General features: G+C 40.1%; 3 protein-coding genes and 2 long non-coding RNA genes across 14 annotated transcripts; 3 read left to right on the top strand and 2 right to left on the bottom strand.

Annotated features, from left to right (window-relative positions):
* Nucleotides 1-5,618: 5,618 nt before the first annotated feature.
* Nucleotides 5,619-108,926, bottom strand: TMEM131 (transmembrane protein 131). Its single transcript, XM_056327476.1, has 41 exons — nucleotides 108,714-108,926; nucleotides 87,690-87,751; nucleotides 75,028-75,068; nucleotides 67,004-67,072; nucleotides 57,467-57,590; nucleotides 56,362-56,478; nucleotides 55,402-55,524; nucleotides 54,565-54,645; nucleotides 51,462-51,612; nucleotides 51,277-51,333; nucleotides 50,254-50,315; nucleotides 44,923-45,031; nucleotides 42,863-42,971; nucleotides 41,875-42,028; nucleotides 41,603-41,773; nucleotides 41,178-41,288; nucleotides 40,955-41,089; nucleotides 40,361-40,465; nucleotides 38,937-39,023; nucleotides 34,929-35,081; nucleotides 34,696-34,771; nucleotides 34,467-34,584; nucleotides 32,372-32,510; nucleotides 32,154-32,263; nucleotides 31,737-31,803; nucleotides 30,680-30,831; nucleotides 29,155-29,297; nucleotides 27,860-28,046; nucleotides 26,541-26,726; nucleotides 22,911-23,069; nucleotides 21,738-22,336; nucleotides 17,614-17,789; nucleotides 16,293-16,420; nucleotides 14,778-14,902; nucleotides 14,470-14,628; nucleotides 13,521-13,698; nucleotides 13,067-13,188; nucleotides 12,854-12,950; nucleotides 11,603-11,700; nucleotides 10,022-10,185; nucleotides 5,619-6,639 (listed from the first exon to the last, which is right to left on the bottom strand). The coding sequence occupies exons 1-41, from the start codon at nucleotides 108,856-108,858 to the stop codon at nucleotides 6,343-6,345; spliced, it is 5,646 nt and encodes a 1,881-aa protein (XP_056183451.1). The 5' UTR covers nucleotides 108,859-108,926; the 3' UTR covers nucleotides 5,619-6,342.
* Nucleotides 108,927-109,185: 259 nt separating this feature from the next.
* Nucleotides 109,186-117,716, top strand: LOC130144203 (uncharacterized). The gene is made up of 2 exons (XR_008820053.1): nucleotides 109,186-111,763; nucleotides 116,667-117,716. It is a non-coding gene; the product is annotated as an uncharacterized LOC130144203 (long non-coding RNA).
* LOC130144202 (uncharacterized) lies at nucleotides 113,531-147,070 on the bottom strand. Of its 8 annotated transcripts, none has more exons than XR_008820046.1 (4): nucleotides 147,031-147,070; nucleotides 142,511-146,141; nucleotides 132,967-133,107; nucleotides 126,561-131,276 (listed from the first exon to the last, which is right to left on the bottom strand). It is a non-coding gene; the product is annotated as an uncharacterized LOC130144202 (long non-coding RNA). The 8 variants fall into 8 exon arrangements; XR_008820045.1 differs by having other exon boundaries at nucleotides 146,945-147,056; XR_008820049.1 differs by lacking the exon at nucleotides 147,031-147,070 and adding an exon at nucleotides 146,945-147,019 and having other exon boundaries at nucleotides 142,511-145,803.
* VWA3B (von Willebrand factor A domain containing 3B) lies at nucleotides 146,870-221,341 on the top strand. The gene is made up of 30 exons (XM_056327532.1): nucleotides 146,870-147,006; nucleotides 147,422-147,483; nucleotides 148,882-148,968; nucleotides 150,541-150,759; nucleotides 152,656-152,750; nucleotides 155,134-155,384; nucleotides 157,403-157,562; nucleotides 162,883-163,052; nucleotides 164,848-164,972; nucleotides 171,865-171,981; nucleotides 174,871-175,067; nucleotides 175,685-175,839; nucleotides 177,655-177,793; nucleotides 179,171-179,302; nucleotides 182,365-182,463; nucleotides 184,096-184,278; nucleotides 185,666-185,793; nucleotides 187,711-187,886; nucleotides 188,552-188,716; nucleotides 189,848-189,887; nucleotides 190,008-190,164; nucleotides 194,586-194,704; nucleotides 197,519-197,569; nucleotides 199,767-199,983; nucleotides 207,589-207,706; nucleotides 208,551-208,675; nucleotides 209,828-209,965; nucleotides 210,487-210,581; nucleotides 214,950-215,188; nucleotides 220,982-221,341. The coding sequence occupies exons 3-30, from the start codon at nucleotides 148,929-148,931 to the stop codon at nucleotides 221,218-221,220; spliced, it is 4,089 nt and encodes a 1,362-aa protein (XP_056183507.1). The 5' UTR covers nucleotides 146,870-147,006; nucleotides 147,422-147,483; nucleotides 148,882-148,928; the 3' UTR covers nucleotides 221,221-221,341.
* An 18,988-nt stretch (nucleotides 221,342-240,329) lies between these two features.
* Nucleotides 240,330-283,244, top strand: CNGA3 (cyclic nucleotide gated channel subunit alpha 3). 3 transcript variants are annotated; one of them, XM_056327354.1, is made up of 9 exons: nucleotides 240,330-240,429; nucleotides 255,858-255,989; nucleotides 263,378-263,494; nucleotides 266,220-266,399; nucleotides 267,966-268,019; nucleotides 270,841-270,996; nucleotides 271,969-272,076; nucleotides 272,956-273,062; nucleotides 276,438-283,244. In XM_056327354.1, exons 2-9 carry the CDS (start codon nucleotides 255,889-255,891, stop codon nucleotides 277,841-277,843), a joined length of 2,229 nt encoding a protein of 742 aa, XP_056183329.1. In that variant the 5' UTR covers nucleotides 240,330-240,429; nucleotides 255,858-255,888; the 3' UTR covers nucleotides 277,844-283,244. The 3 variants fall into 3 exon arrangements, with proteins under 3 accessions (XP_056183329.1, XP_056183328.1, XP_056183327.1); XM_056327353.1 differs by lacking the exon at nucleotides 240,330-240,429 and adding an exon at nucleotides 244,930-245,167; XM_056327352.1 differs by lacking the exon at nucleotides 240,330-240,429 and adding an exon at nucleotides 246,255-246,433.
* The last annotated feature ends 5,114 nt before the right edge of the window (nucleotides 283,245-288,358 follow it).

Below are 288,358 nucleotides of genomic sequence, written 5' to 3' on the forward strand. Positions count from 1 at the left end.
ATGTGAAATCTATATTTGTTTTTACTTATTTATGAACATTTAGTTTATTATTTATTTATGAATGTTTATTTTATGAACAGTTTTCTTCCTTGTGTCTTTTTTTTTTCTCCTCCTCAGTATTTCAAAGTATTAAGATACTCCATCCCACCGTGGCCTTTGCTTAGTTTAACTGAAGCATTAAGGCATTATTGATGTTTTCTTAAGCTCCATTGAGTTTTACACCCCACCCCTCCCTTGAATTGGAGGCCAAGTCTTCCAGTTCCAAGCCACAGAAGAGAATTTGACAGGCAGGCAAAGGTGAACAAAGTTTGGCAGTTAGACCTGCATCAGAAGCTCATAGGAAGAAACTTCTGTGTTGCTGGTTTGGAATGAGACATATGTGAATATTCCTTGAAGTTACTGTTATCTGAAAAGATTCCTACTTTATACAGCACAATGGGAATGTCCCTGGCAAGCCGTGGTTGAATCATACCTGTTGCGTAGTTTTTAGGGACTTTCTTTCATTCTTTGTTGCCAAATTCTTCAATGTTTGCAGGATTTTGCTGGTAATTAATTTGACTGGTAAGTTCAGGCTATACTAGGTGGATGGGTGATGTAAAGCTGAAGGAGCTAAAAGTCCCTTCTCCTTCCAGAAAGCCAACAACAGCCACTGAAGAAGCATACCAAGGAGCATTTCAGTCGCTCATCTGATTCCAGCATCTGTGTATTTCCCTCTTGAGAGGCAGTTAGACTTAGTCACTAGCTTCTGTTGTCTTCTATGTTGCTGTAAAGCAGGTTAACATTCTCTCTCCAGTGAGTGTTGTCTTCCCTGACAATAACTCCACAATGGGCCAGTAAATGATACTGGGCGAGGCAGAAGCTGCTCCAGGTGCTCTTTTCCTGGTACACTTGCTTCTCAGCAAGTTCCTTGTAATTAAGTGACTTCATCCTGCCATGGACCCACACCAAAAAACGCCCAGCAAACTTTCCAGAATAGCTAATTTCTTTCCCTTGGGAATATTTTATTAGCCCCAGAATTATAAAATGGACAGCCTGTACCTCTTTTCTAGATATCTCCCCCCCTCCCCAGCCAGTGCCTTTTGTCTCTTGTAAGATGCCAGACTCCAGATCCCCTGTCTTGAAGTAACTGAACTGTGATTTTTTTCACAGCTTACAAGAGTCCCATGTGAATCCCATTATCCCAGTGCCAGAACATCCCACTCCCTTCCTGCTGCCACTCAAGGACTACTTCTTGAGTGTTATGTTGTAAAACTTCAGGAGAGAATGAGCGTACGCCCTGAAGATCTCATATTATCCAGTGATAATGACACTGTCTCAAACATTTGCTTCACGGTAGGCAGATGAAGAGTGAAATAAGGTCTCAGATACAGGGTCCTTCCTGAAGGACCACTGTTTGGTGATCCTAGCTTGATAAAGATACTTCAAGGGGTTTCCTTGGGTAGTGACCATAATATCTTTCTTGACACTTATTTCCACTTTGCACATTTCTCTTGGTACAATGTAATCTGCTGTTTAAGGGCAACCGATCCAACCGATGTTTTTGGATCTGAGCAGCTACTTTTACACAGTTCTCAAAAAAAACTTTTGTTCAGGACAGTCCTCATGTTCCAGCAAATACAGTGATATTAGGGTTTTCACTGCTTCTTAAGACTCTCGGATTTTTATTATGAACTGGGTTTCCCAGTTCAAGAGCACAGGGAACTACTGGAGAGGGACCAGTGGTGGGCTGCAAAGATGATGAGGGGACTGGAGCATCTCCCTTATGAGGAAAGGCTGAGAGCGCTGGGCCTGTTTAGCCTGGAGAAGAGAAGACTGAGAGGGGATCTTACAATGTCTATAAGTATCTTAAGAGTGGTGTCAAGAGGATGGGGCCAGGTTCTTTTCAGTGGTGCCCAGCGACAGGACAAGGGGCAACAGGCACAAACTGCAACACAGGAAGTTCCTTCCGAATGTGAGGAAAAACGTTCTGTCTTTGAGGGTGCCAGAGCACTGGAGCAGGCTGCCCAGAGCGGTTGAGCAGTCTCCTTCTCTGGAGATATTCAAAACCCACCTGGATGTGACCCTGTGCAACCTGCTCCGGGTGACCCTGCTGTGGCAGGGGGTTGGACTAGATGATCTCCAGAGGTCCCTTCCAACCCTGACCATTCTGTGAAAAGTCTCCTGGAATTTAGGCTACTACTTTAGTGTATTTTCTCTGTCTCCTGCAGATACTTGTGACTTGCTTTCTGGTAGTTTGATTTCTTCTTTGTGAGAGAGAGAGATATAAATATATATATATATATATATGAGTCATGCTCCACTTGCTGCTGGATCATACAGCATCCAAGTAGCAAACTAGCAGTAGTAGTTGGCAGTTAGCAGTTGTGTTCAGAGGGCTGCTTAAGAGTGTGCTGATCCAGGTGTCCTGAAGACTGCTTTAGTATTTATGTGACCAAAGCACCAGCTGAACATAAAAGTCCATCTTTGACTGGTGTTAGATGAAAACAAGTGCTGGGCAGAAGAGTCAGTTTTGAAGCGGAACCTGTTTAAAATGAGGTGACGGAACGCTCTTCCACTTGCGGCAACCAAACAGTAGAAGCTAGGTTACTTCCAATCCCAGCGCTTGGCTCTCTTTTGATGACCTGACTCATCGTGAGCTGAAGTCATCATTGTTTCATGAGGCTGAAACACTGAAGCTCAGAAAAGTTGCTCATAATTACAGGTTGGGAAAACAGAGAAGGCCCAGTCAAAGCTGTATTTACTGTAAAACATCACTCCAGATGAAATAGCTTCAGTGAACGCGATAGCTTCTTACTGCATGAAGGTAAACAGTTGTGCTGTCTTTTATTTTTACCTCTCATGTGTTTGAAAGGCAGTTCATGGTCGGCTAGAGTGCAGTGGACAACTTCAGTACGATTTGGCCACGACGCTTCAGTGCTGACAATCTGTTTGCTCACACTCTGCATCCCACCTCGTCCTAGAGTTTTCCGCAGTTGGTACTTCTGTTGCAGGGCAGTGGCCAAGCCACAGTACATACTGCCGCTGGCAGAGCTGCGGCCAGGGCTGGGCCCGGGCCTGCTTGTTGGTATGTTGGTTCATTCCAAGTGTCTGTATCCGTGAAATAAACACTAACCGTCCTTCTGACTGGAATTTTATGTCCTGTTCTGATATGGCCTTATACTTTTATAAAAATCTCTCATGCCTTTTGAGAGCTTTTTGAAATAGAGCTCATGCTAATCAAACTAATTTCACGTTAGGGGCCAGCCTCACTTACTCCAGGCTACCTGATTATAGTAACAGGCAAGAAACTTTTCAGGCTTTTCAAGTCTGTTTGTAGAGTTGGCAGAATACAACTGTCCTTTAGGAGCACCAAAATAATTACTAAAAGTAACAGTAATTGTTTCTCTTCCTTGCTGGGAACTTCGTATTCCAATAGCTTCCAGGTCTGGAAGAGAAGAGCTGACTCATGGTAATTTGCCCTGATGCTACTCTAAAGAAATTTTTTAAATTATCAGGACTGTGAGCTACCTGGTTTCTAGGACAGCCCATCTTCCAAGTGCTTTAAACTGGTTTTTCCTCTGGTCTTTTTATGTAAGATGGAACTTCCCTTATGGTCTGAGCTTCAACCTTGTTCATTCTGCTTTTGAAAACACAGTCCACCCTTCTCCCTGTGTTTTTTTATCTTAAATTGTCCTTGCAGCAGGCTCCAACATTTTCAACCCCATCTAGATTTTTATATAAGACTTTACAGATGTTTTGCCAAAACCTCATTTTATTTTTACCTCATCGTAAAAGGTCTGTCCTCTCTATTATTCTGTGATGTCTGTGGATGCTTCTGGCTCATCATCCTCCTGCCCCCGCCCCCAGTTTTCAGCAATTTCAATGCATGTAAAGAGTGACTATACCATAAAAGCTGGCAAGTGGACACCTCAGGGAGAAGGCAGCAAAACCTGTGTTGTAGACGTGCTTACTATACAGAAGTTTCTTTAGAAATACGTAACTGTTGCCCAGATTTTATTTCACCTAAATTCTGTCAATTACAATTAGCACTTCTTTTTAAGGCAGCTCTTTTGCTTTCTTTAACTAGGCAGAACAGAGTGAAGGTGGGCTCCAGAATAACTTTGGAGTAGAGAGAAGGAAGGAATGAATGATACTCAGAAACAGGAAGTCTTTAGGCCTAGGATGTTTTCCTTCTACATCTTGGGGCGGGGGGGGGGGGGGCATGCTTTTTCCTCTTAGGAAACTGACGACTCTATCAAAGACCTTGATAGTTCAGGTTGTCTCACCCTTGGAACTTAAGTAATATTTAATAGGTGCTCAAGAAGAAACTCAAAGAGTTTCTTCTTGAAAGACCTTTTAAGAACTCAGCAAGAAATGAGAATATTCTAAAGGCAGCAGAGGTTATTTGAATTGACACAAGGGAATGGCTCACATTTTTGGGAAAAAAAAAAAGTCTAAATTCTTTGTTGCCTTGTCTTTTCAAAGGGAAATGTTTTTAAAGGAGAAAAGTTTTTCTGTCCTCACAACTGTTTAAACCACTGAGGACTATTCGTGTCTCAGAATTCATTTCTGCTTCTATCCTCCGTGGAATCAATTCCAATATAAACACCTGCTAAGAAAAAGGTGGCACATTACCTTAAGCGGCTCCTTTCACCTTGAAGTTACTGCTGGTTACCTTCCCAAGTTCCATTTACAGAGAAGCAGGCCCTGGCATGTCAGTAGCTTAGCTACTTATTCTTTATTTTGCATGCAGTAAAAGACTTGTTTGCCCAGTTACTCAGGAAACTGCATACAAATCCAAGCTGAGCATTTCATGACCTTGCATGGTTCTAGAAGTACCCAAATTCTAAGAACAAAGGAGTTCCAGCAGGTTTCTATTTCAGCGATCTGTATCTTCAAGCTGCTGCTGGTGGCAGCAAGAAGACAGCAATCGGACACTTGTAGAGATTTTATGTAATGCAAGCTGGAGGAATACTCAATTAGTCCTAATTATTTATTTAACCCTCACATTTTTTCACATACAATATTCCTTGTAGCATAAAGGTTTTAACTAAAATATAGAGTTCTTACACTTTTAATATGGATTCTGATGAAGATGCACTGCTGTGAGTTTTAAGCAGCACCACTGAGTTACAAGTAAATTTATGTTGCTAGTGCCTTTTAATGCTTCCTTGTAATGGAAGGGTTCAGTTCTATATGTAGTCACTGGGGCTTGCCTTACTGTTAATGAAGGGAAAGAGGCACCTTAAAGGGACAGATAAATTGTATCTATACATAGTAGAGTTCTTGTTCAGACCTATACAAGAACAGTGTTACAAAGGTATGGGCGTAGCATCAACAGAAGCAGCTGCTTCTATGCCCGATACTTGGAAACTTAAACAGTACAGACATTTTTCCAGCATTTCTCTATCCAGCAAATTTGAGTGGGTGGCACTGTGTGACCCTGAAAACAATTTCTAATTCTCCACTGCTGCACAAACCCACACGGTTGAGAAGCCAGGTTTCATTTGCAGTGAAACTTCTGTTAATAGAGGCCCTATGTGCAGTAGCTTTTGGCCTGAAGGCTACCACCACCAAGTGGATTCATGCACACACAAGTTCAGAAAACACCAAGAGCACAGAACTACAGCAGACAGATCTTGAAAAAAGCAGTATTTATTTTAAAGTACAACCCAAAGTTGTATCCGTAAGAAATGCACAAGGTATCTTGTTTTTCCACAAGTCTTGGCTGTGTGCATTTCAGTTCAACTTAAAAACGCATTCAGGTTTACAAATGTACAAACAGCACAGAAAGTGTATTACAGTCTCAACAGAATGCTCTTACATTCAGCCATTTTGCTCTTAAGGTTTTGTGTTGGTTTTGTTGGTTTTTTTTCTTTTTTACATTCTTAGAACCTGTGTTAACAAAGAGAGCCTCATTTTAAAAAAATACTCTGCATTTTAGCACAAAGTGCCCTTTGCTTTTAAATTAGAACTTGGAGGATAATACTGGAAAAAATTTAAAAACCCAAACCGGTACTTTTCACAAAAGTATTGCATGCCAGGGCCATTTTATAGTTCAAATTGTTTCCTAAGTAAAGGTGGCAGATGGTAAAATATGAAACCAGAGAAATTGTTCAGATTTACAGGCTTCAGCTGTAGTTGGGATTTGTGACCACACCCAGACTTTTTCAAGCTTATCTGCAATCTCACACTACCATATTGCAGGACAGACTTTAAAAAGGAGCGAGTGATGAAAGCATGACTGGCGGGGGCAGGGGAGAGGGAAGCAATGACCAGCAACAGCCTGAAAATGATGTTTCAAAAATTTGTATTCAGAATTGTCTCATGACCTGGATAAGAGTTCTTTCCTTTCGCTTAACTTCAGTTTTCATGAGGATAGTGTGAATTAGACCAAGGATCTGAACTTCTTCTTCCAATTGTTGGGCTCCAGATTCTCCAAGGATTGTAGGTCTGTCCCATGTCCTCAGCAGGATTGGCAACAGTGGCAGCAGCGGGCGGAGGAGGAGCAGCAGAGGAGTTTTCACTACCCATGAGATCAATGCCTGACAACGTGTTTGTCGGAGTGGTGAAGGGAAGGCCACTGTTGAGATTACTTGACCAAATGGAACTGCTGAATGGAGTGGTGGACCACAGGCCGCTTGGGTTGCCAAGGATCGACTGTAGTAAAGATAGAACCAGGTAAGCAGCAGTTCAGTAAACCTCTATTTTCACCATGTTTACAGCCCCCCCGAAAGAAAAGTATCTAAGAAGCAGCAAGCCTGCTGTGGAACCCCTTCCATCTTCACTGCAACATGGAGTTTTGAACTCCCCTTTACTAGAAGCTTGCCCAGGAGAACCACACTACTAACTGTCACCGGACAGGCTGCAGAGTGCAATTACGTTATAGGCTTGTAAGCTGATTTTGTTTGAGCTTATACATCCCCATAACACTACTAATTTGAGCACTACTAGTATTCAAGCTTTAACACACAAGGGCCAAAAAGCTCAAGCTTAATTCAACTAGTTAGAATGAGACAGATAAACATGGTTCAAGTCTTGACAAAACAACAAAATTCAAGTTGTAATGGAAGGTAGCAGCAAAGTTTATGCCTTCACCCTTTTTTGGCCGTTTGCAAACTTATCTCCTTCTATTCAGAGTATCTGTTACAAATAGTACATTTTGGACGAACCTACCTGCGTTCAGCCCCACTGTACATCCCCATATTCCTAGCATATACTTCCCCCTCCTTCCCCACCCCCCGCCATCCAGAATTTCTCCGGATGAAGGGAGAGGGGACTGGAGATCTGGCCATCTGTCATGGAGCAGATGCCGGTGTACTGCAACACATGCCACAGATGCCTTGGGGATGCATAGGACAGGTACAGCAAGCCTAGAGAGCACATGCAGAAATGAACAAGGCCCAGATTTTGTCAACTGTTTCATTAAAGTCCAAACAGTAGCAAGCAACAAGCAGAGGAATCTAACCCATGGTGCAGTGGAAAGTGATATCCGGAAGCAGCCAAAGATGGAGATGAGAAAGGTTAGCATAACTTTCATGCTAATATTAGCACAGACCCTGCTACATGTAGGCTTAACGCGCTACATACCTCAGCGCCAACAGATTTAATGTACATAGGCTGTAAATTCAATTTGCAAATATACAGTAAACTTGATACATCCAAAAGGCAGTGGGCTTGTTGAGTAAGTGCTGTAAGGTACAAACATCCTTATGTTTGGATTTACTGGGTGGACACAGGGCATCCCTTCCCAAGATCTCTGCCCTCAAATAACACACGCTAAAGGTTAACCAGTATCAGTGCACTCTGCATCTGAAGATTGAAATAAAAATCTCTTTAGAGAAAAGTAAACAAGGTAGACTCTGAAAATGCCTTCGTTTCAGGTTTTCATTTTCTCCCCTGGAATGAAGAAGCTATGCTCAGTCTAATCATACCTGAAATTGGTTGCACACTGACACACTACCAACGGCTCCTCACAGAATTTGATGCTGAGGGCTGGACAGGAGTGTGGAGCATACTCAGGGGTTAACTGGGCCAACGTCATTAGGACTCTCCAATGTCACTGAGATGTTGAGCCAAACTAGGGTCACAGTTTATTACTGTTACATAACTGTAGTGGTTATATTTAAGCTATACAAGTGTTAGACTACTAAGTATACAGCAGGAAATGCTCACTCTGCTGCTCAAACACCAACCCTAATACACTAAAAGTCCTCCCTATTTTCTGCTGCAGGTAACAGCTAGAAACTACTCCTACGTGTCCCAGAAGTGTTTGGGAGAACCTGATGGAAAGGTAATTGCTCATAAAGTAGAAGCAACCAGGAAAGGAACGGCAGAGCAGAGTACCTTAGACTAGACTGCTACTCCTTTTCAGGGCTGGTGGAGGGAGGAACGAAGTGGCTGGCAGACAGAACTACATGCAGGGAGGGAGATGGAGGAAAGAGGAGTACGGGGCTGTGGTTAGAAAGTAACTTAGGAAGTACCACCAGCAGTGCAGCAAGGCCTGAGGGGAGATGGGACTCAGTCTTTAGTATAGAAGCAGAATTGTGCATAAAATGAAAAAGCAAGAAGAATAAGGAAGGAGGATGATCAAAAACAATTCCCCACAAACCTTCCTAGAAAAGAGGGTAACCAGAAGCTGCTATATAAGCACTGTTTGTGAGAACAGCTTTGGCTCTTGTGCCAGAAAGAAGGACTGGGCCCTGGCCTGGTACCTGCTCTCTTACCTAGCACTTACTGAACCTCCTTGCTCTTAACAGAAACAGCCAAATTTTCCTGTTCTGGCTCACCACAAGCACTTGGAAAAGATCACTATCATGAAAAAGGCTTTGAATGTTTTCTGTCTGTTGCTTCTTGTTTATTAACTCATCTTCCCCTTGAATAAGCTAAAATGCTTTGTGTTCACCACCATCCTCTCCCCCAAAATTGAAGTATTTGAAGGGAGAGACTGACAATTCTTCTATGCCATTGGTCTGGCCTCCGTCTTGATGCCTCCTGAAACACATTTCCAAATATTTTTCAGGAATGGCCAGGAAATAGGAGCTAGAGAGATTGTTCTGGTTGTCCTCAATCCCTCCTTCTATCAAACACTGAGAAATCTGCCCTCTGTGTGACCAAAAAGCAAAAATTTCTCCTTACATAGTTTTAGTGAGTTATAGCTACAGTTGCAACCACATGACAAGGGCAAGATCAGTGAGTGTGTGTCTATAAGAAGCTGTGTGACCTTCTTCAGCTTCCCCTGCCCCTCGCCTTCCCCCACTCCATCTGAACTGCTACCAGGTGAAGTAAACACTGCCTCTTACTCACTACAAAAACATTTTTAGAAGACAAGATGAAGAACGATTTCAGCTGGCACTGAAGACAGCTGTTGTGGTGTAAGTTTTATTCTGACAGAGAGAGGCACAAGTATGAGAGTGCAGTGCTACAATCTGGGTAAAAGATGTTTTTTCTTCTTTGGGTACAGTCAAGAACTCTATCAAAATTAGTAGTCTGTTTAAAGGCTTCACCTTATGCTCAGTTCTTTAGTGTTTTGTCTAGGCTGGAAAGAATACATTTGCGGCCTTTTAGATAAGGGGTTTTTTTACCTTTTGTTAATTTACAAGTAGGTGCAACACTGGATTCAGGAAGCAGAATCAAAGGCTGAAAGTTACCATATTGGCTATTTTGCAACTGTCCATCAAACTGGAAGTGACAGAGGCAGTGTCCAGCCATGGCACAGAAGCTCTTTCTACAGTCCTGACGCACGTGGGAATGGAACACACTTTTTGTTTTGTAGGTACTGCAAGATGCTCTCATGAGAGATACTTTTATGTGAAGCCATTTACATGGATTCATCATCTGCAAGGGAGCAGGCTAATCACCCTCAGTCCAACAGCCAGGTCAACTGAACTACACAGAAAGATGAATACATTTAACTTCCCTTTATTCTTCAGTTGATTTTTTTTTTCACCCAAATTTAAAAATTCTCAAAATTAAATTAGATGGCAGATAAAGAACAGGTTGGTAACAGTAATAAAATGCTGTACTTGGATTGAATACTTACTGCAGTTGTATGAGTTGGGGAACTCGAGCTTGTTGGCCAGGAGGGTACAGAATCTGTAGCTGAAGGATCCCAGATGGATGATGGAACATTGTTGAATTCACTCCAGTTCCTCTGAACATCCTGCCCATAAGCAGATCGAGCTAAACCAAGTTTGCTAAAAACCTCTAAAAATAAAATGAAAGAAAACTGAGTACATCACTCTTCCTCGTTTTCCAAGAATCACAGCAGACTAATACTCTTCACAGTTATTTCCCACATTTTTCTAGCAGGTCCTGCTGCAGCGCGTTAATTGAGATTTAGAAAAGGTCACACAGTAGCACAGATCTCATCTCACATTCCCTCCATCAGACAGCAGCTAGAGTTAGAACCATGGTTGGGGGTGGTGGGAAGAAAGTTCTATGCTTGCAAAGTGTATGATTCAGTATCAGCCTATGGGATTTGTGGTTCATGGTACCATTGACCCGAAAGCACTCGGGGAACCAGGCAGAAGTACCGCAATACTGAGGGTCCTGACACCTCTTCGGAACAAGTTAACTGCGGGTGGAGTAAGTGCCCAGGCTGAAGGAGCCTCTCATAACCTCAGCACTCATTTGCCTTGCAGCACTCCCTTCCAGGGAACTCCTGGTACGGGAGGCAGCACTGGCTATGTCCCAGCCCAGACCCCACCATCCTGGCTCCGAGATGGAAAGGGCTGCACCAGCACTTGTGGTTTGCCTGGTCCCTGCACACAGAACTGATCCCGGGCACCTTACTGCCATCCCTCAGAGCTACTGGTGCCAAGTGCTGCCAGTGAAGATGAAAGAACCCCAGAACAGCAGCTGCTATTGATTGCAGACCCCCCACATTTTCCAGTAGACAAACAATTTTTTCAGTAGACAGCATTTTTTTTCAGTAGACGTACAATCCATTTTGCAAATGCCACCTACAAAGTTTGCTTTGCTTATCACCTTTTGCAGACACCTTAAAAAATACCACACCCCCCTTAACACGGTACACAAATCTGTCAGTACACAGAGCATCCATGCTCTGCACTATAGTCTGCCTGCATCAAGGCCCAGTAGTCACTTATGGAAAGTTTACCTAAATATTTAAATGCAGGAATGAATTGCTGGGTTTGGTATGCATCGCTTCATAATGCAGCTAAACAAACACTAGAGGAAATCAACATGAGAGATGGGCCACTGCCTCATTTACAGTGCAGTGGTTTTATGCAGGCGTGAAGTGTTCAGGAAACTACAGGTGTAGTGGCAGGCTTTTGAGACCTACAGCAAAGCTTCAGGGGGAGGGAGGGGGGGAGGAAGGTTAAGGAAAAAACAAGTATAAAGTAATTTTACTGAAACAGAGGAACTTCAAAAATGAGTATTTCTAGCCCAAACAACACTCTAAAAGTTTCCACTAACTCTCTCTGGGCTGAAACACAGAACTTATTCACCACCAAATTTTTAACATGCTTTCCTATACAGTCATTCTTTTTGGGGACAGGGATGGTAACACTGTCTGCAGATAGACCAGTGGAATGGAGACACAGCATTTCTTTACCTGTATTTGAATACAGAAAAATATTTGAAAACAAAAACTCACCTCCAGTTAAGTTAAGAGAATGTCCAAATGCAGAGAATGAGTTGAGAGGCGTGAAGTCGGGACTGCTGGGATTGCTGATAGGACTCCACAAACCCGAACTAAGTATTATGGAGTAATGGGAAAGCAACGTAACAACTCATTAACACAGTACTACCGACAATATTAACTTCCGCTCTATATACAAATGTGTATGTACAAATGTGTGTGTGCATATATATTTAACTATAGATATATTTAATCATGATCAAGAGTTAGCAAATCAGCTTATTTTTGTTTTAACAAAAGATTTCAGTGAAATACCATTTTCCTGTGTATATAACCACCTTGGAGCAAACACACTGCTATAGACAATGCTTTTTAATCTGTAAACTGAGCTTCAACACAAACTGAAAGTAGCTGTTTTGATCAGTTTTTCATAAAACTCACAGAGTCCAAGCCATAGCGCTGTTTTTTTTGACAAGCAGAGAAAATTTATAGAGCCACTCAGAAGGGATACAAATGCTCACACTCTAGGTTCTGGGCAAGTTTCTTGAAAATACAGATGAGTTCACTGGCACCAGCGATAACAATTTACAAAACCAAACTAAAACCCCACCCACAAACCTTGCTTAGAAAAGCAATCCCTTTGCATACTGAAACTTGAATTCAAGTCTCTCTCCTATTCTAGAAAGGTTACCAAACACTCACTACTTTTTACACCTGAGATAGGCACTGCCAAGATACAACAGAAAAGACAGCATGCCTTGGAGAACATGACTGAGTGCAACTATATTCTGCTCCAACTTGTAACTCAAAGCCCAGTGGTAGTTCTGGTCTCTGTCAAAACCGGGAGAGAAAGACATTGCTGCACAGCAAGATATTGCGCCTGTAAACTATTTCAAGTGGCCTTGGTACACACTCCTCACTCAATACTGGAAAAGCCAAGCTAATTGCTCATACTTGGATGCCTGGGGAACACAAGATGGTTGAGTTACTTGGAATGAAGTGGGGAAAGTCCCCATCAAATCCAGAACATCCTTCTCTCTACTTTTGAGTCACTCATAAGTTCTAAATTTTTTTTGCAAGGTAAGAGATGCTGTGCCCAGACTTTAACAAACAGTTTAACAAACAAACAAATAAAAAAAAAAAGTGAAAAAAGTGGGAAAAAAAGTAAATAGAATTAATTCTGTCACTAGCTTCAAAATGTCATTAACAGCTTACAATCTTCTTTTCTAGGGGCCTAGGTATTTGCCTAGAGAATATAAAAATTACCTGTCAGAGCCATCACTGTCAACAACTGTGTGGGAAATGCTGATATTGCTGGAAACATCTGTCTTGCTTGGAGAAACCTTTGGTAAACCACTGCCACCTGCAAGAAAAAAACCCAGACGTATGTATGCATAAACCAAGTAAAATAAAAAATAATGAAACAGAACATTCAGGAAATATTCAGAAATATTTAGAACTCCAAACTGGTTCTAGTACCTGGGCTCTTGTCATAACCTGCAGCTACAGCAGCAAAAGTGGGGTTACCATTCCTGCCTGGAAGAGAAGCTGCCTTTGCCAGCTTATGCTTAGTACCGTTAGGCTGCTTGCTTTTCGTTTCACTTGAAAAAAAAAAAAGTAAAAAAAAAAAAGTAAGGTTTTGGACTTCAGCAGTTTGATAAAAAACAGCAGCAACTTAAGATAGCATTCATGAAAATGTTAACAACAGTTCAACAGTTCATGTAATTGTACATTTTTCCAATCTACCAAGTTGTAAGAAACCCCAGAAAAATATAGATAGAGTGGTAAGATATGCACAGTGTTATCTGCAAAAACAGTTCCCATGGGAAGAGGAAATGGCTCTGAGAAAAGGGAGATGCACTGTGTGAAGCACATGGGTTCAACAGGCGTCCTGTGCTCGGGAAATCAGTAGGAGGTACTGGTCTGGACTCACCTGCTGCAGCTGCTGTTCACAATGCTGCTGTAAGTGCCTCCTCGTGGCCCAAATGCAAACAATGCGGGAGGAGGAGGAGGAGGAGATGGAGAGGCGGGTGTTGGCGAGGGCTGTCGCTGTTTCAGGAAAGCATCTGCGTTCAGGGTTTGCAGAGAGAGTTTATAAAGGTTGTCCGTAGCTACAAAGAGAAATACGACACATCTTCCTGTAGTATTTACATTGCAACAGAGGCTTCCCCACCTTCTGCTATCCCTTCTGTTCAAAGAGAAGAATTATGACAAAGGCTGTGATCGAAGTGATCAAAGTGATCGAAGAAATAGCTCCTTCTCTACCCCCACCCATCGTCACTCAGGTTTACCACCTATTTTCAGAGAGACCATACTGCAATAAAAGCACCAAGATAAACTGATCTGTACAGAAGATAAGTGAGCGCCATGGAGAAGGATGACTTTATGTTCACATGCAACCAAGAGGAAGGTGATTCGGTTCCCACACAAGGGACTTACAATGCAACCAAAAGGCTTATAATAGTGTCCCACGCTAACCGCTGCATTAAGGCATTTTCATTGTTCCTTCTCAAGGACAAATCATTTAATTAGTTTCAACTTTGGCTGCAGCAGACTTGACCAAGCAAAACTTCTTCTGCTGTAAAAATACATTTTGTTTTCGAGTGATAATTCTCATTTCCTCAATTTCCCCGGCAGTTTCTGAATCCTGTTCATCTCTGAAGAACTGCAGAACAGCCCATGTTCTGCCCACGTGGTTTTCAAACCTCCCAAATTGTACCAGATGCTATCAATATCAGGCCTACAGCAGAAAATGGGAACACAACTATGCAATTTAAAAAAAAAAAAAAAAAAAAAAAGAGGAAGACCCGCAAACAGACCAAGCCTACCTATAGATACGCATTCCAGATGACTAATTCTGTTGTCTTGTAGTGATTACTTACAGCTGCCAGCTTTGTGAAGAGGCACAGAGTCCCACTCCGGTGGTGGAGAATCCTTTTCCCCTTCTGAGCTGCTGGTGTTTCCTAGCTCCTGTCCAGAACCACTGGGGAGAAATTTTGCTAATACTGATGGCCTGCTCTCCATTAACTTACTGTTCGGACCTATGAAAACAAAAGAAGAAAAGCCAGTCTGTGGATAGTAAACTGAGCAGCTTTCTTCGCACACCAGACTTAGAACAAAACACTCAAGAGGGGTTACAAACAGCTGAATAAAACTCCCAAGGTATTCATAAAATATAGCCTCACACTACCTCTCATTTTGGGGAGGTTTCTTGATTTAGACCCATTCGTCAAGAGGTGCTGTGTAGACATCTTGGATGGAAAGGCTTTACGCTGCTTGTTTTCCAGCGGGGGAGTATAAGACAATTCCAAGGAACTAAATGAAAACAGAGATCCACTTATTTTTAAGCTCTCTGAAGTGCTGAAGAGAAGATTTTTTATTTTTATTTTATACATGTACGTATATGTGCGCCATACGGTCTTGGAAAAGACTGGTCTCCTGCAGCTTCCTTATGTCAAACTTGTGCTCATCTTCCAAGCTAGACATAAGCAGAGTTTTGTATTTCTCCTATATGCAACTCCACCCTTCCTAGCCCTAGCTCATTTTCTACCCATACTGCCCCACACATTTATTAGTGCTCGCTTACCTTCCAGGAGAAACTTTCATCCTGGAGCTCCAGGATTACAAAACCTGCTTGATTATATACAGGCAACAAGAGATGGCAACGGGCAGTCTGTCCCCACACACTCCTGTTAGATCACATGCTCCTGATATGCTATTGCCCTGAATGTACAGGATCATCTTTTAGTTGATGGCATAAAACTATTCAAACCCACCACAAAAACCCTTTGGCCATATATTGTTCTTTTTTTCAAGCTATTTGATTACATGTCTCAAACTTTCTTGGGAAGAACTATTTTATCCATTTTGTGCAGAAGAATTCCAAACCAGCTCTCATGGGGCCTTTGAATATTGTCACATGTAGTGAACTTGTGATTTATATGATAAGGGCAAGTAGTTAATGTAAGAATAAATACACTACGGAGGAGACTTTGCCAGGCAGTGTTTTCAGAAATACTGTGAAGAAAATTAATTTATACTAGTTACTTATCCAGTTAGTCCAGTATTAATTACAGCAACAGGGAAAACACAAGCAAATATACAATGCCTCGGTCCAGTAGTTTACTTTTGTGGCACTTGGATACTGATCTGACTTCAGAATTTTGGAATACTATTTCAGAATGAACCAGATATAGTAGGTTCTTCATTTTTCCCCTTTCTATCATCTGCAATCAACCACCTGCCAGTAAGGGAAAGGGACTGCCAGCAGCAGCAGCCTCCTTTAATAACATATCCAAGACTCTGATCTTACTCTGCGATACAAAAAAAGGAAATTACATGGCTGTCACTTCACCAAGGGCAACTAAAGGCACTCATGTTAGCGCTGGCTTACTGCACAGCCACTAGAAACCCCTGTAGAAACATTAACCCTATTTTGTGTATGTGATACCTGTTACAAAATGCTTAACATTGCTTAACTGATTTTTCTTCTCTGGATTTAGCTGTATTTCCTATCAAATAATTTATTATTTACACACTTCAGGCACTCCCTGACAACAGGAAGGAAGAGAAAGCTGCTTAAAGGTATCTGCTGTTGGCATTAGCCAGACTGGCAGCCACAACAGCCAAATACACAGACTTTTATCAACCCACCTTCCCTTCAAGCACAAAGCCTTCCCTGCTAAAGAGCCTTTGTTACACATACCTGCTTTTCACATCTACAGGGATTTCTTTCTTGATACTTGCTAGCAGTTTTTTAGTTTTCTGTTTTACTTGGACTGTTTCATTTTCAGGTTTTTCTGGTATAACTTTTCCCTTTTGTTTTTCAGGCTCCTATAAAAGACATTATAATAACACGTTAATATTAATGAAAAGTAAAGTCCCTCTTGCATCACAACATACATAGTCTAAATAGGGCTGAGGAAAAAATGCTATTTGAAAACACGAGCGTTTTTGCAGCATAGAAGGTCTATTTTCACTACTTAATGAGTATACCTATAAAGCATGGTATCTATTTTTTCCTATTTGGAAGAGTAGAAATTGAAATACTAACATGCATCAAGCAGATCTGATGTTTGCAAACACAGTCTCCAATTCTACTTCAGAAGATGCTAGCTCTGTACTGAGACCTATACTGCATCTGTCGTACACAGTGCAGGCTGTCTAAAACACTCTTCAACAAAGCAAAGAATATGAGCAACTTCACCACTCAGTTTATATTTTTTTTAACCACGCTTCTAATACTTTCTGAATCCAAGTATACTGTCAAATAGCCATCCTGAAAAATCAAAGGTGATTTTCAAATGGAAACTTACTAAACTGCTGCTTTTAAAATATATTACATTGATTTCTTTCTTCCCCCACCTAGAATCCCTATCTTTTTTCCAAAGTTCAAATTTAAGACATGTCAAAATTTAGGCTTGGTTTTCATCTCCTTGCGATTACCTTTGCTTTTTTTGGTTCCCTAGCACATGCTTCAGGACAAAATATGGCAACCTGACCACTACCAAATTGTTAGAGCTTTAGTTTATTACCTAGAAGCATGTAAGCCAAATGAGTAAAAGAAAGGTGGGGGAATTGTCAAAGGTAATTTAACTACCTGCTGACGAGTCACCACCAGTAAACTGACCCTTTGTAACTGATGACATGAATGGTTTTAGCATATACCTTAATTATCGAGTAAAATTAGTGTCCATACTCTGGTGTTTTATTCTGCAAAACTAACAGGCTAGGAGCTGGCGAGGCCATTACCACAGGGCTGCTGACAACACCTGGCCAGTTCAAGCCACAGCCAGTCACTGTCAGTCCTGACACTGTATGACTCAAGCACGTTCACACTCACAGAGGAGCACATTTTATAGAGAAGTGAAGACAAGGAATGGAAAAGATGTTTTTTAATTAACAGTCTTCCTTTGCTAGGTATTATATGAAAGCTGGGGGTGGGGTGGGGGGAAGAGGCTGCATTCCTACTCTAACAGGTGACACACTAGCTACACAAGAGACTCCTTTCATGAGCAGTGCCGTACCTCTTTGAGAAGTGGTTCTGTATCTGGGTTGGAGGTTTCAGTTGTGGTTGAAGAACTGTCATCATCTGCCAAGGAATCTTTCAGTTCATCCTCCTGTTGTTTTCCTTTCCCTCTTCTGTCCTTTTCTTCCCGCTTCTTCTGTGGCTTAGCCTTGCGCTGAAGTGTTTTCCCTTTCCCTAGGGAGATAAGGATGCTTCAGATTCTCAGCAGCAGTACTTGGAGATGGGCTAGCTCACTTCATTTTGGAGGCTAACTCGCATGATTAAGCCTGTGAAGTTTGTTGTCTGATATACCAACCGTTTACAGCCACTTCACATCAAATGTGAGCAACAGAATCAATCCCGAAGAATCCTGATCTCCGCTTTTGGATTTATGCTCCTGATCCCCTACCTCCACTGCTTCTCTGTAGACAGTGGGCACCTGGCTACCTATGATTCTTCTCTGCTTGGATCCTGGCATTCCTTAGAATCCAATTTGACAGTTCATGTAAGACTAGATTTAAACATGAGCTTCAGAAGTTGGTACAAGCTTTATCGTCCGAACAAATGAAGAACAGAAATTATTAGCATGTTTGTCTGTTAAAAAAAAAAACCAACAGTAACTTGCAGTAAGAAAAATCACTAATAGTATATGTCTAGCAGAGATATAAAAAACCAAACACCCCCAAAAACCTGAAAAATTCACACCCAAGTATAATTTCTCCTCTTCAAATATTTTATTCTTTCAGAGTAGACTATTCTAAGAGACTAAGCTGACTGTAAAATAGTTTGGCTTGACACAGTGTTACAGAAAAACAATGTGTTAAAACACTCCAGGGGATTTTTAATAAATTTTCTTACAGCAATCCACACATAAATAAATAATGCTACTTCAACAATGGATTATGTTTTTCCTGCAATTTCTATAGGCTAACCAAAATGTAGCATAATGTAGTCCAAAGGCTACAGTCCAAAGTCCAAGGCCCTGGCTTGCAAAATAGGCAGGATTAGCTCCTGGGGAGTAAAAAAGTTATCAAAAAAAGCATCAATACAGAGAAACTATGCATGTGTGTATGTGGAGTCACCATCATCTTACCATGACCTCTTGTTATTCTCTTACAGGATGACAGCATTTGCATATTCTTATGTCTTTCATTAGATGTAATATATGCCTTTACCAGTCAGATCTTCGACACTGCCCTTCAGACTAAGCATTCTCACTTCTAAGCCACACAGTGCCTGCGCACAGCTTCCAGGATGGACTTAAAGGTTCACTCAAGTAAAGGCTCAACCTGCGCTACGTGGATTCAGCCTCTTCTGGGATTTGTACCCGCACAAGTTGGAATTAAGTCTGGAAGCAAAACGATAGCTGTTGTATTTCATTTGGCAAAACATCCCTCAGGTAAAGTTTGTACCAAATCATAATTTTGCCTTCAGTGTTTTGGCAAATGCCAGATACATATTAAAGGGCCGTGCCTTCAAACGGTTTGGGGTTTTTTAGGCTTATTAGCAATGTTTTCAGTATCAAGAACAACAAAATCAGAGATAATATTCTTTTTAGCGTGAATGCAAATGAAAGTGTAAATAGAAGTAGATCTTTGTACACAAATTTTCTGAAGGTTGGCTTTCGGCTTATTGGGGGTATTCTGCTCTTGCCTCAGAAGGCTTCGTTCTAAGACTTGCTTCACACTTAGTCTACGTTCAGGACTGCCAAACAGTTTAATATTCATCACTAGAAAAATCTACATAAAATGTTATCATGACATAACAATGTAACATAAAGCAGCTGCTTAACAAAAATCTAATACAGCCTCCACAGCAGTCTGCTAGGGCCCAAGTATTAGCAAGCTGAAAGAGAAGACTATAAAGACGGGAACCCTGCCCAGGATGCTGGGACCACCAGCTTCAGCCCAGAAGCTGCTGCTTCTGCACAAGTCTGTGACTAGCTGTAGCTATTTATCTAAAGAAAATACCAGCGTGTGTATGTAGATCCAGACAGATAACGGAACTTCCTCTATGGTTTTACATTTTTAAAGAGGGCAATGGAAACGGGCAAGTTTTATTTGATGCATTGAGCTTTTATGAGCCAAGTTACAGCTTATAATGTTGGGGTTTTTTCTAAAACTTGTCTACAAGTCTTTAAAAAAGAAGTCTACATGCATACATCTGACTCATTGATCTAAGACAATGAAGAGGTCAATAGAACTATCTGGATTGCAAAATGTAACATTCATAATAGATTTTGCAATACAGAGTATGTTTAAATATTCCATATACCATGTCAAAGCACAGATGATGCAAAGCCTCCGTAACAGGAGGAAAAAAGTAAATTTATCTGAATGAATTTGTAATCAGAAGAAAGTGAAAAAACAGGAAAGTAATGCCAAAAAATGGAACCCATGTAAGTGATTAAGGGCTAAGTAATTTATCATTGGATAGACAAATCAATAGAAGCACCCATCTCAAGAAAATTATTTAAATATAGCTGAAAAATGTAATCAACACTTAGAAGCAACTATTTGCTAAGACAAGTTCCCAACACACAGACTGCTAGAAACTGCTATAGGTACAAAAATGTTACCATAGGTACACCACATCATTTGGATCAGGAATAGGCTTTTGAAACCAAGCTCAGTGGTCTCTCCCTGCCGTGCAGCAGCCACGCTGCGCGGCAGTACCTGAGTGGAAGAGCTGGTTTGGGTTTAGGTTGAACTACAGATGGGAGATGCACTCCAGAAGTGGTCCCAGCCCTTTCAGGCATTCAGTACAGGAGCTGATTTACCACCATAAATCCACTTGGACATGCCCCATGAGGACATCGTACCCTCGCTACCAGGCATTTTGCTTTCCAGAGCTCCAATACCACACTACTTGCTAACACAGATGCTGCCCATGAAACTCACCTACAGCCATGTCATTTGCTAAGTACCATTTAGCTTTCATGGAATGAATACCTGACAAACTGGTAATAACTCTCTTAAAGATTAATTCCCCCACCCACAGCCCCTTGTCTAAACTGAAAAAGAACAGCCCAGAAAAAGTAGTGTATTTCAGCAGGATCCCAAAAGCTCTCATCACTTCAGAGTCTCCACTTGGAAAGTCCAGATACATCACCACATCCACTCTGAACTAATTAAAAACTTTCTGCTCGTCACTACTTAAAAGAGTGAAGCTTTCCTCTTTGGTGGAGTGTGATCATACAGGTGCTTCAGGGTTTATGTGCCCTCCCATCATTCATTTTCTTAACTTCCTCTCAAATAAGCAACAAGTATCAGTACCATTTCTGTACAATAGCATTGTTAGAAAAAAGTGAAAAAAATGACTTAGAAATAAAACATTACATTTATAACCACATAACTCTGGGACACAACTGAAATGGCTAATACAAACAGCATGATTAGAAGTTATACTCTGAGAAAGCATTTTTAAGAAGGAAAATAAATGACACAATGTTAAAAGTCTGAATGCATCTAATCTACAAAAATCAGTACGTTCTTTCAAGCATTAGACAATTGAGAAGGTGCATAAACAATTCAAACTCAGCTCTAAGCTCATGCAAAGATGAATGCAACTTATAAACACAGGTGTCATATTAATTTGCTGACCACCTGACATCAAGGATTTTCAAGAACTGCAAGTCTGGGCATGAAGAATTCCATTCCCAAACAATACCACAGGGATTTACCCATCTCTCTCTCTCTCATTCCCTCCTGCCTTTCTCCCTGTCCCGGTTTCCATAATACACCAGGACAGCTCCCTTTTCCTTTCCTCAACCCGCAGTCCCAAGCACAGATGATGGAGGTGGGAGGGAGGGATGCTAACCCAAAGACAAAGGAGTAGCAACCAAAAGCATGTCTCCTCTTCAGAGGGTCAGATGTCTAAATATCCACGCTTGCTTATATCAAAATGTTCCAGAACTTTTGCATTAAGAATTACAACCTAGCACTGCACAGAGAACTTCAGTGCCATGAAATAAAGGAAGTGTTCAAGACACAGGCCCATACAGCAGGGCAGGGAACAGCTGAGAAGCTATCACGTTCCGTGCTATGAAAACATGACCTTTACAGTTGATTAAATCTTGTTCTTGGCTTACATAATGAATCATCCTGTTAAAAAAAAAAAAAAAAAAAAGCAGAATTGTATTACCTTTGTTTTTTGCTAGTGGAGATGGGGGCTGCTCTGTAAACACATCTGGGGAAGGGGATTCTGGGTGGTCAAAGTCTTTTTCCATAGTTTCTATGAGCCCAGTGAGATCTGAATCCTCTGAGCTGTGCCTTCTGCTGCTGGCACACTCGCCATGAGGTGGGCTGAGCAGCGGTAGCTGTGGCAAAGCACTTTCAGTCTGTTGCTCTTGCTGCTGGGGCCCGGATGCTGGGGGTTGCTGGAGGGGCTGCTCTGCCAAAGCTGGCGGCTGCTGCTGCTGCGTCGGCTGCTGGCTCTGCCTCATCCCCTTGGCTTTTCTGCCCGCGGCATGACTCTGAGCCGCGGCACCTGAATCCAAGGGGAAGGGGCCCGCTCTGTTCACTGACTGCATGGAAGCCGCTTGTGCTGAAGTCCTATTAGGTATGCTGGAACTGTTTTTGGATTTGATGTTTTCAACATCAGGTGCATTTCTATTGCTGTGAAGGTGTGCTGTTGCACTGCATTGTTTATGATTCCCTGCACTGGATCGTGAAGACGAACTGCCTGCTCCATAGATCCCTCTGGATGAACTCTGATTTGAATCTGATCCAAGCGCATTCAAACTGGAAGAACAAAAAGTGTTGTCATATACTTTACAATGTTTCCATCTTCCACATGAAAAAAACCCACCACTATGTCCAAAAGAAACCCTGAACTACACTGGTTCTTGGTGTATAACCAACAAAAGAGCCGAAAACTTGTTTGACAAGTCAGTAGCCTTTACCGTTTCCTGCTCACTTGCCTGCTATACGTATGAACAAAAACACAGTAAAATGAGTCAACGTACTTGGAGGAAACACTGAAAGGAGAAGATCTTTTTTTAACTTAAGACACCAAAGGGAGGAACTTCTGGCCTGCAATTTTTCTGCAGTCCATACCTTTCATTTTCAAGAATAGTAACAGGAAACTTGACAGGGTTTGGTTTTGGTTGGTTTTTTTCTTTCTTTCCAAAAGATGCATATTCCTCACAATCACAAAAATCCAACTTTTTACTGAAGCCATCTTTTTTATAAGTAAATGGAAGGATCTTTATTCATTCACCTGTTCTAAAGAGCAGTATTACTTTCTTACTGGCCTTATAACTAAAGAGGAAAAAAAGATGAAAACATCTCACGAACCCCCCAAATGTATACGTACTTTCCATCAGATGAAATTCCAACTATTCTCCTGAGATCAAGTGGCCTTCCCATATCGAAAGGAGCGTTTGAGGCCTCAAAGGACAAGCGTCTCCGAAATGGTTCCCATATTCCTTGAGCTTCTAGATAGGCTGTTCCAATTACCAAGAGGAAGAGTACACTACAGAGAAGAGAGGCAGTCATCTAAGTATTTCTTAATTTGGAACATTTTATGGTTAATGAATCTAATCACACATGAAAAAAAGTTTGTATCTTGTACTGAAAAGCTGAAAATTGCATCCAAACCACAACTCTGTCGGATAGAAACATGAACCACACAAGTCTAGCATGATATACATGGCACTAACCCCGAGAATGGAAGCTAGATGCAAGTCTGACACGCAGTTGCCAAGAATATTAATTCAAAAGTAAAAGAGGAAATATAATTAAGATACTAAAATGGCATCCAAGTGGTCAGCAGCTCTCACAGCTCGTTGGTGCAATTTCATTTCAAAAGCAGAGACCCTGTGCAGAGAATTTTACTGCTGCTCAGAGAAGTAAAATTTAAGAGCATTATTTCAAGTTTTACAACTAACTGCATCTGCTGCAATACCGTGTTTGGGAGTTCTCCACTTACATAACGCACTGCAGTGAACTATATTTTTGAATGAAGCAATAAAACCACTGCAGAGACCTCCATCACACTGCTACAGATTTCATCTTCTAACAGGTGGGGGTTTCAGAGGGAGGAGACACAATGGCGATGACTAAAGCTTGCCTTGCCTATTACCCTAGAAAGTTTATGTGAAAAGAACGTTAAATTAGCAACTTCAGTTTCTGTTCTCTCCCGTTCTGACTGCCAGTTCTTTTAAGCCAAATGTTTTGAAAACCAGCATCAATTCACACAAAAGGATGAGATACCTCTTGCTTAATTTTAGCTAAAAGAATCTAGTCTAGATATCCTATTTCAAATTTTAACTATTACCAAAAATACAAGAAACTCTGGAGACCAAGCCAGCTGTTGATAGCTGGTTATCAGTGTTTTTTCCCTGCCCTGGGGATTAAGAAGGATTCTACATGCACAACCAGATGGCAGCAGGTAGAAAAGATAATTTTCATCCAAAACATTAACAAGCAACAGAAAAGTTAAGGAAATAGGGGAATTTTTCAGACAAGCTTACACAAACTGTTACTCAAGAGTAGTCCTTGCCTTGGGCGCCACTTTGGGATGTAAGAATAATCTCCTTCACTTGTTAATTTTAATCTGTGATGTATTGGAAGGTTTCACAGGAACAATACCAACAAGAGCATCACATCTCTACCACCACGGCGCTACACAAACTTGGGATGGAGTGCCCAGGGCTTTGGTGGGCTGGGTGGCACTGTCCCTCCCTGGGTGCCACAGCACTCCCCTCGCGGTATCAGTGCTGGGTTCCACAGAGGTCGGACAGGGCAGGCTGCAGCAAAAGGTCACCCTGAGGGCTTCTCTGCCACTCTCTGGGTAAGGACTCAACTCCCTCCACATAAGCCAACTTCAGTGCTTTGATAAATGAATACCAGATTTTAAGTGAAAAACAGAACAAATCTTGTTTTGTGGTCTTTTTAATTGCATTTTCTGGTTTTGGTATGGTGGTGGTGGTGGGAGCAGTGGTGATTTTTTTTTGCTTTTTAAAAAAATTATTATTGAAAAAAGTAACTAGCCTGAAGTGTTCATGTCATTTAAATTGCAAGACAAATTAGTGTGAGGACCACCAGACAGCAGGGAGTAACACAGTCTAGACACCCATGACCTTGGTACATCCCTCTTTCCCCTCGTGATTTCACCTGGGAGCACACATATGCCCAGTTGGTAAGTTCTTCACAAAAAGGACTAGCTCCTTTGTTGTGTTTTTACATATCCTATCAAGTTGAACTTCAAAATTTGGAGCCACAAGTATGGTAACAATCCAAAACAATAGTGTTTCAGGGAAGGTAACAATAAACACCATCTTATCAAATTAAGAATAGAGACTAGGCAAACTCTTGGGCTTGTTTGTTCCTAGAAATTAAGGATAGCTTTGCAGCAACAAGGAAGTATTGTTTTAGTGGCAACTAGCAAACACCTACAGGAGTTAGAGGCTGTCTATGCGCAGGATCCTTGGAGTATTATGAAATGGTCACATTAGCACTCTTCTCTAGTTTGCTGCTAAGAAGTATGTTTTGTACTTGTAGGAAAAATAGTGAGGGAAAGGATTCGGATTTTGTATTTTTGTAAAGTCTAACTAATAAATACAGGACACTCAGATTTATCTGAGCAAACTACACCCCTGAGCTGCCAACCATTATTCACTCTGTCAATAAAATAAAGTGAAACTAATCTTACAAATTTCTAGCAAATATACAGAAGAAAGCCACGTAAGTACTCACTCAGCACTTTCCTAAGTAACACAGTGTTAGTGAGGAAACAAAGTTTCCTAAGTAACAATAATTTTCCTGTTAGTCAGGAAAATAGTTTCCTAAGCAACACTGCATTACTTAGGAAAGTGCTGAAAAATAATAATTAAAAAATAATAAAAAAAGCAGCAGGCTGTAACTTTATCTTCTCAATTTCTTTTATCAATGCCTAGAAGGAAAGGCAGCCTAACCGAACATTTACAAAACATAGTACTACAAAATGGAAAAGCCAGTGTCTTAAAATGAAACAAAAAAAAAAAAAAAAAAAAAAAAAGGAGGAATATTACAAATCTGTGATAGTGCTTTGGATTTGCAGCACACAGAAAAAGCACTTTTTCATCACAGGCATCTAGAGCAGCACTCCATCTCTCACTGCGATACAAGCTTAACATTAAGCATGTGTTGTTACTGATAAGTAACAATCTATACTGAGAAGTTTCTATGCTAGGGTTTTCTCTGGGTAAAAGCAGTGGGGAAAAGTATCTCACCACGAAGAGGTGGGCAGGGACACATTGTTTATAACCTCAGATTTCAAATAAATAAAGATAGGTAGAAGTTAAGACTAGGACAATGCAGTGCAATTTTCAACGCCTATTTTAAACAGTCATAGCTAACACACATCTGTTTGCTGAGAAAAAAGTGTATTAATATGCTACTACATAACCTCCGAGTGTGCAGTGTTGCAAACAATACTCTTCAGTTCTCAGAAATCCCATTATTAGTATCACCAGTTGTCTGTCACATACAAGTGGCAGCAAAGTTAAATTCATCCAAGGCATCTGCTAAGCTCATTACAGTCACTGCCTCATATCTCTCTAAAGCACAATACTCCAGGAGGATGCTTAAATTTCTATGGGAATTCATGGTCAGCAGTGCTTTAATACCTAATTTGATTCAAGTTTGGCTCAATTATTTATTGAAAAAAACCCTATACTTTACCAGGGTTAACAGGAGTATGCAACTCACTTAAGGAAATAGGCCCAAGCAAGAAGTATATTTTTTTATCCTCAATTTGAGCAGAAAGTCAGTACTTCTCAGCCTTAAACTGTTCACACTCAATCCATATGAGCGTTTATTAATTTTTTTGTCCCTTTAGACCTCACCCCATTTAATTTTACACCAATTATAGCCTGAATACACATATACTTCTCTGTAACCTATATTCAAGCAGGGGTAGTTTGCGCACATATACTGGTAAGAACACACGCATCCACACTACCTCATTATTCCTGAGATGATTATATACAGTGCCAGTTCCCAGTTGGGCCTGGGTAGCGCTTCTGCACATGTTGCCAACATGTGATATGGAAGGGATGCATTCAAGACAAATACAAATTCAGAGCCTCCTGCAGTGATGAATTTTAATTCACGTATGACTCTGGAAGCAGTGAAATCAGGTGTAAACCTGAAACCAAAGTAAAGCACATTAGAACTTTTTATATGGAAAGTATGGAAGTTTGAAGTAAGTTATATTATTTATAACTTTAAAAAAACCCAAAAGAACTCCATCCATTACTGCCATGACTGGCATTTCAATCAAACATTTGTAACAAATAGCCTTATTAATACAACTAATAATCATCCATGCAGTTAGCCTAAAAATACTTACGAGTATCTTTCAAATACCTCAAGATGTGTTTGACTAAGTTCATAAACACTTATGCGTAACACTTCTGATACTAGATTACCCCGATATACCATATGAAGATATATTATGACTGAAATTAATTTTTGACCAAATCTGTTAAAATAAAACTATGAATGCAGTAAAAAATTAACAGCAGCTGTAAGCAAGCAATGGAATAACCGCTGTGTGAGCTATAGTTTTTAAACATTTCATCTTTAATTCACAACTGCATGCCTTTTCAAAAACATCACTGCTACACTCCCGTTTCACCACAGACTAAGACTGTTGCAGAAAAACCAGTGAAGTTTCACTGTCTGCAGTTATTTTGTACATCCTTCTGCAGAACAGAATCATCTACTGAACTTTTTAGATACCATATTCTGAATAGTTAACTTTACATCCAAGCCGTTTTAAAAGATCATTGTTTGGTGCCTAAATCTTTTACAATAAAAACTGTCAGAATTCAACAATCACTATCGTTATGGCAACAGACAAAATGGTCAAGACTAAAATGCTGTGCATTACAATAATAATTCCTAGACTACAGACTCTTTTCTATATACTGCAATGCACCAAACATATGTAAATCTAGATCTCATGTGCATTCACAATCCAAATGAAGGAAATTTATAAAAAGCCATGTAACATCACTATTACAACTCAGTAAGTTATACTTACTGTATAGGAATAAAAGTAATACTAGAGTCAGTCATGAAAACCTAGTTAACAGTGTTTGCAAGAAGAGAGAAAAACGTTATGTTTTAAGTTGTAAAAAACCCAACAACCCTCAAAACCTCAAAGTTTAAGTAAAGAAACCTCAGAATTTAACCTATAGCTTTCCCACGAAACAGAATTAGGTATACAGAATTCCTAATGCAAGACTCCCCTTAGATGTAAGAAAAACCACTTACAATATGACGATGTCTTTAGAACCATTGGCACTTAGTGCAAACTCATGACAGTTCACTACTTTAAATCCATATCCTTCACATGTATAGCCACTGATTTCCACAGTTTTCACATTAATCTGCAGCTGCCCTGTGTTTTCCACTTTAAATGTTCTTCTCAGTGTGAAATTTGGTTCTTTGTATTTCATTTCTAGAATCAAACAGCAGAAAGTGGTTAGCGTCGTGCTAAACAGTTATCCTTCACTATATTCACATTCTACAGCAGAAGAGAGCTCTTGTCAGTATTGCAGCCGGAAAGGGGACTACCAAGGCCCATGGAAACCTTAATGTAACCTGCAGGAACCCATCTCTGCAGCCAGATTCTCATCGCTTGTACAATTACAGAGCCCTCTAACTCATCAGGGAAAAACACAAAGCCCAAAACTCTGACAGCGCTGCTGCCTCACAAAAAAAATTATCCGGGCTGTAAAGTTCTTTGATGTCCTGCTTAGTGTTGTGATATTCCGTGAAAAGTTCCAGCGTGAGGAGAATTAAAACTTTTTTTTGTGTCTCAAGAACAAAACCCGTGCCTGAGCTACACGTACCTTATTAGCAAAAAAAAAAATCCCTAAACCACAACATGTGAGAGGTAATGACTAAGCTTTACTCAAAGTTTTCTTACTCGTCCCTCAAAAAAAGCAGAATAATCTCCGATAATAATTAACATGGCACCTGACAAATATGTCTGGAAAACCACAAAATAGCAAAGCAGATTTTAATAGCAGATACAACTAAACCTTTTTACCGGTTCCTTTGATAATACAGCTACTATAAGGTCTCCTCCCAGAAGCAAGCCTGGGGCCACAGAGCAGAACACCTCTGATCCCAGAGTAGAAACTGGCTGCAATTTAATTTTCATCACGGAACATACCCTACACCTTTTTCCCTGTTGGCTATGAGCATAAAATTCTGAAGGTGTGAGGGGAGAAAAAAAAAAAATACACAGGAAGTTGCATCTGTGACCCAATTTGACTTCAATTTAGGAATCAGAAATTATCCTAGTAAATGCTCTAGGATCTTCACCTCCTCTACCTTGAATTTTAGTGGATCAAGACCTGCTTTTGCTTTGTTTTTCCTAATTTTCACACTAAAATTAAAAAGGTAAAATATTTCATTTTCTGCCTCAATAAATAAGCATTTTTAATGTATTTAAAGGAATTAAATTTCTGGAGCATTAGAAGTACTTCCACACATTTCAAGTTGAACATGTAAAATGTAATTTATTTTCTGTTCAGCACAGTAGCTCAAGAAGTACTCACTTTCTGAGCAGTCTTTTAATAATGCTTCTGTGATTTTAAAGCGTAAAGAACTTCCTGGACCAGGAGGTTTGCCTGCAACCTTCAAGCTCTCAGTCGTTCCTTGGCCGTGTACCATTATGGCATCTACTACAGTCAAATTATTTCTGTGTAGAAAGAAAAAGGGGAAACATTCATAAAAGGATCATGCAGCCTATTGCTCTTGCAAGCTTCTCTACAGACTACAAAGTTGTATCACAAATCTGGAGGACAGAAATACAACCAGTTCCACAGATAATTAATTCCCCACAATATGGAAGTAAATAGTGGGAGTCTCAAACAAAACGTTTGCAAGACAAGAACATAATTCACAACACAGCACACAAATATAAACCCCAATGAAGTACTAGTTAGCTAGTATTTCAACATCATATTAATATATCACACCTGATGCAAAAGTAGTACTAGTTAGCTAGTATTTCAACATCATATTAATATATCACACCTGATGCAAAAGTGAAGCGATTATTCAGACATCTTTACTAGAAAGATTAAACTTGCACTGCAGCTTGATCTTGCAAATGGCATCTATACGTAACTAGAGTCCCTACTTTCAAAGTAGCGTAGTATGTATTTAAGAATTCACGTCTCCAAGCATTGGTGGATGAAAAATTGGACATGAGCTGACAATGTGCACTACAGCCCAGAAAGTCAACCTGGGCTGCATCAAAAGCAGCGCGGCCAGCAGGTCGAGGGAGGTGATTCCGCCCCTCTGCTCTGCTCCGGTGAGACCCCACCTGCAGTGCTGCACCCAGCTCTGGGGCCCTCAGCACAGGAGAGACATGGACCTGTTGGAGAGGGTCCAGAGAGGGGCCACAAAAATGATCAGAGGGATGAAGCACCTCTCCTATGATGACAGGCTGAGAGAATTGGGGCTGTTCAGCCTGGAGAAGAGAAGGCTGCAGGGAGACCTGATTGTGGCCTTTCAACACTTAAAGGGGGCTTATAAGAGAGATGAAAACAGACTTTTTAGTACAGCCCGTAGTGCATGGACAAGGGGTAATGGTTTTAAACTAAAGGAGGGCTGATTCAGACTAGATATAAAGAAGAAATGCTTTACGGTGAGAGTGGTGAAACACTGACACAGGTTGCCCAGAAAAGCAGGAGATGCCCCATCCCTGGTAGCATTCGAGGTCAGGCTGGATGGGGCTTTGATCAAACTGATCTAGTTGAAGTGTCCCTGCTGACTGCAGGAGAGGGTGAACTAGATGACCTTTAAAGGTCCCTTCCAACCCAAATCATTCTGTAATTCTGTGTTAAGTGTAACAGTGTATTATATATTTACATTACAAAGTATATACTGAATACAGTTTAACTACTATAAAACATATCACAATTACATTTAAAGTAAATCTTTCTCCAGTTATCTTCTACAATTATTCTTCTAAAAGCAATAGTTTCTTATTGACAGCTGATCTCAAGTATTATCTTACATATAAATAAAAAACATCAGAAACACTCACACACATTTCAGAAACATCTGTCATACCTGACAACAATTAATGATGAAACAGTTTTATTAAGAACTGGAGTGAACTTTACTTTGACAGACTTTCTCTCACCAGGCTTTAGTATTAGGCTTAAAACTGAATGACGAGCCAGGCCCTTTGCAAGTCCTACAGTGCTCTGTAGTGGCTGGACCTTAAGACAGCGGGGGAAAACAAAGCGATATATGTAAAAAAATTCCCATTTTTAAAAGTATTTGTTAGAAATGACATTATTTTAGACAGAAAAATCAGTCATGTCATCAAGTGTACTACCCAATGACATATACTGGGTTTTTAACCAGAAAATCTGACAGCACAAGAATTGCCCTATTTATTAGTAAACTATCTGTGTTTATTAAGAAGCAGAACAGAGCAAGACAGAACAGACCTAAACTACACCCATGTGGATTCATGAAGTTCTAGTAGAAGAAAGAGTTCAGAAGTTCTTAAATGCATATTTTAAACAGTAAATTAGCATTAAACTAGTACGTAACATTTTCTATCTTCAAAATTTTCCATTGTTAAAACATTTTTGGAAAAGTGTATTTTTCTAACTTTGCTGTTAGACACTGTGCAAGCATCGAATTGCTAATCTAAACCAAACTGCATATGAAGGGGAAAATGCATGTATATTGGATGCGAAAAGAAAGTGTTCAGGATGTGGTGTGCTCTACATGAAAAAGCACACACTTAAAGTTGGCCTCAAAACTCAAATCACTTAAAGAACAAAGCAGTGGAAAACTCAATACTTTGCTAATTTTAGAATTAGCAACCACTACACTGAATAAAATAATCCTGTATCAGTAAAAGGATGAATGAATGCAGTTTTTCTGTAACTTCCACAATCATATTATAATGTAAGGATACAGAAAAAGTGACATTTTAACTGTTATATTTGAGGAAATACCACTTTTCCCAATTTCCTGAAAACATCCAACAGAAGTATCACATTTTTCACACATGCTAATACCTGAACTTGAATACATGTACAACTGGACTTTTATTAAAACATTAAAATTCCTAAACTTAAAAATATAAAGAATGTATTGAAATACTTACGCAATTTCTGAAGACCTGGAACTCTAAAGTCCTCAGATTGAAATTAGATGGTTTACTCAAATTAAATCTGCAACAGACATGCAATTATTTTTTTTTTCCCCTTTAGATCAGGGAACATGATGACATACTTGCATTTATGGATTTTAGCGCAACTCAGGAACCTATGGTAGGACTCAAACAATATGCAGCTGAAGATAATTTGATCCCCCCATCAAGTTAAGGAAGGAATGTAAACATCATTTTAACTTAGCAAAAAATACAGATATGTGTTTAATGGCAACCAGCCTAGATTCGGTTCTCAACTAGAAGCGGCCAACACAAACTACCAACACAGCTGCCAAATACTGCATCCATTTTTTCTGAAATGCCTTTTGCTACAGAGTGAGAATGCCCTAAGTACTCTAAAACAATACTTACCGTTCCAACATTTTATCGACAAAGGTGGATGGGTTAGAATACAGAGCTACGGGAAGGAACTGAACATACACAGGAACGTCAGCTGGATTTTCTAAAAAAATTTCTTCTTCCTATTCAAAAACACATTTTTTTTAAAGTTTACATTATGATTAATGTGATTAGAAATACCTATTAAAATGCAGTCTCTACAAAATGATAACATCAACAAAATAACTTACTGATGAACCGTTTGTATTGGTAAGAGGGAAGCTTAGATGGCGTGGTGAACTAAGTATGGAAGGCCAGGCCATTTCTGCTGTAATTTTCATCTGGACATCCTTCTGAAGATCTGTGTCTACTTCAAATACAGCATTCAGTCTGGAGAAACAGTTAGAAAACTTACTTTATAGCAGTAAAATAGGAAAAGCTTAGGAAAAACAGAGGGCTTAAAAGCACCCTGAAAACAACATTAGTTTGAGAAATAGCACGGTACATGATATTATACGCAATTAAAAAAACCCACTGAGCTCTGCACATATGTACTGTTATTAAAAAGCACAACAGAAGCCACCAGAATATGCTGTAGGAGACCAATCCAAAGATTCTAAAGATGTTCTCTATTAACTATCGCTGTCAACATTCATCCATTCCAAGTTCTGTTGTGGCCAATTTATGGATAAAGGTGAGCTGAAAAATATGGCAGAACTTATGCACTGCATCATAAATCTTTTGGTATTCACTTAAATCATTGCTCTCCAGACAGTGAGACACAAATTTTATGTTTCATTAGGAAGTGCCCAGCTCTTACTATTGCAGGAACATATGTTGAGAATATAACTGAGATTCAGATCTATATCTGAAAAAAAAAATAACCCAAAATATATTTGATTCGCAAAGGTATAAACAGTAGAAAGGAAAAATATCAGTCCTGCTACAGTCAGTTTCCAGTACTACATTCATACATCCATTATCCAGAAAACTTCTTTTGCTTGCATATGCATAACGTACAGTAAATCTGTACATGTACCCTAGCTGCAATGGATACACTGAGTAGGCACCTATACACCTGTCTAACAAATCTAAGGCAAATCTGAACTAGCTACACTTGTTGCCAGCTACTATTTCCATCAGTGAATTAAGTTCTTCACTATTAACCAACCCCTGCAACAGACTTTGGTTCCTGTTTTCCTACAGGCTCTCCACCATGAGCTGAAACAAGGCTATTGAGTTCTCCAGTCAGCAACAGAGGAAATGCTACACTTCAAACCTAGAGAAGTATTTTTGGAAAGACTCCAACTGCCCAAGTCAGAACGCCTCTGTATTTAGAAGGAGCAGTTTCTCCTTTGCTGAATGCTACCCTGGATATCTGGTTAATTTTAACTCTCTTTAAAAGCATTACATATTCATATTATATATTATATTAAATAATATTAAAGCACTATATATATTTTTTTTTCCTAGCTAGAACTGCTACTTATGCAGAAGCAGTTTTAGTAGGCTTTCCCTTTACTGTCCTCTTACTGTAGATGATAGGACATTCTTGAAAGTTACTGATGTGGCTACATACAGGATTCTGTTTAGATCAGAGTAGTTCAGGAGTTATTAATGTATCAGCATTATAACAAAAAAGTGATAAAGGAGGTATACTTCTGTTACTGTATTTAGCTACATACAAGTCACTTTGTTTCTCCACAAATATGCCTGCTTTTTATGAAATGGTAGTCTGGGTGCTACCATCACAAGAGTCACATGCACTTGCTGTTAATGCTAACTTGCATCTATTGGAGATTAAATCACTTTGTGTATGAGAAAGCAGATGTTTAAAAGCTATACAGCAGCCCACAGAGTTTAACTTTTTAGCAATCATTAATCACCTCCTATTTAGCAAATCTCAAGGAAAAACACCAGACAATTTGATAATTCACTGAAATTCAATAATCTCAGAATAGCAGCAATTGAAAACTTTAGGAAATCTTAGGGCGATATTGAGGTTACTACTTTAAAACAGATTAAGCAGGGGTACTGCGCATACAGTATAATCTGGTTTTGGACATTTTTGCAGGAGTAGAGACTGCCTTGCTCTTGCCATCTTTGCAAGAACTGCAGCACACTCCAGTGAATAGCCATTTTTTTTGCGTTGTGTTTGACTTGAGGAAATCATTATGGTTTTTTAACTTTTAAAATGTTCTCTTTAAAGGTTTTGCAGAGAAGGCCAAGTAACTCCTCCCTGGCCCCCTCTCAAAGAGCGCTGCAATAGTAGGAAAACTTGCACACATAACAGAAAACTATCTAGTGATTTAAGGCCTAAGAAAGTAACAGAGATAAAATACTTACCTATGGCTTGAGTTCTCTTTTATTTCTGTCCATTCTTTGAATAAGTTCTCATGCAAATCCCAGTCAGAATCCCATGCATCTTCTTGCATTGTTATGCTGTGCTGAACTTTAGATTCCGCTGTAAAAAATAACGTGGTTCTTAAATTCTTCATGTAAAATCGTTGCTTAATGAGAAAACGTTTTTTTTAAAAAAAAAAAGATTTTCATTTTAAAGTTGAACGCTACTTACATTTAGGCAAAAAAGGCAATCCTACATAACAATGATCTCCACACTGTAAACCAGGATCAAAATAAATATTTGCAATCTGCAAAACAGATAAGAACAGATCAGTTGCAAAACAGCACAGTAAATCTAGTGACCAAAGAAAAAAGAAAGAAGATTTCTGATGACCACAGAAACGTAACACATGCTATACATAAAGAGAGAACTTGTAAACATGTAGAAATAAGGCAGAAACAAACCTTTGATTTTTTTCCTGGTTCTAAATCTTCTTTATTACTTCTTAGCCTCTTATAATAAAACCTTACATCTTCTGACAGGGAGCGTATGTGTTGTATTTTCACTTTCTGAGAAAAGGAGTTCATAATGTTCAGGCTCTGGTGAACTACTTTCCCCTAAATAAAAGAAAAGATGAAAAAAGTCTGCAGGATATGCATTTTCCCTAGCATATGTATTTATTTATGCAGGCTGGCAAAGACCACAGCAGAGCAGAAACGTTAAACTGAGATTTTAAACTATGCTATCTTAAAATGCCACTTGTAACACTTCAAGGTAAGTTTCTATGAAGTTGTATTCTTTCCTCCATCTGCTTCCAAACACAGTTCATCCCTCTTTCAAAATGAAGTACACCTTAAGCATCTTGAAGAGCTAGGACAACAGTTCGACTTAATCAAATCATGTTAAAAAAGTACCAGAGGAGGAAAGGCAAGAGAAAACTTCGCTTTTCTAAGGCTCCTATTACAAAAGGGAAACAAGCTTCTTGTAACAGATCTAGTACATACTTGCTAGTAATTAGGAATAACCTGATAGGAACAGTAAAGTGAAGCTGCAGATTACAAACACCACGGGTGGCAGAGGGCATTTAAAAACATAGGTACAACCATCCTTCTCACTCCCAATGAAATTAAGATACCAGGCACTAAACTGACAACATTTTAAAGGAAAGTGCAAGTTTTTTCCCCACATTTTTACATCTGACCCCCTCTTCTGAGTGAAACATTATTTTATCTTTTGAGCATAGAGCATTGGTAGTTCAATTGTTTGCCACAATCAGAATCACTGCAATGCTCAAGCTGTCCCCCTGCCCTCACTTGTAAATCAATGATTCTGTGGCCCTGTTTTTCACCTTATCTCAAAACCCAGCCCTGACAAGTATGGAGTAAACGATACATAAAAACCAAAACAAACAAACAAAAAAGTGTAACTCAGGACCGGTGACAAGATTTCAGATTTATATAAAATAAACGAATACAAGCAAATATAAATACCCAAGACTACCTTCTAATGAACATGACTAGAGTTTTTCATGTTCCACTTAAATCAATACTTTCAGCTTTTTAAAAATTTCTCTAAGGTAAGGAAGTGGAGACATAGAAGAAATGTACTTTTGCAGGCTCAAAATGTGACTGTGGCCTCAGGAAATTGTCACATACTCTAACAGTCTTAATAGTAGCAACTGCCGAGGGAAAGAAACTATAGGAATAAATCTCTGAACATTATAGTCCTGTTAAACTGAACAGGAGGTACATCTGAGCTTAAAATCCTACGAGTAACAAACTGCCCTCAACTGGGCAAGATAAGGGTTTGTTAAACTCCACAGAACAAATGAACAGTATTTTACTAAGACCCTTACGCAGCATTTAGACATGAAACAACAGGTAAGGGAAGAAGACTTTAGGCATCAGTAGTAAGAAAAACAGAACAATGCTATTTAGCATACAGGTCCTCAAAGATGAGCTTTGATCAGGGAAGAGTTGAGAGGTGCCACTGGGAGCTATAAACACCATTATAATGCAGAAGTCAACACAGCCAAGACTTGTTTTAATCGAGACACTGATCTTTACAAGGCCTGTATACACTATTAATGTACTGCAGACAAACTTCAACAAAACAACAGAGATCAGACTTAGGGATAAATACGCTACAATTATAAACAGACAGCACTTGGAACCAGGTACATCCTAGGTATGAACTGAAAAGCAAGTCTTACTAAAATTGTAGCGCCTGGTTATTCCTGGACGTTATAGTTGTCAAATTCCTATACCAAACACTGAAGCTAGAACTGATACTATTCTAGGCTTATTTTCATAAGTAATGGAGGCATTACTCCTGCATTTAGTTGCTCTGTATCATGAATTCAGTGATTACAAGTTCAGTTTGAAATTAGTCCAAGAAAAAGGAAAAGTCTGCTGTTAATGTTCTCAAATATCAAAAGAGCTAAGTGATCAGCTAACAGAGGTAGTAAGTGAAGATAACTGTCTTGAAAAGATTGGGGCTTGAACACAGCAAACAGTCTAGAATCTTGTCAAAGGTGATAATTATGTCTGAATCTGTACTCCCAAACAAAATGCAGGAGCCCAAAGGTCCCCTGAATGAATAATCATGTGAAAACATTACTGGAAAAGAGCATGAATCCGATAAAAATCACAGAAGCCTGGGGATGAGAAAGAGTGATGACAGCGAGGCTGAGAAACACAGGTGCTACAAGAAATACTGCCTGACAAGACAAAACAAAAGCAAACAAACGGAACACATACATACAAAAAGAAACTCAAATCAAGCTGACCCAAGACCTTGGGCTTATACTAAGATACATCAAGAAGCTCTTTAGCCATCCAGTTAGAATAAAATAAAGGGACGTTCAAAATCTACTTCTTTATGGCCCAAAATGGAACAAAACATTTTAGTTTGGCATTCAAAAGGGACAACGATCTTGCCAGGAATCAGGATATATAAATTAGGATACAGAATATAGAAGATCTTTTCTTTGGTGAAAGAAAGGGACATAGATCTTTAAGTTACTCCAGTTTATCAAAGGCTTATGGAGCAGTTCGTAGATGAAGTTACAGATATAGTAGTCAGCGTAACAAACACCTATACAACGGTGAAGCCATATAGTCAAATAGGAAACACAGATTGTAAACATAAAAAATAACAAGTGATATTTGCAGCTGTAGGCATGAGCGTTTGACCTCAAGAGTAGCAAAAGACTTCAGAACAATGTGAAGTAGGAGATCAGAAGGGAGGTAGAATGGATAACGGCACAAAAGTAGCATTGATCTACTGAAGTCCTGCTGACCGACCTATCTTCCTCCAAGCAGATGTATTTCATTACTATTTAAAAAAAATTATCATTTCTCTACTAGACATGAGGTACAGCATTTGATAAAGTGCCCATGAAACATTACTATTTAAGAGTACACAAATTGTAAAGATAAGCAGGAGATACGGAGGAGCTATTGGAAGAGGAAGTGAGAACAGGCAGTGCTCTATGACAGACTATGCAGGACAGACAAGGAAACAAAAAAACATTTCCAACGACATGCATGGAGTTAGTTTTACCCTTTCAGAAAACTGCCGTCTCTGTCTCCTTTTTGCTACCTTTTTTCCCCTGTTTTCAATCTCTCTCCCTACAATTCTCCATAATATTACATTCCCACTCATCAGGAAGTCACACAAAGTTCAGACTTCAATGAAATACCAGTTGCAAAATTAATACGGACCTTGACTGCAGATGCTTCTATGGTTATGCTGAATGCCAAGAGAAAAGTATTATCTGGTTAATAGCTTGCTGCTTGAGTCTGTAGCCCTGAGCAAAGAAGCTGCTTTCAGCACTCACTGAATACACACTACTGCAGGCACAGGGATGAAAGCAGCCATTTATGTACTTTTGCAGAGAACGGCAGACCCACACAGCTTGCTTGCTTTCCTGTTCATGTACTCCACCCTGTACCCTCAAGAAGATCTACTTTCAGTGTGGAAACAATACAATGATGCTTCCATAGAGATCAAGGGCTTCTTATACTAGAACACTGGTTTATTAGCTGACTTTGCTGTCTTTTGTATTGGTATTACACTTCAGGAATTTGAAAAATACATTTGTCCAATTTCATCTCTCTTCCTACTCTTGGTGCTAACACATACAAACTGCTAATAACCAAGTGACCACAGCTATGTTAGAACGAAGCTGCAAAGAACCAGGTTTGTAACCATATCAGTATTCCAAGATCCCATTCAAGTAGGCAGTAAAAGAAAAGGCAGGGATAACTCGTGCTTGGGAGAAAAAAAAAAACCCACAACCAGAAAGTAGAAACAAACTGAATTGTAACAGTCCAGTAGCACAATCTGTCCAGCAATTTGACATGCAACAATTCAAGATAGTTTCTTTTGAAAAGGACAGATAAATAAAAAACACAGGAAAAAAAACCCCAAAAACCCAAACATGTAATGCTATGAGCCAACTCTCTTACTGGAAAAGCAGGTGGAAGAAAAACATGTTTTGGGGAGCAGGTCAGTGAGCCTACAGCAATCACAGCCTTCACTGGTATAGTTAAAATCTGGAAAAATAAAAAAAAAAAAAAAGAAAAGTTTAGAAAAAAAAATACTTAAATTCCAGTCTTTAAATGTCTCTTCCACTTTTAAATTGCATAGAATAACAAACCCCTGAAATTCTACAATTAGTGTAGTCTGAGTTTACATACACATTGAAAACATGGAGACATGAATTAAGGTTTTGACACACCATCGTATTCAGAACAGTCACCCCCTAATGTCAGGAAGCATTTTGCTCAGTCATACTTGGCACCATTCTATACGGGATGCAAAACCACAGTCAAGATATAAGGTCTTTAATGGGGCATTATATAGGTCTCACTTGAATGGGGGTTACTTTGTTGGAAAACGGGGATCTCGCCTTAAAGTAAATGAGTATGAGGGAAGAGCATATACCAAACTTCTCAAAAACACATTAGAAGTTGTGTTAAGACCTCAAGATAGACATAGACTTAGAAAAAAGAGCATGCAAAGGATGGCAATGAGAAACTTTCTGTGTATTATTAAAGCTACCAATACAAGTAAAATCATCTGTAAAAACAAGCAATAAAATAAAATTCTTGTTCTTGTAAGAACAAGCAGGAAAACAACTGAAGGGTCACATACACATATGGACATATTAAAAAAAACAAACTTAAAATCTCAGATAACTGGCAGAAATTAGGAATTTCCTATTTTCTGTAGCTTCGTCAGAACCACATAATAAGCTATATCATCTCCCAACTTCATAAGCACAGTGTCACTTTTTTCTACATATCTCATCCTATTAAATACAAATTCCATTATGTATTAGAATCTCCATTATGCATTAGAAGATATACAAAATTAAGAATTAACTAGTAGTTCTTCTCTCCCTTACTAATCTTAGTAGATGAAACAGAGTTCTTAAACTGTCAGCAAACAGCAGTTTCTCCAAAATGACTTTCACATTGGGTTTTGACAAAACACCTCTGAAATTATAGCTCAGTTTGGCACTCAATAGTACCAAAAAGCATATTATTGTGACGTGTAATGCCAAGAGATCCATGCATTGATGCTTTGAGGATGTGTCAAATCATTAAAGAACCCATACCTCAAGGCATTAGGTCAGATTTAAATGGGTATTCCTGAAAGCCAAATGAAAATCATGATGTAAGTCATTCTTCATTCCTTCAGAGAAGACACGGCATAAGTAGCATTACTGTCATTTGATACAGGGTTAGCCTGCAGACATAATTTGACCTCCAGAGGTCCCTTCCAACCTCAGCTTCTCCCTGATATTGCAATCTGTCCACTAACAGAACTCTTAAAACTTCATGCTTAAAAATTAAACATATCATTTGAGCAACACCCATGAATATACCTCATAATCTGTTGTGATTTGTACAGCTCCATCATGAATTCCTTCAAGTTCTTTTGCTATTAGTTTTACTCTAAACACAGCGTAATAACCTGATGCTAGTATCACCTGTAAATGGTAGAAAAAGTGTCATCCATTGCATTGCATTAAATGGAAAGAAATTTCACTAAAAAAACTTCCCAACATCCTCTTATTTCTTTAAACTGAATCGAAATCCATTTGAAATAACTGTCAGGAGGTAAAAATAAGAATTCAAACACAAGTTACTAACACAAAAATTATCTATTCCCTGAGGTGATACATTCCACTATTCCCAGATAAATGATTAATGTAATCTGACATGGACGTTACTACTTCTGAAGTTTCCTCTTTCAAGATCTAACCAATCTGAACATAATACTGCTACTTAAAGCAAGTTTTCAAAATTCTACATGCTTTATCATAATCAAATTCAGACAAAAATTAGGAATTCTTATCCTCCCTCCTCCCTGCTAAAATGAAACCACGAGAAGTCGCACAGATTTGTTTCTTCTCCGCCCCCGCCCCCCCCCCCGCCCTAAATCTGGCTTTAAGCAATGGAATCAAAGGATTACTTACTGAAGACTGATCGGATGCACCAGCGTTTTGGAGTTCATGGTGGTTTGCAATTATCGTTGTTCTGTTTCCCTTTTCAGTTGTTAAAAGTTCTATGGCCAAACCATCCCCTATAATATGCCAACTTTTTATAGCCAGCTTAAAAAGGACAAAAGGTACTGTTTTCAGTAACACCACCGACACAAATTTTTTTTAAAAGGCAAACTAAAAATAAATCCATCCTTACCTCTATCGGATTGCTGTTGATGACTGCAAATAAAATGCTGGTAGCTTCTGTTGCACTCAATATGCCAAAATCTATAAATCGTTCCTCAGTTTTTGGAGGCAGTACAAAGTACTAGAAAGATTGGTAAAGGTATTTTAGCGTAAGTTAAATACAAAATGTGCTCAAACTCTAAGCTCATTAACAAATGCATTAATAAGTCTAATACAGCAGTGCCATAACAGTCTCAAAGTTCTATACATTTTCTGTGTAAAACTAAAGGGAACAAAAAAGAATTTTTCAGCAGTAACCAAAGCTGTTTAAGGAAAGAACTGATAAAATGATTTTGAAATTAAAGAAGCCATACTCCTATAGAAATAGAATAAAGAATTAAAAACAGTCCTATGAAGTCTGCCTCTAAAAGTAGCTAAAAAAAGGAAAATACTTACATCTAAAAATCCTGTGTATGCTCGGACAGGTAGGTGAAATTTAGAAGCATTGGTGATAAGTAAAATATTATTATCTATATGAACAGATGATGTGGAAGGCATAAAATGAAGTGTAAAAATATATCTGGATTCATTAGGCGGAATTAAGACTGGTTTACTGAAGTTCTGGACCTAGATCAGTGAACAATGAAGATCAATGTTACAATTTAACAAAGCGCAGCATATTTAAACATTTACTGTTAGGTAAAAACATTCACTGAAATGGGGCTTACTTTAAACATTGGTTTTGCTTCTTCTGGTAACACAACATCATGTATAAGGACTGCAAAACTGAATGTGTTTGTTAGATAGATCAGTCTTTCCACGGAATCAGCAGCACTGTCACGGATGTGAAAGAGTGTGGCAGCATGATCGAATCCTAGGTATCTATTAAAAGAAAACAGTAGGAGAAAAATAAACATTTTCCTCAAACATAGTGTTTTTTCTTCCATAAAGGGCTAGAATTCATTCAATCCAACAGCAAAAAAGTTACCTAACCCCACTGAATGCTGAACCTATATTATTAGTGCTACAGGGACATTGGATATTTTAAGTAATTCAATTGAGATAAGAAAATACATGGCTCAGCATATGAAGAGGACTAAAAGCAAGCGTTGAAATATTAAGATAGTTTGCAAATCACGCATATTCCTTATTAACAAAATCAGGCATCTGCAGCAGAAAAGTTCTGATAGGTAAGGTTTAGTTTGTTTGCCTTTAAAATACCGTCAGTTCTTTTGATACAGTAGCACCTCATTTCAACTTTAAAGTCAACTTAGCTATACTGTGCAAATAAATAACGAAAAATAAGGAAGCACTGCAGTTCTTCCAAAATTTTGCTTAAAACAAAAAAAAGATTTTCTCTACCCTTACTTCACACAGTGATAGAACAAAAAATGCAAACCCAGAAAAATTTCCAATATGCATTTTTAAAGTCTCATCTGCAGCCTTCAACTACTCTGAAAAATTACTCACTAAGGTCACATTGAACCCAAGCCCTGAAACCAGTTTATGCATTACTAAGACTACCTCATCTACTAGCGTAATAACAGAAAAATTCAAACAAAAAAGAAATTGTAGTTCTAAATGAGCTCCAGATTCAGTGAAGTTGGGTATCGCCTCTTCATATCCCCTCTCCCCCTAAAAAGGCTACATTCCCTGCTACATCAACTAATTTACACCATTTAGTTTTTGAATTATGTTCAATTACTGGAAGCTTACCCATCCAACACTTCTGCTTGATATGGTATTTCAAGTTTGGAGTAGCTCTTCTCTTTTGCTTTAACAGTTATTTTCCCAGAAGACTGTGATGCTTTTTTTGCTTTTGATGCTGTACACACAAGAAAATAAGGTTATTAAAGCAGACAAAAAAATGATCCGTTAGGTTAGACTAGCATGAATGGAATAATAAAAGCACAGAGCTAGCCCAGGAATGAAGTATCACAGAAGAGAAAAACAGATCTTAAAGAAATTTCAATAAGCAACTGACATGGAAAAAGTCTAGGAAGAGATCAGAGTCCTGAATTCCTCCTCCTTAACACCAGTTAGTTGACCTGCCTAAGTTAGTAAGCTTATCTATGATAGGGAAGCCTGGTTGTTCCTGTCAAATAACTTGGAGGTGTGCAGAGGATAATTCAGATCCCAGGTGAGCCGAATTCCCCACTTAAAGAGTATGGAATATACCTATCTCTCCTCTAACAGAACAGAAACTTGTGATGGCTGGACTCCTCACTCAGAACTACCAGTCAAGCAGGAATTCAGGCCAGGAATGCAGCAACATTTTAATAATTCAGAAACCAAAGACATGCTAAACTTCACAGAAATAGAATCAGAATCCATGTAAGAACCCAAACTACACAAGCACCAGGAATGACATTCACAATGTCTGCACCAAGATCACAGAACAAGCAATATTAGCCTGGTAGCACTATCACCAGAAAAGTCAAGGGATTTAAATACTGGTCAGGACAAACCACCAGCCCCCAGAGCTCCTGCATGTACTAGCACAGTTGAAACAGCAAATATTTAGGGCTGGCTGCTTCACTGAAAAGAATTCGCCAAGTCAAACCCCTAAACACATTAAGCAGCTTCACTGAGTATTTCTCCCCACTTACCATTCCCCCTCCAAGACCTACCATCTGTTATTCAGTAGATCCTCACATAACAACTCCCTCCAGGTTCAAAATCACAACATATTACCACCTCAGGTTGGCAGGTTCAGCTATTTCAGAATTTATTTATAGGCTAAAACATACTTCACTCCTCTTACAAAAATGTAAGCTATTGAATATCTAAAACTCATCTTACAAACTGTAAGCTATTAAATATCTAAAGTGCTAATCAATAAATACCAATAATAAAAATCAACTCTCTTCTCTCTGTCCATAAAACTACTGAAATTATGCGTACCTGAAATGAAAAACATTGCATCTATGAACTTCCATTTTAAAGCAATCCAGGCAGAGAGATTTACTGCAACAAGTAGGTCAACAGCATTCTAACCGTTGATTAAAGTCTCTATAAAAATGGAGGTGCCTTTCTACAAAAAGTCAGCATAGTATTACAGTCACACTGTGTAGGGGAAAAATGACCCAACGCTTCTTTCATAAAGATACGAGTGAAAGTCAGTATCAGCATACATAACATATCTTTGTAGGAAAGGTATCAGTAAAAGGTTTTCCCACCTTCACTACCCTTTTTCTTTAATATGAATTCAAGACAGCAAAATAAAATAAGCAAATTTTCACAGTAATGTGCTCAAGAGCGTGACACAGCCCTGCTTCCATGGGCATTCCAACATAAAATGTTTTGTTGTTGTTTTTTTTTTTTAGAATAACGTTTTGGATTCTTTTTTAAACTTTGGAAAGGATCAAAGGGCAATCCAAGGGATAGTCTCCTCTAACATACATTAGTGTGAGGAGCACATCCTGGTTTGTTAGGATTTCTCAAAAACAAATGCCTATTTAGGCTAACAATATGTTTTAAATAATCAAGGGTCTTAACATGAGAATACTGCTTATGTTTAATAGAAGAATGAGGACTTTCTTCTCTTCTCACCAGTATATACCAGTCTTATGTTAGTTGCCGATTCCAATCAGAGACAATCCCTTCAGAAATTACTGAATTTTAAAGAACTGTAAAAGGCTTTTCCACGTAGGAAAATTCCAATTCCTTCTCAAAATTACAAATAACATTTTGTTAAGAGAGTGAAAATAATTAATGGAAGTTTCAGCAAGTTTTAAGAAGCACTTGACAAGTTCTAAGACAGGAGTAGTACTTACCATCAAAGCTAATGCTTGCAACTTTGGTATATTTACTTTCAGAGGCTTTTAACGTAACGGGCTTGAAATGTACTGTTATAGCTTCATTCTGTGGTGTAGGTCTAACACTCTGCAAATAATCAAAATATGAAGCACCTGTAAATTTATCAGTCAGTCATCATACTGTGCAGCCTTCATGTATCCTTCAAAGCGATACAACTGCAACTAGTTTTGGCTGAGTTTACAGCTCTGTCTTTCCTATAACAAAGCAGCATTATAAGAGGCTTTTGGATTTTTTTTTTTAGGTCCTGCAAATTCCTCAATCAGTATGCAGCAAACTGGGCAATACAGAGTTCTCCCTGGGAATGCTGGATGAAGTGAGAGCATGGCCAGAAACATGTTAATAACATAGAAAACAAGTTTATTTAAATTAAGAGTTCTTTTTTATTCTTAATGCTGCAGGGTTACAATACCTAGACTATTTGTTTCTGGCGCACTCATTAACAAAGCTGTTAACTGGCTTGTGTAATTACTGGTGATGATACAGACATGTACTTTGTCTCTGATCCCATGCTAAGCCTGCAGAGCTGCCACAGGAAAAGAAAAAATAACTGTATAGAGAACGGTTTTGTAAACTTCAGATGACACTCATTCTATACCAACATTATACAAGATTGCCTTTTGTATCTGAGGATTACTGTTTTAAACTAAATGGAAAAGGTAAATTGGGTATTACTGGAATAGCAATTGTGTCAGTTATTAGCCAGAGCTGATTTGTAGATACTCATTGCTATCCGGCAGGATTATGGATTCCACGTCAACATCTGAAGACTCTATAAAGATTGCTAGCAAACTCTTTATCTAGATTCCATGGAGAAAAACTGGGCATGGACCATTTAAATGCTCTTATTCTTGTTTTGCCTAGAATTAGGATGGCTGCCACAATTCCTCCCTCCCAGCTGTCTTCTCCTGCTGCAAGAACAGCTCAGCTGCTCATGTAGCAGCTGTTAAGCTACTGCAAATTACAGGATGCTGTATTAAAGAAAGTGAAATGAGTGCTGGTTAACCTTATGCTGGGCTGCAGAGGTTTAGCACCTGCTTCACAAGCAGCTGAGCCTTTCTTGGTCAGAGAGAAGCAAGGCAGACAGCTAGCAGTACAAACCAATCACCAAGCTAAGCTGTCCTTGATTGTAAATTAAAGCCATAAAATTATGCATACATAACTAAGTTCTGCAGACCATGTGATCCTAGAGGGAACAAGCAGCACTGCTCCTGCAGCTAATCAATAATCTCTGTTAACTCACCTAGAAATTTTGTAATTTGGATTTATAGTACTGACCTTTGCCAACCATCTGCTTACACGTGGTGCAGATATTTGCTGTTTCTCTTCACGACTCAATTCATAATTATCACAATTTCCTTGTATGAAACTGAGACCCTGAGGTGTCTTTAGAATAGAACACCTCTTAAAGCAGATGAAACCAAAGCTGCAATCAAGTTCACAACTTTTGCATGGCAGAAAGGATAACTGTTTCTAGTAGCTCTTTTCATGCAAAAGGCTGGGGTTTTAATTATTGATGTTTGAAATTATGCTGATTTCATTTAGTAAATAAAATCTGAAATATTCAAAAGAACACCCTGTTGCCAGAAAAATCACAGGTTTCAGAGGTGTATTTCTTAAATCACAAGTGTAACAAACCTAGATGTATTTACTCATGTCTACATCTACTGAATTTAGTTAAGGAAGGCATTTACAAATGTCTTAACTATGTCATGCACATTTCTCATTTGTTGCTTGATTGCATTCTATGAAAGGAAACACAGAATTATAAAGGAAAACCAAACATCCTTAAGAATTTTTTTATCTTCACTTTCCTCAAATTTTAACCTATTTCAAATAAAGCCCAAGCAAATCTTGTCCTGAGATGCACCTTAAGAATCATCAAATATGGCCAGGTCATGAGAATACATGCAAAACAATTTCCACCAAGAATCTAATACCACCAATTCTCAGAAAATCTCACAGCAACTTCTGTGGGAAAGAATAATTTAAAATAGACATGCTTCAGTAACACATAGCTCTCCCATGCAGTGTCCCAGTCAAAATTCCTGACTCTGCTGTATGAAGATACATTCAATATTCAATGTAAGGTCAAAAAATTAGGACCTTAAACATTCTAGAGAACATAGAGGGGGGAGAAAGCCTTGTGCTATTGCAGCAATTTTTGGGAAAGACTTCAGAGGTTTAAGGACTCTCAGACTACAGGTATTCTAATAAACTAATGAGAGGAAGAGTATGGGCTGAAACACAGGCACATGTTCATTCACACTGTTTACCTGTCAGCAGAGTCCCAAACACAGTTTTGGCTTGTCCACCTAGCATATTGCTCTAAAGACTGAGTAGGCTGTAGACTCTTGCTTACAGATAGAAAAGACACAGCTTCCCTGCTGCAAGAGGGAAAAGCCCTGTGGCAGCAGACTAAGGCTGGTTCAACTAGTGTCAGAACCACCTCTGTACTGTTTTATTCACTTCTACAATTATTTTGTCAGTAGTAACTCTGCCTTCAGTATCAACAGAGGCACATCCTAACTAAAGTTCACTTTCACCATAAAGCACCATCCAGAACAGCCATGGAAAAAACTAGATTTTAATCCTTTAAGGTAACTTTGCCTTGATAACTTTGAGATGAGTGCACTCAAATGTGCAAACTGAAAACATAAGACAGAAGTAAACTACTTCTTGCAGGTTGATAAAAGAAAAAACAATCTGCTCTAAAGTATGTGAATTGTGACAGAAGGAAATACTTTCTTATACAAACACTTTTGTTTTCAAACTGACAGAACTCAGCTTCAATATACGGGTGTCCTGAAGTTCCTGGTTCTTCATGAATTAAACATGATCAGGAGCTCAATTTTTATATGTGCCTTTGCTTTCAGCAATCAAGTAAGCTTAAATTGTCTTAAGGAAACACAAAATTTTCTTTTATCCCTTCTCTAGAATGAAACTGTTCAACAATCGATGTTTACTAGATTTTTGACAGTGTGACTTAATTGTTGCAGCATGACAACAGTTCATCTGGTCCCGAAACAGACACTATTCTAATGGAGAAAACCCACCAAAATGTAATTAAGGAAGTTTTTATAAAGAGTTCTAATACTCAAAAAGAAAGTCAAGTGACTCACTCTTATTTTCCTCAACCAATTTGTTGGACCACAGCATGACTAAGTATTTAAAGGCAGAACAACTACAACTCTGGCAACAGCATGAGCAGACTCTCATACACAGATGACCTGAAGATATTTAGTTCCTCCAGCACCCAGCTTAAATACACGCTAAATATAGCCTTGGCCTTTTCTTCTGACATTAAGATGAAATTTGTCACAGAGCTCTGTCTCGCAGCTTTTAAACTGTATCTTTAAAGGGTCAGAAATCCATTTCTCACGCTTTCTCAGAAGCAAGCTATTCACCAGGTTCCTTCCCAAAACTCTTTACTCTTGCTTACCACTTTGAAATTCCTTGATTGGCACAGCACCAGACATTCACAGAGTGCTTCAAATGCTAGAAAGGTTACAAACTTCACAACGAAGCTGCGCCTTAATGAGAAGAACAATTGGCTTGATGTGCCATACGTGACACTGAGAAATATATCATATCTGGACCTATGCGGTAACTTTATTACTGCAGAAGTGAGTCCTAAAAGCTTTAAGACCACCAAATTTACCGCTTTGATACACTGCAGAAGAGTCATTCACCCAGAAAAGTTCTGTCATGACATGTATAATGGTTACCAAACTATAACCTTCCATTAGACCATAGTCTATGGTTTACAGTCTACGGCCCAAAGACCATAGCTTAAAAGAAAAAAAGTAGGGGTTTTTTTTGTTGGTTTTTTTTTCCCCGTCTAATGGAGGAGTATGAATTAGGTACTACATGATCAGATATTAGAAGTGATAGCAGTGGTTTGAATATATGGTTATTTGCATTGCATTCAGGAAGTATATTACACATTTGAAAAGCACACACACACACAAAAAACTGTGCCTATGCCAAAAGCTTGTCAAATCTAAGATGATGGACATGATGTAAGATAGCAGACAGTGCTGAAAAAATAATTTAATCTATTTACCATCCCTGTGACTGTAAAAATCATATCCAGGTCTTTTTTTAAATAAAAACCCTCCATGGAAGCTGGTTCATAGCTTACAAGGCCACAAGAGACCTTATAGAAACACCTGACCTCATTAATTCAATAAGCATTAGGACTTAGATGAATTTAATACTGTTTGCGCTATATTGCAAGTTTCTTGATTTGAAAATTATTAGTGAACAACAATTTAGGAAGTACTGCAATAGACTATTATCACAGTGGAAAGTTATCCTCATTACTAAAAATGTGTTCTATTTCTATCTTAAATTCATGTAGCCTCAGTTTCCAGTATCTTACTTCAAGTTTTTGTTAGACCTCTACTATTAAAAGACTATTGCCTACAGTTACAGCTGTAAGCTTTAAAAACACAGAAATGCTCTCCAAGAGCTCAGTAAGAAACCTTTGCCAATCCTTCAGTCATTCTTCTGGCTCCTCTGGTTTCTTTTCAACACTTCAACAATTTTTGAAGTGCCCTGGGGCAAGGTATAGCTAGCTATACAACTAAATCTGGAAAACAAGGAAAACAGGAAGGCGAGAGGGAAGAAGTGAGAAAAATAGTGGGTAATGAGAAAAATTACACAGGAAAAAGGTATGAATGAACCAAGGCAGACTACCAGACTAGAGTCAGAATTCTGTAATAAAAATAGCAGAAAAATCCAAAACCTAGATTTCTGAAGCTGGCTGCACTTTATGTGCAGCTGTAGTTATCTCACTGAAAAGGGCTCTAGAGTGTTTGCAGGCTTTTTTCTTATTTCAGGCTACAAAGCAGATCACCTCAAGAAAACAAGGGCCATTTTACCGTCTGCTTTTGAAAGCTACTCTTTGCTCATCTTAAAAGATTATGTTGGGCAACCACTTTATACACTCTCATGGAGCGTGTGATGAGAACAAAGAATCCCACAGACTCTGCATTAATCTCTTGTTCACTGAACAGGAGTTACTGTTCTCAAGTATAAAAGCTTCCAGAGGCTCAGATATTGCAAGGAGAGCCTATAAATGCTGAAACAGACATTCAAAAATAAGGCTACGAAGCAAATGAATATTACCATGCATATAGATTATTTGTCTTACTATGATGTTTTTAGTCACACATCACCTAGCTTCTAAGTCTGGATACTACATGGTGAACCTGTGAATGATCAATTTTTATGAGAGAAAGTAAAGCCAAGTAGAAAGTTTCAAATTGAAAGGAAATAAAACTTACTGTAATTGGCACATCTTTTGTTCCTGAATTTAATAAATGCAGATTTAAAATTTTTGGCAGATCTGTTAAAGAACAAAAAACACACCTGGCTATTAGGCTACTTTAACATAAGAACCTTATACAAAGTCATCTGCACTAGCTGGTTTCTCATACAAATCCACTGTTGTTCAGCGTTACAGAGTTAGAGTAACATGACAGTACAGCCAGTCAAAATAGCTAGTCCCAACAATTTGACACACTTAAAAATGTGTATTAGTAGGTATTACATGATCCGGCTAACCGCTCATATTTCTAACACATTAAGAAATGAACAGGCTAAAAATACTAAGATGAATGATTTTGCCAGACACAGCAATACCCAGCAGAAACTAATCTTACTTAAAAACATTTACGTGTTAAGTAAGTTGCAAGGAAAAGTACTTCAGAAGCTACCTTTTCTAGTTGAAAGAAGGTATATAGTGTCTTTCTTCAGTAATGAGTCCCTCTTACAGTTTCAAAAGATACCTTCAGTTTTACTAGTTTCTGCCACATTTATTATTTTTTTTCACTAAACAGTATTAATTTAAAATGGAAATGTTAAGCCAAAATTTTTAAGTGGCAATCCAAAAAAAAAAAAAAAATCTTATTGTAAGTATCAAATTTGATTGTTTTGCACATTTTCACTATTTCCTGTGTCTGAGAATTATTTAAATTTACGCAGATGTAAAACAGTATTTCAAAACAAGTTCACAGCTTCAGTAAACTGACAATGGTTTTAAGACTAAGCCATGTGCAACTGTGTAAGAGTAATGTTATTACTAGACTTCTAACTGGAGGTGCAAAGCACTGTTTGCTTGCACACATCTCAACTATACTTGCAGGTGAATACATTTGTGCACTGTTGCAACACATTATTATCCTGCTTTTGAAACTTTGGCTTTTAAAAAGCATCATTCCACAAGCAACCTGGAATAGTATAAAGATAAGTGGGCTTTCCCCACCCTACTCCTTACAAATACTTTTGATACCAGAAGTATAGTTTACCTTGCGTTCGTAGCGTACCAAAATCTAGCATTTCTGTTGATGAATAGATTCCCGGTGCTTTAAGAACAAAAAGAAAAGTTACCACTTTCTTATTATAGTTAAAGTTAATTAAGCTGAAGAACTTTAAAAGTAAAAAAAAAAAAAAAAAAAAATTACAACAAAACCCCAACCACTTTTCTACAAACCTGTTGTAACTTCTACTTCAACAGGGAGAATGATAAATTCTGTGTTGTCTGAGGCATTTGTTTTTATTCTAATGAAGGCTGTATGATTATCTGCTTCTCTTGAAGAAAAGCTGGCTCTCATCACTCCTTTTGTTTCATAGGGAGGTATTTCCTGATAAATAATCAAAGCACATCTATGAGAATGTGGTAATTACAAAAAAAGCTGCCACACAAAAAATTTACAATAGAAGTATTGACTATAATTGTATTAAGAGAAAAAGCTGCAATAGCAGTAAGAGATAGGCTGCATGTTCTTATCATTAGCATTAAATTTAGTAAGGATAGTTGCAATCTCATATGACACTGATTAAAAATAAGTATATGCAAAAGGACTTTCATCTCCCATTTAATTAAGTTTTATGTATTAAAATTGTGGTAAAAAGACAGTAGACTGCATCAACAGAATCTACCTATAAACAAAACCTATTCATAACAATGTTACTGAGTGCAGTAACGTCAAATACTGGTTTTGCATATTCCAACTGTTTTTTCTCCAAAGCAGACAGACGGCATACTGTTTCAGTGCTAAACACAAATTCAAATAGTGCAGAACTGCAAGTAGCCAGAAGCTTGGGGAGCTGCAGGTTCATTAATCACAGAGCAATTTACAGCAAAAAGTCAAAATGTGTTTTAGTTTCTACTAAGCCTACTCCATCAGCTCCAATCTGCATTCAGGGTTTTAAAGACAACTTTTTCTATATATGTTGGACACAGCTGCAGTACAAGACTAGTTCAGAAATACTGCATATTCTTCTTCATCACGTTACAGAAAGGGCTGGGGAACCGGATTTTTCTTCTTTTTTTCTTTCCTTCCCTCAAATAGAAGATTAAATCCTTGATTTGAAATTTGGAGCTTCTTCCACTTTAGATGCTAACAAATATGGCAGAAAGTAGGGATTTTTGATGAGTAGTCCTTGTGTCAATTGATGATGTTTCAGTTGGCACCTGGCCTCCTTTTTTGTGCTTTTGATGAAGGAACCTGGACAGGGCATAATCCATATACTGATTGCCTAATACATCTTTTCTGCACTTTCTGTAGTACAAACTCATACCAATCCATTCTGGAGGTCAAGCCATATTTTCCATGGCACCATGACTGCAGATGTAGTCTTTGAAAACTGTTGAATATCAAAGTAACTAGTTTCAACTGCTACTACTTGGTAAGTCCCTAAACGAAGAAGCTTTCAAGTTCTGTTTTTGCACTTATTCACAGACCTAACATAATGCAGCCGTTCATTAATGTTTCAAAAGGATATGATTAGACTCTTCCATATGTGTAACCAGGGATCCAAGGGTTGTCAGATCCCTGAAGTAACTTTGAACAGCGATTATAAAAATAATCCTGCATGCAGACTGCTTCATCCAATCATCCAAACATTTGGCATCAAAACAATTTTAGACTATGACGTACATCCATTAGTCAAAGTACTATCACCATATTTCAAATATATTCTTCTACTTTGCAGCTTTTTCTAACTGCAGTGCGCTCCTGGCATAGCCAATACAATGATATATCTGGGTGTTTCCTCCTACTGGTTTAATTTCTTCTAGTCGCCTTATTGTTTTGAAGTACCAGTGGCTGATACTAAAACTAAGAGGATCAGTGCTGACTGGTATTAACCTAACTGCTTTTCCATGCAATAGACTGGAAGCTTCACATGAATGTCATCATTGCTTTAACTGGCAACTTGGCCTAGAGAACCTGAAAAGCTACATGCTTAAGAAACAGAACTAGAAAGAAACCAGACATTCAAAAATCTTCCATTCTTTTGTTTGTGCCTCCAACATGTTCGTTACATACCTGCTAATGGCTACAGAACTCAACGCTGCCTTTGAGCTCTTTTGACAACAAGAAAGGGTCTATCTATCTTTAGGAGCAATGCCATTTGACTAAACTGATATCAAAACATTAGGGCCATCAATTTTTAAAATCCATTTTAATGTTTACGTCTAACCCTCAGCATCTGTTTACTCTTTCCCCTGCATTTTTTAAAAATGCTTGTGATCTATATTCAGACTTGTTTGTAACTTTTGTATCTAAAACTAAGATACTGCCGTTCTCATGGCCTTCCTCCAGAAAAGCCAGAAATTAAGTTTTGTTATTGTCCTTCTTGGCTCACTTGGTAATAGCCTGGCTTTACTCATTACAATAGATGCAACTGTCAATAACTGTAATGATACTCTTGATCAAGACACCAGTTTTGGAGCCCAGTGACTTTAAAGTCTCTCCCAGACAAAAAACAGTCATCAAAAAAAGGAATAATTCTCACTAAAGAGGAAAACAGTTTTTACATCTAGTTGGACATTACCAACAGTGTGATATACAGCACAAAGCCAATACTTTACCTTCAGGATGCTTATGCAATTTATTTCACTTAAAGATACCAGTCTGTTTTACTTCAAAACTACATTAAGAACACAACAAAACAGATTTAATGAGCCAGACCATGAGTTCATCCAACCTAACCCACTACACCATTCCCAACAGCAGACACAAAGAGTAAAGAGTAAATGCGGGGCATACATGTACGAATATTTTCCAGAAAAGTTTCCAGGCACTCTCAACTCATGATCTAGGATTTACTGCAGCTAGACACAGTGCTGTTTTATTTAGTAGTCCTTAATAGATTCTTCTTCCCTAAGCTCATTCAGCTGCTTTGTCAACCTGTATATGCATTCATAGTGATTTGCAGGAAGGACTTTGTCAGTTTCAAAGAAAAAATCCATATATTTTTCCTGTGGGTAGATCCAGCTCACAGCCCATCAAGACTACACTGTCCTGAATGCTCAGGTAGGTGTAATTCATTCTACTGGGAAACTTCTTACTCCTCTCATTTCAAAAAAGCACAGCTCAATACAGATGGCTTCTTTTAATTAAACCTTTCCTTCAATTCCTATTACCATACAATTAACAGACCCTGTTATCATTTCAATTTTTATGGGGTATTTTTAATGATTACATGACAAGAAAGAAAGCTAGTAAAACTCCCCAAAACCTAAAATCTTATCAAAATAAAACCTCTCCAAACAAGTGCAATGAACGCTGCAAGACATGACTACTCACCCATAGCTTCCTTGTACCTCCTTGCTGACCTGTTGGAAGCTCTAAATGGAGATCACCTCCACTGGAATACATTTCTACCACCTAGGATGGATGACAGGAATATGTTAGCCCTCAACTTCAAAGGGATCTGTTTTAGTTATCAGGTATTATAATATGCAATGGTTATGAACTATTTGACCATGGGAGTATCTTATAATTTCACTTTTCATGATGACACAGTGATTTGCTACAAATTATGTGCTTTCTGTTTATTTATATATTTATTATATATATAACATAGAAATTATGTGCATTTCAGAGTTTGTGGATCACTTAAGAGAATCAGATCATGTTTGTCAGTGGACTATTCATTTACTTGTTGGGTTAGGTACAGACATCAATCCTGTCTTAACGTAAGAACGCTTGTCAACCTTACTAGGTACTAGTAGTAAGGGTACACCGCAAAGATACCTTATGTTGCGCAAAACAAGTAGAAGGCAGCTAAGAAGCATGCCTGGATTAAAACACAAGATCTGTTCTACCTTATTTGCTTCAGTATTTGTCTTAATTACCACTGAAGTTTAATTATTTATTTTGCAGTAATTACGACCATTTAAAAAATGGAAATGCCACAGTAAAACCTCAATTTAGCAAATTAAGAGGTCTATGAGCATAATGTACAACTTCTAGAATAACTGATTTGCATTTAAACAGAAAAACATTGATACAACATGAAAGACCTGGCTTCAAATAGCTTTAAAGTCCAAACAGAATTTTAAGAAATACCAAAATAAACAAAATTTCAGTTTAACATCATAAATTTAACTAAGCATTTAATGATTTTTCTCTTAGGCTTACCTGCAAAGGTTCACTGTGAGGGTTATGTATATTTATTATAGGAGAAAAACTGCTATTTACAGGAACTCGTGCCCCAATAAATGGGCGCAATCGATAGGGGTTCGGTACTCCAATCCCAAACACCTGGTTCAGAAAAAGAAAACCAAGCTTAAGTAGCTGTATGTAATTCTTGCAGAGCCTAACGTATGTTGTGCACCAATTTTAGTAATCTACCAAGCACCCTTTTCAATTAATTTTATAGCAGACTTCTAACTGAACATTTAAAATCAGTATCACGCTAAACCACTGAAATAAAGAAAAGTGAATAGTATTTCTCTTAGCTACTACTTACTTACACTGACATACTTCGAATACAGGAACTCAAAATACCATCTTTTTTTCCGATACTCTTAAAACACTAGATACCAGCTAAAGGTTAAAAAGATATGAAATATCCTTTAATCATACCATTATGGAACGGACTATCCATATGGGAAGCTTTTTTGTTGTTTTCAACACACTGCCAAGGTAAGAGTCATATTCTTTCACTAAGAGGATTTCTCAGACTTTTTAGACTCTCTCATCTGTCTGGTTTATCTTTCTGAATCTCGAGTGAGTAATTTTTTTGCCAGCTTAATGAATAACATTGTCTTGTCACTGGATCAGATGAGTACAGAGCTAAGGAATGAGCTAGGTCACTGCAATGAGCCACTAAAATAACACACAGAAAAAAGTTGGGAGGATTTTTAACCCTACATAATTTAATCGATCTGGCTTACAGTACTGCCCTACAGATATTTACAATGGTATACCTCTGTGTTACAACAAGCACCAGGAATGGAAACTTCTTCAACTGGGCTGATTAAAAAACAAATCCACTGTCGTGCAAATATCCTTGGATAGTTGAGCATGCCATAATAGATACTGCTTTGATAGACTCATACTTCAAAACTTTTTCTAAAAGAGTGTAATTTCTCTTACCTGATAAGTAAATACACCGTGATTAGAAGTGTTAATAAATAAAGTATTCTCTACATTTCCAACTACTCTTGCAAGAAAAACTACATCAAAGGATGTATTCCCTCCTGGAAGAATTTTCTGGAAAAAAATAAAAGCAAGGAAACAGAATAATAAGCAAAACTGTTTAGTGAAGACATTCCACCCTGCAGATGAACAATAGTTTTTGTGCAACAGAAGATCTCTGTGTGTTCTTTACGGAAAACTGAAGTTAGAAAGTCTATTGCAGATTTGGGGGAAAGAAAAAAGAAAAAAAAAGAATAGAAGTTTCAGACATATAAAAATGCTTAACAAAATAATTAAAATACCAATATTTAAAACTATTACTTAGTGCAGGATCATATTTAATTGATTTTTTATGTTGAATTCTAAACTTACAAGTTCAGCTTATCACGGAAATATTTTGGACCGACAGTTTACAGAACACTGGAGAAAGGCAATTACTACACTACTTCCATAACTGAGAAGTGTTGCTTATAGACATGTTTTCTGAAGTTTTTGGTGTTTACATGGCCTCTGCTAAGCCACAGGCCCTGCAGACAAAACTGAAACTAGAGGACTATATCTGACAGCAATGTGGTTATGAGTTAACCGTGCTGACACAGTGCTTTTTAACTTCCAAGTTCCTGTAACATGACTGCAGTAGTTTTAAGTGTGCTGGGGCAGCTGCTTCACACTAGCACCACTTCACTGGACTTACAATTTTCAGAGATATTATAGAAACAGCTTGTTCCTGTATGTGCTTTAAGGCAACGTACACTTAGTCACTTCAGCAACAAAGGAGATCTGCTGTTCAACCATCAGTTACGGTATACACTTCCAACATAGCGTCTGCACCCCTCCCATGCAATGTATCGTTCCTTCTCTTCCAGCAGGATTTGTGTTTCTCGTGCTCAGTTCAAATTTGCTTGGTAATTGACATGACATCAAGAACTGCAGTATCTGAATATTTTTAGGTATGTAATTACTGCAGCAAGTAGCACATTTAAAGAAGGGAGGGAAATCAAGCCGCCATTCAGGGTGGGAAGGTGGAAGGAAAAGCTCATTTTGAGAAAGCAGAATAACTTACCCTGTTTTGAAAAAATGATGCATGAAAATGTGATGTTGTAGCAGATATTGATACTAATGTAATTGTTTCCTCTGAGCTAGGGTTATGTAGGTAAACTTTTTCCATTTTTGGCATTCCAACTGGCCTGTCAAAACAGAGAGAATATTTTTAAAGTGTTACAATTCTAGCAAATCAAGCATTGGCCTCTGTCCCATTAAACCAGATCGGAGCATAACACTGATGAACACTGACTACAGAACTTTGCATTACATGTTTTTTCAATTAACATATATAAATTCTACCTTGAAGAATTACTTAGTTAACATCTTTTCCATTATTTTATTAATTACTTTTTCTGAAGGGCTACCTAGCATTGTACCACCCTCTAAAATGATACCTATCCAAAATGAAATTCTGTTTTGCAGAATTTTACTTCAGTATCAAAAGAGACAAAGTTTTTTATTCCTGTGCTAGAACCTCTGAATAATTATATCTTAAGAAAGGTTGCACACAGCTATTTAAAATCAACAGAACACAATTATTTTTCCTGGTAAATTGTAAGCAATCTTACTCAGATTTTTTTCTGGTACTATATTTTATAATATGCTCTACAGAATTAAGTACACGGACATGTGCAACAAAAACTATTTTATTTATATATTGCATTTGAATTCATACCTTAAGGAAAAAATAAGAAATGTTTGAGATTAAATTTTAGAATTTCATGTCTAAAACATAGAAGTCAAACAGTTTAATAACAGCATGCTTTTTCAGTAACAAGACATACTAACAATTTACTCCACACAAGCTTTAGGCTTCTTCCTTTTTGCTTACAACAGCTGACATGACAATAAATGCTTCAGTTTCACTGATTATTTTTTAGACTTTGATATCTCTTCAGAATTTTTGTCATGCCCTTTAACACAAATGTGTTAAGCATCACTAATAAAGTGTGTAGATTACAATTTTCTCCAAATTAAATTTTGGAATTCAAAATAGTTAGCTCAACTTTCAGGCTACACTTACATAGCACTCCTTCCCACGTCACCTGCTCCAAACACTGCAAGGACCACAAAACTATTGACAAGAATTACTATCTGTAGTACCTGAAGTGATGATAAGCAATGACAGGCAGCTGTTCTGCCATCCTCAGTTAACAGGTTAAATTATTAAGCGCTGTTGTAGTTGCACAGTTCTTAAATTTGAGGAGGGAGGGTGTGTCTCAATAGATAGAGCAATGCAAGTTTGCTGTAAATTAAAGCTTGCACTGGATGGAGGATTTAGTGACAGTAATCAAACTATACCATAATTTACAAAGTGGTTGCAGTAACTGAACCTTCTACTTATGAAACATGGGCTAAACAGACAGATGCCAAAGACCATTATACTATTTCAAAGACACAATTATTAACCTTCAATGAACTGCACCTTCACTAACAGTAGAATATATCTGCACTCTGCTACTGTAAATCTCTTTGCTTTGCTTGCTGAGTCCTCCTGATTTCACGTCTCCACCAGCAAAAAAAAAGAAAGTTCTTCATCCTTCTTTTACTATCAAGAAAATCTCATTTTGACTTCTCTAACTTAACTAATAATGAAGATTACAGTTTCTTTCCTCACCTTTTAAAACCCATACAAAATACAAAAACCCATACTAATATCCAGGTTAAGCTATAACATAAAAGTATCTGTGCCTGTTGCCAGTATACATGGGGATATTAGAAACGGAAATGGTTTATCAGCTGTGATGTTTTGCATTAACTGCTCTAACTGCTACACCGTTGATCAATGAAATCAAACCGTAAACCTATACACCTGTTCTCCCTTTGCTAGGGGAAAAAGCTTATCATACCACAGGAATCTGAATGAAAGCCACCCCTCCAAAGTTGCCCATCTCTACCCCACCCCCAGGAAAAAAAAAACCAACCAAAAAAACCCAAACACCTAAAAACCAAAAAAAAAAAACCCAAAAACAAAACCAAAAAAGAACACACACACATACACGAAAAAAAACCCAACTGAGAACACAAACACCCACAAAAACACCACTGAGTGTCTGCTGATATGGAGTTGCCCAGCACCCCCTGAATTCTGAACCCACTGCTTCAAACACTCCTTCACTGACATCAGTACAGATGGGCTTGAGTATTTTATCTGCTTGGTATCTGTGAAAAGTATAAGCAAGCTTTTGTAACAGTCAGCAATTTCATGGTGAATTTGCTGTTTAGAGAAAGTGGTCATGCTTGAATAATAATAATTAAAAAAAAAAAACAGGGAAGGAAAAAAAAGAGAGAAATAAAATAGTCCAACTCCTCCAACACTGAAGAAAGCTCTTTCAGTCTCTCCTGAGGATCAGCCATCAGTTCCCTAGTTCTCACTGCAATTTCTCATTCTCCTTAGTAGAAGACATGCTCCCAGCACCTTGTTGCAAATATTTTGCTTGCCACAGTGCATTTTCTGGGTATTTCTCTTTCCCAGAGTGGATTCAGTAGTTCCTCAAGCAGGGGAAACCATCCTCCTCTTCTCTTACAATGCACTCCAACCAGTCTTTGTAAAAGGCGCCTAAGAGCCAAAACCAAGAATGAAGCAGAACAGTTCCTGTCGACCACAACAGCAGGATGTGAGATGATAAGGTAGATTTTAAGTACTGTATTACTTGTGAGCAAACAACATGACCTGTGGTCTCTACAGAGAGCCAGCTGTGTACTGAAAAGCTAAGATGAGAATTGACTTAAGTGACACTTACTATGATGCATTATGTGTGAAACACCACGAAGCCAAGAAAACTATGTTGAATGAACTGGTACTACTGAAGTGCCAGGCTGTTCCTGTCAGAAAGGGAGTCTGGAAGTAAAACTCATTATCCCAGGAAGTGTTTCAAATATTAACAGTCTTTTAAGACCTTCATGCTTTACCAGTTCTGAAAAGAGGGGAATATAAGACAGTATATCTGAGAAGCTAAAGCCTATAAATACAACTAGTAGGGAACCACCATGACAGATATCACAGTTCACCAGCTTCAGATTCCAGATTAAACTACTGCCGTATAATTATAGGTGATAAAGGCACAAGTCACTAAAAAATAATTTTGTTGCTAGGACTATGTTTTATTTCACTGTTTTGTTGACCATTCTGATTTTGAAATGAATCCAGTATTAAGTTTTGCTCAGATACAGCTTTTCTTATATTCTTTAAGCTTGATCTTAGCCAAATCTACAGAAACAGGACAAACCTCACTTGTTTTTTCTGCCATCAGATATAGCAAAATCCAGGTAAAGCAGACACCTTTAATGAACCTACATCCCAAGCAATAATCACAAAAGGGATGCTCTCCAGGCTGCGGATTATGGAGCTGCAATGCCCTGCACAGGTACAGTGCTACCTGGTGCCAAATTTTACAGCAGCATTTCCTGGAGCAGTCACAGCTAGCACACTTCATTGCAAGAAGCTGGTACAGACACACACCTTCAGGCAAACACGAACTGTCAAAGCACGTAAGATTTTGTTCCCGACCTATTGTCCTTGCATAATGCTAGGTCCACCTACACTGATAAAAACCAGATACCACAACCTAGATGAGAAGATGTTAATTAACAAGGGTGAGGTGCCTGTTCAAATGGGTAGAAGCCTGTGTTCACATTCCTTACTGCTGCAACTCAACTCTTGCTGAAGTCTGAGTTAGTATCTGCAGTGTATTGTAAGCATGTCCTTGTAATGGAATTCATTGCTGCTCTACGGATCAAGTGGTAGATTCTTTTAGCAAAAAAAGCTCCTGCAAAAAGTTGAGGACGTGAGTATTTGAGTTATTGGCCCAAACTTAACTTGCAAAAATATCTAGCTATTCTCTGTGAAGCAAATACACATTGAGAAAACACCCTTTTTTAAAAGAGTAATTTCATTTTTTTTTCTCACTGCATGTAATTTAGACACCTCTGTAAAATGCTCACTTGATTTATGAAAACTGATACAAATCTACTACTGAAAAGCAAAGAATATAAATTCAGCAGATATATTTTTCCTCTTCCATCTCCTATTCTTTCCAATGAGACTGGAGAGAAAACTTCAGTCAACCAAAAGCTTCCCGCTTAAGATTTTTGGAATGCTGAGATAAATATACCCAAGATTCAATTCAGGTAAATTCCTCATGAATTTGAGAGTTTAACAAATATGTTTTCCCCTAAGTTTTTTTTTTTTCTTTTAGCATCTTTTGAAACTACTGTAAGACCAGTTGTTGCACAGCATATCAGAAGTTTTATACGGGTTAAATCACCATCCTGTGTCAGACAGGAGTGAAATAGCAGATGTCTGGAAGGCGGAAGTGTAATAATGCAGAAAGCATATGGAGTCAGGTGCCCAGAAAACTCTCCTAGCCTCTAAGTATATGCAGCTTGGGAACTTCATGAACCAATGCAGAAAGTTCTCCAGTCAGAACAGGGAGAGTGAACTCCAACGTAAGAACTTGGGTGTCGACTTGTAATGTATCCAGCTACTTTTAATGAAATTAAAGGAGCTTGTCTTACAAGATTCCCTCTTCAGACTGCAAGGGAATGGCTTTTGTACCCCATTCTGAAGAAAATGCTAATTCCTTATGTGAAGGAAGCCTGCATGATGTACAAGACTGAAGAACTAGTGGCTAAAGCATCCCTCCTGTTTTACATGAAACTGTATGCATCACTGGTTGAGTGACACAGACAATTTGCTTTTTAGCTGAAGTTAGAGTAACTAAAGTGCTTAAGTTCAAGAATGCAAATGTGTCTCAAATTTGGAAAAGCAAAAGCAAACAGAAGGGCTTTGCTTTTGTATATATACTAGTCTATAGACCAATTGTTTCCTAGCTTCCAGATTTCACTGGATTTTAACAAATCAAGAAAGTTATTTTATATTATACTTGACAAAAAGTGCTCACGTAACATACTAAATGGAGCAAATGCCCCATTTTATGTCAGGAATCTAACTTAGATCTCATGCAACAAATCATACCTTTTCCAAACAGTTAGCAAAACCCCATACACAAAACACCAGTAGTAGAGTCTTTCCAGTCATGTCACCAACTGTGATTTGAATGAATCTAAGATTATAATAAACTATTATTTGCTTTGGCAGCATTTTGCAGTCTAGCATGATATGCAAACAAACACAGAGGTAGATCTGGACTAAATGTCTCTTCACTGTCAACAGTTTCTTACATTTAACAAACTCCAAGGGAAATGAAAATCTCATTTTGTTGAAATTTTTAAAAAATGCTGCAATCTTAAATGCTCACAGATTAGAAGTGTATCAAACATGCAGCCAATTGTATTCATAGTACATTATAGGTACCTACCATTTGTAAATATACTTGTTTAAAACGTAAGAAAACTAGACATTTAGATAAACTCTCTAGTTGCTAGAATTCTCCATTTTTTACTGGTAAGAGATTAGAGTTCTTGAAGAAAACAGATCAATTTGCTAAAGTTATGCTAACCTAATGTTAGCAACTAGCATAAGGTCTCAAGATCTGCAAGAAGGTCTCAAATATTTGACCATTACCAAGCAATTGCTTTCAAGGCCAGTTTAAGCTTTCATAGAATATCCTGCCAGATACTAAAGCTCACAAACAAGAAACGTGAAAACAGTACAAAAATCCCCTAAGGAAAACATTTCAAAGGAAATGCAAGGCAAGACTGTTTATCAACTGAAAAGCAAAAGACAGATTTTCAGAATAGTGTCCTAACAACAAGAAAACTTTGCAGAATGGGATCTTGCTCAAACTGAGTGAAGCAAGAACCTCCATTCACCACAAAAGTATATGCTGATCAAGGATTAAAATATTACTTTTGCTAAAGGTATCAAGGATTTAAATACTACTTTTGCTAAAGGTATCTTTTTAGACATTACCAATAATTTCTATGAAGCATGGGCAAGATGTCAATTTCATCTAAAATAATTCCACATTTTAAAATTGTGATGGTAAGCAGTTATAGCTTATACTGTGTTAGTATCCTAAAATTCTCGATACGGAAGTGCTCCACTACCAAAAATTACTTCTACCAAAAAATTAATTGTGAAGAACTTACAAAGTGTACTTTTGATATAGTCAGAGTTGAGTTAACACAGATAAAGGCAATGTATCAAGATCTATGAAGATTCAAGTTCTCCCACAAAGCAGGTACAAGAACTAAATATATAATTTGCCCCGCAACAGGATGCTTCAGTCTTCACCCAGATGGGCTACCTGCTCTGATATGAGCAACCTGGTCTAGTGGAAGGTGCCCCTGCCCATGCCAAGCAGGTTGGAACTAGATGGTCCCTTCCAACCCAAACCATTCTATGATTCTGTGAAGACTTGTCTCAAATACAAAGCCATATAGGTAATGACTGTTCTGCCAAATTAGCCTCTGAGCAACCAACTCCCAAAGCTATGGAAAACGACGTAATGGTTACTGTTTGTGTGTTAGGATGCCTCAATTATTCCATTTCTATTTAACAACAGGGGACAGTAAGATTAAAAGAGAGATTACAAGGAACAGAACACAGGTAAGAGTAAAGGCAGTTAGTTGTGGAGTTGGTTTTGGGTGGAGTTTTCTGGGCTTGTTTGCTTTCTTTAAAGCCCTGAATCTCTGATATCCAACATGTTGCAGAATTTGTTCCAGAGGAAGACTGGTGTTGCTTCACAAACACAAGCAGGAGGCTTTCATATTAAATAACCAAATGAGTATTACACTGAGTCCAAGCAATACCCCGGAGCAGTGATATGGGAAAACTTGTCTCAGTTCCACCCCATTCCCAGAGGCTTAATGTATACAGAAAACATTTGGAATCTCTTCAAGTGAGCTTAAGATTTGCATATCCTAAAATATGGCATACATTTCCTTTGATAAATGTGAGATTACCTGGACTGCCTTCAAAGTGATATAATATGGTGGTGTTTATTTTACATTAAAACAGCATTAAAAACCCCCAACTTTTAAAAAACAGAAGTTTAAGGCTGTTGTAATCTCATCTCCTGGTAGAACACAGGAAGTGTGTCTACAGGACGTATCTATCAACTTAATACCGATTTTAATTTTCTGAGACTCCTAAATAAAATAACTTTTAATAAATATTATTCCTGCTCAAGTTGGCATGTTTTTGAAACATCTGATTAAACCCACACACTCTCAGCAGACCAAAAATGTCACAAGAATAATGGTTAGCTTACAGCTGAAATTAAATATTGCAACTTTCTTTAGCCTGGGAATGACACATGTTGATAGCTCAGCATAAAATGGACTTTGAACAAGTTTGCTCTACTAAATGTTACATGCCACCTATTAACAAAACACCATTTAGGTATAATACTTATTCAGAAAATAAATATGCATGTTATTCCTTTCCTAAAATCCATAATTAACAAAGAAAGAAAAGCCAGAATTTGAATGCGAAAACCCTGTCTACTTTAAAAGGCAAAAGCACCAAAAGCTTAAATCTGCATTATTTGACTTCTGAAGTGCCTAGCACCTGCAACTTGTTCCCACCATAAGGTTGAGTTACTCAGCATTTCTCAGAGATGGTTCACTTCTATTTAAATGCCTAAGTGCAGATTTTAAACTGAACTTTGAGGCTTCCCATTGAAACATTTACTAAAGCTGTTTTTGACATCTTACTGAAGTTTTAATAAATCAGAAGACTGTTTCTGCCTGAGATTGACCTAAACTACAACAGATAAATGATCATATACTGTTAGAAAAAAACCCACTACCCTAGAACACATAATGAACCAAGACCTAACACAGAGATTCGCTATTTTAACTGACAGAAAGCAATACTTTAAGAACAACTTAAAGTACTTATGATACTGTCAAGGATCTATTTTTAGGAAGAATAAAGGGCAAAAAAAGCACCACCTTTGGAAATCCACAAAGCAAAGAAACACATGTAGCTTTTTTCAAATAAGAATGCAAACTATAGATGACCTTTAAAAACAAGGTATTTCAAAGCACATTAACATAACAATTCATAGTAGAAAAAGAATACATTTCAAATGTCAAGTTCTGTGATTAGTATGAACTGAAAACCTTTACAATGTATAACCAAAACAACAGGTAAGTTTACAGTAACTAACAAAGATCAAATTGCTCTACAAGTTTGAGTTTGTAAAGTGCTCACCGGCACAAGTCATTAACTATAATCTAATGTTGCTATAGGAGAGATCCAGTAGAGCAGGGCTTACCACTAGGTACTTTGCTATGCAGTATAGAAGCTCAGTGTCCTCTTACCTAGGACCAGTTACTGACATTACAAAAACCACAAAACAACAAAACCACACAACACCCAAAGCTAGAGACTGTGAATTTTTCAAGTAATAAGGAAGAGGGGACAGAGTCATTTATTATATCTATTCTCAGAAGTAAAAGTTAAAAATCTGTTAAACTGAGCACAAATAAATTCTGTAAAATTAGATACTTTCATATAGCTTTGCTATTTAGTGGCATTGTTCGCTTTTTTTTATGAAGGTTATTTCTGGAAAACTACTCTGTGCAAATAATATACAGTTACAGCCTTTCAGAAACACAGAACTATACACCATGCCAATACACAGGAGCTTCCTTGCACATCTGTAGTCACCACAACATACAATGGTCTTTCCTACAGACAAGGGGTACGATATTTTTATTAATATATCGTGGGTTATCTATAAATAAAGCAGCCTGTCATCCAGCAGCAGTGCTGGCTGAGAACGAGGGAAGCAATACTGTGCTGTGGCACACCTGGGCTGTTTTCTTTCTTCCACTTGAACCGTCAAAATGTCTGACATGTCCTCACTGCAGTTTACATTGTGTCAAAGTATCAATCATGCATAGAGGTGACATCCATGTACATCAACTCCGGAACTGATTTTGACTGTTAACAAGAATGATTGCAGCTACCTGTACACAGTAACCAGTTACTGGTAAGAAAAGTTAAGGCTGAAATAGTTCTCAGAGGAACTGATTACAAATAGGTACATTGTTAGACTTCTTTGTCCTCCCTCCCTTTTATCTTTTAGAGAAGTCACAGATAAGTTTGCTGTAAACCATTACATTCAGCCACCGAGAATCAAAACAGCAGCCAGGTGCAAGGTGGAGCACAGAGCTAGGTTCCTGGAGACTGTTCTGCTTGGAATTGTGTTTTCACAACCCTATGTTACTGTTCTAATAACTGCAGACCCACCAACAAAGTGTTTCTGCCATCAAAGCAACAGTAAGCCAGACATGCTAAAGAGGATGCTCTCTGACATGGGTTATGTACAAGCAGAAAGGTAATCTCACCTCAGCACACTAAGTTCTAGACTTAAAACTGTTTCCACTCTGCAGAGCAGCTGTACAAGCACCTAAAAAGTAAGCACAAGTACCTACACTACCAAAGTCATGGCAGCTGACAGGTTGCTCAATGGTATTTAAGACCAAGTACACCAGCTCTCTGGAACAAGTAGGTCAACTACACTTACAGACAACTGACCAATGCAATTTATGTACACAACCTTCTTCATCAGTTTTAAATGCTCTTGAGGTTTTTTTATTTGTCTAAGTAAACAGATCGAAAGACTTTTCAACTTACTGTTCATGGAAATCGAGCATTGGTGGCTCAAACCGGAGAGGTCGGCAATTTCCCCGATACAGGGATACACTGGAAGAAAAAAATTAAAATGCTGTAAAACATACTGTTAAATGATACATTTTTGCTCCCTTCTCATCTCAAATTGCCCTTTCTTAGCAAAACGTTCATTAACACTAATAACAGAGCAACTAATTCAAAGGAAGCAACAGCCTGACAAACCTGTCCAGTCAGAATACTGTAATTTCACCAGCCACTTACGTGATCATGTGGTATCTCTAAGAAGGAGTACATATCTTGGAAATGGACATAACTGAAGTGTTAGTTTTCCTCTATATAGTGATGGCTAAGTGAAACAGTAAGCTAAATAGGTTTGTATCATCTTTCATAGCAATATCCAAACATCTTCCTCAATGTATAACAGTAATTTATATACACACCACGCGTTTCTCTAGCTACATCTACACTAGTAAATAAACAATCTTGGATCCACTTCATGGTACTGAGGCCACATGGGAAAAAACAGCCCATGTCCATATTGTTAAAAACTTGTAATTTCCAGAAGACAAAGACTGCTTTAGAAACATTGCTTTGCTCTTCCTATACTTACCTCCCACTTGGAACTCTGCAGGAGACTAAAACTTAAATTCTGCTCAAAAAATCCAGCAGTGAAGACAACAAAGTATCTGGAAACATCCTCTACTACTGCTTATTTCACCAGTACAGTTCTACAGAACACAATCAATAACCCACAAAAGTTACAGGAAAAAATACAAAGCAGTTTCATTGACTGAAACATTTTCTTGTTCAGAATTATATGATTGTGACCACACTTAAGTATCTCTGTAACTCAGTAACACGTTGGGGGGGGGTGTCAGTAATAATTGTATTAATACAATAAAACATAAACCGGATACAATAACATAAAAGAAATAAACAGGAAAGGCTAAAGAATGGCTCAAGAGCAGCGGTTCCTGAATGGCTCAAGACCAATAGCTTTCTTTTTTCTTCAAATGTTTTTGTTACCAATATTAAAATAGCACTCTTGGTTTAGATTCTTGTTTTCTAACTTTGTATCAATCCCAGATGCCCAAAGACAGAGCTGCAGCCATATGTCCTGGCCAAGCAAAGCTGCTCCACAAACACAAGCCAGGCCAGCAGAACCACCTAGTTCTGCCTCAGCACAGGGAGAAGCCAGGAGCTGGAAGATGCCCTCAGACAGGCACACGTGGCTTGCCTTACAAAAGCAGAGGCCTTAAACTTCATCAATCTAATTCCATCTAGCATACTTCCAGGAAAACTAATTATTGATCAAATTCAGATGTCTTTCCATACTCCAGAACCACTTCAACAAGGAAGATACTTACAGGTGTAAAAATTCAAGAACTGGGTACAAAATCTTAACTGTATTCTCCAATAGCACAGATCTGGGCAACAACAACAGTTTAAGAAATCAACAGCTTTTTTACAGTGTCTCAATGACTCACTCTAGTACTCCACAACTGAATCTTCACACTTCCAATACTATACATGTGCATAAGGGAGATCTTACTCAATGACTTTTAAAATACTTCTGTCAATTTCTTCCAATTTCAAAACTCCGAACAGTCATTCAGCACCTCTTTTTTTATTGGCAATTATTAGTAAAAGGATGTAACTTTTCCATAAAAGGAATTGATATCAGAAATATTTACAGTATTTACAAAAGCAATAATGAACATAGTTACCTCCAATGCATTGAAAATACAGTCAAGAGTAACTTGACCTAACTTGAACCACCGGGACATACACAATTCTCCACATACATGAAATGTTTTAGCAATTTTTCTCAGACTCTATCGCTATAATATCATGGATAGCCATTTAGGCAACACAGAATTTTTAGATGGCTGAACATTGGTAAAGGCAGCCACATTATAATGGATAGCAACTATTATAATAAAAGTAACAGCTGTAATAAGATTCAAATGGGAACAAACAGTATTGGAATTCCCAAACTTTGCCTGCTGGAAGGCCCAACATGAGTCGACTTGCAAGAGACTTACAAATGCTGATAATGTCTGGACTGCTGGGCACTTGCTCACTGAAGGCTGGATACACCCATGGGTAGGGCAACTTTAACAGCATAATGACATTTAAGTTAATTATCATTGAATGCCTGTAGAGCTATGGCTCCCGGTCTTCTATCAGAATTTAAACATTTTTCTTTCCCTATCTTTCCAACATTTCTAACTTTCAAAGTCAAAAACAACATAAAAAGATGCATCTGAATGAGAGAGGACTACCAACATCTTCCAACAAGCTTCAGCAGACTCAGAACCAGCCAGAAGTCACCTGAACCTATGAAGTTTCAGAAACTAGTAGTTTCTGATAATGATTTAAGATTGTCCCAACAACTTTTTCCCTTCTGCAAGAATTTGGACTTTTTAAATGAGACTTAAGAGTGAACTACACACAGCCCCTGACATGATCATTACCCTTGCCATACCATCCACTCTGTCATCCAAGCGAGAGGGCATTTACCTCAGCTATTAACTACTGTACTGATCCTATCCAGAAGCAACCTGCTACTAGATGTAATTCACTGAAATGCAACTTCACATCTTGGTAAGGTTAGTCACAGATAGAGACCATAAAGATGGTCAAAGTATCAATGCCTGGGAAGATTAGGTGTGGGAAAATTGCTTGGAGGGGGGAAAGTATAGAAAATTGGGACCTAATAGAAGTTGTAGTATTATAACAACCTTTTAGGGTAAAATACAGTTGCCACTCTCAGACAGTTGGCAAGCGTGCAATCCACTCCACCATCGTTCTCTAGGCCAGCCTAGAGGAGCAGTGGAGGGTGGAGCAGAGTGGAGACGCCGCAGCCAGGCTCTGCTGTGCTCCCTGCAGGGCTGGGAACCTGATGGTACCATACAGCCGGTAAGCTGCATAGCAACTGTCAAATAGAAAATATATGAGAAGATGCCCGTTTCTGGGCCAACAACTGTAGCAAAACTATTTAACTTAGATGAACCTTGCTCATTATAATCTCGTTATAATACTAACACACACCTCCATCCCAAAGTTACCCACCTCCAAGGCACCACCACGCCTCACCGAGCACATGCTTTCTATTTCTTATCAACTATGTCTTCAAATGAAAGTGAAAGTTTACACCAATCAATAATGAAAGAATGTATGACTAGAGTCACTCAAGCTCCACCTGAGAGCAAAGAAAAGTATAAAAAATGAATGAAGGGGGAAGTTAGGGAAGACTCCATAGTAACTTCTGGGATCAGTTGACGGGCTGAACCTGCCTTCTGCCCCATAGGTACACCCTGTTGGGTAAGAACTCTGTCTTATGTGTGCTAAATAACTAACCCATGCTAGCTGTTATTAGTGATTAATGTTCTGATTGTACAGAATTTGGTTGTTTATCATTTCAAGGTTGTTTTTGCAGACAGTCCCTATCACCAGCAATCATGAATCTTAACTTGTCACGATTTTAGAATAACGACTGTTATTCTGTAAACTGTTGGTGTTAGTCCTTTGTGGGAGCTAGCAGTTGCTGGCAGCGGGTAAGTAACACATTCGAATAAAGTGGGAAGGCCCACTGAGGGGTCCCCCTGATACTGTTGGAGTGTCCCTGAGCAAGCCAGTTGAATCGCCCTCTGATCCAGAAGGGCTGTTCAGTGACGGGCCCCTGTAACGAGACACTGACAGACTGGCAGGGCACAAGAGTCTTGGCTTTCCCATGGCGCTGACAGACAGATCAAAAATCCAGGGTTGGGAAAATCTCCATCACCACCACCCCGCCTCTTTCACATGACAGTGGATGATATGGATGTCCATCTATGCCAAGACACAATTTTTTCTGGTTAAGGACATTCTGCAGCACTTCTATGATGTCTTGCTGTTTATCACAGAGTACTCAGTTTTAAATAATCCATGCACATCTCTGCATTTGGAGATGAAGAAAACACTTGTCAAATATAGTATCTAAAGTTTTCTGCAAAGTTGGCCAGTAACTGTTTCTCTGTATCCTCACTTTACCTTTCCAGCTGTTCTGGGATTTCTGGAGGAGGTTTGTGTTCTGTGGAATCTTATCTGTACTATCTTTAATTGCTATCGTGGAAAAATCAAATATAATTATTATTCTACCTGTGTTTTTCCCACATTATTTTACCGTTTGTTTCCTTTTCCATTCCACAAATTGTCAAGAAATAAAGACAAGAGCATTAAACCATCAAAAAGCAAGAGGATTTTATTAAGCAACACAAACTCTCAAAACGCCACTACTTTGTTATTTCTATTACCCCCATACAAAATGAAAGTGTCTCCAAAAATAGCTATATGAATTTTTAAAATGAAAAATAGTCAAATACTTCACACTTTTTGTGCCAGAGTGTCCTTGAAAGAGCCACCTCTAAGACAGAACATCTTTGGCTATAAAAGTAAATAAACAATCATATTTCCCTGAATGCATCCACGACTTGTTAATATTTAAAAATAAGGTTGAGCTGCAAATCTAAGAAAATTTATTTACATTTTTATAGTTAAAATAATTTTAGAAATATGGGTATTAAACACAGCCTCTGTGAGAAAGTGAACTGCCACAAAACATTTGACCACTTCAGTATCTGGCTATATGTGCAGATGAATAAAATGACTTTTTCAAAAACTACACCCAGGTAGTGGTTGGCCCAGTTATGCCAACATTAATCTTGTATCAGGAAAAACACACTCACGATATCAGATGTTACACTTCAAAGCTAACACTTCCTGAGGGTTTGTCTGGGGAAAGGGTGGGGAAAAAACAGGGAGAAGCTTGAACAGATGCTCTGTAACCTGACCATGGGCAAAACCAAAACAAATTAAAAAGCTAGTTTATTTCCCTCCTTCCAAAAGCAGATCAAAGAACTGGATGAACTGTCTAGATAGGGATGAAGTATCTGCAAGCTACACCAAGAAGGAGATATTATGATCTATAATAAGGACAATGAGACATCAGTCATCTAGAGAAGTTAATTTCCGCATGTGGACCAGAAACCTTAGCAATGCCATTTAAAAAGTCACCTAGAAAAATACGTGGAAGAAAGATCCATGTAAAACCAGTAACAACAGAGAGGGAAAAATACAGACACACAGTAGATTGGGTATTCACTTTGTAATATGGGATCGAAGAGTTTGTGATGCAGTTCTTTATCACGTTGTGCCAGCACCCAAATAGGCCAGCACCCTGATGCAGAATGGACTGTTTCTCCTGGGAAACATGGAGATTTTTCAAATCTATAAACCAGCGTTTTATTAGAACACACTCTAAACCACTGAAATTTTAAACACAGAAAGCAATCTTCTTAGATGTGAAATTAAAATCAAAAATCCTGTAAGCATGTCTAATCCAGGGCTTCAGTCTCACTCTCAAGGACCAGGAAGTTCAGTTGTATCTTGGGAGACAAAAACCCTGCCCATAATCCCTAGGTCTCAATAAAGACATCTTCTTTCTGCCATTGAGACTCAATGACTTACACAAGATACTATTCCATTTAAACTATCTCCATAAAGTCTGATTCTACCCAAGACATAAAATACACTTGTCACTGATCTCAGAAGTTCAGTTGTGATTCCTACATTCATGTTTTCGTACCAGCAATGTGACTGACATGCTGTAACGCATAACTACAGCTGTTTAAGTTCCCATCCACAGCTGTGTCCCCTACCATTCTGCAATCCCCCAACAACTTGTGGAAGAATGCAACAAATACCCACAGCACAATGCTCCAGTTCACAATCCATGTACAAACCCATAATCACTGGCAGGGTAAAATAAGTCACTGGAGCACAAACTGCAGCAGCTGAGCCATGGGCACACATACTCACTTTCTCTGTCACAGGAGAGAAAATCCTTGGAAGGAAGGACAGGTAAACAACAACTGGGGTACTAGCATCTTAAACCACTCATGTTGTTTGCAAATTACAAATGACCAGATGTCCAGTTGATCTAGTATGTTAGGGAAGAACACAATGATCACTTAGCTTAAGCTACTTGGCTTACAGAAATGGAAGTTTTGGAAGTTAATATTAGTTATACTGCTCTGTAACATATTTGCTTTGATTGTGCTCTTCCAGAAGCTGTAATGATCATATAAATCTTTCAACATACAAGGGAAGTTCCATAATGAAATTTAAGAGATTCTTTTTCTGCTGTGCAAAGTCCAAGTCCACTACAGAGTAATGAGTGTAGGGCTTCAAACAAGCAGTTTAAGATAGGAAAATGGGGAAAACCCCGAGTAAACGAAATACTTAAAGTGCATCGTTTTAGTTTGATCTTTAAAAAACTATTTTTAATTTATCTTGACCAAAATGTTATGTATGAGTTGTATGACCTACAGCAAACAGGAAAATTAAATTCACGTAACTCTAAATGCATGGTAACTTTACATGTGACCTTTCATTCTCCTATCATGGTACAGTTACATTCACGGAGGCGTACATACAGTATGTGTAAGTGGTTAACAGAAACAAATAGATCTTTCGAAGTGACTACTTACAGGAGCAGTTTAGTGAAATGCATATTCTCCTTTGCCTAATCCTATGTTAACAGGCAAGTAGAAAAAAAATAGATTAATAAAAGCACTGGGTGGAAAGTTTAATTTGAGGACTTCATAGATGAGAAATAAATAAGGAAGTCCTGAAGTGCCGAGAGAGACCTCCGTTGCTGGGGTAGGGGAAAGATGACAGATCCAGGGAAGGTACAGCACCACAAAGTTTCAAGTTTTATGCAGAATGACTAAGCTACACTTTTTCAATTAAAAAGCAAAGGAGAAGTTCATATAACGCAAGTCTGACAAAATTCACATTACCATAATACATAAATGCCTCAAGCTTCAGCTCAAAATATGAAGTAACAGCCTCATTTCAATAGATAATATTAACTGTTCTCTTCTGCATTATCAAAATAAAGATAATGTGAATTTATGTTTTAATTTCACCTGGAGTGAAAGACCTGCCATATCCTCATAAGATTCTTCAGCACTTTCATGTTCACTCTTTTCCCTCCAAAACCTTGAATTCCAAGTATACTTATAAACCTAGTACCAGGTAAGCCAAAGTCTACAGTATTTTCATACAATTTTGGAGATTGACACTGCAAGTTTTAGGTCCATACCTAACCAGATGTCAGCAGAGACTGGTGGCAAATGACACAAACAGGATCAAGGCTTTCAAGCGTCAAATGAAAAAATGTTACTTTTTTCAGAGATTTTTCAAAACTTGTTGCAAAGAGAATGCCCTTAAACCCATGCTTAAGCAACTATATACATAGTAACATAAGAACTTTTCATACACACATCTGAAATGAAAACAAGAATAGTCCTTTTACTAGATTTCCTGGGAAGGAAGTGGAAATAGCCCATGAAAAAAATCTAGCTGTGTTTACATGACAGTTTGTTGAATGCTATTGTGTAAGAAATAAGCTTCATTATTAGTGTTCAATGTACTCATTAAGTACACAGGAATATTTGAGGAGTCTCCAGAGAAAAATTACAGACCAGGGAAAAAGCAGCACCACTTCGTTTCCTTCTCAGATACTATACATGCAAAGTTCTTTAATAACAGATTATGTACGGATTATGTCTGGGGGGTGGGACAGACAGGCAGGTAAGAATTTACTAAAAGGAACATTGTAAGTTTTTCTTTAAAAGGACCCCAAAGAATTTTGAAGCAGGCAAACCAACCCACTTCTTTCTCAATAAAACTTCAGCAAAATGATTCCTCTTTATTTATACAGAATTACTCTGCCATATATATTACAAAGTGAATTAAAGAATTCTTCCATTTCTTATTCCATATTGAAGTGATTTAGCTGTCTAATATTAAAAACTGGTTTACATTTTAGTTTAAATTTCCTCTGTATAAGACAGTATTGAAAACTTACACAATTTGTATTTGATCTTATTTACACTAAAACTTTACTATTCTTATGAAAAATATCACAAATATTGCAATAGGATGGCTGTATTAAACTTTTAGAAAATCATGCTTACCTTTTCTGTTGATATGAACTGAGGCCTATAGTTGTCTCAGTCTGTAAAAGAAAAAAAAATTAAATATAAGACACTGACAGCATTATACTTCCTGTGGGAAAACAACTCCAGCAACTGTAACAAGTCAGTAAAGCAGAGCTTGAAAGACAAAAGGCAAAGCTCTGATCTGGAGCCGAAAATGCAAAATTGTTTTTTTTCCAATTACTTAAAGAAATCAAACCTCTACCAAAAGACTGTTTAGCCCCAGACAAGAACTGCAGTCAGTTCCAGTGCTAGGAACTCCTAAAACCTGCAAGACAAGCAGCAACTTAACAACTTAAAAATTGAGAGGAGGAAAAAAAAAGTCCAAGAAATTATAACATTGTAGGGAGCAAAAGCAAAACATTGCACAAATGTAAGAAACAAATTACAAAGAAAAGCACATAAAACAAGTAACAGTCAAGCAATTACCTGACCAGTGTAATTTAACGAACTAGAAAACAAAGAACACTATAATCTCCATTTGATTAGGAAACTTCATCTCCTTCCCTGCTAATGATCTTCTAGCCTCTATTATTCGTACCTTTACTACCACTACACTGGACATTACAGTTAATTACCTGAAAACAAGGAGGTTAGGTTGTCCAGTAAAATTCAATTCCTTAACCCTTGTCTAAGAAATCCCAACTGGTTTAGAAGGCTGTGTATGGAATGTCATGATACAGCTAATGTTAAAACATACCTGACTTTGAAAACTTTGAAAAATTTCCCACAGGATCTGGGGATCAAATAGAGGATTTCAGTCCTTCTCATAAAGGCATTTCATGGCCAAGACAACTATTTATCTTCTCAGAGTGAGAAGAAAGCTTACAGGTCTGATAATGTCTATGGTGCAGGTTGGCTCATCTGACACAGTTCACCTCTAGCATAAGGATGTCATTTGTTTACAAGGGGAATGCAAATTTTTTGTATCTCATTTTAGAACTACAATCAAGTCCCTTGGCTGGACACTTCACTGATTTCTATTTCAACCACAAATTACACTTTCTTTCCTCGTTTTTCCTAAGATAAAAGTATCTTTTCTTAAAATAGTTTATAACAAATTATCTGATAATTATTTTAGAGGATTTTTTATTTTGCTTTTGGAGACACTTATTTGAAATTCTCTGATTACTACTAGTAATTTTTACTACTAGTAAATCACTTAGTCCACAAACCTTAATGTTGATTTACATCAAGGATCAATTCTGGACTGTTAATCTAACTAGCATTTCAGATTTAAAGTGAAATTATTCGCTTTAATGACCCTCCAATTTGTATCAAACTAGGGAAAGCTGGAACTGTGTTATTCACCATTGTCAAACAAAGTTAAGCTGTTTGTAACTTATTTGCAATTTGTAATTTATTTGCAATTGTAAATGCCTAGACAAAGCATCCATTAGTTTTTTTGTTTTAATGCCTCTGAAATAGAGGGGCAAACTGCCTTGCTAAAGGGACACTGCAAGGGGAAGGAGTTCACATGGAATTATGCAGTACAGCATGATCAGTGCAGTTTTTCCTCACTGAACAGAATGCTAAGAGACAAGGTAGATTATAATAAAATTGGCAATATAAAACAATTTAAAAGTCAGCAAGTTTTCATCTAAACTCAGTAACCTTTCATTTAAACTTATGTATTACATTTGTACCATAATTAGGAAAACAGGGCATTTCTTATTTTTCCATTAAAATACACTGGCTTGCAAATGTTTCCACAAAGTTTTCCTAGCTAAGCTATGCTATACTCATATACTGATAAGCTTCTTAATTTCTGATGTCACCCTCTATTTTCTGTTTCCAGTAGAATATAAGTAAATGCTTAAAGCCTGTACTAGATTGTTTCAGAACAGTAAGAGACATTCAATTAAAATGAAGAAAGAAGAAATATAAAATCAGTTTGAATTAACTGATGAATGTTTAAGATACAAAATGTTTTGTATCTAAAAATTTCTACAAAGTACTGCCTAACAAGTTAATTGATTAGCTCCAAAATCTAAAGAATTTAATCAGAAAAAACCAGTTCCCTGGCTTCCATACCTTATTTTTTTCCTCCAACTAGAAAGATGAGAGCAAACCTTCCAGTTTTAAACTGCCACCCATTAATTTCTCAACGTAAAAAATAAGAAATTGAATCAAAGTGAATCAGCTTAAAATATTTTCTCTCCATCCAAAAAAAAGTGTGTGTCAAAAGCTGGTTTAACACTTCATACAAGCATTTGTCCAAAACATTAAGCCAGTGATTTCCCCTAGTTCACAACAGCATAATTCTACAAGCGCTGCAGAAAATATGTATTGCTTGAGTATTTTTTAAATGGTTCTAATAAGCTTCAAACAGTTACTTATAGTTACTTTCGCTTATTCTTATTACCTACTTTTCTATCATAAACCTGAAAACCATGAATCACTGTCTGCCCTTAAAAAAAAAAAAAAAATTATTTTCAACTACGTAACTATTGCCTGCAGCTTGCAGACATACCTATTCTCTCTGAAAGCACATCAGACTACACCTGGCTCTGAGGGCTCTGCAAGAGATGCTGCACAACCTACTCAGTAGAAAGAGTGCTTGCTTTGTAAGGACTAAACAGCCCGAGCTGTTTGACTGCAGCTGAGAAGCACTCTGGTCTTCACCACAGCCAGCCACCATTAATCTAGGCTAACAGACAAATTGCTCAGTAAGTCTCAGCATTTACGAGCTTTCTGCACATCTCTGATGCACACAGCAAGTGGTACACTCAAAGTGCTGCTGCTGGTTACGAATTTGATGATGGTTTTTGGTTACAAAGATCTATGCAACACGATCAGTCATGCAGATGTACCCAAAAACGACCCGAATCCATTCTGAGGGTTTTCTCTACTAACTAAAACCACCTGCTATTCCTCCCTACCAAATGACTGCATATATCACTCTTTTTTACTACAGCACTGTTATTTAAAGCCATTCTTCTGATTTCACCGGTTCCATTCTTCTATGCTGTGCATTCACACCACTGACTCTCCTGCCTACTGGAGGGAGACAAAGAAAAATTGCTGAGACAGTGTTCCTGTGAAATACTGTTACACAACTGCACTGATTTGGGGTGGGACAGAGTTAATTTTCTCCATAGTAGCTAGTATGGGCCACGTTTTGGATTTGTGCTGGAAACAGTGTTGGTAACACGGGGATGTTTTAGTTACTGCTGAGCAGCACTCACACGGGGTCAGTGCCTTTTCTGCTCCTCGCCCCACCCCACCAGCGAGCAGGCTGGGGGGCACAAGAAGTCGGGAGGGGACACAGCTGGGACAGCTGGCCCCAACTGACCCAAGGGGTATCCCGTACCCTATGGGTCATGCTCAGCATGTAAAGCTGAGGAAGGGAGGAGGAAGCAGGGTACATTCAGAATGATGGTGTTTGTCTTCTCAAGTCACCATTAAGCATGACAGAGCTCTGCTTCCCTGGAGATGGCTGAACACCTGCCTGCTTATGGGAAGTGGTAAATGAATTCTTTATTTTGCTTTGTTTGTGCACACAGCTTTTGCTTTACCCATTAAACTGTTTTTATCTCAGCCCACACGTTTTCCCACTTTTACCCTTCCAAATCCCTTCCACAATCCCACTGGGGCAGAGTGAGTGAGCGGCTGCAAGGAGCTGAGCTGCTGGCTCAGGCTAAACCACGACAACCACCAAACCTTCCCTGTGAATTTAACAGATGTATAAACACCTTGTATTCCTTACCAATGTCCTTGAAAGTGCATTGTTTACTACAATTAAATACAAGCTTCCTTTCAGTGGTTGATTTTTCTTTAGAAACATAACTAAAGCACAGAATTAAACTACCAGCAGTTACCTGACAGTCAGATGATGGAGCTAACAGGTTCAGATCCTATGACAGGGCAACCAAAACAGTCATTACCAACACTGTCCTATCCTTGACAACTAGCTTTGGCTCTAACAAGAGTTCTATTACGTTGTAAATTATCCTGTAGAGAAAGTGGTTGTTACATATACTCTTAAACATCAGAACTGGCAGTCGATACTCCTAATATTGATCTTAGGCTAAAACCCCATGCAGGCCAACTTTTAGACAGAGGGCTGTGGAGAAAATACTAGTCTAATACCTGTACATAAAGTTTAAAATCAGAAATCACTTCAGTAGTACATCATATGCCTGAAATAGATTTAAGAACAAAAAATCAAATAATCACACTTCTAAGGAAAAGCCTGGGTTTTACTTTCAGACGTCTGTTAAGCAGAATGACAAATTCATTGCAGTGACACTTGTGTTTTGAGCAGGGGGTTGTTTGCTTTTGGTTTGTTTGGGTTTTTTAGTGGATATTTTGTTGTGTGGGTTTTGGTTTGGGGTTTGTTTTTTTTAAGTTTTCTGTTGTTGGTTTGGGTTTTTGGTTTGCTTTGGGGTTTTTGTTTTTTTGTTGATTTTTGTTTTTTTTTTTAAATCAGGGTCAATCAAGAGCAAAGAAATAGCATACCAACTTCAGCAGCTCATCAACCATAGCATCATGGAACTAAACCAAAAATAAATCTCATGTGGCAGTTTCTATAATTACCACTCATTTTTATTACATGTCAATCTTTAGAGTCATGCAGTAAACAAAAACATACAAATGTGTTCAGTTACATTTCTAAATACTTTTTTTGAAAAATTTGATCTTCACATAAAATTGTGGACCTACCGTGCTGCAGCCTGGCATGCTGTTTTTCCTGTGTGACTGCACAAAACTGTCAAACATAAATGCCAAGAACTAAAACCATGTATCAGATCAATCACTGTTTAAAGTGTAGGCTTTGTTGAATACTGCCAGTTCATCAGGTAAAGAGAATTAAGATTATGCTCTTCGATACAGTTTATTCTTTTCTCCTCATACATCTGTAGGCTCATACATTTGTAATGGAGCAGCATTAGCACAGTACGATTATTAGGAAAATTTTATTAAATCTTATCTGTATGGGAAAAGTATTGCAAATAAAAAAATACTACCTTGCAATGTACAGATGCCCAAGGCGGCTGCATGGGCACACTATTAACATTTCAAGAGACAATAAGCTAAGTTACAGGGAAAGAACCTTCAATTCTATTAATTTCCTGATCCAACTGACTGCCTAACAACAAAAACTAAGGTCAACATGGAAGAAACTGAAACATACAGCTGAGTGGTGAAAAAAGCAGGAGAGGGGGGAAAAAAAAATCATTCCTTTTAACAGTAATAGGGGTTTATAATCCTCCCACTTGAAAGGCTATGTTCAAGTCTTGGAGATAGATGATTTTTTTAATTTGAAGATAGCAGCGACAGCCTAAATGCACATGCTAACAGTTGCATGCCTTAATTTATCTCTTATATAACCCTGGAAGGATTAAACTATAAACCAAAAGGATTTCGGAATAAAGATCTTGAGAGAACTTGCACACAGCGAGTTAGAAAATTTGAAGTCAGTCAGCCACAGCGATTTCAAGACTTAGAACGATTTCTCTCCAGAGGCACATATCCTCAAAAAAGATTTTGCAGAGAATCTGTACCTGAAAACACACCTTACACACTCAGTGCAGTTGTGGAACAATAAACAATGATCTTGTGCACATGCAGAATCAAATACAGACCTTACAGTCTGAAGGCTGTCTCTAAAGACATACCCACGGTTCCTAACTTTAGCCAGAAAAAACCAAAAAAATCCCACCAAAAAAAAAAAACAAAAAAAAAAACAAAAAAACCACACAACCAACAAAAAAAACCCCAAACCACCAACAGAAAAATAAAGGTTAATTTTAATGCCTCACCAGTTTGTTATAATAGCTATTCTTCACTTCTTGGTAAGAGGTCATATTACCTAGTACTACATTCAGTCATCTAAACATAGGCATCTGCTGCCACTTGAGATAAATGTCCTAGGGCAACCTGCCTGGTCTCCGACGGACATCCAGAAGGGCACACAGTTTCTCCTGTGCCCTGTGCCTTATCTCCACATTCAAGTAGATGTCCGGGACAACCCAGGGCATCTCAAACAGCACTGCTTACGTACGTTTAAGTAACTGAATTAAAGCTTTGAAGCCTTAAACAAGGATGGTAGGTCGCAGGGGCAAAGCAGGGAGGCCCTCTCAATTAAGACCTAAAGTTTCTGGACACCAAATACATTTCTTTAATGTTATCAAAAGTCTCAACAACCAAAGCTTTCTGCAATTCCTACACAAGAATATCCACACTGATTTAAAAGACTCTTTCAGTACATTTTACATATTGTTATTTTATAGTAAGACTGGTTCCTTCTTGTAGAAAAGCTATGTGCTACTTACAACTAGATGTTGAGAGACAGCTACAAAACCGATACGTAGATGGCAGCCTAAATCTTCATCGCTGCATTCATGAGCTCTATGCTAGTAAGTAGGATAACTTAAAAAAAAACATAGTTAATGATTAGTATCTTGCTTAAGGTAATGAAAAAAACCTGAATGCTGTCACCTGAAAGGTAGCTGAAAGTGGACTGAACTGAGTCATTCTTGCCATGCTCTTTCATGACCCAAACTCACATACGGAACAAAAACATCAGTTGACTAGCTGATGCAACACATGTTATTGCCATTGGCTTTGCAATAGTCACTCCTGGGCATCAATTAATTATTTTTAAACTAAAGCCTTGGAATGACAGTTCTTCCTGTACAAGAAGAAGCAGCTGCTTTTTTTTTTTTTTTCCTGAGCATCAGAAGGATTTTTTTTTTTTTCCTGAGCATCAGAAGGACTTCAGCTGCTCACAAGCAATGGCAATGAACTGAAATGCCTTTTATTCTTTTATAGATCACATGCTTTGGAAGGAAGCTCCTGAGGCCATCTAGTCAACCCTTGCTCAGGGGAGGTCTAGTTAGTGCAGTTGGCTCACAGCTTTGGGTCATAGAGTTCTGGGTATCTCCAAAGACAGAAATTCTACAATTTCTTTGAGTAACCTGGTCCAGTGCTTCATCATCATCAAGTTTAAAAGCTTTTTTTTTTCATGGGTTTGGCTTCCATGCTGAAATTTGTGTCCAAAGCCTCTCATCCTCCCACTGTGCACAATGAAAAAAGCTGGCTCTTGTTAACTCTATACTGTCCATAGCAATTAAGTTTTTCCTTTGGTCTTCTCTTCTAGAGGCTGAAGAAACACATCTAATATGAGAAGCATTCCACCCCCCTATCATTCTGGTACTCCTCTGCTGTGCTTGCTCCAGTACGTCAGTGCCTTCTTTGTACTGGGTAGCCCTGACTGGATACAGTACTCCCGCTGCAGCCCCAGAAGTACTTAAGCGGGGGAATATCACACTTCTGGCTCCATATTTGTTCATACAGTTCAGTAGGCTGGTGGCCTTCTTTGCTACAAGTACACATGGGTAACTTATATTCAACTTGTCTACCAGGACGTCCCACATCTTTTCTGCAGTGCTGCTGTCTAGCAGGTCACTGCCCAGCCTGTCCTGTTACACAGGGTTATTCTCTCCCAGGTGCAGGACTTGCATTTGCCTTAGCTGAATGTCATGAGGTTCCTGTCAGTCTGCCAAAGTCCCTCTGAATAGCAGCCTTGCCTTTCAGTGTATCAGCTACTTTGCCCAATTTGGTAGCATCCGCAGACTTACTGAGAACACTCCCTGTATCACCATCCAGACTGCTAATGAAGACATTAAGCAGTATTGTCCTCAGTATCCAGCTCTGTCATGGGTAACTGGCTGCCAGCTGAACTCTGTACTGTAGAGTACACCCATCGAGGTCAGTGGTCTAGCCACTTTATTACCCACTTGTGCAATCTGTATCTTAACAGTTTGTCTATATGGATATCAATGGAGGCCGTATCAAAACCCTTTTAAAAGTTAACACACAATACGAAAATTCGAAGTGATAGAAAAAATGCATTTAAACTTCACATTCTGAAAATGCTATTGCTGATAGACCAGAACTGAATGTTTGCCACTTCTGTTAAGATACTTCTTTACCATGCCATATGGAATGAAGTACAGATCATGCAGAAAATACTAAAATTCCTCCAGTAAGAGATCAGCATTGCCGATTCCCATGCATGTAACTCAGTCCCATAACTTCCCCACCGCAAAGCCGCTGCAAAGCCACTACAAGTCATGTTAAGGTTCTGTCAATTTGACATTTAGAACCATTATAATTCTCATTACCAGCTGCGCTGACCAGCAGTTTACAGCAGTTTATGAACAAAACCAGCAAATATGTATTAAGTATATACAAACCGTAACATTTTTATTTCCCCCCTATTTTAGCTATTCTGCAAACCAGTATGTATCAGTACAGTAATTTCTAGTTCACCTGTAAAGAAGCATTTCATACACTTAAGACTATTGCAGCAGTAAGTGTAGTGATTCATGTAAAAGAATTTGACTGAAGAGTCTTACCATTTTCCTTTTTCATTGTCGGAAAACACTACTTGAAAACGCTACTACATAAGGAGAAGAACCTTCCAAACACTTAGTCTGAAAGAAGATTGCTCATTGTGGAAAACAGTGGCCCCAAATACACTGTCCAGGAAAACATTAGATACCCAAGGCAAGAGCTCTCACAATAAATATAATAGCTTGGGAAACAGTCCTCTATGAACTAAAAGCAAATGCAAACTGTGCTCTGAAAAATAAATTTTACTTTACTGTTCACTTTTCAAACTAAAGTCCTCAAAAAGTGAGACAGTATGTTGGCTTAACATGAACGGATAAATTATTAAAAGTAACAATTGTAGTTTATTTCATCACTCCTAATATTTGCAGATGACATCATCATCAGGGGCTTGAAGCATCTGTCTGGTCTGGACAAGGGTTCAAATCATCAGGACACACGGAGGCTTGAGACTGACAAGGAAAAGTTCAGCTGAAGAACTCAAATCTAAAACTGGGAATAACTGACTAACCAGTGGTACACCAAAGAAAAGAATGCGTCTGGAGAACATAGTGAACTACCAACTATATGAGCAAACAAAATGCTGTCAAATACTTACAACTCATTTTGGAATTACTAAACAAAATGTTATTACACGGGGAAGCAACCACTCTGTCCTTCCTCAAAGCACTAATATCCCGATTAAATGCCACACTAAGTAGTGTGTAGACAAATAAAAATCCAGTAAAGAAAGTTGCAGGGTGTTTTTAAACATTTCCATGAAGAATCTATACGTGCCTTTTGGTACAAAGTTATCTACGAAAAGCACCAAAAATCTAACAAAAAACCACCTGAATATACACTAGAGAAAAAAGAAGCGGCAAAACCAGCTTAGGCATGAAACAAATATGTACTTAAGGAAACTTGTGAAAGTTACTTCTCTAGAGGTTTTAAGAACAGAAGAGTCAAGCATCTGCCAAATATAGTCCATCTACACACAACACTAACTGAAGAAAGTACTAGGTGATGGTCCATTCCAACCAAACAAATCTATGGCTCTGTGAAGTGCCAGACAATTATATACACATCTGCAAAATGCCTGCTACTGAAGAAAAACCCAACCCCTACATTGCATTGAGCAATGGACAATTTACATTAATACAAATCCTAGTCTATGTTCAGGACCTAAATAAATGATTTGAAGGGTTCAAAAAGCTGTTGAATCCTTAAGGGGACTGATTCACATGAAGGATAGACAGAACTAGGCGATTCTCTCATTACTGTAATTTAATCCATAGGCAGAAATAACACAAATTTATTCAGATATACACCTTTAATCTAAACATGTATGCTAAAGAATAAAGGTCTCAGTTTTGTTCTGTTAAGAAAGAGGGCAAAGCTACATGGCATAGCACTTTCTAATTCACATACTGCAAGTCCATACCCAAAAAGCAGTGTCTCTACTTCACTACTATTACCCACTAGCATGAACTAATGAACTATTTCCACTTTCAGTTTATTTTTACTAAATGCCAAGGTCTTTAACTGAAATATTTAAAGATTTATGTTCTTTCAATAAATAACTGTTTGAAGTCAGTCTGGTCAAACCCAATTTCCCAACATACTTCATTTATTTTTTCCAACAGAAGTCCTAAAGTGTGTTTGAAACACATAAGGAGTGTTTCGCTGGTAGCATGTAGTTCAAATAAGTACAAAAAACCAGCATCAAAAGGATACACTCTAACTGGAGGGAGGTAGCAGGGATTCCCTAATGATTAAATTACTTAAGACTCAGCATTTGATTTGCCTTACTTGAAAAGCAACTCCTTTAAATAAGAAAATGGCTTGCTTCCACTGTAAAGATACCCAGTTCTCCGGGGCGGGGGGGGGGGGGGGGGGGGGGGGAGGAGGGGGAGGGGAGAATAAACCAAGACTGGAGATGGCTTTGACACCTCAGTGATTATTAATCGCTTCCTTCACTGAATTGGTTTTTATATTAAAAAAAAAATCACCTGAAGGTGATGTAACATTAGACAAGTGAGTTACTATTGTCATCATCGTATTTGTGCTGTAATGATGAGTGACCTACAAAAATTTGTGAAAACTTACAGAAAGCCTAGAAGAGAAATGTTCAATGACATTACAGTAGGTTTAAAACTTTAGTAACTGCTATTTACAAGATGTAAATCTGTTTATACACAATTTATTTGCTTTAGTTTTATTTTTTAATTGCAGTAAGTAGTCACAAGAGGTCACCATATTAAAATATACAAGAAAAACACAAATAAATTGTAAGCTAGAGAAAACACACTGTATCATTCTGCTTAAAAGGAACTGGTTTCATTTACCTAGGTATTTTTTGGCTTAAGAGCCATAACCATAATTTAAAACATAGAAACCATTTATTAGACATTTTGTCTCTCTTGCTTTGTTTTAAATCAAACATTCAGCAGTATATTAGGATAAGTGGCAGCCAAATGCTATCCAAAGCACTGCAAAGTTTACAGTGTGACATCCAGAATTGCTTGACCTTGTTCCATCATAATATGTAAACTAGTTCTCTTATCTCTGTTGCGTCTTGCAATAAAATTGGATCGATCAACAATTCATTTTATTTTTGCATCCTTATAATTATTGAAGTGATTCACAGCAGCACCATTACTTTCTAGTCCTGAAAACTACACTGATTAATAGAATGCTAGCATACATAAATAAATTCAGATTTGTAAAATTAATTTTAATTAGTTACAAATAAAAAAACCCAATATAACAATCCTGGGGAAAAAACACACCTAAAATGTAGTTAAGTGAATCCGACTACATTATTTTTATCTTAAATACTGGGCCAACACCTTTCTGTCATTGTTATTAAACCACTCCTGTTGAACAAAATATACTCTAATAGAGTATGTAAAACAAAGGAAACTAAGCCTAGTGATGTTTTTCTCTCTTATATTTATACTGGTATGTGTATGTCAATGCAAGTTAAAGAAATATTCTGAGTCAAAAACTGCAATAATTGAGACTGTAAAATTTCCATATAGTCCATGTATCTATATGCATTTAGCACATGACAGTAAACAACTGTTAAATGAGGAACCTGGGGCTTTTTTGTTTGCTTGTTTGATGGTTTGGTTTTTGGTTGGTGTTTTCCTGGGGGGAGGAGGTGTTGGGTTTGTTTGACTGTTAACTGCAACTTTTTCTGTCATTAGTTTAGATAATTTTTAAGTATCTCATCCTTGTACACTATAATCTTAAAATCTGTAGTAACTTATTCTTGATTAACACTAGGGACCAAGCAGTGAAAGGAAAAAAACCTACACAAAACACACAACCAAGGTAGATGGGTGAGAAAGAAAAAAACACCTTCACAAATCTGAAACGAGTAATATTATCACAAGCCCAGAACTATGCAGCTTTTACATTTGTTGACTCTTCTAGACTAGAGAGGAGATAGGAATTGTAAATCAAGCACTGCACTGGTAAATAATGGAAGTTAAACAGTCACATGCCATGTGTTCTAATCATTTAAACAATTAATTGCTTTCTCCTTTCTCCTCTCCTCCCTCTCAACTATCAGGACTAACATCAAGGAATTTTAACAGAAGCTATTCTCAACATAAATACAATCCACAGAATTCATGTATATTAAATTCTAGTCAATAGAACTTCAGAACTACATTGCTGTCAAGTATCAAGCCATGTTGCTATGGATTTCATCCCAATCACTACCACCATCTCAAAGTATCAGCATGTAGTCTTTAAAGTTAACATTTCATCTGTTTTGACTGTCACCAAGAAAAAGCTGAAAAAAATGGCAACTTTAAACCTGAAAAATCCATATTTGCAACAGCAATTACCTCACTGCAGTAATTTGAACTTCATTTAAAGCCAGTGGTGACTTGGTCTGAAGGGCTGCCTTTACATTTGGGAATTTTGCAACACTTCTCAGTTCCTCTAGTTGTGCTATCCAATTACATCCCAACTCTACATCAAGATGAGTCTTAAACACAAAACATCCCACAGTTTTTCTGAGGAAAAAAAAAAAAACCAACTGGATAAACAGGCCAGACAGAACCTGTGGTAAACACCAGTTTCCCAACACAAAAGATCAGGGAACCAGAACCTCAGGACACACCGAAGTATACTGCTGATAATAACTCCAGAAGGTCCAACAGTTTTTGGACCTAAGTTTGATGCTTGCTTACTTTCAAAATCCACTCACCCATGAGTTTCAAAAAGCAGCTACCAAAAAGAAGATGAAACATTTCTAGTTCAGATGATTTTCTCAGACTACATACCTGCAATAAGTCTCCTTCATCAAAACGTAGCATTTCTATTATGCCATCTGACTGGATGAAAGCTGCAAAGAAAAACAAAAAAACTAAGTAACTACCAGAAAAATATTTTGTTACTAAACAGAGTAACTTAAACATCTGAAATCTTAAGTACCTTACGTTTTGTATATAGAGCTATGACAAATCACAGTAACAAGAGTCTCTAACAAAATACCAAACACAAATCTGTGATACAGATTTTCCCAAGAGCTCCAATTCCAAGATGTTTGTATTAATAAGCATCACACTTTGCAAATCAGTCTTTTGGCATAAAAATGTTCAACTCCAAAGTGAACAACTTCTTCCTGGTTCCCTAAAAAGGCTGGCTGTACCAAGCTAACCCAGTATTTCAACCAATATGACTGACCGGATACCTATTCAACAAAGTTTAATACATCTAAGCCCAGAAAGAATTCTGACACTTAATAATGGAATTTCAGTTTCATGTATATAACCAAAATCTTAACTGTACATCTGGAAAGCCTCGTTCACACTGATCCCTAATTTTTAGTGTGGCAACAACTCTCTCCATCTTGACAGCAACATAACAAATTCTGGAACAGTTTAGAAGTGTTTGCACCATATGACTAAACTCGATGAAAAGTTCATGCCTCAATCACATATAGGATCCTCAAATTAAGCATTCTTCCTCCACTCATTTCCTCTAAATGTTTGGTAAGGCAATTGTTCTTCAATTCCTCTCATAATGTAGGGGATGCTACTTTCTTTTAAAGACAAAGAAATAAGGGCATTGCCCTTCCTGTAAAATACAATAGTCTGTACAAGAATGAACATGAGTTAAAAAGGAAAGAGAAGTTCAGAGAGGTCTAAATTTCACTCCCCAAAAGACTACTCACACACAAACACACAGAGCAGGTCTTTAGGATAAAATGCAGTAACAAACTCAAACCAGAAATTTGTATTTTAAAAAAATCCCTATAAATACCTCCTCCCCTACCCTATGACCTTATTCCATGACTACCTTTACCATTCAGCTAGATGAAGCTGGGAGTATGATAACACACCTCTCTTTCTGCAAAGAGGAATAACTTCAGAGGAACAAAGAAGAAAAAGTTAAAGATTTCCCAGCCCACAGAAGCATAGTGTATGCTTCTGGAAGATGGAATTTGAATCCCAGTCTGAAAAAAGAGATTTAAACCTTCATCTCCCACTTTGAAAGTCAGTGTTCTAACAAGAACAAGTATTACAAGTGGCCATGTTGGTGACCTTTTATCTATGATATTTTAAAAGAAAAAGTGACCTTAGTTTCAGAAAGCAGAAATAAGAAAAAAGCACTCTTGGCAGACAGGAGTAAAGTCACTTACCACACAAAGAAACACTGTTTTTGACATGTATTTGTCCCAAGCATTTCCTCACTGCTTTAGTGAAACCTCACTCAGCACCCAAAATTCAATCTGCTACTTAACATATCACTGTCTGCACATCCAGTCTACATCCCTGATTCCCCTCATATTTTGATACCTTCTCCTAAAAGCTACAAACTCCACAACCATGTTTTCATATGACCAAAAGTAAAAGTTAACATAAAACAAAGGTTGCTGCTGTCATCACCAAAAGTCTTTTTGGTATGCAAGCAACCCAAACAAATAAACAAAATCCCAAATCACAACATTTTATACAATTACTTTTCAAGCTACCATACCTCTGAATCCTAACGTGTGGTGACACAGGCTGAGAAAGCAGCCCAGTGCATGTGGAAGTCTGAAAATCACCACAGAGGACAAGAGGCAGGGGGTCAGATTATAAACAATATGCATGCCCTGCAATATTAACAGTGGCATGAGCGGTACTAGTCAGTCATGTCAGCAATATCTTAGAATTTTTTTTGGTGCATTCATTGTTCTATCTTAATGATTTCCAAAAGAAACAAAAGTCATCCTTAATCCAAGAATTGGAGGTTTGGTTAATCATTTATATTGAAGAACTATACAGAACATAGGGCAAGGAAAAAAAGAAAAAAAAAAAAGAAAAACACCCAGAACAGTATTTAAACAGCTGTTACAAGACCAAGTCCTACAGCTTATGAAAATCTGGGCTTTTAAAACTTAAATTACTGGAGTAGGACCATCAGTTTAAATTTAATCCTAGAAACAAAGAACAAGTGGAGTTTACAGAGTTAACTGGCAATACTTATGCAAGACATTCAAAAGCCACTGTTTAATTTTGTCTTTAAAACCACTCAAAAAACCCTATCTATAAACGAATCATAGCACAAGAGTAAAAATGAAGCTTTGACATGTCAGGTTAAAAGGCAAAGTATGACAGCTAATCACAATTCCATAGAAATGTCATGCCTATGCTCTGTGCAAAAAAATCAAGTTACAGTTTAGCTGATATGGAAGGTAAATTCTCAATTTTTAACTCAGGGAGAAATCCAGAATGAAATTAGACTTTCTGATGTACTTTATTTATTGCAAATTTAATGATGACAATTTTAAAAAAGATTTTATCTATACAAGCGCACCTTCCTAATAGTCAAAAAGAACTGCACCTCTGAGGTTGGGCTTTTTGACTTCTTTTGTTTTCTAGCTTTCTGTTTTGGAAACAAAGAAAACAGCACTTGACTGTGACATCAGGCACAAACAAAAAAATCATTAGGAAAAGGCTTTTTATATTCATATCTACCAACGAGTAAAACTTAAAAGCGGATTTAATCAAATCACAAATTCTTAGTATTTTCCTAACACTTCTCCCCTGTTTTAAACGATACACTGTAGATACAAAGAGCAGAAAGTAGCAACGGTTCTTCCACAAGGCTAGCACACACAGACGCTCACAGAAACTAGCCAAAACTTTCTACACAAGCAGCTTGAATGCAGGCAGCCCTTCTGTAAACCCCAAACACTTTCTCAGCCACTCTTCAGTTACTTCGTCTTTGCGGCAGCTTACGAACAAAGCAACAGATGTCACAGAACATTCTGAGTGGATGACATTGTTAAATAGAAGTGCCATTCATCATTACATCATTTAAGAAATGTTTTTAGAGAGCAGATGACAGTTAGTGCCAGGTGAAGTCTGATGCACGGCAAAGTTTGGCGGCTGGCCATTTCACAGCAGTCACTTCTCAAGTGAGACTGTGATGAAGTTTCTGTGGTTATACCCTTCACTTTGTTTTAGACTAACTTTCAAGTCTTTGCTTCTACTTTATCAATTATTTCATCAAAGCAAGGAAATTCCAAGTAAATACCTACACCTTTGTGAGCTGAAAGCCTGTTTTTGCAACTGACTTCTCAGACTCTCAATTCAGGATGAAGCAACGAGTCACCTCATTCAAATAAGGCAAAGCCTACTACATTTTAAAAAAGCTCCACTGATGAGTCATAAAGAATCACCCAAATCCCTGTAAGAACAGCTCTCAAACTGTCCAATATGGACCACAGAGAGGACAAAGGCTTCTTCAAAGTGAAATGCACACAGTGCCCAAAGAAGAGCACACTTCCTTCTGGGTATTTGCCCACTCCAGAATTAGAAGCACTCGTACTACCTGAGCTAAGTAAATTCATAAACTTCTGCAGTGCCAGTCCAAAAATAGTCTTCTCTATCCTTTTACACAAAATATGTATGTCACCAATAGAGAATAGGTTATTAACAATGCCAAAAGACTCTGCAAGCAATTAAGTATGAGATCACTTGGGCATGCTTTATTAGGTGAACCATTCCCCATGCTACAGAGGAAGATGACTGTTTCTGCAAAGTCCCTAACAATTTCTTCTGGAAAAACTTCCCAAAGTCTGGGCTGATATCATCATGCTCTACCATCAGTCTAATACTGTAGCCAATACTTTGATACTCTGGAATAGTAAACTGCAGCAAATTAAGACCTGCCGACTGCCATTTCAGTCACCCCTGCCACATGACTGGCAACTGCTATGAGAGGGGCACAACATAACATTTGGGGTAGGAAGCATCTCAGCTGTCCCAGCGTGATCTGCCACCGCACAAATCAGCAGCCAAGAAGCCAAATTACACCTTAGGAAAATAATTTCTTCCTGACCCTACAGGCAATTGAAGCCCTGAAGACTGCTTAGAATAGTTATTAGTCAAACTTTACATGTTATTAGCATGTTCACAGCCCAAAGAAGGAAAAGGATTAAGCTTCACATGTATAGATTTCTAAGCCAGAAGAATCACCGTCTCCATTCCTCCTCACCTATGCTGAGCAGGTATTTTCTTCTAAGAGATATACACAGATCCCTCTCAGCAGAAAAACTTTATCCTTCCAAGATCCCACAAGATGCAAATTTATGAGACTCATGAGAATCTGTGACAATTTCAGTCTCACTACTTGGATATTAAGTGATTTCAGGGTCAATTTTTTCCAGCTTCTAGCTTGCATATCCTGGTTTCCTCTTTTCAGACAATACGTCACTATTAACAGAAGTGATATAAGCAACAGCAAACACTAAAAATATAAAAAAACCCCACCACTAAACCCAATAAAAATAGAAGTTTCATTTTCTGCTTGTTTTCAATTTGCAAGCATTTAAAAGGCAACTTTTTTTATTAAGTCAGCTTTTGTATGAAAAGCACATGAAAGGTATCAGAAAAATCTATAAATCTAAGTCTTTCCACTGGCTCCAAAACACCTTTTTCTAGGGAGAGCATTTTCTAAGCTTTTCCAAACTCTTTAAAAAAATAACAATACAAAACCCACAACCACAGCCATAACCCCTAACCCCCTAAAGCACAGCTTTCTGGAACAGCAAAAAACACTATCCAGTCGTTATTACCAGTAGATTTCTAAATCCTTTCCCCTGCCCTTTCCAATAACATCACAGTACTTGATGGTAAACACCTAAAGTAGTAAAAACGGAAACAATAGTGCCCTAAACAGACATTGAATTCACTTAAATTCCTCAAAGCTTAAGCAGCATCTTTTCACAAGTTTATATAGCTCGCAGCCAAGTTTTGCTCAAATATATTCCTATTTTAACTGTCTCTGTTCCAAGCCTTTTATATTTGAGCTTAAAATAAGAAAAGTACAGATGAACAAAGCAACAAATAACAAGAAGAAAATTTTAAAATCCTACAGGTCTCTAAAATAAACCAGAACTTACTATCAAAATCATTTTAGCCAACACCAGTCTTTAGAGGTGCTCAAATTACACATAACAGACTAAGTTTGCATGTAATGCGAGACCACTGAATATGCCAAGACTCTTGGTGCACAATTATAAAAAAATTCTCCATGGTTTACAGGTTATAAGGCCTACTCTGAGATCTAATTTTTAAGATGGCTTTGCACATTTTTCTTTCATATAGGCACTGTCAATTTCTTCATTTCAACAGGAATGCATATTCTGGCATACATGCTTATAAAAACACTATTCTGAAATATTACTTAGTTCTTACTCCATAACACAGTTGTTTTTTTTAATTAAACAGATTTTTTTTAAATAAAAATCATTTTTTTATGTTAATCATTACATATCCTCTCACATACTTGCAAGAACTGTTTTCTCCCTTAACTCTTGTCTAAACCAATTTTCTAATTTTCTTATAAGCTATATTTATACAATATATATCAGCTAGTCTATGAATTTTCTCCAAATTCTGGAAATAGTGCCCCAACTTACTAAAATAGGGCCAGATTGATTATTTAAACCTCTCCTAATTTACACTAAGTTTTTTAAAGTCCAGTTTTTAACGCTTTGATTTAATAACTAAGCTCACTTCTAGGTAACTATAACCACGAGCCAATTACAATGTGCTAAATGTCATTCACTTCTGTCTATGCAATTGTAATTACAGCATTTGTATCACTACTGGTTAAACACAGCACAACTAAAACTGTACAAGTTGGTTTTATAGCTTTGACTCAATTAACTGCTTATGTGCAATCACACAGTTTCAACCATCCTGAAGAGTGGAAAACTAAGCAGCATGTGAAATAGAGGTAGGTGGATATATAATGATATAACAGCATTTATGAAAGGAAAATGACACTGTAAAAAATTAAATACCCCACAGATAAAGAAAACCAGTATTATGCCACAGTGCAAGCAACCATTATCATTGTATTCAAGAATATAAAAGTCTGGGGAGCCTCAAGAAACACACCCCAGTTCAGCGTTCAACACAATAAATGCTGTTTAAAGACAGGCCTATTTTCCAAGACAGGAGAGTCAGCATAGCCATCAGCTTGAATGTCTGCCTATGTCCAAACAGGTGACTGTTCTCTGGAAATGTAAAAGTCATTCTCCTATGAGCTGGCGATCTCAGGCAAGAGGCTCCAAGAAAGGATTACCAGCCAACAGGCTTCCTTTCCACATAAATCCTCTTGCACTTACATAGCAAATTCACTTGTTTCTTTTCCAGTTGTCCATAACAAAGGGAAATTTAGTAATTTTTTCCAACAGACCTCAGGAAGGGCCATCACAACTAAGACAGTAAAGACACACAAAGTAGTAAAGATCACATGCAAAAATCAGTCATTTTGAAGTATTTTTACATAGAAACATTATTAAATCTTTTTTATTAAAACCCCTAATTACCATTCCTGAAAAAGCCAGCTTGCCAAATTTTAATCTTCTGGTTACATATTAGAGTTGAAATAGAAATATTCCTAGACAACGCACTTTAGTCATCATGTGAAATGAAAAAGCAATCTATTAGCTAAATAATAAAAAGATAGAATTTTCATTAAAAACCTCATTTTGTACTACTGATTGTAAAAAATTATTTTATGACTTTACATAATCCATACATATGCACCAACCTATGCCCAACTTAATACAAGCTTAACAGAGACAGTAAATCACTTCGCACTGCAATACCCAAGTGCACAACTCACTGCTCCACAGTGGCGGGTGGGTGGGTGGGGTGGGTGGTGAAGGTCTTCAAATAATTTATATTTTACTGCACACAACAGCACAAATTTGAGTGTAAATTTGAGTGTATACACTGTTACCCAAATAAGTCTGCATATACCTCTTTCACTAGCTTACTCCTGTATCATTTCTGACTTCAGATACAAGACAAGCTTATTTACACAGCAAAGCACTTTCCTAGCCAGGAGAGCTGTCACACTGCATTCATCCACTCATCTCTCTTCCCCTTAGCTAAGGTTGATGCGGATTTTTAGGAATTCAGTTTTTAAACCCAGCCACAAAACAGAAAGTGACAGCATGATCCTGATTGAGAACACAGTCCCCAGACACCGAAGCTACCACTGAGTTTGAGAAAGGAAGAAAGCAGGTCTCCATCCTGAAGCTGCCGTTCACACACACATTTGCCTCATGCCATTAGTTTCACACTTCAGAAAATGGTGCAACTGCTGGAAGGTTCCTTTTATGGAGTTTGCACTGATCGGACGGGTTGTGTAATAGATATATCCTTGCAATGAAACTACAGAAACATACCTAGAAACAAAAAAAGCTCACTGAAGGTAACACATACTACACCTAGCAGTTTCCTTTTATTCATTTTTTTCTAAGAAAATTACTTCAGATTGAGATGGATAGAAAAGAGAATCATTTATTCAAATACCTTTATTCTCAGGTGCCTATTCTGTACTTAGTCTGTATTTCCACCTTATAGAAATCTGCATCTCCATCCACTTGAGCTAGAGCCATTGACCAAAACCATCAATTCCAGATGGTAGCAATAAATATCATAAAACTTCACTTAAAAATTTTTTTAAGCCAAATACTATGTTAAAAGTTGCTAGATGCTTTAAAACACTTACTAAAACATTTGCCTTAAGTTGCTGCTTTATTTTAAAACATTTTAATAATTTCATTTATTCCTCCAAAGACATATAATTGCTGGCTCCAAAATGCTTCCAAGAAAGTAGTATCTAATCCTGGTTTTTTCCTGAAGATTTTATAGGAGGTATGAATGAGAATACATGTTTTTAAATAAATTAAAAGAGAGAGAGAGAGAGAGAGAAAGGAGAAACAATTCATCTGGAGAAAGACTTTAGCATACATTATTTTTAAGCCACAGAAAGCAACACTTCTGACAGTTGTGAAATCTTCTCATGAATCAAAGAGAGGGAAAATTTTAAAAGAAAGTTAAAGAGAAATGCAATATCTGCAAATAGCATCCTTTTTTTCTGGCTTTGGGCCATACCATTTATGGCTTTTTATTCTTTCTAATGATGTCAATTTTAAATATTTTAAAGTGTCAATATGCTAGATTAGGTTACAGTTCTGTGTATTTGTTGTTAGTGAGCTTGTACAGGCATAAAATTAATTGGAACTAGCCTCAAAGCCAAGATAATCTGTCCTGCAAGGACAGAGGGGAAAAGCAGCAGCCCCTCTAAACTATTCTTAGATCATCATCACACTTCAGTTCTCAAATTTTAGCTCAGAAACTTCTAATTGTGGCAATAAGTGTTACTACCCGTGTAGCACTGCAAGTTGACGCGTGCAAGGATAACACGGACTTACTGGAATTCTAACCTTTTCAGCATATAGAAACATTTAATATGTAGTTTACAAGAAATGACAGTTCATAGATTCTGCAGCCTCAGGAGAACAATGCATTAACTGACAATAATTGTAACTATTACGTTAACATCAGCCTTCCAAACTTGCACTCATATGAAATTAGCCACTGAACAGACCCACAAAACCCAGTTACTCAAAAAAATGAGTTGTGCCAACACAGTGCAAATAGCTACTTCAAAGACATATCCAGGCCAATTAATGGCCTTAATAAACCTACACAGAGCACAAGAATTGTTCTCTACACTGTAGAAATGAGGAAGAAGGATGGGATTTTCAGGGTTTTCAAAAAACCCCACAGAACAGGAAGACAACAGCATCAGACAGATACCCCACAACATTTCAGCATCTTGCTGGCAATGTGAATGCCATCAGGTACGAGCTACAGCTTCTGCTTGGTGGACAACGCTTGGTTTTCAATGCCCTACTCCCACCTTGCTACCTGCTACAAAGAATGCACTGTATCACTCACCTTAACCAATGTTATGACACAGAAACAGTGCCCTGCTGAGTGACAGAGCTCAGCTCTCCCCCCTGCCCTGATCTGCCCCTCCCCCACCTTTTTTTTTCTTCAGACCCTTATCAGGGTGGGACTACATGAATTTATAGAACAGGGGAACTTAGGCAGCACGTTAACTTCGATTTTGCTGCATAACACTTTCAACTTGGTTAAGACTAAATTACAACTGGAGAGAAGAATCATAGGGAGGGAGGAGCACAGCATCCACCCCCTCTCAGTGCTCACAGGGCAACTGTTACTACAGCATCCACTGGAACTAGCTGTTGAGCTTGGGGGACAAGTTAACAGCAGCAAGATAATGCTTCATCAGCTACCATACCAAGTCTATAAATACAACAATCGAAGGTCAAGAAAAGGTAGAAAAAGCCTCTGTTAAAGCCCTAGTGTTAGTGATGTGGCGGTAATGCTCCTTATTGATGGATCAGCAAAGCAGTCTGTTGACTTGCCACGTGGGGACACCAGCCAGCAGGAAAAAGCTGGCCGCAATGTCTGATAAAGCCAGAAAAGAAATGGGTGGAGAAGAACAACTGCAGCAAGTTTTGAAAGGAGATAAAATATAGGGCAAGAAGAATGAAACAAAACAGGTGAATTCCATTTTTAGGGAAAAAAATCCAAAAACATTAATAAGAAATTAAAGGTGCATGTAGGTATTCGGAAATGAAAAGCTTCAGTATGTTTATAACTGCAGAAATTCAGTTCAGCTACCCAAAATACCTTGGAAGCAGTTACCTCAGAAGTAAATAAACAATCTCTTCTGGCCAGACTTTTTCAGAAACTGCTGTGATGACCTGGGTTGACACCCTGCACAACACAGATCACAGTTTCACCCAATAATCCCAAACCCTTAGGCTTAGTTACAAAATATGTTTTGGAGAGACACCTAATTCTACTTTAAAGACTGCAATCACCCCACATCACTAAGTTGCCCCTTAACTAAAACAGTCTTCACTCACAAATAACCTCTCATTTCTACTTCAACATGCCCAGCACCAAGTCTCAGCCTAAATATGCACACCTTTGATAAATCAAATGGCCCTTCAGCATTAGGAGTTCTTTTTCCAATACAGGTACTTTTAAAGGACAGTTACATAATGCTAAATATTTTTTATTATTATTATTCAATTTCTGAGTTCCTTACTCTAATGTCTTTTTCCCTAGAGAAATTCAATTTAATCAAAGGAAAAATTCATGGGACTTATCAAGTACTGGTGCTCTGACCAAATTTTCCCAGATGAACTGGAGGTTTGTTCCAGTCTTTCCTCTATCAAATAATGATATTCAGTAGTACTCACTGGCAGAGTAACTTCACCTGCGAAGATTCAGTCTCTGTCAATGACAATGATCTCTCCTCCAGCATCAGATATAACCAGGTTTCCCTAAAACCAAGGAATTCATTCATCTTTTCATTATTTTGGAAGACACAGTTTAGCCAAAGCTATATGGGCAGATCATGACCTAGGTAAGCTACAAGAAAGGCAACTGATAAGCTATATGATGATATGAAAGCACCTATATAAAAGTTACACACACACACCCTCCTTATCTTCTTATATTTAGGAGCAACAACTCAGAGGACAAGTGCAGTCTCAGGGCTTTCTATCACTGAATTAAGTAGGAGGTGGCTGGGGGCAAGGGTCTCACTAGATAATGGTCATTTCTGGTACCTCTAGTCTGCTCATTGCTGGCTCCACAGACTGATGTTACACACAGATTCAGAACACCAAAGCAAACATAGAAGAAGGAAATGGTTTCCAGTAAGGACCAAGTATTCTATATCCTCTGTGGCAAGAAAGGAACAGCCAAACTTGGCAACATTCAATATCCAGATCTCTCAACATTCCCTCTGATATATGAGTTGTGCAGATTGTTAAGTATTACTTTAATACATCTTGTATATTAACATGTCAACCACAATTCAATTTATTGTCATATTACCAGCAGCTAGCAAAGATGGAAACTAATGGCTATATTATCCTTTGCATGAAAGATGGGATACAAATATTCTTGTTGAAATAAATTTTTCAAGAGAAAGAACGAAAACTAGGGGACAAATAAAGCCTATGTGATGCAGAACTACAGAAACAAGGAATGGCCAACAAAGTTTTTCCTTTTATTCTGTGACCATGTTTCTTTAGTGCTGCAGCGACAGGCAAAACATCCTGGATCCCGTTACAACTCCACTTCTACCTAAATTGTATCTAAATTACTACAACCATAGCACTGATTTCACCATGGAGTTATGTGGAAACCCAAAATTCTCCTGTCTTATGGTTATTCCAGTCAGTTGTGACAAACAAAACTGCAACATCCAACCAAGCTTTAAAGATCACGAGGGAGACCCAAAACACAGAGACAGAGCAATTTAGTGTGGAATGCACCTGAAGATGTCATCTAGCTCAACCTTCTGCTGAAGCACGGTGAATACTGAACCGGGACAAAGTTGCTTAGGCTTTTGTTTAGCAGGGCCTTGAAAACCTCCAAAGTCAAGAGATTTCACAACCCCTCTAGAGAATCTGCTTCAGTCCCTGACTGTCCCCACGGTGAAATATGGTCTCATTATCTCCAGCTAGAATATTGTAGCAATCCTGACCAAAAGACCGTAATCCTTTGAGGACTCAGTGATCTATGCAAGAGCTAACCTGAGTAGACCCGTGTCTCTGCTGTGCTGCATGTACAGGCTGGCTTTCAGGCCTGTACTGGGCTGCAGGATGAGCTCAGCCAGCTCACTCTAACAGAGGAGCCTGCAGGCAGCTCCCACTTGGTACCGGCAATTATGCCACCTGGGTGGCCTTGCTTTTATCTAAAAGCCAGCCAGAAGTTCTCATCCAAGCATCCTTTCTGCTTGACAATAGAACTTAGGAATAGAGTTGTTTTCTTGCAAGGAAATCCAAAATAGGTTGAAGGACCAACATGGGGTAACCCTTTCTATGCACGGGGTCTGCACAGTATGCTGCACAAGGACAGGAGGCCTTTTTGATGCTGCGCAACTCAAGATGCAAGATCACCTATATTATTCTCGTCGTAATGTTAGCTCTAATAAATAGCACTTTCAATGATATTTCACAGAGTCCGAGTGCCTTTCTTACTCAGATCATCACAGACCAAAACAAACTTTCCCTGGTTAATATTATGATAATTGTCTCTCAGGCTCCTGCCATGCATCTCCGTGAGGAGTCTGGTTCAATTTCTTTCATAAAATCTACTTTGATACCAGCAGGCTGCCACGAGGTCCCTCCAAAGCCTCATCTCCACACAGCTTTGGGTTCCTTAGCCTCTTTTCGTTAGGTCATGCATCCACCGACCATCTTTGCAGCCTTCCAGTGGGACAGCAGAACCGGATGCCGTGGTTTAGGTGTGGTCTACTAAGTGCTGAGTAAACAGGAATAATCACTTTGTTCAGTCTCATGGCTACACTCTGTATGCTGCCAAGGCACATTGCTGACTCATTTATAGCATTTCCAACTTATATCCCCTGCAAGTATTTCTTCTGTCCCATATGAAGGGCTTTCTCTTTGTCCTTTTTTGTGTTTCATGGAGGTCCTGTCAGTTCATTGCTCTGTCCTGTTTAGAACTCTGAAACACAGCCCTGCCCTTGAGCATACCAACTGCTCCCCAGATATGATACAACAAAGATACTAAGCAGGACAGGTCCCAGAATAGAGCCAGGAAGAACCCCTTGTAACCACCCTCCAAAGTACAGTATGAACCCACTGCTGGGAATAAACCAAACCCAAACACCCTAGAGTTTATCTAGTTGCCTGGATAGTTTTTATCATTATCTACAAATTCCACCCACCAATATTTGTACATTATTCCGGTGCAAATAACTGATTCATTAAGAACTTTTCTGTATTGCTAGATGATTTCATATTTATTTACAAGCTTCAGATAACCAGGTTTTAAATTCACTTAACATACTATATCAACAACTCATATGGGGGACCCAAAAATCCCCTAGTGGAAGCAGATGTCATGAAAAATAGCTGATTTCTCATATTCTATCTCAATATCAGTATCTTCTACCATTCTCAATCTAAGCCAGGCATTATCTGGACCTTATCTGCACCTTATCACAAAAATAAAGAAAATTCATAAGCCAGTCATACCAAGTTATGCTGAAGCCATCCAATTTCACACTGAGGAAACTACTTTGAGATGTTTCCAACAGAGTACCTATAAGAAAATGAGAAAGCTTTCCGTTTTCAAAAGCTAAAATTCCCTCTTTAGAAACCTCCTCTTTGACAGATTCTCAGTCTTTTTTTTTTTCCCCACTACCACCCTCTTCTACAAGGATCCCATTTTACTTCAGATCTATGGATCTAAAATGTCAAGTTGATGAACAGTGGGTACGTAAGAGGTTTAGTGTTTCAAATTACTTAAACCAGTACCATGCTCATCTACAACTTTGTCTCCTATGCTATCATCACTCCCTCAAATGGTGATTTAATCTGTTCAACATCACTACTAGCTGTATGTCCTGACTTAAATAACTTCAAAAAAACACCTATAACCAAGGGTTGCTTGGGATTTTTTTAAGTTTAAGTAACTTTTAAAAGTCTTAATGTTAACTTAATGTGCACATTCTATTATACCAGATCTTTACAGTCCAACATAGATCTATGTTCAACTGAAAAAACCCTCAGATAAGCCTTAAGTCATCATTAAAACAGATTGCTTTATGAAGATTAGTCAATGCATAAACTGACCAAGTAACTTTAGAAACCTAAGCATGTTGTACTGAGTCAGCTAAACAGTTCTTTTAAATAACATTTTGTAACTTTATACAGTAGGTAGACAGAAGGAGCTGTTAGGTACATAGTTTCATTCCTGTACACCTCCTTCCATTACAATTTATTTGGTAATTTGGTATCCTTAAAACCAGTTCAATAACTCCAGTAAAACTCCAGTAATTCTCAGATGGTTCTCTACTGCTATGTATGCCAGGCAGTAGGAGAGGTATTAAAAATGCTTCTATGATAGTCTCAGTGAGAAGATAGATCTGGGAAGTGTAGCAGGGAAATCTCAAAGTACTGTAAAACTATTTTTTTTTCCTTTCCAGAGAGTGGAATTACATTGCAATCCTTCAGCTCTTTGCTATTGCGCCATTACATCCAGGGTTTTTAAAAAAGAGAACGCAAATGCGCACAGTCCTGGTTTAGTCCCTTTAATATTCCAGAGCACAAGTTATCCAAGCCTGCTTACCAGAAAATGTTAAAAACAGATTTTAAAAGCATTAAATGCAGATGCTGCATCACATCCTCACTACAGTCAGTAAATCACTAATTATTCTGTGTAAACAGTTCAGAAAACAGAAATACCCAACATTCCTGCATCACATGTTAAAATTTTACCAGCTGCTTCTAACAAACCCATATCTGGCACAGAATTATTCTTTGCCTGTATTTATGACTAGAAAGATAAATACCTCTCCTTTAACTCTCATGGTCATTGGTTCCTTTGATTTCCTAAATCAGGCACCTACGTTTTCAATTTACAAGCTTTAGGAAACTGAAAAAGGGAAGCTGGTGGTGAGCAGAATTACTGCCTCGTTATCTTGACTGTTAACAATTCCTCCATATAAGAAAAGTGGGTGACAGCAGGCAAACTAAGTTGAACTATGTTCCTACTTCCAAATTAACAAACTAGGTTACTAATGCCAAACAAGTAAATCACAAAAATAAAGGCTATTCCAGCAATGCACTGATATTATTCCTGTGCAAGAAGAAATTCTGCATCCTCTGTCTTGGTATTAATAATAAAAAATGCTGAAATACTAACACAATTTTTTAGAAAAAAACAGAAAGGATTTTTAAAATAACTGTAGTTTAAGCTCAAATTTGGCAACTACCACAAGCAAATGGACTGAATCAGTTGCTTCTGTAATAAGCACCCGGTGCGCTCACCTTTTGGAAGTACAGGATAACGCAAGCTGGAAACGATCCCAGAGGCCTCCAGCCCAGCCGCCAGCTCAGAGAGGGAGCCAGTCAGAGCAGGCTGCTCAAGGTGTTACCCAGCCTGGATCCAAGCACCCCCACTTACTACCATGAAGACTGCAGATTTATTTCAAATGCTGTCTTTTAGAAAGGAGGGGGGGAGGAAGGGAAAAAAAAAAAAAAAAAAAAAAAAGACACCTTCTCACAGCTCCTGTTACATCCAGGTGAGTTCATGCTGTAGACTGACAAAGTCAGAAGCACCACACTGGATAGCAGTTACTAGCAAGAGAAATAAAATGGATCTTTATTGACTTTTATTCTTGCCAAACCCACATACACAGGAACAAACCAAACTGGTTCTAGCCTGCACTTCAGTCACAGAACTTACGCTGCTGGTTATGCATGAACCACAACATCCACCATTCACTGTTAGACTCCCAGGTGATTTACTAAGTTTACAGTTTGAAAGATTCTTTATACTTACAAACTTAGTAAATCACACCATGGAATCATAACATGTCTCATTTTAAGCACAGCAAAACCGGGTAGGTTTTGAAATAAAGTGACACACAGCAAACATCCAAGCTTTACTGCAAACAGCTAAAATTTTAACTTGCAGAAATGTATCCAAATGACTCAAAGTAACCCATGTTGCAATACTGGCAATCAATTCCTGTCCTGGTTTTGGCTGGGATAGAGTTAATTTTCTTCTCAGTAGCTGGTACAGCGCTGTGTTTTGGATTTAGTATGAGAGTAATGTTGATAACACACTGATGTTTTAGTTGTCACTAAGTAATGCTCACTCTAAATCAAGGACTTTTCAAGTTTCCCATGGTCTGCAGGGAGGAGGGGCACAAGAAGCTGGGAGGGGACACAGCTGGGACAGCTGACCTGAATGAGCCAAAGGGATATTCCATACCACAGAACATCACACTCAGTATATAAACTGAGGCGAGTTGGCTGGGGCCTGCTGGTCACTGCTCGGGGACTGGCTGGGCCTTGGTCAGTGGGTGGTGAGCAACTGTGTTGTGCATCACCTGGTTTTTTGGGTTGTTGGAGGGGTTTTCGCCCTCTTGGACTTTATTCCCCTCTCCTCTTCATTACAATTATTATTGTTGCTATTATTATTTTTACTTTATTTCAATTATTACACTGTTCCTACCTCAACCCACAGGTTTTACCTTTTTCTGATACTCCTCCCCATCCCACCAGGGTAGGGGGCAGTGAGCGAGTGGCTGTGTGGTACCGTTGCTGGCTGGGGTTAAACCACAACAATCCCAAAAATCACAGCTGAAAGCTTTAAATAAAGCAGCACCTCCAGACTTCTGCAAACTTCAGAGGGGCTTCATCATGTTAGGCACTATACAAATACATAGCAAGTTCCCTCAAGAGTTTACAATCCAAGGCCCTGAACTGCAGCATGCTATCCTTCAACTGACCTCTGCAGGTGAGAGTACCTCAGTGTGCCTCACACATGCCATGTAACTGGGCACTGGTGAGGGAGAAAGGGATGCAGAGGAGGGAATAGCAACCATTTTGTGATTACACAGAAAGTCGTGAAGAACATGGGGTCTCCAGTTCCTGTCCATTGCAATGTTTTGTTATATTTAATTTAGCCCAAAGATTTTGCAGACAAGCATGAGACACATGGTTAATACTTATCATTCATGAAAACAAAGACATAGTGCAAACCTCATCAGCTCTCCCATACTTCAGTTTCAGTGAGATAGCACAGTCAATTTTTATTCACTGTTTTTCCCTCACACTGTTCATGATTCTGATGTGCTGCTTCAGCTGCTAGAGTGTTTTCAGTTTGAGGTCATACTTTCTGGATCACATTTTGATTTATGTCAGGGTCAAAACATTAGCATTAAAATAAACAGTAGCATGCTATATATTAGTTCTGACAGCAGGATATGACAAACAGGCAGTATATGTGAAGAGGGGGTTTTATCACATTATTTTAAACATATAAGCTTTCTCGCACATCACCTTCCAACATTAGTTTACTTCCAACATTCATACAGAGTATCCTCGATTGCCATTTTAGATAATGTTATAAAGCAAAAAGGAAAAGCTACTTGCCTGAAATTAGACAAAACGATAAAAATGGAACCAGGACTCCAGCATCCCAGTGCACTGTTCTAATGACACATCTCCCTTCAAGTCTTCCACGACCTCAGATTTTAGATGTTTAAATAGAAATTTTTCCCAGATCCAGCACTAAGATACAACTTCAGAAGTTACAGTTGGGGAATAAACCTAGCTGAAACATCAACCCTGTTCTAATTGCACCAATCTTGTGAGCATGTGGGTAGGCAAAAGCACTATCAGAAGTGCAGGCTCTCAGCCAGCTGGCCAAATAAAAAGTTACTAAAAAAAAAATAAATCACTGTTGTAAGAAATAAAGATTTTTAAAATAAAAATAAACATAAATGAATATAAATAAAGGAAGAAACAAAAACCAGTTCTCATGTAAAAAAGCATAGCGATGTTGGACATTTGTCTTCAAAACATTTCGCTGACCACTGCGTTCACGGCATTACTATGGCTTCCTTCAACTGAAACCCAGATGGCTGTTGTGCCCTCTCCCAAAAGCCCCAACAACTAAAAAATAAAAACAAACCCCAAAGCAAATAAAAACCAAAACAAAACAAAAACACTCAAATATAAACTGAAAGTCCTCAATCCACGCGGCAACACAGAACATAATTACACTAGGAAAGGATGAGCCTACAAAAAGCCTGAAAATCATATGCATTTGCAAAAGAAACTCTTAATTTATTCTTGCCCCTCCTAAATGGCAAGGATGCAGAATTTTTTTTCCTGCCATGTTATTCTTTTGTCATGGGTTCACATCCTAAGTGAAAGAAACAAACAAAAAATTTTACAACCTTCTCAGTCTTACTCATTCTTCAGCAACACATGGGCAATGAGGACCCAGCTAGACAAACCAAAACAAATGAAACAACATTAAAAACCAAACCAAACCCAACCCCCAAAAAAGTCGCACATCAGTGTTTAGTCTGAAATTGATGTTTGAAATAGAAGGGTTTTTGGCTGGTCCACATGCAGTTTTATCTACTTTCATATTTGTTCACATACCAGATAGTTTCCACAAGTTTTATTTCTCTAGCACAGAGAAAGTATACAGCAATATCACTGTTCCCCAGGAGCTTGATTTACAGCCTGTATACACAAAGGATTTCAGTTTTCCTTTTTGCTGTTAGACAAATGGCAGCAAAGCTGTTTAGCTTACAATTTTACCCTCAAACTCTTTAAGTTTGGGGACTAGAAGCAGTCATGTCAATCTGGAATACTGCAGCATCAATAATCTTCCTGCTCATGACAGCTCCATAAAGAACTGCTTACTGCTCCTTCTCTGTAGAAGCATGAAGCCAGCACACTCTTTTGTGCATCAGTTCCATCTTTCCCCCAGTTTCTCCTCATGTACATGCAAGGTAAGAGGAAAGTAGTGTCCTCCACCTTCAATTTTTTACTTTCTTTTGCGATACTCTGTTCTATTCTTCTCTCACTCCTATCACTCACCTGAGCACCTGCTATCAATTTTTTTCTGCATCCAGCAATTTCTCAGGAATATATGCTGCACTACAGTCACCTTTGACCCATCACTGTAGAAATAGTACAGGAAAAAGAATGCACAACCTCAATTCTAATCCCTCTCCATAGCTTCCTTCCTGCAGCTGTAATGAAACACATATGTCCACATTTGGGAGATGGAAAGGCTATTCCTAGCTATTTCCTTACTTCCAGATTATTTTTTCTGAACTGTGTCTTACTATGTTTAACTTGACATAACCTGGTAGAGGCTAAGGCACTGAAGGACAGAGCCTGAAACACTATCCCCTCCTTTCTTATGAAGTACTGTTTCGTTTTGATCTCAGTTTTCATTTAGACCTTGGTTGAAAGGCCCACTGTCGAAGCTGGTCCTTGCTCTTCTATACTCAGTTACTGTCCCTTGCAGACTGGCACTCAGATTGTTGTTTCAGATCAGTGGGACTGGATCTCCCAAGTCACTTTCAACTTTGTCTTGCTTTAAAACTCCATTGTTCTTTTATGCAGGGTATAGAGAGGCATTGCACCCAGAAAAAGGAAGACTCCAAGACAACACTTTCCAACATGTGAAACACAAATGCAGATCATCTAGAATTCTTCTAAGACAACGATAAAACATGAATTTAAAAAACCCAGCAACCGCAGAACACCAAAAAGCCAAAACACTAAACCAAGATTTATTAATGAACTTAAATGTACCACTCAGACTACACTCAAGCAGCAGGAAACTTGGGAAGAAAAATGAGTGTCAGAAATCAGAGAAGACAGAAAAAAAAATCTGTATTCTGTATGAGAATCAAGTTCACTCTTTGAAAATGACAGAAATGTTGCTGGGATAGATTTTAAGTAATAGACTATATCAATAGAAGGAAATGGTATCAGTACAAACTATTCCATTTTCTTGAAGGACTTCAATCACATCCGTTCAAACTCTGAATCTAAAACCTGCCTTTGTTTATCTAGGAATGCCAAGGAAGTCCACAGAAAAAAACCCAGTATCTCCTTCCCAAATGAACAAAGCCAAACCATGGCCCCAGCTGTCACAACTTTCAGGGCACGAATCAACTCCATCAAACCCATCCCTTTATAACATCACTGATGGAGCTTATCAACTCATAAAAGCTATCACCTTTAAAGGAATGCAACCAAAATCAGAGTTAAAAATAGGTATTTCTGAAGCATTGGAACTCTTCTAGTACCTCAAGACACTACAAGCTGAACTGTCGGACTTTAAATATGTATCTTTCTTCACGATGCTTTCTAAATGTTAAATTCTCTGAAGAAAAAGCCAAGTGAGCAAGAGTAAGCTGTGACACAAAACTGTGGGGTTTTTTTAATCACCTTAATATCAACATCACCTTATTTGTAAAAACAAGTTATATGGAAATTACTCAAATTGAGCCCTTCATTAGAAAATGAAAGGCATATCTAAATTTATTCTGATACCTGCATTATTAGCATGCATTTCTTCCCTCAAGTCTGGTCTAGAGACAGAACTGCAGCCTCCTCACTAAACTATTCCACACCCTTCTTACTCTTTTTTTTTTTATTATTATTCTTACTGTTTCATCCTCTTGGACCTCATCTGGCCTGACACATTTCAATCTCCTTCCAGTACAGCAACTTGCTTGAAAGGTAAATTCTCATGTCAGCCGAAGTAAATCCGTTTCACCTACTTCTGTACCACATTACATTTATCTGCTGCCTGTTAACACTGCCACACAGACACGCTTTTAAGCAGACCACGAGTCTGCACCCTGGAAATGCTTGAAAGCCGTTCTCAGCAATACTACAGAATACGCTGAGGTGTTTCGCTCGGGGCTTTTTTTTTTTCCTTGTTAAACCACAATGAAAAGACAACGTGCCAAAAATCAAAGACGCAAAAAGTTAAAAACTCCCCCGTTTGACTTTGTTTAAGTTTGGAGAAGAGACCGTGGGCCTCGGAAGGCGTCCGGCACCTGTCAGAGGTTGGGGGCGGCCGGGGGTCTCGCTGTCACAGCCCAGCGCGCCGCGCTGCCCGTCCCCAGGCAGGTCTGCCCGGCTGTTTGGCTTGGCTCGCTCCCCCGCTGGAAGCCTGCCGCCGGGAAACCAGCTCCACGCCAGAACGCTCCCCCACCGCCTTCCCCTCTCTCCTTTTTAAAGGGCAGCCCCGGTCCATCCCCGCCGCTGTCAGGGAGGAGAGGCCCCACCAAGTTCGCCCGCAGGCCGGCGGCTGCCCCCCGCCACCGCACACACACGCACGCCGGCAGCGGGGCGAAGGGAGGGCAGCGCCCGCGGCTCCCCCGCGGCAGCCGTACGGCGGGCAGCGGGACCCGGCGGCCCCGCCGAGGGGGAAGGGGCGACGAGGCCGGGCGCCTCACCGGCCGCCCGCCCGCACACACCCGTCGCGTCCGCGGCACCCCCCCCCCCCCGCCGCCACCGCCAACAGCCCCGCAGCCACCGCCGGAGGGGGTGAAGGAGGCGAAGGGACGGGAAACCTGGGTCTCACCTTCCTTCTCGGCCCGGGCCGTGTGGAGGAGCACCGCCAGCGCCAGGCGCAGCGCCGCGCCCCGCCAGGCGGCTGCCCAGCTGCCGGCGCGAGGGAACGGGCAGCCGGGGCAGCCGGGCGCCGCCGCCTCCCGCCGCGCCGTCATCGCGCTGCCGCAGCCGGTGCGGGTCCGCCGTGTCTCCGGCCGGGCCGCGGCGCGCGCGCGGAGGACCTCGGGGAGGGGCGGGGGAAGGGGCGGGGCGGGGCCGGGCCGGGGAGGCGGGCACCCCGCAGCGCGCTGCGTCTCCTGACGCGTGTGTCACCAGCGGGCGGGGGGAGTGGGGGTGTGGGCCGGCGCCGCGCGCGCGCGCACGCACCGAGGCGTGTACCTGGGGTGCCGCCCCGCCCCGCCCCGCCCCGCGCCCTGCCTGCGGGGGCGGAGTTACCGGTCCAGGGCGGAAGCGGCTGCCATTTTAAGTGTGGGCAAGACGCCTCTTGTCCCTGTCTGAGGCAGGGGGTTCGGGAAATGGCTCGTTTTGGTTTGTTTTATTATTTTTTTTTTTTAACTGATATTCTAGGTTTTCTGTAGGTGCTGACTGTTCGTCGTGGGGTCATCCCGCCTCTTCGGTGCTGTCCTCGTCTCTCGAAGAGTTGGGTTGCCGGTGTTACTGTTTCCTTATGGAGGGCGCCGGTGCTTCTGCCCACACTCAAGATGGCGGCGGGAGGGCGGCCGCGCGCAGGACCGCGGCGGAGGGCGGGCTGTTCCTCGCGGAGTGCCGGGTTGGCACGTTTCTTTCCGATGTTTGCGTCCTTTTCCCATGCCTTGGCTTCCCGCCCTGCTGGAGGCCCAGGATGTTGTGGGGCGGGGAGGCCAGCAGCCCTGCCAGTGAGGGAGCCCGCCCCCCGCTGCCCGGCCCGGCCGCGCAGCACCCTCGGCAGCAATAAAGCAGGGGACGGGGAGGTATTGCACGCCTGAGGCGTAATGTGAGGCCCTGTGCTGGAGCGAGGGCGTGATACCACGCGTCCGCCGCGGTTGAGGAAAGATCTCTTTCTGTACCTGTCACTCTCCGTTTCCGTGACACGGGTGGCCTTAGGGCCTTTGCGAAACACGTGAAGTGATTTCGTGGTGGGGAGAAGGCATGTTGGTAGTATGAGGTTGGTAGTCAGGTGGACATAGTGTTGCGCTGGCAAATGAGTATGTGTCATCAGTGCTGAAAGGCCCTGAGATAGCAGGCGTGCAGCCTGGCAAGGCAGCTGATAAGAGGGTGAATCGCATCGCAGCCCTAGCTTGCCAAAGTGGTCTTAAATAAAGCAGCAGAGGGAAGAGTCTGTGGTACAAATGGTCTCTGTGCACTGATGGACTGGCTTAGCTTTCTAGACTAAAAAGCTGTATGCACCAATGCTCTGTCCCTTAATCATTCATTTCCCTACGTGAGCAACATACCACGTTGGGTTTGAAGTGCTTGAACACGTGGTTGGATTTCAGCTGTTGCAACAGTGTAATAGATTTGGATAGCGTTATAAATCCGAAGTCTCTAAGGTACTGACTAACACACAGCCTAACTAAAAATAGTAATGATATTATGACTCTTACCCAATCACAACATACACTGTTCTTTGTGTCAGAACACCCCCAAGACGCTTCAAAATTCTGGGTACTGTAGTTGATGCTGCAGCCATAGCTCAACAAGATTTATTTTCAAGGGAGAAATGGAGTTGGAAACATTGGGTCAAAGCCTTTCCTGGCAACAGTGATGATTTCCAGAAGACATGTGAGGAATCAAGTTGAAGGCTTCTGTGTAGTTACTAATCTTTCAAATTGCATAACCTTTTGACTACTGTATTGAAAAAGGATGAATCAGTGACTTAGGAGCATGGGTCTCTGTTCACAGTTCTCAGAACAACCCAAGCCACAGTAAATGCAAAGCCCGATCACCTCTGTGAGTGCAAGCCCACATGTTGATTTCTGTGGGGGATAGGTACGCCCATCAAAGAGCACAATCAAATCTAAGAACTCAGAAAGACAAAACAACAGTTAGTGCTGCTTCTTAATTACAGTGGACCCTGTATTATTTTGATTTTACCTTCTTAACTAGGCTTCTGCTGTACATGTGTTACTTTTTTTTGGAAAAAGTAGTCAGCTCTTTTCTAGTTCTCCTATTTCAAATCCAGTAATGCACAACTGAGCAGCCAGATTTTCTTGCTGTAATTCATGCTGTAGAGCATCTTACCCACTAAAATGAATGGGAGCTCTAATGAGACTAAGATGTAAGGATGGCAAAATCTGCCTTGGAGTAAAAATGGAAATGCCAACTGTGCTATTAAATAAATAAATTAAAAGGAAAAAAGGCCATGGTATAAATGAGAGAACAACTGTGAGTCCTACCATTATGGTGTGTACGAATCTTAAACCTTACAGCATTAAAATATGGGGAGTTTTTAATTGTTCTATATACAGAATGTCTTTTCCAAAAGATATTATTAGATGTGTAGAAAACAAATAGCTCACAGTACATGTTCTCCCTTTCATCTTTGTCCAGAACTCCCACTGTTTTCTGTGCAGGAAAAAGCAATACAATATGGTTCAATGTCTGTAAATGATTAATAATTCCATTAATTTATTTCTGATTTAATCTGGGTTATATTATTACGTACATGTTTGAGGCCCTTCAAGTTGCTTGGTTTACGCATGCAGTGCATATAAATATTAACATTTGGAAATTGCAGTACTACTTGAGTATTGAACAGGTTTTTTAAAAAACAATTTATATACTAGAAAACCCTTTCTTGTAATAAGCGATCATGAGACATAGAATACAGTTCTTACAGAAATGTACTTTTCAGTAAACAGAAATTGCATGAATACTTAGACAATAAAGTTCAACAGCTGACTTTTCAGATGAAGAAATGCCTTGTTCTACTGGAGAATGCATCAGAAAGACTTTGAAATGGGGAGCCATACTCTGAATTCTACGACCATTGTCAGCTTTGACAATCAACTTTTAGCATGATTGCCAAAAGGGAGTAACTAACACCAGAAGAGGTATGGTCAGTCTGCCTTCAGTGGAAAGGTGTGTACTAAAGACTGACATTTACTGAGCTACGGTAGTTTAAAGTATTCCTCCTAAGCACACCCATGTTTCAGCATCTAACTGTCACGGAAGTTACCTTTGTTGATAGCTTGTACTGTCTTTCTGGGCAAGAACCCAGAACTGCTAGAATACAGATGTGTTATTTCTGTCCTGCCACCTTTGCTATGGAGGCAGGAACTGGGAGAGTAGCAGAATGTTAGTCAGAAGCCGTAATGTCTTCAACTGCTGGTACTTGTTAGAGGTTATCTGCCTGACAGGCTTCAAAAGCAGTAATAAAATGTTAGAACTGCCTTGTCTCTCCTGCAGGGGGTTTCCTCTTCTGCAGGACACTGATCAAAACCAGGTGATGTTGCACTTGAATTAATGAGAGATGTTCGTGGGGTCCCTTTCTCGGGCTCTGCTGGAAGGACAGGAACCCACAGTGGGAAATAGAGTCTCTTAAACTGGCATTGAGATTTCTGTCATGAATGTGCCCACATTACTTTCTCTTTGCTTTTACTAGCTGTTGTACATGGTCAATTGGTTGAAAATAAACCAAGCAAAGAAAGAAATGGGGAGGGAGGAGGCTGTTGGGTCATCCAATCAACTTTCCTGCTAGTATAGAGTTAGTCCTGGTAGCTTGTTTATTAGTATTTTTCAAATTATTTTTTAAATAACAAAGAACTCCCACCACTTCTTCTAAAAAATCTGCACAAACTCTGCTCTTCACTGCCAACAAGATTTTCTGAAACTCAATATTTCCCCACCTTCTTTTCTTTTGCTCCTACTTGTTCCCATATGTATAAGCCCAAGTATTTCCTCCCCATCCCTAAGGTTTGCATTACTTAAGCATTTGCTGGCTGGAGACATGCCTCCATCTACCTCTACTTTAACAAAACTAGATGTATTAAGCTCTTTTAACCTTTCTCTATAAAACCACTCTTTCAGATAATTCTTGCTGCTGTTCCTTAAATTGCCTCATTTGCCTTGACATTATGATGGATTGCACAGAAACAGTGCACATACCAGCACCAAGTCTGCTAGGGAAAAGTTGTGCTTTCAGAAATGTTTCAATAAGCTTGAGCTGCCAAAATGAGTTTGCATCACTTCAGTGCTTTGCATCACTTGGCTACATCTTTGAGCACCCTAAAACTGGGTTTACCTTCCTGTGGATCTGTGATTTGTCTTTTACTTGCCAATAATTTGCAGCTCTGGTGCTGGGCTGGACCTGTGTGCTGAAGGCAGCCCTGCAGTGAGGACAAGTGGCTTGGGGCTTCACTCCACTGCTTCATTGTCCATGCCAGCTTCAAGTCACTGGGGGGCTTAGTTTCCAACATTTTATTTGCGGCATTACAAAACTTGTGCATGAATAAAATAGAGTAGATATGATATATTGGGGTTTTAATATTCAAGATTGTCTACAAGATTTATTTTCAGTGAACCCTTGTTACTTTTTACTTAATGACTATTTTCAAGACAAACAGTGGTAAATTTGCTTTTTTATTTGTTTTACTTCTATGTTCTGTTCACTTAATCATTCATATGATCATTCACCTAAATTAAAATCCAAGATTTGTCATAAAATTTTTGTTAACCCATTGAGAAAAAATATCCTTCATTTCTTTAAGATTTTTACATTTTATGAATTAAATGTAATGATCCACACATTACTTTCTGAGAGAAAGGGATGATCACCTTCTGATCGGGCTCATCATGATACACACTTGCCCAATAAGAGCCTGCTTTCACCTTTGCCATGATAAAAAACATGACACACTGTATGGTTTTGGTTTACCGGTTTCCTCTAATAAAAGAAATGATGCAGTATTTTACTGTCAATAGTGCTAGCTGTAGTGTCACTACTGTGAACTACAATGTGAACTGTTGCTGTGGTTACATCCCAGAAAGTTGCATGCAGTAAGCATTAGCTTCATTCATTTGACCACCGCTTCGTGTTTCCCTACTGCTACATCAATGTCATGCAATTGCTGTATCTTAGCTCCTCCCTGCTGCCGTGATCCTGGCACCAGACAGAGTGGGCTGGTCTGATCTGGAATGACCTAATTAGATGTGTCTGGCATATAGGTTTGATCTATAAAAGGTGAAGGCACCTAGAGGCTGGCTAGACACGGATGTTGTGCAGCTATAGCATAGTGGCAGACTGTGCGTTGGGTGACAGACTGTTACTTGACCTAACGCATTATCAGTGTCCTCGTGCCCTGTGCCCATGTGGTGCTACATGCTGGGACATAGCAGACTTGGGAGATACAGCACAAAGTGCTCGATCCTGCCACAAAGTCCAAGATAGCAGAAGACTTCAACACCAGGTTAGCTCTGTGCATAAGAGTATATTGTCAGTCGGAGCATGTCTTTTTTAGATGCGTTGCTAGTATGCTCCAGACTTTACAGATTCGTTCCCTAAGGATGCAGCAATAGAGCCCCCTTTTGCTACCAGTACAGTACTTTTGCTGCCTCATCGTTTGGTGACCTGGCACAATTTCTGGTGTAGCTGATAGGTATTTTGGTGTGACAGCAAGGTGTGTGATATTTATTCCCCCGTACTCCACACTGATTCAGCAATGCTAGAATTTTGTAATGCAGAACTCCTCTCAATGACAGTCTGGTAGAAAACCAAGACTGCTGACACACTATCATAGTGTGGTACCCACATATCATGCTAGATAGCTGCTCATTGTGTTGTAAATTCTGTATGTCAAATTTTCTGCTGGAAGAGGAGGCATCTAATGCAAAAGCACCCTTAACTGCAGAAGCAATCCACTGATGCATTAGAAAGCAGAGAAAAGAGGAAGAAATACTAAATGAATGGGCCTGAACAGAGTGCTGAGTAACCAAATATGTTGTTTAGCCCAAAGATACACAGACTACATTCTTAAGTTCCTAAAGCTTTTCTGAGTGTTGAAACTTCATTGTAAATCTGTTCTTTCAGTTAAATGGGACTCTACAAAAATGGTGGTATGCTCATCTATGTGTATCTTTTCTGATGAGCGCATCCAACGATATTGCAATGATGGGCATCATGTGTATCGTGCCTGGGTGAGAAGATATTAGTTAATACTCAGACTGGTGAAGTACGAGTGATTTACATGGCAATTGGAAAATGATCAGCACACTTGATCATTAATCCAGTTGTCTCCATGCAGATTCAGAAGCCCAGCCACAGACACCTCCACCTGAAATTCTGGGCCAGAGTTTATTCAGTCCCAGGTTACCTGCCAATGCATATGGAACCCAGATATCCCTGTGGCATAGGAGGGCATTTCTGTGAGATGCTGTTGATCTCAGTTTACAAGCTGAACAGAGCAACAGATGAAGCATGCAAAGAGGGCACACGTCAGGCGCTGTGGATTCCAGTTGCTGCCTGGGCCCCTGATCCTCAAAGGACACCAAAGTCAGAGACATCTGTGCATGGAGATCAACTTGCAGGATGAGGCAGGATGAAATGCTGGTGGTAGAATTTGATTAAATGCCTTAAAATTTGAAAGCACCTCCATCTGCTTCTTCCTGCTTTATGTGCTTGTGGTGTGTCTTCTCCATCTTTTTAAAATCTCTCTTCTGGAAGAGCTAGAATAATTTGATGATTAGCTGCCTCTCTTTGCTCTTCAGACAGCTCTAGATATTTTCTCCATCTTAACTGAGTCATATGTTACATGATATGAAGAAGGAGTAGGTGGATGTCTGGATTTTCCTGTCCTTTCAGGTAGCCTATGTTATCATTAGTACTGGCATTCTGGGTACAGGCTCTTGGGTGTGCACTTCTTTTTTGGTCTTCCGCTGTCTCTTTCATTTCTGTTTCTGGGTTGTATTTTATAAATTATGGCTTTTCACTGTTGTCCAACTTCCCCTTTGCTGCCGTGGGCAAGCATCTCTTTCGGTTCTGCATGTTAAAATAGGAAAAAAGAAAAAAAAATTATGAGACCAAACACTAGGGTATACTCTCACGGTGCAGCTTTGTAGGTTTAGAAAGACCTTCCCTGGTATTTTATTGCTGTGAACTGATTGACATCACTTTAACATGTCTCCAAGTGCTTATTATCTCATCACTCACATTGGGAAATAAAGGCTCCCAAGAAGCAATACAGAGATGTTTACGGGTGAGGGTTAGCTCCAAGGTCTATAGGCTGTACTAGTAAGATTCCTCAAGAGTCTAATCCCTCAGCTTCCATGTTTATTTGTGACCTCCCCACGTTTATTTGTGACCTCCACACCTGCTTTTAAAATGTGCTGTGTTGACCTTTTTGTGCTATAAGCTCTGGGGGAAAGAGTGGGGTCTGTAGAACTGAAAAGCTCATGAGTGTTGTCTCCTCCCTTTCACCCTTCAGAGGAGATATTAGATCTGTCAGGGCAGAAAAAGAGAGAAGTGGCACCAGCTGAGTGGGACAAGAGTAACATAGCTCCTGCAAGAGGCTTCAGTGACAGCGTGGGGCTGAGCAGTCCTGCAAATGGGATACAGCCAATGCTTCAGGATTTGGCTGCAGTTACCAGTGCTGGCTCTTCCTAACTGGGCTAGCATGTCATCGTAGAATCACAGAGTGGTTTGGGTTGAAAGGGACCTTAAAGGTCATCTAGTTCCAACCCTTCTGCCATGGGCAGGAACACCTTCCACTAGCCCCAGCTAACCTGGCCTTGTCTTACTGTCCTGCAAAACTGTATCCGGTGCCTACCAAATCCCAGTCTGCATAAGCTGAGATATAGCTGAGTGTGAGACATCCCAGTTTTTTGTTATACAGCAGAGTACAAAAAGATTCAAAACTGAAGTGGTGCCTTGGTTGAGGAACTATGATAGGTTGGAGGACCAAGGAGGCCTGAGCTGAGGCTCCTGAATAAGTAATCTGTTTTCTTGAAGAAGTTTGTTTTTAATAAGAATCAGTTGCTCTTCTTCCAGGTGCTGTTCTCCCATCAGCAACGCAAGAGCTGTCAGCCTTGCCTGTCTGAACTAAGGTATGGATGTCTGGGCATGCATCAGGATAGAGGTAGAATTTCATCTAACAGAAAGAACAAGAGGGCGAATTGAGAACCCAGAGAAGACAGAGCATTTGGGAACTGATGCCCTCTCTGGAATATTAAAAGACCTTGTGAAAACCTCAGGAGTTATGTCTGCATGGATGGGTGTGGAGAGTTGCTTGCCTACTCTTACACTTGGAGCTACCAGGATGCAGGCCAGCTCTGATATGAAAACTCAAACTGCAGCGGTGTGACACCGTGATCATTTACCATAACTGCTGTCTCTGCAGGACTTATCAACACAGCCCTGAACTTACAGTTAATGCAACTACCTGACATCCAGACCAGCCTGGCTTACATTCAGCCAGCTCAGGCCACAAACAACGGCACGCACCACTCTGCATGGACACTTTTGGTTAGCTGCAGGAGCCAGCTCTTACATGGCTTCTGCAGCAGTCGTACACGGATACAGAATGAATTGCCAGTCATTGCACAGTGGAAGCAAACCATCCCTGTGACAGCAACACTCAGTACATAATTTCGTATTTTATAGTATATAATCCCTTGGATTGTTCAAATAATATGTAAAAATTACAGTATATTGAAACAAAAGAAAAACATCAAACCCAGAGATCTCGAAACGGACATATTTAAAATTACTTTGAAATGAAATTAAGCTTTTCAAAGACAAATGGGTTTCTTGTAGCTCCAAAACAAAATAGTAAGACACAAAATCCAGACTGACTTGTGCAGAAATGATTTAAGTGGTGAATGGGGAGGAGATGGTCATAGAGAGCTGAGCTGAATAAAGTACATTTGCAAGTTCTTGAAAAACTCACCTAGGAGGCAGTCCTGCAGAAAATCTGTAAACTCCTTATGACTCAACTTGATCCAGATAAGGTTTTCATAGGGGTATAAAGGAAAAAACCTCTGATCTTGGTTGCTGTGGTAGAAAATTGAGTAATAAACAATGGTTCTGTTAATGTCTTAATCGTAGCTTATACAGAATTTTCTCTTGCCAACATTCCTTTGCTTCTCATTGTACTTTGACACAGCGTGATGGCGTGAGTGTCTCAAGTGAGCTCAATAGCTCTTCCATGAGGAGGCCTGACTCCTTGTAGGCCACCAAAGCTGGATGTGTCAGAAGAAAGGGACTAGATGAAAAGCAGCCAAGGGGACTTCCTGGCTGGGAATTGTGCAGCCAGCCATCAGCCTGCTTTCATGGAAACACTAGTAACAGAAACATCCCCAGAGAACCATTTGGGCAAATAACGATGACAGATGGATCTGGGAAGTCCAGCTTCTCCCTTAGGCAACATCTGCTGGTCTTGGAAGTATCCAGAAAGCCACACCACACTTAAAAATGAAACAAACAAATAAATGTGCAAGAAGAAGAAGAAGGACAAACCAAGATAAATTAGCTGCCAAAGTACATACTTGCTGCGATAACCTGCATTTTAACAGTAAAGCTGATGATTATGTTGCATAGCAGCACTCATGCCAGATAGAGAGCAAAGATCATTCAGTATCATAATCAAGAGTCTGAGGCCAACAAGGGCTGGTCATGTCCTGAACTTGCAGGTATTAAACTCTTGATCCTGCTTGAAACGTGGCTATTTACTCTCCTTTCTGGTTTATCTGCACATCCCTCCTAAAATATGGGGAAGGGAAAACACTTCAGAGTATTGGTAAGTGAAGCTTTGTTAGAGTCTTGCGTGGTTCATAAGTCTTGTCATCTGTTTAAAGTTAGAAAACCGAGTTACAAAATGGGTACACTGACTGAAAGGCAGGAAGAGGGAACACCAAGGCTTTGAATAGAAAACCTATGAATTTATAAGAGACGAGAAAGCATTTTTTTGAAACTACTGTCCCTAATAAAAAAACCCAAACCCTAGTGCTACAATGACATTCTGTGAAATTCTCAAACGTGTTCCTACATTTGGTTATTGATAAATAAGTTGGTAACCTAGTGGCTACCTATATAGAAAGCTGTGCAAGTGTCTGGAGCACAAGTGAAAACTGACTTATTTATAGTTTAACATTTCATTTCTTTTCATGCTTCATATCTTTGAAACCAGTGTCATTTTTAGCTCTTCAAAATACAGGGGCACCAGTTTCGTTTTTGCAAACCTACATTTTTAAAGGAGGGTGTTTAAACAGTGCTGGCAACTTTGTATTTCTAAATGTTAGAGTACTGGTTTTCATCTAAATAAAGCAAGCAGGATCTGCAGTTGAAAATTAAGTTTGTAAGCTCAGAAAATATGGTTAGGAAAAATATGTGGAAAAACAAAAAATTCCAATTAAAAATATCTGCTAAAATTGGACTTGTAACGCCTGCTGCAATGTTACTGTTACCAATGCAGTTGCTGCAGAAAGCAGAGTACTGGGACCAAGTACAGAAGCACAGGAATTAACTCTTAGCTACTCCAGCAGGGCAGAGCCCTGTGAATCACGCTAGGAAGCACAGATCAAATCCTCTTATGTAAATATCATACAGGGCTGGCACTAATCCTCTGTGCACCCTAGGAGGACTGCTGATGTGGCATTCCCCAAATGCACATTTGCTTTGCGTAATTGTGGGCAGTCGTTCTTGGGCACAGAAGGCTGAAGTGTAAACCATCATATTGTCTGCTCAGGGTGAGCAAAAACGCTTGGGGAAAAGCAAACTGAGCATGACCCTGGGTTCCCAGGTCCACTTCATACACCCCTTGTGGTCACTGCCCTCCCCACAGATGGGATATCCTCCCCCCAGCACAGTAATGTCTCACGCCTGGGTCAAAGCCTATGGGGACCCAGGTGTCCTGTCCTGGTCCCAGGTCCTGCTGGATCTCCAGAACCATGTCTCTGGCATCCCCTTGGGTTTCCCAGCAGTTTTCCACTTCAGTGCGGAGTGCAGAGGAGCCATCTCCTGTTTCACACCAATGTTTAACTTGCTGAATCAGGACTCCATGAACTGATTCAGACCTGGTTTCTGGTGACTAATGCCAGGCACTCCCTTCCTCCTAGGCAGCGGTACCTCCTCAGTGTTCCCAAGCCCTGTTCAGCCAGGCAGCTGCAGGACTGGAGACCAGATGTGCTGCTCTCCCCCACTGAACAAGTGGTGACAGATAAGGCCTTCTTTCAGTTGTGGGTTTTTTTCTTTTTAATTTATATTTATTTATATAACAGTGTCAATTTGTAGCCTGAATTTTAAAAGAAAAATATCTGTGTAGTTATATGGTCATAAAGTATAATCCCTGCACACACAGATCCTATAGTTTACAGGACTGATCTTCTCGAAGAGAGTCTGGGTGGGGTACTGTGAAACTCTTGCTGTTGCTCTGCTCAGTCAGCTGGGATCAGATGTGGAATAAAGCAAATATCTTAGGAATGCTTTTAGCATTGAAGACTTTATGATAGGCATAATTTTATCGATGTGAAGTTGTCTTCTACCAGGTTGTTTTATCATTCGCATGTAGAAGTCTAAGACTTAGGAGATCACTTTGAGTGAAAGGTCTGGCCTGATCTTTCGTTTGCCTTTCCTCACCCATCAAACACAAAAGCTGTAATATAATACAAACACAGCAATTTCACACTAAGACAACCATACAGCATCACCGCCAGGCACTCTCTGCAACTTTTCCCTATTTTGTTTAGCAAGATATTGAAAGCATTAGCAGTTCTATCACTGCTGCGATCTCTGTGATTGCAGGAAGCCCACCAGTCCTCGCTGGCTCCAGTATGAGACTGCCTGCGCAGGTCTGGGGGATACCCCACATCCTTCATTCTAGATTATCAGTGAGACAGAAATGTTTGTTCTGCTGACCAGGCCCACCCATTGCATGCAATTTGTCTCTTGAAGGCTTCAGTGCAGAAGCCCCTGACATCCCCAGTGAGTTAAACCTTCTTAACTCATATTCTAAAAAAGCTTCAGAGATCTTTTTGCCTAGGCTGGATCTTCCTCTTGTGGGCTTTCTTGGGTGTCTTCAGTTTTATATCTTGAGTTAGATAATTTCTTATCCTCTGAAATATCTCTGGCGTATTCATGAATCTGAAAAGTACTCCGCAGAACTTGTGGTGATTTGTGCTCTATCTGAATTTTTCAGTGTCAATGTAATTGGATGACCCAGACTCCCAGTCGAAACCAGTAAGATAGTGTGCTCTGACTGCAGGAAAGTCTGCTGCTATTTTGAACCATATTTCTCATAGTTAATGCAAAGCTTTGACTCAGTTGTTGGGAAGTTGTTGAGGGTTTGGTGTTTTGGTTTTTTTTCTTTAATAGTTGCAGTATGAGAAGTTCAAGATGATGTAGATGAGGTCAGGCCATTTTGCACCACCCAATGCAATCCCTCAGAATTATCCACTGTGACAAGAAAAAACAAGATGCAAGGGCACATTGTGGTATGTCAGCTGATACTACACCCAGCTGGATTGCTCAAATCCTTGCAAATTTAAGGAAAATGGGTTGTATTAGAGCATTAACTTCTATTCTTTGTCTTCTGTGAATGTTTCTCTAATTTCTGAACAGTGGGATGTTTCACACTTCTTCGCCATGACATGCTGTGAAACGTTTGCCTATTGTCCTTAGGGTCTGGTAATGTCAATCACATTTTTTGTTCTTACTTGGAGCTCAACTTTTGATGCCATGTGAGGCCATGTCCTGACAAGGAGAAAACCTGATGACACAGCTGTAGTTTCAAATACTCCAACAGGTTCACTTAGGCATGCTATTGCACAATGACCTAGTTTAGAGCTATCATGGGAAGCAATTAATCTCTGTCACTCTATACTCATTCTAGAAGCACCTGAAGCCCTGAGAACTCCCTGGAGCCATGTCTCTTCCTGCCAGCTTTCTGTAGAGGGGTTCAGCTCTGCTCCAGAGCACATTTACTCACTTCAGTAGCCCAGAGCCCCTCCGGAGTCTCTAGGTGAAAGCAACTCTCAGTACAATAGCAACAGGAAAACTGATTGCACAACATAATCCACTGAGTTTTCACACCACCAAATTTAAAAGGAGATTAATTTCTTTTGGTGTCTGCATCAGGCAGTCATTGGTAGCTCGCAGTGTTATTCTGACAGTTTTCTTCCCCTTCAGCTCCAAAGTATTTTTTGTGGATCATATTTCCACCAAATCACAACTCTTTTCAGTGGTTGATTTCTGCAGAGAGCAGCAAGTGCCTGGACAGCTCTTCACACATGTCACTCCGGTTGTTGTGTGCCAACATCTCTGCAGCTCCTGCTTTCCTGGATGAGGCTTCCCTCCATTTGGGCAACTCCACCTCCCTTGGCCTTTGTCTCTATATCATCTGCAAATACCATCTGGCCCAGGGCCCCCTTAAGAAACAGCTTCTTTTATCCGAACCATGGGATGCCTGTGAATGCATTGCACTTGGGCCTCCTCCAACTCTTTAGTCACTGGAAATGGTTCCTTGAAATGCTGCATCTGGCCTAAACGACTCACCCTGAGGCTGGGAATCCACAGCTGATACCTTTAAAAAAACACCCTGATTTTCTGTCTCGGTTGGTAGCCTATCCATGGCATTATCTTCCTCAGCTAACAAAATATGAGTTGCCTTTGTGCAAACTCTTTTAAAAGTAAATGTTAATACAAGACTTTCTGATGGCCTCCCCCTGGGCACGCAGACTCCCTCTGTTACTCATTCTGAATTCAGTCCATGAAGCTGTGCCTCACTTAAACCATCTTCTGACCAGAAGCAGAGGGAAACCCCCAGCAAAATCTTCCTCAATGCAAATAACCACCTCTGTGGAGGTTGCCCTATTGCTGCTTTGTGGTTTGCTGTTTATTCGGCATTTCCAAGGAGCCAAGTTTCTGCTTTTTTCCTTCCTGCACTGCAAGAGAAATGTTATGAGACTTTGCTTTGCAAGACGCACAGCCTACATATTAAAAATTGTGGCAAAAGTCTTTGGCCTTGCCATCCAGAAGTACCGTCAAGATGCTTTCCTGCTTTCCTTTTACCCTCAGAGAGTATTATCTCAATGACTGGAAAGCCCTCCTACTCAAGACCAACAAATTTCTTCTTAGAAGAAATACTTTTTCTGTTCTGAGCCTACTGCTGCAGGTGCAAAGTATCAAAGGCTACCAGGGAAAGGCAGTAACATGCCCAGTGTGGAGAGCAGCGTTGCCTGCCTTTGCTGCTGCTGGCTCAGAGGCAGCAATTACAGTATAAAGCTGCAAAACATGTTATTAATAAAATACAGCACCATCTTTTGGAGGAGGTGCTGTCTGGCCTGGTAATTTTAAACTACTTATTCTCTCACCTATCTACAAAAGAGCAGGGACTGGGGACTGCAACCTAGAGGCAACTGAGCCGCCAGAAAGGTAATGGTTAAGTTAAAGCCATGCACAGATTTTGTGCAGAGGAAGGCTTAAGTCAAGTCAAGGCAACAACAAGAGGCTCGCAAGACTCTTCTGACCCTGAATCTGGCCCTTGAACTGGGAGCTAGACCTGCAGAGTCCTGCTTTTAGGTGATATTTTACTTGTCTCAGTAAATGAACAGCAACTGCTTTGTCCTTGTTATCAGAGTGAAAGAATATTGACTCATACTTCTGCCAATTTGGTTTATGGTTGCTGCATGGTCAAAGATTAGTAGGGTGAGCTAAGGCCTTGATTCAGGTGGGTTACCAATACTTTTGCAATAAAGCATTTAATTAAGACTTTGTCTCTAGTCAAATAGATGTTCTTATGAAGATTAAATTAGAATTGTACTTAATGAGGTTTTCTTCTCTTTTTTTTTCTTTTTTACTTCTTCGCAGAAAAGAAAGACCTAGAATAATTTCTTACTGTGGCAGTACAATCTCATTTAAATTTATAAGCCCTGTAATGACTTTCATATAGCACAACAGCTGACATGTAAAGATAAACAGCATTATTTTATTATTTCTGTGACTCACTTGACATCAGTCCACATTTATTCATACCTTGAGAAACATACTGATGGGTAGGGAAATTTGTTTTAATTATCAAGCAAATGAATATTTTAGTTAATTTTATTTATGGTGTATATCTATCACTGTAATAAAAACGCAGATATTTAGGGCAAAAGTCCTTTCTGAGTCCTGTGGCTTGTGATCTCAGATTTGTAGGCATCAGACAGCTTTTTCATTAATTTAGGTCTGTGGGGGAGCTACAGTTAGTAATACTGGTAAAATAAGAGCTGCTGAATGTTCTTTCTATGTGACCTAGCAATTGTAGCACGTGCCATCACCTGATAACTTAGTTGTTCTCTTGTACAGTCCTCGCTATGATGGGTTCAGATACTTGAACTCTTTCTCCTCTCTGGCTATCAGATGGCTCTAAACAGTGAGTGTGGTCTAACAGGCTCTATGCAGAAGGCTCTGCCTTTTTTTTTCCCCTGAAGGGGAAATTGCTTACTGCGCAGGGTTCTGGGCTCATGAATAAAAGTACTGGGTGCCTGGCCGAGACCCCTCTATCTGTGCCTGTCTCCTTCTTGCTGAAGGAAGGCCAGTTTTCTAAATTTTTTCCCCATCATTCTGAGTGTGAGAGTTATTGATCCCCCATTGCCAAAGATATCTGAGACCTTCCCAGCCATCTGCTGTTCCTCTGGGACTGTGATGCTGCACCTCTCATCTCTGTGGCGTGACTCCGGTGGTTTCCTTTTGCAGAGGCAGGAGATGGAGATTGGTAGCCTTCAGCTCAGATCCTGTCATACCTAGTAATGTGACTGCCTTCCACTTACCTAATGTACTGTAAACTTTCTCTTATCAGTAAAAGTCTCTGACACAGGAGGAACCCAGGAAGTTATAAGAGGCAAAAAAAGACCCAACTATAAAGGCACTTAAGTTCTAAGTGATGAAGAGATCAGTCATAGACTGCTCCACTTACTCATTCTTCCAGCTCCTAAACACTTCTGTAAGTACTATATAAAACCAATAAGCAGCTGAGTTCTTCATGTTGCTGAAGAATTGATATATGCATGTTTCAGTTCTTCAGTTTGTTACATACGAAGCCAGGAATGAAGAACAAAACCATCTATGTGAGAAGAAATCACTTAAATACAACTATTTGAAGTGGAGGAAAGGGTACTACCCTACAACTGGGAGACCGACTTTTTCTGGGTGTTCCCAAAGTTATGCTTTCTGCTTGTCTTCCTCTGATGATTTTCCATATCTCCAGTGTCCCACTGCTTTTTGTGCTGTACAGCTTTTGGTCATGGGCTTCTTTTGAGTAAGCAGATACAGCTGAAGTTTTCATGATGCCTGAAATCTTTAGTTGGAAAAGATTCAAGGCAAATACAAGAGGCCACCAAATCCCTTCCTGTTACCAGTAAATAATTGTCAAAGACTACAGAGAATGTTGTAGACATGTCAAATTTTTGGTAATCTCAGAAGCAGAAAGGGAAGATCCTAATGTAAATACCAAGTGGTATCTGTCCTGGGAGGCCAACATGCCAATCAAACTGAAAATAGCTCTTCAAGTAGAAAACTGCCTGCAGCTTTAATCAGCTTTAGCTACTTTTTTTGCAGAGTACCATATTTACCAAAGTGTAGGGCAACCTTGAATGTAAGGTGACCTCTCACTGTCTGTTTTAGCAGGAAAAAAAAAATCAAATATCACCATGTGCTGAAAATTCCCTGAATTATCATTGCAACCCAGAATGACCCTTTCTCTGACAAGCCACCCCCAACGCTTGATGGAGATGAGAGAATTAATGTGGAGCAGGAAGTATGTTGGTGGTAAGGACTGGGCTTGTTCTTAGATGAGACAGTCACTGGTTCCATGGGAAGTCAAGAAAAAAAACAGCAAATAGAAGTTGTACCTCTTTAAAACTTGAAGGGTATTTCCAGGAGAATTTCTGGAGAGAAGTGTACAGAAATGACAGAAGTGTACAAAAGACTTTAGTAAAGAGTATGTGATTTGTGCCTATGATACTGTCCTGGTTTTGGCTGGGATGGAGTTAACTTTCTTCTTAGCAGCTAGTACAGCAACAACTGAAAACATCAGTGTGCTATCAACATTGTTCTCAGATCAGAGCCAAAACACAGCGCTGCACCAGCTACTAAGAAGAAAGTTAACTCCATCCCAGCTGAAACCAGGACATATACATGGATAATGACATGAATGCCACCTGTAGGCAATTATGTAGTTTATGGGATTCTACAACATAACCCATACATTGGTGGAAATAATTATATCAGTAATTAAAGGTAAACCTTGCATCTAGATCCTAGGATCAACAACTGTGGGAAACCACAGCAGCTTCAGTATTGGGTTTGGTAACCAGATTATAAAAGAAGGAACCATGAGCTACAGATATTCCTTGCTAGCAGCAGTGCCTTCAGCTGGCATTTCAGGATGCTATTATAAGCGTCCTTAGAGATCCTTTTGAAACATTTGATAACGTCACAAGGGTAATTACATTTTTGTCCAACTTTACCCGGGAAATAAGGCACCTGGAGACAGTTAACGCCTTTCCTACATGCAGCCAGCCAAATCCCATGCAGAAAAGCTGCCTTCTGTTTCTGAGCGCTCCTTTGCTCTCTGTGCAATTTGTGATTGCAACGGTGAGATTGAATTTGTGGCATAACAGCTCAAGTGGAAAAAGTGCGCATTAATTCCAGAGGTTGGCTAAAAGTCCTAAATGTAGTACATCCATCCCAAATTCTACAAAACTGACCATTTCTACATTGGAATCTCCTATGAAAATTACTTCATTTACTTTAGTTCGTTCATGATTTAGGCTACAATTCCTTTGGGAATCAGATTAATGCTGGTACAAGTCCAAATGCCCAAGTTTCCACAGAGGAGTCTTCTCTCCCTCGTTCCCCCACCTCTGGTTCCAAAACCTGGAAGAAACCTGGAGGTTTCCCAAATCATTAAAGGTTTCTAGATTTATTTAGCTAAAAACAATTTTACTGTATGTAATAACAGGTTTGAACAGAAAGAGTACCCCGTTTTTTTAAAATTTTGCAATTCTTCTGGCAGTTCCAAACTTCCCGGAAACTGCTGAAGACATCCTTCAGATGTTTCGTCCTCATTACACTCATAGTCATGGGATTGCCTGGGTTTAGGTGTAGAACTCAGACTTTCAGCTTACAAAAAGTTTGTTGGGGGTGGTTCCCAAACGTTTCTGTTCACTCAGCCAAGCAGAACATAAGGAAAAACAAGGAAGCCAATATAAAATTATTTTGTTTGGACCTGTATCCCAACATTGCGCATAGTTAAAGCGCTCAGAGCCACATGAAAACATGGCTTTGAACCACAGAAAAGTCATGGCTCAAGGATGTATTACACATGCATGAGGACTACACGGATGACTTGACAGCTTACAGATGCTGGGGAGGAATACATTTCAGGAAGGCCAGGGCCGTAGATCATTGCCTGGCATCTCTTCAGCTCTGTAAACTGTTCTCTCCCGGATCAGGTTTCAGAAAGGAATGCTGTCACGGGAGATTTTACACCATGACTAAAACTGCTGACTTTCCAGCAGGATGTTGAACCTCCCATTCCAGGCTCAGCGCTTGCTTTATTTACAAATGCAGCCCCTAGTTTTTACACGGCGGAAGAACAGGGGTAAATGCTTTGCCTTGGGAGCATTATGTGTGAGCGGAGAAAGTACCACTCATCTCCCCAGCACCACAGTCTCTCCTCCAGAACAGTAGGAAAAGCCCTCATCTGCAGTCAGGGAGCTATTAGAAGGAAAGAGCATGAAAAGGAATTGGAGTTCACTGTCAGCTTTGATTCCAGCAGAAAAATTACCTATAGAATAGAGCATCTGAGGCTGCAATGTATCTTCTGTTGCATTCTTCATGCTGGGAGGGAGGATCTGGACAGGGTCTACTGCAAAGGCAACAGCTGCAGGGAGGTTTTGTGGCTGCGTGGTTCTACTAAAGACCTGGCACTCTGTAGATTGACTTGGGACAACTCCTAGAAAACATACCTTTTGCTGTAAGGTAACAAACCACCAGCCAGGGGACAAATCTTTACTGGCAATCACACCAAAATACTATTTTTAGTGAAGTAATGGGTAGTCAATTATTAGTCTGAAAGTTCAGTAATACTTAAATGGTGACAGTTTCTATAATGTTATAGAAAGATGAAGTTTCCTATTAGCTGCTCTTTCATAGTAGCAAAAATTTACCTCAAAATACAAAAGTTCAAAATGGAAACCCATGTAAGCATTGGTAACTTGTGCTGTGGGCTTGGTTCAGTCGCTGCCAATGTTCACAAGTTCTTTATGAGTGACAAGATTTTATCTTGAGTCCCAGCTTCCTGAGTCATGGGATTCTATGATATTCTCCCCTCTTTCCCTTCCTCTCCTGTCAAAGGATGACTTGGCAACCATCATGGAAGTATTTGAAGCTGCAGGCTTCCTGAAGCCGGAAAAAAGAGAAAGCAAACAAACCCACCTTTAATGTGTATATACATACGCATGCATACACCCATACACCCATAGGTATATGTATATATGGTATGGATGGGTGCGTCCATGTGTATCTGTCCATCTGTACGGAGTGAGGCAGGGAGAGAGAGACATAAACATCTCATGATCTTTGTGAAAGCATGGATTTCAGCTTCTGGAAGGCAGTCAGCTGCAATGCTAACCTTCTGCAAAACAAAAATAATGAAAGTTTGGAGCTACATAGTCAGTTTGGAGAAGACTCCTCATGCTGCCACGGGAGGCCCTTTAGGAGATAGCGCATTTTATGGCTGGGTCTGGCAAGCACTTGCTCCACTTCAGCAGCTTTTCACATGGATGGAAGTGGTAGCCAGCGAGGAGCTACCCATGAAGGAGCACAAGACCTCTGTCTCTTCAAGCAAGGGATTCCAGCACCCTGATACTGCACTTCGTTTTCGCACTCGTGGTAGTAAAGTTTGCATCATACTTTGTGAGGTCAGAAGCTAAGGATTCAAAAATTACATTCCTCCTCATGAGTAAGCTTTAGCATGATCTGGAATGACTCATCAGGTTAAAGGCTTGTAAGGCCAAGCCATTTATGCAAATAGGCTTTTAAGTATTGGCTGAGTTTTCTGAGAAGGAAATTTTGTATAAAAAGCATGAAGAATTGCATCCAGTAGGTACTAAATATTGAAATAACATTTTTGTCAAGGTAATTCTATACACTATAGACTTTCTTATTTGTCCCTTATGTTTTTTTCTATATGCCAAAATAAATTTTAAACAGAAAAACCAATACATAAATGCCGTCAAGTATTATTGCCATCCAATATATCCAGACTCATTTAGTTAACTTGTCAGGCTTAGTTTTTACCAAGTTCTTTCTGTGGCTATGACAAATTGTATCTCCAAATCCGATTATTCATTAAATGTCTACTGTGAATTTCAGGCTCCCTCATGCTTAAAATACAGTGGATGTTTAATGGGATTAAGAATTAAAATATGTTTCTTAATTTTATTTAATTTATGACTTAAAATTACAGAATTTAAATTCTAAGGACACTGCAGAATACATCAATTAACCGTACTGAGCTAATTAACTTTTTAAATAATTTTTTTTACTACAGCACATAAATTTTCAGACCTGAAAGAAACCACTGGACTGTTTATTACTGAGATTAGCTTAAAGGCTTTGTTTTGATTTCAGTGGTGGACACATTTTAATCTATTTTTTTAGTTAATAATGAATGACTGAATCCTCATTGCAGAAAGATTCAATGATGAAATTAAACATTATTTTGGAGTATTGTTTCCCACTGTTTCTTGAGTGCCATAATAAGATCTTGGGAAGCTTGTTGCAGGACTTCAGAGACATGAACACCTCACTTCTGTGCTGTAGTAAACTACAGAAATTTTGCTCTCCTGCAGCTGGGGAGCAGGCTTAGAGCTGAGGTTCTCATCACCTGCTGCACAGAAACCCCTGAACCCGGCCCCGTGCACACCTATAGTGCACACCTATAGTGCACACCTATAGCTAGCTGCTAGCTATGGGAGGTTCCCATGGATTCCTGTAGATTCTGGCTTAAATGGTTTAACCCCGGCTGGTAATTAAGTACCACATAGCGCTCACTCGCTTGCTCACTCCCCCCTCACCCTGAGGGATGGGGAGGAGTGTTAGAAAGGAATGTAAAACTCAAGGGATGAGATAAGAACAATATAATAATTGAAACAGAATAAAAATGAAAGTAGAAGAATAACAATGACCGGTGCCCAGCTAATCCTCCCAGAAATGATCTGTCTGCCCCAGCCAGCCCCCCAGGTATACATACCAGGTATGGCCTCCCATGGTACGGAACACCTCTTTGGCTAGTTCGGGTCAGCTGCCCTGGCTGTGTGCCTGTGGAGGCTGGGAACCTCCCATAGCTAGCAGCTAGCTATAGGTGTGCACTGTAGGTGTGCACGGGGCCGGGCTCGGGGGTTTCTGTGCAGCAGGTGCCGAGAACCTCAGCTCTAAGCCTGCTCCCCAGCTGCAGGAGAGCAAAATTGGCTCCCAATTCCTTGTGCCCCTCCAGCCCTCTCACTAACAGGGCCTGAGGAGCTGAGAAGTCTCACATCAAAGCCAAAACACAGCACCGAGCTGCTCCTAAGAATATAATTAACTCCATCCCAGCTGAAACCAGGACAGATGGATTAGAGCTCTGTTGTACAAATCGCAGTATATTATTTTCATATGCCTGTTTCTCTGGAGAAAGGGGGTTTTTATCCTTTTGGTCATAAAGATGACATATCATATCATATCTATCTATCTATATGTATATATATGTATAAATTTTTTAATGAACTATTGTCCCTGTGTGGCTGACTTGACTTCTTCCATGCAAGGCTGTAAGAAAACCTTAAGCACAACCTTGGGTAAAATTTGCTTGAGAAATGATTTGTAGCATGCAGCCAGCCACCACTTCATTATGGCCATAGGAACCCCCTCCCTTCTCAACAAAGCAAAAAATTTAAAATAGGACTTTGTGTGCAGAGCCTGATGTTATTGCTGCTGTCTTCAGCTGCAGTCCTGTCATTTGTGACAGTTGCATAGTTTACTCAGCTCAGGTCTTTACAGGCTGAGAATACGCAAAGAGAAATGCAATGTTTATGAAAATGCCATTTAAGTAACAAGCCAGAAGGAGGACACAGTGTGAAAACAACTTTAAAGGATAACACAAGCTTCCCAGAGTTGTCCTGATATATCTTTTAAACTGTCTTAAGTGGGAAGGAAAATAACCCCTGGACAACTTGCCAAAGATTGCTTCTCCTTCACAAGTAACTTCAAAATCCAAATGAAAGACTTTTCTAGGAGATATTTGCTGCTTCAGCTACAGGTACTGGGCTAGGGAATGTATTCATTCAAGCAAGTTCTACGTTTTGTGTTAAGAAGACCTCGCCAGCTTTAAACTGAACTGAAAATCAACAAATCTTCATGTCTTATTAGGCAAACACCTGTCAGGAAGATTAAGATTTAATGCCAATAGGTTACATTTCTTGCAGGCCTTTTATCTGTGATATCTGTGATGATATCTTATTCTCTTCTTTCTCTCCATGACATGTTCCTCTGTGGCATCCTCTTCTGCACAGAAGCAGCCCCCTGAGTTCATGTCATCTTCCTGTAATCCATTTACAAGTCCCTTTTCTGCTGTGGTACCTGTGAAAAAAACAGCTGCTGTTTAACAGCTCAAGGAAAGCACTTGTAAAACAGGAGCTACATTAAAAGTGTAAGAAATTGTGATACAGGTTTTTTTACATTTCAGCGTCTTCCCCTCTCCAAAACAAGTACAAGGCTTGATCTCTCAGAGTCTGATCTACAAAGGGCAACTCAAGTGCAACATGGAGCATTAAGAACCTGTGGGAGGTTCTTATAAACATGAATTAAATATTTAAAAATAATAATATGTCCACCCAGCCCCAGTTAACTGAGGCTTGTTACATAAGTAGCCATTTCGTAGCCGGTGGACTTTCTTCACTGCTTGGCAAATACAGCTGGAAAATAGTTTTTTTCTGATTTGTAAAACTAGCTTGTGCCACTGCCAGTTTTGGATAGTCACATGAATACAGTTTTACAATCTAAGATGGAAAGCCTAGTTGAAGCCATAGCAGGCAACAGGCCCTGACTGGCAATAAAATCATCCTTAAATCCTAGATGTTCCTCAGTGTTGGACCGAAGGGGCTGCATTTAAGGCACTGTCTGGCATTCACAGCATTCAGGGCAAATTTTGCCATTCAATTTTTGAGGAAAGAAATGTGGTCTGCAGTTAGGGATGGTTTCAACAGAAAGCAATTAGGATAATGCAAAAAAATCAGCTCTTTCTGTATTCTCTCCCTGGTGACTCCACGTGTGGCTACACAAGTCATTTGACTTTGAGCAGAAGGAGGTAACACCTACCTTCCCACGCTACCTTCCCACGCTGCCGTGAGGTTAGCTTCATGTTTGTAAAGCCCTCTGGCAAGATTAGGGGCTAGATATGATTTGGGAGCCCTATGTTCCTGCCTCCGACACCACCTTGAGATCCAGGGCTCCTTTGGGTGGTGGAGTCAGCTGGTGCAGGCTGGTGGCTGAGGGCTGCAAGCAGCCTCTGCCGTAGCCACTCTTCTGCCAGTATTAATGTACAAAGCCAACTTTGTGAGGCTACGCTGTGCTTTAATTATGTTTAATTTGCTCTGCCTGTCATTTTCACTATGCAGCTGTGTCTGTTTTGTTGTCTTCCATTGGTTCTATGGTGATATTGAGCAGGATTATCATTTGAACAGCAGTGCAGATCAGTGGGAATAAAAAAAACATGATAAAAGTAGAAGAGCAGGATTGTTTTACACTTAGTGTCATTTCTCAGATGTTTTATTTGCCCATCTCTGCTTCTTTGGGAAATGGGAAGCGTCCTTTCTCTCTTTTTCTAAGCACCTATGCATTTTCCTGTGCTTGTGGGAAAAGCAACTGGGCAATGACCTAATTTGATGCAAATGAAAGGGATTTCCTAGTGAAGGATGGTAATTTGTGCAGTGCTGCAGGTATGTGAAAGTGCTGAATGGTAACCTGGGAGTACTGAGAAGGAAAGACCTCTGCTGTAACAGAGTTATAATCACCTTGCACTTTTACTAACTGCCAAAAGCTAGAGATCTTAAACGCCATGCTATTTTTTATATAAAATCTGTTAAATCACTACATCTTGGCCATTTTCTCCAGTCATTCCTATCAGCCCTCCATTTATGAAACTGGCGGTGATAGAGAACATTCTCTGTAAAGGATAAAAAGGAGAGAACTGCTCATAACAATAGGCTCTACACCCAGTCTCTACTCTCAAAGTTAAACCAGGAATCATCTTCCAAACACAATGCCTTACCTCAAAGCAGACTCTTATATTATTGCTGTTATTCTGTGTCCTGGGGATGCTGACAGTCACTCCCTCTTACATTTTCACATGTTTTTCAGCAGACTGGTCAACTGGGCAGGTTTTCAGGAACAGATAATATGTGTTGTGTTTCTGTAATAGTTAGGTTGTTCATTCTCAGATGTTAACCTCTTCTAAAGCTTTCGTTTCTCGCTTCTATAGGTCTGATAGATTAAGTGTCTCATAAAAAAAATAAAAAAACAACAGCAGTAAAAGCACACAAGTGAATTTTAGCTAGCTTAAAAATATAATAGCATCTTAATAATAGTATCTGGGAAATTCCTCAGGAGTTCACTAAATTAACCTATTACTGTGCTCCTTACAGTCTTGCCTGAGAAGTACTTTTATGGGGTCTTAGTTATCAGTATTAATTTCCAGAGCTGTGCATTTATACATTAGTTTTACTGAGTACATGGAGATGAGAGAGAGCAATAGCATAAGAGAACCATTAACATTAACACCAGTGGAGAAGAAAATAATAATAATAGAAGACATAATCTTTTCACATTTCTACAAAAATATAACAAAACAAAGCATGCAGGTCTATGCCATTGTAATATAATAACTATTTAATTATAAAGGCATAATTCGATAAATAGTTCTCAAAAAGGCTGCCACAGATGTGGCAATGAATAAATAAGAATATTCTACAGTTTCCTACTCTACTTTTTCCTACTCTAGCATATTCTATTTTATTGTGCTTTGCACATATTAACTGGAGAGTAAATGTGACATCAGCCTGAGATGAATGTAAGTGTGTTTCATTCCACGTTAGTGAGAGGGACAGAGAAACACAGAGGGATTGGGTGATCTGCATAGAAATGTCCTGATGCTCATTCCTTTCCTTCCTAACAAGCTGAAAAGTAATGTCTGCGTTGTATCTGCATGTACATCACGTGTTTCTCTGTGTACTGCCTTTTTCTGAATGTAAGCACCAGCCAAGCCATACAGCAGGCCATGCACGTTATTTTTATATATGCAGAATTATGAAGCAATAGCCTGCTTTTCAGTTTAACTACAGCATGTTTATATATTTACCAAACATATCTGTGAGAAAGGAAAGCATGCAATGAAAAAGACAACTCAAATTTTAAGTAATCAAATCAAAATGACAATCAAAATTATCTAAATGCTATATACATACAGCTATCATGACAAAGAATACTTATTACAGCGCAAAATAATCTTTAGCTTCAGGAAAAGTAAAGCAGGTGTTCATACAGAAGAATAGCTGCTGAGCTTTATTTTGCACTTTTTCAAAAATCTGAAAGCTATTACTCTCAGGGGAAAAAAGAGCTTATGACTGAGTTAATCTTCAACCAGAAAAATAACACACTCTCTTTCAGTAAAGGTTTGGATTCTTTTTGCATACCTAGAATGAATGCTCGCACTTAGCAGTTGACCACCCCCCCCAAAGGAAATTAGCAAAAGTGAAAGGCTCAATTGTCATCTTTTATTACCAACTAAATTACAAAGCTGATTGTTTATCACTCATATATACTGCCAAGTTAAACATTTACACTTCAGTAGTGTAGAGAAGACACTGGGATTTGACTCTAAAAGGAACAGAGTGTGAAAAACACAGTGGAGAAAATTTGAGCTCCTTTTGAGGACAGCAACTTATCAGTACTCCAGGTTGTATTTTCAGACAAACTACATTTCATGTACAGAATTACAGTGACTTTTCCTTCCTCTCACAGACCTGTGTAAGAAAAGTCCATGTCTGTTTCGAAAGTTTTTACATATGAGATGAAGGGATTTATGTGTACGCTTAGTCAAGCATATGCTGAGGACCTCTTTTGTTAATTACAAGAATGTTTTACTGAATAACAAGCAAAAACAGGGAGGAAGAAATAAAGCGTGCCCTTTCCTGAATAGGAATAGTGAAGTACCTGAAGATGTTAATAAGCTGTGCTAACTCCTGCATTTTTCTGTCTGCCAAAAATATTAGACCTCCTCTGCTGGCTGCCTCAATCCTTTCCTTTTCCAAAAAGTCCCAGTGATACAGTCGTTTATTCCAAGTATGAATTTCTTCAGTGTGATAGAAATCACAGGACAAGGTAAAGCAAAGCAAATGTAGTGTCAAAATAACTAAAAGAGAAGACTCTGTTGGAGCAGTACAAGATATATATGTTTTTTTCTTTCTAGATCCATTCAAGTAGGTGGGCTGCAGATGGGGCAAAACGTGCTTCTGTCTTGCTCTGGGCTCATGGGCTGGTCTCATTCAGCCCATCAGTTGTGACCTCTCAGTTCAATGTGTTTTACCAAGGCTCAACACTGGGCCATCCTAGCTTCCCAGATACTTTCTGACGACATTCTGGTGCTGCTTGTTTATACTTTGGGTCCAAAAGTGGAACGGGGGCTGCTACAGCAGTGAGATTTGTTCTGTTTCTTCGAGTCTGCTCTGAGAAGACTTGGAAGAGGAAGGCTGATGGAGTCTCTGGGAGAACTCTTTACCAAGAAGCCAAAAGAGGGAGAGCAGGGCTTTCTGTAGGAGCTTACTCAAAATGCTCCTTGTTTGCTGTTGGAGGGAACAGCATTTTCTATATTCATCGTTTTTACATGATGACAGTATCAGAAACACAAAGCTACTCAATAGTTGTTGTGTACCTGTCACGATGTGCTTGTTTAAATACTTGTAAAAGTAAACAATTTAGCAAAAAGAATATGAACTGTAAGTGTCAACACCCTTTTGCTAGTTGGCTACACATTAAACTTTTTTGTGCTCGCTTTTATGGCTAAACTCAAAATGTTCTTGGGGGTTGAGACCCTTTGTTTTGCTGGCACAGACCAGACTGTGGACACCATGTGCAATCACAGCTTTATATAAGTAATCATAGCAAAACCACTGCAAGACAAACAGAATTTAAGTGCATCTGAAGTCAGTGTAGGTAGGTACCTGCAGAAAATGGAGTCTGATGTGATTATTGCTTGCACATGTCCTGGGCACACTGGGGACCACCTGATGGCACAGGCTTTCTTGTTGAAGTAGATCTATGGTATTAGGATTCACAGCTTTGAGGTGCAAAATGGTGGGAGGACTTGTTACAGTATTTTCCTAAGCAAAGTAGGATAAAAAGCAAAATAACTAGCTCTCTGTAGAAAAATAAACATTCCGAGCTTCAGCGCAGTCTTTCAGATAGACTGTCTCCTCCTTATTTCTCTCCTGAAGAGTGCTTTGGATAGTACTTGAGGAAGGATGAGGAAGGGTAATGATAAATTGATGATAAACTTCTATAAATTAATAAAAAGGATGTGAAGTTATTAATTTTACAGATGAGCAACAACAGAATCAGGACTGAGACTTGAATTGGCAGATTCTTTGAATCTCTATTCCAAGTGAAATTCCAAAATAAGCAGTCATTCCAAAACAAAAACCTAAACTTTGAGATTTCCCATGGAAGGAGATTTCTGGATTTGTTTCCAGGACAGCATTCTCAATGACATATTTATTTGTCCTTTACAAATTCTTCCTCAATATCTTTGAACAGGCAATAACTCTGGCTCTTTACCATGCAGTGATATGGGAAGCTCAGGAGCAAGGAAACAAAAAAAGCCTGATCTCCTCAGATTTTTTGACGGCTGAGAAGCCCGGTTCTTGGAAGTCCAGGAAGGAAAAACCTTCATATGAGCATCCATTTTGGAACCTGGAGCTGGGTTATTGTGGGATAATTCATATGACACAGACTAATCACGAGGGCCTTGTCATTTAAACGCTCCAATTACTTTTTTTTCTGCAATAGCTTCTGCTCTTCTCCACATCCCACAATGCATTCCAGGGCTACTATGGTAATTGGAAGTATATTCCTGTGTGTGAAGCGGGCTTTAATTAGTACCGAAGGGGCACATTCTGGTGTCCTGACTCATGTGGCACGGAGGCGTACCTCCGAGTCACCCCATCGCAGCCTGTGGGACTGCTCATGAGGAAAGGTGCTTCCTGGCCCAGACGAAGGCTGGAAGCCCTGAGCCACCCAGATGGGACAAGAGGCGCCACTGACTCTCCAGCATGCAATGCCATGGCCCGGGGCTCTATAAAACAATAGTTACACTACCGCTTCCAATTATTTTGCTTGACTAGTAAGTAATGTGAGTGGCTCCAGATTTTAAGTCTGTGAGCAATGCAGGAACACTTTAAAAATTGGGATTGGAGGCAGTCTTGTAATAAATTAATAACTTTGACCATTACGTGAGTCATCTATAAAATGGGCCCTGAGTTATGAAGACACACACCAACTGTGGGGGGTATTATGGAAAATTAAAACCAGTGTGACATAATACTACTTCAATTACAATAAAAGAACTGCAGCTGCAAGTGATGGGAAAAGTGGGAGGGGCATAACTCCACTGATTAGCATAATTACATCCATGCATCTGGTTTCCAAAAGCAGGGTGCAAGCTGGTTTCAGCTCGGTATCAGCACCTCCTGCCAGCCATGCAGCGAGACAGCCATGAGCTGGCATCCTGGCCTCTGCTCTGCAGGATGAATCTAGCAGTCAGGGTGGAAGGAAACAAAAGGCACTGATTAAAACAAACAGCTTAGTCAGCAGGTTCCACGATCGGTACCTAATAATTAATTTTCTTTTTTTTTTCCTTAATGGTATTAGTTGCCTTTCAAGGCCCTTACTAAATGCACTTCCCTGATGATACAAAACATCCCCTACACCATCAGTTCTCTGGCTCTTTCCTTGTTCTAAGCCCACATGCACTCAAAATCCTCACCTGGAGGGCTATAGGTGCAGATGTCACTAAATGCAGCTTCTATGGCAGTTACTGTAGAATGATGTGTGTCACTGTCCTTTTCATGGACATCATATGACAATCCCAGCAGGAGGAACCAGGGCCCAATTATAAATCACCTGGGCAGTGTCCCAATTGCACTGAGAGGCATGTCCTGTCCATAGTGACAAGCTGGCATTAAAATGTCAGCAAGTACTTCATGAAAGTTGTTATCTATGAATTATTTCATAACTCTATAAAGTATTTGTTAAAATATGCTGTAAAGAGTTACTCAGACTTGAGAATTATTATCTTAATTGCACTTAGACTGGAAGAATAATTACAACACACTGAGGTTACTGAATGAGCTCAGTGATTGAAAAATATTTTTAAATGCTTTGAAGTGGGGAGAGAGATGAAGTTATTTAAACACAAAGTTCTGCCTAAAAATATTCTAAGCAACATGTCCATCACAAATGTAATACGGAAATATATGAAAACTAAAAGGTGAAAAACATTTCTTTATTGCTTAACACATTTCTTTTCCTGCATTATCAAAATGTTGTGCAGGCTTTCATCAGCACCAAATTTATTTCAAGAGGGATGTAGAAGTGCTGGAGCATGTCCAGGGAAGGGAAACGGAGCTGGTGAAGGGTCTGGAGCACATGTCCTGCAAGGAGCAGCTGAGGGAACTGGGGGTGTTTAGCCTGGAGCAAAGGAGGCTCAGGGGGACCTTATCGCTCCCTACAGCTGCCTGAGAGGAGGCTGTGGGCAGGTGGGGGGCGGTCTCTTCTCCCAGGTAACAAGTGACAGGACAAGAGGAAACAGCCTCAAGTTGTGCCAGGGGACGTTTAGATCGGATATTGGGACAAATTTGTTCACTGAAAGGGTGGTCAAGCATTGGAACAGGCTGCCCAGGGAAAGTGGTGGAATCACCATCCCTGGAGATGTTTAAAAAACACATAGATGTGGTGCTTAGGGACATGGTTTAGTGTTGGACTCTGCAGTCCTGGGTTAATGGTTGGGCCTGATGATTTTAAAGGTCTATTCCACCCTAAATGATTCTATGATTCTATTTTATATTGTTAAAAGGGAGTAAAATGTTTTAAAATATAGCATTAATTAAGGTTTAATGTCTCTTATAGAACCTGATGTAACTTATATAATGTGAAAAGACTGTGTATCTGCCAAGGAAGGGAAAGCCAATCCTTAAATATTCTTCTACATTTTGCAAATTATACACTAGATATATTTTCTATACAAAATGCTTCCTAGGTAAAGAATTGTCACCTATGATATATTTCTTTTGGCCAAATAACCCTTAGCACACATGAACGCAGAGTAACTAATTTATTGTTCTAAACAGAGGTCTTGGTATAAACACAGTGCCTGTGTATAAATGTTGCTTTCAGAATCAATATTTACCATCTCTCAGTGATTGTTGTTGGACTGATGCTGCATTTACAAGTGGAAACAAATCTTTTTTATCCCTTTTAACAGCCAGTCTTGCATTCTCAGCTTAAGATTTAGGGGTCAGCTTTGAGACCTTTCCTTTTGGCACATAACCCCCAGCAGCTCGGGTCTGGCAGAGCTGTGGGGCCTTCACCCACCATCTCGGTCCTATCTCCCCTACTGCCTTATGGAGGGTTGGTGCAGATGTGAATGGTGGGAATGCAGCAAACGGCGAGCTCTGCTTCTGGAGCACAGGCCACTGTATCCGAAAGCAGGCTTCTTTCTCACTGAGACACGTGAAATTGTGTCTGTCTCAGCCACTCGCGCAGGTTGGAGCCCACTGGTGGGACCACACCTGCCCATCACTCACATCATTTCTGAAGTTGGAGAGACCATGAAAGTTTCCTACTTGGCAGAGGTGCAAGCTGGCATGCTGAGCCTGGGCAGCCAGAGCATACGTGGGTATGGGGAGATGGCTACGCATCTCTCTCCACTGCCTCATCAAGGAGGGCGGGTGACTGACTTAGATTAATCACCCATTTCACAGATGACTGAAGTCATATGAGGCAAATCCCTTTCTGTGGGCCTAAGTGACCAGCAGCATACCACCTGCAATCCTCATCTCCAGTTATGCCTTTTGATAACACCATGATACTATACTCTACATGAAAGTAATATTATTTAGCTTAAATATTTTTTCAAGCTGATACACTACTACCCTTTGCTGTATCTTTAATGGTTGAAGAGCAGATGAGTCCAGATCAACTTTACCTAAATGGAAAAAGCTGCTTTCACAGTTGTCCACAGTAAAATACCCGGCCTGGTCTATACTGGAGCAGCTTACTGATGTAGGCTTTTCATTTGTACATTAAAGCACTGAATTTATTGTTGTGTAATACTATATACCTTGCAGAATGGTAGCAGGATATTTTGGGGCAGCTCCTGTTCCTCTGTCTCCTGCTGTGCTTGTTTTCATTTGTAGCTACCTCCTGCTCACCCTCACGCTGCCTCCACCTGCAGCAGCCATCATTTTGGGGACTTGGACTTATTTTCTTCTGTTGGTGCCTCTCTTACCCCACCCTTGCTATAGTTATGGCAGTAATACAATAATATTAGAATATCTCTTGTCTCGGCTTTGTTAGAAATCTTAACATACCCACTTTGATTTGCTGTTGCAGTGAAGTTTCTCTGTTATCTGCTATACGATATGGACAACTTGAAAAAATAATTGTTGTTAGCAATTAGTGGTCTTTTTTCTGGCTTCCCGACATTCCTTGCTCTCATAGGCTTAGTCACTGTAACAAGGATTTCTAGTGAATGTATATTTCTCTATAGAAGGCAGACAATATGACAGAAGTACATGTAACATCCTGGCAAGTCTTTAAGAAAAAATGCAATGACAGAATTCCTTGTGCATGCATTGATGGTTTGATTTGAATATGAATGGTAGGTTCACAGCACAGCTAGGTTACTGTGGATGCAGTATGGCTCTAGGTATTTATAAGTAAACCAACCTGACTTTCATAAAGGATGTTTGCATTATAAATGAATGTCCTTTGAGTTGGATTCAGCCTCTAGATGCTATCAAAAAATTGCCTTCACCCTGGCTGGAATCCCAGGGACTCTGATGTATCTTGATGACTTTGTCATACATGACCTCTCTCTACCCTCTCACAGCAGATGCTGCCAGAAAGAATTTGGCGGTTTTGATGACAATCACTTCATTTGCACAATTGTCATTTCTGAATCTGTTGGTTTGCACAGACCACTGCATGACTTATCACTGTTGCTCCCTAGTGCTTATGATAAGCTGAACCTTCCCTTACTGGAGGAAACTATTCATTCTCTATCTTGCCTTGAAAGAATGAACTTTTAGCTTTGGCTTATCCTAGTGTATTCAGCTTGCTAAGTTATTTACTAGCTTTAAATGTTTCTGCAGAACATTTGATAGATTTTTTAACTCTTCTGGCACCCAATCAATTGAAGCATTTTCAGTGTAAATTTCTGTCACTATGTGCATATGAGCTGTTGCCCAAATGTTTCTCCATATTCAGTGTTTTTGTAATGGTGTAAAATGAGTGTTTGAAACCTAAGCAAATTTTAATAAATGCTTTACTTGCTCTTATTTCAAATACTTCATTGAAAGTTTTCCCTCCAGTGCAAATTAATCTACTCATTCATTCCTCCTCTCTCTCCTCTTTCATTTTATATCTTGCATTTAGCATTTCTGCATTCCTGCTTCTAAGAATAGATGAATAGGCAAGACATTCCTGGTGACTTTGGTCCCTTGTATACCAATCTTTATCTTTTAAGCTGTTTATGTCCCACCAATACTCTAGCTTTAAGTCTGTTACAGGTCCTCACTGTTCCCACATTTAAGAACTTCTGTTTTCTGAACTAGAATTATTAATAACTAGCTTAGCCTACTTCATTTGCCTGTTGTACCAGCACTGGGAACAACTCCCACCCTTGCTTCCTCACTTTTGCTTTATATGCTTCCCAGTGTCTTTACCTGTTCTGGCCTTCTTCATTTCTCACCAAACTATTTCTAGACTACCAGTGCCTATGATATTCAAAGCACTTTCCAGATCCTCTGGGGTGGACAAGCCCTGTCCTGGGGGTTCACAGCCTGAAGGATATTAGCAGACAGATGTTAGTGGAAGCAGGCAGGGACTTTCTACTCATGTTAGCTAGAATCATCCTGTGATGGAAAGACAGAGATGGGAAAATGATGGAGAGAGACACCGCAGCCAATGACACTACTCCTCACCAGAATAAGAAACCAGTTCCCTTCTTTCCACTCCCCTTAAAAAGAACCCCTCAGTTCAAGGACAAGCTGTAAACAAGAGTGACTTTCATAAAGGGGAAGAAGCATATCACTGACAATGAACTTGGGGACAAGTTCAAGAACCAGAGCTGTGAGAGCCTCTCCCTTATTTGCTGCGGAGGACTGGAAGCACTGCCATGCAGCTCATGCCTCACGCTCCTCCTTTCAGTATTGTCTCTCCAGCACGGGCAAGGTGCCTGCTAGCATGCTTTTGTGCTTGTGCAAGCAGGCTACCTGGAAAGAAATTCATGAGGTATAGGTAATGCAATATCACCCCAGGGCAGTGAGGACTCAGCAGCATTTGTATCTTTCATCTTCTGTTCCAGAAGACACAAATACCATGTGGGTGCCACAGAGTGGCAAACCTTGATGTGCAGTGCCTGTCTCAAATACAAAGGTCATGGAGCACTGCTATCTTGTTTCTTAATTTTTTATTTTAAATTCTGTTTGATCTGTTATGCACTGTTCCAAGTAGCATTGCTTCTTGAGTGACAAGCTCACCTCCATTAGTACCTGGTCATGCTACATGTGGTAGCTGGAAGACAGAAATTTGCAGGAATGGAGAAGTTTCTGTTTACTCCTGTCAGTTTGGAAACACTTCTAGTTAAGTATAGATCTAAAGAAAAGTAAAAAGAAGAGAATAAAAATCCAAGCCACATAGAATGGTACATGCATCTTCAGCAACCACCCTTGAAAGACTGCATGTGGTCCAGATTCGGGAAGCAGCAGAGGATGACTATGTAGAGAAGATGGGCACAACTTCAAAACATGGGTGGGCTGTTGAAGACAACCAGTTGCTTGCTTCTGTTGGAAACATGACTCTCTTTCCTCAAGGCCTGAAAGAAGATTTGTAAATATGGGCACTAGACCTTCACAGGAGATGCTCAGCTTACTGTTATGATTCTGTGGCTAACAGTTTTAGTCCTACAACTATGACAGTTTGGTTAGGCCTATGCTCAGTGACATTAGCCTTCCTCCTCCAGTCCAGTGCTCCTACAGCATGCGACTCACAGTTTATCCAGTGCATCCAAATTGTTATGCATGTTGCGGGGCAAGGAGTAAAAAGCCCCTGTACACATCACATCCACCACGCCAGTCCAGCCCTTCCCCATTTTCCTATTTGGTATATACACATCTTTAATGTGGATCCACTTCTACAGATTGAATTCGTGCTTCTCCCTGCCATCACACATCAGTCACATACCCCTTATGTCCCTTCTTGCCTCTAGCTTTTCCCCCTAAAGTTTTAGTTTATCCACATCTGCCCTTTCCCATGCCTCCCTTCATCCTCCACTCTCCCACTACGCAGTGCCTGTTTTTTCTTTTCATGCCACCTCCCTACAATGTCCTCATCCAAAAGTGTGTTTACTTCTTTCTAAGCTCACATAGAATCATTTAGGTTGGAAGAGACTTTTAATATCAAGCCCAATGGTTAAACCAGCACTGCCAAGTCCACCACTAAACCATGCCTCTAAGCACATCTATGCATTTTTTAAATGCTTCCAGGGATGGTGATTCCACCCACCATCAGACAGACTAAGGTGAGCTATAAGTCAGTCACAGGCTGCAGCCTGCACAGTTCTGACATGCAGAACTTGAGGAATATCTTAAAAAACTGAAGGAACATGTTAAGGAACATCTAGAAACTTAAAAAACTTTTATTTAGGTAAATGTACAGTGCAATGCCATACAGATGTGATTGAGCCGGCTCTAAATCCAGCTCTTCTGCCCAGTGCTCTGTCCTGCCTCGTTTGCCTGCCTTCTAGGCAGGAACAGGTGGAATCCCACACTCATGTCACTATACCACTGCTGACAGCAGGGTTAGCTCTTCTTCGGCTAGCTCATTTACCTCTGGGGTTTGCAGATATACTATGAAGAGATTCTTTTAGGGGGCTCTTGAAGGGTGAGAACAGCGTAAACGTGAAAGAAGTATTTAAAGTATTGCACTTACGTGACTTTCTTTTTATGTTTTTTGCATTCTGCTTGAGCTAATAAACTGCGTTTTAGGTGTATGCATTTATTTTTTTTAAAGATAATCACTGTAAACAGTATGTCTAGTAAGGACAGCATTAACTCAGCTTCAATCCAGCTTGCTTTTGTTTTTTTCCTTGCCCCTTACAACTGATTCCTGTCTCCCTTTGAGAGGGAGTCAACAGGAAGCATGACACTGTGAGGCAGGATGTGTGACAGAGTTAAACTTCCTGGTGAAGCTCCATAAGCATCAGTGCTGGAAGTATCCTTACTTACTGATTCCGTGTATCACTGTAAGAGACTTTCTTCATACAATGGCAGTTAATTAGAAGCACCATGTACAATGCTTTGCATGAATAAAGAAATTTTGCAAATTTATGTCAAATGTAGCTTTAATAATCTGAAAAAGAATATGCTAAAGAGTTTTTCAAATGGGTGACAGGAAAAGAACCAATTATGCTTTTATTTTGGTTGAAAAAGATTCATCATAAAAATCAAGCCAACAGTTTCATGTTGTAAGCACCAATATAGAGGAAATGCTGACAGTGCTGATTTTTAGTCATAAGAAAAGGTGTTCAAATATATTTATTAATATGTGAAATATTCTAGAGTCAGGACAAAGTCATGCTCACTAATGCAATCTCAGGCCTGTGTTACAATACATTCTCTAATGAATGACATAATAACATGCTTTCTGCCCATCAATATCTCTTCGTCATTCAGCCTAAAGGTCAGATGACAGAATGGCTCAAGATTTATTTTTATCATCCCTGTGCGAGGAGCGATTTCCCACTTCCCAGTTACTTGGATCCTCGCCTCCTTCATTATTCAGCCTTGCCTCATTCAGCAGGCAGCATATGGAGAATATATTCCTCGTTTTCTGCATGAGTTGCAGGCCAGGCAGTGGCCAAGGCAGAGCTTCCACGTAAACAAGGAACAATGTTTATTTGATGTGCAGTGAGCATTTTATTTTCCTAAGAACTTCACCTAAGAGACGACAGCCAGTTGCTCATGCAGCCTGTGGGAGCCATAAGTAGCTTTGCATTTGCCAGCCTTTGCTCCTGGGCTTGTCAGGCGATTGTACAAGCCCCACAGTTCAAAGCATTCTAAGGAACGTTTCCTTGCAACACTTTTTGTTTAGAATAGCCAAGCCTACAGTGAAGGTTTCTAGTAGACTAAGTTACAGCACATAGAATATTTTTTTTTATGTAACTTGTAATTACTACATTTACAGACATTTAGGCCTGAGAATAGATGGGCTCGTTCTGTATAGTGCAGAAAAAACTATCTGAATGAGGCATTTTGGGTGTTCGATAAAAAAATCCTGTTGCTGGAAGCAGCAAAACATATCAAGAGATTGACTAGTTTGATTTGGGGGCATCTACATATAAATCCATTGGACCTGCACTTTCAGGACAAATTTTAAAAGCCGCCCCCTCCCCCCAAATATGGGTCTCTAAAGAACCTTGTGCTATGGCAGTCACAGTGTCTGAAAGGATCCAGAGAACATTCAGTACCTGCTACTTTTAATGGTATGATGGGAAGCTATTTCATGCCTGAGAAATAAATGCCTTTTCTATACCTCAGGGGAAGAGTTGTGCAATCCCGAATGACTTGCCATGCCTAGGCTAGTCTTTAAACCCTTGGTTCCCACCGTATAAGAAGCTGAAGCTCCAGAAAGCCACATTCCCATCCCAACCGCAGGCCTTATAAGGAACTTTTCTTTCTTATTGCTGTTTGCCAAGCCACCTCGGAGAGCCGCAGCCAACACTTCATTGTGCTGTGGGACGGCCCCATCCCTGCCTGCGGGTGCGTGTTTCCACCTGATAATACGTAGATATGTAGAAAAAACTGATCCATCGATCCTGCAAAGCGACCTATCTTTTATGACTTTGCGATTGTGTAGTAAACCAAAGCGAACCAGAGAAGTGCGGAGCTCAGCACTGTCTGTGTCTCAGCTGGAAACTGCTCTCTAACATTTACAGCTCAAATACTGCAAATGCAAACCAGCATCTCCAGCTATCTGACATCAACGGGAGATTTTTAATACCAAGTTCAGGTTTATGATGAGTATTGTTTTGTATATTCTGTTATGCTAGAAGAATTTTTAGTGAGGCTTCTCCAGGAGCGTGGCAATTCCCTGGCAGCATGTACCGTTCCTCTGAAACAAAGGACATGTGGCTGCTCTTAGTATAAACATCATCAACGGCTTGGTCTGAATTAAGAATTAGCAAGACAAGAACACTTGAAATCCAATATATGTAGATTTCTGCGGCTCTCCAAGCCGGTGTATTTTTGGCTCCCAGGGGAAGGCATGCACCGCTGCTGCGGTGCCCATGGCCGAGGCTGTACCCCACGGTCATGGCTGTACCCCGCGGTCATGGCTGTACCCGCGGCCGGGGCTATACCCCGCGGTCATGGCTGTACCCGCGGCCATTTCCCCGCGGCGGCGACCCCCGCGAACGTAGGGGAGCGCAGCCCGTCGCCGCCGCCCGCCCGTGTGCCGCCCTCGGGCAGCTCTGCCCCGCGCTTCGCCCGCCCGCCCGCACCGCCTTCTCGGGCCCTGCGGGGGGCGGGGTGAGGCCGTGCCGCGGCAACCCGGCGGGCTGCGGGCTGTGGGCTGCGGGCTGCGAGCTGCGGGCTGCGGGCTGCGGGCTGCGGGCTGCTTGCGGGCGGGCGGGGCGGCCGGAGGCAGGTGAGGGCGGGCGGCGGCGCCGGCAGGGGGCGCCGCGGGGCGGGGGCGGCTCCGCACCCGAGTCGCTGCGCAGGGCAGAGGCAGCGGCGCAGCCCCCAGCACGGCGGCCGCCCGGTCTCCCGCAGGGCAGCGGGCTGCGCAGTCCCGGCGCTGGCGGGCGGGCTCGGGGCGGGATGTGACGCCGACCTGTAGCCCTTCACCCCAGGGAGGCCTCGGCTTCCCTTCCCCGCCCGTTTCCACGCAGCGTATCTGGGGACGCGGTCGGTTACCTCAGGTGGCGGCTGTGGGGGTGGCCGCCAGGGCGTAACGCGGCTACCGCTTGCCAGCGCCGGTGAGTGACCCGGCCGCGCCTCACCTCTGGGTGGCCCCGGCGGCCCGTCGGGCCTTGCCCCGCGCTCCCCCTCTTCCCCGGGCCCCGCGGTGGGCTTGCCGTGCCGGCCTGTGCCCCGTCCCGCAGCAGGCGGCCCAGCCCCGCCGCGGCCCTCCGCACCCGTCACGGGGGTGCGGCGCTTCAGGTGGCCTGGGGTGGCCTCTCGGGCCGGGGCGTGCGTGGGCTTTCCCGAGGCGTTCCTGGGTGTGAGGGACAACCTGGCCCGTGTGGCCTCGGCAAACACTGCCACATCTGTTAAACACCCAAAGCGTGCGGTGGGTGAAGGTTGTAGCGGGTTGTTTGCACTGGCCCGAGACAGTAGAGGTGCCCAGATGAACTCTCGCTCACCTTTCAAAAATAACCTGTTTTGATTCAGGCTCTGGGCTGAAGGTTATCCCGGCTGTCATCGGTTTTGAACTCGCCTTTCCAAGACTCGAGGTAAATTGGCTGTTTCTGTTGGAAGTTGCTTCGTCTCCTTTCAACTGCTTCTTTTCATACAGCGCCAGCATTTCACATCCAGGTGCTGTTCAGGCTGCTGGGGGTGGTGCTGGAGGTTAACACAAGGGAAAAACTTGTTCCCATACTGCTGGGCATCTGGAAGATGAGATGGCACCTGGGATTTGTTCTCTGATACAGGCTGCTGCTTGAAATGTGTCTCAGCTATTAACATGAGAGATTTGTGGCACTATTTCTGCAGCCTGAGAGATAAATGGCACAAGTCTGGTGCCACTGTGGCCGTTCACTATGGGCATTGTCTGTCATGGCTCCCCTGTGGCAAGGGCTCCTTTCTACTGTGCTGACACCAAGTCTAGGCTAGTTGCGGGTTGTGCTGCTGCGGGGCATCTTCTGTGCCACGCCTGGGGTGTTAGGGTACAGAACAGAGTCCTGTTTTGTTGAAGTCCCCCCTGCCTTTCACACTGTTCATGTCTTTCTGCACGAGGATGACAGACTGGATAGGTTATTATGTACCTGCTTATAAGAGGAATATATAGCACGTTCAGTTCTGCAGTGAGGAAAGAGGAAGGGGGCTAAATCTTTGGGTTATTATTTTATCCCATTTTTGCTTTTCCCGTTGGAAAACCTGCTTGATGACAACAGCTAGTAGCTGGCCTGCTGGTGATTCACAAATACCCCTCATTCATTCATTCATCTTATTTATTAAAAGAAGACTCGAGTACATGGCAAAACATGATGTCTTAAAGTGATACACTCAGCCAATCTATGCTGCCTTGTTTTGACATTGTGTTTTCTATCCATTTGTTGTGTCTTATTCACAGTTGGGCCTTAAACCACATACACATGCATGTATACACACATAATTATTTTTCTTTGTGAATCGTCTTGTAGTCTTATAGGCAAAGTTATGAATTTCTTCACAAAATATTCTTCAAATACTCCCAGGTTTAGACATAAATTGGATTATAGCAATGGTAAGGTATAATGCAAAGCACTAATAGAATATAATACAACTGGCTAACACCAGGCCAAAACACCACACTCATTTTTCTAGTGCATCTGTGCGGAAGCTTCCACGTTGGCTCTTTTTTGTGATTAAGAAATGGAAACCATGTTACCGGTTTCCTGCTTTCTCATTTCTGAGTATGGGGCTCCCTGTTAAATCTGACTTCAGGCTTTCTTGACATGGGGAGTAGCTGTCCTTTCTCATTTATAATATTATTCTCCTTGAGGAAAATCATCTTGATCTCAATGTTCTGCAGTTTGTTATTGACTGGACCTGTGGAGCCGGTCTCCAGTTCATACTGACCTGTGCAATTTTTTATATTTTTTCAAATATATGGCAATATTTTATATTTTTTCAAAATAATAATTCCTCAGGTTTTTAAGAAGAAAGCAAAGAGGAGCTGCTGATCAAGAGATCTGTCATGACTGGCAGCCCATGTAAGAGACTTGCCTGGAGTGACTGTGAGTATTTCAGGACTATTTTTGCATAGATTCAGTGTTTCCCTGGATAACTTCCAGTTTCGTTTGCAGCATTGTGGTGTGCATGCTGCTAGCTGTGTACAAGCCATTCTGAAACTGTGGCACTCTTACCTGTGCTGTATATGGGGTGCTGTGCTAGCCTTTCTGTATTTTTGGAGGAGGAAACTGGGGAATGACTGTTCAAGTACTATAAACAGTCCTTGACTATATACAAAGCTCGAACAGCTGCAAACCTTCGCCTCTCTAGAGTTAACATCTTTCACTGCTGCTTCTGTATGGAGTACAGGAGTAGGGCTGGTAAAATGCCAACCTCCACAGGCATGCCAGCCCAGCGCCCTGCTTGTAGGACTGATGACTGTGAAAGAGCTGGTGCCAGTCTGCACCATATAGAAGCCTACTGTCACTGAAAGATGATTTCTGAAGATAGAGTCTCATTTTGTCTCTGTACCATTAACTGAGGAAGTCTACCTAATGAAACTTTGTAACCAGGTCAGTTGTTGTAATATTTGATCTTAGCAGAGAGTTCTGATCACATTCCATACTAGACTGAAGGTTCTGTTTTAGTAAAGGTAGAAGTACATCTGCTACATTTACAGTCAGCTTACAGTATATGGGCAATGGACGACTGGGATACTCCAGATAATGTTGATGCTGGGGAAAATGGACAGCCATTTCAAAAGTCCACAGAAAGTAAACTTAGATACAGCAAGGGTATTTAATCAACTAGAGCCAGCTTAGGTCATGCAGAATATTTTGTTAATAAACAGGAAATACCAAAGTCCTAGAACCTCTGTGCTGAGGAACAGAAACATTACTGCTGTTGTTGCTTCCATTTCTGCCTCAGCCACTCTAGGCTCTGGGCTGCCTCTGCTGCCAGTTGCAAGTGGAGCTAGCCCAGCCAACCATACATTGATGCTGAGGTATGTTCATTGTTCTGTAGAACTTTAAATGAAACTGGGCCTTAGTGTCTATGATTTCCTGCACATGATCCATCACAGCCTGGAGGAGATACTGCCAGAACCATCATTTACACTTGAGGTAAATAATATGAGGAGAGGGAGTTTCACCAGCCTTGCAATGAAGTCTGTATCTGCTGTGGGTACTGCTGTTGCTTATGGTAGGAATCCAACATACACTTTTTAAGAAATCTTTGTTTATTGCATAGTGCTTCTCATGGGTATGTAGCAATGGTGTGAGAATCTTTGAATGCATATTATGAGCTGTGATTCCCAAGACTTAGGTGAGATGTCTTAGGAGCTTGAAGAATTGCCATTTGGCAAACTGGACTTAGATTTCAGGGCTTGGATTTCAGCATACAAGAGACATTTTCTTTAATAAATTGAAGGTAAATGGATATAGATGAATAAAAAGACATAACAGCAAGTAAATATGTAGGGCTGAGAGCAGCTTTCCAGATTAAGAACATTTTTCAGTATAACAAAAGAAAACCAGAGGTGAGCTATGTGTGGAGCACCACAGAATGCAGGTAAAGAAAGTGAATCATGTGGTTAAAGTATAAATGTGGTGTTTCCTTATTTCTCTTTATTATAACAGATGTCTTTGAGTCAAAGCACAGACAAGATTCCGAAGATTCCCATGAGGCACACAAGAAGTTATCAAAAGAGAAGGAAAGGAGGGTGACAGTCAATCAGTGGGATGAAGATGTACAACCCCTCATTTCATCTTCTAAATGGCTTCAACTTCACGGGCTCAAAAGAAACAAATTGTCCCTACCCCAGATTTTGTCACAGATTGGATTCCAGCACAGGAAAGGTATGTGAAAAATCAGTAAAAGGATAATAATAAAACCCCAGACTTTGAATAGTCTATAGGGTCACGCTCATTTTGCATCCCAGTGTGCACAGCGGAGATTTTTATGTTGTCTCTTATCTCATGATAATGGCAGAAAGGGAAGCTGTATCCACAGTTGTTGACATTGCCAGTTCAGGTAACTGAGGAACTCCATCTCCTTTTGATCTGAGAAGGGCTTAGGATCTGAGAGGGACTTTCCTTACTCAACTGTACTGTTGCTTTGCCCTCGGATCCAGTTCAAATCCTCTCCAGTTTAGCTGTAGCTGGGAAATAACTTGTGCTGCTGAGGCTGTTAGTCTTTTTTTCCTGCAAATAACACACCGTAAGATCTCTGTCCATTTTTAGGTAGTAAATATAATGTATGCTATGCCATAATCTGGAATGAACTAGTTGATCATCAGGGCTAGCCGGCCTGCTTGGAATTGTATATTATTTCCAGGGATCCAGCTTTAAGGAAGCAGTTAAATTTGATTAGAATTCAAGCTGCTCTTTGTGCAAAGTCAAGCTATAGAAAAATGTTCCTTTGCAGTTATCTGACAGCTGGAGGGGAAGAGTTTGCTAATAATTATTAACTACGGCCATAATAGTGCTTTGCAGAGCATGTTAAGATATTCTTTTCTTTGAACAGCTTGCTGCCTGAGAAGTAGGAATTGTAATGTATTACAATTGTTCTAGGTTGCATAATTTAAAGTTTTGGCTGGCTTGTGTTCATGGGGCATTCAAAGATCAACAGTGCAGATCCGGAAATCCTATATGCTGTAGATGAAGAAGAAGCTGTTACGCAGGGTTAATGTTGTTACAGTGTAATTTTAGGAGCAGAACGTACTAGTTTAGCAGGGCAGCATGCTGTACAGAATAGCTACTTTATGACGTTAAATATTCCCACCCCTAATGTTTTCCTATCAGTGGAGATCCTGTAGAAGATTTCTAGCTACTGAAAGAGCAGAGTGCAACCTTTTCCTTAGTTGCACCCACTTCTGCACCCATTTGGTTGTGTAAGAGAACAGCATTATCTGTACCAGATTTTGTATTTTGTTTGATAGACAAATATTTGCAAGTCCTGTTGTGAGGTAAATGGATAATACAGAAGTTTAATTGCCTAAACTTTTCATTTATTGAAATCCCATGTAGCTTTTTGGCCTATAAATAATTAAATGTGGGGTTTTCCCCCTCTTCTGACTACACTGGCAGGGAGTAGCAAAAGCAGAGCTGCTCTGTGGGGGGAAAATGAGCCAGGAGCCAAAGGAGATCATAGCCCAGGCAGTGCCCTCACTGACCAGGATGCAGTCCTGTAGCATCTAAGCACAGCAGGCAGAGCAGGGTGCTGCTAACAGTGTCCACAGACAGTCCCAGACAGATTGAAGTGATGAACCAGCTGGGGAGTGTAGCCAGGAGCTGCAGGAGATGGAGCCAGAGACAAGACTGGAGACATGGAAGGCCACAACATAGGTTTTCGAGCCACATCCAGGAGACTGAACTGGGGAGAAGGCTACAATATAGGGCTGACAGGTCTATCCAGGAGAGAGGTCTGCTAGCAGAACTTGAGACAGGTACACCTGCAACACAGCTAAAGCAAAGAGTGGGTTCCCAGGTCTGAGCGCCCTGGGAGTGGGAATGCCAGGTCAGGCTGTCAGGGCAATTGAGGCCTGTTGGTGCCCTCAGGGTCCCATCATACACATAGCCAGAGAAAATCAGAAAACAAAAGCATAATTAGAATTTCTCTCAAGTTTATTAAGGTCGAGTTCCATACAGATGCATGTACCTCCCACACGGATGGTATGCACATGAACTTGAAAAATATCTGTTTGAAGTAATCCTTATTATTAGCAACTTGATCTTTTGTAACCTTTACTGTAGATTATGTGACCACCTTGGGAAAATTTGTGGCTTCTCGGTATGCAGATGGTCTGTTTCCTCAATACAAGAGAGCACAAGATGGCAGCGTGTATAATGTAAGTGTGACTGAGTTGTGGTAACTTCCCGGTGCGCTTAGAAGTTATTATCACTGTAGCAGAATGGTGTGACTAAAATGTCTCCCTATGGCATGAAACATTTATATTCTTTGTGAGGACTTTATCTTTTTTGTTGTTGTTTTGTCAAACTGTTAGTGAAAACAATTGTTGATAGAGAAGCTAGGTATCTTTTTTTTTTCTTGCAAAGTCTTAGGCACTTGCCTTGGTGCAGCATTGCAGTAAATCTTTCCAGACAAGACTGCAGTTTCTAAGCAACATTTACCCTGTCTTGAAAGAGGGAACACTTAAAAAAAAGATGTTCGACTGAGTTAAAAAAAAGTAAAATCATAGTCAATAAAATAAATGGAGATGCTGAAATAAGAAGACATAATGTGCTGTCATTGCTGATGCAAAGCGCTGCTTTGCTTACTGCCAGCGGGTCACAAAAGGCTCAGCCTACTCTATAGAGACAGCTAGCTGGATCTCTGCCCAGGCTCATGTTCTAAGGAATGTCTTAGCAACAGCTGCTGGTGGCCCCATTGTTAAGGGGATGGATTCTGATTGAAGAGATACGCATGTGAGCGATGAGGGGAGGGAGTTAATACATAAAGGATTTTACAAAAGCAAATGTCTTGTCATTTTTTTCTGGTAACTAGAGCCACTTCTGAGGCACAAAGCTTAAAAATGGAAAACCCCTCAGCATTTCAGGGAGCCTTTCCTCCTCATTTTCCCCCATTAATGGCATATGAAATATCTGCATAATGTCTTTTAATCTTAGGATGTTAAAAGCAGTAGGAAAGACATTTCTGGTAGCATTAAGGTAGCGATGCCACTATACAGGATCTGGTAAGATCTCATTTAGGATATTGTGTACAATAGTGTGTACAGTTACCACAGGCTGAGAAGAAGCAATTCAAACCAGAACAGGTACTGAGAAGAGCTAGTAGGATGAACTGCAGTGGAGTGCTGATCTTATGAGAAGGCTTGGTTGAGGTTGAGTATGTAAGACTGAAGAAGACAGACAAAGGGTAGCATTATTGTCCTTGAATGCCTACAGAAAGGCAAATCACAGGGTTAGGGAAAAACTATAGTTTTCTATGCTAAAAGGCACGCTAGTCCAAGAATAAATGAGTATGAACTTCCATGAATAAATTTAGGCCGGACAGTCAGAGGTTTTCCAGCCCTCAGAGAAACAGGAATCTGGACTAGCCAACTACAAGTGAAAGAAGTGCTGCAAGAAAACTGCTTTAAAGATGGAGTTAGATCAGTGTAGTGCAGTAAGTTTCTTTGTATGAGTCTGGCTGTCATAGGAGGAAACTGGATTTAAGTGCTCCTTCCCAGAACTACATTCCTTTGGCAGACAGCCTGAGACTGTATCTGGGAGGCACATTACAGGGCCCTAGCTGACATTAAAGAACAGAGAAAAATACAAATGTGAGGAAGACTTATGCACACTATCACACAAAATACCTTCTCCCTGAGAAAAGTTCTTCTCTAAAAACATTAACATATCCAAGGTTTGGTACTTTGTCCTGGAAAGGTAGTTACAGGTAGAAGGTAGATGGTGAGTTAGCTTACATGGGTCAGAGATATTGAGAGAATGTCTTTACTGGAACCTGCGGTTAATTTTTAAACCTACAGATCACTTTGCATGGTGACTGTGTATACATATATTCATAGGATGGATCAGCTGGTTTTAATTTTAATACTGAATCTAGTTTTTTCTTATTTTAGTGATACACTATGGGAAGTGTTAGTTGTTGATTACAGTTGTCTGAACTAAATTTGCCTAAGTACCTACCCACAAATAGTTAGTTGATCTGTAATGCTGGGCATTGTTAGTAAAATAATAGTGCAAACAGGAAACGTTTTACATTTTCCTTTCAAATGCTAAAGACAAGGTGGAGATTGAAATGCCCCAGAACCAAACGAACCAAACTGTAAGCTCCCTTGTATCACTGTACAAAATTTTAAGAGCCAGTCAAAATTCTAGTCTAAGAGCGTACAAAGTTTCTGTGTCCTTGTTTGTTCACCCATCTGCTCTTCAACCCCTTCTACATCCCAGCCTGTGTTCAGCTCATTCTAATTGCACCAGTCTTGAGACAGACAAGTCAGACAACCCACTGGCACTGTCCCATGTTCATATAAAAAGATTATGAAAAGCAATTAGGACAAAATGCAATGTCTTTTCTTTGCAGCTTAGATGCATTTGTCAAGTATTTGCTCTTGAAATAGTGGAAGAAAAATGGGTTGTTTTCACTGCTACCTTGGCTGGCATATCTGGCACTTGCAAACCAGCTATTGCAGCTGTCCTAAGCTTCGGGCTGCATTTGTGTTTTTTGTCTTGATGTTCAGTTTCCTTCTCTCCCTTATTTAAATAAAGCTGACAGCCAAAAAAGAACTGATTCTTCATTTTGTGGATTGTCTAATGGGAGCTATTAAGCTATATAAGCAGCGAATGGAATGGTTAACCAGTGAGAGCCGGCAGATATTTGGAGTTATTCAAGAACGGTGCATTGTCATTGTTTTGGATTTTGGCACTGCGGATCCAACTGAATTTGATCTATGTCGGGATGCGCTTTCTATGGTACTCATGGAACAGGTGACGCAAATTGCCAAATTCAACCTCATTCGGTAAGCAAAAAGAATCATAGAATGGTTTGGGTTGGAAGGGTTTTTTAAAGTTCATCTAGTCCAATCCCCCTGCAATGAGCAGGGACACCTTCAACTAGACCAGGTTGCTCAAAGTCCTGTCCAGCCTGACCTTGAACGTTTCCAGGGATGGGGCATCTACCACCTCTCTGGGCAACCTGTGCCAGTGTTTCATCACCCTCACTGTAAAAATTTCTTCCTTATATCTAGTCTGAATCTACCTTCTTTTACTTTAAATCATTACCCCTTGTCCTATCACTACAGGCTGTCCTAAAAAGTCTGTCTTCATCTTTCTTATAAGCCGGCTTTAAGTATTGAAAGGCGACAACAGGGTGTCCCCAGAGCCTTCTTTTCTCCAGGCTGAACAAAGAAATGCATGCATGCCTATTGCTGGCGAATAAAAAGGAGTCACATATCATATAGACATGAGTTTGGATAATACGTTTTCTTTAGTCAAAACTGTCCTGATTCATGTCATGCTAATATCTACAGATTTTCCACACAGTCATGCTAAGCTTGCTACTTCCATTTAACAGAAGACCATTATTACCCTGAAGAACAGATAAAGACTAACAGAACCTGAATACTGGTATATTCCTTCTACAAATATAGCATAGAAAACCAGAAAGATAAGGGGGACTTTGCAACAGCAGTAATGCTCTTCAGGCATCTAGGTATTAAAGAGTGAAACAGTGAGGTCCCATCTGACTGCCTAGGCATTCTTGTGTCTTTAGGCAATTACAGGTTTCTGCCTTACAGCTAGTCATAAGCATAGTCATTTGTATTTCTACAGATTTCAGTGGTCACAGAAATCAGTAGCAGAACTAGGAAACAATACTAGTTTTCCATAACAAAAGACAAGTGCTTGTTTCCTTAACATAAGTAAATGAATTTGGGTTTAGTTACAGATAGAATAATAGAGGCACCTATTCAAATTTATTTATCTCTGCACAAATTCTCATATATGCATAAAAGTTTGAACACATAAGCTTGGGTTTGAATAGATGAGTTGGATTTTGTGACTAGGAAAAAAAAAACAATGCACAAATTAGGTCATACGATTTTAAAATTCCTTCCACAATGGTAACTTGTAACTACACTTGTGATTCTTAAAGTTGTTTTACCCAAGCTTTGTCCTACAGATTTGATTGTGGTGCCCTATCTTAATTCTCTAGCTTGTGACACAACCAAGATTTGAAAAGTAGAAGGTCACTTCCATAGCTTTTGAAAAGCACATAAAACATTTTCTTTAAAAATGATCTGCAAAGCCAAATTGGAGCACAGTAACTGTGTTCACTGATTTGTTTGCTTTTGCAGGAGGGAGACAAAAGACAACATAGTATATAAATTATTACTTTAAAAGAATCTTGGAAAATATACTTGTCTTTTAGATACGCAGGAAACTCTTCAAAATAGCGCTTGATGGAATGTCACAAATGCTGGAACCTGCTGGGTTTTTATTTGCTTTCTGTCTTTTTCTGTACAAATGCACAGGCTTACATGCACATACACTTTGTACTTCTGTACTGCCATTAAGACTAAGGCTTTTGATCAATTAAAATACCAAAAAGCTTAGCATCAAAAGTTTTATTTTGATGGGTAGATAAAGATCAGCCCTACTACAAGAAAAGCTGTCAGTTAAAAAGGTCTGACACAAAGGTCATACAGCAAGTTGTGGAAAGAGATCTGTGGAAGCCAGATTTTTTTTTATACATATATTTTAAAAACCTGATTGTTTTTTTATGTTAAAGGAAGACACAAATTAGGAACCATTTTAAAAGTACTTTAACTCTCTTGGCCTTGTTTTGGAAACAGTTGTCTCAAAAAAGGGTTTAATTTTTCCCCTACTACTTCTGTTGCAAGTCAGAATTTAGTATCTGTGGTTTACTGTAATTATTACTTAAGAATATAAAAGAATAGTAACAATAGCAGAGCTTCACTCTTTTGCTCTGCCAGCATTATTCTCACTATTTCTGATTTATAGTTAATGTCATTTTCAGGGCTGCTCAGGATCTTATGAAGTGGCAACAGAAATCTACTCCAGTGTCTGAGCATACTGTAAAGTCTGCTGCTAAGTGGCTCTGGAAGCTGGACCATATGACAGCTGCCAGCCATACCAGCTCTGCTGAAGCCCTGCTGGAAGCCATGAGTGATGAGGCGGTAAGCTCATACATCTTTTCAGAGGCCTCAAGTAAATACAAGAATATTCAATGCCAGACTGGCTGCTGTGATTTGCCCAGATGAATATTGCAGAGATAAATATTAATGACAGCACTGGGAAAGTTTTTTTCCCCAAGTGTAGCTGCATACTATATTTACTGATGGCCTGTTTATGTAAATGTACTGTATTTTGAATGCAGGAACTTGTTTATTTTCTTTTCTAGAGTACACAGAATAAATAACATATTCAGTCATTAAAGAAAAGAGAGAACATCTTCCATTCCACTTTCTTTGCTGTATATGTTTTTCAGGGCTTCAAGTTTATGAGAAAATTGCTAGTATCAACATTATTGAAGGCAGGGAAACCATTTTTAGTTTGTTATGTATCCAAAGTGCTCATGAAAAATTATATTTAAAATCCCAAATAGTAAGTACAGAGATTTATTTAAGCATTAACTCATGGTAGGGGTATGCAAGTCCTTTTCCATCAGCCAGGTTATAGCTAGAGTTTCTTCCAGGACAAAAAAACAAAGCATGCACAGGCATTGTTGCAATTAAATTCTGCCTGTTTCTAAAAGTACCATATTACTTTATCCATTATAGCAGAGTCACAAGACATAAAACATATATACCATCGTTTTACCTAGTCACCTAAAACTTGTGTTCTTAAAGAGCTATTTTATGAAATTTGCTTACAATGTACTTTGTTTCTACTCCCTAGCAGCTGAATTTAATGGAAAATTGGGCCTACTGTGTGTGGACTTGGGTCATTGGGTTTCACTGCCATTAAGATCCATGCCTCTGCACAGATCCAACTCTAACTCCTTTATAAATAGCATTCTGAGATGTTGTTTGAAGGAGAAGGTAAATTAGGCTTGAGTTTCTTTCTGGTTCCCTGTGCTGTTGGATTCTCATCCAGATGAACCCTGATGTTTGGAAACTGATAGTAAAAAGGAACTGGGTGAGGAACAAATTGTGCAACAGTGGGATTTTTTTATGGATGCTTTTTAAAATGCTTCCTTTATAAATTTTATTACCATTTTAAATTTGCAGTATATTACTGATTCCCTGGTGGGAAACAAAAAACCCCCAAACCACTTAGATTTCAGTATTTTCTGGATGAAAAAAAAAGGCTTGTTGGATCTGGTGGGTCTGTGTATGAATAAACAGAAATTAAAATCTGTCCAACAGTGAGTTGTCTGTTACTTCTTTCTGGACATTGGTGAGCTAATAGGCAATCTGGGGGAGTCAGTTGTGGCAGGTGCTCAATATAAAACCATCTTCAATTACTCCTAAATATAGTCATTATCATTCATAACTGACAGTTCATTTGAGTGCAAGCTTCACTGTACTTCAGGCTGGAGAGACCCCATTCAGTCCTAGGCAAAAGCTGCATACTCACTGAACAGTCCGTCATAAATGACTCATTCCTCAGAACTGGCTTCATCAACAGAAGTGGTTTCAAAACAATAGCTCTTTTTTCCCCTAGACTTGGCTCTTCCTGTCATTCCTTTAGCTGATCTTTCTTCCCATGTGTGGTGACTCCCTAGATTTCCTTTCCTCGTGACCCGTCAGTCCCAAGCTCAAGATCACTCTGCTGTAAGGTTGCAATTGTTTGAGCTCTACCTGCCACAGATGCATCCGCAGTTTTAAACTGATGGTTCTGTACAGGTCCCACTCTGCAAAGTGTGGGTCACCCATCTAAAACACATCTCTCACCAAGGTAAAGACTGTGAGGAACTGTTCATGGTATTCTTCCTTTTCTTGTATGTAGTATTTTTGCTTGTTTAGATGGCTGCATAAATTATACTCCTCAAAATATGAAGGACTAAATGGAAAGGTTTTAACCTTTCCCCACTAACCCATAAGGAACATTTCCTTTGTGGTATGGTATTGCTGGGTTTGTAGTTGAGTGAATTGTCTGCTGTTTGCAATTTTGTTTATTTTCTTGTGAGGAGCTGGTTCTGCATCAGCTATGCCCAAGAAATGGCAGCATTTTAAAAGTTGCAGAGGCAGGCACTTTTTTGGAGGAAGTGTGAAAACTGATATCCTTATTGAATATCAAGTTTATGAATTATTGGAAGTCTTGGGAGGGAGTGGGGAGAAGATGTGAATCTGAAGGAACACAAGGAAAAGTGGTTGTGCAATATGCAGGCATTGCCTCAGGTCAGGAGCACTTTCAGCAAAAGGAGTAGGAGCAAGGTGTTGTCCAAGGACTGGGTCTCAGCTGGGAGAGCTCTGTGCATGCTTGGATAGCTTTTTAGCTGGATGAAACAGAGAGGGAACCTTGTAAAACTGAACTAAAGCACAGATCGGTGTCAGTTCTTTCATTTTGTTTCTGTGCACCTTTTTCTAAAGCTAATAAGTATTCTATTTAATCTTGCACTTTAATGAAACATACTTCTCTTTAACTTTAGTATTTGACCAACATTAACAGTGATGCCAGGAAACCTGGCTGATCACAGACCCACTTGTTCCCAAGCAAGAGTTGTCTGTAACTATGGGCCCTGCCTCCCACATGGAGTGTCTTGCCCCCCTCTACAAGATTTAAGGGAAGCCTGAGGTGTCAAGGTGCTGCTTCATTAATTTCCCTGGTCTAGGTTGAGATTGGGTTGCTGCTTGGGAGAGATCTCTTCCAGCACTGAGGATTAGCCCAAGCATTTGTGGCAAAAGGTAGAGGAGGGAGAGAGTTTGAAATGATGTGGAAGAGTGCAGGGATCCCAGAGCCTGGAAGCTTCAAATACAAACTGGACAAAAGATGTTCGTGTAGCCAGTCTGTTGACTCAGGGAGCTGAAATATGAATCAGTATCAAAGGCACTACTGGAAATGCGTGTACAGGTTATTCTGAATTTGCTTTACTACTGCATGAAATTACATGTGTGCAGAAACATTTCCGCAGTGCCATCCCAGACTTGAACAGGTGTCTTGTCTTTAGTGGTGCATGACCTAGGATTGCTAGTCATTCATAGCATCATAGAATGGTTTGGGCTGGAAGGGATCTTAAAGATCATCCAGTTCCAACTGCCCTGCCATGGGCAGGGGCACCTTCCACTAGACCAGGTTGCCCAGAGCCCCATCCAGCCTGGCCTTGAACACTTCCAGGGATGGGGCATCACAGCTCCTCTGGGCAGCCTGTTCCAGTGCCTCACCACCCTCAGAGTGAAGAATTTCTTTCTTATATCATCTAATCTAAATCTTCCCTCTTTCAGTTTAAAGCCATTCCCCCTCGTCCTAGCACTACATGCCCTTGTAGAAAGGCTTTCTCTCCAGCTTTCCTGTAGGCCTCCTTTAGGTACTGGAAGGCTGCTATAAGGTCTCCCCGAAGCCTTCTCTTCTCGAGGCTGAATAACCCCAACTCTCTCAGCCTGTCTTCTTCATAGGAGAGGTGCTTCAGCCCTCTGATCATCTTCATGGCTCTCCTCTGGACCCACTCCAACAGGTCCGTGTCCTTCTTATGCTGGGGACTCCACAGCTGAATGCAGTACTGCAGGTGGGGTCTCACGAGAGCAGAGGGCGAGAATCGCCTCCTTCAGCTTGCTGGCTGTGTTTCTTTTGACGCAGCTCAGGGTGCATTTGGCTTGCTGGGCTGCAGACGTACATTGCTGGGCCATGTTGAGCTTCTCATCAACACACACCCTGAAGTCCTTCTTCTCAGGGCTGGCCTCGATCCATTCTCTGCCCAGCCTGTGTTTGTGCTTGGGATTGCCCTGACCCATGGTGCAGGACCTTGCCCTTGGCCTTGTTGAACTTCATGAGGCTCACCCACGCCCACTTCTCAAGCCTGTCAAGGTCCCTCTGGATGGCATCCCTTCCCTCCAGCATGCTGATCGCAGCACACTGCTTGGTGTCATCAGCAACATGCTGAGGGTGCACTCGATTCCAGTGTCCATGTCACCGACAAAGACGTTGAAACAGTGCCAGTCCCAATACCGACCCCTGAGGAATGCCACTTGTCACTGGTCTCCACTTGGACATTGAGCTGTTGTCTGCAACTCTTTGAGTGTGACCATCCAGCCAATTCCTTATCCAGTGAGTGGCCCATCTGTCGAATCCATGTCTCTCCAGTTTAGAGACACGGATGTTGTGTGGTACAGTGTCAAATGCTTTGCCTGACATCAGTTGCTTTTCCCTTATTTACCAATGCTGTAACCCTGTCGTCAAAGGCCACCAAATTTGTCAGGCATGATTTACCCTTAGTGAAGCCATGTTGGAAGTCACCTCCTTATTTTCCATGTGCCTTAGCATAGTTTTCAGGAGGATCTGCTCCATGATCTTGCTGGGCACAGAGGTGAGCATATTTGAGCGTATTTTTTCAGTTAAACAACTATTTATCGGATATTTATCTGTTGGTATGTACCATGCCATAGGACTGATATGCTGTACTTATTGTCTTGAACATCATCATGGGATACCTCTTTTTATATTTGTTTTTAATGGTGGTGAAAATTCAAGAAGCATACTTACCATGAGGATTGTCACATGGATAAGCGCATGTAACATGAAATCCCTTGTAATGTAATACTCAAGCAATAACTAAAGGACATTTCTTCAGCTTCTCTCTCTTCTTAGAATAACTTTTCCAGAATCTAAGTGTGTGTGGTCACCATAAACCTGCCTTAGAAAGTTAGAAAAAATATGAATTATCTGTAAATACCAGCAGTAGATTTGAAAGAATGGTGCCAGTAAAAGTGCTGCCAGTAGAAGTGTGTCTGGTGTAAGTGTTCTGACTGATTTTCAGCCTTGGCATGGCATAGCATCTCTCTTCAGAGACGGAATGTGGCACAGAGCCTTGTCTTCACTAATAACTGTAGAATCACAAAATGGTTTGGGTTGGAAGGGACCTTAAAGATCACCTAATTTGTCCCCATCCCCTGCCATCGGCAGGAACACCTTCCACTAGACCAGGTTGCCCAGAGCCCCATCCAGCCTGGCCTTGAACACTTCCAGGGATGGGGCATCCACAGCTTCTCTGGGCAATCTATTCCACTGTCTCAGTTCTTCTTCCTTACACCTCTCTTTAGTTTCAATTAACTTCTGTGGAAAGGGGCTTGCATTGGGCAGAATCAGACCCAGAGGCTGTGGGCCATGTTCTCTTCTCAATTCAGAAAATTTTGTGTGGACTTCATTTGAATTACAGGCGTAAATGAGAGAGAGAACCGAAGAACTGAAAATCTTACAGCCCAAGTGACGCATTGGTTCTACCACATTTTCCTACCAGTACTCAGCACAGGACAGTGCTTGAGTAAGTACCAGGCATCAATGTAAAACAGTGACTTCCAATTCCCCCTTTTTTTTTTTTTTTTTTCTGTTTAATGACAGGTTGAAGCTGTTTATTACTTTGCTGTGGGTGATGTTCCGGTGGACACAAAGCAGCTACTCCTCGAGAAGGTTTCTGATGGCCCTTGTCCAGTCAACACTGTATCTTTCAATGCTAGGGAAGATGAAACTATTATTTTTCTCAAAGAGCTGAGCCACTTGGCCTCTGGCAGGTATGACAAAGAAGCAGCACAGTCATCATTTCAGTACTTGTAAAGAGCTTTGCTGCTAGGAATGGTATTGGAAGATACCTGAGTGTCATCCCTGTTTTATTCATGATGAAAATGAGACAAAGCAGTTTAATAAGCAATCTAGGGAAACTGGGGAAATAGTCTAAAAAATATGACTAAAAAGCAGGACCTACTCAAACAGAGCAGCTTCTCTCCGCTCACTGGCTTGCAGGAAGGCCATTCCTTTTTTGTATCACAAATCATCTGTCATTTGCTCTTCTTTTGGAGTCTGAAAAATTGTTCAGGGGAAGGGTCACAACATAAGTTTGTATTGTATTTCTTGTACTGAAAAGGTAATGCCTGTCCTAAATGGGCAGTTCCTGGAACAACAGAAAATTGATGTGGTGTCATCCATCAGGCCTGGTCTTGTGGAAATGTGGTTCTGTACCATGCTTTCTAGCATCTATTTGTTATGGTTGGTGGAAACTGACTATATTCCACATGGTGCGTTGGCTAGTTTATCCTGGGAATCAGCTGCATGGTGAGAATCATCCCTCAGTAGAAAAGGATAATAAAACTTTCATCTTGATTCTGATATCAAAACAAGGAATACAAACAAACACAACTCCCCACCACATCAAACTCAGGCTGAACAGCAGGAGGGCAGAAGGAGTCAGTAGGTTTTTGTCTGCTTAACAGAAGTGACCTTACAGTCACAGAGCTGTGAAATGGCTGCTAGCTCTTTCTGTTTCACTGTTTCTGCAAGAGTGGGAAGACCTCAAACAGTAGAAATCTCCTAAATGACAGCAGAGCAATTGGTAAGATGGCAGCTGCTTAGCTCTTTTATAGCCATCTGTGTTTAGAAGTAGCTTTTAAGACATAGAGTATCTGCCAGAAAGCAAGACTGTGGGAAAGTGTTATGTTTGCTTTGGTCTGATGTGTGTCTAAGATGACTGTGTTTATTCTGAACCATGATACCTCCACGATACCAGGTACATTGCCAGTCACCAGTCACCATCCTTCATTTTGTTTTGGCAGTGTTTTTACTTCCTTTATAAAAGGAAAGTGAATATTTCTTGTATGGTAGAGAATGAGGCAAGAAGGGTTATGGCAGAGAGCTGAGAGGAATTGTCTTGTTTGATACGATTCCTACTGTTGTCTTTTTACCTGCATCTAGCTTTGGTGCAGAGACTTATTGGGCCTTACTGGTGGATATGTATTTGCCTAATAACTATCTATAAGTTTAAGTCAGCTTTCCCATAGGAATGGCCTAGTTCATGGGCTTTTCATGGCTTGAGCTTGTTTTAGAAATGCATCTTTTTCCTTCTTTGAGACCTTTTGTGTTCTGAAAATGAGACTAAATAAGTCTGCTTGACTTCCTGATTTGTATGTTGATAATGAAATAAATGTTCTTCTTGGGCTTTTAACTGGGAGTATAATCTGATAAAAAGGTGTTAGTGTCATCTCAGACATCTCAAATTACATGCTTGCTCAGCATGTTAAAAGCATTAATTAAAAATAGATTTCCAGGAGATTGAAAAGGAAGGTGGTTCAGAGTAAATGATACCAAAATGAAAGGATGTTCTTCATGAGAAGACTTCAGATGTACCTAAATGTATATAAAAAGTTTGATAATATTCATAGTATTGTTGTAGTTGAAGTTTTAGATATCTTTAATAGATAAGCAAATAATTCCAAAATTGTACACCACTATGATCTTGCATGTGTGACATACATCTTGTTAAAATTAGGAAAGTATGTAGTTTATGTACTGCTGAAAGCCCATTTTGTATTACAGATTTCATGCTTTTACAGAGAAGAATGACTACAGAGATGCTACTGGACCTGCACTAAAATGTGAAGAGGATGGAAAATGCCTAATTGTCCTGAATTCCAGAAAAGTGGAAGGGCGAATGCCACTAGGTAGATAAAACAAAACCCAAGGTGATACTGATTTTCTCAGTGAAGGCTTCAGAATAGAAATTTAATATAGGAACTTGCTAAGCGTAAAATCAAAAGAAGCCTTCTGTAGGCATGAGTGGGGTGAGGACAGGACTGGTCAAATGGGCATTCTGTGGGTGGGAAGGAGAGGGAAAGTAAGAGAGAGAAGTGAAGAGTGTAGAGGGATATGCATGTGAGAATGAAGAGAAGTGAAAAAAGGGACAAGAACATCATTTGTTTAGGGCAGGGGTTCTCAAACTACAGCCCGCGGCCGGATACGGCCCCCCAGGGTCCTCAGTCCGGCCCCCGGTATTTACAGAACGCCCCCGCCCCTGCTGGGGGTTGGGGGGAAAACCAAGCAGCTGCAGATGACTGCCTGCCACTGCATCCGCGCACCGGCCCCCTGGTTAAAAAGTTTGAGGACCCCTGGTTTAGGGAGACGAAGAATAGTACTGGTATGTTTACGCCAGTGATCTTGTGGAAATGTATAGAGAAATGGCAGAAAAGAAGGGTGATAGTGTGGAAGATTATCTGATACAACAGCCACATCAATACAGGCCACTTTCATACATAGTATAAGGAGATTAAATCCACATGAGGTTGACTTGCTTATCTCAAGATCTGAATTTTTTGTAAAGACAGGCCAATAAGCATAGTAAAATAGCTATAGAGAAGAAGGTGCAAAGAGGGGAAGAAAAATGGATGGAAAAAAACCCAGGGGGAAACAAATAACAGAAAGAAATGGTTTTACTAAGGGGTGGATGTGGGCAGAAAGCCTCTGTGTTTTTCTTATTATTCATGGTGCTACTTCCTCTGGCTAAATCAGCCTTGCTGTTCAGTGGGACTGGACTGGGGTTTCTGCCAGCTTGAGGGGGAGACCAGCTTGTGGTGTGAAGTGAGGCCGTGTATGTCAGGTCTGATATCTTTATCAGCAGGACATCAAATTAAAAAATTATTTCTTTTAAGTATCAGGATGTGTATCTTTATTCTAATGGTTCACATCCCCATTATGCTGTGGGGCATTAGTGTTGGCCCAAAGGTAGAACACTGTTATCCTCTTCTTACTGCTAGGGAATATATGCCATATGGTGGATTTAGTGACTCACCTAAGGTTGTTTGTCAGTTTTGGACTAACTGGACCATATTTCCTAAGTTGTAGTCTAGTTCTGTGTGCACTAACCCATCCTTCACTAGTACTGTGATTATAACAGTACAAGAGAACCATAGTGGGAGGCCTGAAGTAAAATACTGAGGTGCCACCTCCTTTTGCTTCCTGAAGGGACACTCAAGCCTCACCCACAAAGGGTTTAGAAACCAAGAGCAGAGTATGCTTCAAAACCCTCTCTCTCATTTTGTACTAATTCAGAATAGTATAATGATTGCCTTCAGTCTGCTACAAGTGCTTCCTTGCTGGACCCCATTTGGGGGTGTGCGTGGGGGAAGCTGGCTTCCTCTTCCCCCAGGCAGTCAGCCTGTTTCAATAGATGGGCCTAGAGCTCCTGTATGACTGAAATTACTTCCTCACCACTGTTTCTAAAGCTGAAAGCTGAATGGCTTTAATCGCTCAAAAGGGCAGTAATCCCCTTGAAGTGCATTGTCTGTTGTGTCTTATTGCTATTATGGAGTAGAATTTACACATTAAAAAGGAACACAGCTTTCTGCATTTAGTGGGTATTATAAGCACAGTCATGACATCACTGGCAGCCAATTGGAGCATTTCAGTTGTATGCAGAATCTAAAGTCCTTTCTGAGAAGGAAACGCATTGGAGACGTTATTCTGGTCTGCCTCTGACGTCTCTTGTTTCGGAGACTCCTTCAAGGGTGTAGAAGGCAATAATAATAAAAGTGTCGATTACTCACTATTGGGCCCTGAAACTGGCTCTTGGATGTGAGGCATAAACTATACAAAGAGATAAACAGAGAACAAACTGGAGATTTAATCTTCCAAGTGTGGTGTTTCTTTAACACAAATAAGGGGAGGCATAGGAATATTTTGATTATGTTTCTTTTCATACCACAAATGCAACAGCTGGAAACTGAAACTCATAATTATGTTTTATGGACTAGAAAAGCTGTTTTAAGAACATCTGATGGTTTTCTGGATATCCACTGAATAACTGTTCTGCAAATACAGGATATCTTCATGTTCACTCTTTTTCATTTGCTTAACCAAAACAAGTCGGAAGTAAACTATTTAAAACTTTATAAGAGCTCTGTTCTCCCCTGTTTTGCATCGTGAGCAGTCATTTAGAAAGCAAGCGTGAGAAACTGCCAAATTTTGATTTTTTTTACATATGTTTTGAGTGGCTGCTGGAGATCAAAACAGGTGTAAGCCAGTAAAGAATTAAGGTCCTTATGTTGGCAGACTCAGATTTACTTAAGGCAGAGCAATGCTTTTACATAAAGCCTAATTTCACCGATGTGGTGATACCTCTTCATCCAGCACTCATTTTCCTGTTATCACTTCTGCCTACATTGCTAGTGTAGTTTCTTCATCTGCAAAAAGCTGCAGAATTAAGCAATGGTGTTATGTAATTAGAATTATAAGTGGAAGGGAGGTGAAATTTAAGTTAAAATTTGAAGACGTAGAGGGTAAGAGGTGGTGGAAGCTGTGGAGAAGAAGGTTCTTGCTGAGAAGGGGCACAGTTGTGTCAGATATCTGCTTGGAATGACAGGGAGACAAGTGCTAAACAGCTTGAAAAGCAATAATGTTTTGAACTAGATCTTGAAAAGAATAGTGGGTCCTCGTTGGCTGAAATAGAAAAAACGGTAAAAATCTGTGCAGTGTTTTTCTGTGTGGTAGAATAGATGAGCCAGTACGTGTAAAGAAAGTGCAACAGGACTGAAATCAGGATTTGACTGATGTGATAAATCCAAAGAGGGACGCATCTGACCTCCTTGTGAGCAGTGTGAGGCTGTATTCTTAGATGTGCTTTCCACATTTACCTGATGGCCACAGGGGAAATTTCAGGTTGCTGTGTGTAAATTGAGAAGCATAAAAGCACCAGCCTCCTGTATGACATTCAAGTCAATAAACTCTGCACTGTTTATATACAGAGACATGGGAGAGACTGAACTCTCCCTTTGGAGGGTCAGGGTAATGTCTTAAGAGTAGCTACGTTGCCTACAAGGTGTAGCAAAAATCATTGCCTCTGCTTTTCCCTTGCATGGGCTTTGTCTGGTCTTAGCAGCGTAACCTTGGCCTGGCAAATCTCTTTGCTAATATGTAGAGAGTGATGCAGATAGCCACTCTGTGATGCCACATGGGATACAAAGTTCATGTGCTTTGTGCATTTGCCCAGTGGGAAAGGGGCAGAATCCGGCTGCAGTGAGTTTCAGCGCTGCTTGACCTGGCAGGTACACAGGTAAAGCTGCATACTCCCCTTCTGTGCTCCTTTGTACCTCCATTCATCCCCCTCCCAGTCGAGATTTCAAAAATCAATGATTGAGGGACTATTACTATGTTCTGCTGCCACGTAGAGGCTGAGGAAGGGACCAGCACTGAAAAAATGAAACTGCTCATCTTGCCTTGCAGGCAAATGAAGTTTAAAATAGATCTTATTCCATTATATTTGGATTTGTTTGCTTCCATGGTTTAAGTCAGATAATCAAAGAAGTACAAAATGGTATTTTCCATGAGCTGCTTTTGCATTTGCATTTGCTTGATGTTTCAAAGATACTATAAATTTTGCAGGTTTGTTGGTTTGTTGTTTTGGTTTTGGGGTTTTTTTTGTTGTTTTTTTTTTTTTGTATGGGCTTTTTTTTTTTTCTCAGCAGGTTTTATGTCTTGAGTATGAAATCTAATGGGTTGCAGTGGCTTGTTAAATGGATGAGTTTGTCTGCTGGGAGGAAGGTGTTTAAAAACTGCTTCTTTTAAGCTTGCCTGACCATGTTAAATAACTGGGAAATGGAAATGAGGGTGGTTATGAGTTTCCGTGTACAGTGCAAGTGTGTTTGTGGTTTTGCTTAGACCTACCATCTTGCTTCTCAATTCACCAGTGTCAGCAAAACGCTTCTGCCCCTTGCCGCAGGCTCTCCCCTCACCCTTCCCCATCCTATTCCTCTTTTTCAGGGCCACCCTCCTCCGGAACAGAAATGCCATTTAACGGAGGGCATGGCACGTCTGAAACGTTACCCAGCGTGAGGTGCTCTGCAGGGTCGTGATGGCAGTGACAAGAGCTGAAAACAACTGGCTGCAGCCAGTGCAAGCCGAGGGCAGGCAGCAGGGTGTGAAGGCCGGCTCCCTCGTGCATGCCTGTCTGGTGGCCGCCCTCTCGCCGTTGCTGTTTGACAGTTTTTGAACTGGAACCAGGGGGTCCCCAGGGCTCTGGCCGTTAAACCGCCAGCCAGGGTGGCTGTGGGGGATGCTTCACGGCAGGGGGGACAGGGAGAGACCTTTCCCTCTGGCGATAAGGCGTTTTTTTTAAGAGGAGGCCTTTCCTGGGACATGGGTGATTGAAGGTGTGCAAGAGCCAGTGGCCTGGAGCTGCTGGGAACCGTAACCCGGGGGTGGTGACTTTCAGCTGCTTTTTGGTTGGTAGCCCCCAGAAATGGCACAGCTGCGGTGTGAGCGCAGGGAATTGAAGCCAAAGAGAGGTTGGTACTTTCTTGGTCATTTTTCACTGATGTGCTTTAAAGGACAGGCCGCAGGTTGAGAACCACATCTGGAAGATAATATGAGTTGTATGTGTATTTTGAGTTTGGGGGCTCAGTTTTGAAAGGCATAGCTTTTCCTTGCCACTCCTCCTTAGCTGGAGTGGAAAAAAGGCTGAGGTGGAGGTGAGCCTCCTGTGTGGAGAGAGAAAGTTGCTGCAGATGTCACTGCTTACAACCTGCTCTCCTAGTTGAATCCAGGAAAAACTGTTGCCAGATAAAAGGTTTTTTAAGCAGCTTGACTGCTACAATATGCAGTTGTTGATGCCTGCATTTGTCCTGTATAATGTCATCAAACATACTTGCTTTGAAAGTGCATGCAGTTTTACTTTGCTATGCTGCAGCATAAATAGGGAAAAAAATACCTTCTTGTGTAACACCAATTCAATATACATATTTTACTGGGGACAGTAACAATAATCCTGTAAATGTGATGAGTCCATAGCATCAGTTTAAGGGGAAATGAGGCAACACAATGATATCATCAGTATTGTTTTAAAGGTAGTTGAAATATGCATACTTCTTCCAATATTTCCAAACATAACATTAAAAGCACTCATAAAATTAAACCTGGATCCCAGTATTTAATAGTTTATGGAGGATATCGAGATTTAGCTGGAGACAGCTCCACCAGAACTGCATTCTTAACAGTCTTAAATTTAGAAATATGTGCATGTGTGGTGTGAATGCATTTGTTTTGTGTGACAACAGGTGTGTGTGTGTATTTATATGTATGTATATATATACACTCAATGACTGACTACTCATCAGAAAATCTCTAGCTCCTTACTTGCTGGAATTTTGCCAATGCTCAGATTTTGCATGTTTTGCGTTCTGTGGAGAGAGTGTTTATAAAAGAAATACTTCATTATGAAGTATTTGAACAAAATACTTTTCTTAAACTTAAAAGGTAATGATAGCAGACTAAGGTTTTTTCCTCCCTTTTGTGTTTTATGTTGTAAAATGATCTGCTTTACTAAAGCTTTTTGTGATTTAGGAAATGTTGATCTTTGTTCTAATGGCTGAAACAGATGTTTTTGAAATGCAGGAAGGTCCCAGGAGATGGCAGTGTACAATAACACATTTCAAAATATTTCTTGGAAACTGAAAGCATTTCACAAATAAAATTGAGTTGTTATTCTGTAAAACTTTTGTATTATTATTTCAAGGAAGTTTATCAAAGAACAAAATCATCAGGTTTTTTTTTTACTGATAGCCTACTTTAGTAGACAAGTTTGCATGTCTTATCTTTTATACAGTGAATGGCCACTGTATATTAACTGAACGACTAGATAATAAGAGATTTTTGCCTTGTTCAGCATCTTTATGTGAATTCAGTAATAGGATGTAATCTGCCATAGGCTGTAGTCTGAATTTGTCGTTAGGATAGATCATGATTCAATTTCTGTTATAATTTTACTATAACACTACGCACAGTTTTTCTGTATTGTCCTATATTGTAATTTAAACTCTGAGATTAACCTAATTTAACCCATTTGAGTAGTGTTCATGCTGCTTAGGTATACATAGTGCCTCGATTTTAATAGCTACTCTACTAAATAAATAGGTACTTAATTTTTTTAAATCAAAACAAACATATCTATTGAGATTAAGAAACCTCTGTATCAACTCCAGCTTTGCATTCTTCCAGTTTTTTGAGAATATAATCTGATAGTAAAACTTTTTTTTTTTTTTTAATTTATGACTATTGAGAATTGTTAGGATGAAAATAAACTTAGCTTATCACATACGCCTCAGGAAAAGAAGATTTAATTTTAAATGAAAGTATTTATGTATTTAAGGGAGTTGAAAGAGTTGAAAATATCTTCTCTTTAAAATTTCAAAATTTGGTCTAGTATTTGGAGCCAGGTTTTGGAATGAAGTTCAGGGGACAGCATGAATTTCTTTGTGGTGTTCCCTTATTAGTATACAAGAGTGTTAAAAAGGATTTACTTCCACTGTGGGAACAATCTGTGGCCAGCTCTGAAGGTTACTTCCACCAGGTTAAGCACCTCTCGTGTCCTGGTGCCCTTTTTTGGGCACCTTGAGCCCTTTTTTGAAGTCTATCAAAGAACAGCACTTGTCACTGTAATGGGACCTCAAGAAAACAAGGTTATATGGCAACACCTGGATGAACCCAATGACTCTGTGGTAATTGAGGAGTGGCAAGAAGCAGAAGTTGTCTCAAAATATTAAGTTCTATTTTTGATTTCTTTTGCAGTAGCTGGTGTCCGTGAAGATGTCTTTTTGATCTGGAGGGAACTGGAGGAAGCCAGGAGTACAGCAAGACAAGTTCAAGAAATTTTATCAGAATCTGACCAGCTGACTTCTCAAGATGGTATCATTTATGTTTCTTTCAAGAGAGTTACCATTATATTAATGATCAATATTTTATTTGTGAATAGTTTTGATTACATGTCAATTTGGGTATGATTTTCTCAGAAATGTCTATACACAGGTAGCACCTATACTTGGCATCTAAAATTAGGATTACTTAAAACTTTCCATTACAAATCTCTGTTTACTGCTGTACTTTAACAGCTCGGGCTGAAATACACCATTTTTAGTTCACCAATGACTATGTTTAGAAATTGTCTAGATACTGAAATTAATTTTTTGTGGTCTCTCCCTCTCTGCCTGGGCCAGTAAATCTTTCAGTTTTGCTCTACACAGTGCTGGGGAAGTACATCATCTCTGTCCCATCACGGTCATCTTAGGATAGCCTCCAACCTGGTAGCTAATTCATTCCCCTAAAAAGGAAGAAGTGTGGGTCTGAATTTTCTTAGTCAAAGGTAGATGACTGAAACCAATTCTGGATAAGTGCTCTGACAACTCTTGTGTTAAGAAACATGGAAAAATATTTTGTTCATTAAACTAATAGTTCCCACCATTATGCTTGGCCCAGTATATAGTTCATTTGTTGTTCTGTGCATATTGATTGCGTCGAGTCCTATCGGAGATAGAGCGTAGCTGTTTTCTGGATCTCTGGGAGGCTTAAACAGAGGGTGGTGAGAAGCTTCTCAGTTCTGCTAGGCTGAAGATGCTCTGGGCATGCTCTGGAGCAGAATGATCACACTGACAAGACTTAAATACTGAAAACTTGGCAGTCTGTGGAATCTAGGCAGCTTTAGTGTGGATTGGGGTTGATTCTCAGGATCATGGCTGTGATTATCAGTGCCTATATTCTACATTAGTCCCTGGTTTTAAAAACCTACATAGTGTCTGGTGGTATTTTTTGCATAAGTTGATACAAGATTCAAGTTGAATTAGCACAAGTCATCAGTGATTTTGTATAGCTCCACTATTGCTTTTGCAGTGCAATTGCTTTTGCTTTGGCTAGGTGGAGGCTGGATCACCTGCTGAGGAACGCTTTGTACAGTCAGTTGGTCAGTCACTTGAACTCTCAGTGGTGTATTGAGATATGCGACTAGGGTGGTGATGGTGAAGATCTGAAGCTGGGAACTTTCTCTGCCTGCGCTGGGTTTGCACATCTGTAAACAACATAATTCTGCAGGACTTAAGCTTGAGGTTTTTCTTCTGTGAAGGCATAATACTGATCTTTATACTGATAATAGCATCTTCTGAATTAGCAGGACTTCTGATATGAAGTTAAACAGCTGTACAGTAATGCATATGAACAAAAAGACCACAGTAAAGCTGAAACAGCAGCCCTGTTTTCAGTGTTGATTTATGTGTTCCTAAATATGCAGCTTGAATGTTCTTTCTGTTTGCCTTCTTACAGAATCACTTCATAAATGAATTAAAATAAATGAAATTACAGTGGGATTTATCAGTTCTTCAGCATTATTTGACTGTTGCCCATTGATCCAAATAACTGCAATCTTTCTGTTTGCCTGCATTTCATCCTGGTTTGCCTTCCTGATCTGTTTAAAATATTCTATTGCAAAACATAGTTCTGAAGACTGTAATGTTCTGCAGGAAAAGAAACAGAAAAAGAGACAATTTTTCTGCTGACCCTCCAGATAATGCACTAGTTACGTGAACTGAGACACTACTTTTTACATAAAGCATGTGAAACAAATAAAATAACAGTCGTCTTTTTAAAATTATGTGAGTGGATTTGTGAGACTTGCCACACTGACTGTTCTAAGGGCCACAAGCAATCAGAAAGCAGATGTTTCCATATGAACAGGCTCCAGCTGCACCTGCCCTGATGCTGGCTGATCTCTGTGTGTGTTAAGGCAGTAGATGACTCCATAGGTTTGTTTACAGGCTCGGGATCTCAATACTGTTGTCACTGTAGCTGCATCTAAACAGAGTAGACGTTTATACCACCTAGGTCCACCAAAATTAAAATGTGACAAAATAAATTCACCCTTCTATGAGAACCACTGCTGGGCCATTTGGTTTAAGTGTGGTTTATTGATCGAGTGATGAATGAGTGTAAAGGCCTGTATCCTATTACCAGTATCCAGAGATGTGCAGTGCCTCACCTTAAGATGGTCCTTAGAAAATTTCTAAGACCATATGACATAAAAGGGTAAGCATAAGAACAGTCATACCAGATCAGACAAAAAAAAAAAAATTCCTATCTCTTTCAGTATCAATTAAAAATGCTAGAAGGAGGGCGTAGAGCTAGAGAAAATGTTAAGCTGTTACACAAGTGATTTGTGGCTTGGGATACATGGCGCAATATTCAGCCTATAAAAAGGCAGTATTGCAGGGAAACACAGTAAAATCTCTTCCAAAGACATTGTAGTTTGCCTTTTACTTTAAATGTCCTCCTCTGAAAAAGACCAATGGCAATGTTAACCAATTTTTTTGACTGTATTTTCCATTATATCTTTTGTTGTTTCATTTTCTCAAATGATTCTCCTTGAAATTAGACATCTTATACAGGACTCCTTTCTGGAATTTTGTAATTCAACCAGTATGAAGGTTAAGTCAACCTTCATACTACTAAGAACATTCCTTTTATATGTTAATCCTGTAGCTATTTATCTTCGTCACTCTCTGTCTTCTGATGAGTTTGTTCCATTTACAAAGGAATTTATCACAAACAATTCTCTGATAAGAGAAACAACCACAATGAAAATAGAGAATATTAAAAATCAGTCAGAAATATCTGCTTACTGTAATGCTGTCGATGCAAGCAGAACAAGTTTGAAAATTTTGACTCCAGTATTGTAGTCTGTTTTTGAAAATAGCTCATCCAAACTGAACTGTGTTATACAGGAGATTTTGTTTGTTCTATTTTATTTATTAGCAACCCAAGCTGATAATCCATTAAAAAAGCATGCATCTGACAAGTATTTGACTTCTGAGAAGTGGTTGCAGAAGTATGGCTTGAAAGCTCAGAAGCTCACACTGTATGAGGCACTTGCTGATTGTACTTTTCGCCATGCAGATGGGATTGTTGACATAAAAACTAAACCAGAGGATGAATCTTCACAAACTGACGCTGTGAGTAGTGGTAATTTTCCCTCACATCCTGTGAGTTGTTTGGTTTTTCTTTCAAGATTTGAAAACTTGACTGATAGATGAATTTATGATAAAGTGTATGGTCTGTTTTGTATTTTTTGTTTAAATAATCTTATTAGTGGAATGGGACAAAGGTGGTCATAAATAAAATTGTTTCAAAGGCCTATTTGAAAAAAACTGTTTCAAGGACTCCTTCCTGATGCACATATAATCTCCCAAGGATGAATGAGGACTGGCTTAAGCATTTCTGTGGGGTAGGGCAAATATTGCTTGTCATCTTTATTTTTCCTTAGAAGTAGTGTTGGTCTCAGCAGCTCCAGTGTTTGCAAGTCCTTAAACAAATTTGGATTCATTTGTCTTCTATTTGTTTTTCTCAAGCTCTACCATTAGACTGTTTGGTAAGCTTCTGTTCTTGTTAGCTACAAGAATAAAACCAGTTTCTATTGACTTTTGCTAGGAGCAAACCACCCTATCCCATGTCTATTTCTGCACCTGTTCATGTGCAACAAGCATGTACCTTTGAAGTTTGTTCACCAAATATTAAAGGCACTGCAAAATAATGTGTTTTAGAACATGAAAGTTGTTTTTCTTGGCTGTAGGAGACAAAGAGGAAGGTAATTAATGCAAAATACTGTGACAAGTTTGTACATACCTTCTGGAAAGACGGATCTGTAGTTCACATATATGTTAGTACAGAAAAGTATAAGCAGTACAAAGAGAAGATGAGGACGGCTCTGAGACAAGTGGAAGGACGGTTAGTGTTCTGTCACATAAAATCAGTTTGTATTATTTTACATTGGTGCTGGAATGTTTGACGTTTACTGTCATAATAAGCTGAAGTGTTTGGTAAACTGCTAGTAGCAGTACAAAGCCAGAAATCCATTTTAGATCAGAAACTTGTGTGTAGGATGTCTTAGTAGCCATGTAAGAAAACTGATGAACAGTTCTATCTTTTGTTCTCCTTCTGGAACACAAATGTGAACGTCAGTCTGCATGTTATTGAAATGCTGCTGAAAGTGCCAATAAGCATCAAGACATAAGGTGGCAGAGAACCTCTAGAACCATCAATAACACTTGGTAAACATTTATCCCTTGTGATACCGCTGACACCAAGTAGCACATCTTGATAACTGATGATGGTTATCTGCCCTTTTTGCAATTTTGTGTTGAAGACCAGTTTGAACCATCTAGATCAGAGTGAGGGCATGAGCTATTAAGTGATGCATATGATCAGAAGTTCAGAGCTCAAGCTAGCTCCCTAAGTTTACTTTACTGCAGCTGTACAGATATGCTATTTTGTAGGGTATCTACAAAAAATAGGTGATCTGAGGGTCTGCTTTATCGGTCCTAAAGATGCCCTAAAGTAAATGGGCTTTTATATCTACATTAGGAGAAGAAGAAAACTTTAAAAACAGATATTGTAGAAAAGAGAGAAAGAATAAATATTGCCCTCTGTTTTGTGTATTAGGACAATGAGATGTCTCACTGAAAAAAGCAGGATATGAACTTTCATTCGATTGCTGCTTCTCTGCCACAAATATAACAGCCTGATTACATTTAGCAAGGTCAATCACAATTTTGTTACTCCTTTCAGTTTATCTTCATCTTGCTGTATTTAGGATAAAATTAACATATTGTGAAGGAGAATTTGAGGTAATGGTTTTGATAAGAATATATTTTTGAAATCCAGGCCAAGATTATGGGTTTGCTATTTTGAATGGTTCATCTTATTGTTGAAAAGTCTTGGTAGACCTCATGAAACACTTTGGGGGAAATAACTAATGGCAAAATAGCTATCAGCGGCAAATATAATAGGATCCTTTTTCCATGATACCATTTTTTAAACTTCTGTGGAGATGAGTAGTATTTTCCTCGGGGCCATTATATTCTGTCTGTTAAATGTCTCTGTTTCAGAGTAGACAAGTAGTTTATGACTCTCAAGGGAAATCAGATTTGGAACTGCTGCAGCCATTACTGAGTAAATGTTCTTGTACACAGCAGTATGCATGCACGTATTTAACTGGCAGGCATACTTCAGTCCTGTTTAAAATGTAAAACTAAGTCTGTATTTAAAACTCAAGGTCAGCAAAGCTTTGAAGCATCTGTGTTATATTAAGGCTTTTCAAAGTGCTCAAGTTCCTTGCAGGATAGGTTCTCCAGTGTTTTCCTGAAAAGGGAGGCATAATAGCATACGCTTAAATGATTTCCAGAGTTCAGTCTGGTGAACAGTTTCAGGGGCAGTAGTTATAGTTACTTCCACATGGGATTTCCCAGCTCAAACTACCTGATAACTGACTTTATAAAGGTGCTGTATTGCTTTGTCTGTTTTGTCTGTCTCCAGACTCCTATTAAAATTAGAAAAATAAAAATGCCTTGTGCTATTATGTAGTGACAGACGATTGTTTCAGCAAGGCCGATGTACTGCTTCTGGCAGCGAGTAGCAACAGGTGCTTAGGGAAAGAGAATAAGAAGTACAACAGTGATAAAAAGATCCTTCCTCTTAGATTCTGATATGCAAAGCTCCAAAGATCTTACAGACTAGGTTTTGATATTTTTTTTCCTCCCCCAGGATTAAGTGGCTTCAACAAAGCAGCAGAGGGCTCTTTGGGAATGTGTTTGAAGATGATGTCTATATTCTTATTGATACATCCCAGTCTATGAAGAACAAGCTGCCACTGGTAAAGGAGAAAATATTTCAGCTCATACAGGTATGAGAAAGTGGTGATGCTGTAGACTAAGGAGCATTTTAGAGTAGGCTGATTTTTTCTGGATACTTGTTACCCCAATATTTAAAAAAAAATTATTTTTTTAATAGCAGCTTATTAAAATATTTTTATTTTTCTTGGTGTGCTGATTTTTCAGTTGAAATTTATATTTTTTCCTCATTTCTACTAAGATTTGAAAAAAAATCTGGAGAAAATGTTGAAAATTAAAAAGGCTTAAGTAGTTCTTTCCCTCAATCCACCTCTCTCTCTCAAAAAAAGGGGGGGCCAAAAAAACCCCCACCCCAACCCAAAAAACTATGCAATGGAAAACCTTTTAGCATTTTCATTTTTATTTTTAAAGCAGTGTCATCCAATTCCACTGGCATGTTGTGATTTGTAATATGTGTTCTAGATTCACTTTCATACTTTTACAATGGAGGGTGCAGAATGTTTTGAACTTGCTTGTATCTTACAGTGGAACTTTGCAAAGGGACTTGCAAAGTGCAGAAGTACCACAAAAGCATTAAGTACTGGGAGACACACCTAAGACAAGATTTGTCTCACCTGTTTTAGAAATCTACAATGATGTCACCTAAGCTTACATTAATATTTGAAAGAAAGAGGCACTGTTAAAACATGCTAAATCTTAACTTTTTTAGACCTGAGAGGAATAACTGACAAATAAAATTCCATCAGTCTGGCATTGATGGCAATCATTAGCAGGGCTAGAAAATCTAAGTCTAATAACAGAGAGGGTTTTGAGCTAAGTGCATAAGTGATAGGCCATAGTATGATGTGGTCCTCTAGGCAGATCAACACAAGAAAATCATTAGATACCGTGCAGGAAGGTTTCACAGGCAGCTGCACAAAAAAGGTGATGTAAGGGAGGCTCTAAAGGTTTGTACTAGCTTGCACAGATCTTGCTCTCCTTATGACTTCTGTCCAAAAGCAACTTCAGCAAATTCTTAGTTCTCTCTTGTGCTAGTTCCCCTTGCCAGTGCTCTACATTTGGTTGTTGTTCTCCTCCTCTAAATGATGTCTTTGTTTCTGGTTGCAGTTTTCTTTCATAAGCAGTCATAATCTCTTTCTTACACCATTTCTCTTTCTTGCACTCCTAGACATCTGCTGTTCAAGTAGTTTGAGAAATACAAATAAATGGAGATTTACATTGGGAAGTTCAAGTAATCTTAATAATTGCAGGCAATAATTGTCTCTGTCTCTGTATGTCTCTCTGTACGCCATAAATGAATATTACCATAATTTATTGTAACCATATAATCAACTATATATTAATTAAAACAACTTCTACTAGTCAGTATTTCAGGATACAAGTATTGTTTCTTTTAACATTGAGTAAAATTCAAATGCTGTCTCTTGCAGGAACAATTGAGACACAAAAAGAGATTTAACTTTGTGAAATTTAGTGCCCAAGCAGTGGCGTGGCAAGAGAAGCTTGCTGAAGTTAATGAGGAAAGTTTGCAAGATGCTTGGCTTTGGATAAAAGGGCTTGAGGTAACATGGCAGATAATTATCATAAAGTGTGTTTGTACAAAGGTATATTTGTGTCTTCTCTTCCTATATGGCTGGGGTATTTGTGGATTGACTAAGTATTTGACTTGAGTAAGCTGAAAATATACATGATGTATAGAGTTTAGTAGATCTAAGTACAAAACATTATGTCAGTTATAATAATCCTTTAACTGTGGACCTGTTTATAAGATGATATTAATTCAACTTGCAGCCTGCTATGTTTAGTAGCCACAATGCAAACATTGGCCCATTTGATTTCTGTAGGAACCATGACAGCGCTCACACCGTGTGACTAAATTTGTCACTCTTGCACAGGGCTGCCACTGGCTCAGAGGTGGTACAAGAAGCTGGTGCCAGTGAGCTGGAGGAACATTTCTAATCCCTTGTCGTGCATAGATAGACAGCTGACTTTAGCCTTCATAAGAACATGGAAGCAACCATGCTCAGACCAAACATCTGTTTGTCTACCTAACGTTCTTTCTCTAACAGTGGCCAAAATCTGAGGTTTTTTCCCTGAAACAGAGTAGAAATGTCAGCCACAATCAGCCACCAGATTGTAACTGTCAGCAGCTTTAGGACCCATTCATGTGTCAATTGTGGACAGCAGTGTTATGAGCAAAGAACAGAAAAAGGATTATGCAACAGTATAGACATATCCCATGTTGTTTTCTAAAACAAAAACCATGTTTACATAATGAGACTCCTCAGCATTATGATAGCTTTTCCTTAGACTTATGAAATTCCTGGGGTGAGGGAACCGGGGAAGCTACATGATAACTGTGAGACTACAAAGCAAGGTAAATAACTTAGTATTCTCAGAAAATACTAGCACACACACGGAAAAAAGAAAGTATTAGTATGGCCTCACTGGGTAGTTGGTGAATACTTTTAACTGAGGTTAGTAACCTTAATTTTACTGCCTGCCTTGAGACTTGAAAAGTGGGCTCTGTGTAAGCTATATATATGATACAGCATCATGCGAGTTTGATAATTCTTTGAACTACTGTAATTTGATACCATGTTGTATATGCATTTGGGAATGGCCTTTTTCATCATTATTCATGAAGTAGTGAACTGTTGATTATAAATTTCCTTCTGAGTTCAGATCTAGATATCTGAAATGGTACAGGGAGTGGTACAGTAACAATACTTTTTTGCAGGGATGTCATCTGTTGCTGATCTTCTAGTCTGTTTAAAGCAGTGCAGGTGTAAGTCTGAGATCAGAAAGCTGGCTTTACAGTGAATTTGAAATGAACCGAAGATTGCTCTAGAATATTAATCAGAGTAGATCCTTTGATCTCACTTTATACTCTTTGGTCCCAGGATATTGAATAAGGCAGCAGAGCTATAAACAGTAACTAACTGTTCCTTAAAAATCCTTTAGAGGTAATAACATTTAAAATTTCAGGGATGATTATGCCATGTAGTTGAAACATGTTAACTTTGTTTAAACAGTGAAAAAAACTGTTCATTTGTAACAGTAGCAACTGAAAAATCTAAAATTAACAGCTCTTACCGTAGAGGGTACATAGTTATTTCCTTCACATCATCAGTGTCTGCCGTATGTTCCCATGATAAAGTAGAAGTTGTTTTGTTTCAAATCAGATCAAAACCATATACCATTATTGAAAAGAGCCAGGATTGCCAATTTACATATAATAATGAGTGATGTGTGTCTAAACTTTTATAATGCTTACTAAAACATTAGGAATATTAGACATATTTAATACAAAGAAGATGGCTCAGGCTAGTTGTTTCTTATGAGTGTGCACTGGTAAGAACTGTTTGTGAATTAAAAGATAGGATTATAAAGTATCTGGGCTCTCGTTGTCAGCCCCATACAATCTTGTGCAGCCATACAGAGTCACTCTGAAAGTGTACTTTCTATTCTGTTTCACCTTATTTACTTTGCCCTTTCTATGTGTGGAGGGAAGGACTGGAAAAAGTTTTAACACAACTAATAGGACTGAAGAAATAATGCTATATCTTAACCTATTTTTGCATGTATGGGTCAATGTTAGTGATTTATATTTATCCTCTCTAATGCCTTATGTATGTGGATCCTGAGTCTCTTCTCACTTACACTACTACAATCCTCACTACCCTCCAGAGCAGTGCTCGGGTGTTTTCCATAAAACAGTCTCATTTTCAGTCTCAGTTTCAGGGGTTTTGCTTTGGCCCCATTAAAAGACTAAGACTAAGACTTGAGGAATTACTTTTCTGATAAAACCTTACTTTCCCTTAAATTTGGAAGGTTTTGTACACCAAATGTTTGAAAGGTAGATGTGAACTGTATTTTTTAGCCATGAAATGCATTTCAGTGAGTTTAGAGTTGCATTTAGTTTAAGAAGAAAAAAACCAGATCATGATCACGAAGTATGTGAATGAAACAGGAAAAGTGATAGTATTACTCAAACATGAATTTTTAAGGGCCACAATATTGCTTTACTGTGTATGTTTTGTTGTTGTAGCTAAATTTTGTGCTAAAAAAAAAAAAAAAAAAAAAGACATTTACTTTGATGTGCCGAGGTGGTAGATGGGAGATAGTCTGGAAAAAATATTGTTCAGAAAACCATGAAGTCCTTTACCTATTTTTGAGAAATAAACTTGTGCAACCCTTTTGTAGACCTTTTGAATTATTTGGTTAAGTAAAATACATATTTCAAAAGAGCGCGATAAGTTGGCAATCAGGAGGAGCAGTGGGAAAATATAATACAATGTATCTTTTATCTTGCATCTTCCTGTCTGTTTATATTCTTTTTGTGATTGCTTTTGCTTTTACAGCTCATATTTCTGTTGCCAGCATTTTGCTTATGTGTGTTTGCATAAGCACTGAATACCAGCTTGGTACCAATTTATGCTACTTTGACACTCACTTTGATTTTTCTAGCTATTTGACATAAATATTTTCACCGTTTTATTACTAATTTCATTTCTGTAATATCACTTGAAAATGTACGCTGTTATTATGAATTTAAGAACAGAGGCAAAGTACTGTTATGATTTATAGCTGTTTCTTTCTCTTTTTGCTTTTGGTTTCTTAGGTTGGAAGTTCCACAAATACACTCAAAGCTCTCCAGATTGCTCTTGCTGATACTGACACTCAGGCTATTTATCTCTTGACTGATGGGAGACCTGACCAGGTATTTCTGAAATAAGAAAACAGAAAATGCAGTAAGTGTGGTGTCAGAAGGCTGAAGTATGAGACGAATATCATACCTGCAGAGCTGAGTCTCTTGGATGTTCTCATAGTATTGAAAAATTGTATCTGAGAAATGTGCTGTTCGTGAAGGGGTTTGGATTAGAACTCCTTGCCCACAGTCCAGTCTTTGGTGTATGATAATTCATGATATTTCTTATGAGTTGTTTTAAGCATCTGGTAATGGATTAAACATTAAAGCTGTATGTTAGTATCAAGGTTAGGATTTGTGTTAAACAAAATGTCTCCCTAACTTAGTACAAATATCACATGAATTAAAAATCAAAAAAATAATGATGGTCCCATGGTATGGTTGAAAACCCTGCAATCTTGTGTGATGGCTTGAAAACCTGAAAAGATGATTGATAGCAAAATAAAAAAACCAAATCTGTGTTAAACGTTTTCTCCCAAAGAACACATGAAATATATGAGTAGGTACCTTCTTACAGTCTGTTACAGAACTTGCACAAAGGTTATGTCGTGTCTGAGGGGCAAGGACCTAATTATTAATTTACATTATTTTCATATAAAGATGTTGTCATTAATATTGTTCCATTAGGTCTCTGTATGATTCAGTTTTTATCCTGCTGAGTTAAATTGCATCTCATGTAGGTGCAATTCTGGAGTAGCAGCAGTCTGGAGTCTGGATAAAGAAAAGTGTTATTAGTTATCACTCATTAAAACTCAATTTACAACTGATTAAAATATTTCCATTGTTTCACACTTTTGCTAAGTAGGAGCATATATTAATATTTTGTTAAAGAATAATTTGGCTTTCAGATTCTTAATTTTAATATTTTTGTTAAGTTAGAAAATAATGAATACTTGATTTCTTTTTACTTAATTAATAATGGATTTTATGATTTTTACTATACTTCTTAGATGAAAAAGGGGAAATGGCGAAGACTGCTTTTAACTGTTAAAGTGCAACAAACAATTATATTACAGAAATTGCTGTTTATCAAGATTTATGACAGTGTTCTGAATAACCAAAATGTTACCAGAAATTAGAGAACTGAGTCAATAATTTCTTTCAACAATATCGTTGAAGATTTTTAGATGGTAGATCTTTTACTTTTTCACCTGAGTTTTATTTCTTTATTGGAGGAGGAACACTAGCTTTCCTATTGACTCACCCTCTCTTTTTTTTTTCATGGTTTTGAGTCAACTTTTGATTGAACTAATTTAGCTTAATAAAAATAGCAACGGTTATATATACATCCAAAAATATTGTTATCTACATCCAGTGATACTTAACATCAATGTAGTAGTTTAATTTCCTTTATTAATTTCCTTTAAGATTTCAGAAACAGAATACTGATTATAATTTACATTTTATTTTATTTTATTTTATTAGAGTATCCTGTGCCTTAATGCATTATGTGTTTCAAATTCAGTTTTAAATTAGCTCATTTTATAAATTTATGAAATAGCAATCCATATAAAATTTATGCTTTTAACTGATCTATATGTCTCTAAGCAGCAGTATGGCTGATTAAATTCTTACAAATTCTCCATGTTTTGTTAAATACTTTTCTGGATGCCACATATTTAATATACATTTTCTGATTTTCAGCCCCCCCCGATAATTTTGGCTCAAGTTCAGCTTTGTTGTAAAATTCCCATCCATACTGTATCCTTCAACTGTGGTGATGTAGAGGCTAATAAATTTTTGTATGAACTATCTACTAAAACAGAGGGACGGTTTCATTATTACAACATCTATTCAACTGATCCTGATGTTGCAGAGTTTATTGTTGTGAGTATCTGAAAATAAATGTGTTTCTCCATGCTATTGAATGAACCACATGACTTGTATTATTGTGATTTCATATTACAATAGATTATTTTAAAAAAGGGTTAATCCTAGTCAGATCTGAAGTCATGCGAAAGCAATGTGTGGCATTATTTTCTTATGAAATTTTATTAAACTGCAACAAAAAAGTCCAAACATCATGCGAAGTACATTTCTAGTGCTACTGTTGCAAAAAAAAAAAAAAAAAAAAAAAAAAAGCCCCTGAAAACCAAATTCTAGAAAACATACAGGCCAAATTAAGCTCTGCAGGAAACACACTTGATCTCTGCTGTGTCAGAAATAAGTTACTGTTTAAAATGAAACTATGGTTTATATCTTGTTAATAAATGAGAGAATGCAGAGCTGAATTTGAATGATTTGATGAATGAATGATTTGATTAATTTTGCTAAAAGTTTGCTCTACAACAGCCACTGGGGAGAGATCTATAATGAGTAAAATGACTACAATAGCAGTGATCTATCAAGTATGACTAAGCAGCTCAATCTAAGAATCCCCAATAGGAAATTTCTGAATAGATGTAACAGGAGCACCCATTTAAAGCATATTCTTGCTTTTAATTAAAGTTAACAGTTAATTAGTTCCAGAAATTTTAGAAATGGTGGTAGTGGAACAATGAGAACAACCAGGAATAAGACAGTACCAGGAAATTTAGAACTTTGAAGACAACAATTAGAAGAAAGATGTGAAAATACTGCAGCTTTTGAAAGATATGAGAGCATACTGGGCAATTTCAGTGATTCTGCTGATGAGGACTGTGTGACACTGCACATGCTGGAAAGATGAGGGCCAGAGTCCATATTGTCCATCCTCAAACTCCTGGTCCTGTAGGAGTTGTAAAGGGATCATCGTTGCAATCTTTCCTCCTGTAGCCTAAATGATAACAAGTCAGTTCCAATGTTTACTTGAAGAATATAGTTTTTACTCCCATTTTTCAGGAACAGTATGTGATACAGATGTCATCTGTAGAGTGACAGGACAACAGTTGTAATGTACATATCTTGTATTTTATTTATTTACTCATTTATTTGCTTGCTTGCCTGGAATGAGGGGAGCTATTGCTGTCATTACATTATTTAGAAATATGGCTGTTCATATCTCAGGAGGTAACTGACTTGTTAAGGAATGCTTGTCCTTTTCCTAAAAAGGAAGAATAAGTTGAAAGGCTGTATTGCCAAGCACAAGAGACTACCTGAAAAGTATACAAAATTTTGCAGCTGTCCTAACTGAGTCATTATTCAAAATTATTATCAGAGCTTGCATAGTTTCAGTTCAGAAATTAAACATGTTTAGGAATAATTGTAATAAAACATTTAATTTTCTTTTTCTTAGAATGAAGACATAAACCTTTTGAAAAGAGAGGTTGAACAAGGAGAAAGAGACCTAGAGAAAGCGAAGACACTTCATGTCAAATGTCTGATGGTGGATTGTTATACAGGAGAAAATGATCCAGAGAATAAGTATGTCCTCATAGTGCTATTATGTTAATAAGAGATAGGAGCCATCTGTTACATTTCTTCTTTTTCATTGTCTGGCATTTTTAACCTCTGACATTCTCCTCTTTTAAAAAGAAAGGCTTGTTTGTTTGTTTTAAACAGTTACAGTAATGGAAAAGAAAAATCTGGAAAAATACATTGATACTGTGATGCCTGAAACAAAATGAACTCAAACATCCCAATAGTCTCAAATTATTAGGAATAATTGAAGCAAAGACATTGAAATATTTTTGCTGTCTCCAGCACATGGTAAAGTTGCTCTCTCTGACCTAGAGAATTCACAAAGAATTATTATCCTATAGGTTGAGCTGGCTTGATACTTCATGACTAAATAGCCACTCATTGCAAAATGCCAATTAAAAGATAAATTACATACAAACTTGTGTGTTTAAAAGATAGCAAGCACCATGAATGAAATTCAACTTCTTTTCACATTTTTTATGTTACAGTGTGTGTCTGTATGTTTATGCTATATTTATCCTTGCTTTGTATCAGAAGATAAGTAATCTCATCATTAAAACTGGTTTCATGTTCAGCATCAGTTGAAAAACACGCTGAAAATTTAATGGTGCCAAGAATGACTGTTCAAAAAGAGGTCCTTCTACAGCATACTGAGGGCAGGCTCCTGAGCCACTGTGGAAAAGTTTTCTGCATGTCTGATGATACTGAATTTCTGTTTGGGGAGCACAGACCTAGCTTCAAACATGAAATCACTTGTAATGTCTACAGCACAACCTTAATAAAAAAATAGCTTGCCCTGGTGCCTTACTTGTATGTGAAGTAACAGTACAAAAGCAAAAAAGTAAGTTAAAAAAATATCAGATTTTTAAGACAGAAAACTATTAAACCCAGTAAGTTATAATAAAGGCAAATAAAGTAAACAAATTATAAGTGGAGAGTGCTGTGGAATGATTTCACATGTGTGGAAGGACAGGTCAGATGTCCAGTATAAAAGTGTAGATAAATGTTATTTCAGAATTTGCATATTTCATTTTTGACTAATGCTGGGACATGGGGGGGGGGGGGGGGGGGGGTGTGGGGGTGTGTGTGTGTGTGTGGGTGTGGGGGGTGTGTGGGTGTGTGTGTGTGTGTGTGTGGGTGGGTGGGTGGGTGGGTGTGGGGGGTGTGGGGGTGTGTGGGTGTGGGGGTGTGTGGGTGTGGGGGTGTGTGGGTGGGGGTGTGTGGGGGTGTGTGGGTGTGTGGGTGTGTGGGTGTGTGGGTGTGTGGGGGTGTGTGGGTGTGTGGGGGTGTGGGGGTGTGTGGGTGTGTGGGTGTGTGGGTGTGTGTGGGTGTGTGGGGGTGTGGGTGTGTGGGTGTGTGGGTGTGTGGGTGTGTGTGTGGGTGTGTGTGTGTGTGTGTGTGTGTGGGTGTGTGGGTGTGTGGGTGTGTGTGTGCGCGCGCGTGTGTGGGGGGGTGTGTGTGTGTGTGGGGGGGTGTGTGTGTGTGTGTGTGTGGGGGGGGGGGGGGGTGGGGGGGTGTGTGTGTGTGCGCGCGCATATATATGTGTGTGTGTGTGTGAAAGAGAGTTATTTTCATTGCTGATGATAGGTTTATGCTTTCCCCCCAGGATTCAAAGTGGCTATTACAGAACATTCTGACCTTATTAAAAATATATGAGGGTGTTGCCTTACAAGTAATTAACATCTTTCAAATAGACTAAGAAATTACTTTTAGATAGTCTCAAAAACAAAGAATGTTTTAATTTCCTTTGAACTCCTTTGAATGCAGACTAGGATAATAGAGAAAATATTTTGCACTGTTAGAAACATTTGAAATGAGTATTTAAGTTACCAGAAAACTTCAGCATTTTTTAAACCTGTGTTATATGTTTGAAGTAATTTCTTGCTTGTTCCCTTTTTTTTTTTTGACACTTACAAGCAGTAATCACAAGCAGACACATACTGTGTCTTCTGTAACCAAACATGTTGAAGAGCTTAGTACTACTCTTAGCAGTAGGCCATGCTGTGCCTCAGAAGAGCCAGCATCGACACCACATCAGCAAATCTGGCAAACCACTGCTGACAGTCCAGCCCGAAGGAAGAAATCACTATATGCGGGTAAGACTAAAACGAACTGTAGTTGTTAGCAGGATTTATTCACTAACTTGAAAAGATTATGTGAAAAATAGCAAAAAGCATCCTTCACTGGAGGAACAAATAAAGCCTTTGATGATGTAAATAATCATATTTTGGAAATTCTGCCTTCTCTTAATTTTTTAGTTTTCAGCTGTCTTACTCATTTGGCCCAAACAGACAAATGTCTGCTTGTTTATGCTGCATCACAGGCCCTGCAATGAAAATATAACCACTTTGACAATGTTTTGAAATCTCTGTAAACATTTTTTTAACAGTAGAAATTAAACCCGTATCTCTTTTGATTCTAAACAAGTACATCATTGGCAAGAACAAAGCCCTGACCTATGCTTCACTAATTACAGCATTACTTACACTAATATTTCTCCTTACTACAGCTGTAACACTACGTTTTGAAGCATCCTTTGTATGCAGTCTGAAACCAAGTTTACCCAGCTGATGTAAAAGAAGTCTTCATCCCTGGGAAAGTACAAAGTGCAAATTAGTGCTGAAGTATTTTTGTATTTGAGGTCTTGTGTAGGCAGTCACTTAAAAATTCAGACTGGATACCAAAGGAGAACTCAAAAATCCCAGGCATGTGCTTGAGCAGTAAGTTAGCTCTTCCTTTCTTTTCCTTTCAACACCTACAGAGCAAACAAAGACGAGTCTGCTGCGAATCCTGAGCCATAGTGTGAAATCCAGGGAAGAAAGACCAGAGGAAGGAATATCTCCTGAAAAAAAGAGTTTTTCTGACAAAAAGTGTGTGACATGCACAACCACTTTCAAAGGCAAGTGGACAGAACCAGAAACTCTGGGTGGGGCAGACGATAACATTTCTCCTACTGCATTTGTAATGAACGGTGCCTCATTTGAGGCAAAACTGAGCAGACCTGCGTTACAAAGGACTGGGGCACAGGACAGTCACAGAGAGCTGGACATGTGGGAGGGTGATTGTAACAAGGTGATTGTAAACAATCCTTACAGCTGTGGCCAGACTCCTGCCAGTGCTCAAACAGTTTACAACAGCTTAGTTATATCCACGTATGTCCACGGTATGTGGCAGCTGTGATACAGCTATGCCTTAGACTGCTGAAAGGGTATCACAGTTGCTTCTTATCAACAGAATAAATAGAGCTTGGGAATCTTATTCTAATTAATAGATTGTTGTTGTGATACAGTAATTTGTAGTTATGTTCAATGTTGAGGTTAAAGCTGAGAGTGCTGGTTCTAATTCTGTGGTACCAATGTAAAAGGAGGTTGCACTTTATTAATATGCTTAGACTTGCAAAGAACATGCTCTCTGGGACAGATGCTTCTGTAGAGACAAAAATATTTCCAGCGGGGCTTAGATATACATCCATTTCTCAGTAATTCATGCAACTCTGGACTTTATGATGGTCCTCTAAGTTGTTCTAAAACCTCACCTATGCTACTTAAAGATGTTTTACTTTTTTACATTTCAACATCTTATTTTGAGTTTTTATATACCTTTTATACAGATTTTCATAGCAATATACCTTATAGTGATTAGCCACCCCTGTCCATCTCATTAGTGACAGTATTTGATGTTACATCTTGATTTGGGGAATAAATTGGTTAATCTTTCTTTTTGGGTTATAAGAAATAAATACATACAAAGTTCTTTTTTTATTATTAATTCTTTTATTCCCCACCTATTTTATGAATTTACTCGTTGATTAATTAGGTCTTGTGAGGTATGTAGTAACACTGTTACTATTGATCAAGCACCAAGAAAAGCAGGAAACGTAATTCTTATTGATTAATTTAGCGAATGAAATAGACGTTATTGTCTATTTTGTGATATCTTTGTGACACTATAATAGGCTCAAATAAAAAAAATGATGCTATTATTTGTCAGCTTGTTTATGTAAATTTTTGCATGCACAAAACCTGTGAGATAATAAAATGCACATATTTTATCTTAGATTTGAAAAAGGGGGAAGCTGTGAAAAGGACATCTAAAAGGTATGTGTGTGCATACATAGATACATCACAGAAATTATAGTTTATGTTTTTCTTTGGTCATTTTAAACTTCTCAAATGTATTTCTACCTTGAGCTACCTCTTACAGTCTCTTTCTTCTAGTTCTCTAGATATCTCTTCTGCTCTTTGGTTAAAGACCCATGGCTTGGTGGCTAGGCGACTCACCATCATGGATGCCTTAGCTCCTACAGCTGTCCCTCATGATACCAAATACATCCCAGTTCTGGACAAGCATGTGGTTTCTAAAGTATTTGATGAGGTAAAACTCTTACAATGTCTGAAAGCAAACATAAAACTTGGTACTGTTTTCAAAAGGATTTTCAATTTATTTCTATAAATGTCATAACTGCATTTTCTAGTGTTCATTGTAGATGGTTGATGTGCGCTAAATGCATAATGCATATCTGAATGTACATACATGTTTCAGTAAGAAAATAAAACTGATAGTTAATAGTATTGCAGACTTTACCCTTAAGTTTTAGAGCTATATATTTTTCTTTCACAGTTACCAGTTGATGGCAGTATGCCATCAGGTGTTCAGCAATTTCTTGAGCACCATAGCCTCTACTGATACATATTAGTTCACTGAAGTGTGTGTTTTAGGTCCATAAAGTCGTTTGGAAAACTGCTCGTACACAGTTTGTGGATTTGTGCATTCTCAAGGTTTACATGTGTCTGCTGATACCTTTTGAAAAATATTGGAATTCAGTAATTAAAATTTGATTCTGATAGGTGTAGACAATCATAGGATTGTGCAAAATTCACAATGAATTATGTATCACGAAGCTGTGATTGCCGTTCCCCTTAAAGGAAATCCATTTTGTGGCAAATTGCTCTAATTCATCTTGTGTGATGCATCCTATGAAAGTCCTATGAATACATTGTAGGGTTTTTTTAACTAATAAAACGTGTTTATTTAAGCAATACTAAAAGAAAAAGCTAAACAGCATCTGTTTAAATAATAAGGACTAAGCAAGGGTGTTGTAATAGGATGTGCTATAGGGCTAAGTAAAGTACATTTTTGTACATTTTAAAGTTTTTATGTTTGGTTTTTAAATTCAGGAATGGGTATTTTTGCTATAGGGTGGAGATTGTGGAAGCAAAAACAGATCCTCTGTTTTAGTAAAACCAAGTCAAAACCACGATCTTTAAGGATTTTTTTAAAGTATGAGATTTCTTTTTCTATGTAATAAAAAGGTGGCTTTTTGTATCAAAAGCAGCAAAAAATGTACATTTTAACATTGTAGATGTAAAATAGCCATTTGTACAACAAATTTAGATGTTCAATGATTAGAAAACTGTACAAAACAATCTAAATGATATGTCAAACAAAAGACATTTTGACTTTCGCATAACTCTTATATCTGATTCCTGAGCAGTAATTTCTTTTCCCGTGTTCTTCTGAATACAGCTACTAAGTAGAGGTCTGTCTTCCATGTTTCTAAAAGAAGACTCTTTCAAATCCTTTCCAGACAATACTGAGCCGCATTTGAACTGGTATTTACAAAAGCAGTAGTCTGTAAAACAGTGGTCTTTGAAAACAGTCAAAACTATGATTCAGCAAGTGCTATGTGTAGGTAATTTTTAATGACAGTTTATGGGAGCTTATGGTAGTCTACTTTAGGGCTGAATTAAGTTGTGTTCTCTAGAATGAAGAGCTGCTGTATAGAATCCAAACAGCGATCCGTGGGCTTTCTTTAGACTCAGGGGTATAAACACAAACCAATACCTAACTTTTACTGCTTTTTCGTACCTGCTAATCTCAATTAGTTCTATAGAGACACTCAGTTTCTCAGGCAGTGGAAAATTATTGTTCGATGTGTAGAGACATGGATTTTTCTGGATCTGAAGCAGAGTATAGAAAGGAAAGCGAAGACAGGGGTTGCACACAAGGTGGAACCAGTAGAATTTATGAGCTATGGAACCCACTCTCCCTCAAGCTTCATGCCAGCATATCAAGGAAAAGCAGAAAACAGGTTCTGAGCCTAGACATATAGCTTGAATAGGAGACATTTAAAAATTGATTAAGAATTATTCTAGTACTTCAGAATACTTCATTGAAGATAATAAATATACAGACATTTTTGCATTCTTCCTTCTGAGATCTTTGCTTTTCTGGGGATAGTATAATTTTTATTTTTGGCCTTTGCTAGCAGTGATGATGGAGTAACTATGAGCAGTTTTCTCACCTTGGAGATGCAGCAAGCAAAAGGTTTCCATGACAACTGTTCATTAACAAGAGGCTGACCTGTTGTTTTCAGTTCTGTGTGACCTGTCAGTTTCACATGAGTTACTTCAAAGAGGTTTATTCATTAAGCTACCATTCAGATTCATATCTAGAAAAAAAAAAATAAAATGGCTTGGGGGCTTGTCTAAATTAAGCTATGATGGTTCTGGAGCAAACTTTCCCTACAGAATCATGTTAGTATCTGTTGCAGATTGTGGCATCTTCAGTACAACTTTGCAAGTCATGGTGTTTTGACTCAGTGCTTTGCTCTAAAGAATCAAGTTCAGATTCAGCCAACAAAAACATCTTTGTTTGGTCTAAAATAAAGATTTTTCTAGGGCTATCGTACTTTGGTTTTGTCTTTAAAATTCTGAAATTTTGGTTTAGAAAGAAAAGCCATTTTGAAACAAGTGAATTATTTTGATATGAAAGTTTAAGTATTTAATTTAGAAAATGACAAAACATTTTGGCACTAAAAAGCTTCCCTGTGATTTCTTTCAGCTGAATCTGTCAAATTTCACTTGACTTCATGAGCAGTTTTCATTGCTTTCAAAGTATGCATAATATTTCAAGCTTACTATTCGCTAAGAACACATGCCATTCTGGTTTTATTCTTCAGTATGGTAATTATGTGTTTATGTTTCTGTCCCTCATTTTCTATTCAAAGCAGTTTATAAACTGTATTAAATATTCATTTCTGAAATGATGCTGTTTGTACTTAGAGCTACTCTGGCAATTTGTAAGGGAATGTGAGAGAGGGCTTCTACATGGTGAAGCCCTGCTGAATTTTCATTAACTTGGTTTGAGTAGCAGAGCAGACGACAACCATGGCAGTACGGAACTGGAAGAGGGTGCTCTCAGCTCCTTGCCTTTCAGCTTTCAGACTCCACCTGGAAATGACAGGTAGCCAGATTTCATGTCTCACAGTTCTGTGCAGAGATTTACATCATCTGTCTCTGGCAAGATACCTCACTGACATGTTCCCATTAACTTTAGCATCCAAATGATCTTAAGATGAATTTAATATTAGGAGCTTTGATGTGGTCTGCCAGTGATGTGACACAGATTTATTAATCAGAGTGAAGATGTCCTCAGAAAGAGAGGGGAATATAAAGTCACACTGCTGCTCCTGGAAAAATGGTCATGCAACAGTAATTCAGAATCCAGCTAGCTGTGATGATTCAAACACAAATAAAACATCAATGGAAAATGCTCAAATGCTCTCAGAGGAGTCTTTTTATTGGATTTTTTTCTGATTGCTGGCCTTATTCCCCCAACAGGAAGTTTTAGTTGTATTTTAATTGAACCTCATCTGTCTTTTTGTCATCTATATCCGGATCTCAGACAGGTACTTGGAGAAGTGTCCCACTTAACCATATGTGTTGAAGAGTAACATTCTCCATCTTCTCCATTTCTTTCTTGGATTTTTTCTGTTTTTAATCATCTTTGGAGTATTGATGTATAAAATACCTTTTCCTATACAAAATACTGAGTAATTTAAGAGGCTGAAGGATGGTGAGACTTTGGACTGAGAGGTGGGAAGGCATCTTTTCTCTTCTCTGTCATTCTTTTCTACCCTTTTCTCTGCTTTTGAATATCCACTTGTAAATGTATGACTTTCTGTTTAATAATGAAGTTGAGTTATGTAGATGCTGTATTGTGAGATTTGAAAGGTATTGATGTTGCTGATCTGACCAACCTGTTTGGGTTCCTAAGCCTTATTGTGGTTAATTAAGACTAGTTTTATATTTATATATAAATATAAATTTCTTAATATAAATATATATTATATATTCATAAATATTTTAACAAATAAATAAATAAAACTATATAAGTATAAATACACAATAAACAATTATAAGTGTAAATATTTATATTTATATAAAACTCACTATAATTAAGTGAGCAATCTCTAACCTTGTTTACCTTTTGGTGATCAATGTGATAGTGAAAAATGTCTCTCTCCATCTTTAGCACTCCAGTTCTTTAGACAATATCGTCCTTTAGAATAAGAGCTTAAATATATTTAAATAAGTAACTATCACACCTGTATGCTAGAATTAGATGCTAGTAGGTATAAGAGAGTGTTGTTTTAAAGCAACACAAGCTGGAAGATGGTCATGCTCTAGACATGCTTGTCTCCTTTCTGACCTACCCTTCTATTATTTGAGTTGTTTGAAAGTACTGATTTAGTTAGAATCAACTAGTAGTTAGCGACCTTAATTTGCAATTTCTGCATAAAAGGATTGTTTCATTTCAGAAGATTTTATTAACAGGCTGGAAAATAAGTCTTACTTCTGACACTTTGGGGCTCTCAGATCTTTCTTTCTGCAGCCTTCCAGTGTTCCTTCTGGCTGTTCTGATCCTTGGACATGGACTCATGGGCATTCAGTTACTCTGGTGGAAGAAAAGTTGTATGATAAATGAAGTCTTTGTCTTTTATTTTGTAATAGATGTTACCATTGGCCCAGGTTAGCAATGACAAGAAGCGGATCAAGCTAATTAATCCTCAGGCAGTGAATCTTGATGCCTATAAAGACAAGCTGGAAGAAGCAATTAAATCCTATGAAAGGCAAGTCTACTTATCAGAAATTCATCATGTTTTCAGTCTAATTTAAGATTTTTCTTATGTAGTGGGTAATTGCTCACACACACTTTACTCAATACTGGTAATTCTGCACATTAACACACTTTAATCCACCATCAACCTGCAGGAGAAATGTTTATTTGCTTAAAAAAAAAGCAGAATGAAAGAAGGTGGTCATGGGAAAAAAAAACCAAACCAGGTAAAGGAGATAATAAGTAACATATTTTTATATTCATATTTCTTCAATGAGAAAAAAAAATATCTTTTACTTTCTTGGAATAAACCTGACAACAACAATCCATGGGGAGGAATCTCCCCTAAACAGTGCTAGCCAGACTTTTAACTTACAGTTAAGCTCCTAAATCCATAGACTGAGTTTTAAATTAGTAGCCTGCTTTTTGCTGCCAGCTGCCTAGCACTTAACTATGGATGCAAGAATGTAACTGAGGCACCTATAAGATATTGATAATTTAATTATTTTTTGCTTGAGAGAGATGTGTTGTGCTTATTAATTAAATGTTGGTAAAAGCACATCAGAAGTAAACAGGACAAAGCTATTTAATCTCTAAGATATTTCTTTCCTTGATTTAAGATTTGCATTTTTTTTTGAAGTAATGCAATTATTTGACTGCTAATGTTGTTCAGTAACCTTAAGAGACCTTCAACTAGAACTGTTTTAATAAATAACTTTTTCAGAAAGTATTCTAATAACATGTACAGATGTAATTGTTTTTTATGACCACAAAACCCTTGATGTCAAGTGTTTAGTCTTTGTTTTTTGATTAATGCCACTGAGGCCCTTTAAATTTTTTCCCCCTCTGTAGCTCTGTGATCATACCAGTTCTTTTTAAAGCATGTAATAGTTCTGTTTTTCATTCCCATTTCCTATTTCTAAATGTATCCATCTTTTGAAGTAAACATCAAGAATTATGATTTACAAATGCTGCTTGCTTTGTCTAATATTAATGTAATCCAGTGAATAAAATTCTGTTGGGTTTGTGCGTTGTGTCACTGAGACAATGTTATTTTTATGAGGCTGACGATGAACTCAGAAATCTGGACTTGTCAATCGTTTTGATAGAAGGTTCAAGTCATGTATTTTTGATGATGACTTCTGAATAAAACTTCAAGTTTTTCATTGCTGTGCCATACTGTTGAATATTTTACATTTATTGGAGGGAAAGAAGAGGTTTTTTCTGGTTAAATTCTGATGATCTTCTACTGACAGCATTTTCAGTCTCCCTAAAACTTTGGTGATTGGGACTACTGTTTACTTACGTTTGCCCATAGAGGTCAATGAATCAGTGTATTTACAATAGTAAGATGGAGCCCCCAACTTCTGTGAAAAAGGTATATAGAAGAGTGATCTGCCTGAAGATCCTTACAGTTGACAGTGTAAAAAGGAGTTCTCATTGCTTTTCCTCTACATGTGATAGAAAACCCAGTCAAATTTATTTTGTTCTAAATGCCACAATGCTTTTCCAGTAAATTGAATTTGCAAAGGCTGCAGTTCAGCTTTGTGAATAGTGACTAGTCACAAATGTATTCTGACATCTATAGATGAGACAATACATCAAGGCATGCAGGTTTCAAGAACAGAAACAAGCATGACAATAGCTTCCCCACATGTCAATTGACCTTAGCATCAGATTTAGAGGGAGAAAAGGAGTGAGGGCAGAAATTTTGTGCTCTGACAAAAAGAATATCCAGTACTGAAGGAGAAAAATGCTGGAAGCTTCAAACTGTGTATGATCTTGTATAGCCAGAAGCTTTTACAACTGAGTTAGTTATGAGTGTGCACATTTAGGAGTATGAAATAGGCAGTGGAGCATGCTGAGACTGCAGATTATAATGAACGAAGTAATTTACATTCTAAAAATGCTGGGATTTGGTTTCTAGTAGATAGAATGAATCACCGAGAAATTCATATTAAAAATCTGGTGTTAATGGGCTTTTTTGTACATGTGGCAGTAAATCTGGCAAGACTGTTAAAAGTCTAATGGTTACAATCTGAATTTTTCCTAATAATAAATTTGTTCTTTTATTTCCAAAGTAAGTTTGGAAATTTTTCTAGAATTACACCGATTAGGATCATTGGTAGAGGTTTATTTCTATAGTGTGAAATGAAGTAATTGAGTGATGCCTTAATTGTTTGAGATGTTATTAGAGACAACTCTGTGCTAGAATACCTAATAAGAGTTTATAATTGATGTCGAAAAAGCAAAAGCAGAATGTTTAGTGGTGCTTTTAAAAGATCTCAGAACTGCATTACTTTGAGATAATCTGTTTTCCTGACAATAGTTTTTCTTCATAGCCAGAGTTTAATGAAGTAGAAACCTGAATGGTACAACTGAGGGGTTATCATAGCAGGAAAAAAAAAAAAAAATTAGCAGTGCTCTCCATGTGTCTTCAGGCTACAGTTTTCTGAAACTGTTTAATTGGAGAAACTATGCTTATCTCACTGGCATTTAATCAGTGTTGTTATTTGATTTAGCTTGCTGGTGCTGAAGCGAACCATCCATAGAAAATCCTGGCAGGAAGCAGCAGCGATTGCCATTAATCCTTCTATGACCCTGAAACAGTCATGCTGCTACTTGATGAAGGATGCTGTTTTTCCATCTACTCTTGCAGTTGATAATTTCATAGCTGAATGATAAGGACACAATCTGATGATACAGTGCTCTTGGAATACAAATCAGTGCAGTTATCTTCAGAAACAGTGTTTATTTGGTAGTTTTGAGATGATCAGATGCACAAGGAACTGTATGCCCTCAAAAACTGCTTTGCTTTCTTTAATAGGCGCCTAAACCTAGTGATTTGGAGAGCACTATCTCAGGAGGAAAAGGACAAGTAAGCTATCACCTTTTGGTTTTCCTACTTACCTCTGAAAGGCTGGTCATAAATATTTGATACTTTTTAATCACTATTTCAACAAACTGGTTTTATTTTCAAATATTTCATAACTATACCCGGCTTTCAAAAATATATATGTGATACAGAGCAATATTAAAATCTGGACATCCTTCCTGCAGTGCTGATTTTTTTCTAAAGGAAAGAACTTGCATTCCATTTGTGTGGTGCTGCTCTATTCTTAACCAGTGTCAAGTGGCAGGGCTGGGGCGGGGGGCAGCATGTTGTTACCTTTGGCATCAAGGTAAATCTCTCATCCAGTAAAAAGCACTTCAGTGGCTGGTCTGTAAAGGTATAATAAACACCGCTACAGCATGTGCTGGAACTGTGTATCACACTGGAAGTTTGTACTGCTGTAACTAGCTTATTTCTGTATATTGATTTAGAAAACTAGTGACTGTATAGACAGGACTGACATCAGTGAGGTTAGCATCTGTTTACTTCAGAGAATAAAGTGAAGATCAATTAATGAAAAGTGAATGAGCATGAAATATTCCTAGGCAGTAAAATGGGCATGAAAACTAGAATGCTTTTAAGAAGACTTAAGCTAATGAGCAAAAAATACAGTTCTATCATTGATAAGGAGAACTAAAACCCAGTTCTGGTGCAGAAAGGAAGCGAAGGCTGTTAAACAAAAGAACAGCATATAATTAAAAAGAAGGAAATAGATGTCTGTTGAGAAACAATGAGTTTTAGAGTATAGAAAATTGACAGGGTGGTATCCAAAATATTTTATTGTTGGTAACATATGACCTATTATGTATATAATGAAAAAAAAGTCCCAGCAATTGTACAGTCTGTTGCTAGAGGGTCATATTAACTTTTTTAATACTGATGCATAGAAATGGAAATATTTGATCTATTTATCTTATAAATTTAAAATTTGTTTGGTCATGTTCATGTATTACAAAAAGATGACAACATACTTTCAAAACTGGTGATCTGGAAGGAGACAGTAATAAACAAAGTCTGCTAACTTGGTCACAGGGGTCCTGAAACAATCGGTTGAGGAGCTTTCTGGTTCATTAGTGTGTGTTAAAATGTTATCTCAGCTACTAGGGAGATTCAAATTTACTAGAGAATTGGTAATATTGTGCTTGTGTTCAAAACAGTTGAGAGATCCAACTCAGGAGATAAGTTAACTTGACACTGATTATAAATTAATAATGAATTCAGTTAATACAGAACAAAATCTAGGTAAATAACTATACCATTCATGTTAATTTCAATACAAAGCAGTTCCTAGAGGAGTAGAGAGATAAGCAGTGACAAAGAGTAGAGCAAGATGGTAGACATCACCGTAGTTGCATGTGTTGGTTAGACAGACACTTAAATACTCTCCCCCGTTCTAGGTTTCATGGTTGTTTTTTAATGTTGGCAAAGCTGTACAGAAGACCTATAAAGAGCTACTTTCTGAGTACTAAAAAGAAGTATGTTATTTCCAATTGGACATGTGAAGAATTCTACCTGTTCTGGATTTTGGAGGGTTCAGTTTGTCTCTGTTTATTGACAAGATGACTGTATCTAATTCATCTTTTGGTTTATAAGTACCTTCAGGGTGTAGCTTCAAATTGGCTCTCTAGTCTAGTGGACACTGACATAATCTGAACCATGGATGGGAGCAAAGTCCAGATCACTGAGTGAAATTGAGCAGTGCAGGACTGACAGAGGAATAAACAGCAGGAGAGTATCTCTTTATGCAACCAGACAAGACTGATGTAGCAAATCAGGCCAATTAGTAGGTGTCTGGTGCCATTTTATGTTGTCTAGATGCTTGCCATTTCATCCTAGCTGCTGCTCCAGAAGGGCCAGGGATTTCCACAATTTCTCAGTTGTATCTGCAAGTTCCTTATCGATGCCTTACGTATTCTAGGACCTCTAAATTGGCACCAAACATCTACGCCCAGCCAGGTGAATTGCCATGTAGGTGTCTTTCTCTGAGATACGGTTAAGCCAGATGTGATTGTTTGACTGAACGCAACAGTAGCTGGATGAAACACAAGAAGATAGACTGGGTGAAGCTGGTTTTTTTTTTCTGCCTTTGTGCTTAGGGATTCTGTTTGTAAAGTACTGCTAAAATTAAAATTTTTCCTACTTGTAATCACAAATCTTTTAAATTGTATTTTATTTTTTTAAGATTTAAGGAGGATGGGCCAGTCCAATATATGCAGCATAAAAAAGCTTTGCTGGAGGCTTTAGAGAATTTGGGATGGCCAATTTCCTATGAAGATGTGGTATTGTTAGAAGATGAGATACTGGCAGCATTAAAATATATACAACAAGCCTCTGATCTTCAGGAAGCTGTCAAAAAGGAAACTGAGAAAAGCTCAGAGTCACACATGAACAACAAAAAGGTAATAGATTGGAAGGGATTTTTTTCTCTTCAGTATGTGCTTCTGGAATAATTTTGTTATATGATTATAGTATGGCATGTTACCTACCATCATAAAGTAGGCATTTAGTGTGATGCTAAATTAGCGTGATACAAATGGATAGAGGAAAGAAGGTAGTTAAAAAGAGAGCAAGCCTTCAATGATTTTTTTTAAGTACTGGGGAAGCAGAAGTTCTGAAGATGAGAAAAACACAGAAATTGAGCCGCGTCTCAGAAACAATTCTGAGCAAAGTGTCTTTATCTCCTCTGCACTGACAGCAGAGGTATATACGAAAGAAGAGAAAGAAGAGATATATTAAAGGCAATTATGACATAAGATTTGTGGTTGGGTTAATATCTGATAAACGGGACTAAAAGGTCTTGCAATGTTGGAGTAATTCACTGTAATTTTCTGTGGTATCTTTATTGTAAGAGAAAAGATGAAGAGGTTGGATTCAGCTTCATATTCAGACCCTAAAATTTAGCTGTCCATAAAATGTAGGCATACATGAACTGATGGCTAATCTCACAGTGTTGAATGGCATCAGTGGCATCTGGAGCTCATTCTGAAATAGATACCTACTTCTGGAGAGCCAGAGTGCTCTCTCTACACCATTAATAGATTAGCAGAAAGCAGTCTAGCCACTCTGATACTGTGATTGAAGTTGCTGATTTTTGATCAATATAATCCCTCAGATGAAATTTTGATTTTACTTGGATTACTATTGAAAGATTAAATGAAATGCATACAGAAATATGTGAAGCAATAAGTATAAAAATAAGGCTAAGAAATTATTTTAGGCTGTCCTATTGGGAGAGAGAATATACTTTTTCATTTTAGCTTTTTCTGTGGTGATATATATGGTTAGAAAACATACCTTAGGTCACAATGATGTATTCTCCTATTATTATTTTTGCTCTTTCAGAACATTCTTGAAAATGAATTGATTCTACCTTAATGGTTTTACTGTCAGGATATGAGTGTGAATTCTGAGGGAAATGATAAACAGACTTTTAAGTTTTTAGAAGCGATTGAATCTTCCCTAATAGAAAGGTTTCTGTATACACTATTGATGCTTTGAAATTCAAAGTACTTCCCTCTGAAAAAAACCAAGCCATTTCTCTTATTTGTTTTCATTTTTTTTCATCTAAAAGCTTCAGCAAACAATACCTCACTGGGAGTGCTGCTGCCTCTAGAGAGCGGCAGTCTAGGTAGAGTAGTGCTATGATAATATTAAATTAAGCTTTCCAGGAAATTAACAAGAAAGAAAATATTTTCTCAGACCTCTAAGTTCTAACGGAAAATAAGTAAAAACAAACGGAGAATTAATCGTAAAGCTGATATATTAATATATTAATTTTCTTGTTCATTGTTTTATATCATTGAGTGAGGGAAACTACTCTTTGAACTTGAAGGTGTGATTGGCCTAGTTACAGTGAATGCTGAGGAAAGTCCTCTTCTTTGTATTATGTAGGAAAAATAATCAAATGACCATAATAGTTCTTTTTTGCCCTGACATATGCATGTAGATGTATACAAATGTATATATACACACACACAAATACATCATTTTGAAGGGGTAAGCTAAGTGAAACTCAAATAAGCACAGTACAAACCTATACTGTGACTTCTCAGCAATGAATGGAAATGTACAATTAGAATTTACAACTGTAAATTATGCCACGTATCCATATTCTCTGCTCACCAGAGTATACCAAAAATCTTTTATTTGATATTCCTTGACTGAGATATACCTCTCATTTCACCAAGATCAACAACAGTTTTCATGATGAGCTGTGGCTTTTTACATACTATGACATAAGTTATACAAAATTATTTGTGTTAAATTGAACAGAATATATTACGATAGCACAGGCCATGTATGAAAATAAGTGATTATGGAAAGGATCATATTCATTCAGTTTTCTGTGGCTTTTAAGGATTTTTTTCCGTTAACACTGTACATTTGGAAACATTTTAATGTCTTCAAAAACCAGATGATCTTGATTAATTTTACTTCAGTCTGAAAATATTAGATTGTTAATACATTTCTTTGGACTATTGATTTACCTCTGGCATATAATGTCCCAATGCAAGAGCAGCGGAAGCATGTTCATGTTTCATCTGGTGACTGTAATTTTACTGTTGCTTTGAAACAACCAATGTGTGCTCTCAGACACATGTGATTAACATTGTGCAATCACTTATCCTGAGTCAACCTGCTTTAGGAGCCTAATCACAGCACCATCCTCAGTAATTGCTAATCTGCAACTGAAAGGCTTTAAGAGTGAGAAGCAGAAATGCAGATGCAATTAAGAGTTCTGTTTATGTGGTTGAAAAAACAGTGGAAAAAAAAACCCAGAAAAAAAATGGGGAGCCTTTTGAAAATGCAGTCAGAGATTTTTCCAACTGTGATGTCTCTCTACAAAATGGGTATAAAAAAATAAACTGTCAGCTGAAATATATTGCATGAAGGAAATAGCTGATACGGCACTGAATGAAAATTGTCATTGTGAGATGGTAGAAAAATCACAATTATCCTGGAAGTCTATTCAACAAAGCAGACTTTTAATTTTTTTGTTAATTTTCTTTCACTAAATTCAATATAAAATCCACTTTTAAGGTTTCCTATTTATCTACACAAATTCTTAAAAGGTTTAGTAATCCTTTTTGGATGTTCTTGCTATGGGAGCTTGTTGTTTAAGCCTGCAACTGAATTGATGGTCTGGTTATCCTCCCTGTGTGCTCTGACATTCTCTAGGAGTTGTGTTCAGGCTGCTATGTTTGTACATGCCTGTCAAAGGTAGGGTATGCCAGTGCCATGTTGGAAGAGGATGAAGTAGACCTTCATCTGCAAAGGGCCTTGAGATGACTGAAGACCTCTAGTGAGGCAAGAAGCAAATGCCTTGGGAAATGAGCCAACACATTTAGCTGTTATCAGGCAAAATATGAAACACTGAACACTGATGATTGCCTAATTGGAGGGCTAATTGTGGACTGTATTTTACTCTGTTTACTCAGTTCCTTTTGCTGTACAGTTTAAGCATGGGTTGACAAAAATCTTTCTCTTCAGTCTGGCACTCAGCTTTCATCTAAAGATGTTAAAAATGAGGAATGTATCATTTACTTTAGCTTTTTCTAAGAAGTAACTGCTTTGACTTAAAATACTGTTTCTGTTTTCTATTTTGAAATTGTCAGGCAAACAGTCAGCCATAATTTTTTATTAGGTTTTTTTTCTCACTGAATTATAAAGCTGTTTACAACATGATGTCACCTGGTAAAAGGAATTATTTAGGATCCCCTACCCACTTCTCTAATATTAGACAACCTCAGGCATACTGAAGTCATGGTATTACTGTTCTCCAAGCGTGATAGCTTCCAGGACAGTTGGGTGTGTTCGATTAACGGCTGTAACATTTTCATGTAAAGTATTTTTCCCCCCAGTGTTATAATCTGGCCTTTGAGAGTGATGGAGAACATTTCCTCTCATACTAAATATTTCTGTTTCTGCATGTGAATGGACTTCATATTCTGCAGAGAAATAAAGCTGCATTCATTACTAAGGATTAACTCTCATTAAGAACATACTTCTAAAAGTACTGTGTTTCCCTTAGGATGAGCTGGAACGTGGAAGGCTTATGCTTGTTTGTGACCCTGCTGAATGGTCACCATGTGATTAAAAATAACTTAAAAGAGTTAATAAGCATAATGTGTTTTGTAAAGCATGTTTATTTGGGTGGAAAGGGACCTCTAGTGGCTTGCTGAGTCTTGTTCTTTCTGAAAAATATATTTCATGTACAATTGATTTAATTATTCCTAATTAAATATTTATAGCTGAGATTTGATTATTTACAAGAATGGAAATTCTGAATCTCCCTTGGAAGTTTCTTCTATTTCCTGCTGTCCTATTTCTTACACTCCTCATTCTTCCTCACTGTTTAAGGATCACTGATTGATGTCTGTTGATACCTTTTTTTGCATTCATGTGTTTCCTAAACAGTTTGGCATCTGCTGCCTTTGTTCTTCTGTCTCTTTAGGGAGATAAGTGAAAACAAACATCCCAAATAGCACAATAACAACAATGTTGTAACTACCTAGAAATGTTTGGTCAAGTTTTCTATTGTTATCAGTGAAGTAACCTGCTGGACAGAGGGTGTGTAGCTTTGAAAAGTTAGGCTCTCTTATAAAAAGGAACTGTGTTTTGCAGAAAATGGCCTTGTTGGCACTGACAGCCTGGGAAAATCAGTGGTTGGTTGGCTCTGGAGGTGTCAGGATTGTGAAAAGCCAGTCAGAGCCAAGATACATGGAGAGCTGTGGATAGTCTTCCTATCCATTCTCACTTATAGTAGGAAAGTACAGAACCTAATCTCTTTGAAAGGGAATTTAAAAATGCAGCATGTATTGGCAGACATAAACAAAGTCTTCTTCACCTCATGTGGTTTAATGCATTGTCTTCAACAGAAGAAGAGCTAAACAGGGTGAAAATCCCTGAGAACCAGGTGGGGCTCTTTTATAATAAAAATACTGGAGAATGCTATCCAAGAAATGGGCACTCTGACAGTGTGTGGGTCAAATGCACTGAACACCTAAAGGCTATGTGAGAGGAAGGAGAGATGGATTTGAATTTAGACCAGGTTTCTGAGCTACCTGGATTCTGCAGGACTTAGCATCCTGTCGTGGTTTAACCTTGGCTGGCAACCAAGCACCAGCAGCCGCTCACTCACTCCCCCCTCACCCAGAGGGATGGGGAGGAGAATTGGAATGTAAAACTTGAGGGTTGAGATAAGAACAATTTAATAGGGTAAGTAAAGCAAAAGCTGTGCATGCAAGCAAAGCAAGGAATTCACTCACCACTTCCCATGGGCAGGCAGGTGTTCAGCCATCCCCAGGGAAGCCGAGCTCCATCACATGTAACGGTTACTTCAGAAGTCAAACATCATAATGGCAGATGTCCCCCCTTTCCTTCTCCTTTTCCCAGTTTATATACTGAGCATGATGTCCCATGGTATGGAATGCCTCTTTGGCTGGTTCAGGTCACCTGTCCTGGCTGTGTCCCCTCCCAGTTTCCCATGTCCCTCCAGCTCTCTGGCTGGCAGGGCCCAAGAAACTGAAAAGTCCTTGACTCAGTATAAACATCACCCAGCAACAACTACAAACATCAGTGGTTATCCAAATCCAAAACACAGCACTGCACCAGCTACTAAGAGGACAATGAACTCTATCCCAGCTGAAACCAGGACACATCCTCGTTGTGGATGCCTGCGCAGTCTTTAGTATTTTAATATTTGGATTAATGCAGAATGCTGGAAGTTGTCCAAGTTATTAGTCAAGCATTACAAATTACTTGATAATAAATATTCAGCAGCAGCTGTCCCTTCGGAGCCTGTGGAATTAAGTAACTGGTTCACCCAAATACCTTTTTATATCTGTGGAGCTGTAAGTCTGTGCTCAAATTAACCTTTATTAGGTTGTACTTAAAGTAGTCAGTTAAGTTCTGCAAAGAGCCTCTGGTTTAGACTGAGTTTAAAAAACTGTTGATTTAATTTATATTCTATGGGGTAAAGAATACACTAGAAAAACTTCACATATCTCCCATTTAAAATATCTCTTTGCCTTTCTTGTGTGTGTGTTCTTGGTTTTAGGACTCTTTTTTTAGGGTTGGTTGTGATTTTTGTGTAGAAGATTAGAAAAAAAGAGTTTGTGATAGTTATAGTGAAACTGAGAACAAACAGTTTAGTCAAAGTTATTCCCATCTTTTCTGTCATTATTGACTGTTAAGGAAAATCAAGTATCAAAATCAAATATATCTTTTTAGGAAGAAAAATGGTTCAGACAAGGAACCAGGTCATGCAGACTCTAGTAAGCAGAGATTTTTAGGAGTTACGGCTGTTTTTCAGAACAGTGTGTAGTTCTATGAGAAAGTTTGAGATTTCAAGCTCTGTATTTTTATGATTCAAAAGAACTTAGTAGGAGATGAATGCTTGCAAATCGGTTTTGAGGCAGGCTAATAAATATGTGTTTTAAAAATTAATGATGAAACTGATTTGTTTTAACTTTGCACTTGCATATGATTTATATTTAGAAACATGATTGTGAGCAATATGGAGAAAAGAATAGACTTTTTCAAGAATTAATTTACCATTGTTGTAGTAAGTATAAATTAGTGTTATTCTTGAGGATTATTCAAATGTATTTGTAAAAATACTGGGATTACGGTCTTTTCAATATTAGAAAGAGGATGGTTTTTGCATGATCAGTTTTCTTAATTTTCTCAGGAAAGCAAAATGTAAAGTGTTCTTTTACATTCTGACATACCCACATAAAACACTGATCCTCTCAAAACTTCCTGTAAGAGAGATGCCCTGAATGGGAATAAAAGTCTTTCTTCTAGAAAAAAAGGGATTCAGGAACATGATTTAATTTAAATACAAATAACACTGAGAGTTCATGAAACGTTAATGTGAGATGTAAAAGACTTTAAGTTAAAAGAATATGGTGGCTGTAAAGGCAAGTGCACAGAAGCTCAGAAGGCCCAACAGTGTATTTTCACACAGAACCACTTGTGATTTATGACTCTGACTATTTTTCACATACTGTGTTTCCCACAGCCCCCTGCCTCAGGTGTGTGAGGTCTGTCATGGTTTTTGCATTCCCGGTTCCATTACCAGTAGTTGCAGTCACTGGAGTCAACTAGGAGCTGAGCTGGCCCACAGCCAGCCAGCCCCACTGGTACTTCCATTTTCACCATGCGGTGCGTGGTCCCTCAGACTTAGCTTTGAGCAATTCAGCAGTAAGCTCTGGTGACCAGTCTGGCTGTGGTACGTCACAGGAGCTGTAGTCTGGGCAGCTGCCCCTCAAAGAGGAGAAGTAGTGTATGAAGAACCCAAACGAGCAGGGCAGAATGATCAACAGCTGCAGTTTTGAAAAATGTGGTATAATATTTTGCTAAGATGGAATGTTTTAAAACTGCTGAAAATTTTAATTTTGCATTTATAGTTTGAAAATAAACATTTTTTCCAGATACTTCAAGGTTGTGGTTTTTTGTTTTGTTTTGGTTTGGTTTGGGTTTTTTTATTATTATTTTTTTGATCCTATATTTGATTTTTTTAACAAGTCTTTCCATACAGAGAGGCACTTTTAATGAAAATGAGATTACTTTGAAGATTCACCTATCTGGACAAAATGAATGTGTGTAGTACCTTCACTTATTCTGCAAAATCAATTGATTTTTCTTACCTCATCCTTGACTATGAATTGTGCAACTTTGTAAAAAATTTTCTACAAAAGTGGCAGCCAGAGTCATAATTCATCAAGGTGAATTTCTGCTTGAACACTTGAAAATATATGTATTGTTATGACCATGAGAAGCATGATTTTATAGTGAAAACTCTTAGGTCTTATCCATGAGTACTTCCTGTGGCATTGCTTCCTCTGTTTATAATGATTCTGAACGTTTAAAATAATTAGTTTACTGTGAATTATCTGCAGAGACCATAACATTACATTGCCTAAATTTTTAATTCCAAAGGATAGATTGAGGCCAACTGACTTAGCTGTTGTGGAAAAAATAATTGTATCAAATTACAGAGACTTGAAGAAACCGTGAAATTAAAGTCTAAAAAAAGACAAAAAGGCCAAGTATTTGTGACTCACAAAAGCCAAAAGGTGATTGCAAGATCAGACGTCACAGGATTTTATTATCCAGGTAGATATTTTGTCCATATTTTAAATATTTATAGAATTTCTTAGTACCAATAAAACATAAGTTTTGGTCATAATTATTACTTCTGCTTTAGTCAGATTTAATAGTACATGTGCATATTAATGAAAAATGAATGCATATCTCGTGCATGCACATATATGCATTTAAAAAAAGACATTTTTGTAAAGTTAGAAAGCAATGATACATTTATATAAGAATGGTATGGAAGGAAATCCTTTTAAATAACTGAGTATCCAGGAGTATCAACCTATCCCTGTTTGATGTCTCCCTTGAATGTGTCTGTTGTGTGTCTGGCAAAAGCTGAGCTTTTGTGTGTGTTCAAGGAATTCACTAAATGCTTCTGCCTTTTTGTTGAGTTTTTAGCCTGAATGGTTAGTAGGTAACATTGTGCTGTTCAGTTGTTGCATAAAAAAAGGGCGTGTGTATGTTTATTTTTGTGTTACCATTACTTTTTTGTTTGTTTGTTTGTTTGTTGGTGTTTTTTAGTGTTTTTTTTCTTAAATCCCATGTTTTTAACTGTGGTAATAGTTTTGTTATGTCGATTACCACCCACCTGATCAACTTACAATTTTCAGACCTGGCCTTGAAAATTCTTTTTTTTTTTTTTTTTATGGCATTATTAAGAATAGCTTCTATGTAGTTTTTTTAGGTACATATTTCTCAATTGCCTTAGCACAGTTTCACCTAGCTAAATGAAAATGAAGAATGTGTAGTATAGACATGTTTGACCTCTGTGATGTGTGACAGCCTATAGCATTTAAAAAAAAAAAATTCCACCAGGGGTAAAAGAAAAATAATTTGAATATTTTATTCTGGTGGTTTTTAGGAACTATGGTAAAGAGTATCAGTTCTACTTCTGCACTTGTTGACTTCAGCAATGGGGAGACCTGGACTGTGCCTGTGAAGTTCACTATACCTGTTGGAGGTGCTAGGCCATGCCCGTATCTGCAGGTGAAAAATTGTATTATTTTATGACATCAAATATGCATTTTTAATTTTGTTCATTTGGTTATACATAGAATAAAGGATAGGATTTTTATTCTTTTAAATACATTATTTATTTTAAAGAAGATTTTTTAGTGATAGTAATATTGTGCTATTTTCAACGTGCTATTTTTCATTTGTTTGGAGCTTGTTTTTCGTTGTAATCCTATTCCCTTGTTTATTAGAATTCTATATTACTTTCTTTATAAAACGTGAATATTTGCCTGTCTATAGAAGAAAGGTGAGCTATTTACCAGCAGAATGATTGTTTCCTAGTACATAGATTACAAATCAAGGAGAGACTTTTATATACAATGTGATGTACAGCAGGTTGTAAACATTTGTTTTTCACAGCATATTTTAAATCCAAATAACCCTATACTAAGGCAAATAACAATAATGAAAAAAAAAATTATTCCATTTCTGTTTTAATTTAAAATTTATCAACTGACTATCTGTAATCACAGTTGTTTTTTCAGGTGTTTCTTATTTTACACATGAGAGAGATGATGGATACAGAAAGGATACAGAATGGATACAGCTGTTTTGAATACATGAAGCATTTTTATAGCTGCTTTGTTAAACTTAAAACTAGAGACATGCCTTTTTTTCTGTTTGAAATGGAGGCAAATCCTGATCTCGTAGTTCCTGGTATTCTCTAAGGGGAGCATCCAACTCTAGAAGAGATCTGCAGAATTTCATAGAAAATTGTGACTTTTGCGTTCATTTTAAAAATAATTTTAAGTCAGTTATATATGGAATTCTCTAAAATTCATAAGATTGGTTTAAAAGCTTATTAGAAACATATAAATTTGCACAAAGTCCAAGGGAGTGAAAAGTTATAAGAGTTTCCTCATTCAGTTCAGCTTGCTATTTGAGTCCTGATACATTTAGTAGGGCTCTGTCCTTTATTTTTCCTTCGTGTTCTCTCCCTGATTCAGTGGAAATTGTGAGTGATCAGTACATGAAAGAATGAGGCTCTTCTTTTCTTTTAAAGATCCATATTAAAGCATGGGAATATGTTAGAATGACGGTTCATGGAAAAATATCTACCTTTTATGTCTCGTAAAACTCACAAGTTACATGGTTCTTGCAAACCAGTGTTTTCCTGATGTGCAGGTTGGAGACTATGTGTTTGCCAGAACTGGGACAGAGACAGGAAATGAACATTATGTGCCTGCCATTGTCATAGCAACACCAAAGAGGGTGGAAACGGGGGACAAACTCTACACAGTTCTGATGTTCAACAACAGGAAGGTAAGTAAGCCTAAAAGATGATACCGATTTGGCAATGGTATTACCATTGTTCTGTTTTTGATGAGACAGATGCAATTTTCTAGGCTAATGAGCTCACTGTCCCAGTCCCTGTCTCCAGCTAAACAAAGTAAATCAGATTTCAGGACTCAGTGAAGAGCTCATATAATAAACAAGACCAAGAAATCTGTAGGATAATTTATTCTTAAATCATACTCTGTTTTTTCCTCTATAATCCATTTGGTGGCTTTCACGAGTTCCATGCTGATAAAATGAGAAACATAGGGAGTTTTATCACAGTCAGTATAGTCTTCATTTCATTATGTTTGTTTGTAAGCCATTATGATAATTTTGTGCAATTTTCATAGCACATGTTAAGAACATGTACTTTGTACTTGAAACTTTTATCTTCATCATTTAAAGGCTGATTACAGTCACATTAAAACAGTTGACTTTTTATACGTAAGTATCTTCATAGTTTCTCAGATTTAGATTTAAATTAGACAAATGTTGTGTTGTTGCAGGAACACTGTGTAAGAAGTGGGCTTATTAAAATCAGCCAGAATAAGTATGCCTTTTCCTGTCAGTACATAAGAATGCTGCAAATGGATTATATGACGTGAGTATGCTTGAACTGAAAGATGCAAAAAATATTTTAGATGAATTCTAAATGTTGCCCTATGGCTTGAACTATGCTGTCAGATTTCCATATGTAGTACCCTAGCTACAGTTGTGAACTGCCTTGCTGTACACATGCAACCAAGTGATTCGACCCACAAGCATATCAAACAGAAGAGCATTAACTGTCTTCATTTTATTATCTGGCAATGTATTGCCCTATTTTCATTTTGGTGACACTGGGGGCATGTGATAATTTTTGAAGCTTAGCCCCAGGAAGCTGTTAGAGGATTGCTGGAAGGTAAGATGGAGTTTCTTTTAATTGTAGATCTTACTTTTCTTTTAAGACATCTGTTGAGATATAAAACTATGCATTAAATTGCAAATTGTTTCTAAGATACTGAATCTTCTACTGGGCTTAAATCTAGAGAATGATGGGGACACCGTGCAGGAATGAGCCCTTACTTAACTTCTGCAGAATTATGTACCTCAGGGGTAACATTTTTCTCATGTGAAGTGCATGCTGAACATGCAGTGGTTCCAAGTGGTGTTTACTTTTTCATCTTGTATTAAGTTATAGTTTAATCCATTTGAAATAACATTGAATTGTTAGTATTGACCTTCAGAGCACCAACAATCTCTGACAGCTAGTAACAGCAAATCTTAGGAAGTAGAATAAGGTCAGAACAATCATCTAGGGATATTACTCCAGAATACATTCCCAGACTCCAGAAGTTTGTGATTTAAGGATTTTCTGAAGCAGAGTTGGAGTCTCCATATTAAACAGCCTTGATGGATTTTTTTCCACAAATTCATGAGGTTACTTTTTTGAACCCATGTAAACTTTTGACATCCATAGCCTCTTCCCAGAAGGTGTTGTACAGTTTCACATTTTGTGTGAGGAAACATATACTTTTGTTCTGAATCTTCCATCTGCCTTGACATCCTTTAGGGATTCTAGACTGAAGGGTTTCCTTTTCCATGTATGTCAATGTAGTATGTGCACCGCTGCCAAAGAATTGTATCTTCTCTGTCATGGGAGATTTCTTCCCAAGAGGTTGCATGAACAAGACAAATCCCACCTTTAAAGGCAAGTTCAGAAGTACTTCATTTTTATTGAAATATTCTAATATTAAGATCAGTGTTAAAGATTACACCTAAAAATGATGGGCAAGGGCACCAGTTGTAGGCTGATATATGGATTCCCCGAGAATGATGGAACAAAAAAGCAGCGCTGATTCAAGCCCTGTTTCCCACACATTTTCTAGTAGTGATTCCAGCACAGTTTGAAACTCACTTTTCTGCCAGCTTGCAGCCACAACACATAAGCAAATTAATACCCCCACTTTACTGATCAGAATTCCAAATCTGGAAATACATCAAGTATATCAATGCCTTTTTCGAGGCCAGATCAACTACATGATGTCAGCTTCTTTTCACCAAAAAGCAAACCTGAAGACCACAGTTTCCTACTTAATGCACACAACCAGTTGAAAAGAATCAAGTATGTAGCTAAGCTGTGTTCCAACCAAATCAGTGGACTGAGTTGGATTATACTCTAAATGAGGTACCTTATTAAGAAAAGATGTGACTAAATGCATAATCTGTAAAACTATCTTTCATTCTACATGCTTTCCTTCATGACTGAGTGCTTTAATATCAAATATTCATTCTCCAAAGAGATGTTATTGGCAAGCTGACTTGCATTGTTATGCACAAATGATGAGAAAATTGAGTTATGGAATTCTTTGGAGAACTTACTGGAATGAATGTATTAAATTTTTGCAAGCAAGAAATAAATGTACTCATTAGACCTACATTTTAGATGAAGTGATATCAAATCTGGCAGCTCTCTGGGTAAAATAGTATGTGAAACTGCATATTCAAACCACATTTGTAAATTTCTATATACTGTTTCAATCTAGTAAACACTGATTTGTTTGTAAATGCACTGGCCAGTTTGTATAGTAGATGACTGAAATTAAATTAATGAAATCTAAATAAAATATTCCAAATAATATTGTTACCACAGCACAAAATAATGGACTCTCAGTTAAGGCATCCATTTAACCCCCTTTAAACCAACCTAAACCAGTTTTTAGCATGGCCTGGAATAGAGCATAAATTTTGTAATCATAATGATTGAGCATATAATGTCTTACAGTTGTTTTAAGGTCTGAAGTTTTCACTACTTCATTTCTGCTTTTTCTCACAGCTGTTGTAGATTTTAGAAACAAACCACCATATTTGAAATGACAATGTTTTTACTGAAAAATGTCTCTATCTTTGAGGATAGCACTATTTGGATTGTCCTCGAATTACTTCCATTAAAGGAACATGAGAAGTGCCTCCAAACAACATTTTCTCAGATGCTATTACTTACATCTGATTGCTAGTGTATTAAGCACTCCAAGGCCCAGATACACAAAGGGATGCTGTGGAACTCAGAGCAGTAACACTTGAGCTTTTGGCAGCTCTGACAGTGGGATTTAGGTGCTAGTGCATGGATGTATACTGAATGTTGAGATTTATAGTACGGAGTGCAGTGAAATGTGTAAAGCAGCTAATAACAAATGATGAAGAGAGTTAAGCATCTGAAACTCAGACTTGATTAACTTAGATACCTACTTAAAGCCCTGAACTAGACATATTTGAGCTTTTGGGATTCCCAGGGTTCTCTGTTGGCATTGGATAAACTACATAAATAGTGAATTTTAGCATATACGCAACATAGACCTAACCCCCAGGTACCCAGATGGAAAAGCATTGGCATGCCAATAAAAACCTTGATGCTCACTACTGATCCACAATATTCCACAGTTTGCTGCCAGAATCACACCACCTTCTTTTGCACATTCCCAACTCCATCATCTACTGCATTAAATTTCTCCCCGTCTTTTTCCACGTGATGTGTCATACCTGGTTCTGCTGAATTTTTAGTGTCTTTTCCAAGAATTAACGATAGAAGCCTGGTTACTATAGAGCTTTTATAGTTGAGTCTTTTAAGTCTCCTATTTCTTGGATCTACCACTTTACAGTAAATTACTTTGCAATATTTGAGTAGGCAGTCCCTGACAATGTGCTTACTAATTCAGAATGTTTGTCTTTTGCTTGTAACATTCTCAGCTAGGCTTTGAGTTCCCTGTAAAGCCACATACTTGTAAAGAGAAAACTCTTTCCTTTCTTGCTGCTTAACATGTCACTTTATTATCATATAGACATACATAATATCCTCTTCTGGGCATTGACTATGTTAACTCAGTGGCTGCATCACAAAAAGCTGGTACTGGCCATGGTTTTACTTTATATTTGTTTCTTCATGTAACTGCCATGCCATTTTGAATGACTGTTTTCCTTTTATGCCAAGGTGTACATTCAAAGCCATTACACAACTGTATTTCATTAGTTACCCGTTAATCAGTTACTAATATTAGCAATGCTATAGCAGTGCTCCAGCCCAGACTGAGAGAGTTTCCATTAGACCCCCTACCTTTTAGAGGGCATGGAAGTGTGCTCCCCACTGAAACATTATTTATTATATTCTAAAATAGATTCCTACCTCCCACGTCACACTTATTAGAGGGGAATAGTTCAGCATATTGTTCATGGGTTCTAATGAGAACATGCTGACTTTGTTGACAGAAACAAAGTAGAAGCATCATTTAATGAGAAAGGAAACAAAAAATTTGCATGTAATATGATTTTAGAAACTCTTTTTGAGTTTTTGAGAAACTCTTTGTATGCTGAATCTTGTAGAAGGAAAAAAGTAAAAGGGATAGCCCATGCTTCCCTGTTGACAGGGAGTCCCTGGTGCACATAGATGTGTTACAATAGCTCGTCAGCTCTAGGTTCTTTGGGATTGTCTTTTGATGTTCATGTGGTGTGTACTAGGCGTCATGCTTAATCCACTAATCTTTAGAAGTACTAATATAGCTCTCATCATTTTAATATCAGATGCTAGCATATGTTTGGGGTGGTTTCCTGCCATCACAGTGGAAAGAAGGAATTATGGCAGAACAGGCACTCTGCAAATGTAACTAATGAATTCCATATGCAAAGTAAAACACTGTGTGCTCTGGGGCCACAAAAGACAATTACTGCCCAAATTCATTTTTGAGTTGTAAGAGGTAGAGAGAATTAGGGGCCAGAGCCCTGTTTTAGGCTAATCTTTACTGATTTTATAAATAAAAGGGCAACTAAATTGTAAGATATTTATAGCCCTGTCAAATGGTCAGAAGTGTGATAAGCCCTTCTCTTTTCAGTACTGTGAGATGTGGAAAAAGGTGAAATCTATGTCATGTAAAAAAGAATTTTAAATGGCTCGTTATGTGCGCTTATAGCTTAGTGTGTTTCCTTTCTAATTTTCTAGCCTGGACAGAGAGACCACAAAGCCCTATTCTCACTCATCTGTAGAAGATGAAGGAGGAGAAGAAGGAAAGAAAAGTATTGTGAAAGAAGATAGGGGAAAAAAGAAAAAGAAGAGACCAATAGATGAAAGACATCCCAGGGACAGGATGTCCAACTGTGATGATCTTTTGTTTGTCTCCAGAAGGGAAGTGAAACAGAGAGGAAGAAATTCTCTGCCTAGCAGTGGAGAAGAATTTGGAGGTAAAGAAGTAGCTCTGGAAAATTATAAATATTAGGCATTAAACAGATCTGATGGGCCTTCAGTTATCCCCACACAAGGAACCAGGTTTCTGCATTTCTAGGTGTTAGACCAGCTTGCTTTCCCATTTCCTATGTGATGAGGTTCTTTCACCTCCTTTGGAAACTATTCTTCACACTGATCATTCTCAGTATGTGTTTCCACAACAAAGGAAGAACTGAATAACGCATGTTCCGGCATAGCTACCTCAATTTCCCTAACATTTGTAGTAGCAGTGATGATGCAGTAACACCAACGTTCACCAACCTTAGCACCTGCTAGCAAGCAGAGTATATATTCCAGTCCCTCTAGTGTTACTTGTTACATTAGAGGTATGTCTCTATTGCAGGCATTAAGTTATTGCATATGGAACTCAATGCTTCAGAGGTTAAATTGCTTTTAGTGTCTGAGCTCGGTCAGTTAAAGCTGACATCAGTATCTATACTTGCTGTCACTCTGCAGTAGAGACCTGAGGTAGTGTAGCTGTGCCATTACGTGCCACAGTCAGCTCGTCATTTTAAAGATCCTACTGTCAGTGGAAAGATAAGAGGATTTTTATCCATACCTGCTAGTTGTACCTACTATTTTGAACATGTTCTCAACATCCTTATTAATTATTTGCTTCCAGAAGTAGTGGATTATAGATTCACTCAATCATCATTTTGTATATCAACTTGATTTGGTGCCTCTGAACCTTCCTTCTGTGTTCTCACTCATCTTTTAAAGATTGTCTGGAAATTCCATTTACATTGCTTATAATGGGCATTATGATGATCAGAATTATATGAAAACAGAGGTGCTGGGCTTGTCCCGTAGCTGTGTGAGAGACCATGGCTTCCACAGGTAGGGCTACTTCACTGGAAATGCTCAGTTATCCCAGACTCCTCCCTCTTGGGCATCTTGAGATGCAGATGCTGAGTAAATGTGAATTAATGCTAATGTGATCAGCAAGTCCTGTTACTGATTCCATGCAGGTTTAAGGAAAGATTAAACTGGAGTAGTGGCTATCTATGCACTTGAATCCTGCCTTGACTTACCAAGCAATCTCATAGTACTCTATCAAGACTCTAAGCAGACTTTGAGGTGGTATGCAGGTTGAACATGCTAAAGAAGGTACCCTGTCCTCTTATGACAGTGTGGACATTGGACATGGCTTTTTTTTGCTTAAGTATATTTTTGTTTACATATCCTTCTGTGTTTTATCAGAAAGGGGAAAGTCAGAGAGCTGATGAAGATGTTAAATAAGACTATGTGGTCATCCTCACAGGGTTTCATCAGCTATCTCTTTATCCAGTTTCTGAATGTGATTGTGTATTTGTCCTCTTTGGGTGTAGATTTGTCCCATTTTCAAACTGTACTAATTATTGCATAGCATTTTGTGTATATAATTTTTAAAATTATATCAAATGTATTACTTGACCCCTGACATACATCTGTTTGAACTGGATTTCAATTCAAAGAGTGAAGGGAACAAAAAACCCAAATTTGCCTGGCATTGTTTTTTCCTTCTGCCCAAGTTTTGGGTCTAGTATGAACTGTCAGTTTACACTTACTGTTTGGCAGTCCAATATATGCTGAGCACCAGATCTGTGAAATTCGCCTACACAGGTTAACACTTACCCTCAGAAGTAGTCATATTTAATTATATTGACATGATTAAGTATTGAATAACATAGGTGAAGTGTTGGAAAGCTCTATTGTCCTAATGAATGGCTCAGTTAGTCTCTGTGAACCAGATATTAAAAATATCAGGTATCTAATAGTACATTTTCCCTTCACGGAGTTTTCATTATGTTCAAACAAGGCTGGATATATTTAGGCTGGAGCCTAAATTGCCAAAGTATGTATGAGCTGCAACACCCTGTTTTCATCTTCAGACACCTACATAACCCTGAAATCTTAGTTATTGCCCTTCATACACTAGACATGCCAATGTTCATCAGAGTGACCGCTTATCTGATTTTCCTACTAATTGTTTTCCTCAATGTTTACCTCATTATTTCTTGATTGTTTATAACAATGGCAGATTTTTTTTAAAATAGTCAGCATCTCAGATAACTGTTTTGAATACCTGTAAATACCATAAATAGTTAAAACTAATAACTTTGGTACCTAAATACCTTTTACAGTAACTAAGTTATACTTAATTTTTCAAGATTTCTAAAAGCAGCCTGTTAAACTGGGATCTGGTTTATCTGAAAGATGCATAGTCCTGCCACATAGCCTTTTCCTTGTAATATCAAATACCTGAATAATTTGGATATCTTTTAACTTTCAAAAAAGCTCAGTAGCCCTGATCTGTTTGCCTGAAGTAAAGGCTTTTTCTTCATATTTATACGCAATGGTTTTCCCTATGTGTGTAGGTGTATAATGTGTCAAAAGCATTTAATTGCCATCAGCAATTCCTACATTATCATTCCAGAGGTTTGTGTTGTCACTTCTTATGAACTCTCCAGATACATACATATTTTTTTAGTAATCTGGGCTGTGTTTTGTAACTACTCCATGTGTTAATCAACACTTCCTACGGTTCTGCTTTCATTTGTATGTTCATCTGTTATATGAGGAAGTAAGTTCTCCTGAACTTGAAGGAGCATTGCCCAGTATAGAGACAGATTTTTGTGCTCTCCAAGATAATGATTCAGCTGCATGGCACTTATATAGGTGGTTGAAGAAGCCTTGTGTTTCCATGAAGCCTTATATTTCCACAGAGCTGTGGGTCCTCTGAATTAATGCAGCATTTTGGAATGGAATGTATGTGGTTTGATTTGGGCTCAGCTAAAATATCCCTGATTATGAGGAACTGTCAACAACACATTCTTGTTGCTCCCAGTCAGGGAAAAAACCAGAAGTGAATAAAGGTTAAGTAATCATGTTAGATATTTAGTGTATATTAGCTTCATTACTGTGGCAATGTGTAAATTTGTCTTATTTATTCCAGAACTATTACATTTAACACGTTATTATCTTAATGTGTATGCTTGCCGCTCTTATTGTGTTACTGTCTTGGTTTCAGCTGGTGCAGTGCTGTGGTTTGGATTTGGTGTGAGAACAATGCTGATAGCACATGGATGTTTTTAGTTGTTGCTGGGTGATGTTTATGCCAAGTCAAGGACTTTTTGGTTTCTTGGGCCCTGCCAGCGAGTGCTAGAGGGGCACAGGAGAATGGGAGTGGACACAGCCAGGACAGGTGACCTGAACTAGCCAAAGGGATATTCCATACCATATGATGTCATGCTGAGTATATAGGCTGGGGGAACAAGGAGGAAGGGGGGACATTTAGAGTGATGGCGTTTGTCTTCTCAAGTCACCATTACGCATGATGAAGCCCGACATTCCTAGAGATGGCTGAACACCTGCCTGCCCATGGGAAGTGGTGAATGAATTCCTTGTTTTACCTGGCTTGTGTGTATGGCTTTTGCTTTACCTATTAAACTGTCTTTATCTCAACCCACCCGCTTATATGTAAGCCCAACCCAAGCAGCTGCGTGGGACTGTCACCAGCTGAGGTTAAACCACGACAGGATGCTCTGTGTGTTTATAAGAGAGTGAATGAGGTCCTGGCAAATTCCTGCTGACGTTAGTGGTCTAATTCTTTGTTTAGGTAACTCGAATAATACTATTTGATTGAACAAGATCACAAGTACACGAAGATCTGTCATTGGTTATTGCAATAATTGTTTTTATAGATACTTTAAAGAACATGTATTTGTTTCTACATAAAAATTCCTCTCCCTGTTTTTCTAGTCTTCTCTCTGTTTCATAGTGCCTAAAATCAATGTTCATTTCACACAATTTCCTTGTTGATTTTCACCAAAATGGTGATCCAGTAAAAAACTAAACAATTCAGAGTGAAGTACAGGTATGATACACAGTAATAGACTTCATTGCCTGATGCATTCACAAATCATAGCTAAAAGAGCCCAAATCCCCTTTTTAATTTACAATGAGATTGTGACTTGAATCAATCGCACTGATAATTAGTGTAACTGCCAATATGGGGCAGTTGGAAGACCTTTGGAAATTATCGTTTTCTATCCTTTTCTGTGGCAAATCTGGTTCCTCTGAATGGGGTTCAAGAGTGTAACAGCTGTGGCACCTGGCTGTCTAGTGGATTGGCTGGGTTCCCACAGTAGGATTCTACATTTTTAGCACCCATTTGTTTTCCAGTCTCATTTCCCAGATAGTTCATTCAGCATTTGGAGAAGGCTGTCTTAATAAAGCAGTGTTCCCATCTGTTGGTCATGGCTTGTTTAATAAGCAGTTGATGTCAATTCAGCTATGCTTGCATCTGTCCCTTACTGCAGCTGTGTGTTGTTAAGGGCTCCCCAACAGCCTGCAGATTTAGATTTTGTTTTTCTGTTTATACCATGTTGCAACTTGGCCCAAATGACTCTCTCTTCTGGCAGGGTTGCCCACTCATCCAAAGAGGCAAGCGTGTTAAACTTTCCATCTCTTCCCTCGTAAAGAGTGAAACATGGAGACATGCAAGGGAAGACAATGCAGTTCTGTTGGTGCAGAAGGCATGTGTTGGGGTATCTGAGGGCAGGAGGAAGGGCAATTTTCTCCAGATTCTAAAAGCAAGACCAGAATGGTTTCTTTCAACAGCTTGGGAAGGTATATAGAAGGCACATACACTGGGTAAAGAAAATAAACAGTTTGTGAATTGTGTGTGACAGTGAACACTGATTTAGCAGTGCAGCTTTCATTTTATCCAAGGCAGCTGCCTGGCCACAATACCTTTCAGTATTTTAGTCCGGCAGTGGTTTTGTACTGCAGACAGATACTGTCAGCTTATAGGATACAGTCAAGAAATTTCTTGACCCTCACACAGAGGAACTCCAGATTCCTGTCTCTTAGGGTGCCCAAGAAGAATCACAATATTCCTTTTGTGTATCTAAGTGCTGACATTGTGCATTTGTAAGACAATTTTCAAAGGCATGCTTTTGATTTTTAAACCCTCAGCTTCCGAGTTTTCAGTGGTAGCTATGGATGATTTGCATTCCTAAAACTAATCATACTGAATTATTTTACTCTCTATGTACTCAGTCTGTGCTGTTGCTTCCCCACCTTGCATATCATATCTTTAGTCTTTGGATGCCTCTCACAGTTTAGTTTTCTACTACACCAGTGTTTCTTATACAATCATTGAAAACCAAAAAATTCCTCCCCTAAAGAAATATGTGAAGCAAAATATACAACTTTACTTTGTTTCTTCCTATTTTATTCTCTTTCATTTTCCCTCCAGCTTCCAGTTTATTGCCATTCATTCATTATGATTGTCATCATTTTGTGCCAGGAGGGTGCCTAGTAGTGGCTGCTCTCATTTGATATGTTTGTAAAAAGTGACTTTTCAGTGGCACAGTATAGTTAATAGCAAACCAGAGGAGGTAAGCATGGTTGTACTGGGTCAGGCAAAGGTCCGTGTAGCCTGGAACCTGTCCCCAGCAGTGTCTGGAAGATGATTCCTGAAGAAAAATAAGAACAAAGGATGCATTTTGAATAACAAGAGCTGCAAGCTTAGTAAATGAGAATACCTAAAAAGGAGACTGGTTTGAACTTGTGAGGATGAAAGCGAAAAGGAAAGTAGCGAAAAGCCTCTTTACACAAGACTATCGCTCTGTTACCATAGTCATGGAGTCATTTGTTCCATCATAAATTTCAGGGGGGGTGTTTGGGAGGGTGTTGAACTGTTATATCCAAGCTCATGGTGGGTCAATATTTTCTCTCGCTAAAGAGTACCTGTTCTCTCCTAGCATCTTCATTCTCCATGTCATCATCCTGGCATTTATCAAGGAGTCAAACTCTGCAGTCGCCAAACACTTCAACTCCCAGCCCACCAAAGCATCCCTGTTGCTTGCACAGTCCTGCTGTAGAAGATTCTCCAGAGCTTGGTAAAAGAAACGTTACCAGAATTACTAGAGTCAACATGGAGCAGCAGGGATTGACAAGACAACCTCAGCACCACTGCGCAGAGCAAAGGAAGCCGCATTAAGGGTGCACCGTGAAAGAGCTTATGAGGAATGCATGAGGCTGCATATCAGAAAGATTCTTAACACCTGTAACTGTGAATTTTCATTCCTTGAATCAAAAATAAACTGACTAGTTAATGCTAATTTATTTATGATTTTGCAGACTTACTTTGGAGGTGTGAAAGAGTGTCAGAGGTTCAGCTGTGCACTGGAAAGTATCAATATGAGAAGAGAATGGAAAATTTTATTTGTCAGAGTATCTTTTTTGCAGTAGACCTATTTGATTTAACTGTGGGTCTTTCTTATGAAATACCTTTTTCTAAAAGTCCTTTTTCACAGCCTCAGTCTGTAAGGCAACTGGGAAGACCTGGTGCAGGGAGCTTACCCAGTTTTCCACTGGTTCTGACTTCTATATGGATTTATCCTAAAGCTTTTCCACTGATGGGGACTGTCCCATGAGAACACAGATGAGGCACTTTGCCCCCAAAGACTAACCTCTTGGTAACACAAACTGAGACCAAGGGCTGAATTCCTCTCTGTGACATTTGATATAAAGCCAGTGCTACCCTGAAGGAAGAGGAATTGCTTCTATTTTATGGCATTATAAGTGAAAGCAGGAATTGCACCTAGACACATTTAGGAACATCTCTGCTCTTAGCTCCCAAATAATGGATAGGTGACTGAACCCAGTTAAAAAAAAAACCAAAACACATCCAAATAAAGATTCATTTTCTCTATCTAACAAATGTAATGTGATGTTCACTGTTCAAGATATGACATTTGAAGTGGCACATAATCAGGGGGATGTCATGTGTTTAGCACCGAAGATGCTCACCTCAACCGACGTATGTCTTGTGGATGCGGTGGCACAGTTGTATGGTTGCCTAGGGCTCTCTGTTAAGAAGGTGAAGACTAATTCTTAATATTTTTGGCATATCAAGGTGAATGAATAGACATGAAAGACTCTGGCGAGCTTAATTGTAGGTACCTATGCAATCTCCAGGCAGATGTAGGTATTCATCTTTACATTTGAAGTAAAGTGGAGTTGAAAAGATACACTTTTAACCAAATAAAAACAGAAGATGACCTATTAAAGTATACATGTGTATATATTGTAACCCAGTGGTATGTTTATATTTGGGGAGTTCCAGCTTTTATGGTAGCCAATTTAATCACAGACCTTTTTTCTGTTCTAGATACATGACACATTTATAACTCGGTCTGACTGCTAGGATATTCTTGTGCTTTGATGTAGCAGTAATACCTCAATTCTTTTTTTTTTTCCTTTATTATCTCCTCTACACTTTGATTCTTCTCTTTTTAGATGTCTTTCTCAGGTAAGGATATTCTGAGATTAATATTACAGTATTATTACATTCCACATATCTTTCTGAATGAATTAGCAAATATTAAAGATTGCTGCATGATTAAACAAAGGGTGATAGAGACAATTTCACCTTACAAGACGGTGTCTGGCTGTCCTGGTTCTCCTGGAGTGTGACATTGTTACTGCAGATTTCAAATGGCAGTGACGGGTGCTGTGCTAGCTGTACCCAGTGACTCTAGGGTCCTGGCAGAACCATGATTCAGTGAGGCAAGGACATCTCTGCAGCTGAGCATAGATTTTCTGCATGTTGTTAGAGAGGCTTTTGCATAGAAATGTGGGGAAATAATGTCCATCCGTGGGACAGAAATACAGAAGATGTTTCCTCTGCTCAAGAAAGGTTATTCTAAGCTGGGGTTGTTCGGAGCCCAGGCTTTTTAACATAGGGCTTCTCTTACGGTTTTTCTGTGTGTTTGTGTTGGTTTAGAATAATAGTGAGGAAGCGCCTTCTTTGAGTGAGTGATCTCCATTTCATGCAGCTCACTTCTTTGGAGCACTAAGTATGTCACTTTAGCACAATGTAACCATGGTACCTGGGGAGAACCTTGACATTTTGGCCCTGAAAGAAGCAGAGCAATGAACAGATGTCCCAAACACCATTAAATGCTCAGCTCCCACCAAAGGTCTCTCTGTATTGTTAGTGCTTTGCTCTAGCGAGGTAAATTCCCAGTACAATGGAGTGGGTCAAATATTCTGTTTTAATTTTACATATGCAGGAAAGTCACACTTGGTTTACGGCAAAGCTGGTAGAGACTGCCTTGAGGCCAGGGTGGAGACAACACCTGGAGCTGCGTGTGGTACTTCTTACCAGATCTCAAGAAGCCGCCCACAGAAGGAGAAAGTGACACACTGTTTTCAGATGAATGGGTGTCCCCTGCAGTGGGAGAACTACAAAGTACCATACATAACACCCTGCTTCTCTTGGTCTTGATTTACCAGCTGTGCTTCTATGTACAAACACCCTGGAAATCTCAAGCCCCACTCCGTCTTTGCTTCACATTTATAACAACCATTAATACAAAATGAGAATAGCCTGACGCTGTCATTTGGGAGAGAGTATAAAAAGATATATTTCTACAGTCATTGGAGGCAAACGGAGTATGTAATTTATATATTTATGAGGATATATTTCAGATATCTCTTGGGCACTTTCTTTAGGCATATTACAAGTGCCTACTCTAGGCGGCTGGTTCAGGTGTACGCTTAACCAGGAAAATCCTATACACTCACTGTGCAGGTATTTCCCAGGAGAACACTGAGCAATAATTTTCAGGAAAATTTTGAAGTTTTGATACCGAGTTCTGTCTCAGTGTGGAGTCAAAAAAAAAAAAAAAAAAAAAAGAAAAAAGCATATAGCTATTTTAATTTAGTAAAGGAGAATTATGAAGTTTGTACAGCCAGAATGACCTTGCAGCCAGGAGACTTCAGTAGGATGTGAGAGAGAGTGTTGAAATTTCTGCCTAGCCTGATTCAGGGAAAACTCAAACCTGAGGAAACCTGTAATTCTGAAATGGTGTATCCTGGAAGTTGCAGTCTGGATAGTTACTTTCTGCTCTGCAGGTCAGGCTCCTTCCTTACTCCATGATGTCCAGTCATTTTCTGTTGGAGAATGGAGCTGGCACACACACAGTCCCTGGTTATAGGGAGTCACTGGGGATCTGTTCTACCCAGAGGAAAAATTGGAAGTGACATCACTACCACAGCATCCACAAAATTTCAGAACAGGATAGCTGGAAAGAAATATTTCTACTGTGGATATGGACACTTCAGTTTTCTGGAGGAAATGGCACTGCCAGTGGATGGAAAAGCCCTATACATTTTGGTAGACAAAATATCTAAAGGAAAAGTTTGTTGAACTGAAAAATCTGTTTTACCTCCAGGAATGGCTTTCAATCACATGGACTTTGGAATCTACCTGTTTGCATTTTTAGCAGAAGATGCATTTCAGTTAGACTAATTCAGCATTGACATGATTATCCTACTGATGTCTCTTGTGATTACCGTGTGAGGCTGAACATGTGCAAATCCAATGACATGGAGTGTGAGCCAATTTCACATGTACATTCTGTAAAGTATGTGCAGGTGGATTGTATGCCACCCCACAGTGGCAGAGACTGGGATCCCCTTGAAAAAATGGCTGAAGAAAGCTTACCTTAGTGTTCCATGGGGTGCAAGACAAATTTGTGAGAAAAACAAACAGGAATGTTAACCAAGCGCAGGATCAAAACCAGCAGCTCTGAATGGTGAGTTCCTCTGCACAGAGTATGATCATCAATTACTGTTGTTTTTTAGACAAGCTACATTTAAAAACTGGCTTATTATAGAAATATGGATGGTGATGGATGAGTTCCCTTTTCACTTGTTATTAAGGACCCATTTCACTGTTCCTTTCTGGGTGTGCAGTCTGACCTCACGAAGCACATGTCTTGGGACAGCATTTATTAATTTTCCCTACTGTGGCCTACAAGACTTTTTTCCTGCCTGAGTTTGGTTATGTGTTTTGTTACACTGCTTTCTATTAAGCCTGGGAATTGTCAGGATGGTTTTCGTTCGAACATTCCTATTGGTCCGTCTCCACAAGGTGAGCTCTGCCGTGAGTTCCACACCGTGGTGCAGATGTACAGGAGGTCTCATTTTCATATGCTTGCTTCTTTCCACTGATCTGTTTTAAAGATGCAAGTAGTATTATGGTGGTCTGTCAACAAGATGAATTTTCCAATTAGATTTGCCAGATGGCCGAGCTTGACCAGGACAGCCTAATTTCAGGCTCTGTCAACAGAGCATAACCAGATCACTGAAAATCCAGGTTGCTGGTTCCTCACACTGCCTCATACCTAGTTGGCAGTGGTGGGGTTTGGGTTACCTGTCTGGCTTTGGGACTGGCCAGGATTCTATGCTCAGAATTCTTCTTTGTGATTCTTTTCCAACTACTACAATGGTACTTTTCCTGTTCACTGCCCCCCACCCCCTCACTCATATTTTTTTTTTAAAGAAAATTAGTCCACAAAACAAAAACCAAACAAACAAAAAATATTCACCCCTGCCTGTATTTGTCATTCTGGATCAAACTCTAGACCCTGGGGTTGGGACTCAGCCCCTGGCATTCAGCATCACATGCATTCATTTGTGATGCACAAGAAGTTAAAAAAGAAATACTTCGGACTGGACTGCTCAGTTGAGCAAGAGAAAGATAGAAAGAGAAATCCTCCCAGTTCAGCTGTCATATCGGTACTGTGGCCATGAAATTCCCAAAGTCCAAGGCAAGTAAGAATATAAGGGGGAGAGTAAGGCTTTTATGAGACCAGCTGGTAGAACTGAAGGAAGTGGAAAAGTGTTTGTGACTGAATTCCTTTAGAAAGTCATCAGTAACTTCCTACTCAGTTGTGAAACCATGAAATCAGATCAATGTCCTGTCTTCCAAGAAAAAGGGCAGCTTCATGGAAGTTTGTATAGCAGACTGACTCAATCTGCACAGGTATGCAAAGGACCTTGTCCTCCACGGCTATTTCCTTTTGTGCCTAGTGAGAGCACTGCTAGCTTGACTGCTGCGTAAGTACAGCTGAGCTCCAAAGGGCTCAGTCCTTTGATAAACGACACCGTGAGAGATCACATAGCTGCTCTTCACCACATATCCACACTGCTGCGAGCAGGTCTGGGGCCACCTGCAACCACCTCCTGTTGATAAAACGAGAGTGTTAGTATCAAACCTGTGATTTTCCCCCAGCTGTGAGGCTCTTCTCCTGGGAGGAGGGGTTGCTCAGCAGAAAAGGGTGCAGGCTTACACTGACTGCTCTTGAAAACTGAGCAGATAGCGATGCCAGTCCTCCCCACACTGGCACTGGAGCCAGACCAACAGCACTAAGCAAGTCCTGTCCCTAAATCAAGTCATGAGCTGGGGTTTGCTGGTGAAGCCTCGCTGCTTCTGGAGAGACACACCTCAAACCGGCTCAGTAGTACCCAGGTCCAATTTAATAGAAAGCGTGCTGAAGGGCAAAACTGTGTGAGGGTTGATTTCAGCACGTCGTAAGCTCAGTCTTCTAATTACAGGGCTGTAAGAAAAGGTTAGAAGCAAACAAATACAAACACCTCTGTGGCCTAAACTGAACACCAGCTCTTTTTGTCCAGTTCTTCCACTCCAACCAGCTCTTAAGGCTGGGGCCGCAGCACTGAGAGTGCCATCCCTTCCTACGAAAGCTGCCCCACCTCTCAGTCCTTAGCAGGTTTAGAAGAGGTGATCGTCCATCTCCATCGGCATTCCCTGCTCCAGACAGTTTTCTCCACAGGTAACTCAGCATCGCAGCATCTGTGCAGCTGCCCCTCTACCTCCTTGCTTCCCACATGATCTTTACCTGCCTGAGGCTTTTATGGAAAGGATGTCAGGAAATTCAGGACGCAGGCTGTGACATGTAGTCACAGCTACCTGCATGCACTGGTCTTCAGCCCAGTTTTGTGACTGTAAGCTGACTTTTCTCAATGTCAGACAGTGATGAGGACACTGGAGATCCCTACACACCTTGTCTTTGTTTTATGTTGTGTGTCTCCAGCAGAGAGGAAAGAAGGTCAAAGAGAGGTGGAGATTAGGACAGGAAATGACATAGTTTTCAGGGAAGCTAATGAGGCAGGGATCTTTTAGAACTTTTCCTCAGACTGTTAATGTCTTTTTGCTCTGGAAATAGCCTTTCATCTAAAGAGAAATGGTTATGCACAGGTGTACAAGGTTTTCCAGGCAACCATTGTATGGTTCAGCAGAAAAAGAAGTATGGTGGTGTATTACAGGGCCTCATTTGCCAAGGTGGTCTTTTCTTCTTCCTAGAGCTTGCCTTTGATCTCATTGATATATTTATTCCCCAGCATCTGAGCGGTTCTTCTGTGACGTTGTTTTGGGACTACTGTCCTCAGTTTCAATAGTTTTAAAAAATAATTACTGTCATTGCATTTCACAGGAGTGGCTAAGGCAGGATTAGATGAAAGCCTTTTGATTTTAAGACTATGGCTAATTCCAAAACCTTTAGTTCCCCTGAGGTAAGCTGTGAGTTTCAGGCTCAGCTGAGCTCTAAAACTCAGGGCTGACCTGAACAGTCTGGCAGATCTTCCCTGGTTTTGCTGTAAAGATACAGAACAGAACAGACTTATTCAAACCTGCACCACGCTTTGTTCCCAGGAGCTCACAAGCTCCAGCTAAGCTCTCCCTAATCCTGAAATGTATTTTGAGTTTACAGCATGGCAAATATAGTTCACATATAGGTTAACATTTTTTTGCCTCTCCTACTTATCCTTTTTAACTTTTCCAGGCAGATTTTTGCAAACAGCTTTGTCAGTGCCCTAAATCAACTAGAAGCCACACGAAGGTGGCTAGTGCAGCACTAAGCCTGCATTGGCTTAAGATCCACCCTGCACTACTAGAGCTACACAGCTGCTAGTAGGCTCAGAGGAAAAGCAGATGTTGGTTGCTTGTGCTTGAAAGCAAAATCTGGGTCAGCAGTAAGTAATGAATACTTGTGGGTGCTGACTTTTCAAGCTCAGCGTTCTCCTCGGATTAAATCACTAGCATTACACCCTCCTTGGATTGTCCTGGTAGCATCGACTTGAAGCTGCAGCTGGTGCTGTACGTGGTGCAACAGTGCTGCTACCCTGCCTGTGCTCCAGGTACTGTGCTGGCTGGAGCTATTCATTGCAGGGTCTAACTCTGCAGTATGGGGACCTTTGGTCTTTGTGGCATTAGTCTCCCTGCTTACTGTGATGAAGTGGGCATGTGTTTGCTAGGAACATGACGGGAGATTTCTGAGGGGAGATAGTCTCCTTACATACCAGCAATTTGTAGAACTACCATCTCCCCATGATCTTTCTGATACAACATACTGTGAATCTACTTACTTTTTGTGGCTAAAACAGAAACCCAAACTTTCTACCAAGAAATGTGTGTGGGGAGTGAATTCAGGCAATGTGGTGAATACAGATGGGGAATATATTTGAAAATGTTTTGTTTTCTTTCTACTGTTCTTCATGTTTTTCACCTTCTCTGCTTGTCTGCAGAGCCTGGCTTTGTCCTGAAAGTCTTTTCAATACTGCATTGATTTGCCACCTACAGATGCTGCCTGTTTATTCTTTCCTGTTGTTTTCATTGATCTAGCATGAAAGTCACCTTGCACTGAAAGAGCTTTGCCCTTTCTAGGCATGCAAAGTATTGAAAAATATAAATATAAAGATAAGCATACAATTTAAAGGGGCTAGGCAAACTTTTGTAGGAATTGCTGTTATGGGAGGTCAAGGATACTGAATCTGAGTTGTCGGTAGCAAGGCAAGATACCATTGGCTTGAATAGATAACTCATAGAATGGTGGCAGACTAGACACCAAGGCAGTGTGTGTTATAAATTTCAGTATTTATTTTGGTATCCATTTTTTCCTGAGCAGAAGCATATTTAGGCACTTACTGACCAGTTTTTCATTCACATCAAGACGGGTGCCATGGGGTCAGCATGTAATTTGCCTGTGGATAAATTGTAAGTGGTATATCACTGGAGAAAAAATCTTTCACAAGAAAGTTCCTGCAAAGGTTTACCATCAACTTTTCTTCTATGCAGCTGCTTTGCAGACAAAGGAAACTCAGGCTCTTCCTTGCCAAACAAGAGGCAGCACTTCAACTTAACAGCTTGGTGTTGAGTGCTTAAATATTTTTTTGGCACATTAATCTAAAAATATGTTTTAAGACAATTACATTGTGAGTATCCCTGCAGTGCTGGCAGCTGAGTATTGGTCTGTTTGTTCTCTTAATTAAATATATGGCTAAATGCATTTAGCCGCACTAGTGTTGGCTGGGACAAGTGGTGCTGGGATTGCTAGTCCTGTGCAGCTCTGAATTCCTTGTGGTCAAAAAGCAGCTACGGGCTGTCATTGTGTGCTTTCATCCTGAGCACAAAATCTACGCATAGATTTCCTTCATGTGTTCCTTGACAAAGTTAATTTTCTTTGCCTCTTCTTTCTCAGTTTTGTACTATGGAATCTTTAGCTTAATTCTGACTGTAAGAGGAGCAGGAGATTGTACATTTTGCTGCCACTGAGAAATGGGTTACACTCACGGGAAAAGCTTAAGAGGAAGTGCTCTTTAAATGGCACAAAAGAGCAAAGCCCCATCCTTTTCCATAGTTGGTGGGCATTTGGGGCATCCTTTCTTCTGTAAATGTGTGACACTGTGCAGGGTGGAATCTGGTCCAACAAAAGGAACTTTCCTGGTGACTAACTAGTAACTCATGGTCTATTTTTCTCCCTTTTCCAAGCCTACCCACCCCATATGGCTTAAAGAGATCAATGCATTCAAATGACCAGTCTGAGCATTTTTAACCATAATGTGCACAATTTGACTGTAAAAGCTTTGAAGTTCACAACATACCAAAGCACTGAACGCAATATTCCTCACCTCCCACCATCAACTGCATCTCTCACCACAAATTTCTTTCCTGTGTATATATGACCTTGTGCATATGTGGTTTATATGTGCTCTGGCAAACACTTTTTAACTTCAAATAAGTCAGGGAGAAGCTGAGAGGTCAGGCCCACTCCTTCACAGAAACTGGCAAAGACAGATCTGAGAATACGTATGCAGTAACTCCAGTGGAGTAGGTAATAAAAAAGAAAGTAATTTTCTTTTATTGTGCACTGAATCTACATGCACATCTACTGCTGTTCTGCCTTTTTTTTATTGAATTAGATTTTGAGTACTTCTGCAAGGGCTTGGGTCTTCTTGCCAGCTATGCAATACTGAACTCAATGGCACTGCAGTTTGGATCTTTCCAGCAGTAGCCCCAGACAGCTTTAAGGGATTGTTGTTACAGGCGCTCTAGACACCAATTCATCAGTTAATTCCCATAATATTCACCCGGTACTTTCTATAACACTTTTAAAATGAGTCTCATTTGTGACATAAATGGGGTTTTATGAACTTAAATGTCCAAAAGAAAGTAACCAAATCAGTTGTAAGACCCACACTTGACAATTTTCACCTGAGAGTTGAAATCTAAATGCAAGCACTTAGTGAGGAGTACATGTGTGTCCAGGATACAAATTTGGCATTTGAGTTAAGCAGGATGAAAACCCAGTGATTTGGGATGTAGATGTGATGCTCATGAATACTGTAGCTACAAATACACTTCCTGAGGAGTCTAAACAAATTAAGGAACTTTAAAAATATCTCTTTTTTTTTTTTCTCTTCAAACACGCAGAATTGAAACAAACAGAACAAAGTCCAGCTGCCTAAACACATCTGCCCAGTGCTATCTGAGGTGCCTGAGAGTCTCCAATACATCTGGTTCAGGCTGGCATATATGACAAGACTTACAGAAGACTCGTTTGCTCTGGCTGCTAGATGCTGGATGAGATAATCCACAGCACCTAAAATAGCCCTGAGCCCCGCCAGTGAAGTCTTTCCCTCTGGTGAACACAGCAGGGGAGGCTTAGGTTTGTCCATTTATATCTGTTACTATTTGTATCTGCTTGATTTTGTGAAGAGTGGAGTAAATCATTTTGCCCCTAGAAAGCTTTAGAAAACAAAGGCACACCTACTGATACCAAGACATGCCACAAAAAATCTCATTAGAAACGTTTTCTGAGTTGCTGCCCAGAAAGTCATTACGAGAACATTTATCCATTCTGCAAGGGACATTAAAAACCATTCAAATCTAAGAATTAGTCATAAATAACATAAAACCATGAACATCACTACCATCCTGAAACTTGCTGATGGCAAAGCCAGGTCTTTTAGCTGGGCAGCAAAAAGGAAGGCTGGCTGAAGAAACAGACCTTTTTTAATCTGTTGCAGTTTATAGGTGGGTTCAGCTGTGCATGGCGTTTAAGGCTCTGTCAGTGCCCCTCTCCCTTGCCAATCTGCTTTTGTATTTGACACATTTGCTCTTTGTGTTTGTTCAAACATTACTAATGGAAGAAAGAGGCCCCCGTGGCTTTTTTCTCCATCAGCATGGCAAAACAAATGAGAAAGTGCTCTTACAGCAGAGCACTATTTGCTTGCAGTTGCATGCCCTGGCGTGTGTCAAGGTGCCTAAAGAGACAGGCACTTCAGGAGACATTAAAAAAATACTTATTTCTTGCTGATTTAAGTGACTGCTGCTCCTGAAACCCCCACAGAATGCATAAGTAACCCTAAAACTGGCCCAGGGCTTCCTCCAGGGGTATGTGACTTGAGGGTGCTGATGCTGTGTGTGCAGTGCCCAGCACCCAGCAGGATCCAGCCCTGAGGTCTGTTCAGGTGCCCCTGGGCAAAGCCCTTCCCGGCAGTGAGGCCCCAAGGACTGTGCTGGTTGCCCGCTTGCCTTGCTGAATCATTATGATGTGAGGGGACAAAAAACCCCAACCAGCCCACCTGGACTCTTTGGACACAAAGAATTTGTGGAGTAAGATTTGAGATGGGACGAGGGGTTTGTTTGCAATTCTTTTATTTCTTTACTTTGGTCTTGAAGACGAGGTGATGGACAGTTTGCCCAGTGCCATTTACACTGAGCCACAGCTGTGCTTCCCAGCACCTGATTTTTGTGTTGTGAATTGTTGCAAACAAGATGTATTCCAGATAGTGAATTCAAGTTTTCCTTTAAGCTAACACCCTCTGTCGTTCACTCCTGCATAGCATGCATAAATAAAATGTAGCCACAGTTAAAGTGACTGCTGACTTCTGTGTGGTACAATGATTTCTAGACTAGTGTTCTAATTTTATTTTTATTATTCTCTGAAACTGGTACAGCAGTGATCTAGTCATGTAGCCTACCTTGTATATCTGTCAGAAAAAATAACATGCAACAATGTCACTTTTTAATAGTTCTGATGTAGTATGCAACTTTGAGATTTATTTTTGAAAATTTTTGCAGTTCCTGCAGTGCCAAGAATGGCCTGATCACATTTTGATGCTGTAGAATGCTGGGGCTTTAGATTAGCAATCAGAAGTTTGTGAAGGTGATTTATCTTATTTTTATGCTATATTTATATATATATTTACAAAAGTTGAATGGAGTTTTGTTGTGAATGTGATTGCTCATGTTTCAGAGGTTTTGATTTCAGAGAAGACACTCCACTTTTCTGTGTTTAAAGAGGTCATGTGAATGGGTTATCAGAGTCTGAATTACCATATTAATCAGACACCTGAGCTTGCCTACCTCTGAATTACAGACACACACCATTCACCAGCTGTTTATGTACTGATCAGCCTGTGCTTTGAGAATAAGGTCAAGGTAAATGAAATAGCCCTAGAATGCAATATTTGTCACTGGGAGAAGGGTGCTGAACCCAGAAGGACTTTTAGTTCTTCTCTATGAAAGACAGCTACATGGCAATTAAAGATGCAGAATAAACTGCTGAGCTTTCCTCCCCGGTCTTTCAGTAGCATGACACAAGTGTCTGAAGCTCAGTTTTAGACACCTTATTTTTGCATAAAAACACCAAGCCTATTGTGCTTTCTAGCAGTTCCCATCTCCCTTGGCAAGAAAAGGGTTTAAGGATAACCTAACTTTGGGAATGCTATTTTCTAGGAGTGTGAAACCTGTCCTTCAGTGCTGTTCTCCCTATGTAAGGCAATAAATCGGGAGCAAACGTTTATGAATACGATCTGCCAAAACATTCCTGTCCCTCTCACCATTACCAGCATCAAATCATCAGTATTTGTTGTTCTGTATGTAGGCAGGTGCAACCATGGTTGACTCTTATCAGCCACACGGGATTTTAGCAGGATTAATCTCATGAGTACTTCTGTCTTATTGCCAGCCTCTGAAGCTATTTCCAAAACCTCTCTGGGTCTGTCTCTAGCCCTCAGATCTGCTGACCACCCAAAGTTTTCCCTGAGTTTCCTCTGTGATGAAAAGAAGAGGCACTGTCCTGGGAAATGCCTTTTCCCAGTGGCAGCTGTGCTACCATTTCTCATTTGACTTTCCAAGAGGCGTCACAAGATTAGTTACAATCTCTTTTGCAGGCTGTTAATCAGGAGTGCTGTATTTCAGTGCCTTGCTGTCCCTCTGAATATGCCATTAAGTAGACAACAAACAGAATATTGTTCATATGAGTGCTACGCTGGTATTAGCAAAGATATATTGATACCCCTGCCTCAAGCCCCACTGAAATAGCTGTAACACCCCCAAGGCAATTCCACACGACTACTCAGGCCAAGAGGCAAAGGGTGATGCACAGTGCTCCTCATTCCTTGCACGTGGGCAGCATCAACTTTCATACTTGTGTGTTGCTGATAGTTACTGCTATAGAGGGTCTTTGGGCTTTGTATAGGATTTTTAAGCATGTTATTAGTTTGCCAAAATAAAACTCCTGTTGGTATGGAACTAAGACAAGCTGGCCTGAAACTAGGATGTTTTCACTGTCTTGACAAATATATGCATCCTGATTAGCTGTGATAGGCTATGCCAGTCAATGATAAGTTATCATGCCTTAACCATGTGTGTGTAAGTCAAAAAAAGTTAGGGCATGGGTAGCCTAGCACTCACAGTACAAAAGAAGATATTTCCCCCGAAGAGAGAAGAGCCATCTAACAAGAACCTGTCTCTCCCACCAAGACAGCAGTGAGAGCCTGTCCGTGCTCAGTTCAGGTAAATCAGTGAGGGAGTGCACTAGTCACTGACCTGAGCCCTCAGGCAGCTTCTTTGTTTATGTATGTATGCAGAAGGTATACAAAGATCTCTAGTGTCTGTCTTTGCTGTCTGTGGTCATCTTGATATCCTCTTGATATCATAAGATATAAGTTCCCACCTGCCCCAGCCCGTGATATTTGCTCTTTAAAACCATTTTTTATTTCAGCATTTCACCTTTGCCTCGTCTAATGTGTGTGAGCTGGGGCTGGCCGTACCGGCCAGTGATACCATAGCCTGAAGTACTGCACGCCTGGCTGTGGGTTGTTCATACGGAACCGCATCGGGCTGCTGCTGCCCTGCTTTACTCTCTGGCCCACAGAAAGTTGTATAAAGTCACTTACCAGTGCTAGGTAAATGAAGATTTAGCAGGACTCAGTGCTCTTTACTCAAATATTGAACTTTCTGTCACATTTTCAAATGCTTGCTTTGATGGCTATTACTAACATTATTAAGTTAGTAATAGCTATTATTATTATTATTAGCAAGGCACACTTTACACCTTGAGCCTTGTATACAGTAAACAGAAATAAATGGTGTTGGCTAAAACAATTCCAAATCAGAATAAAAGGATAGGGTTTTTTTTCTTCTCTTTGGTCAGTGGTTGAGCTAAGTCACTGCTTTCTGATAGGAGGCATCAGAATGCTCAAAGTGCAGTTGAAATGAGGGTGAGCACAGGGACGCGTGGAGCTGTTAGCCCCTGGTAGCTTTCCCATACACTTTCTTTAGTTCTTCAGTTTCTTTAGTTCCAAGTTTACAAGGAGGCACACAGCTTCCAGAAAGCAGTTAGAGACTTACCGCTCATCATTTGTCTCATGTATGTCAGGACACAGTGCACCTCGGAGTCTGGGCAGACTGTTGTTAGATCCAAGTAAAGATGTTTATGAGTTCATGAAAGAGACGTCTTTAATATGTGATTACCAACGGTGGGCTGCAGACTGTCAGCTGAGTTTCCTCAGAGTCATCAGTGAGGCCCAGCAATGATGGCAACTGCCTTCATGAAGCACAATGAGAAAAGCTTCTAAGCCTTACTTTATATTTCACACAAATGTCTTTCCTTGTGCTTGCTAATGGACCACCATTATGTGACTGAAAATGCCAGTTTGTTCTGTTTGGAGGAGCTGGGCTGTATCCCTACCAGTGCTTCAGGCCTGAATAGCATTTTGCTGAAATTCTCCTAGGGGCAGCGGGATAGTTTTATTTTCACTAAGCAATAGGATTGTCCTGGGAAGCAATATAAAAAATTAAGTATTCTTGTGTATGCTTATTATCCCAAGCTAGTCAGCTGGGAAACCTAGTCAATGAGGCTGCATTTGCAGTGACGTTTGTTTAAAGAGCAGCACAAAAATTCACAGAAATATCTCCACAGCTTCCTGAGCATCTGTGGCGCTTCTGCACAGCTCACCCAGCCTGTTTCTCCAGACTGTTTGGCTCACACAAGATGGCAAGTGAATTCACAGGTAGGCTAGCAGTCAGCAGGAATTTCCACACCTCTCTTAGGCCAGAAGCCGTGTCCCTGCTGTGACCTGAAGTCAGTGACCATGTGCTCCCTGTCTCTCAGGGCTCTCTCCTGACCGAGAACCAGGTACAGGCACGCACAGCGCTTTTCTGTGAAATGTTCTGTAAACTGGCTGTGCTACGGAAATGAGACAGCCAAGTGCTCGCTCAGGCAACAAGCAGGAAGGTTCCTTATCTATCTCTGTTGGTCTGCTCTTATGCAAATACCTGTATTTGCCATGTCAGGAACACCAAACAATATTAGAGACTTACCTTTCATTCTTTGGAAAGTTTAGCCTGTAATGGCTTGTATTGTGATTTTGCTTGTAAAAGCGGCTGGCTTAGGTGGATGCTAAAGCTTTCATTTCTATATCAAGGATCCAAACCTGTCACAACAAAATGTGTGGGATTCTTTCCATTGATTTCAATAGGACACAGCGGCTGCTGTGTATTTAGCATTTATTTCTATGCGAACCAAGGAAAAGCTCGTTCATTTTGGTTAGAAAAAGAATTGCACGCAGCCTTATCCTTCCCCCATACCGCACCTCCCCCCCAGGAGGTACATAACATGGAGGTTACAGGGTGGAACACTAAACAGGTATGTGTGCCCTTTTGCTTTTATTTATCAGAATATCTCTTGCTCTAGTAGGGCTAGTTTCTGAAAATGGCTTGGCCATGTTCACTTTTCTACAGTAGTCATTTCCCTGCAGGACTAGGTTGGTTCAGAACTGTGAAAATGCCTGTGATGTGGATTTCATCATATGCCCCATTTGAATGTTTCTATTCTTTATTTCTGTTTTTTATGCCTTTTGAATATTTTTGTCTTGCATTTGGATATGTGAACAGCATAGTTTTGTTCAACTGAACTCCTGTTCTGCAGATTATCTCCAAATCGTAACTCAAGCTGTTTAAATGTAAGTGGCTTTTTAAGACAAATCTAATCAGTGTTTCTCTTGGGAGTGAAACCAAATGAGCTTTCAATTCAGTGCAATTATTTTACAAATCTTTGTTCATTTAATTCCTCTGAAGTGGAACAATCAGAAGAAATGGGTCGGAACTACAGTGCAAACAGGAAATTACAGTTTCTTAACCTAAAGAAAATGAGATTTTCAGACACATTTATTTATTTATTTACTTATTTACTTACTTATTTTTAAACCTTATTCTTCTGTGATGCATCCTGGTGGTGCTATATGGCAGAGCATAGCAGTCTTGAGAGAACCAGTAGAACAATGTCAATGCCTCTCACAGCAGAACCACGCAGGCAAAGCCTCAGATACTGTAAATAAGCTCAGCTCTGTTGATTACCCTGGACCTACACTGGTTTAGAGCAGCAAAGAACTTGAAGTTCACTGGAATGAAAGGATGAGTGAGGTATCGCTTCTTGGGTAATACGATGACTTACGTTATTGTTAATCACCTAACGGATTCAGGAAGACTTCTAGCAGTGCCGCTAAACACTCCTTTTTGGCAACAAAGGACGATTTATTATGTACCAGAATTTCCACCATCTTCCCCATAGGACCTGACTCTCTCTGTGTCTTGGCTATTTATTACAGCAACATGGTCTGTGAGGTGTACTGCCTCAGCTGACTGAAAAATGGTGGTTGTTTTTATCTCAGGTTGTATCAGCTCTGATAGCTAGTGCCAGGAATTGGCCTCAAGGTGTGGAAGGACAGCTCTGACATAACGTCTGCTTCTAGCTTGGGGCCTGATTCAACTCAGTGAAATCAGTGAAGCCGAACTCTGCATCAGTACTCTGAGTCCAAGCTAGCAGAGTGCAGGGCAGATTTACAGAACTAAGGTCACAATCTCAGCTGGCCTGATCCTCTTCTTAGATCTACTTTTTGCCTCACAGATTAAGCATTCTTCAAAATGCTGTCCTGCTGAACACAGAAGGACGCTGCAGTGAATCTTCCAGCCAGTGATGAGTTTTGAACGCTTCCAGTCTATCATGGGCTCAGGATTTCATCCTACAATGGACTAAGTCAAAGCTCTGAAAAGCTCCTGTTGCAATTACCTCCGGGTTTTCTGGTGCATTTGGGAGAAGTTACTGCTGCATCATCTGTCTTTTTTTTTTTTTTTTTCTTTGTTTCTCAGAGGTGACTCTTGATTCGCCTGAAAACTCACAAGCCAGCTAGTCCCAGAGTTAAAGGGAGCTTCAAGACAGACTAACTGGAGACATCGAAAGCAGCTGGAGAATATCTGTGTGAAATTATTTCTTTCTCAGAAGATTGTGAAAGTACACGTTATAAAGAAGTGCAGTTTATGGACTCAATAGTTGTGAATTTTTCCCCCCAGTTTTGCTTCTTTTTTTGATTTTAAAGAAACTAGCTTAAGATTATGTATAATTCTTATGGTCATTTAGCAATTGTGTTATTGGCAGTATTTCTCTAACTCACAGGCATCTAGTTAACACAACAAAATGGAACTATTTAAAGACCACAGCATGATACAAGAGGCAATTTCATGATATGTAAGTAAAGGCAAATAACAAGACAGGCAGTGTCACAACATACAGAAAAAAAGGAAGGCTGTTTCCCCATTTTCCCTCCTGAAAATACTCTAAGCCATGCACTACAACCAACTAACTGAAGACAAAGATTTCCTAAAATGTATTGAGTGGAAAAAAAGGATTAATAGAAAATATTTTGTGACGCATCACCCCAGCTCGCTAGCCATTTTCTAGCAGCTATAGGATATTTTTAAGCACAGATATTCACTCTGAATTGATGTTGGAGAGATCGCACTTAGTGTTATACTCTGAAGCAAGAAAGGGATACCGCAAAACTAGAATGGGAGAGCTCTAAGAAGCAAAAGTTTTCAGGGGAAGCCAAAGGAATGCGGACTCTTTGCCATATCCCTCGGGTTGGTACATAATATTCCTGCATCACCTGCTTTGCTGATTGGTGAGAGGATAAAAGCATTTCATCTTGGCAAGGTCTTTTGACCAGAGGTTGTGTACTGGGTCTGGCTGATACGGAGTTAATTTTCCCCACAGCAGCCCTGCCAGTGCTGTGCTTTGTATTTGTAGCTAGAAAGGCGTTGATAACACACCAGCGCTGGCACAGCACCCAGGCTGTCCCTCCAGCATTCCCCCCTCACAGCAGGCTGGGGTGGGCAAGAGCTTGGGGTGTCATAGCCAGGACAGCTGGCCCAAACCGACCAAAGGGATAGTCCATACCACATGAGGTCTGCTCAGATATAAAAGCTCAGAGAAAGGACGAGAAGGAGAGCATTCGTTATTAGGATGTTTGTCTTCTGGAGCCACCACTATGCGTACTGAAGCCCTGCTTCCCAGGAAATGGCTGGACATTGCCTGCTGATGGGAAGCAGAGAATAAATCTTTTTTTCTTTTTTTTTTTTTTTTACCCCTTTACTTCTGCACGTGGCCTTTGCTTTATTAAATGCTCTTTATCTTGACCCATGAGTTCTTTCCATCTTATTTCCTCCCCTCCTAGCTGGTTGAGGAGGGAATTGATAGAGCAGCTTGGTGGGCATGTGGTGGCCAGCCAGGGTCAACCCGACCCACTACGGTCCTTTTTGGTGCCCACCATGGCTCCTCAGGAATTCAAGGTAAGGACAGTAACTGGGAGATGAAACAGACAAAACATGGACTGAATAGAGCTAGAGAGCAAAGAGTATAATCGTTGTGGGGAATTTTGATGGTTGTAATTGTAGTGAAGGGGCGAGGGGTGGATTGTTTGTAAATCGTCCACTTTTGCTGGTGTTGTGGTGATGTTATTTTGGTGTGGGGAATTCTTTTTGTTGATATAAGTGAAGTTTGTGAAGATTGTAAATTGCGTGATGAATATGTACTTTAGTGAATATTCTTAAATATATGATTCACTGAGGCGAGGGATAGAATATATTGGGTTTTGCGAGGCACAGTTCTGGTAGTGGGGGGGCTACAGAGGTGCTTTGGTGAGAAGGTGCCGGAAGCTTCCCCTTTGTCAGACAGAGCTGATGCCAGCTGGCCGCAAGACAGACCTGCCTCTGGCCAAGGCTGAGCCCATCATTGACGGTGGTAGCACCTCTAGGATAACATATTTAAGAAGGGGGGGAAAATCCCCAAAACCTAGCAAGTGCAGCCAGGAGAGAGGGGCGAGGAGGTGTGAGCGCAGCACCCTGCAGCCCCCCGGCCGGGCAGGAGGGGCAGGGGGGGCTCCAGGCGCCCAGCAGAGATGCCCCGGCAGCCCCTGGCGAAGCCCCCGCTGGGGCAGGCCGTGCCCCCGGCCCATGGCGGCGAACGGGGGAGCAGATCCCCCCCCGCAGCCCGCGGGGGACCCCAGGCCGGGGCAGGGGGTGCCCGAGGGAGGCTGCGACCCGCGGGCAGCCCGGCCGGAGCGGCTCCTGGCAGGGCCTGTGGCCCCGCGGGGGGGAGCCCGGGCCGGGGCGGGTTCGGGGCCTGTGACCCCGCGGGGGGCCCGGGCTGGAGCCGGCTGGGCCTGAAGGGCGGCACCGCGGGGGGGCCCGGCCGGGGCGGTGCGTGAAGAGCTGCAGCCCGGGGGAAGGGCCCCCGCGGGGGAAGGTCGCGGAGGAGCCGCTCCCGGGGGAGGGACCCCGGGCTGGAGCAGGGCAGAGTGTGGGGAGCCTCCCCCGGGGGGCAGGAGCGGCAGGGGCCGCCGGAGGGACCCCCCAGCCCCAGCCCCGTCCGCCGGCCCGCGGGGGGAGGGAGAGGCAGAGAAATCGGGAGCGGAGCTGAGCCCGAGGAAGAATTTGGTGAGTGAACTGACAGCTGAGAAGTTTTACTTGCTAGAAAAGAATAAAAATGAAAATAAAATGCGAAAGGAAGCTGAGAGAGAAGATTACGTTTAATAACCAGGTAGCTGAGGACCAAAGTATGAAAGACCGTAACATAAAGGGTTGCTTTTTCTTTCTTTCTTTCTCCTCCCCGCCCCGCTCTGCGCCCCCCCCCCCCCAGGTGCTGGAGCTCCAGATTTTCCCTTTCTTATTGATTATAATCTCCAGCTGCAAACTATCACTGATGCTTTGCTTAATTATGGACAGAGTGGAACAAAATTGATATTAATTTGCATATAAAACTGCAAAATACTTTGTTCAAATAAGACATGGTAATTCATGATTGTGTTTTCAAGAGGTGTCTATCAGAGATCAATAATTGTAAGTCACTGAGCTAAATCATCAGTAGTGCTTTGCTGAACATAACTGTTTTGATGGATGATACCCTGCAGCTGTCAACATGTTGGACCTACTTGTTGATGGCTCTCAGAGGACTGGTTTAATGATTGTGCAATTGAAGCAAGAGCTAAACTTGGAAAGAAAATTTCATGAAAATTAGGAAAATATCGGAAAGAAGGAATATTTTTTCCCTGAATAAGTATGTTTTCACTTATATCTAACAATTCAGAAAATGGGAAAGTGAAAAGGTATTTCTTTTTTCCTGTCATCTTCAATACCTAGGCAACTGGCCAAACTCTGCCAGTTGAAACCTACTAGTAAATAGGTTCAAATAAGAACATAATTAACACATAGGAGTAAATATGAGAACTGGAAAATGTTGCCAATTTAACTACAGGACTCAGGATGGTTTTCCGTCTCTTAATGCTTACTGCTATGACAATGACTGATGACAGTAAACAGCAATTAAACCTTTTTGTCAGTTTGCTGTGTGTACTTCATGCTATTAGCCAAATGTGTTTAGAGCGTTAGTGGTTCTGTGTCAACATTTCTCTGTTTTGTCTGTGTAGCTCTACATTTTAAATGGGTTTGTTCAATCTCTTTTGGGGATTATTTAGCAGAATTAAATCTGTGAGCTTTGCAACTAGTTACATTTCATTTTGGACATAATTTCAAATATAATTACTAGCCACATCACTAAGGCTGCCTTTGAAGAGGTATAGCCCCGATACCAATGTTTGGAACACTGATATTTATAAAAGCACTATATTAGCAAACCAAGTTTTCATTTGGGTAAATTTTCACCAACTAAATGCCTGTTCCAGCATCTTTAGTGGGTTAGCTAAATACTGTGGTGCTTAGGAGTTGTACAAAGCCCTCAGCAGCACCTGTGCCTCAGAAAGCAAACAATGCAAGAGGACCAGAAGGAGGGGTGATTGGTTCAGCAGCTCCCTACTATATGATGGCCACACCATGCCAGAGCATAGAGAGTGCTGGAGCCATTCTGGTCCCCTCTCACCTTGTGTATGCCTGCAGCACACACTTTGTATGTATGGTGGAGAGGGGCTCTTTTGTTTGACTTGACATGTAATGGGAACATGTGTAATAAGCCTTCTTAAAACTGCAGCAAGTTTAAACCTTCTGTTGCCCTTTTAGGGCATTTTTCAATGCCTGAATGATGCTTGCATCCTACCACTTTGTCCTTCTCTTCATGAACTCCCAATTAACCCTACCTTCCTCCTCGAGGGGATTTTCTTCCCCTTGTCTTCCTCACCATTCCCTACTTTCTCCAGCAGCTTCACCCCTGTTTTGCTCCATGTTCTCCTCTGTTGTTTTTGTTCTGCTTTAGTGAGGCATGCCTTGCTATTTGGACATCAAATGGTTTTATAGCATATTTTGCTGGGAGGTGGTAAGGAGACCCCTGTCCCAGCTATCCTGCGCTAGCATCCATAATTGCTCTGAGGAGCTTCTCCTCCCAAACTGTCACTTCAGTGGGAGAGTAGCCGGACTCTCTCAGCTCTATTTACTGCTCTGTGAAGTTGTACCCTACTCCCCAGTCAATCAGGTGCATGTGGTAGCAGATGGTCACTTGCTGATAAAAATTCAGTGAGCTGTTGGCAGCTTAACTAAGTCTCTCTTCTGTGCTTACAGTCAATGGGAACAGTTGACATGGAATCTGTGACTGGAGGACCTCCGGTTATTTTTACAAAGAGGAACATGTAGCTGGAAGCAGGAGCTGGTTAAAGCACGGTTACTTGCTTGGGGAACCAGCAGTTGTGATTTGGTACCACTAATAGCTCTGTTGTTCCAGGTAGTGCTTTTTCTGAAGGGAGAAACATGCAGTATTTCTCAGGGAATACAACTTTTTCAAGAGGCCCAAAGGGCTTCACATGAATTTGATGAGTGGATACTGTTTTTCCTGGTACTACTAGAAATTATATTTTCCCAGAATTTTTTTAATGTATTTGCTATACAAAAGCTTTTAGCATAGAAAGGGCTGTTTGTTCTAATGCAACAGGAAAATTTAATGTTGCTTATGTCTTTTTTATGTCTATTTTAACATAAAATAAAGTACAAAAGAATATTGGTGTTGGAATTTTAGTTTTTAATTAAGGCTTCTACCCCTTTACAGAACTGTAAATGTAGGTTTAGTATTTCTACAGAGAATGATGGTTCTAGGAAGAGCCCAGGAGAGAGAAAGGAAAACAACCAGTGCAGGCTGTACATTTATACACTGAGAAATCAACTACCTGTTCTAAAACGTATGCAAGTCAGATTAATCTAAAAATTGAGAAATCACAGAAAGGTCAGAGTTGAAAAGGACCTCTGAAGATCATCTAGTCCAATCTCCTGCTAAAGCAGGGTCACCTGGAGCAGATTGCACAGAATTGCATCCAGGTGGGTTTTGAATGTCTCCAGAGAAGGAGACTCTGCAACATCTCTGAGCAGCCTGCTCCAGTGCCCTGGCACCCTCAAGGAAAAGATGCTTTTCCTCACATTTGGAAGGAACTTCCTGTGTTGCAGTTTGTGCCTGTTGCCCCTTGTCCTGTCGCTGGGCACCACTGAAAAGAGCCTGGCCCCATCTTGACACTCGCCCTTAAGATACTTGTAGACACTGGTAAGATCCCCTCTCAGTCTTCTCTTCCCCAGGCTAAAGAGGCCCAGCGCTCTCAGCCTTCCCTCATAAGGGAGATGCTCCAGTCCCCTCATCACCTTTGTAGCACTCTGCTGGAAAATCTCCAGTAGTTCCCTGTCCCTCTTGCACTGGGGAGCCCAGCACCAGACACAGCACTCCAGGTGCAGCCCCACCAGGGCAGAGCAGAGGGGGAGGATCACCTCCCTCAACCTGCTGGCCATGGTCCTCCTAATGCCCCCCAGGATCCCACTGGCCATCTTGGCCACCAGGGCACACTGCTGGCTCATGGGCATCTTGGTGTCCTCCAGGATTCCCAGGTTCTTCTCTGCAGAGCTGCCTTCCAGCAGGTCAGCCCCAGCCTGTGCTGGGTGCATGAGGCTGTCCCTCCCCAGGGGCAGGACCTCACACTTGCCTTTGTTGAACTTCATCGGGTTCCTCTGTGCCCAACTCTCCAGCCTGTCCAGGTCTCGCTGAATGGCAGCGCAGCCTTCTGGTGTGTCAGCTGCTCCTCCCAGTTCTGTATCATCAGATCATCATCAATTCTGAGGGTACATTCTAATAATCCTGTATTTAAAAGAAAGATAGTTATATTGATAATGCATTATTTCCTTGAACAAAAAAATAGTATTTAAACAAACATGCATGTTATGATAAATGCTTAGATAAATTTAGTTAACGTTGCTTTCCTTCATTAAACATTTTTTCTCTCAGAGAGTTACCTCCGTGATGTAATGATTTGAAGAGAATCCTTTGATTAAGGGAAGTAAATTGAAGTACTGTGAAGATGTATTATAACTTTAACATAGTATTTTCTCTAAATTTTCTTACCCCAGTACCACTGAATACAATGACAGACTTTACAAAGTGATGCGTTCTAGATGTGGACATCCATTTTTGTTGATTCCGCCTGATCTCCATATTGTCGAGATATGGAACCTTCTGGAAATCTCCACAGCTTTTTCCTGGATTTCCTTCCCAGGTTTCTTCCCTGACGTGGCAACCTGAACACGGGGGCTAGGTGTATGACCAGACCTTGTAGGAGTAGGAAGCCATGACCTGCAAAGTGTGTGTATCTATGTATAGCACCTGGAAAGTTTAACTGCTGCTTGAGCTTTTTGAGGGACCATAGCAACCTGGTGCTTGGTGGAACTGAAGAGCAAACACATGCCTTTCAAATGCTTCCCATCTTTCCAGGCTTTTCTGTCCCAATCCCCCAAAAAAGCCTGTTACTCTGAAGACTGATGTGATAGCTACATGAGAAAGAGACCTCAAGTTTTTGATGGGGTTTTAAGAGTTTTTAAACATGGCCTTTCCTTCTCTTTGGTGCTTGCTGTGTGATGTGTTCATCTTTCTTATGTAAAATAATTCTTAGGGAGGGGAAAACGGTGAGTAACTCTGCCTCTCGGTAAACCCAGGGCTTACATGCGAGTTTCCAGCGTCATGTGTTCACCCTGGCTGAATCGACGCTGTGCAGCAAAGTGCAACAGCCTCTCAGTTGGGAATGACATGGCTTGTGCTGACTCTTTTTCCACCTGAAGAATCATTTTATGGAGCGGTCTTTGTTTCCAGCTTTTCCCATCACTGCGAAAAGCAGAACTCAACTGGGGAAGTTCGGGAGGGCGCGGAAGCCTTCGGGGAGCTTCAGCACAGCAGGCTGCGGGAAGCGGTCTGAGTCCCGGGAAGGTAAGCTCCCTCCGGCAGGCCAGGGAGAGAGGGCCGAAGTGTTGAAGAAGAAACCTCCTCAGCGGAACACCGAGGAGCAGGGGTGGGTGCCCGCAGCAGTTGGGGTGCCCGGCTGTGGGCCGGCACCGGCTCAGCGAACCCCTCCGGCGGGCGGACCGCGCAGGGGCGGCGGGCAGAGACCAGCCCCGCTGCCGGGCGGCTGCCCGGGGGACGCTTCCCGCGGGCAGCGGCAGGTCCCCGCACGCCTTCCCGACGAGGCCCCGCTCCGCGCCCGGCCAGCCCCGCTCCGCCGGCTCGGCCTTGCGCGGCAGGCGGGGGCTGCGGGGGCTGGCGCGGCGGGCAGCCCACCGGGCCCGGCCCCTCGGCGTCCGCCGCTGGCGGCAGATGGAGGCGCAGGCGGCGGCGTGTGCGGGGCCGCGGAGGCAGGGGCGGGCGGCGGGGAGCCGGCTCGCTCTGCCGGCCCACAGCGCTCCGCCGGAGCGGCGGCCGGCTGTCCGGGGGGGCCGCGGAGCCTCCCCGAGCCTCCTGGCCTCTCCCCGCGGCACGGACCGCGGAGCGGCGGGAGGCACCGGCGGGAGCGGGGAGCGCGGCCGGGAGCAGGATGGCGTCGGCGACAGGACCCTGCCCGGCCGAGGGGGACCGCAGCTGAGGCGGGCTGCGCCCCGGCCCCGGCTCCGCCCCGCCGGTGGTGAGCGCCTCGGGGGGCCGGGGCGGTGTCGCTGCCGGGGGGCGCCGCGGAGTCGAGGGGAGCCGCCTCGCAGGGTCACGTCGCTTTCCGTGGGAGCGACCGCGTCGCCGCCCGGGGCCGCGGGTCCCCGCTCCGCCAGCGGCCCGGCCCGCCCCGCCCGCGGCGGGCTCCCAACTTTCCTCGGCGTGGCAAGAAACGTGCCGGGGCGCCGCCGGGCTGCTTTGACGTCTTGATCCGCTCCGAGCACTTAACAGGATCGCAAAGCCCTTCGAGCGGCTTTTCCCGGTGAGCCGGGCTTAGGCGTGCGGGCTTCGGCGCTAATCCGCCCGCGCCTCGCCGAGGGGCGGCCGCGGCGGGCCCTGCCCCGCCGCCCCCGCCGGGCCGGGCCGGGCCGCCCCGCCGGGGAGGGCTGCGCTGCCGGGGCTGCCCGGCGCCGCGGGCCGGCAGCGGGGTCCGGGCCGACACCGCGCCGGGGCAGGGCGGCGCTGCCCGCCGTGCTGCGGGATACCGGCCCCGAAGCGCCGGCGGCGGCGGGCAGGGCTTCTGTGTTCGGATGCTGCGGGGGAGAGCGTGGGAAGGTGAGTCTGAAAGCGGCGGCGGCAGCAAGCCCCCGCTCCTGTTATCCCCTGGGGGTGGTGGGATGGATCATGTCCTGCATCTGACTGCAATGTAAACCTTAACTCAAAACCTTGAAATGGAAACGCAACTTAGAAGCGCTCTCTCTCTCCCGTTTTAAAAAGTGTTAATTTTGTTAATTGACACAGAGATCCGCGTATCCGCAACTAAATTGGATTCAGGACACAAATCCGTATGGAGTTGGGGCTGGGGGGAATTCCTACACTCCTGCTGGCAGAGGCTCAGTGTCACTAGTTTGGTCCATGTGTCTCTGACTTCTCTGCTGTCCGATGCCTGTGGTGTAAGCGTGAGGTTGTCAAAAACTATGTAAAGAAAATGCTAGTAAATGCTACAAGCTCAGTGCAAGGAAATAATTTTCCTGGGATTCCTGGTGCTCCCACTAAATTGACCTTATTTTGAGCGATATGACATCTTTTCCAAAACTTGTATAGCATAAATCTGGCCATAGTGTGTGTAAGAATGCACAAGATACAATGACTATAACCGGTGTCTTTCTCTAATGCACGGTCCACTTGCTAAGAGGAAATAGCCAAAAGAAGACCAGGAAAAATGACATGAATGTTAACTTTAAATCTCTGGTGAAAGGATGTTTAAATGTGAATATTGCTACTGGTTAGTAGTGGACGCTTTTTGCTATATTTTGTTTTCCAAATTCAGAGTTGTTACTTTTAAAGCCAATAGTACTAGGACTCTTGTATTTAAAATCTGTAATTGCATTGCTACAACTGAGTAAATTGTAGTTTCAGGTGTTACAGTCTTTGAAATGGCATAACTTCGCCTTCAGTCAGCACTGGGTGTTTTTTTTTTTTTTTCTCTGATGTTTTCTATCTTGTTTTCTTCAAGTACGCATGCTAAAACCATCTGATTAGAAAAATACACGGTGCAGATGATAATGGGACTGTCAGGATGTCTGATCAGTGAGGGTAGTCATGGTAAACAAGCAATGAATGACTTGAGGGAAGAACACATCAGCTTGAAAAAATTATACACCATCCTTTCATGTCAGCATCTCTCAGCTTTGCCTTCTGTATACCTCTGCGCTTCCCAGCCTTTGTCATCCAATTTGCACCCAACTGTCATTTCAGTTCAGCACGTTATCCTGCAGCCTTCTCCGATGTTGCCATCTCTTTTCATTAGCATCTCTTAAATCCTCTTCGGTCGAATGCCTTGCTACTGCATGTGAAACGTGACACAAATTACCTCTCGTGTTTTCCTTCCCTAGCCATTTAAACGGGATGGCTCTGATAGTTTGCATAAAGTGAGCAGGGAGGGAATTTCAATGGGTAACCCTCACATGTATGCACATGCACACATGTAAACATATATTTTACAGAATACTCGTTCAGAAATGTGAACCTGCTGTGCTGTAGCTGTATTCATGCCCTTGTTACGTTCACTTTTAAGAGTTACCGTGGCATATGAATACACTGACAGAGATGTTGGCAGAACTGATAAATTTTAGGCAGTGATTACAGAAGCCTTGCACAGAGCCAATTTGCTGCATAGAACCATGGATATGCATTCACGTTAACCTATACTAGCAACAGAAACAGCACGATGTGGCTTGGTTGTCCAGTCAGCTGTAATTTGTAATTTACTCTGTTATATTTACAATGTTATGTTCAATATACACAGCTAGTTTCTCCTGAATAGTTTCCAGTCTGAAAAACAATACATCCGTAGAAAATGGCCCACAGAAAAATTCAGTAAATCTTAGAAAATTGAACTGTATTACTAATAATTCATACATACAGAAGGGAAATTCAGTCCAAATAATTCCATTTATTTAAAAGATTATTTTGCTACTACAAGGTGCCAGGGACTCAACCATCAAATGGATTAAGGATAACATACGCATCTAATTCTAAACCTATAAATTATACGTATATGAATATGCAGTGTTATGTGTAGTATATGCACATCCTGGGGTACTTGTGAGAGGTGGCATATTTGTTTGACAGATCTTTCGTACTGAGGTTACTAGGCTATGCGTATAAATTATGCGTATTTTCAGGAGATACCAGTGCCCACAGACTATGGAAAATGCAATATGATGTAGTAGAGGGTAATAAAATTTGAAAAGTGTACTTCAAAAAGAGGTAATAGGATTTAAGAATTGTTGATACAAACTGTTACGCGTAATGATTCATGAGGGTAAAGTGATGCAGCCTGCTCATTATTTTTGCAGCCCCTTGGGTTTGGTCCAGTAGCCTTCATACAAAGCTTTCCACGAGAGTGTGCCAGAGTTAAATCTGCAGGTTTATTTACAAACCTCCAGATCATTGAAGAAAAAAGTTGCACCTTGTCTTCAAATCACATAGTTGCTTAAAGATCCAGTGTCCAGTCTTTGAAGTCCATTTGTTGCCTGTACTGGTTGATATGTTGGAACTGCAGACTGTCACACATGACATGCACAACATACATAATGTACAGCTGAGCTACAACTATTACCAAGTGATGTAACAAGGATCATGTAGGTGGAGGTCAAATCCCAAAGTAAATCCCAAAGACTTACCAGGGTTGAACCTGAGAGGCTGTGTGAGGATTTGGAACGTGACTTAACTAAAATGATGTAAGTGATCCTGTGCAGCTTATCACTGCTTCCATAGCAGTAAGTAAACTGTTGTTGAAAGCCTCAAAAGCAACAGTATCTTACCGACTACACAAATATATAAGATCCATAATAAAATCATATGTAAAGTCACCTTTTACTTTGTGACAGTGATACATATTTCACCTTGAAAAGCTGTTTTTTTTAATTCTGCCATATTTTCTGTCTGTAGTCCTTTTGGCCTGCACTTAGATGCTCAGTTATTTCCAGTCTCCCATTTTAGCTTCAGTCATTTTGTATTGGCTAGCATATGTAGCTTCCTTCTCAGTGCCTTATTCCTGGGTACCTGATTTTCTGTGTGCCTCCTGTAGGAAATCCACTGGATAGTACGGCTCCTAAAATTTAGATACTGCAGCCTTTGTACCTCTAGTTCTAAGCCTTTAATGTTATAAAGAGATAAGTAGAACCTACTTTCAAGATTAGCAAATGCTTATGTGAATCTGAAGTTTTCGTGTTACTTGAACCTGTGTTTGCTGCCAAACAACTGGCTGTCTTGATTACACAGGTCTTTCATACCAGACAAACAACACATATAAAATATTTTGACACAAACCATCAGTTGCTATTGAATTCAAATGGAAGATGATGAAAGAGTACATGAACTATTTGTGTTTGGACTAGGGAGAGCTATCACTAATGTATAATTTGTTATATTTTTGGTAGGATAGTATGTCTTTCTCATTTAGCTCCAATTTCAGTCAGTGATTTATGTACTGAAAAGCAATATAATTGAGTATGGAATTATTATTCCTTCTTCAGGTTAGTACAAGTGGTAGCATGGAAAGAAATACTAAGTGAGAAAGCATGTTAAAATTCTGCTTAAGTCATTGGTAAAGATGTCAACCTTTCAAGAGCTAGGATTGTTGCAGTTACGTTTTACTTTGTGGACACTGGAAAATTCTTCAGCCTGAGGCAGTTTTTATTTTCCATAGTTTGACTTGGTGTGCTTAAAGATAAGTCACTTAATTCTGGAAAACTAAAAATTACAAGGAAACTTTCGGGGTTCAGTTCTCCAATTTGATTGCCTAAAACTGGGTGACTAGATTCAGGCTCCGAGGACTACGTGGTTGTCCATGTCTCTCTTGTTAAATCGCTTGTGAGCTAAATACCAGTTTTAAGTACCTAACATGGATTTATCGGACTCACCAGCCTTTAGGTAATCAGGTTTCACCCTGGGGTGTCATTACTAGCTTTACATATTCAGAGCAGAGAGTGTACCTCAAAGATAACAGAGATTTTATGAAAGGCAGATATCTACTTGCATCATGGGTGCCCAGGGGCTGGCAGGGGGCTGCAGGGCTCTGTGAGGGGTGGCCGGGGCTGCGTGCGCTGGACACAGCGGCACAGGGCACAGCTGAGCCCCGCAGCCACCATGCTGGTGCCTCACGGGGAATGCATTTAAGAAAGGGTAAAATACCACACAGGCAGCATGTGGGGGGGGGGGGGGGGGGGAGGGAGTGTGAGAAGCAGCTCTGCAGCCACCAAGGTCAGAGAAGGACGGGAGGTGGTGTTCCAGGCGCAGAGCAGAGATTCCCCAGCAGCCCAGGAAGACAGCCATGCTGGAGCAAATATCCACTATGGAGGGCCCAGTGGCGGAGCATGTAGCTATCTCCTGAAGGAAACAGCAGCCAGTGGAGAGGAACCCATGCAGGAAGAGGTTCTCCTGACAGGAACTGTGGCCCATGCAGGACCCATGCTGGAGTAGGTTTGTCCTGAAGGACTGCAGCCTGTGGAGCGGACCCACATTGGAGCAGTTCATGAAGGACTGCAGCCCATGGGAAGGACCCACCCTGGAGCAGGGGAAGGGTGTGAGGAGGAAGGAGTGGCAGAGAGGAGATGCGATGGACTGATTGCAACCCCCATTCCCTCCCCCCTGCGCTGCCCAGCAGGGTGGGGGAGTTGAGACTGTAGGATTGAAGTTGCATCTGAGGAAAAAAAGAGGGGGGGAGGGAGTTTTGTCTTTGTTTCACACCATCACTATTTTAATGAGCAATAAATTAAATTAGTTTTCCCCAGTTTCGGTTGGTTTTGCCTCTGATGATGATTGGTAAGTGATGTCCCTGTCCTTATCTTGACCCATAAGCTTTCTTGGTTTACTTTTTGTGACAGGACTGCTGAGAGAGCAGCTGGGTGGGTGTCTGCCAGCCAGCCAAGGCCAACTCACCACACTACTGTAACAACTATGTTTTCAAATACAAAGCTGAGCTCTACTCCAGTCTTAAAACCATCTTGTAAGCACCAGCTTTTAGTGGCAGTTTTAGGACTGTAGATCCCAGCTAGCTGGAGCTGTCTCTTTGCAGTCCTGAAAAAGGTGTTTGTGGAATCTTGCGCCTCTACAGCATTTTTGTGCTGGCTCACTCCTGGTAGCTCCATGCTCATTTTAAGCTGCTCCCTAGTCAGTCGCTTGCCAGGTTTTGGATCTAGTTTTGAAATGCTGATCTTCTCCCTAGACTGTTAAAATCATGTATCATTAGGAATCTTGGCAGCCCAGAAAGAAATATTTCTCCTTTATCAAGATGGCCAGTAATTTGTCAGAATGTTATGTGCTTCGTGCAAGGCCAAACCATGTTGCTTCAGGAGGTCTCACCACCTGTGCTGTACCCAAAGTACTGCATAATTTTATTTCTACTAGTCCTGTGTTTTGTCTCTACCACAGATGGGCATGCATGGCACAATTTAATAATGAACCTTCATCCGCTCTCCCTACCTCCCTCCAAAAATATATTAATGAATTTTACTGCTTAATAGTAGGGTTGTATTTCTGTGAAATTTTCCCTTCCTCCTTCTCTCCAGTCTAGTGCAGAATAAGAGCTCAGACCACATTGTATATTGAATTTGCATTTTACAGCTGAAATCTTTGTAAGGACTCCCAAATTATCTCCAATTCTGCCTACATATTTTTATTTTATAGCTTCTTATTCTCTGCCTTTCTAGGGTGAGCAAGCCCCATTTCTCTTTCTCTCTCTTTTCTATGTCCTTAATCATTCTTGCCATGCTTTTATTCTACATTATCTTTCTGTTTAAGAGCAGGGCTAATAGTATTTCAGCTAAGTCCTCCCTGTTGTTTTACGAAGCAGTTTTAGTATTCTTTCTGTCATTAATACTTTCCATGTATACATCGTTAGCTGTTGTGTCAGCAAGCCTGCTGTGCACTGAAACGGGCGTTTCACTGACCTGTACATATTTAATGTTCAGGTTCTCTTCTTGAGATCATATGGTTAATTTGGAAGCCTGTAAGGCAGTAGTTTACGTGCTTTTCACCTGTATTCATTGATATCCACTTGCCTATATTGCACATCACTTGCTGTCAAATTGGGAAATTGATCTAAATGGTGTGGGTCACCCTGAAGTTCCTTGCACTCCTCTTGTTTCTCCTGCCCATAGTGCTTTTTGCCATCCTGAGATCTCGTCTCACCGCTCCTTCTTTTTGTCAGCATCATTAAGTAGAGGTTTTCCTATGGAACCTCGAGGAATAGTGTTCTTAAACTTTTGTGGTGGTAAAGGTGACTGTTTAATCCCGTTCTTGCTTTCTGTCTTTTAAAAGAAGTTAGTTTTCAATCCAAAATAGTGTTTGGTTTCATATCCTATGACTTGTTTTGTTTCTTTAGTGGCACAGCTTTTGGAATTCTAAATAAGGTATCCAACTGTTTCCTGTATTCAGTGCTCCACTGGCATACTCAAGCTGTTCCAGGAGATTTAGAATATCTAATTCCAGTATCTATTAGTGTCTAATTCCAGACTAGCAATATCTAATTTCAGGAGATTAGTAACATCTGGAGAAGCCATTTCAGTTTGAAATTTAAAGTAATATTGTACTTAATGGTTTTTAACAAAACTTTCAGGAACTGATGCAGAAATAACAGGTTTGGAAATCCATGTGTCACACCTCCAGGATTTGAAATGTAGAAAAGCACTGCTAAGTACTCCCCAGGTTCAGAAGCCATGCGTCTTTTCAGTGAGATAATGCATGTTTGGTAGCAAATTAGCTACATCATCCCTAGACTTCAGAGGGGTTTTCTTATCTTATACTTTTATTGCTTTAACAGAGTTATTTATTTTGTTGGAGATTATGAAGCAGGTGACCCTTGTTTAAGAACTGCTGCAGATGGACATCGATCTGACTGTGAATCACCAGAACTGATGACGGGGTTACCGTTGTGTTAGGTGGCATAACTGGTCGAGCTCTTAACTCAGTGCTAACTTTGTGCTGGAAATACATCCTTACAAGAAAGTTAATGCTCTGTCACTTATCTTATGAATTGTTCTTCTTTTCCCACCATCAAACTTTTAGAACCAGGAACTAGAATAAAGTGGAAGTTGAATGGGGGTACACAAGGAATACATGACACTGTTCGATGGAAGAGTGACAACTCCTCCTTCCCTCCTGCAATGTGATAGAGAGTTTTATAACAATTAAAATAAACCCAATAAAATTATTTGCTGGGCTTTAAAGGAGAGCAGGGTCTATACAGAGCAGAAAAATCCGAGCAGCTCATGCCACTTTACTCTTAAATGTTATTTTTTGTGAGGCTTAGTATAGCTCAAAGCAGTGGAAATGAAATGGGCAGCAAGAGCAACTCTCAGTAGGAAGAAGCAATTTGCTGCTGTGCCTTGCCTTCTGTGCGTGCATAACAACCCGCCAGCGGGAAGCACGCTGCCTTTTTTAAATGAAGTGGCTGTGACAACCTGGCTACTGCCTTGTAGCCTCTTGTTCTAACTTCAGATCTTGGAGCCAGGGCAGTGAGACAGAGTGTAAATTGTAGGCTACTTTTGCAGATTTTGGTAAGCTGAACTTTGAAGAAATCATTATCAACGGAAGGAAAAACACATTTTCTTCTTACCCTGAATTAATTATGTTCAAATTAATGTATGAGAAATGGGAGTTACCTTAATACTCACTGTTACAGCAAAATAAATGTTCTAATTACCAAAGCACTATTGCATGTCATCTAATTATGTGTTACAAAATATGTAGTAGAAGCACTAATTATAACTAAAAAATGATATATGAAAAATTTTCCTAGAGATGAGATATTTTTGGCATCATACTTATTTTGGAGCCTGCTCATTTGACTGGTTAATTTATTGGTAACAATGCTTATCTCTCAAAGGCTGAATCACTTAAAAAGAAATATTCCTTGGTATTTATAATGGATATACATTAACATATACATAAATAATTCGACAGATGTTTTTTGAACAGACAAACTTGATTAATTTTGTGAGACTGCTCAGTTAACATTTTTATATGTAGTTATGTTTTTAACGTAGGTTATCTGCACTTAAGGAATTAATTCTTCTGAGTGAACATTCAAATCTGAGAGCTGGTTGAAAAATCTCTGGGTTTTTTTTCATCAATGTGTAATAGAAACAGCCATTTTTTCCCAATAAAACTCAAGTTAACCAGTATGTACAGGGCTCAGTTTAAGGTGAGACAGTTATACACCAATGACCTACACTGAGGCAAAATGAGTAATGGGAAACACTAATCAGATTTTCAGGTGTTATATGATACCCAAGGGCTATTTAAAAAAAAAAAAAATTATTCTGTATTATATTCTGAAATATATGAAATAATTTTAAAACTTGTATGTAATTTACTTTAGTTATCTGGGAGTTGAGTGGAGGGTAAATCAGGTGTCTGGTTTTTAAGAAACTGGATGCATGACAGACTTCATCATGGATTGTGAACTTTGTTTGAGGAATACTTCAGGGCAGAAAGCTTCTATGAGATCTGTATTTCATTTGCTGCTAAAGCTGAATGTTGTATGGTCAGTGAGAGAAAGGATTATAGGTGAAAAAGGGACAGTAGATAGTCTGAGGTAGTTGAATGATCCCAAGAGAATTTCATTCTAGTCGTATCTCAAACAAAAAAGCTTCCTGAATGGAGTTTCAAAACTTAATTTTTTTTTTCCAAAATGTAAAGCTTTCACTAAAAGTCTTTCAGTCCCTGAATTTTCAAGACACTTGCCTTGAGTCTTAAAACCTGTTTTGCAGGTGGCAGATGTGTTACGAATTTGGTAAGGCATTGAAAGCCAAATCTTCCAAAGGAAAGGAATTTAGGTCAATTTCCTAAATCTTGTAGGAACTGGGCTGCTGATTATCTTCACAGAGCTTGTCTTGAAGCATAATAAAAATAACATATGGAAATGGAAAAAACCCTAGTGTATGTGTAGTGCAGAGTTTACATAATACAGAATTAATGCATATATTGGCGTTATGCATATACATGTAACATAATATAATGACATATATCAAACTGAGGGATACACTTCATTAATTATCTGGTTAATATGCATTTTTGGAATAAAAAAATTTAATCATAAAATAGATAAAATTAGCAGAAGAGGATCAACTTGAAGTGGAATGGGTTGTCCTCACACATGTATTACCTAGCATTTTTTTGGTTGATTTTCTAACTGTGACCTTCTTTTAATGAGATTTTAAATGCAATTTCACTGTGGATAATAGGTGTGATGGTGTAGGTATTCAGAAAGTCAGAGACTAAAAAGAACATAGTGTCATGTAATCCTTTTCTTTGGTCATAATGAGTTTTCTTTGTTACACTTTTACTAGCACTTTTGTCTGACTCGTGCAAATAAATCAAGAAACAGGTATCACATCAATATCACTGGTTATTTTTCAAATGGTTGAAATTGCTTTTTGTCATTTCGTTGTTTTAATGAATCGCTCTTTTTAAGTAATGAGCACGTTTCTTTTGCAGCCTTCACAGTATGTTTTTTTCTCCGTTTCAGCTGTCATTTAGATGTTGATATGTAAAGCAAAATGGCAAAAATCAACACCCAGCACTCCTACCCTGGTATGCACAGCCTGTCTGTCAGAGCTACTGATGAAGATATTGAAAGGATTGAAAATGGCTGTATCAGGTAATATATTCCTTTCATCACAGTCAAGAGGGCAGATTGCTGCATAATTTGTGGCACTCCTCTAGCTCTGCATTATGGGAGGGTTACACCTTGATATTGTTGACCCAGTGCACTTAACTGACTTAATGTATATGGAAGCACAGAAGAGACAGCAACAGGAAGATTGTCATGGCTTGCAGTTTTGCAACCAGGATCTGTCTTACCTCAGGAATAAAAGCCCTTTTTCACATCAGTGGGAATTACACCAACTCATTAAGGAGAAATTTCTTTCTCAAGTCACCAGGCAAATAGCAGGGCCTGGGCTTCCCACAGTCTGTGGGAGTTGGAGAAAAAGGGAACCTCCCAGTGCCATGCAGTGAAAAGCCTCAGGAAGTTTTTTGGTTCTGTTTTGTTGGTTTGTTTGTTGTTGTTGTTTTTTGTGTGGTTTTTTGTTTTGCTTTTTTGTTTTTTAAGTAGCCCCTGCAAATCACCTAGTTCCTGTGATAGGGAGCATTTGCAGAGTGTAAAGAATATCAACATTTTTGTACTGGATTTTCAGAGTCTCTCACTGTATATATGTAGAACTATAATAGTTCTGTTACATTGACCTTTCTCTGTTTAGATAATTTTAAAGCGGCTGTTTAAATGTGCCAGTGAGCTTACATAGTACTAGTCATTTGCCTAGTCTGGGGAAGCCCTGCTGGGCCTGCAGGGAAGTGTCTGATGATCCACAACACCTGTGCAGACTTGGCTTGTGATGGCCAACCCCCTCTGCTATGTCGACCTTGTCAGGCTGCCTCTTGCTGTTCAGGAGTGTATCCTGCCTAGAGCACTCAGAATCCTGCTGGGATGATAGGACCGCCCATGTCATGATAATTTTGGATTGGATGCCCCTAGCATCTAGTATGGATGTAATCCCTGTCCTGTTTGAACTGGTCAGTTCTTTTCCTTTCTGCTTTGAAGGTGTACCCACACTAGTGAAAATAGAGCTGCTTTTATTCTGGACAGCATGGCTCGCTTGACTTAGTTATACTACCCCATGGTCTCCTTAGGGAGATTTGCAAGTACCCTTTGCCCCCATTTAGTGTTGTCTCAGAAACAGGGAAAACAGATCAAAATGAGCCTCCTACTTTCTGTTGTGTTTTTTTTTTAATGTCCTTTTTGTAAAGGATATCAGTGATTTGCAATAAGAAAGGAATTACTGGCATGGATGTGAGAGTGTGGTTATAAGGGTTTAAATGTAGGATTAAATCACTGCAGTCATTTGCAGTTTCAGAGGCCATGACTTGCTTATGACAGAGGGACTGAAATACGAATTTATTGCAATGATGATGGTCTTGAAGAGGCGTTTATTTAAAAGAAAGTTTGCTGTTATCAGCATTAATTACAGGAGTTCATAGATGGGTAAAAAGATACAATCTTACTCTGTAAAAGAGATCTTATATTTAAGGATTTGGGATTGCTGAAGTGATTGCTAGTAAGTATATACAATGCCGTTGTAATACCACTCAAAGAATCTGGATACTTTCTTTTAATTCAGAATTATTTTATAATATGTCTGAACCAAAAGATAGATTCCATCCAGAATTTTAGCCCTTCTTTGTCTTGTAGCAAAATGTACAACTATAGACATTGGAAAGACTCCAGATTTTCTAGAGTAGCAACATTTCTCCTTTGCCTTTATCTTCTTCCAACTCCTGTTGGCTATAGTTCAACAGAGCAACTAAGCACATTACTTAGTTCTCATTAAAGTCAGTGGGTGTTAAATTTATGCTTAATCCTAAGGATGCGCCTAAGTGCTTTTCTGCTGCGGTATGAGGTATTACCAAGAAAAAGCATTCACTGCAACAGTTAACAGGAAGTTGCTTTAAACTGTCATCCTCAATTATGCTGGAGTAGGTGATTCATGTGCCTGTATTCTTACAGTGTAGTATGCTATAAAGTTGGTCCATTGTGTTAAAACAAAAATCAGCAGACCAAAAAATAACAAACAACTCTCAATTTTTAAAATCCAGCCTCTGTATAGAAACAGCTCAAGCAGCACACTAGCCTATAGACACAGCTTGGCTATCTGAAAGTTGGAAGTAGGGCTCAGCTGTGCCTTGTAGACATCTGGATTTCAGTGTCTTTATGTAAATAGGTGTCTTAAGTTCCTGCTGTCATCAGTGGAGATGTTGTCAGTACTGATGGTGGCAATAGGGAACTGTTCAGCTTACCCTGAGGTTGAATATGTTGATTATTAGAGGTATTTAGTTGTCTAAAATGGGTATCTAAAGCTATTTAAAGTGATAGTCCCCCTGCACTGGGCACTGCTGAGGCCACGTCTCAAACACTGGATTCAGTGTTGGGCCCCTCACTGCAAAACAGACATGGAGGTGCTGGAGCGTGTCCAGAGAAGGGCAGCGGAGCTGGTGAAGGGTCTGGAGCACATGTCCTGCAAGGAGCAGCTGAGGGAACTGGGGTTGTTTAGCCTGGAGCAAAGGAGGCTCAGGGGGACCTTATCGCTCCCTACAGCTGCCTGAGAGGAGGCTGTGGGCAGGTGGGGGTCGGTCTCTTCTCCCAGGTAACAAGTGACAGGACAAGAGGAAACAGCCTCAAGTTGTGCCAGGGGAGGTTTAGGTCAGATATTAGGAAAATTTTCTCCACTGAGAGGGTGGTCAAGCGTTGGAACAGGCTGCCCAGGAAGGTGGCTGAGTCACCATCCCTGGAGGTATTTAAAAGACATGTAGATGTGGTGCTTAGGGACATGGTTTAGTGGTGGCCTTGGCAGTGCTGGGTTAATGGTTGGACCTGGTGATCTTAAAGGTCTGTTCCAATGTGAATGATTTTATCTGAGATACCATAGGATATCTGAAGCATTTAGCTGGGGCTAGTGGATATGCGGTGAGACCTATGTGCTCTGGAGATGTCAGATAAAATATTTTGAGATGTTCCAAATGGTACTAGACTCCTGTATTAAGGCAACTGAATCAAACCTTAAGATGGCAATTGACTATAGTGGGAACTTAGAAACCCAGATTTTATTAGGCACCCTAATTTAGGTCACAGCCATCTGGAGCAAAATCCTGCCCTTGAAGTCTGTCTCGCAGTCAGCACTCAGAAGGGCTTCAGCAATTCCTGTGTAACTGATCTGAACATTAAAACAGTTACTACTAAATGAAAATTCTGGATTATTTACATACATTTTAGGTGAAAATGGTCTTCTAGGGTTTTCAGAACCCAGTTAAGTCAAGGCAAAAGACAGATACAGAAAAAGGTACAGAGTAGGTGCTGATGTACGTATCCTTCCCAGAGCTTAATATTCTAGATACCTTGAAAGCATGGGAATTAATTGGCCTTTAGAGAGCTGAAGAGGCATGGAGCAGAAACCTCAGTGTCAGTGAGTTTTCTCTAGGATATGGTGACATTGCTGCCCCTGGGGAAATAAAATATTTTTCTGCATAAGCCAAGGAGGCACAATCATCTGCTGACGTTTCTGCTTTGCAACCTGCTCTCTATTTCTTGCCTATTTATTCTCTTCTCGTGTGGATTTCAGACCGTGTAACACCCTTGGATAGTAATGGCAGTGGCTACTGGTTTGCTGCAGATAGCAAACACACTCATGGCATCCAGATGGGAATGAACCTGTCTTTGTGAAAATCAAGTAAAAACTATGCCGCATGCATTGAAGGTGTTACCTCAAAAGCCCCATCTGTAACCGTCCCTCTGCATCAATATAAAGCTAGCTGAAAAATAAGGCCTCTTGTATTATCTGAACAGGGCTGAGGAAAGTCAGGAATGAGTATATGAATTTTACAATAAGGAATTATATTAATGGAAAGAAGAGTTAATTTTTGACTTGTGTTTGTGTGGATTAAAGTGGAATATGTTTGTGACTGCTGTATAATATTGGACAGGTGCTTTCCTAAGAGTTGCCTGACGGAGTCCTTTGTGTATTGTTTTCTGATCCCATTGCAGATATACATAAACTTATACATAAACTGTATTTGTTAAAGTGAAATACAAGTGCGTTATAATGCTGTTTCCACAAAATTATTTTGATCTTCCTGAGTCATCTACACATGTTACTGATACAACTTTTTTGTAAGGTAAACCTGAATTTATTTAGAAGTTGTTAAATTTAGTTATAACACAAACCTAGTTACAGAAATTCTTAATGCACATATAAAGTAATCAGAAAATTGTTTTTTAAAAACAGTCAAACAACCAAAATAAAAATATATTTAGAATTTCACTAGTTGAATAATCCACCCAATTTGATTCCAGCAGTTTAGGCTGAGAGTTTTGCCTTTTTTTTCTTCTACAGAATACATTTTTTTCAGGGAGGTTGTCTGATCATTTACTAATAAAAGTCTGGCCAGAAAGTAATGTAAAGATTTGAAATTTTTATCAGTTTTATGGGACACTGGATCAGATTGGAAGGTATTCAGATCAGGTCACATTAAGCATGCTATTTTCTTTCACCTATATTAAAACATTTCTTCAACTTGCTTTTGTCTCTGGACACCAAAAGCCATACCCTGGATTGAAAACCTGGGGTTTTAGAGGGTGCCATTAAGTGCTCTGTTGTTACTTTAGCAAGAGGGCAGACAGCTGGTAAAACTCTCAGTGTTACAGACGCAGAAATTACCATGAGCACATGCAGGGACAGCGGAGCACAGCTTTCCACACTGCTGAGGAGTATGGAGGGGATGGTCAGGCATGCAAAGCACTTAACAGATGATACACTTAGAAAGTATGACTGTGCTGATTAAGGGGAGCTAGCAGGACAGTATTGCTTTTGGTGCCTGATCTAGCTTGTTTAGAGCTCACTCAACTCTCTGCACTATTCTACATTGCCCTCCTCGGCATTTACTTAAAACAAAGCTGAGCTCTCATTCCTAGCCTTTTATTTCTTGTCAGCAGATGCCCAAGCATAGCAGTGTCAGTAATGCAGGAGACTGGCACTAAACAAAGTTTACAAAAAAGAAATAAAGATAGTTAATAGTGCTTTTTTGGACAGCAATTTTCATCTCCTGCTTGGCTTTTGTTCTCAATGATAAGCCAGCACAGTTATATCAAGATAGAATGTCACATGGTGTTCATTATATTTCAGTATGCCTATAGAGGTTAATAAAATCAAAATAGTTCTCATTCTGAGACTTCAGAAAAAGTCTGATTGGCCTGATTTCTTGGGCCTGACTTCTGTGTAGGGTTTTCTAAGACTGATAAAGAATGCACTCTGATAATCTTTTTTCTTTTTAAAATTCTCCTTTCTACTTGGAAGGATACCTAGAGTATTTTAATCCATGTTCACTTTGTTATCTGTATTACTCTTTACTACTTTATTTTGTGATGCTTATATTTAATTACTTCTATTTAGAGCAAAGATAACAAGTTGTACAGTCACTAAAAGCAGTTGAGTTACTGCAGCTTAGTGAGATACTCCTTATTGTCTGAGTCATTGATTGAACACGGACTTCTAATCAATCCAAACATGAAATAAAAGATACTGGTTTAAGCCTCTATGAAAGGCTATCTATTTTTGCAAAGTGCTTTTTTTTCCCTGCAGCTGAATTGTGACACTTAAAATTATTTTCTAAGAAGTCCCACTATCTTCTTCTAAAAAGGTATTTTTGGGACTCAAAACAGTAATAATTGGTAAGTAAGAACAGAAGTAGCAATATTAGAATTTATTGCTAAGATCACACAAAATGTATATTTCTCTGTAAAAAGGAATAAAAGGGCTAGGGCTTAAGAACAGCCATAGCACTGCAGTCTAAAAGACTGACTAGTCCAGTATCCTTTCTCCAGCAGGTCTGTATGCAGATGCTTCAGGAAAAAGAAAATAAAAGTGGGCAAACTGCAAGTATCTGCAACAGACTTTCCTCTAAAACTCTCCCAGCATCCAGCTCAGGAGACTTGTATTGCTGAATGTGGGCTCTGTGTGTCTGTAATCTGTAATGGATTTCTGTTCCATGAGTTTGTTCATTCTCCCCTAGAAGCTGTGTTAACTTTGACATCCACAACAGGAACTGGGTTGTAAAGTTTTTCAATACTAAGCAGTGTCTTCTTGGTGTTTTCTGACTAGAAGAGAAGAGGAAAGCAATTGAGAATTCTGGGACTGTGAGGATCTACCTTTTTTAGCATGATTCTTTGTGTAGAAATAATACAGTTTTAATTCTCTGTCAGTTTCTCAGCTGTGAGTACACACAAAATTGAGCTAATTATCCTTTTGTGGGCATTCAAAATGCCGTTGCCAGTTCCTATGAAGATACCAAGTATCATTATAGTCAGTGTTTTCCTGGCAATACAGATTAACAGGGTCTCTATTTGTTCCTATTTGCAGAGAAAGTTCCTATTTGCATTACAAAAGGGGAAAAAAATGATCCTTAATGGATGAGACAAAGTCTTGTAAAAGTGAATACTGAAGTGTGAAAGACACAGAGAAAACCCTTGGAGTCTTACAAAAAAACCCAGAGTGAGCCCTGGTGAAGTCCAGGTTCCAGAGAAGTCAATTTCAAAATTCTGTTGCTGAAAGATGAGGCTAAAATGTCATCTGTGTTTCTCAAATGCTAATTATTTCAGTGCTGATAAGTAGTCTCACAATTACAGGAACTCACGGGAGTGGGCAGAGACTATGTATGTATATATATAAACGTAGCTTAACGTTATAACAGCTGTCCACCGTTGTGTGCAACTGGGCTGTCACAGTGTTTGCCATGGTGGCAGTAGCCCGAGGTGCCTCATCTCCCCCGGCAGCCCTGGAGACCTGCAGCCTGTGCTGCTGTGCAGGAGGTGAAGCTTCAGGTGGGAATTCTGCAGCACGAGGGCTGCAGTATGTGCAGCTGGTGGCAGCAGCCTGGTAGGAACAGCAGATGCCCTGCTCGGGACTAACTGCTGTAAAATCCTTGTCCTCCCTTTCAGTCCAAGCAAGAGCGAAAGGAAAAAGAGACGTGTATTTGCTTTGAGTCGTGAATAGGACCTGCAGTGGTAGAAATTCCAGATTGTTAAATCCAAACCACGTCTAGGAGAACACTGAAAAAAGCAGTGGGTGCTCACTTTAAAGCCCTCTGGTGGTGAACTCCACGTTGAAGGAAAGCTGCTGATGCCTTACAGGAGGTGTTAGAGCAGAAAACCTGCTTCCCATAATTGTGTACTTGCACAGCACTGTAGTACTGACCAGTAAGGAATCAGCTTCTGAGCTTGCTGGAACAGATCAGAGCCTCTACTGACTTCATTTTGCAGTTGGATGGCTCCAGAAAAACAGGAATATAGGCTTAGGTCTGTGTTTATCAAATGCTTGCCATCTTACTAGGAAGAGGACAATTTGCTGCCCTGTTTCCTGATGTAGTGGCAGAAAGAATCAGATGGGGGGAAGTCTGCTGGAGGCTGTATGGAATTCTTAAAATAAAAATTTGTTTTTGCAGAACCCATTCACTGTGTGAGGATGCGTCTTCAGAACTGCAGAGAGTCATTTCTGTGGAGGAAAGACATGTATCTGAACCCCAGACGAGCTCCTTCACAGGCAGGGGAGCAATGGCAAGGTAAGGGGCTAATACCATTTCCAGTATTAAGTTTAACTTGTTGAAAGAGACTGATCACAATTTGGAGGCAACGTAAGAACAACCATCACTTTTCAAAGAAAATGGATGGAGTACAACTGAAAAAAGCCTATAAAAAGTAACAGAAGCTGCTTTTGACTAATTCTAAACTCGTCACTTACTCGTTACTTACACTTACTTTTATTTCACAATAAAAACCTTAGAATCCTAGGGATGCTGAATGAGCTTACACAAATTAGTCTGAACACAATAAAGCAGATTATTTTTACGTGATCAGGTTGGAAAATATATTGAACACTGAGGAAATGCATGAAGTGAGGCCAGACTGTAAAATAAATGGGTAAGTGTTTGGTTCTGGCTGATAGCTGATGCAATGTTTGTTTCCTATCAAATAGGATGTACTGATTGTTCATTTGTTGGTAGATGGCTTTGGTAAGGGAGGAGACAGGGGCCCTTCTGTTGGAAGTGCAAGTGTTTCTCTCAGTTTTTAGAATCCAGTTATGTTTATAATTGATTGGGAGCCTTAGTCGGCAAAATCAAAGTCAACCATTTGCTTAAGTAATTTACTTTACCGGGACTTAAACGTAAACCTGAAGTGGAGCTTCAAAAACTTACTGTGTCTGCTTTAAATATCCCCAGCTGAGAGTACAGAGCTCTGTCTACAGATACCATTGCTACAGACAATACAGATCATGCTCACATGCTCAGTTGAAGCATGTATATTTCAAAGAGGAAAGAAAAAAAATCATTATAAAACTAGAGTCAGTTAAAGATTCAGCTTTTTGGATGGTGAAGAATAACTTTTATTTCCCTGCTTGGTTTTCAGACAGTGACAACGCTGGTGTAGATTACAAATCTGCCACAAGTTGGTTTTAGGTGGAAAACGATTGTAGGTGTGTGTGTTGTGTGAAAACATAAACCACATGAATATGTAAACTCATATTGCGAACTTCCTTTTTAATCTTTGTTCATGTTGTTCTGTACCTTTTTTTCAGGATAGTTTGAATTACAAGTGTGTGGCTACACTTATGCTCTGAATATACAAGGAAGCCTGTGATGAAAGCATGAATGCATAGCAATTTACATATTATGGTAACGTAACATGCCTCTTGAATGCAGAGTCTCAAAGACCTAAGACGGCAACATTTGATGGACTTGACTGAGTATCTCACTTCAAGATACAAAGGACAAAAAAGTGAAAATTCTATTTCTTTGTACAAATGGAGAGGCTCTCAATGTCATTTAGTAAAATATGTTTGCTCCTTAACTGACAGGTCTCATCAAAATGCTTTATTTTCTAATTTAAGTAAGAACATCCATAGTGGTATTACTCCTTACCACTTCTTATGTGAAAACTGAGTTCTGCTCAGGCAAAGAGAAATTCTGTAGCTTAATTTTATGCAGCGTTTTTTTAATAGAGTGAGGAATCTATTAAATAATTTCAGACTTTTATGTGGAGCTTTTCTTTTGCGCTCTTTGTAGGCTTTGAATTCTCTTAGTTGTTGGGGGTTGTAGATGATTTACATGATACTGTCTTGGTGTAGTGCTGAAGAACAAGACATATATTTTTCTAATTTCTGATACGTGATATTATTCCTACCTTTTCTGTCCTTTTTATTTTAGGGTAAGAGAATTTGGGCAAGATCTATGAGGGGATGTAGTTAGGCCCTTGAGAACTGCAATCAAGAGGCAGATGTACTTTACCATAAGGTTTAAGTTGTTCATATCAACCTATTTGTGGATTCTGAGCATATGTAGTACTAGCTGATAGAGAGAAAATGTAAAGAGCTTGTCTTAAGTAGCCTGAGGTCTCTCTAAGAACTTAAGCATTGTTCAGGATTTCATTATGCTGTCTTTGAGGCCAAGTTTGGGAAACCTGAATTAACACCACTTTTCTCTAAACTAGACTGCTGATAGGAAATAATATATTGTGTGGGTAATAAATACAATAACTTTTGTAGATTTCAGTCTCCATTATTCTCAATTTTTCAGAAAGATGTTTCCTTCTGAACTTTGTCAGAAAGCATTGTAAACATTCATAATGTGAATTGTGAGTAGAGAGATACATATTGATACAGTGATAATTTAATTATGCTGTCGTGATTGTTTGCTTAGCTCATTTCAGTGCTCTGCTAGAAATCTAGGATGAGGAAATAATGCTCCCCATGCATTAGACAGTTTTATATGTGATAGTCAATTAATACGTTTGCAGACAGACCCTTTAAAAACACAGGGAACGTGGCTGAAATTTTATCATTCCTTATTCCAAAGCCCATCCTCCCTCACCCAGCTATTCAGTTTTTATTTCCACTGTGTGTACCAGCCCTTGAGCATGTGATCCTGTGAGCATTTTATATCTCCTAATTCTGTCAGACCAGGATTCCCCCGTTATCATGTCAGAAGTTTGTCAGTAGTCAACTGCCCCACCCCAAGCACTTGGTTTGCCCCCACTTGACAAGAATATTCTTCTCTTGCTCCTGAGGTGCTGGTAGAGTAGACTAGGAACTGATGTGTGAGATACTTTCCTGATCCATTGCAAAATGTGGTGTATGAAATTGTGGGAAGTGACTGAGTTCACACAGGTAATGCATCAAATTGAATTTTGTAGGCAGGTGGAGAAAAATCCTCCTGGGCTACTCTTTGCGGGGATGTTTGGAGCCATCTGATGCTCTTGTCTGGTTCAATGTTGTATGTCTGTTCTGTGCAGGCTGTCACGATTTGTCATATCTGTGAGGTCATGGGCCACAAGACATCTGCACCACGAAGACCAAAGACCCGATTCTTTCCTAGAACGTATCCGAGGGCCAGAGCTCATAGAAGTGTCCAGTAGGCAAAGTAACATACGCTCCTTTCTGGGTATGCGTGAGCGCCCTGGGGGAGTAAACAGGTAAGAAGATGTGTTTGTACTTTAAACGAAGATGACTGAGGTTATGGCATTTTCTTGGTGATTAGGATGTAAGTTTTATTTTAAGAAGAGGGTAAGGAGCTTAGTGTGGGAGATGAACAGGATATCTAATGCTGCCCGGGAATCTTCATCTAACAGAAGTGTTGCAGCTTTCAGCTGAATTTCTCTTTCCCACTCAAACACACTGTGGCAAAGATCTTGAAGTAGAGGATTCTGATCATGCTGCTTCAGGTAGAATGGTTTCTTAGAAGTGGAATTTTATCATATGCTACCTGTGCAACTTGATGTTGCTAAACTCCTCTCCGCTGAAGATGAATGCAATTTCAATTTCAAGAGTCTAGGTTGTTGCTAGTTGTGGCTTTTCAGGACGTTAATATTATGCACATTATCTGCAAGCATTAGGAAACTCCAAACACAGTTGTGCAAAATGTGTCATGGCTTTGTTACACCTACTTAGGTGTTCAGCTGCTAACATTACAGAAGGCTTCTGATGCAAAAATGAGAAAATCTGGCTGCTGACTTAACTTACTGGCACATAGTCTTTGGTATGGAAGACAAGTTCAGTCTTAAAGTTTTTCCAATAAAACAACAGAAGCTTGCAAGAGAAACCTTTATGTGTTTACAGTCTTTTGACTCGATAAATTATTACTACTTTATAAATACATGATACAGTGTTTTAAACAACTCCAGCTAAAAGAGAAAAATGAAGTCCCAAGATGTAAGTTGACTTTCTATTTTTCATTATGCTTTGAAGCATAGAACCCCATGTTTTTTTGCATAAAGATTGGTGGGTAAGCAAGTAATGAGTTGATTTGTTTCAAAATATCAGCTAGTAATTCAGATTAAAGCAAGAACCTTTGAAGAGCTGTGCATGATGCAGGTTACCTTGATTTGTTGTGGTCCAGCACAGCCTTGTTACCTTCACTTGATCTACTCCTTAGAAATTAGCTCAAAAGTACATTTTGTTGAATTAACCAGACTGAATTTTCAGAAGTCTGGAACAGTAGCAACGGCAGACTTGAAGTAATTAGAGAGGACAACATTGATCCTGGGCCAACAAACCTCTATATAAGGCTATTAGAAGTGAATTTGGGAGTATCCTTGCCTTCTCAGTTTTACACTGTTGCCACGTGACAGTAACTCCTAGTTGTTCTACCGTGAAGGCTTAATTCTGGCAGGTGTGCTTGTTAATGATCCACAAGTCTTGACACTGCATCTGTGAAGACTTGAAAGGATTGAAGAAAGATTAAAAAAAAAAAAAAAAAAAAAGTAGCCAGATGAGTACAGAGCTAAAATTAGTCAGATGCATGTTGCCATGCACTAATACACCTGAGAACAAGCTTCAGACATCAGCACGAGGTAAAAAGAAACCGCTCCCCTTGAAGTAGTTATGCAAAGGCGCTTATCACGGCAGTCAAAGTTGACCTTCCTAATCTCATCAGTGCATATGTGAGAAGCTAGTAAGTCAGGCTGTCGTGTTGCTAAACACGTGTATGAAATACCAACAGTCTTTACACTCTTTAATGTGTTTTATTTAACCTGCTGCAGTCACTGGCCCTTGGCCAGGCTTAATGTCAACTATAGCAACAACACCAACGAAGAGTAAGTACTGGTAACTCCCAAACACCTTTCTGCCACTAGTTCCTTCTCTTTTCCTATTTCCAGCCTAGTAACATTTGTAGTATAGACTCCTTATCTCTTCCTGAGCCTTTCCCGAGAATATAGTTTAATTATAAAGAAAGATCTAATTTTCTTAGTATGAAAAGCATCCTTCTTGCTCCCTGTGAACTTGTTTTTGTCTGAAGTTACCCTTACCTCTCAAGGAATGAATTTGATTAAGCATTTAGTCCCTACCTCCTCTAGTTCAGCTGGCTGATTTTACTGTATTGCTGATTGATTTATTAATTCTTCGGTTTTTAGGTGATATTCATATACTGGTTTTCTAATAGTGATTTTCTTCTTGTAACACACTAGTCCCTTTTTGCAAATCAAGTGCCCCCCGAATTTCAAGCTGTCAAATGAGAAGTGGGTACTGATCAGGGTACCAAGAAAACACTCACGTGTGCAGTCTAAATGAAAACTAACAGTCTTCTTAAAATGTGTGTTTCAGTTCAGCAGTTATTGTTGGTGTAGATGTAGAGGAAGTGACAGGCAACGTAATAAGACTTGCATTGCAACAGAAGCTCTGACAGAAGCTTTGGAGCCTGTTTTATGTATTTGACAAGATATTTCACGTTGTTACACCAAAGAGAAATCTCATGAAAAGGTGAAGAGCTCCTGTAATTTAAAATCACCCAACACCAATGTATGTTGCAAGTCTTAGACCACAGCTGAGGACGCACCTGCTCTGTAGCATCCAGCAGCAGATCTGTTTGCACACATGATGATAGTGATTTTTTTTTTTCATTGCTTTCCAGATGAAAACAAAAATTAAAAATACTCAGGACAGTTTCTGATTATGTCAGAAATAGTGCTGGGAAAATCTTGGTTTTTTCTCCAAATAGTTCCATCATGGGCTAGTTCAAACTGTACATTTTAAATGATGCTGCAAAATCTCTGTGCACATACCTGAACAAGAGGTCTTCCTTTTCCTCAAGCAACTTTTTAGTTTGGTTTGCATAACTTTTATTAAAAAGGAAAATCAGCGTGCGGTGAATGGTGACAGAAATGTGCAGAATTTTATTCACATTGGTATAAAAAAAGTGCAAAAATCCTGGAGCTTAGCCTCCTAGTCAGGGCCCAAAGGACCAATTAAGATGGAAGTGCTGCTTTCTTACTCTGTGTCTGACAATGACTCATGTACCTTGGGCAAAACTTTGATCCTTCCAATGTTTCATAATTTTTAAATGAAGACAACACCTGCCTGTCTACTTGCCTGACAGTGTGAAACATACTTGATTTGAAAACTACATGACAGATGAGAAATGCAAATATTTGACTCATTCAAAGATTATGACAGTGTTTTTACAGGGGCTGATGAAGATATGTTTTCTAAGTCTGAAGGTGCATGCTCCTTTTAATGTGCTGGAAACACAGAATGGATGCCACTGTATTGCTATCAAAGACGGCAGACACAAATAACACTTTTATTAGTTACTGGATTCCAGTTTACTCAGTAGCACTGATAAAAAAGATGCAGGTCTTTTTAAAGCTTCAGGATTTTCATTATGTTAAACACCTAAGAGTACCTGCCTTCGGGGAACTGTAGGTGATGCTTTCAAGTTTTTGATTACGGCCGACCTTTTCCTCTGAGTGACTTCCACCACCAGACTACAAGTAGGTGAGAATATGATAAATTGGGAGTTACACAATGGAAAGATGAACAGAGGCCACAGAAACAGAAGAAACTCACTTATGAAAGATACATGTAGTTGACAGATGAGTTTGTAGGAGATCTCGGGCCAGAGAACAAGTATTGGCTTTAGATGCCACTGCTGTGTAGAAATTAGCCTTGGTAAATGGAAAACTGCTTTTTTGAGTTGAGATGCATGTGTAAATAGAAGATTGGTCAACCCAAAGGTTCTTTCCTCCTCCAATTATGCTCCCTTGCAGTGTATAATTTTAAAGGTTTCGGTGGTGTTGGTCAGCTTGAGGTGTGCAAGATCTCAGCATTTTTTAGCAAATGGAGAAGAATGTCTGAGCAAACACAGACACCTGCATCTGAACTAGGCAACCCATTCTTCCTTTGCAGTTGATGGAAAGAAAAAATTGCTTTTAGGGCACAGATCATCTTGTAAATATGGAGTACGAGGTATGGATTATCTCATAGATACAGTAGGTCTCAACTGTGGAGATCTGAAACAGGTTGGCTTAATCATTTTGACTGTAAATCATTTCTAAAATAACTACTCTGTAGTTAAATGCGACACGCCTCTTTTCTCTGCATTTGCTGCTTTTGTTCAGACATTGACTGGGATTCTTCTCCAAGGCAATTGTTGAAGCCAGAGGTAATTAATTAATTATAGCTATGTTGCTTTTGAAGAACTGTGAGAGGAAATTCAGCCTTATTTCATTTAATTACCATTAAAGCTTCAGGCAGTCACTATGAGGTTTTGGATATGCAAAGAATATTGACAGTTTTTTAGTCCATTTGAAATTCTATTATCATTTGGTAGATTTTAAATGCCTGATTCTAAAGAAAGAAACAAACTGGAAGCATTTAATTAAAGTCAGCCAGGTAAACTGATGTCTGCAAAGGTCAGGAAAGTGTGGGTGACTAATGAGCAGAATCAGCCAGCTGGTTATCTGATGTGATGGTGTGGTGGTATTTGAGAGGTCCCAGCCTGCAAACCATTGTTACCAGTTGGATCCCTGTCCTGCTCTGTCCAGAGTCTAGTTTAGTTTCCTGTACCTCAGCATCCACCCTCTCTCTTAACTGCTAGAATATTGGTAATATTGCTAAGCCTTACATTATGTTGTACAGAAAAAAGGAAGAAAAGAAAGAGGTTAAAGAGGAAAAGAAAGAGGAAAAAAAAGAGGAAAAGAAAGAGGAAAAGAAAGATGACAAGAAAGAGGAAAAGAAAGATGACAAGAAAGATGACAAAAAAGATGACAAAAAAGATGATAAAAAAAAAGAAGAGTAAGTATAAAGAATGAATGTGTGCTTGTAACACACCTCCTACACTACAAGGCATGGTGTGGCATTTCATTGTTACACTTCCATGACAATTATTGTTCTGTAGGTTGCAGAACTGTCAAATCTTTAATATGTTTCCCCTTTGGAAAGATGCAACTGCTCAAAAAACTTGTTGCATCTTTAAGACCTATGTTTAGACTTGTCACAAACAGCTTCCTAGGTCAGTAAAAGGGAATTCAGCTATCTCTGGCTGCTTTGATTTGCTGTTGAAAATCACTTTTTTACTATGAGGGCATTTTAGGACAGCAGCCTGCTTTGCAGATCTACACAGGCTTTTCATTGTTCCACAATGTCCATAATGATTCAGAGCAGACGAACCAAAAGTCTGGTTTGGACAAGGAGCAAAAATCTTACATGTAGAAAATTACAGATTTACTAATAACTTTAGGTGTTACACTGACTAGCATATTTAATTGCTTAATATGGTGCAGTTCATTAACTGAGATAATTTGAATGCTTTTAACAGAAATGGATCCTGCTCTTGTTTTGCTCCCCCAAAGCTGACCCAAGTGTAGTACAATTTAGTATTAATAGTCATTAAAAATAACGATGATAGCATATAAAAATATGCATTTGAGTAGACTTCACAGTTAAGGAGTATGTTAGAGTAATATACTGGAAGTTTGTATGTATGTATATGGTAGCAAGTGCAATGTAGGCTTAGGGACATGTAGTTAGGAACTGCTTCCAAAGGTGGTTTTCAGCCTGGGCAATGTGAATTCTTACTTTTTCCAAAGTTGGGTGAAGCAGATAGGATGAAGCTGATATTTGGTATCTCATCTAGAGCTGCCTGCACGGATACTTTCTCTTAGGCAGCTGTGTGTTCATCATGAGATATGCTGCCTCCAGAAGAGGGAGATCCAGCAGGTCACTTCATTCCATTTCTAGTGTAAATCTGCACGTTTCACTTTACAGGAAGAAAAAAGAGATATTTGTGTTAGATCCTTCAAGCAATATTTACTACAACTGGCTGACCATAATTGCAGCACCCGTGTTCTATAACTGGTGTATGCTCGTGTGCAGGTATGGATTTAAGTTAATAATTTTAGGTTTCAAATTCAGTGTCTCATTGTGTTTCCTATATAAATCATCCTCTAATCTCCCTGCAGTATTTTTTGGGTGAGTTACCTAGAAGATTTACAGTTCATATACCCATAGGGATATATGATATACATACCACTGAGAATAGATGACCGATGTTTCTTTTTTACCTTTTTGCCTAAAACCAGTTTGTAGTAACTTGCAACAAAAGTCCTTGTGAGCAGCTGGCTGTGGCCTTTGTGTGCCACCTCCTGGCTAGATGCAGAGGTATGCCTTGGCCACTGCAGGCTCAGTAACCACTGCTAGAGACAGGTCTTCTCATCACCCAGTAGAGAACAGAAGGGAGGGGTGTCGGCAGCGCTGGGTCATCTTAAATTAGTATCATGCATCTATAGATATTTGAAGGGGAGGAAGATTTTACTCGAGCATTTATTTGCCCTTGCAAAATGCGGAAATCAGTTTGAGTCAAAGAAAAAAAAAATGGTGAGGAGAAATGAGGATGGCTTACCATTCAAAACCAGATCTTGTATTTGGGAATTGTCTTAATGGACATGTGTATCCCATGAAATCTGATGCGTGTTTAATTGTACAGATGTGTGCATTCCTCCTATATAAGTGCACTTGTGTGGCATATATGTGTTTAAGTTTTGTTCCTGGCCTGAACACCTTTTAATTCTGAAGGATCCTAGTTTCTGTTTAGACGTTGTTCTAGTGTGCAGATGTCTAGGCATGGGGATACGCTGCCTGTAATTCTTCAGTGCCAGTAATGTGCGCCAACATGCTGCTAGGACACACATTGCAGGTACTCTGCTTATGCAGTTGGTGTAAATGTTTCTTGTTTGTCTGTCCTTGTTTCTTTAGAGCCTGCTTTGATGAGCTACAAGCTGACCATCTTAAATTATGGGTGTTCTTGGATTATAGCTCCGATATCATCTATGTTATTGACATGCTTGTCAGATTCAGAACAGGTGAGTCCTTCTGGGGTTTTACAGTGTTTTCAGATACAGCATGGGTACAAACGCTGGAAGCAGAAATTCCTGTGGAGTCTGACCAGCGTAGTATCCCGTCTCCAGCACAGCCCAATAGTGGGGACTCTGGGGAGATGAAGTGTCTGATCAGCTTGGATTGTTTTAAGGCTGGACATCCCAACATCTGCACTTCACTTACCTCAAAATTCAGTTCTGTCAGTGCCTGCCAGGCATGCCAAGTGCTGACTGAAATAGCTGCTGCATGGGGAAGGGAGAACAAGGCACTTTGCTTGTCGTGATCATGGTATATTGTTTGTGCTCTTGTGAGCAAGAAACCAACAGCAGCCCACAAGTGCTGCTTTCTTAGCCAAGTTGTGCAGCATCCTGCTCAGAAGTGATGATTGAGTTGGTCAAGTGCAAGACCTGGCACCCGTCTCAGCCTAGAGCCTGCAGCCTTCTGCTGGAACCTGCAAGGCTGCCCCTCTGCCACCAACTGTCCCTGCAGCCCCTGCCGGGGCCTGGCTGGGTCTCCCACTGCCTGCTGGTGGTGTAGGGGCAACCAAGGAGGGTGATGGGGTGGGATTAACCCAGGCACCTCTGCTTAGGTCCTGCCTTCCTGAAGGAAGTGTGAACCTAAAGGATCTGTGAGGGCTGTGCCATGTCACCTTCAGCATCCTGTCCCTGTTTCTGTAGCTCAGGAGCATGCCCAGCCAATACAGATTCTAGCCTTAAAAGGAGATCTGTTTTAAGCTAAACAAGGCCATAATATAGGCCTAAGCAATCACATACAGCGATCCACACCATTAAATTGCTAGAATAGCCCTTGATGTACTTTGGTGCATGAGCGTTGGTGTGTGCCAGCTAGCACTCTCAGGCAGTGTCTGGGCACAGCTGGAAGGACAGCAGAGGTTGGGTGTTGTTCACGGTATCATTTCTGAAGGGGGCTGGGAGAACTTACATGTGAATAGAAGCTGTCATGGCAGCTGGTCTCAGGGCCAGAAAACGTTTCCTGGCTTGTTCTATTTACTGGTATGGATGCATCCCCAAAATGTGCCTTGAAAGGGTCCAAAACCACACTGATCACTATAAAAATGAGAGTTCCTTTAAATCTTTTATTTTCACATTTATTTTGATTTTTTTTTTAAACCGTGCTGACAGCTTGACATTAGTTATGGCTTGTGAGAAGTTGTAAACATAATTACAAGACAGAGGCTAAAATGCTGTCATGTTGGGATGCAGTCAACTCATGGCAATCCAAATTCTTAAACTTAGCAAGCACCTTGTTCAACAAGGAAGTCTATTTCAGATAGCAGCCTAAATCACAAGACCGCTATATTTGAAGCGGGGCAGGGGGGCTTCATCTTCTTTGTGTGGTTAAAATGTTGACTGTGCCAACTGAATTTCTCTTCTGCAGTTATACCTGTTATCGTAATGGGAAAAAAAACGAGCAGAAACTGGACATGTCCAGGCAATGCAAGTTACAAAATTTCCGTAGGCTGTCCTAGTAATGATTGTATGGCCGTTAAAGCGTGGTTGGAAGGTCAGCTTTGCAGGCCTGGATCGGAACTGCAGAATTGCTGCAGAGATCCCTTGAACACTTAGGTACAGGTGTCTGCTGCAGTTTCAGGCACTCAGATAAGGAGGTAGCTTCTTTTAGGTGCCGAGATCTTTGTCAGCTCTCTTAACAATGCCTCCTGGTTCTGTCTGTGCCTGCTGCCTTTTTCTAACAGCCTGCAAGGTCCACCTGCCCTGAGGCAGAGGTCCTGGAAGCTTCTGGGGAGGAGTGTGACTCCCTGCTGTCTAAGGGCAGAGACAGGCTTTCAACTGGGACCTGGGTAGCCCTGCGACTATCGTGGTCCACATCAGCTCCTCTGTGGTGCATTCCTGTCTAGCTGCAGGGCCAGTTTCACTGTGTTTCACCTATGTGGTGACTGTGCACTGTGGAGCAGAAAAGATCCATGTCTCTCAGTGGCTGGTTGTGTTTAGCATACCCTACGTTTTGATGCTTTCAAAAGCTTTTACTACAGGACTTCAGTTCTGTGAGGGAGGCAAAAAAAGAGCTGAGGAGCTTTTATCTCCCTTCAGGAGGAAGGTGTTTTCAAGGTTATTTTTAATAATTTTGAGTCAGAAATTCATCTGCCTGGCCAACTTTTCTGTTCAGTTGCATGACTCTTAATATTTGACCAGCTTTTTCAGTAGTTTTCTGGGAGGTAATACATTCATGGCACAGGAACTACTTCCATTTGTAGTCACCATCAGTTTGCAGATATCCAAAGACAGATACACACATAGACATGTGCAGTTACACACACGCACATAACAGAAGTACAGCTGGGCTGTGCAGGGCACAAAGAAATGCAGCTTGGTCTTTCTCAGCAGATGCTTCCCTGAGAAAACTGCTGCTTGTAGATTGCTAAGGGATTAACAAAATGTGATAATCCCCCATACATAAGGAATGGTTTGCTTTTCTCTCAGCGGACTTCTCCTGACTGGCCTAGCGGGCAGGCGGTTGATCCCCACCCGCAATTGCATCAAGTATCTTGCAGTGCATAGGCTGTTCCCTGTGAACATTTCCAGGGCCTTGAGCTTTCAAAGGTACAAAACAGCACTGCGGCTGTACTGCTCAGGCAGCCTTTCTCTGGGAACTCTTACACAGATGCAGTCGGCTTTAAGGTCTCTTACCGCAGTTTATGTCTTCTTATAATTTTTTAGACTCTAAAATACTTTCCAAAGTCTTCGGGTGAAGAAATACCAATATACAAAATTCTGCTTAGTAGCTCTCTCACTAGAAACACAAAAAAGTTGCAGAGGGTTTTCCCCAAATGAAAAGGAAAATCCTGTTAGCTTGAATATTGGGTCAGAGGAAAACCATAGCTTGGGGCGGGGAAAAAACTGGATTTCTTTATCTCAAGGTTATTTATATTGTTTGGAAAGACTTCCATCAATCCATTATGCGTACTTATTCTTGGTATTTATTTAAAAATATTCCACTCCGATTTTATACACAAGTGCTTAACACTTGCTTAACTTCAGTTATGACTCATGCCAACGATTCATGAAAAACAACAGACAGTTTTGCAAAGATAACTAAAAGAAAAAGATACAGCTATCCCAGAATAGGGTGGAAAACTGTAGGGAGCACTGTGGTAATTATAGAGTCACTGCTCTTTATCATTATATGTCTTCTCTGAAACTCAGTTAAGTATTTAAGTTTGCACTTAAATGTTTTTCATTAAATGAACTTATAGTGTATCAATGTCTTACGCAGAACAGTACAAATTTTAATGTTCTCAGATATCTGAAATGTAAGTCACTCAGTACTGTTGATGGTATTTTCATTCTAACAAGGAAAATATGTATTTTTATTCTTTGAAGGCTTCCTTGAGCAAGGCTTGCTAGTTCAGGATGAAAAGAAATTACGAGATCATTATACCGAAACTCTGCAGTTCAAACTGGATTTGCTGTCTCTTCTGCCAACAGACCTGGCATATTTAAAGGTTGGTTTGAACTACCCTGAACTGCGATTTAACCGCCTGCTGAGGATTTCTCGGCTGTTTGAGTTTTTTGACCGTACTGAAACGAGGACAAACTATCCAAACATGTTTCGTATTGGAAATCTTGTCTTATACATTCTTATCATCATCCACTGGAACGCATGTATATACTTTGCAATTTCAAAGCTCATTGGATTTGGAACTGACTCTTGGGTCTACCCCAATGTGTCCATTCCAGAGTACGGGCGCCTGTCTAGAAAGTACATCTACAGTCTGTACTGGTCAACGCTTACGCTGACAACCATCGGAGAAACACCTCCCCCGGTGAAAGATGAAGAGTATCTCTTTGTGGTCATTGACTTCCTGGTGGGCGTGCTCATCTTCGCTACCATTGTCGGTAACGTGGGCTCCATGATTTCCAACATGAACGCCTCCAGGGCAGAGTTCCAGGCCAAAGTGGATTCCATTAAACAGTACATGCATTTCCGAAAAGTGACTAAGGATTTGGAAGCCAGGGTTATTAAGTGGTTTGATTACCTCTGGACCAACAAGAAAACAGTGGATGAGAAGGAGGTTCTCAAAAATCTACCTGACAAGTTGAAGGCCGAAATTGCCATCAATGTCCATTTGGACACGCTGAGGAAAGTGCGTATATTCCAGGATTGTGAAGCTGGACTTCTCATTGAGCTGGTGCTGAAACTGAAACCTACGGTCTTCAGTCCTGGGGACTACATTTGCAAAAAGGGAGATATTGGGAGAGAAATGTACATTATTAAAGAGGGAAAATTGGCTGTGGTGGCAGATGATGGCATAACCCAATTTGTAGTCCTAAGCGATGGCAGCTACTTTGGTGAAATCAGCATCCTAAACATCAAAGGCAGCAAATCTGGCAACAGGAGGACAGCCAACATAAGGAGTATTGGTTATTCGGATTTGTTCTGCTTGTCTAAAGATGATTTAATGGAAGCCCTCACAGAATATCCAGAAGCCAAAAAGGCTTTGGAAGAGAAAGGGCGACAAATTCTGATGAAAGACAACTTAATAGATGAGGAAGCAGCAAAAGCAGGAGCTGACCCAAAAGACTTGGAAGAAAAAGTAGAAAAACTTGAAACAGCTCTGGATACGCTGCAGACCAGGTTTGCGAGGCTCCTGGCAGAGTACACCTCATCTCAACAAAAGGTGAAACAGAGACTTACCAGAGTAGAAACCCGAGTGAAAAAGTACGGTAGTGGCACCTTATCAGTTGGAGAAGCAGATGCTGAAAACCTTGAGGAGATAAAGCAGTAAATGGAGTATTTGTATTTCCTCATTTACTGGAGAAAGTTGAAGCACGTGAAAGCCATAAATGTATGTAAATATGCGTGTGCATACATAGACATGATTATTTTTATATGAACTCTGGAGAATGGTTTTTAGCATTTTTAACTGAAGCAGTATTTTCTTGTAAATAGAACATTGTCACCTTCTTAGGGGGAGACTTGGTCTGGTATTTGGGTACTTTTTTGTACTGGGAGTGGGTTTCTTACAAGTCATGCTCAGAACGTCTGTTGTGTATGGTCCATGTAGGTCTTGACACATTGTCTCTTCCCACGCATATTGCATTAAGGCGGCATGGTACTTAAAGTAGAAGGGATTTGGGGTTTTTAAGGGCTTAAAAAACATTTCTAGGGTACGTGCTCTACCTTGCTACCTTAGTGGCTGATTAAATGCACGGACACAGATCTGGGCTTCTCAAAAATCTTTGTTCTTCCAGTGAAGCATCTGTGCAAAGAGTTGGACTACAGCTAAGCAGCTACACATACCTCGCCTATGCAGTGTAGCCCTGCACCTGTATGAAACAGCCATGCGTCCTGATGCTTTAGTTTGATTCTTTCTAATGCGCTGGGCTCTGCACAAAGGGCTGTGCTGACAGAGTAGCAGTGCTCACTCATGTCCTTTCTGGCATGGTCTGTGACAGCCTTTGCTGCTCTGCAACTGCTTCGCTTGGGGAAAAGAGTGGGAGATCCTTTTTTTCTTTTTTTTTTTTTTTTTTTTTTTTAGCTTAGCCCCATCTTTGCTGGCAAAACCCTCACTTGGAAGGGAGCCCCCAAATGCTCAGTGGGGGAAGGTATTTGTGGCAATACAGCTTCACTAAACCTGGGAACAGAAAACAGGACCCTGGTGCGTGCAAGCTCCTGCGTGTGGAAACTTGAGTGAATTCTGAACTTGAGTGAATTCCCTCTCGGCCCAGAGGGCGGTCCCAGAGGGAGGCTGCTGAGAAGTTGCATGGGCTGGCAGAACAGGCTGTCCCTGCCTGCCAGCCCGCTTTAGCTCACGACAGGGTTTCTGTGAGGCAGGAAGAACAAGCTCTGCGTTGCAGTCATTCCTGCCGCCAGGCCTGTGTTTCCTTCCTATTTCTTTAAGGATGCCTACTACACCTCCCTTCGCTATTTACCGCCAGTTTCTCTCTGAAGTAGTTGCTGCACCACCATGTTTCCGTTAGGGAGAATGAAGACCACATCTGCTCAGGTCCTGCTGACAGGAGCCTAGCTGCGCTGGTTGCTTTTCTGCTCACTGCAGGGTAGTCATCTCTGCCGTCGGTCTGGCTCTGAGGTGAACAGAGAGGTCTGGTCCACTCAGCCTGCTGTGACGTTCTGGGCAGAACGGTATCAGGAAGGTTTCTTGCTCCGTCACTTTGCAGCTTCAGGATTTGCCTCTTATACACTCCCCAGCCTCCTCCACCCTGCTGATTCCAGTTTCTTTCCAGGCTCCTCTCCCTTCCTCTGATATTCCTTCAATATTCTCCCACTGGGAAGATACCAGCTTTCATTTTTTGCTGTACAGTATTTTTCTGTCATGTAGGTTTCCCTGCATTACTTTCATCCTCCAGCACCTCACTGACTTCAGTTAAGTACAGAGTAGCAGAGGCTGTTCAGCATCTATGGCACAGGGGCTGGATCCCACGGAGGCTTCAGGTATCACCATGGGCAGTGCTCTGCCCTTTAGTTGGCCTCATCCCTGACAGGAGCCATAACAGCATGTGGGAATAGATGGCCTGTTGGAAAATAGGTAAGAAACCCACCGAGAAGAGGGTGGTTTACCTTGATGGTAGTAAAACATAAAGAGGCATTTGCTAAACTGCGTACAACTTCTCTGACTAAGTGCTCATTTCTGGGCAAGCAGCTGTACCCCTCCTATTGACGCTTTTGAGTCTGGTGAGAGGCAAATCTAACAGGGACTAAGGAATGGGGCTTTTCCAGCAACACTGGCAAAGGGACCACCAGGTAGGAGATGTCCACACATGGCCCACATCTAAACTCCCGTTATCAGCCTAGAAGCCAACTAGACTTGGGTATCTGCTGTAGCTGGGCTTAACCTCTATAATCAAGACTTCCACCGACTATAACGAGGGCTCTGGAAAGTAGCCAAGACCTGTATGTGGCCAGTGGAGTCTGGGAGTTTTGGTCCTTCAGCTGAACCTTGTCTGTGTTTTCTCCAAGGGCTTGAGACAAACGGGAGAGATAAGAGAGGCTGCTTTTGGCAGGGGTCTAGTGCCCTCGCTCCCGCACCGAGGAAGGCAGGGCTGAGGAGAAGCTGGGTGCTGGCTAGCTGCAGTGTGCCACTGTAAGCACGGAGGGCATGGTCACAGGCAGCTGACCTCGCAGCTCTCGCCTTGTTACAAGAGGCAGGTACCGCTCTTGCCTTTGGCCGATGTGCACTGCTGTGTTCCTCAAACGCCGTACCCAGCAGGGGTTTCATACTTACCGTCATGTTCTACATCAGTCGTCATTCTCTGTAAATATCTAACTAGCTACCTATCGTACTACAGCTGTTCCAGCCTACTAGGTATATACAAATAGAACTGTTTAAAGTATTATTTATACCAAATTTATACCTGTTAAAAAAAAACCCACAAACACAAGAATGCTTCTTTACCTGCTGGATCACAACAGCTTAATCTATTGGTTAAATACATGCTTGCTTTTCCCTTTTTCATGCCTCTTGGTCTGGTTTTCGCATGCCAGAAAAAGAGCTATTTTGATGCTATTGGCTTCAGTCACTTCAAAATATACAGCTTTCAGCATGGTGAAATTACATCCTTTGGTGTCTTTCATCTGTGTAAGATTTTTCTCCCCTTCTTTAATGTGGCTACAGCATGTACATTAAAATATTTTTGAGTAATGTTCAAGCATTTCTGCGTTTCCTCTTATCCATATCCCTCTGGACTTTAGCGTTTCATGACAGACTTTGATCGTGCCAATATCACACGGCCCAGAAAATTGTTAGCTGGAACGGAGATCTGAAGTGACAGAAAACCAAGTGGGAATGGTGGTGTTCTCCCCTCACCGCGGGGCAGCTGGCACATCCCTTTGGTCTCGTGCCCGGTTTCGACACCGTTGCTGTGCCTGCAGATACCACGCAGGCACAAGAGCCCGACTGCCACCCTGCTTCCCCAGTGGGGCACGGAGCCCGCCGGGCTCCTCATGCCGCTGCCACCTTGTCTCCTGTCCCTTCCCCCGGCTCCGTGCAGGGTGACACAGCAGGGATGGTGCCTTGTCCAGCAGAAACAAAAGCGTTTGCAGCTTTCAGCTACTTGCACACACGTCACCTACCAAAAATCCTTCCCCCTCCCTCACCAAGGCATCAGGCAGCACCTGGCCTAGCCCTTCAGCCCCACCACAAGAGAAAGCAAGGCATGGGACAGCTCTTACAGAGCACGTGAACATAAGCCCTAAATCTGCACACAGGGGTTTAATGGCCACAGTGCTCACCTCACACAGGCACAGAGGCCAGCCCAGGTGGTGGCCGTGGGGTGGGACTGGAGCTCCCAGCTGCCTGTGCTGATCAAGACACTCGACAGACAAGGCCTGAGGTGTTCGAACATCTGCGGCAGGCGCAAATGGAGGGTAAAGCTGGTGGAGCAGCACTGCCATGCTCCAGGTGCTGCTTGGCATGAGCTTTTCCAGGGAAAGCACCTTGAGTCACGGGCCCTGCTCCCCAACAGCAAGTGATTCAAGCCTTGCTTGCTCTCCAAAGTGGTCTCAATAGCAGCACCCCACTCTTTTCCCCCCATCCCCTACTATTATTTTACTTCAACAGTTTTTACAGTAGAAAGCTCTGCTCTGGAAGATTCAATGAACTAGATGACAGAAATGGTGGTAACAGCAAAACGGCACCTGTGTTTGTACAGACCCCTCACACAGCCGAGGGCTGGGGTTAGCCTGACCGCGCAGAGCAGCCCGGGGAAGGAACAACCCTGCATTTAACCCTTTTCTCGAAGACATCTGCTTTTCAGTTTTATTCCTGCCAAATATTTAGAAACGTACAACCAGAGAAGGCTCTGTTTTACCTTAAGAAAGAAACTGTTCATTTTCCTTTCCCCCACAAAAGCATCAGTGCTTTCTCTGGGCTGGTCTGTGTGTTGCTGATTTGGAAGACACATTCATTTCTGTAGGGCTGCTGACAGCAAGGATGACGGAGGGTTTCACAGGCCAAACCTAGTCTAGGTCCAGCAAGATAATGCAGTTAGGCCGACTAAAGGAGAGCTGCTCTTCATCCTGGAGATTTGTGAGAGGACAGCATTTGTACTTGGCTTCAGAGACCCCCAGCTCTTCTATTAATGTTTCCATCCTGGAAGAGACAGAAAGAATCAGACCCTCGTTTACATAATTCAGCATTCATAAAACCCCTTTGCTTACCCCTGAAAGCAAAATGAGTTCTGCTCTAAATGGATCTGGCAAGTGTACAGGCAGCTAAAGCACCAGATTTCAGCTGTGACGGCTCTCCTGAGGGAAGCCATCAGTCCAGGAATCCCCCGCTCCCCCCAGCCCTGTCCACAGTCCAGAGCCCAAGGAGGGGGCTGCCTGGGGACTCCTTACAGGGAGCAGGGCTTCCCCATGCTCCCTTCCACTCTGCCTTGGGTGGATGGGGAGAGAAACACATACAAGCCCTGAGGAACAACCTCTGAGGCTAAAAGTGGTTGAGCCTTTTGTTTCTGAAATTCAGATTTTTCAGCTGTTTCCAGCTCACATAATCAAAGGCTGTGGCTTGCCGCTGCCAACTGCCCTTGCAGCTACGCTGTGGAAAATAAAATTCTGCTGTTCTGTGGTTGCAATCCTCCTCACTCTGCACCCTAAGAGCAGAGTGAGAGGGAAAACGGAAGACTCATGTTATTTAAGCAAAATTGGTTTCTGCAACCTCAAGAGGAGGACAGCAGGTCCTCAGTTTCAAGGACAAACACTAGCTTTACTCCAGAAGCAGCAGCAGTTCTCACAAAGAGATTTCCTTCATCAGCTCTACCATTTCTGCTTGGCTTCTGCAGGGGAAGTGCAGGTTCCAGTGCCAATGGCTACAGCTCCGGTGCCAAAGGCAGTCCTCCAGAGAGGCTGAGGACGACACCGTCCAGCTCTAACAGAGTCCTGCCTTATTTGTATAGGTAAATTGGGGGTAGATTACTAAAACCAGCAGTGCAGAAATGTGAAAAGGGATTTACTAATGGTTGCTGTTCCATTTTTCTTAACGTTTGTAGTGGCTGGTATCAACCTCACTGTAACAGAGCAACTGAAGAACAGTAACACAGAAAATCAGGAAAGCACAACTGTATTCCAGACTGATGGACTGCTTGATGAATAGCTATTAATTTCTAGGGGTTTTTTTCCTGTTTTGACATGTAATTTCTTCAGTTTCCTGACAGGACCCGCCCCCCCCGACATTCTCCTTTTATTCCCAGCAGCAATTTCCCCCACCTCGCCCCGGACGGGAGCCACCCCACAGCAGTCACTACATCTCCAGGTGGCTAGCACAGCAAGAACCAACGAACCAACGGGCACTACCTGCCTTTCCAGAGGAGATAAAACAGCACAAAAGGCTCTTTTTTTTTTTTTTTTTTGGCACAGCTTGCCTCCAGGGCTGATGAATCAAACAGACCGTGCTACAAAGATCTACTCTTCTTAGGAGAGCCAACTGTCAGTTGCCCACTGAAGTACAAATATTTTACTTGCAGAACAGTGCAGATAATTCATCCAACAAACTTCAGTGGGATTCTATTTTCTGATTATTATTTGCAGATTTCGTCTGTTTAAAGCAAGCCCTTGGGGCTGCTTGTTCACAGGTACTCATCCAGTGCTTGGCACAAGGAAGCCTCTCTTACACTTTGGGCACACTGTGATGAGGGAAACTATTCAGAGGCAGTTTTTTTTAATGGATTCTGCCTACTGAAACCCCAATGCCTCATCTCCTTGAGATAACACAGCTACCTCCAACCACACTTGCATGAACGGTAGTAGAAAACCCTTATGTCTAGCAACAAAAAGCTGCCGAGCTTTTCTAGGAAAGCACCTCATGCCTTTCCGAGCACATCAGTGCCCATGACAGCTCATTTATCCTGCCGGCCATGGCCAGGCTTCTCCATGCACGGTTCAGACTGGAGCGCTGACAGTCTGGGTGAGGTTCCTGGCATACAGGCACACTGACAGACGAGCTGCCCCAAGTAAAATACTTTCAGTTCAGGGCTTCAAGACCAACTGCTTTAAAAAGGGCTCACCTGCCATAACCTAGCTGCATCAGCCACAAGCGCTGGTAGCCAAAGGAGGATGGGCATGATCAGGAAGGAGGAGTGAGGAAAGAGCCATGCAATGCCTCCAGGCAGCCAGCGGCAGTTTTTGCAGCTGAGTGCAGGGGTGACAGAGCCATCCCAGCGAGGCAGAAGCACCAAGCAGCTCAGCTCGCTGCCAGCGGGGAAGAGAGGCTGTTACAGAAGAGCCAGAACAACCTGGAGCCCCGGAGAAAGCAGACAGGGAAGCCCCTTTCTGTTGACAGCCGGCTTTCTATGACAGATTTACACATAAACACTGGTGGCCAGAAGGGGCCCATGCCAGACTGACAGGTGGCAGGGGCATCACCAGCAGAGCACGCTCCCCCTCCCCAGCCATCGCTGGTGCCACAGGCTGGAGAAGCACTGTGCAGCACAGCAGAGCTACCTACTTTGCATGGGTTTCAGTCCTACAGGGTTTCACTCACTTGTGCGTATGAAATTGCAGAGGAGACTCAGAAGGTGTTTCCTTCTGACCAACACCATCAGCCACAAGGAGATTCCAGAGGCTGCAACCAACCTTGGAATAGGAGATTCCCAGAGGAAAGGTGAAAACAAGCGGGACAGCTGCTAGAGGCTCCAACCTTGCGGATGATGGCAAGAAACCGCCAAAGCAGCCTATTCTTACCACCCACAGCCCTATAGCAGTGAGGCTCAGAGGCACCACTGCTTCTGGACCTCCAGCTTTTCCATTGCAACTGCTGCTTTGCAGCAGGATTGAGCAGCCAAGAGCACTGGCATCAGGCCACCTGCTGTCCCTTCGGGAGAACCCAAGAGCACAAAAGAGAGTGAAGGGACTAAAACTGTCCTGTGAAGGTGCAACAGCAGCAGTGGGTGGTTCCAGAAACAAGAGTCCCAAACCCAGCAAACCTTTCCTAGGGCTGAGACACCAAGAAGGCCTATCTTCTCCAAGAGCAAAGCCAGCCAGGAAACTGGTTTGGATGATAAAGTCAAACTGCTTATCCAAAAAGCTGCAGGTCTGGAGCAGGACTCCCTCTGGAAGGCCTGAGGACCACTGTCTGGATTGACTCCTGGCACAGGAGCGATGCTCCCACCTGCGCTGGCTGCTGGCCGCTACTGCTGGGGCACAAAGCAGAGCCTGGCAAGGGCAGAGCCCAGTGGCTGCAGCCCTGCTTCAAAGCACCTGGACAGGAATTTTGTTAGAAAGGATATCCACATGGCCATTTAGTTTGGGAACATGAGACCCTCCCCAGAGACTCAAGGTGAAAAAACTGGCCCAAGAACTACCCTTATCAGATACTCACATAAAGAAGTCTGTGTTTTGAAAATTAAAGTATTCATGTTGATGAGGCTAAAATGTCACCTGCTTTATTTTAGGTGACTTGCTACAAAGTTCACAGGATTCTTCATGTGCAGGTGACAATTAATAAAATCAGTTAAAAAAACCAATGTACATAGCACAAGGGAGATTTTTCTTTTGAAAACGTGCTTTCATCCAGGAAACATTCTAGTATTGAGTTTCCTATTTTTTCTTTAAATCAGTTATATTAGGAAATAATAAAATCCTCTTAATTGTATCATATTAGTTCACCTGATCTGTACCCTTTGCTGTCAAACACCGAGTGCTTGCAAAGGGAACTAATGAAATCAAATGCAGCAGCAGATAACATATGGCAGCTCAAAACTTTGAACAGAAACATTCAAGTAGTTGTCATTTTATAGACAGTTACTTGCAAGCATCACTGCTGCTGTACTACACAGATTGGAAGCAAAAGGATGCAGGGGAAAGCCAGATTTAAGGCATTTTCTCTGTATGCGAACCCACTGGCACAGCAGAAACATACACCAGAGCTTTTGGTGACATTAAGAAGAAAGGCTTCACATCAGCTTTGCACATGACAACAGTTCAGTCACAAAAAACTGCAGCAGCTGGAAGATTGTCTTCACTTGACATTGCTCAGTACTACTTAATCAAGCCTGCGTGAGCAGCAGCATCCTTGCACACGTAGTTTATAGTTTAGCTGTGCTGCGTGTCCTTCCAAACGCAGAAGTCCAATTCCAGTGACCACTGGCTCACTTTCAGTCAGCTCAGTTTCATTTTTAAGTCAAAACTGTGCAAACCTACCCAGGAAGATAATGTAGCAGTTCCTAATGCCGCTTTATTATCCTAAAACAGAGTAATGATTCCCACCCTCTATCTCTAATGCCCTTGCCTCTTAGAAATTTCCCCCCCTAGAAATCCTGAAGCAGGATATATATTGAGCAACAAACGTTCACAAACACAAGCGTACTAGGTAGGCTTCAATTATTTACAGGACTGTAGGATGTATCCTACAAATACTGCAGAACAGAACAAATCCACACTCACATACTGCAAAGTGGCACATCAGCAATTAAAACCATCTCCCCACCAGTCCTTCTCTTCCCAAGATCCTTTACAAGCCTTGCAGTTTAAAAAAAATAAAACCTAAACACCCCGCCACTCCCTTCATGCTCCCTAGTCTCTTTCTCAAACCTGTTTCCCAACTGATTCGATTCCCAGAGTGCTGGTCAGATTCTTCTGCTGACCCATCCTCTCCTCTCCCATCTGACCCTTTCACTTGCTCCTCCCACCACCCAATGCGACTACTCCAGCCAAGCCCAGCTCCCACCCAGGGCCCATCCCATAAACCAGCCATTGCAAAAGAGGGACCAATGTTTCATACAGTAGATTTTAAAGAAATGGGAATTTGCATCTGAGCGAAAGCAGTAATTTTTTTGAGGGGGTGGGGTGAGGGCAGAGAAGGGTTGATCATGGCTTTCAAAAATCACAAGCCTTTTTACTTGCGATCTGATGCCCACAAAATTCCCTCCTTCTGTTCAAGGAGAATGCAGGATCCCAAACCAACACCTACCATTACCCCCACCTGTGCTCTTCAGAGAGCAAATCTCACAGGAGGCACGATCCACAGACACACCAAGGATGAAGCTGCTTTTTCTGCTCCCCATGGGTTCTGTCATAGCAGCTTTCAGCAGGCTGGGCAGTCCTTGGTCCACCTGGTCTGCAGTTGCAGTGCCCCGTCTCGGGCTTGGCCACGGTGCCACTTACCAGAAACTCAACCAAAGATGCACCGGAAACTTCTGGGAAAACGGGAGGGAGATTCCCACATTCAGTGACAAGATGGTACGTCAGGACACAATGTCAGCGGCAGGAAAGCCCTCCAACTGCAGGCCAGCCCCTCATGTGATGAGTTAATGACAGCAAAGCTATGAAGACAGAAACTTTATAGCTGTGCAGCATACAGCCAGTCATCTAGCAAATAACTTTTGAAATTACTGCTTAGAGAAATCCAGCAGCAACACCTTTTTCAATTTTGTCAATGAAAAATAATTAAAAAAAAGTTGAAGACATCTTTAGATGGAAATATACATGTCATTATTAGTTCATGGGTTTTCCAAATTAATCTCTGTAAGTGAGCCGTCCAAAGGCACATGCCAGTATCAACTCATTTCCAAAGCGGTGTCCCTTCTATGGTAAGCTATGAAACTAAATTTCTTAATAAAATTCATTTCAAGTGCCTGATAGTCTTCTGAATTTGGTGACAATTTTGATCACTTCAGTAATTCTGAAAGTTTGAAGTTGTGCACAAGTACAAATGGAAACTGTAGGTAACATCACAAACCCCTGTGGTTCTGAGACTAACCATAATAAACCAAGCGCTTGTTAGGAAAGGCTTGATTTTGCATAGCTGAACTCAAGACATTCCCACTCTGTCTTGCATGCTGAAATGCTGGCGTTTTTCTGCATAATAAATAGGGTACAGCTTAGACATTCAGCCCAGCTAAGGTATCTTCCTCCTGAAAATTCAGACAACCAGGGAATTTTTAACCCCCTGGCGAGATTAGTAACTGGCTACAGCAGTGCCGGAGAAGCACCCTGAAGCTGAGGCGGTGGGGGTTGTTCTGCTGACCAGCAGCATGGAAACCTGCGTCCCACTCCTAGCTCCACAGAGCACAAACCCAGGCAAGCGCCTGGGTAGCTCACACCGCCAGCCACCTGGAGGCTCAGCCCATCAGGTGCATCACACCTGCATGGTTTGACGTGGTATGAAGTACCTGCTTCAGCAGTGAAGACCACCATTGGAGGAGAGGCATGGACCAGCTACCTTAACACAGAGCTGCTTGGAGCCCCGGGCTCACTGCCAGCCCGTTCCAGCGTCGGCTTTCCTCAAAGCACAGGGCTGGAGCGGGTCTCCTTGGCTGCCACAGTCCCATCTCAGGCTACTGCCTGC

The sequence above is a fragment of the Falco biarmicus genome, chromosome 2, assembly GCF_023638135.1.
Source record: "Falco biarmicus isolate bFalBia1 chromosome 2, bFalBia1.pri, whole genome shotgun sequence".
NCBI lineage: Eukaryota > Metazoa > Chordata > Aves > Falconiformes > Falconidae > Falco > Falco biarmicus.

Bases quoted from the DNA above. Each gene is read 5' to 3' on its own strand.
- CNGA3 (XM_056327354.1), top strand. From the start codon at position 255,889: ATGGCAAAAATCAACACCCAGCACTCCTACCCTGGTATGCACAGCCTG. The intron at 263,495-266,219 runs GTAAGGGGCTAA...TGTTCTGTGCAG, and splicing joins GGCAGGGGAGCAATGGCAAG to GCTGTCACGATTTGTCATAT. The intron at 268,020-270,840 runs GTAAGTACTGGT...TATGTTGTACAG, and splicing joins AGCAACAACACCAACGAAGA to AAAAAAGGAAGAAAAGAAAG.
- VWA3B (XM_056327532.1), top strand. From the start codon at position 148,929: ATGACTGGCAGCCCATGTAAGAGACTTGCCTGGAGTGACT. The intron at 148,969-150,540 runs GTGAGTATTTCA...TTATTATAACAG, and splicing joins GAGACTTGCCTGGAGTGACT to ATGTCTTTGAGTCAAAGCAC. The intron at 179,303-182,364 runs GTAACATGGCAG...TTGGTTTCTTAG, and splicing joins TTTGGATAAAAGGGCTTGAG to GTTGGAAGTTCCACAAATAC.
- TMEM131 (XM_056327476.1), bottom strand. From the start codon at position 108,858: ATGACGGCGCGGCGGGAGGCGGCGGCGCCCGGCTGCCCCGGCTGCCCG. The intron at 14,903-16,292 runs GTATGTGTAACA...GTTTTCATTTAG, and splicing joins CCTGTAGATGTGAAAAGCAG to TTCCTTGGAATTGTCTTATA. The intron at 14,629-14,777 runs GTAGTGTGAGGC...TTGTTTTCATAG, and splicing joins AAACCTCCCCAAAATGAGAG to GTCCGAACAGTAAGTTAATG.